This window comes from Phaethon aethereus (assembly GCF_964289735.1).
Source record: "Phaethon aethereus genome assembly, chromosome: 4".
Lineage (NCBI taxonomy): Eukaryota > Metazoa > Chordata > Aves > Phaethontiformes > Phaethontidae > Phaethon > Phaethon aethereus.
The window spans coordinates 45085701-45329713 of NC_138578.1; the positions used below are offsets into that span (position 1 = coordinate 45085701).

Below are 244013 nucleotides of genomic sequence, written 5' to 3' on the forward strand. Positions count from 1 at the left end.
AAACAGCTTTATTTCATTGAATCATAGTGTATTATACGCCACCTGCAAACCTACCGAGCTCTATTTCAAAACACAAACCTGACAGTACCTTGAATCGCAGAATAGTTAATTTTTCTAATATATGAAACTGCATTCCAGAGGTATCAATCCAGACATACCATTGGAATTATTTGGCTAAAAAATGTAGGGGTTGTCAGACTTGGACTGTTTGCTAGCTGATAACGTATTAAGTGGGAGAAGGAAAGTGAATTAAATATCAGTATTTGACCTGTCTGAGATGCTTTAGGGTCTTCTGAATACAACAGCTGTAAACACATCATGCTTATTTTTTTTAACTAGTACTGTCTTGAGGAATTAACTACCAAGAGATGCCACCCGAATTAAGTACTTAGTAGTATTAAAATAAGATGAAGAGAACATGTACAGTTATGTTAATCAAAGTAATAGAAAGAGATATGGTCCTAGGCGACTTTCTATCAGAAGTTGGAAAGAACATTTCAGAAATGGCCATTGCAGGACTTAGTTGCACATCCTAATGAAAAGCTTATCAATTTTAGGAGCAGGTTAACAAACTATAGTGACCATTAATTGGCTCCAGCATGGAAACACCTGTGGTTTTATTTATTGGAACAAACCCACAGACTGAGAATATCTATTATGCTGGAAAAGTAATTTCTTTCATTCTGATATTACTCTGAGAATGATTCTTAATGTTTGCACAAGGGTCAAGAAGAATAATGTTTCATTATTGTGCACATAACACGTGCACAAAAAATCTGCCATTTTAAGGCTGTCTTGGTTTCTCCAGGTTTTCATTATTTATTATCAAGATAAACAAGTGCATAAGTTTCATAGATGGGATGCAACTCCTTTTATACTAACGCCGTTTCTACTGGTCTATATGAAAAAATAAGTACAAACTGATGAAAAGTTATCTGTAAGAAAATACATTACCAAAATAAAATAAATGTACAAATAAGGCAAATATGGGGCACAAGAAGAAAAAACAGATGCATGCTTCCTACTGGCACAAATCAGTCTTAAAATAGTTGAGAACTAAAAAATGCAGGGATTTAATAACAAATAAAGTGGGAATAGGGCAGATGAGGAAACCATAACCTTCTATTTGCCCCAGTCCCTTCCACAAGCTGCTGTTCTGGCTCATGACAGAACAAAGATTTCCCTGGCTGTGCTCGGAATCAGGCTGGGGAACTGATCTAACTTCACATGGAGGAAAGGGTTTGCTTTTCCCTATCCCCTTTTTGGGGGAGTGTGGAGGGAGAGAGATCCAGTGAAAAAGATTTGGTCACTGAAACTCAAGAGAACACATACAAAAGGAGTGGGAATAAGGAACAGATATTGCTTGTTGCCAAGTATCTTTTTATTGTGCAAATATCACGTGAGACACTAACCTATTTAGTAGAGATTCCCAAAAGTCCTTCTGTAAGTTTCATGTTTCTTCAAACAAGGACATCTACCAGCCAGTTTATTTTATAAGGTTTCTCTTGATATCAGAGCACCTTTGCACATGGCAATAAAAACATTCCAAGCAGATATGAATTCTTGTGCCTTGCCCAAACTAAAAATACAGAAATCTGCTCCTGTTAAAAAAAAGCATTTTAGGGTACAGCTATTCTGAGAAAAAGACAGTTCATAATTTCCTTTTTAAAATCTGACTAGATTTATAAAAATCCATTATTCCTTAGTAGTAAAAATGAAACAATCTATCAAAAGAGGATAGAAATATTGCATAGAAAGGTGTTTGAATTTTTCTTGATTCTATGTTTTCAAAGAGAAAGAAAGAAAAAAAAGATAAGATAGTGATGTTTGCCTTTGGAGGAAGTACTCTGTTTTATCCAGATATAGTGCTGGTTGAGACCCTGAGCACTCCAGTTGTCCTTCTTAGATCCATGGCTAAATGTGAAGCTGAATGACCTAGCAGAGGTTATTCCTTCTGAGATTGCAGAAGTCGATAGATGCAGTTGGATAATGCAGTGAACATTCTGGATATTGGTCTTCTGGGTTAAAGGCACAATAATAAACTAAAGGAAAAAAAAGATCAAGAATCAAAGGAAAAAAATGTTTTGATACAGGAGGACAGTGCTGGCCTGTTTTTAAGCATTTTTTGTTGCCATAAGCTCTAAGTAATGTAAGCTTTACTTAAAGAACACCAGGGAATATAAGTTATCTTCTTGTTCATCAATAGAGTGTCTTAATACCAAAGAGTGTAGCAATGGCTCTACCTAAGAAAGCAGCCCTGCTACTTCTCATAGCTAATCTGATTCAGAAAAAAACATAATATATCATGAGTGTGATGAGACTAAAAGCCATTACCTCTTTTAGGACTGTATTTGTGTAATTGTGACTTAGATCAAAGGAGTAATTCTATTTGCTTGGATTTTCATGTGATGTGAAATTAAGCAGCTCACTCATCAGAACTGATGTAGGCAGATGCACTGTGTATTGCATGGATTCTGGGGAAGAAGGTAGAAACATGACTGATACAGTAAAAAGAATAGAGGAAAAAGAAGAGATACCTCTTTTTACAGCTAGGAAGCAGTGACAGAAAAGCATAATCTTGTCTAGATTTCTACTAGGAAATATCAAATTAATCTTACCATTTGACATATCTATAACTTTCTGAGGGGATGCATCAGTCCTGAGCTCTTATAAAACTAATTATACCATATGCTGTTCCAAAACAAATAATGACTTCCACTGCAATTGTGACTAAAGGGGAAAGTGATTTGAAATCTAGGGCCAGGCAAACATACTGCGCGAGTGCATGTACTTCTGTTAGCAAGGAGAAAGAAACATTCAGTAGTACTATAGATTTTCTTCTTTCCACAGAAGCTGACATACCACAGCTTTTTATTAGCCTGTCTATTTTGTTATCTTGTGTCTAGTAGCATCTCACTCTTAGCCCAATATCATGGCTTCAATTCTCCTGTGATATTCTGCACATGCAGAAGTTTTTTGTGATGCAGAATTTTATCATATTACCCATACCACTATCTGCTTTCAGTAAAAAGTCTAAATCCTAAAAGTCTTTACGGTATTTTCTAATCCTTAAAAAAAGTCACAGTATTTCCCTTGAAAATCTCCTGTAGCAACAAACTCCACAGAAACACTATATACCGCATTTAAAAGGCTGTTAATAAATGCGATAGTCCAAACCATTTGTATTCTACAGCAGCAGGAAATCTGATGGCAATAAAATAATGTAACATAATACCTTCTTCTTGTATAAACAAATACACCCAAATGGCATGTTTTCTGCTCTATGTGCATCCCTTTAAAAACTCCAATATTATTTGGATTTTATAAATAATACAACTAACAAACAGTATATTACTACTATTATTTATATCACTTGTTAACAGTAGAAATGTCAGCAGCAGCAGCATACAATATAATAAAACAGAGACACTGAAGCACTGTCATGCCAAAACCAAAATATTCCCACAACATCCAGAACCAATTTACTGTAGCGCAACCTGAAATACTACAATAATCAATTCTTCATATAACTCTTGAAAATCTGGTGCTGTTAAACCATTATAGTGTGAGCATTGTGGTCAAAACTCACATGGGTTATAAATTAGACATATCTTTTTATATTAGAAGAGAAGAGGTTACACAAAAGTTTATTTCACTTCACATCGAAACAGCAAGAAAATAAAATCTTAAGAATCATAGGGAAAGAAACAGAATAGCAAAAAAATAAAACTTGTGCAAAGGTAAATCCATGGTGCAATTGCATGTTGAGTGTGAAGGTTTGGTCCCCTATTACAAGCGATGATGTTACAGGAGTAGAATCATAGAATCATTAAGGTTGGAAAAGACCTTTAACATCACCAAGTCCAACCATTAACATAGCACTGCCAAGTTCACCACTAACCCATGTCCCTAAGTGCCACATCTACATGTCTTTTAAGTTACAGGAATGGTAACTCAACCACTTCCCTGGAAAGCCTGTTCCAGTGCTTGATAAACCTTTTAGTGAAGAATTTTCCTAATATCCAGTATAAATTTCTCTGGTACAACTTGAGGCCATTTCCTCTTGTACTATTTTTTGTTACTTGGGAAGAGACCAACACCCACCTCACTAGAACCTCCTTTCAGGTAGATGTAGAGAGCCATAAGGTCTCCCCTCAGCCTCCTCTTCTCCAGGCTAAACAACCCTAGCTCCCTTAGCTGCTCCTCATAGGACTTGTTCTCTAGACCCTTCATCAGCTTTGTTGCTCTTCTTTGGACACACTCCAGCACCTTGATATCTGTCATCTGGTGAGGGGCCCAAAACTGAACACAGCATTCCAGGTGCAGCCTTACCAGGCCAAGTACAGGGGCACAATCACTTCCCTAGTTCTGCTGGCCACACATTTCAGATACAAGCCAGGATGGTGTTGGCCTTCTTGGCCACCTGGGCACACTGACAGCTCATATTCAGCCAGCTGTCAACCAACACCTGCAGGTCCTTTTCCTCCAGGTAGCTTTCCAGCCACTCTGCCCCAAACCTGTAGTGTTGCATAGGGTTAAAAATAGACAAGAACAATAATAAAAGGTATAAAACAATTTACATACAAACAGCAGGTAAGAAGGTTCATCTTCCAACACATACCAGTTTAAGAAGCCTGTAAGAAAATGACAGGCTGTGTATGTTACATAACAAATTGGAAAGGACAGCTTAACCCTCATGTTAAAACTGGGGGTTACATGTCTCTCACAGCTCTTATCATTCATTCCCGCTTGAAGACTGGAAGGCTCTCCTGGGTACTCAGGTGAAATCCATCCACCAGGAAGATTGCTGTGCTCACCTTATAAAATATGAGCATCTGAGACCCTTCTTCCCTGCACCAATCTCTGAGCTATCTGTTAATCTTCCCTGACTTGCTCTACAATTACCCTATATATCAGACAGCAGAGTATTGTAGAATTTTACAATCCAAGTTAAAATAGTTAAGACTGTGTTGGGGGATCTGAAGCTGTTTTCAATTAGGTGTTGTCAGTTATGAAGTCATTTAACTCAAATAAGCACTGCCAGAAGTAAGTATTTACCACCTGGTTGTAGCTAAATGTAATACCAAATCTGAAGCTTGCAAAGGAAGAAATCTTAGAGAGTATGATACTTAGCCATTCCCACCATTAACTCATCTAGAAGAATTGCTCTCATGCTTATGTTTCTCCAAATTATTGCTATAGTTTTGTATATAAGTTGCTAGAGTTTTAATTACCCTGATTCAGCACACAAAATGCTTTGCGACTAGTACGTGGGTCACATCTGCTTGATTGCTCACCATCTAATTAGTAAACTGTAAGTGAGAGGAAAGTCCCAGAGCGTCTGTCTTTATTTTATCACTAAGAAGTATGCCTGGCAGAGTCCAATGCTTTGCAAGACTGGGCCTGATCCAACAACTAATAGCTTATTAAGTGAAATAAAAAGGGTTTGCCACTGGCAGCTACACCAGTCCGGCTGATTTTCTAGAAAATCACAGTAGTCTAAGCTGCCTTTAATTATGTATTCACACTGCTTACCATTTGTTATATAGGGAAGAACAGTTTCTTGCTGACCACAGCTAAACTGGCCATACATTTTTATTCATGGGTCACAGAATTAAAGAATTTTTATCTGAAATGCTGCACATTAAAAATTCATGATGCAAATATGGGACATTTATGTAGTTAGTTAAGTCCCCGTTCGGAGTCACTCTATTGCATTTTCCAGGGAACAGCTGATTCCGGTTCCCATCATTGCAACTCACTGGCTCAGATGCCAGCAATGAAACAAAACCAGCTTTGTTTAAACAGTATTGGTACCATACTGGAAAATTGACACCTGGCATAGAAGGGTGCTATGCAAAAAGCTGACTATTAATTTCACTGATCAAGTAGGAAATTGACTCAAAATGAAGAAAATTGCTTCTATGATCCTCTCAAGGAAAAAAAAAAACAAACCCAAACCAAAAAACAAACCGAATTAGGATAGACCAGAAGTTGCCTGTCATCCAAAACAATGTTTCATTCCCTTTTTGATTTTTTTAAAATGTCTTTATATTAAATCTAGATTTCTTTCTTCTTTTCAAAAATTCATCATGGAAACTGCTATCTTGTATTTTGTAAATAGAACAATATTTCAATAAAGTTGTTGCCTTAGGGAAGGAAGGGAGAGAAAGCTCACCCAAAAAAGTTCAACAATTTCAACTCAAATTTGCACACACTCCTATTCAACGTGAAAACGCAGGTTTTGGCTAATGTTTTGAACAAAAACATTTCACATGGCATTGAGTATCATCATAATAGCAAATTCTTAGACTATGTCTGTTGATTAGTAACTGATTTATTTTTCTGTATTTGCAGCAAAGATTTGAGCATCATCATTCATAGCTACTCAATTAACTTTAAAATAGCCTGATGTTATTTTCATGAAATAGGAAATAGAGTAATTTCTTAGTAAGTTAGGACTGTTTTCCTTTCTTATTGTTGTAGCACATAGATATGTGAAAATGAGGCTTGGTAAAGCCAGGTGCAACACACATAAACAAGAAGAGTAAATGTAAATAGGAAACACAGAATGGTTAAATAAGGAAAGCCATACAATATCCTCATTTTACAGACAGTAAACTGTGTCCCCATAGGTTGAGAGACTTAAGACTCAGTCTGTGTCTGAGCTGTTAGCTGAATAAAATGAATACAATAAAAGTACAGTCAGGTAAAATATATGATGACATTCTGAAAGCAAGACTAGTGATCTAGAATTACATGCCTGATGTTGTGCTGTTATGCATATTTTATACTTGCAATTTGATTGTTTAAAGCACCATAGTGCACCGTTTTTCAATATCTTTTTGAAGAGCAGCAATCATTAATATTTTTTCAGAATACTATACATCAACAATATTGCTGTCTCTGAAGTCCTGCGCATTGGTTATGCTTGCTAAATGGAATTTTAAACTCAAAGGATTGTGACATGAATGCTGATAGCAGCTCAGCTAATCAGAAGAAAAGAGTTGCTTCCACTCATATAAACTGCTGCAAACCTTTGCTATTTTTGAGTTGAAAAAATATTTGCCACATTTGTGAAGACTTGCCTCCGTAGCCACTTGTATAACTACTGCTGTGAGAACAGCAAACTGACACTATGGTTAGACCCACAGAGGAACTCAAGACCAGGTTTAAACTCTTACATATTTTCAGATTTCTTACTGTGCATTAATTAGCATGTCATAGAAAGGCCACACAAAGCTAGAAAAACCCATGGTAGTTCTAAAACAAGAAACAAGATAAATTGTTATACATGTGAAGTATTACATTAAAACAGCATGAATTTCAAATCACCCACTACAAATTTTGAACTTACCATTTTGAGTGACTTAGGAAGCAGGCAAAACACAATCATTCCAATACACAAATTTCTGCAATATGTTTACTAATAATATATTGTGTTTATATATATAGGAATAGATGCAACCTGAAAGGAGTAAATACTACAAAATGATGAATTAGACATAAAAGTATATAGCATGGAATGTACTTCCCACTGTATCTATTCTTTAGCACTAAAAGATAAAATGACATTAAAATAGATTTCAAAACCAAACAGTCAGAAAAAAGCTCTGGACAAGTATTTATACTGCTGGAAAAGGTGGTAAGCGTTAAAGATGTTTTTCTTCAAATACATTTTATCTTAAAACTTTTCTTTTAAAGGGTTTTATTATCATGTTTTTTATTAATTTTCTTTATAAATTCATAATTCTTTATACGTACATGTGTCCAGTAATATACTAATATTTTAAACTAAGAATATTATAATTTGTTTACATCAGTTACAGCTTATTATCATTGACTGTATAAAGTAATTCAACATTTATAAACAGGCTGCCTTGCAATAAGTCACAGCAATAGTGTTCCCACACATGATATTTGGAACAAAATAATTGCATAACAACAGTCTACACATTTTCTGAGCAAATGTGCAGACCAATACTGCAGACAAATAGGCCTTTAATGTCTTTATATACATTAAAGATGGCTGTTAGACATCCTCTGTCCCAATAATTTATCTTGTTTCTGTACCTCATGACTTTCCAGGATGATAAGTGGATAGTCCCCTCTAAAGAAGCGGAAAAAAGTAAGGGATCTTTCCATGACACTGATTACTGTATATATCCTCAAAATGAATATTTCTTAAAATATCTATCAAAGCTGTTCCTATAGCAACTGTGATTTATAAATGAATGACCTACAGAATAATGGACTAGCAGAGTCGGAAGGACGGTACAGGGTGTGCAGTCCTGGCAGAAGGAAGAAAGAAAGTTCATTGACAGTAAGGTGGCCCAGCCCCCTGTGACAGGAGCGAAATGTGACCATCAACACTGGGGTACGAATGTTATTTACTATGTCATTACTTTTGATCCCTATTTAAAATCTGAGACTGAAACCATAAAAGTTTTGTATTGTGGGACATAATTTTGTCCTTGTGCTTTGTTAGAGGCACACACTTTTAACACCTTATCGAAGAAAGCCTGTTAGAGATATGTTATCATGACAGCGCACAATTTTGACACCTCTATAGTAGCCTGTCTTATAATGAAGCGTATAAAAACAAATGAAAAAGCCCAAGTTGAGGGCAAATATTAATACAGATATCTGGTAAAAATGAGCAACTCTTTAACAGCTACATTTTTTTTTTTAAATCATCCTTATTGCATAGCTTTAATCTTGCGAATAATCCACTGTCCAATATCCCATAAGATGAAGGAAAAAGAAGGAAGATCATAGACTTCAGAGCTAATTATATTATCAGTTAATTTCAGAATTGCTATATACAACATATAATTATGCTTTTTAACTACATAAAACTTTAGAATTAGCGTCATTTTACATTACAAATTTAAATGTGTTCCTTTAGTGTCCATTTGTAGTCTTTCAGAAAGCAAGACTTTAAAGAAAGATGAATCTATCTCATATGTTGAAAATCTTCTCAGTTATATTTTAGTTATATTGCACTGCACTTTATGTTGTTGAAAGTAATCACTTAAGGAAGAGTTAATACTAGGGCATATACATGTGTATATGTATACATGCATATACCTTTGTCATTATTTCACATCTAGTCCATATAAACCACTTTCGAAATCATAATAGTTTTAATGTATGATAATTAAGTGATATAAACTTTGTTATACTATATTATAGTAGTATAATATAAAAATTTACATTAGTATATATGATCAACCATCCAATACTAACTCTAAGCTACTGATGACATTTTCTCATGTCTTCTGCTGAAAATTAATCACTTATTAGACAACCACTTAGCTTTTCATGGGGAACAGTAGTTCATGACATACTTTTAAGAACTGTACACTAAATGTTATTTATGAAAAGCATGCTTAATACATTTCCTTATGCAAGGAGAAAGTATATAAACCCAACACGTTATATAGTACTGTGATTTGGCCTCAGACATACACCTTTTCTTTCATTTTAATTGAATAGAGCAGAACTTCACTTTATAGAATTTTAAGTACCAAATAGGTTACTCAACTATAAAGAAGAATATATATGTCTTCCCAATGCTAGCTGAAATTTTCTTCCTCTGGCTATTTTTTAGTAAATGCAGAAAAAAAACATTTCATTTTAATCCTCTCTTTTCCCATATATACATAGAAGTACTAAATATGATATCTCTATACTGCACATGCATACATGTAAATACTAACTAATTATTTTAGCATTTTCTAAACGATAACTGCAGCCTGAATAGCACATACTGAGGAGCAATGCATTTACCTTGTATTGATAAAAGACAGGTCAAATTGATAACCTGTGTTTTAAAGATATCTTTAAAAGATAACCATTTTTGAAAGTCTTATACAAAGCCCTGAATGGTTCTGGAGCAACCTGGACCACTTCCAGCATATATAGAAGCTGATGCTTGAGTGCTTCATTTCCTCTGTTGAAGCCATATTTCTCCCCAGCATAGAAGTGTAGAGCTGAAGACAAACAATTATAATTTCTAAATCCTACTTTTTCTTTGATCATAATTTTCTGTATTCTAAATACCTTGTGCTACCCACAGATTAGGAAAGTATACTGTATATACTACCTGAAGAAAATTAGTCACAGAATAGTTGTTTTTTTTTAAAATAAAGAGCAAAAGGGTAATTTTCAAATAAAAAAAAAAAAGTTATTTGAACAGCTCTACAATTTGAAGAACTGATTCTGCCTGAAGTTATTACTGAAGACAATAAATAAATGCTGGAACGGTCCTTTAATGTCATTGCCAGAGAATCTTTCTTACAATCAATTACAATAACTCTGTATTTTTCTGTTAACCATATGCAAATTTATGTTTAAAAAAAAACATTTTTTTTTTAATCTTGAGATGAATGGCCATGTTGCATTACAAATACTTTTTTTTCATGATCATTTGGAAAATGGATTCTGATGATTTACTATTATTTTTCTACACTTAAGTAAATGCAGTTAAGGAAGGATGGTGAAGTTGATTTTTGCACAGCTAGTTTTACTAAATTTCGCATAGAAATGATGATCCAGGAAATTCTTCCTTGTAAAGTAAGAAACTTAGCCACTTCCTGTACCCAAGATTCTGCAGTAATGTTTATCATAACCCCACGTATTATATGACTGTAGAGCTGACAAAAGCGGTTGAGGTTGTTTAAGAACTGAACTCCTTCCTAGGCATGTTAGCAAAACCATTACTGTGGGCAGAATAATCTGTATTTTGACAAACTAAGCAATCATCAAATATCTTCAAATCAATTGCAATACAAAGTAAACTCTTTAAAATGTGCAGATGGAGTGTAGAGACTGGCTTACAAAGCAGTTTACTCTTGAACTCTTTGGAGTTCTGTCTCTTCATTCAAATATTGTGAGTCTGACTCTCAGCTCATCCCTAGCAATTTCAGTGGATTTATTTCTGCTGTACATTGATGCAACTGGTAGCAGAATCAGATCATGCAGTGCGGTATACTTACAACAAGAAAAAGAGGACATAAATTATGGCTTTTGAGCATTTAGCAGTTCTGTCTTATCACCCATTTAGCGTAGATCTCTGATGTCATTTCAAGGCACTGCATGCTTGCTTCTTACCACATTAGTTACAGAAGCAGAACAAGTCATAATTTCTAATGTACCTGACATCCAGTTCTGCTAATTCACTCCGAATCAGTCTTTGTGCCGATTCCACACAAGCAGATAGCCTTTCAGCCTTCCAGACCATTCAGTAATTATGCTATTTTCAAGAATCTTTACAGAATGATTGATATTATCGATAGAATTCCCTTCTCTACTGCTATATGACACACATATGCAATGAAGTCACTGAAGAGCCTTCAGCTCTTTGCAGATGAATAAAAGTCTTCACATTAAACTCAACAGACATATTGATTCTTCTTAATTTTACTTTCCTGACACTTTGTTATTTTGCCAAGAATGCATGCCATCCATGCATTCCAGACAAAATTACAAGTGTCAAATGTAATATGCAACAATAGATACACTCAAGCAAAGTCTTCCCTGATTTGAAAGTTAATGAAGAAAAAAAGACAAAGGAAAAAAAATGCACAAAGTAAACGTTCCATGTCCTTTTATTGTTGGTGGGTAGCATACTGAAATTAGCTTTTAGTGGCATATTATGACATCTTGTCATTCGCCTTTTTACTTCAATATAGAAAGAACAAAATGTATTTATCTAGTGAGGTGCAAACTGCTTTTTTTTTAACATGGGAAATGTCATATTTTTAATGCAACATCTTTAGCCAGAAAACAAGTGATAGAATAACTGGAAAATAAGAGAACAAGTAAGCTGCTTTTACTTTTGCTAGGGTTGATACTATCTTGTTTGATAATAAGGTATCTAGGGTTTTTTTTTCTTTTGGGTTCACTTCAGGCGGGTAAATTGTAACCCCCTTCAAAGTTTTCAGTAAATAGCCTATTATCCCCTTGAAAGAAATCATACTCTGTGCATTATTCATTAGTGACAGCAAATCTTTACAGCAGCCACACAGGCTGCAGTATCACAGAACTACTTAAAATTCCATGGCTTCTTTCTCCATTTCTCCTGAATTCAGTTCTGGTCTAATCTCCATGTATAATGTAATATCTCTGGTTAATTCTGATATTGCAATGCCAAAGGAAATATGTATTCTTTACTTTATTAGTGCTGAATAAAATACCCTCACTTTTATTTATCAAATACTTGTAGTTCACTCTGTGTATGATAGTTTCATCTTTTTTTTTTTTTTTAATGGTGTTGGATACACGTATACAACCATATGCAGTGAAAGTCTAAACAGAGTACTTGATTGATGCTCTCCTCTGCTTGCCTCTTAGAGTTCATTTTTTTCCAGGAATCTGCTTTACGTATACCTTAACAGCTTTCTGCACTCATCAAGACCATTACTGTGTGCTTTTCTTACATTTTCCTGCCAGCTGATGTATTATACTTTATAGGGAAAAACAATCAGTCCTTCTTTCATACGTATCAGATGATGCCCACTTGACAAGCTGTATTGAAAATGGTCTAGGTAGTGAACTAATAAAATAATTCAGCTAGTTTCCTTGGGTTTTCTGTTTTTTCTCTCTATCCCCTACATATTTATTCTAAACAATATAACGTAAGACTAGGTAAACTGTGCAGTTCAGTGGAAAAGCCACTGCACAGAGGCACAGACCTTCATCCTGTTCATGACTGGGCCATTGACTTTCCATGAGTCACTTCTATTTTCTGGTTTTCTCCCTCCACCCAGTGCTTTTGCATGTTATTTCTGCTTAGCACATAACTAAGAACACCAGGGTTGCCATTTGCTATGTATGTATTCAAACACTAGTAAAATCCTCATCACACTGGGGAACTCCAGAGTCTATAAAATATTTTTTTTTTAAATCACAAGGGTTTTCTTTAGTTGCTGATTCTCACCGCATGTCAATCACCTCATATCAGCTCTGATATCAGTTACTGATTTTGTTGTTCATGTCTTCTTTCACTTTTCCTGTCACTGTGTATTTTCTGACTATTGTCAGTTCAGCTCTTTTTAAGTGTAGAACTTTAGGAAAGAATTAGGAAGGAACTTATGGTGTCACAGCCCAATATCTGCTGATTTATACCTTTCCCACCTTTCAAATGACTGTATCTTTGCTACGTTAACTGCTGCTGGAGTACTGTGCATTCTTCCTGACACTTTTGAAACAAATATGCTACCATAGATGTCCCAAGTGATGAAGTTCCTCTTTATTCAGGCATAATTTTTGCTTAAGTTATGAGACATAGATTTTCACAATATGCTTTCTTTTAACACTATCCTTTTTATTTTTATCTCTATCTCTATTTGGAGTACTTATTGCTTCTTTTTGATCTCCGAGTGAATAAAAACTTTTAAAATACAGAAGAAAGTTATATCTAAGAGGCCATCTGAACTGTTTAAAGACAAAGTAAGTGATACCCTGCAACCGATATTAAAACAAATTGTAGAGTTCCATAACCATATAAATACAAAGAAAATCAGAAAGAAAAAAAAAGTGCAAAAAGACAGTTATGAAATAAGAACTAGAAGATTATCCCTCCCCTCAAAAGAACAAATAGTGATGGTTGGTTTTTTCCCAATTTTGAACTCAAGACTGGGGTGATGGCAAAATACCTAAAGAAAATAAAACAATTGAGATATGAATCAGTGTATTTATCATGGAAACAAATCTGAAAAAGCAGAGGAGGGACTTGAGATCTAAATTACTTCTATGCATAATTTCTGTATCTAGAGTAAATAAATTCCAAATATTTTAGACCACACAGTAGTTCTGAAGTTATTCAAACCACCTGCCACAAAAATAATTTCATACCTTATTATTTATCTAAGTAGGCCATACCCAAGCTTTTTATAATAATTACATAAAAGCCATCCCATCACTATCACTACATAGCTAAAAAAACCTATTATATCACAAACTTAAATTCGTATTACAAAATTAACAGGTTTAAATTTCACTGAATACTGCCATACTTCTTACATATTACTATCTTTTTGTTTTCTATTTTTATTGACTGATTAATCTGCTAGAACTACGAAGAGGACAACTCTTATTATATGTATTCTATACACTTAATTTAATTTTCTTCAATGTATTAAAATACCAACATTATGTTTTTCATCAACCACATTCATTTTGTTGTAATACTGATCAATGGCATTTCATCATTTGACATGATAAAAAATGTCTTAAATGTATATACAAGTAAGATCGTGTCCGAAATGTTCAAAATGCCAGTACAGTAAACTTTTATTTTTAATTTAAAGAATTCAGATTCTAACTAGCATAAGGATATAAACCCAGTATATAAGACTTTGATTTTACCTATATTTTCTTCAGAGAGATGGAGGATTATCTACAGCTTTGGGTATAGAACTGGAAGGTAAGGCCTTGAACTGAGACAAATGATTAGTATTCCTATTTTGCAGAGGATAAATTTTCACATTAAATGTACAGACACTCATGTATACTGAATGTCACTAGGGATTAGCATAATATTTCTATTAGCAACGCTAGCTTATCTAACTGAGCGACACAGTGTAGTCAAGAGCAGAGCACTGGAATGGTGAAAATGAGTTTAAATGTTTCTAGAATGGGTTAAGGAGGGAGAGTGACTGTTTCCACAGGCAATTATTTAACCTTAACTACTGTATTTCCAACAAAAAGTCTCTGTCCTTCCATAACTGCCTGCCTTCCCTTCCCTCCATATTCCAGCAATTTCTCCCTTTCTCCATCATGCTGCTCACTGCAGACTTTCACCAAATGAAAAATAAGAAACTAAAATTCTACCATGGAATCAAGGAAAACTGAAATTGTTGCCTTGATACTTGATTGTAAAAATAACCCTTGTGTATGGCAGTTATACCTTTTTCGATGCTATGGAAATCCCAAATAATAAATATAATATGTTATGTTATTACTATTACTATTTTCTATTGCTACTCCAACTGATCAATTACAAAAAAATTACTTTCTTAAATGCTACATTATTCATTCCACATCCATCTTTTCCATGGTTGTTAAAAATATGGTGTTTTCAGTGCACATAGAGGGATTTAACACAGGGTACCCCTGCTCTTTACATAAACATGTGAATGTTATATGAACAGTTCACGCAATGGATCACAGGAGGAGATTATCCCTGATGTTCTCTCCAGAAGAGAGTGTTCAGGAATCACTGAATCATAGAATCATAGAATAATTTGGGTTGGAAGGGACATTTAAAGGTCATCTATTCCAACCCCCCTGCAATGAGTAGGGGCATCTTCAACCAGACCAGGTTGCTCAGAGCCCCGTCCAACCTGACTTTGAATATTCCCAGAGATGGACATCTGACTTTGATAGAACAGTGACAAGGTTTCATTTGTAAGCAATGGGGTTTCCTTCAGAAAGATCTTTCCACCAGGAAGACCTGGTATTGATTGCATATTTTTAAATATGCAAGGCTGACAATTTTGGTTTAAGTCAATCATCATTCCTATTACAAAAGTACATTAACCTGAGAAAAGCTGAAACAGTTTAATACAGGAGGGAAACCAAAAGAAACGAAATAAGGCAAGGAGCCAGGAAACAAGTTGATCGATCTTTAAAAAGTGGCTCTGAGGTGAAAAATCCTGTTTGATCTCTGACTCAATTTTTTTGAGTCAAATATTATCTGACTCAATTTTATTTTTTCTAAATTACATAGAGAAAAGCTTAGGGTCTTCACGCTGCTCTGCACCCCTAGCTGAAAACACCTGAAGCAGAATGGAGAACAGTCCCACATACGTTAAAATATTGACAATAATTATTTCACTCTTTGGATATGTGATGCATATGCATATATATATCATTGTAGATATATATTTCAAATAAAGTTATTAGCTCATACTTTGAGGACAGGATGTAAAAAAAGCACTTTCTGCACAAAAGGAAAGAAGAGGAAATTGGGTTGAAATCTGTTTCAGATAAATGTAATACCCATTAACTTAGTTAAATAATAACAGAGAAAACCAAAATGTGATAATTTAGATGTCAGCAGTACCCATGACAAAACATAATGCATTGATTCAACGTATAGGTCCCATCATGCTCCCTACCCTATACATGCTTTTGTGTCAAATCAAATCAGAAAGAGAGTGAACTGAAACAAATTTTAAATCATCCCCTCAAATTCTATGAACAATTCAGGGAGATCAGATTTAAATTGTTTTGCAAGTTCACTGCAGCATAATATATCCAAACTGGTCTTCCTTGCTTGAGCAGCAATTTGTGATAGAGCTGACAGAATATCAGAATTTGCATTCTGCGGGAACTTGATTGGAAGGGGTGGGGGTGAGAAGTGTTCCATTTTGTAGCAGAAAAAAAAGTTGGAAATTTCCTAACAATTAGGAATTTCATCTTATACAACTGAGCTTCATTTGCAAAGTTTTCACATAAAATTGAGCTTGGGTGTACCTGGGCTCCTGGTTACTTACATAATCTTAGCAGACTGATGAGGAGCCAGAATTCTAACAGGCACGTCTCCCAAACCCCCAGCTCTGCAACTGAGAGTGTAAGGAGGATGACTGGTCCAGGCAGCAGATGTAACTGGACACCACGGAAATCCCCACCAAGGAACAGAAAACATCTTATTTCCATCAGGAGGTTAGTAGATACTTTCACTGAATCATTGGTTTATGTATTATCATCAGCTTGGTCATGTGATGTCAGGCTAATGTTTTTCTACCCTCTAGTTTAGTCTTCCCTGTTTTTCTTTATTATTTCATGAAGACCTTGACCAACTAACGTATCTCATGTCTCACCATGATTTAGGCATCTCAGCCAAAAGCTTTCATCTTTTCCACAATGGGAGTAACCTAAAACATGATTTATTCCATGGCCTACCAAATCATACCTTACTCAACATTCAAAAGAATATTCTCATTTTGGGAACAGAAGGTCGCTATCAAACCTCCTCAAGAATTAATATCCCTATCCCTATACAATGGGTGATGAGTCATAATAACTTGACATGTTTTTCCCCCAGAAAATTCTTGTTCTATTTCTTCCAATATTAATCTTCATGTTACCTGATGCACAGATTTTCACTTGGCATCACGTCATCAAACAAACAGATAAAACCCATCTCCATTACTTGCTTTCCTTACTTTACCAGTGGTTCAGGTTCTCAGAAAACCTTTTTCTGGTAATTCTCTTTCCCCATTCTTTCATATGAATTATTACTAAGCAATCACTAGCTTTATACATATCATCTTCACGTTGAAAGATAGTTCAAAGACACTATCTGCTTTTTTCATTCACTGCATGCTTTTCTAGTGGAGAGGATTATGTTGAGACACATAATTATGTCATCACAACAATTCTTGCAACACCACCACTTTAAACATCTCGACTGACATGACATCAGCGGCTGCCACCATCCCATGTCTCATCATCTTAGCAACAAGAGTTCCTAGCGCAACAATAGACCCTTTGAGGCTGTTATTTGAACGTTCCTTCCCCTACAGTTTTCTCAGATATTTTTACTGAATAGTTTTCCATAAATTCACTATTGTCCGATGATGATGTCATTATTCTTCTATCTATTACATTCTGAACCTACATGGGTTTACAAACCCTTATAATCTATCTCAAAACTTAACAAGGATTTGGCTGCAAAGACCCCAACTGTGCTCCCACTGAAGTACAAACTTTCTGTTGATAAATTTAGACATAAGCATAGCAATAAAATGAAAGAATAAAATAACTAAGAATTAATTTGTCCTCTAGACTCCAAAAGACATCTAGGCAAAATTTAATAAAAATATCCAACACCTACTCTCTGTTCCACACATCACCATAAAAAACATATATATATTTTACATTCTAACTGTAAATCTTTATTAAGTGCTCTATAGCTTTGATCCACATTCTTTCTAATTTTTTTTTATTATTGCCAGATTAGTATAAATTAGACAAGAAAAGTGAGATCTGTCATACATGAGAATCATTAGCTGTTGCAAAACATAAAACCACTCCTTATTGTGGAAGCAGAGATATTCCTTATTATAATGTTAAAACCATTTGTCACTCTCTGGATAGCATTTCTATCTTCAGGAAGGAATAACAACAACCGTATCTTAATCCTATCAGTGCCAAGGGAATTGTGTTAGTGCAAGTAAGAAAAAACTTTACTTGCATTTTTCCTTTCACAATATTTCTTTTCCACATAGCCAAGCTAATTCTGTTTGAAGTTCATAAAATGCCTAAGAGGTGTGGAAAAAATGGGTAATTATTTAATCAGAAAAAAAAAAAGGCTTATATTTAACTATATGGGTTGCCTTTGAATTTCTTTAATTATTGTACTGGAAGTCAGATCACAAAATCTGAGGATCATTCAATTACTGCAAATATCTTTAAGATGTAATGGAAGACCAGGTCATTAATTAACATAACATGGGCTAACTTAGGAAAAACACCAAATCCATCCAGGTCATGTACAGTAATGAGATCAGAAATGTGTGTGATACCAGAACAAAAAGACAACCTTACACTGCATTCATGTTGAATAGGAAAGGTTGTATTTTTCTTTTTTAGTAGGAAATTCTGAAATGTCATAATTTTTCATAGAAGCAAAATTCTCAGAAGAGTGATATTGCAATCTCTCTAAAGAATTGTCTGTTCCCCTATGCAGCCCAGTTGTGGATCTTGTGCACAGATCATTATACATCAATGTATTGTCCAGGTTCCTCTTCTAAATAAAAATATTAAAGGTAGACCCTGTCAGATATTTTGGGGGGTTTGTTTGTTTGTTTTTCCTCCAGCATTAATTACATCACATTTCTCAATTGTGAACTTCATTATAATACTTTGAAGCATACTAACTCACACTGATAGTTAACTGTGAGTTTCGGAAGAATGAAGGTACCTTTCTGAATCATGGAATTGGGCACTTCACTCTCTGCAAGGTACAGGATTAAGTCAGACTTTCTTATTGGCATTTTATATGTGTTTCAGTGATTCATCACTTAGTATGAATCCCTGAATCCCTACATACCTCACATTCCCAATCACTGTATGGTGTTCCTGGAAATTTTATAACTGGTGAGACATTTAAATGTCAAATTTAAATATTGTAACACCTAAATTATATTATGACCTATTCAATATCCATCAAAGAGTCTAAGATTTCCTGTAAATCTTTTGGCTCTCAATTAAATTGATCTTGGGAGCTCAACTAAAAGCAATAAGATCTGAAATTTTATCTTATTGTACCAAAAAGTAGTCTCCATTATATTTCTTAATGGTCATATTTTGGGAGAAAATCATACACCAGTCATAAAAATTTATCTTTATTACACCCTTATATTCATGAGGAGTTAATGAGGAATGTAAATCTCTGCTTTCAATAACTGTGTACAATATAAAACATATCTTAGTTTTCTATGTGTGGGAATCCTTCCAGAAGGTATAATTAAAATTCAAGACTGCATGAAAAGCATTTTTTAAAACTCTCAAGCATTCATAGTATTTCTTTGATATTCTTATTCTTTTTTTCAGTGTTTTATTTATTTGTTAGTTTTACCTCATATAAGCATATGTTTCATTTAATCTAAAATAGTTTTTACCCCAGCAGAAAAAAGCTTCCAGAAGGCTGGCAGTGTTGAAGTGCTGATATAAAGAACTTGAATATTTAAATTTTCTGTATCCCAAAGTGACCAGATAAAAACTATGGAAAATGTTCCAAAGTATTTTTTAATATATAATTGAATAGTCCTTTGTATTTTTATTGATGATTAATTTATGAAATAGAAAATTAGCTGTGGTTTTTAATTTATGTTATTTATTTATATTTTTACAACCCTAACACTGGTTATCTTAGTAGGCCCACAATGACATCTTGTGGCTACTCTGAGCTGGTCTTTCAGTGATTAATATGATGAAAATTTGTACTGACTTTCCTAGAAATCTTTCCTGCATAAACAGAAAAGTTAACCTTGGTGAAGAGTCTGTGTAAGGCGGCTGCCTGTGACACTGGTGCCTGGTCTTTCTAACTCATGAGCAACCATTCCAGCTGCTCCGTTTTTCTGTCAGTGGAAGATTAATTAACTTTTCATATAAGCCATCTTCTGTGAAAGTGGCTACACTAAACTAAGTGACAGCTGAAAAACTTCAAGTTTTTAAAAGCTGATAGATGAGTTTAGATCTGCAACATTAGGAAGATGGAAACCAAACCCAAGAGAGCCATTTACAAAGTCAGGTCCAAAATAAATGCTTTGCACAATTTTCCAAAAGTTCTTGTTCTGTTTTGTTCTTTCTGTTGTTTGGGATGGATGGCTGTTATGGTGGCTGGCTAGTTGCACTTTTGTTTTCCATCAGTCCTCAAATGTTTTTATCAGGTATCCATTCTCATTCACCTTCCTTTCTGTAAATATGAATTGCAATAAACTTCTTGGGATATGTACGTATACCTCGATCTATGTAGCAAATGTTAATGTTGCTATGACTGTTAGCTACTGTCTACAAGATTTCTCTGATTTCTTTTACTTGACTCCTCGACTATTTCCTCAGTGGCTTCTTAATTACAGATGGACTCTTTCACTGACAGTTTTGGGTTTTTTTCCTTAGATATTTGCTTTCAATATTTTGGGAAAAGCACAGTGACCATGTGTCCCCCCCCTCTTTTGCTAGTTCAAACTTTCTGAACTGAAAATGCCTAATTAAAGTTGAGGATTCATTGCAAATGTTTATTTTAATATTTCCTCAGATCTTAGATAGATATTTATGCATTTGCAAGACAGTCGTCTGCTTTTGGGTAGAACAACAACTTTCTAATTTCACATTTTGCAGAGTTATATGCCTTCATAAAAATAATAATACTATTTTTTCCATGGTTCACTGAGGAATTGTCAGCAGCATAACTTGGTATATTATTCAATTTCAAAGATTCTCTTTTTTTTTTTTTTTAAGACCATTGAATGACAGTACCATGATACTTTCAAAAAGGTAATTCAGTGCTCAACCCTTTCTCTTTGAGCTAGGTCACAGTGAACTATAAATATAGTCTCATATATATACCCATATAGATATATGTCTCCATATATACATTTGAATTTTGTGTTTGAGGGGGATTTGCAGGGAATATATTGAAGACAAGAGTATTGCCCATCCTTTATTAAATCTAAAATTTGTACAGCCATGCTTGATTTTCCTGAACATTAAGTGTGGTAAATATGATGAAATGCTTATTTATTGTTCTTCACTGAACATGGGTAGAGTTATACTATGTCTTGGCTGAAGTATGAGGTATGTAAAACACAGTATTTTGGCTCGAGGGAATCATCAGTTGGCTGAAGGGTAGGAAATGGCATTATACCCCTCCCAGTACAATGGGAGGTTCAGGGAAGGAGCTGGCAGCATGGATATGAGCTGGTGAGCTCAGGTTTGCCAGTGGCTGAAAACTCTCACTGAAGAAGGAGTCAACATCAGACTGAAGATATCATCGGTTATATCAAGAAACAACAGCAGCATGAGGTGAAGGCTGATGGGGCAAAAGGGTTTTGGCAAAAAGAGATGCTGGAAGGCTGCAGTACAGCAGTGAACAGAAGAAGAATTGAAGGCACGATAAGAACACAATTCCTTCAACAATTGCCCCTGAAGGTGGCCAAATATGCCTGTTACATACAAGTGAGTGGGAATGAGTGGCAAGAATGATGAACTCTCAATAGCTGAGCTTCCCCCCCAAATTATTTTGAGATTCAAGCTCTAGGTCTAACATGGAATTGAACCTCATTCTTGGTAGGAAGTTGCAATTTTTCAACTAGTACTAGCGTGCAGTTCAAGGACTAGAAATTGCCAGTGTTAAGAATAACTTGCTACTGCCAACAGTATTACACTGCCTACTAGTATGCCTTAAACTGTATCGTACAGGCTAGAAAACCTTCGGCAAAAAATAACTGCCCGTATTTGTTTTGTATAATCTCAGTAGCATGAGCAACAATGCTAGCAAATAGCAGCAAATCATAAGAAACAGAACCAAATGTGTTGGAAGGGACCTCTGGAAGTCTTCTAGTCCAAGCTCCTGCTCAAAGAAGGTCAAGTTGAAGCAGGTTGCTCTGGATATCTCCAAGGATGGAGGTTATACAGCCTGTCTGGGCAATCTGTTCCAGTATTTGACAGTGTTTCCTGAGAATAAAAAAATTTCCCTGCCCTTGCAGTTAACTTAATTTTCACCATTTACTCTATTTCTGCTAAAATTTGGCAGCTCAGAAGTTAATAAATGAAAAGTAATATGTGTTTTTCACCAAGATACAACTACAGTATTGTTTATTCATTTACTTAAACCAACATCCAAACCAGAATGAAGATAGAGCAAAATTTGTCTAACTCTACATTTGGAGATGCCTTAGGCGTCTGCTGGCAGTGTTCACTAAGGCATATGCCAGAAGGTGCCACTCTCCTGGCAGAGGTATGAATCCAGTTGCCTCAGGCAGTTTGAAATTCAGGAAATGAACAGTATTGCACCTTGGTTCCCTAAGGACACTGATCCAATGCGCACCGACAGACAAAAAGGAATTAATTTTTAACTGCCTGTTTAGCAGAATAAGGCCACCTTTTGCAGAACAGCCTTATGCAGGGATTTCAAACCACCTACATGCAGCCAGCCTCTTGATACACATGAACAGGCACAAGTACAGCGTGGTCGTGTTTGATAGCAATCGTGCATATGTTGTTTTGGTTTGCTGGACAATAGATTGTCACTGTCAGTTGACTGGCAGCTAACATCAATCAACTCATTAGAAGCTCTTGGCTTTGCCATCCAAGTTACTCACAAGGTGTGGTCAAAGAATGCAGGCAACCATGAGCTTGCATTCCCCCTCAGGATACCAGAACAGGACCAAGGGAATACTGTGTTGGTGAGGTGGTAAAAGTTGGAAGCGAAATTTAGATGAAGGCATGGTTTGGGGTCCCACTGCAGTCATGAACAACAGGAGTGAGGAGACTGGAAAGAGTATGGAACTGGATTGTTGTTATTGTGAAAGAGGGGGTCTAGCAGCATGTACACAAGCCCCACCCCAAGGTAAACTGCATTTGGGTACACCTCATCCAACCTTTTCCTCACTAATGAGTGAGTGAAAGGCTCAAGTTCACTTCCCATGCTTAAAAAGAAAAAGAAAAAAAGAAGAAAAAGGAAGAGGAATAGGGGAAAAAAAGAAAAAAAGGGGGAAAAGGGAAAAAAGGTTAAAGGGAAAAAAGGAAAAAAGGAAGCATGGGATTGTCCTAACCACCAAGTCATTTATATAGCTTTCTACAGTGTAGAAAGTGCTCTGTTGTTGAATCTGTGCTCTCTGTTGAATCCAGTCAAGAGTGTAGCCAGGAATATGAGCATCATAGACCTAAGCATGATGTATAAGATACTAAGCATATAGGTGCTGCTACAGCACGTACCTGAGAAGGTAGAGCCCATTTCTGACATTTGTCTGTTGTGGATGGATTTTTGGTTTTGTATTTTATTTTAGGTAAATAAAAAAAAGCTATAATCTCAAGATTAAAAACAGAGTACCGCTCCAAGACGCCTCAGTTAATTCCCCAACCCTCGAGGAGGTTTCTTACAAAACACACAAATTTCCAAAAGATTTCAAAAATTATTGCACCCTCCACAGGAGTCCTCCCTTTATTCTAGAATTCAAAGCTTCTCTCCAATCTTAAAACTGACAAGTCCTTGGAAAGCACTCCTATATCTATTCACTGTAATGCAGGTCCTAATCAGGTGCCACCGCTTTGTGTTACTCTAACTTTTTACTGAAATCTTATTCAACACACAAAGTTCCGAAAGGACTGTGACAAAACATGGGTGGGTGCAAACCTGATAGGAACAGTGGGATTTCATAGCCTCACCAATTTTTCTTGTGACAAAGGAATCTGTGCCAAGCCTAATGCCAATGCATACAGAGGGAAACGAAGCCTCTGCCCATCTTTGATAAATCCAAAATTTCTTTTTTGGACTCCTCTTCATATAAACCTAAAAACCCAGCAGCAGGATCTCATGCTGTAACAACAGTCAAGTTAAAAATCTAGCTGAGGTTAATCTTGCTGACTCACAATCACATTGAAGAAGAGGTTTCATCTGGGACTCAAAATATTGTCATCACTGAATCACATCGACATGACCCATGGGAATCTTATTTTCTATACCTTCATTTTAATCTCCTGCTTGCAAACTGTAAATGCCATATTAGGACAGAATGCCCCCTCTCTTATCTGCTTCACTCCCCAGATGCTTGAGATCATAATCGAAACTCAACCTTTGAAAGGAAAGAGTGAATAATAGAATTCATTAGACTTTATTGGTACTGTAAATTGTCCTGTGGTGCACAAACTATCCTTTTATTGCTTTCTTGATTACAATAAAATTGCACTTGTCTGTTGTATCAAAGTTAATGACCCAATAGTGTTAATGGAATTGCTAACAACTAATAAAAGTGTTATTAAGTAATGTATGCAATTAAATAACTTCAATTAATGTATTTATGTCTTACTGATAATAACATTATTCTGCCATCTACAATGAACTTCCATCATGAGTAAGAATTGCAGAAATTGTATACTAATGCATCTTTTTAGTAGTAGAACTGTCCAGTATAGTTTATGAGTCACAAAATCAAGAGCAATACTTTTAAAATCAAACATGTAAGATAAAGCGATGATAGACAGGCCTGAAATGTGAATACTAATTACTGGAGCCACATTATGGATTTAATCTTGAACAAGCAGTTTATAAGCAGCTTCAGAATAGACTACTGAAAATGATGTTTATGGACTTAAAAACCAACGAAAAGTATGCAGGGGACACTTGCAGTGTTATAGGGAAAAGAATATAAAAATAAATGTAATATGTAAATTTAATTTAATTTAATTTTAATACATGACCTGAATTAAACATATGGTGCTGCTTATGACTGGAACTTGAATGTGACCCTAGCAACCAGCTAAAAGAATAAAACCAATAGAAATGGCATGATAAAGAAGATAAAGAAGACAAAATACATGCAGGATGAATAGATGAAAAGTCACTGATTTAGGATCCACAGCTCAGATTCAGGTTGCTGTGTGGCTATAACTCGTTATCACTTAATTGGTCACCGGCACACATACCGGTTGCACACCTCCTACCCACTCTGTTATCCTAATGCAAAACAGTGGATGGTAACTGGTGTCAAGTGGAGTTTTGCTGATGAACCAGTCTGATCACATCAAAAGAGGTGTGAATATCTTCCTGAGCTAGCCAGAGCCTCAGGGGCAAATGGAAAGCTCGAGCATGCAGGTGGGTAGAGTTAACACAACCAGAAAGGTTACAACATTAGAATGAAACCAGTCTGGTGGTCAAGAAGATGAACAAGTATTTGTACTTAAGCAGTAATCCATGAAGACTTAGTTGTTCCTCCACTCTTGAAAAATGTGACTGTCATGAGGTCAGCAGAATCCACGGTAACAGGGGTAAAGGTGAAGGTGGCAGGGGGAGATTGCAACCACCGACTCAGCTGAGGGACTATGCAAATTACCCCCCCCCCACTTTCTAGGAACATGTCCACCAATTTTAATATGTGTAACCAATAATAAGCAATGTGGTAATTACCAGCCAATAAATGTAAACTTAGGTGGGTTCCCTATTGTTTTTGCTAATCATGTAACAGGATAAATATGTGGTAATTCCTGTGTGGTGTGCTAGCTTTGTGGAATACCACCTAACACCCATATCTGGGCAAATATGCTATAAATAAAATACCTTTACTCTGTGAGTATATGGGCGTGTTGCACACCGGTTATACGATCCCACTTTTGAGGCAGCAAGGGGTAGAAGCGGATAGTGACTCAGCCCAACATAGAACATAAAATCTGAGCAACCAACAAAATGACCTTAGAATACAGTAGAAGACTTGAGCAAGCATCAACTTCTGTATTCTTCCCAGCAACTGGGGAGGCCCAGTGTTGTGACAGTGAGTATACAGACACTGGTAATGGGAATCACATTTGTATTGTGATCCAACTATATATTGCAATTGCTATATTGTGCTTATGTTGTGATTTGAAAACATTTCTGTATCACACTGCTAAATTAAAATCTTCTGTAGAGTCAACCATCTTCAAATAAGTAAAATGGGTGTTAAAGAATTAAAACCTTCCATGTGGAATATCTAAAAGAATCTGTTTAGAGAGTATTGGATGCTGACATAGCCTGTCACAGTTCTGTAGAATTAATCTAAACTGGAAATTTGTGTGCTCATTTTGCAAACAGGCAAATATATGCAAGTCTCTTCTTGATTTGATAGTGGTACATGCCTCCTCTTCTTGATTTAAGTTGTTATATGCAGTATTTCTTTCATTTCTAGATGGTGTGTAACACAACACACAGTTAAATTAACATGGCTGATCAGTACTCTGGTTCTAATACCACGAGTTTTCTATTTCTTGTAGCTCTTGATCCGGCCAATGCTTAACTTAATAACCAAATATTTTAAAATCTCTTTCAAATAAGCAAGCAGGCGAGCTCTGAAATAATTTGTGCCTCTTCTGAAATAAGAGTACTAGTCAAACTAGGCAAAACATTCTATTTAAAGAACTCATTAATAACATGTTGATGTAAAACTTTTTTTCCTATTATACTTAGTTCATAATTTCCTTAGATCTGATTTATGTGTATTATATTTTTTTGCATTTAATTTTCTCTTATATTATTCTTATTTGGATTCAGCATTACAAGATGAACTTTGACTTTTATAAACCGGCATAGTTTTCCATAATTATAAAAATAGAATATTGAAGTTTAAATCCGGGATAATAAAACATCAGGCAAATGAAGCATGAGATCGATTTTAAATCAAAGAAAGTGAAAAATACTGAACTCTCTCAGGACCAGTGCTTAATAACCCTTAGGATTATACTGTTCAAGTTATTAAAAGAAACCTATATTGTATTGTACATCACTCTGTGAAAAGCTATTGTGTTTTCATGAATATTTTATTTGAATCCCTGACTTGTAAGATTAAATTTCACTTCCATAAACTTTGTAAAGGAATACAAACTATTAACTAAGTCCTGTACAAAGCAAACTTCTTGATATGAAACATCACTTCATCCCCACCTTGTGGAAATTTTCTGCATACACTATTACTTATTTCAAAAATAAATTTGTATTTGGTATGATCTGAACCATTCCAGTAATGAAGCTGTAGTCTGAAATGTATCCATAGAGATCCTCTTAAATTCACCTTGTCATGGAGTTTATAGCCCCAAAATTAGGTTTTCATTTAGATGAGCCTGAGCTGAACTTGTTTATCAGAATCACCAGGAAAGGGGATGAGAGGGGAAGAGAGGAGAGGAGATCACAGTATCAGAGCAGGTAAAAATTCACATTCAGGTTTTATTCCAAGGATTATTGATTCCAAACTTGAATCTGAAACATAGATACTAAAATCTGAACTGAGCTAAACCGATATTGTAGGATATTGTAGGATATTGTAGGATAGTGTTATATTTATAACCATGAATCCTGTCCATGCTCAGAACAATTCACTGAAGCACTGAATAGTTAATTTATACAAAAAGAAACCAGGAACAGGGAGAAATTATTAAAAAAAAAATTTTTACCTTGATCTGGAGGTAAGAGTCCCGCAGTGTAAAATTTGTTTAGCTGACAACTCCCCTGTGAAGGCCTCTTCTCCCAATTCTCTTCTGGCACTGAAAATACATTTTCTTCTGGCACTGAAAATTAATTTTCCTCTGGCATTTAATGGTTTGTAAATGAAGGCAGAAATGCAGACCTTGAATGATCCCTGGGATCATTGCATATTTGCTATTATAAAAAAAAACAAAAACAAAACCATAGAATTATTTCAAAATCACTATTAATTTCTGTTTAAAAAGGTATTATTTTTTTCCTTCTTTTTTCCCATTAGAAAGTTGTTACAGGAAATCTTTATGTTAAAGATTTGGAATATTACTTTTTTTAATTTCCAGCCTAAAACTGCCACAGTTAACTTCTACCTATCTATTCTTTTACCAGGATTAGCTAACAGATTGAATAACTATTTCTCCTTCCCTGGAGTTCATTGTCATAGAAGTCTACTGTTACAGACAAGAACCATATCCCCTCAGCTTTTGCTTTGCTTGGCTGAATATGTTAGTGTCTTCATGCCCTCTTTTCCATTTACCTGGTCATGTTTGAAACATTTCTATGCGTTTTTGCTGGAGTCAACTCCTTTGAACTACATGCAGTGTTTTAGCTAAGACGTTACACCAGGTACTTTTGATATATTAAAGCATTTATTCTCAGTTAGCATGACAACAGTGTCACAGTTCTGCATAAACTCTGTCTACTCTGCTTACATTTCATATATTCAGAAGAGAGAACTTTTTTTCTTGAAGCCTTCATGTGCACTCTTCACTGAGTAAAGAACTGGCTGCATGGCCGAGCCCAGAGAGTTGTGGTGAACAGAAGTAAGTCCAGTTGGTGGTCGGTCACAAGCAGTGTTCCCCAGGGCTCAGTTCTGGGGTCGGTCTTGTTCAATATCTTTATAGATGATCTGGATGAGGGGATCGAGTGCTCCCTCAGTAAGTTGGCAGATGACACCAAGTTGGGTGGGAGTGTTGATCTGCTGGAGGGTGGGAGGGCTCTGCAGAGGGATCTGGACAGGCTGGATTGATGGGCTGAGGTCAATTGTAAGAGGTTTAATAAGGCCAAGTGCCGGATCCTGCACTTGTGTCACAACAACCCCATGCAACGCTACAGGCTTGGGGAGGAGTGGCTGGAGAGCTGCCTGGCAGAAAAGGACCTGGGGGTGCTGGTTGACAGCCGGCTGAACATGAGCTGGCAGTGTGCCCAGGTGGCCAAGAAGGCCAACAGCGTCCTGGCCTGTATCAGAACTAGTGTGGCCAGCAGGAGTAGGGAAGTGATCGTATCCCTGTACTTGGCACTGGTGAGGCCGCAGCTTGAATCCTGTGTTCAGTTTTGGGCCCCTCACTACAAGAAGGACATTGAGGTGCTGGAGCATGTCCCGAGAAGGGCAATGAAGCTGGTGAGGGGTCTGGAGAACAAGTCTTCTGAGGAGCAGCTGAGGGAACTGGGGTTGTTCAGTGTGGAGAAGAGGAGGCTGAGGGGAGACCTTATCGCTCTCTACAACTACCTGAAAGGGGGTTGTGGCGATGAGGGTGTTGGTCTCTTCTCCCAAGTAACTAGTGAGAGGATGAGAGGAAATGGCCTCAAGTTGCTCTAGGGGAGGTTTAGATTGGATATTAGGAAAAATTTCTTCACCGAGAGAGTGGTAGAGCATTGGAACAGGCTGCCCAGGGAGGTGGTGGAGTCACCATCACTGGAAATACTAAGAAAATGTGTGGATGTGGCGCTTCAGGACATGGTTTAGTGAGCATGGTGGTGCTGGATTAATGGTTGGACTTGATGATCTCAAAGGTCCTTTCCAATCTTAATGATTCTGTGATTCTGTGATTCTTCTGGTTTCCCTTACTCTATTGGCAAAACTTATTTTGCGATGTGGGACAGAAGAGAAACAACCAACAGTAGAATGAGAGAAGGGGATTTCACATTAATTTTCAGCTAATAAAATACCATATTTTTAAATGTTTTTTTCTAATCTTTGTTTAACGTGGTTTCAAATTCAATATGTGTAGTAAATATGGTATTGCTTATTTCCAAGTCTTCAAAAAAGGAGAAATTTTGCTAGTCAGGTAAAAATAAAACAACACACTAGACTGAAATATTAATCTTAATATTTTTGCAGCAAATATATTTCTTTCTGCTATTCTTTACACACTATTTTTCATTTCAATTTAGGGACAAATATGAAAAAAAAAAAAGTCTGGCTTTTTCCCTTTTTCCTGACGTTAGTGAGAGACAGTGTTTTACTTCTTGTATAAGGCCTTCCAGAAAATTTTACATCTCCTGCTCCAAGCTATATCTTAATGGAAGAATGTCAAACCTATCAAAAGCACTACTGAGATATTGAGAACACAAATTAGTGACACCACAAATGCTAACAAAAGGAAGATTATGTAAACAAATAAACAAATAGAACAAGGCAAGGGACCATTACTTCAATGTAGTAGTACAGACTGGCCACATCCATACTATATAGCTCTTGACTGTACCTTGCCTTAAAATATATCAGTTGACAAACCAAATTAGCAATTAAGCAAAATGAACAACTAGAAATTCAGTGCTTAAATTCACTTTTCACCTTAATCAGAATGTAATCTTAAGGGCAAAACAGATAAGCTGGCTTCCTGTGGGATATGGTAATTATATTTTTAAGATCTGGAAAGTACGTACTTCACTGATGCACTGCTATGAGCTTGACAAAGAGTCAGTATTGGGTGCAGGGCTGGCAGCAGAGGACATGAGAAGCTTGGGACTTAGGCTTCTAATAACCCTCAGATGCATCAGAATACCAGTGATCTTTCTTTTGGTTTTTGTTTGGTTTTCAATTATGTAACAGTGACCATCTAGTTTTTCCTTTCTCTCTTTGTACACTGAACCTTTAAAAACACATCTTACCTGCCTAAATCTGCAGAAAATCTGAAAGAAGCTCTGAGAGGCCTTTCTCAAACCACATATAATCACCAGGACCAGTGATCTGGAGGGATCCACATTCCAGTCAACAAGTGATTGTTGCTTGGCAGACTGGGAAATGCTGTTGCCACTCTTCTGTGTCTTACAGAGTTGAGTAGAAGCCTCTTGCTTTTATTCCTCAATTCCTAATTTCTCGTTCACCCTGAGAGAGATTTGCAGCCTTCTGAATATCCTGCTAGGGAGACATCCCTGCTTCTATCTCTTCTTGGCTGAGGAAGTATGCCATCTTCAGTCTGGCTAAAGCAGCGTTTTTTTTGAACAGCGCAGCTGCGTGCATGTTTTTATGTGGGTATGTCAGCAAGAGATTTTGGAAGTGGCAGATACGTAATCATATGTAGAGCAGAGACCTAATCAGAACTCCAGCTGATATTCTGGCATAGCATCTAACCCCATAATTTTTTTTCTCATATGAATATCACAGAATCACAGAATCATTAAGGTTGGAAAAGACCTTCAAGATCATCAAGTCCAACCATCAGCCCAACATCATCATGCCCACTAGACCATGTCCTGAAGTGCCATGTCCACACGTTTTTTTAATATTGCCAGTGACAGTGACTCCACCACCTCCCTGGGCAGCCTGTTCCAATGCTCAGCCACTCTCTTGGTAAAGAAATTGTTCCTAATATCTAGTCTAAACCTCCCCTGGCACAACTTGAGGCCATTTCCTCTCATCCGCTCACTAGTTATTTGGGAGAAGAGACCAACACCCACCTCGTCACAACCCCCTTTCAGGTAGTTGTAGAGAGTGATAAGGCCTCCCCTCAGCCTCCTCTTCTCCAGACTAAACAACCCCAGTTCCCTCAGCTGCTCCTCAGAAGACTTGTTCTCCAGACCCCTCACCAGCTTCATTGCCCTTCTCGGGACATGCTCCAGCACCTCAACATCCTTCTTGTAGTGAGGGGCCCAAAACTGAACACAGGATTCGAGGTGCAGCCTCACCAGTGCCGAGTACAGGGGTACAATCGCTTCCCTACTCCTGCTGGCCGCACTAATTCTGATAGAGGCCAGGAGGTTCACATTCAGCCGGCTGTCAACCAGCACCCCCAGGTCCTTTTCTGCTGGGCAGCTCTCCAGCCACTCCTCCCCAAGCCTGTAGCGTTGCATGGGGTTGTTGTGACCCAGGTGCAGGACCCAGCATTTGGCCTTATTAAACCCCATACAGTTGACCTCTGCCCATCAATCCAGCCTGCCCAGATCCCTCTGCAGAGCCCTCCCACCCTCCAGCAGATCAACACTCCCACCCAACTTGGTGTCATCTGCCAACTTACTGAGGGAGCACTCGATCCCCTCATCCAGATCATCTATAAAGATATTAAGCAAGACCAACCCCAGAACCGAGCCCTGGGGAACACCGCTTGTGACCAGCCACCAACTGGATTTACTTCTGTTCACCACAACACTTTGGGCTCAGCCATCCAGCCGGTTCTTTTCCCAGTGAAGAGTACACCTGTCTAAGTCACAAGCTGCCAGTTTCTCCAGTACAATGTTGTGGCAGATGGTGTCAAAGGCTTTACTAAAGTCCAGGTGGACAAATATTTGTATTTGTACAAGTAAAAGGACAATACAATAAGCATATCATTGCTATTTTTATATCACTATTAAATTAGTCAGCAGGTTAGGGTTGGGCATCCTCTTTCAATCTCACAAACAAAATCTCCTGTACTTGCTTAAAAACTGTATCAGATACTAAATACTTTCTTCTTGTTTAAAGACTGTTTAGAAAGTACAATATTACAAAACCAACACAGTCCTGTAACTATTCCAGCTACTCTGTGTGAGGACACCAGGTGGCACCATGAGATCTGGTTTCAGTCTTCAGGAAAAAACAGTAGTTACAAAGCATTAAAACAGTAGGTGACCAGTTATTTTCTACTGGAGTGACTCCTCTCATGAAAATAGTTTCCTCCAATCGAAACTGTTATTTTGGGAAAATGTTCCCCAAAAGTGTTTGGGCGAAACTGAAATTAAATAGTTTTGTTTGGTTTAGTGCTACCTAATCCAAAGCTACCTGACATGTTTCATTTCAATCTGATTTTTAAAATTGTAAGACATTAAACTGCTTCCTTAGGGTAGCACGTTGGGGAAGAGGTAATGTGAACCTTCAAAGCCTCCTCAGTTAAGCTCCCTAATTCTCTGAAAGCTGTGTGAATGTCTGCATCATGGGCCAACCAGCTCTGACGGCCAAGTCTGCACTGCGCCATGTCAGTCCTGCAAGGAGATACTGGTGGCTTGAATTATCATTCATGTGAGGAAAAGCAAAATAATTTCATGACTGAACAAAATTTTTCAATTTCAGAAATTCTGAAATAGAATGTAATAAAAATATCGAAGGATGTGTTCACACAATGCAGAAGCTTATGTACTTTTAGGGTGTTCTCTTTTTTGAAAATTTTTGAAATTTAAACAATCCATTTACAGACACTGAAACAGCAACATTTCTGAATTTCATTAATTTCTGGCTCCCACTTCCCTCTGTCTATTTTAGTACCCTACAGCTAATCTGACCAAACCCTTTCCAGAATAGACCAGAAACACTTGCAAGGCACCAGGCAGTCTTTCATAACTTTCATTTGTTATGTATGTAATATTTGTATCGCATAGCATCCTCAGGCCAGAACATTTTTGGTAGACAAACGTCGGATAAAAAAGGCACTCCTATGAGCTGGAAAACTGTATAGAAAAGAAGATGCAGTGAACAAAAGGAAACTCGGAGAAAACACTAGCCAACATGAAAGGCTGTGTGCACATCATCGTCATCTATCAGGAGCCAGAAAACACCTCACCTTTGAATGAAACATTCCACAGACAAGTACCACAGCTGACAATTCTTATCACCCAAAACAAAAGGACAAAATACAGAGGCTAATAAGGACAACAGGGATGATTACATAACAAAATGATCAGATATTAGAAGAAAAGTATTGATGTTACCTTGGCCTTCACCTCATATCAGAGAGACTCCTAAAATAACTCTAGGAGGCTTCGGCATAAGCATCTGCGTTAGTTCTGGCTGAAAGCTGGAGAAGCTGTGTGCTTCCTGGGAGACCATTAATTTCCTCCTGTCTGGGCAGCAGTGCAGACAAATTCATTTTCCTTAAAGGATATGTTGCACCACAAATATGAAAGTGTAACACCTTCTGAACCTGAAAGCAAATGTTTGCACTATACTTAATTTCCTTGGTTTTGTTAGCTTTATCTTTTTCATTACTATTGCTATTTCCATAATTAAAAAAAAAAAAGAAAAAAAAAGAGACCAGCAAGTGATACCAGCCTAATCACATAGGCTAAAAATCCCTTTGTGGTGTTCAGTGGCACATTAATATGTTTTGGAAATGAGAAGACTCGGTCACAATATAGTAAGACATTTTCCATTTCCAAAGTCATGGAGTAGAAAAGTAAACTACAGAAGACAGGGTAAACAGCAGTATAGAGTACATTTACATTTTTAAGGAAAGAAATCACCTTTGTGAATGCTTGTTTTATTTCCTGTAATTATATGCTGTATAAACTCTTAACACTCTACACAATTTTTCTAGAACACAGAAGAGAAATCCCATCAGATGTTTAAAATCTTTTTGCTGTTTGCTATAATTCTGATGTTACAAATAAATTGAAAAGGAAATACTCTTATTTCATTCTGCTCTCTGTTCTTATGTGATCTTCCTCCTCAGTCTCAGTGAGTGAGTCACTTTGCAGTGACTCAGACTTAGAGAGTCTGAAGATCTTTCATCTTTCTTTTCGCTTTCCATTTCAGCCTTATTACAGGTGTTTCTAGGTGTCTTACTGTCAAAAGGCACTTCATATGAGTGTCTCTTGACGCCTTTTTGTTTTATTATTTCAAGGTCCCACTGAGTTCGTAAATTGTCCACAACTACTTTCTCTCTGGACTCATGTCCAGGACATACAAATACTGCTAAATAATTTTACATATCTCATGTCAACGCCTGTTTGCGCACCTTTTTTCAATTCTTTCCCACTCATTCAAATCTGCCCTCTAGTCTCGCATCAGATTGGTGATTATCTCCCCCCTTCAGCGGGCTTCCCACCCTGTCCCTTGTTCTGGGCATGACCTGTCCCTGCTCTGTTTCCATTCTCAGGGCTCCCTGCTACATTGCATCAAGCTCTGATTCTCTCCCTTCCCTTTAAGGCCCTTAGCTGTTCTTAGCCTGTCAACTCTCATTTTGTCTCGTCTCTTCTTTTTCTTATCACATCCTCTTTACCTTACTGGCAATACCCATTTGCCCATTTTTCCATCAGTTGCTTTGCACGTCCATCCATTTCATTGCCTGCACCAGTTCATCAGAACAGTTTGCTCTCCTCTCTCAACACCAGCTCTGAGGTAGGTGTACACGAATTAGCAAAATGTTTAACAGCGCATGTGTAGCACATACATGGTTACGTGGCCGTTAAGGAGAGACATCATAAGCATAAGTGCTAATACGTGGAAAATGTAGTGCAGGGAAAAAAATTATCAGATAAGTATATTTTAAACCTACGTGCTGACAGTCCCTTTACCTGCGTTTAGTGCCAGAAGTTCCAGGGCTTTCCATACTGCGGAGGCTGCAGAAGTAACGACCAGAGGAGTGCAGGAAGACACTTCACACATTTGGGGGATGGGAAGAGGGAACGACGGTGAAGTTAGGGCTCTGGCAGCTAACATGCTCCTAAACTCTGCAAACGTTTCCACTTGAACTGGAAATTTGACTACAGATGTTTTATCTTTGAATTTGTCTGGTTACCTATTTTGGTGCCTTATTCTGGACTTAGGGCCTGACTCTTTTTGCAGCCAGTTTTGGATTACTTTCAAGAGAAAAGGTTTGTGAAGAAGCCTATGTCTCAGTAACTTCAGAAAGGAAGTCTAGGGTTCAGGAACCCAGTGAGGATCCCTTCTCATCCCAGATTCACTGGTTACCTCTCTCTAGCCATTTTTTCTACTTGAACTGTACAGACCCAAGTCCTATTGCAGTCCTGCTCTGCTTCATATGCTCACATCTCAGCAACCTCTTTCCTCTAATAGAGTACAGAGCTTCAGCTCTTTTGCCTCTCTCTTTTTACTTGTAGACCTTGTTTCTTTGTCATTTACTACTCTTCCCTGTGCTCTGTGCTAGAAAAGCTTATGGTGGCATTTATCTTGAGTTCTGTGTATTTCATAGCATGCCTTTCATTTCATCTCTAGCCTTTAGGCTTCATTTGAAAACCTTAAAAATATAGCCCAGTCATATCTGCTGGATGGATCTCTGCCTGAGTGTGCAGGAAGGCAAAACAGGACTTCTGAGAGGGAAGCAGCTCCAGGCATTTCAGCAAGACGTTACCTCTGGTGTTTAGGATTTGTGTGCAGAAGGAAGCAAACAGCATAGCAGACCCAGTTTTGATATGCAAGCAGATACAGATCAGCCATGGGATAATATCTCGCTGTATATCAAACCCGAACTGCAAGTAGAGAGAAGACCTGTACCCCAAGTCTTCTTGGTTATTAGATTTGTATTCTGATTTAACTATCTTGAGTTCATAAGGTTGTACTTGTTGGTCTAGATTGGGTTTATCACAAAAAAACCCTAAAGTACTTGTAGCACCCATTTATTAGTCGTGGATCTCTGTAAATTTTGATCAAGTACATATTTCTTAAATAACACTCCTACTTCTGGAGATTTCTGAAGTATCAGGATGCTTGAACACCTGAGTTTAGGTGTTTGTAGTAAGCAAAATGTGTAAGATCTCATTATAGCCAGTTTAGATCTTCAGTTCAACTCAGCCACATGAATGAACATGGAGCTTTTTGAGATGACGCCTTAGCATATCTCCGATATATGCATGGAGCTGGCAGTTGTCTCGATGGATCTGGCATAAGAATTACAGGAGACTTACACCTTTCTGTACTGGCAACTGGAGGTCAAGTGGGATATCCTACAATATCCCAGTAAATACCTATGATCAGGCAATTGAATCAAGCAGCATTAATAGTTGATGGAACTTACAGTGATCCACCTGGCAAACTCCTGGGTGTCATCTTTTGCTGGTCTTAATTGCTTTCTAGACTGCAGGTGCTAGAAGAGTAGATCAAACGCACGCCTCACACGTATGGATGCTTCTAGTTCTCTTACAGTGGAGCTGCATCCCCCTCTATTGTCCCACTCAACGGCAACACTCATCTGTGATACCACACAGATCAGAGAAGGATCCTGTATCTTTTTCAGGACACAACAGTCATACATTCAGCCTGATAATATATTAAAAAAGAGAACTGCAACTTGTTTTCAACCATTACTACTGAAAAAACATTTTACTGTCTTTGAGTCTGTGATGGGAACTTTCCAAAACCACTTCTCTGAAGTAAAACTATTCTAAAGGGGTCTAAATGACTAATATTTTAAATAGTAATTTTTTTGTGTTTAAAAAACCTTTAACAAATATGCCTTTATGATTTTTCAGTCATATTTACAATTACTGTTATGTATATGATCCCTAAACAATAATGATCCCCATAATTCCCAAAATAACCATTTTAATGTGAACAGTCTCTAAGGAAGACATCACCTCTTCTTCCTAATAATCTTTAAGAGAATGTTGTCCTTTTTTGATTTTGGCAAGAAATATTTGTTGGCAGGTAAGTAATTAATGCTTCAAATAAAATCAATATTTTATACTCACATTATTTTTACACTAGTATACCAGTTATAATAAGGTTATTCTCTATCATATTGCTGCATTAACCATTTATATTTTCATATGGTACTGGCATTAAATAATTAATCTGTTAGACCTTTACCTTTGATACAGAAAGAGTTCATATTACCATATGAAATCTTACTGGAAAATATAATGTTAAAAGTGATCAAAATGTAAAATTCTGCATTTTCTTTGACGTTAAATAAAAGACAACTTTACAGTAAAGGAAAGTAATTTTCAATACCAGGCAAAGTATCTCTGGCAAGATGTTTTCCTCAGGTACACTAGACTGAACAAAAATTGTGGTAACAGTTACTGACCTTTCTTTCAGGTTGTTGATAAATCATATGCAATACATGTCTTTTTACAAATCTTAAAAACCAAACAAAAAACCAAACAAAATCCTACTAATGTGAAGAATGTTGCTCTTTGAAACAAGTTCCCTGAAAACTCAGAGAGTAGCAAGGGTTTAGCTAAAGAGTTTTACAGAATAATTCATTAAGGACAAAAGTAGTACATGCTAAATTAAAATAAAATTAGTCTGGATATCTGGAAAATCTGATGCAATGGGCTCCAGAAGTGATAAATATATATTTATGATCAACAAGGAAATTCTTTATGCTTGTTATTCTGGGGGAGAAAACAAGTTTTTCTGAAGAATGTCTCCAATTCCTTTTAACGATTGGTTCAATCAAATAAGAAACCAATATGTAATTATGCCAGCTATTGTAATCTAGACAAGATCTGTACACAAGTAAACTTAATTATCTCTTAAAATTAAGCAGTGGCTTTTGCCACAAAAAACAAACACTTACCATACTTAAAAATATCACAATTCGTTTTGACAATTTTATTTAGAACATTATTTTTGTTCTAGCCTGGAAGTTTCTTCCTGGGAAGGGACTATTAATTGTTAAAATGAACTAAGGAAGAACTACGAAAATTACATGTTTGGCAAGGCATTTATCTCAATTTCTTTTTCCCCCTCAAAGGTTTTGCCTCTTGCTAAAATCTTATTTTGATAATGACTTAACTCCTGATGAGGTTACCCTCATTTGAAAAAAACAGAGATGAACTGAATTAATGTATTTTTCCAAATATTTTTCTTAACATTAAATATAATTATTATTTTCCATTTCAGTCACCAAATAAGTCTGATTTATGAAGGCACTGGACAATGAAGGGTTAAGGTTCTCATCTGCCCTAAGGAGTAATCCTTCCTATCATCCTTATTAAATCAGATCCATATTTTAATTATATGTTAAGGGGAAATGCTATATCAAGAGCGGGGCAACATGTGTAGTTTATGTACAAGTTGTTCCTCCAGCTGGGATCCTGTGAGAGCCGGAAGAGCCACAGATGGATTTGCCTGTGTTGTCTTCTTGCCAAGGAGCCCAGACTGGAGGGCTGAGCCAGAAGACAGCAGCAGCAGGGTTGGCTCTACTGGCTTCCCTGTGCTGAGAAGCCCCAGCCAAAACACCGGAGATCAAGAGACGTAAGACTTAGCTATCGAAGTCTAGTAATTTAGTGTCGTTTTGCATGTTTTAGGGCATTAGATACCTTTCACTAACAGATGTGAGACGTGTCATGTCTGACACCCCTTCTGGAGTAGTAGCTAAAGACCAGGAGAGATACTCTAAGGTGTCTAAAATAACCATAACTATCTATTTTGCTTTATGGTTTAGGCTCTAGCTATAACACAACTTGGGTTTGTACAGCTGCTTGGCTAGCTACATATCAAGACATCTTAACGTGCAACTTCCATATCTACAGAGGTAACGCCACTTACCACAATCCTTACCGAGTAGAGTTGTCTCATGGTTGTCTCATGATCCCATGACTTGAACCAAGCACAGCTCTCCTCCAAGTGAATCTAGAACTGTGCTTGTTGCTTTAATGGCAAATCAAGTTTAGATATAGCTGGAAGCTGCTGCTACTACAACTTACTAGTTTAAATTAAATTTATGTTTATTCTAGAAATGTATAAAGTATTTCTATAAGACTAGCAGCCCTGTTTGCCCACCAGCTAAGCTAAGCAAATGTCATAAATAGCATTTTTTAAAATTATACCTGTAATATAAAAAAACCCCCATACTATACAAATAAGTAGGGTTTTTTGAGGGTTTTGATTGAGAATATTATCTTGCAACAATAATTATTTACAAATGTATTTTTGAAGTAGGTGAAAAAAACTTCTAAATACTAAAAAATGCTTTTAGAATAATAAGTAATGCTAAGAAGTCAGATTCACTACTGAATTCCTTTAATTATTCACTTCCTGTAAATTTACCAATTATGACTAAGATTTAAGGGATGAATCTATGTAAATTTTTATATAAAGACAGAGTGTTTGGGTGGTCCTAATCTATATGGCAGAATAATTTCTAAATATACAGAACTATAAAAGAAACAGATTGGAATAATCTGCTAAAGCGATTATTTAAAATCTTACTCTCTCATTAGCCACGTCTTTCTGTTTTAAGTATTTTTACCACCAGATGTCAGAATTCTACAAAGTTCAGTATGAGATTTACCACAGTCTTCCCCTTCAACCATTTTCCTCACCGTCATTAAAAGCTACAAAATAATACTTTACATGGATAGGCTCCTTGTGCTGTGTTTATTTTTTTTCTATGTAAAGATACTTAAATGGAATGAGGAATAGACATGAAGGTCAACATGCTTTCAATTACAGAATCACAGAAATACAGAATCACAGAATCACTAGGTTGGAAAGGACCTTCAAGATCATCAAGTCCAACCATTAACCCAACACCACCATGTCCCCTAAACCATGTCCCCAAGTGCCACATCCACACGTTTTTTGAACACTTCCAGAGATGGCAACTCCACCACCTCCCTGGGCAGCCTGTTCCAATGCCTGACGACCCTCTCAGTGAAGAAATTTTTCCTAATATCCAACCTAAACCTCCCCTGGCACAACTTGAGGCCATTTCCTCTTGTCCTATCACTAGTTACTTGGGAGAAAAGACCAACACCCTCGTCGCCACAACCCCCTTTCAGGTAGTTGTAGAGAGCGATAAGGTCTCCCCCTCAGCCTCCTCTTCTCCAGACTAAATAACCCCAGTTCCCTCAGCTGCTCCTTATAAGACTTGTGCTCCAGCCCCCTCATCAGCTTCGTTGCCCTTCTCTGGACACGCTCCAGCACCTCAGCATCCTTCTTGTAGTGAGGGGCCCAAAACTGAACACAGGATTCAAGCTGCGGCCTCACCAGTGCCGAGTACAGGGGCACGATCACTTCCCTGCTCCTGCTGGCCACACTATTTCTGATACAGGTCAGGATGCTGTTGGCCTTCTTGGCCACCTGGGCACACTGCCGGCTCATGTTCAGCCGGCTGTCAACCAGCACCCCCAGGTCCCTTTCCGCCGGGCTGCTCTCCAGCCACTCCTCCCCAAGCCTGTAGCGTTGCATGGGGTTGTTGTGACCCAAGTACAGGACCTGGCACTTGGCCTTGTTAAACTTCATACAGTTGACCTCTGCCCATCGATCCAGCCTGTCCAGATCCCTCTGCAGAGCCCTCCTACCCTCCAGCAGATCAACACTCCCACTCAACTTGGTGTCATCTGCAAACTTACTGAGGGAGCACTCGATCCCCTCATCCAGATCATCTATAAAGATATTGAACAAGACCGGCCCCAGAACCGAGCCCTGGGGAACACTGCTTGTGACCGGCTGCAAGTTGGATTTAACGCAGTTCACCACAACTCTCTGGGCTCAGCCATCCAGCCAGTTCCTCACCCAGCAAAGAGTAAACCCGTCTAAGCCACAAGCCACCAGTTTCTCCAGGAGAATGCTGTGGGCGACGCTGTCAAAGGCTTTACTGAAGTCCAGGTTGACAACGTCCACAGCCTTTCCCTCATCCACTAGGCAGGTCACCTGGTCATAGAAAGAGATCAGGTTGGTCAAGCAGGACCTGCCTTTCATGAACCTATGCTGGCTGGGCCTGATCCCTTGGTTGTCCTGCAGATGCCCTGTGAGCACTCTCAAGACCAACCGCTCCATAATCTTCCCCGGTACAGAGGTCAGGCTGACAGGCCTGTAGTTCCCAGGATCCTCCTTCCGGCCTTTCTTGTAGACGGGCGTCACATTGGCAAGCCTCCAGTCTTCTGGGATCTCCCCTGTTAACCACGACTGCTGATAAATGATGGAGAGTGGCTTGGAAAGCTCCTCCGCCAACTCTCTCAGTACTCTTGGGTGGATTCCATCAGGCCCCATAGACTTGTGGGTGTCCAGGTGGCTTAGCATGTCCTTGACTGCTTCCTCCTGGATTATGAGGAGTATATTGTGCTCTCCATCCCCGTCTTCCAGCTCAGGGGGCTGAATATCCTGTGGATACCTGGACTGGCTATTAAAGACTGAGGCAAAGGCGGCATTAAGTACCCCAGCATTGTCCTCGTCCTTGGAGACAATCAGGGGATGGAGATTCTCCTTGCCTCTCTTTTTGTTGTTAATATATTTGTAAAAACATTTTTTATTATCCTTTACGACTGTGGCCAGACTGAGCTCTAGCTGGGCTTTTGCCTTTCTAATTTTGTCCCTGCTTGACCTAACGAGATCCTTGTACTCTTCGTGAGTTGCCTGCCCCTTCTTCCAGAGGTGATAAACTCTCCTCTTTTCCCTGAGTCCCAGCAAAATCTCCCTGTTCAGCCAGGCCGGTCGCCTTCCCCGCCAGCTCTTCTTACGGCACATGGGGACCGCCTGCTCCTGCGCCTTTAAGATTTCCTTCTTGAAGACTGTCCAGCCTTCCTGGACCCCTTTGTCCTTCAGGATGGTCTCCCAAGGGACTCTCTCAACCAGTGACCTAACAGGCCAAAGTCTGCCCTCCAGAAGTCCATGGTAGCAGTTTTGCTGACCCCTCTCCTTACTTCGCTCTCAACTGAGAATTCTATCATGTTGTGGTCGCTAAGCCCAAGACGGCCTCTGACCGTCACATCTCCCACCAGTCCTTCTCTGTTTGTAAACAGCAGGTCCAGCAAGGCACCTCCCCTGGTGGGCTCACTCACCAGCTGTGTCAGGAAGTTATCCTCCACACACTCCAGGAACCTCCCAGATTGTTTCCTCTCTGCCGTGTTATACTTCCAGCAGATGTCTGGTAGGTTGAAGTCCCCCACAAGAACAAGGGCCAGTGAATGCAAGACTTCTGCCAGTCGCTTATAGAATGTCTCATCTGTCTCTTCATCCTGGTTGGGTGGTCTGTAACAGACTCCCAGCAGGATATCTGCCTCCTTGGCCTTCCCCCTCCTCCTTACCCACAAGCACTCTACTTGGTCTTCACAATCTTTGATTTCTATGCAATCAAAACACTCTCTAACATACAGAGCCACCCCACCACCTCTCCTTCCCTGCCTATCCCTTCGGAAGAGCTTATAGCCATCCATTGCAGCACTCCAGTCATGAGAAGCATCCCACCATGTTTCTGTGATGGCAACTACATCACAGCTGTCCCACTGCACAATGGCTTCCAGCTCCTCCTGTTTGGTGCCCATGCTGCGTGCATTGGTGTAGATGCACTTGAGCTGGGCTATTGATTTCAACTCTGGCACGTTGAACCTACCCCTAGGTTCAACTCTAGTGAGCCCGGTTTTATCCCCTTCACCCTCCAAATCTAGTTTAAAGCCCTTTCGATGAGGCCTGCCAGCTCATGAGCAAGAATCCTTTTGCCCCTTGGAGTCAGTTGCACTCCATCAGCTGCGAGGAGGCCCGGTGCCGTGTAAACCGCCCCGTGGTCAAAAGACCCCAAATTCTGACGACGGCACCAGCCCCTGAGCCATGTGTTGATCAGGTGTGCTTTCCTGTTCCTTTCAGCGTTCTTCAGTTTACCCACAATAATGTCTTAAAATGCCATCATTAGAAGACTGAGATCTGACTTATAGGATGAAAAAGAAATCTGAATTCCATAGAGTTTCAGTTTTGTTAGGGTTTTCACTTATGTTTATTTAACTTACCTCAAACAGGTCTGATGGGTCTGGTCATCAAGAGAAAAACTGCCTGAATCTCATAGGAAGATTTTTTAAACAGCACATCACTTCACAGTCTATTTGCAGTACATGCTGACATGTAATTAAGGACAGAAAAATACATCTAATATCCAAACTAAGTGTGACCACAGCACCTTTACTTGATTACACCCATTTTTTTGTGAATCAAATCATTTAGGTGGAAGAAAGATTCACTACGAACTTCAGAGACCTTTGGAAAACTATAATGCTTTAAAAAGAAGGGATAAGTACATTTACTTAATTTAGTAAGATTTCTCAGTCTGAACAAATTCCTAGAATGGAATAGAGCTGAGATTATTGCATTTTCAAAAGTTCATGCAGAAAAAATGCATTACAAAAATAATCAAAAAAAGTGTTTTAAATAACTAAAAACTTCAGCATCAAACAAACAGAATGCCATTGACAAAGTCTCTCTACTTACAATGAAGAAGAAACTAAATTTGGTTAGCTGTAAGTATATGAAGTCAGGACTGCAGCTGCCAAAATAAAAATATAGAATAAGCAATGGTAGCTTTCTGCAGGAAAATGAGAATTTTGACACCAGATTTTTAAGGCAATACTGTCTGTTATACTGATTGACCATAATCTATGCTTCATAATGGAGAAGAAAAGACTAAACTCTGTAACATTTATCAAATTGAAGTGTGACACTAAATTATGTATTTGTTGTCCCTGTCTAGCATCGAATCAAAACTCACAAGCAGAAGCCAAGGCAATGTTGGATCAAACACAGATTTGTTTTCACTCAGAGGGCTCTCTCTATTTTTTTTTTTTCAGGTGGTTAAAAGAAAACAAAAAACCAGAATTATTAGAAGGACTATGACCCTAAAGAGAGTCATTGTAAATTATACAGTCTTCTCAGAGAGCCTCCTGGGAAAACCTGTCACAGAGTTTAACTGTAATCTTCTGGAACACAGTCAAATTGTCTGCATGTCTATTCATAAATACCTGTTGCACAGATCTGGCCCCAGGAACCGAGTGGATTTTGTTCTCAATAATTTAATCCAGTTAAAGAGAAGAATGCAGATAACAAACTCTTACTGCTCCCCATGGGACACAGGAAAACCTTTGGTAAGAAGAGGTGACTTTCACAGTTTGATGGCTCCTTCAATGCACGTGGGTCTCTATTATATTCTAATCAAATTAAATACAAATGGATATATGAATCTGTGTATTTATTGTCAAAATGCAAAAATATCACGTAATAAACAAGTTGCCAAGCCATTAAAATGTGTGTCATACCTGAATACTATTAGCTAGTCTTGTATTTTAAATAAGGAGATTTTTAATTCACTTTTTAAAATAAACCTTTTCCCTTAGGAAAAAGAATCAACATCCCCTATGGTTCACTTAAATATATCATATAAATTATGGCATGAATTCACATTATTACTTCCAACATTTTTTCAATAACTTAGTGGATTTGGGTTTTTTTATTATCAGCTATTTTGTCCCAGATGAACATCCCTCACCAGATTTAGGAAAATATTCTTTTGCCTAATATCATTTTTTATGATTTTGTTTGATTTTAAAGAACAACAACAATAAACCTTGAATATTATTTGAAAAGTATAGCATAAAATTGCATAGGATTTCAGGTAACATGATATTGTACATACAAAGATTACTCCCCTTCCTGGTTTTCCCTTATTTTTACACTAAGAATATTGAAGGATGAGAGATTAAGGAGATCAGATTTTTCTCCTTAGGTATCATCTTCTCCATAGTCTTCACCAGGCACCTGCATTATCGTTTTTTCTTCAAATTTGGAGAATCGGGTTGAGAACGTGCCAGGAGAAGCACGATGAATAATTGTGGCAGGGACTTAACTGGTACAGCCTCACGTTTGCTCAGAGTCTGGTCAGATTGATCTCGATGCCATCCTCAGCCGCTTGCTGCTGGAGCAGGCCTGACTTGCAGAGATGAAGGTGGAAGGCGGGCCCAGCAACGGTTTGCCCGGTGTTGGTGAAGAGGACACCAGGAAAAGGGTTAGGGGAAAGCAAGCATGAGGCTGCAGCACCTGAGGTTACGCTCCGGAGACTGTACAGGGAGGGCAAGACCAGTATTTAGCCTGTTAAAGAAAGACGGCAACAAAAATCTGCTCATGCGCATAATTACACACATTAAATTCTGTGAGAAATCCCAAGTATTATGCTTAACTTTTCTGTCAGGTTGTTTGGAAGCTCTGAAGAAGGGGAAAAACATAACACCATGAAGGCCCAGAGGCCTGTCGTTAGCAGAAATCAAACCAAGCTGAATAGGCTCATAAAGAAGAGTCAAAGCTGTTACTGTTTTCATAGATTATCTTATCTTTTGCACAAGTGTCTGATGAATACGGTAGAGTAGAATAAATGCTATTTCTTGTAAGAAAAAAAGTTCACCTAATTGAATTTCCTGTTTTCCTTTAAGGGTGGTATTAATATTAGTGTAGCATGGAGGTTTATTCTCTGACTATACAGCTGTTACAAACTTCTAAGGAGGAGGGGATGTATAGTGGTGTGTTCAGTATAGAGGATGCCAACTAGTTAAAGAGAAGTACTGGGACAGTAGAAGTGGCAGCTCTTCAGCGAGGAAACTGGCTGCTGCTCACCACCTGCGGCAGAAACATATTCCCTTGGGTCAAGAATGACTAAGATAAAGTGAATTCAAACTAGGAACGAGGAAAAGAGACCTGTGTGTCCCAAAAGACAGAAGTCCAAAACAACCACCCTTGTAAAACACAAAAATGACCAGATACTCTGCGTGAGAGAGATGGAGGTGTCTATACAGAATCAGGACCAACCATCCTCAAAGATGATCTGGTCTAGAACCCAGAGTCAAAAAATGACCTTCCTCCAGTGTAAGAACTGTCCTATTTATTATCTGTTAACCAATTATTTACCCATAGGACTTGCCTATGGCTGATTAGCCTTAAAATACTTTGACAAGAAACTATGTCGAAAGCTTTTTGAATGTCTAAATAAACAGACTGCTGATAACCATATGGCTGCTGAAATCCTTAAAAGACTCCAGTAAGTTTGTTGATAGACTTCTATTTATAAAATGGAAGAGACAAAAAAAATTCTCTATTAACTGCAGGAAAGTGATTCACACATAAGTGTCATTTTTTCTGGGCAGTTGAGAAGAGAAAAACATTTGGACAGATAATCTGGAAAACCCATCTCTTATTGCTTTTCTGGCCTTTGCAGCATTTCAGCCTTGAGTAACTCAACAGGCAGAACAAGAGGATATTCATGAAAGCCTCTTGTTATTTTTTTCAAAGCTTTTTCTTTTTTTTGTATGACTGGGATCTAGTGGCAAAATTTCAGCTGTTCCTGTGTTATTGCTGTAGCTGTAGCAGGTGCTCAGAACAGAGCATTCTGTTTGCCATTACCTCACCACTTCTAGAGGAGATATACCTGCCCCCAAACCATCCCTCTCAGCTACGGGAAGTTCAGCAATGCAAAAGAAAAGCAGGCAGATCAGAGCTGCCTACTCAAAGAACAACTAAAATGATCTTCCCCGGGGCTCACATTTGCATGGCCAGACTCCACGTGACGTGGGGAAAGAGTCCACAGCAGTTTGTACAGCGGGGGCAGAACCATTTTCTCAGGACAAAATTGTCCCTGCATAATAGCTGCAAGTCTCCTGGCTGATGGTTAGACTGCTGTAATCCACTTCTCTACGAGTTACCAGCTCTCTCACTGTACCAGCAGAATCACTTACCTGTTGCCACCATTGCTAATAACCGTCAAATAGATGAGCAACCCTTTGAAGTGTTTGGATCCTCTGCAAGTATCTGAAAGAACAAGAAACTATAGTTGAAAATCTCAAAATTCAGAAACTGCTGGAGTTCTTCCCTTGTAAAAAATACAAGTCAGAAGAATTCACATGGGACAGAAAGAGCTGTTAAATATATTAAGTGCTTAGAGCTTGTACTTTTCAATTGATATCTAACCAAAATGGAGGCAGTGCTGTATTGTGGTATCACCTGTAGACATAAATTGTTTTGCTGCCTAACTATATCTGTTTGCAGGGGTTTTGTGCAACCCAATGGAAATAAAATGTTGCTTATATTTAAGAGAGAGCTTGTATAAACACCACCTTTCCCCTCCTGGGATGAAACGCATTATAATCTGCTCTTTCATGGCTTAGCTGAATAGAGCTGTGTTCTTCAGAAAACCAGCTATATTAATACTTGTGGTAACAGACAACTGAATAGTTTGAAAAATGCATTGGATCTTTATGACAGAAAGAACTCTGTAAAATTTTGCCATTGATTATTATAGGAAGTACAGTGCAGAAATCTTCTGACCTTAAATTTACTATATCAACTGAAAGCTAATTGCAACCATGATCACGTTCAAGAAGTATTTATGATCAATACATACATATTACAATTTGAATACTCACCCTACATCAAGATTAATAATTGCATATATTATTAAAACCGATTACTTTATAGATATATTTCCAATTATAGTAGAAATCCTCTTCTTTTATTTTAGCTCCTGTGACAAAAAAACCCCAAAAACTATTTAGATACATGAAATTAGCAAATCATTTCAGTGCCTCCTGCTTTTAACTACACCACCCAAATATATGATACATTGTCCTCAGTAATAAGTCCGGCTTATCCCTTTCTTTCCACCCCTACTGTGGAGGCTCCTACCCCTCCACCCTACTACTCTGTTTTGCAACATGCAGTTAGCACTATTGATGGGGCATAGTAAACTGTGAAGAAAATGCAAAACTGAGGCTCTAAGGCTGGAGTTGGAATTTTCATTGAACTACACCCTTTTATGCAGCAAAAAACTGCAGCAAACAGATTGATCTACAACTGGTTTTCTTGTTCCTGAAAAGCACAATAGTCACATGTTTAGGCTAAGCATGAGAAGAGTCTATAGAAATCAAGATCCATGTAACCTACCTCAGGATAAATCAGCTTAGGCTGTCAACAAACAGAGGAGAGTCTGGGATAAACCAAATATGTGCAGAATTTGAAGTGAATCAGTTATGACTGATGTGCTGTGCTGTGGGAAGCTCCTCTACTCCCTTGGCTTGTGCTGCTGCTGAAAAATCATTTGCCATTATGGCACATGTTCTCATCGAGACCACACAAAGAGCTATATAGCAGCTAGCTAACTGAGAAACAAAACACATCGTGGAACTGTATTTTAATTAATTTTCCTTAGTGTTATCATATTAATTGGCACAGATATGGATTTCTCCTAACCATCTGAATTACTTTACATGCACACAAGTAATGTACTTTTGTTATCAAATTTTTAAAGCATTAGCGCCTGTAACATCCAGGTATCAGTTCCCTCAGCAGCATTCAAACTGATATCAGACCAGCTTCTGTTGAGCTGTTCCAAATACACCACAGTAATATGAATCTGGTCCAGCTGTTCTCTTGACCAATATGTGAAAAAATACAGTAAGTATGGCTCATGCTACCTTGCTTTTCCTAGACTATGAAATTCTGCTCTTAGAAATAATGTTACTCTCTTTTTCTTAGGATATATAATTTCTGACCCTAAATGTTGATTAAGAGATGTATTTGAAGTAATCTGCACATGGGCAATGACGGGGAGTTTTAATTCATTGGAACAAACTACTCAAAACAGAGGCACAATTTCTAACCACGGGATGGCTGCATGCTGTACTTTTACCTATGCGTGATTTGTAAAGGTACAGGCCAGAGGGAATTGTGTCATGAAAGGGATAATAATATCACACTTCAGAGTTTGGAATTTTTTTTTTCGAATTATTCATTGCAATAAAATTTTTTTGTCACAGATTTGACAAAGACATATTCTATAATTAAAGTAATATATCCAAATTATTCTTTTCTAAATTGTACTCTTTGTTCTCATGATTTCTGCTAAAGGAACCATCTCCTTGAACATCTAAAAGTAGGTTGTACAAAAAATGCATAATACTGAGAACAGTCCTCCAATAGCAAGGACTGTGGAATGAACAAGCTTCTTCCATTCTGTTTACAGTGTTTTATCCAGTATGGGCAAAGAAAAAACTACGCAACACAAACAATTAATAAGTACACAAAGTACACAAGTGTGTTTATTACATTTTTGCAAGCACTTTGTTCTACATTTCAAAAACGCCACCATCAAGCTGTTGGCACATTTATGTACAAAACAGATTAATTGTAATGCCTGCTACAAAGCATTCTTTGTGAAAATACAAACTCTAATACCAGAGAAGAGCCAAAAGCATTAACATCATTACATGAGTTTAAAAGACATAGTTTTAAAAATCAGCACAAACGTTTTAAGACACAAAACTGAAACACTACAATATAGAATCCAAAAGAAGTTCCTAATACTTTTTGCAGAACTGTAATATTGGTACTGCACATTATCAGAAAACTGTTGACCCCATAGGACAGTCTAAGTGTCAAAAAAAACCCCAAACCAAAACCCCAAATCAAAAACACAACCAAAAAACCCCCAAAACAAGCAAAAGAAAAGAAAAAGAAAAAAAAATCAATCAACTAATACTACTTAATGCATTATCATGCCACAAGTAACTATAGTATTACCCTCTACTTACTACAAGTGTTGTTAAAAATGATGCATGACTAGTAATAGTACAAAGAAGAGTTTTACTCAAGAAGTTTTATTAGAAATGCACTTACACTGAGAGAGAATTCACAATGGTCCAATAAGTGCACAAAACTACCTAAGATTTTTAACACTGACAAAAATGTCTTGTCAGGCTACATCACTTTAAAAGACACTTTACAGCATTCTTGTAGCATTAGAAATAGGCAAAAAAAAAAAAAAAATCCACCAAATTTGGTCCAATAATACTGACTTTTCTTAAATAGGGGTTTTTGTTTTGTTTTTGATACAGGTAATTCTTTCAAATTAAGATAACCTATCTTTCTGATAATGTTTTCCTTTCAAAATAAAGGTTCAAATATATTACTACAATTTCAAATAATAAGCTCTGTAGTGGTCTTTCACCTTACTTTAACATTATACAGGTAAACCAATATGTGTAGGAAAGCTGGAAGCCAAGCTATAACATTTATGGAAGTCTCCTTTAATATATCTTTTACAGTTCAGACAGGTGCAATCCATTTAAATTTTTAAAGCAGGTAAAAAGACATCTGACTCCTACGGTCACTGTATTTTTGATATATTACTTTCATAAATGTAGCTAAGCAGTAATTTCTTACGTCATCACATGAACAGCTCCAATTTAGCATAACCATCATTGAATTAAAGAGAGATCATTCTGTAAAAAACTATGGATAACTATATCACTTAATTAACAGTTGTCTATATACCATAACTCTTTAACAGGTAGCCGTGGTATTGAATTTCTTCAAAAGGCAAGTGGCCATGCATTGTTAGCACCACGGTCTGCATGCTCACAATACAAACAGGAATTATCACCCATGGAACTTGGAACAAGAGAATATTCTTTAAAAACATCAATAATAATACAATGTTAACAAAGATAAGAAGCACTTTTTTCTTTTTTTTTTCTTTTTTTCTTTTTTCTCTTTTTTTCTTTTTTTTACCCACTATTACAAATTTAGAAATTGCACCTTTGATTGTTTAAAACGTTCTTAGGCCCTTCATTCAAGTTGAATAGGGTCCATCTGGCAAGTTTTCCAAATATAAAGGAAAGTCATCAGAATGTTTTCTTTATATATTGTACATCATGTACAATGGTCCCTTTGAAGTATACCTGTAGTTAAAGTAGTTATTGAACTCAAAACTAAAAAGTATAAAAAGCTACTTTTTTTCCAAAAACATATAAGAAACAATGCAAAAGGTGTTATGCATAACACATACAAAGTGATTAAAAAAATCAAACACATATTTGTATTTGACAATAGTTTAGTATCCTTGATCTAGCAGAACTAATTAGCTTAAAAGGATTCAGGAAAGGCTATTTAGGAGTTTTGTGGTAGAGAATGGTCACACAAAGTAAGAACTAATTAAGAAACCAAGTGCTAGACAACCAGGAATTGTACATGGGTGATATGTAAGTCACCCAAACTATCTTTTGTGAGAAGCACTTTCAATTATTTTTAAAATGGTTGGATGGCCTTTAGTTAAACAACAAAGCATTCACATATTAGAAAGTAAGACAAGGTTTCTTTTATGTGTAAGCATTGAGCCGCTCTTTAGAGCGAGTAGAATGAATATCATGAAGCTCTTGTTCCTCCTTTGATTTAATATCCTCATATTTTTGCATTCTGCAAGCATCTTTCACATAGGCCCAGTTGGCAGACAAGACCATGAGATAGTGGACCTGTAAGAGAGGTAACAGGGAGTTAGGAACCAATAGAGCTAGTCAGAATCGAGCAAGTTCAAACGTGAAAGCTGTAAGACAGGGACTGCGTTTTCATCAGAAGGAACTGAGCATTGTTAAGTCAAGAAGTAGTACGGCAACACGATGTGAAGTTCAACCTTGAGCTTCATTAAGCCTCAGATTACTCAGCTGACAGCTGTTACTGTTACTAGCAATTGGTAGCAAAAATTAAAAGAACTAAAAAATCAACAAAGTATCCCTGCTTTACTTTTTCAGCTAGTCTGGAAAAATGCCTGCTGGTTATTTCTTTCTTGTAGATTATTCTCTAATGAATTTGTTAAAGTAGTTGCTTAAGACAGAAATATGCAGTAGACACATCTGTAGTCTTATGGAGGCATATCTAATACAATTAGAAAAGGATTTGCTTTTTTTTTTCTTGTTAAAGTTAGCATTAGCTTTCCATTTAACCATGATTTATTTCTTTCACCTACAACTCTATCTATTTTGTCAAAATCAGATAATTTGGGAAAAGTTTGTCAAAAATTGAAAAATATAGTTAGCTAGGCAAAATGTGACAAAATATAGTTACAAATGAACCTGAGGTCCTAAAAGGGCACATACCTGTCACCATTTAATTTAGTAATTTTATTTCACTGTTTTATTAGTTATAACAGAGTTTATTTATGTAACTCTTTGAAATGCATGTAAAACAAAAAAAAAGTTATTTACATGATTTTAAGACAACTTCTGTATACATCTTGAATGAAGCAGAAACAATGTTCATGTTCTATGTAAATCTTTGAATATGTAAATATAAATTTATTTAGGTTTTTTAAGAAAACAAAATTGAGAGCTTTCCAAGTGTTCCATCCAAAAACAAAATAAAAATTATCTGAAAAGAAGAGGAAAAAAACCGCACAGCTGTGATTATGATACAACTTATTGGTGAGCATTGCCCCTGACTGACTTGCAGCCAACACAAATCACTGTATGAACTCTGATGATATACTCCCAAAGAGCTTGGTTTATTTATGTCGGCAAACAGGGAGGACAGAATGTCTATGAATACATCTGAGGATTAAGTACCAGTTAAAGGATATTGGCAGTAGTGCCACATGAACAAATGTTTTTCACATGGCTTTGAATAAGTTTAATCTGAAAGTCACTGAAAGGTATCTTACCAGCAGAAAAATTACATTCTGCAAATTTTTTCTATTCTAAATAGAGGACGTAAAACACCCTAATTACCTTTGAGATGGAGTTTAATAGTTTGTAAAGATCCTATGGTATATCTGCCGGTGACTGAGCTTAACAACTGATCCAGTCTTCTGAATAGTGGCAGTGAATAGTCAAACAAGTGATAAATTTTAACATAACACCAACACAAGGAACGAAGCTGAACCCTCCAAACAACTGCTGCCAAAAATATTTTATTCAAAGCTCCTCCTTCATGGGCAGTCACATACTATCTGCCTTTAGATCCTTTTGGAGTTAGTTTGCTTAGTCTTCATGCTTGTGGCCATCTACAACGTAAAGTCTGCTTTGGCGGCTTGTTAGCGAGACAAACTACTCTCCTGTCCACTTCAGCTTCCCAAGTCTGGGCCTTTCAGGACATCTGCAGACTTTGAAAGCTTTCCTTCTGAAGGTGGACCGCAAAAGTCTCACCTTCGTTCTGCTGGATTTCTTTGCAAGGAACTTCTGACCTTCTCAAAACTTGTCTCCCTCTCACTTTAAGATGTGCTCTGTTGGCTCTGTATTCAGCCAGAAAATAAAAATGTTCAGTAACAGTATTCAACTGGTTTATTCTCGGACTCTCTGGACATTTATTCCTCCCCTAGCAGGCTTTCACATACTTTCTGATGAGAGCATCTCTAAATTTATGTTAATCAACTGTCTAAGTGGCACAGATAATTTCTCGAAATCAAAAAGATTCCACCTCTGCCTAAGAAATCAAGAAACTAAACTAGGATTCAATTGGTGGAAAATGGAATAGAGTAATCATAAAACCACCTTGAGATTATGCAAATTCTCCTGTTCATATTGGACTGTTGTAGATAGATGAGTATCTTAGATTCATACTAAATGGACAGAACCAATTTAGTATGTTCATTCTTTTTTGGAAATCCCAGTGTTGCCTTTTTCCACAAATGTTTGGTGGCAACTGTTGCTGATTAGTGCAGGCTAATGTACATTTCTTAATCGGGATAACTAAGATCAAGGAAAGCGTTCTGAAACCCTTCAAAGGACCAAATATTTTTCATGTGTTTTTTGTCCTGGTTGTTTATGGCAAACTTTCACCCAGTTAATCCCTATTTGAGGAATACAGAATTAGTTGAGGAGCCATAAAATAGGAAGAAGTGTTCAGAGAATCTGTCTTCTAGGGAAAAGACTAAAGATAGTAGTATTTCTACATGTCTTTAGGAGTTTCTTAATATCTGTAGTACAACACTAGCAGCACAACCTGTGACGACAGTGCAAGTGCTGGAGATGGCAGCATGTATTGTGTCACTCTAGGACACTTTCTGGATATAATTTAGCACACAGGAAAAAGAAACGCCTTGTGTCTAACTCACCTGTTCCAAAAGCTTTCACCATGAGTACTGTCTGGATCAGGCATTTCTAGATCAAATGAGAGACACTAATGCTGAATCCCCATTTCACCGAATGAAATGCCTTACATTTCCTCCACGGTAAAACTCTTGAGAAAAATCAAAAGAATCAGGCTGCTAATATTAATAATTGTCATCTCATACAATTATCATTTGCATCTAATGAAAACACCAGTGCTGGTCTTTTGAGGGTAAGATTTCAATTGAAAAATACAATTTGAACCTCAAACAGATCGTAGACATGAGAATCCTAGATGTTGGGGGTATCCGAGCAGTGTCACCACACCCTCCTGACCTTTTAAAACACATCCACCAGAAAACCTCGCAACTGAATATGTGATGAACATGGGACCACGTAGGCACATTTCTTATCCTCACAAAATATTGGGTAATGACCCAGCAAGAGACAAATTTGAACCGAATGTCTTGCAGCTTCACTTGGCATTTTTTGTCTACTAAATACATAGACAAGCTATTCTGAAAGCACGTTGGCCACAGCCTGACCTTCATTAACTCCCATTCTTTGCCCATCCCTTCCTTAAAAAGTTACAGAACCAAACTTCTGGAATAACTGCTGAAAACTCCTGGAGTTCACATTCACTATTGGCAGGATGACTTTCCTGGAAACAACTACTTAAGCTTGTGTAATGAACATAATCTCAAATACATATCCATGTTATATAATGACATATACGTCTAACAGTCCCACCACCTTCAGTTTTTTGTTTAACACCATGTTCCTAGATAACATTGTCACACTAAGGAGGTCATCTCTAAGTGGCTGTCTAATTGCATTTCACAATTCCATGACCTGAATAGCCTGAAGCTAGTGAGGCCCTGTCAAGGCTTATTCAAATTGAAGCAGGGCAGCTTCCACAGCCTGCCTCAGGATGTTTCGATTACAGACATATGCAAGACAGTGCAGGGTCTTCCCATACCTATGAAACATTCCTGCTTAGATTTCTTCATAAGGTGAAAGTATGCTTCAACATTCAAAGCAGTAAAATTGCATCTAGGCTAGGAAGGGGTTTTGGTTTTTTTTGTTTTTCCTTTCCTTTTGGAGCATGTCATTATCTCAGCAGTTATCACAAGTCTAAATAATTTTTGCCTCCCCTTACGTGCATCTAATATTTTTCAGAAGAGTACAAAAGTACTGGGGGAGAGGGACTAGACCACTTACACATTTTCCTTGTTCTTGTTTCAGGAGAATTGATTGCATCTCCATCTTACAGGACATAACTTCTGTGGAAGTTGAGGCAGAAGAGTACTGCTCACATGGCAACTTTTGAGAAGGGAAACTGTGTATCTCATAATTCAGTTTTGCTGTAGTGGTTTTGGGAAAACATCACAGGCAGAACGCTTACTAGCTTTACAATCAATCATGTCTTCTGTTTCTATCTGACACAACATGCACGACAGTAAAACTAATACTATTGCTTCAATGATCATTTCCATACCCATTTATTACCCATTCAGACATTAGAGAGAACAGTAATGTTCAGAATCTTACATAGTCCAAATTAAGTATGATTCAAAATCCTGGCTATTTTTTCAGTGCTCAAGATGCTCAAAAAGAATCTACAACATTAATAATTCTACCTTTTTTTTTTTTTTTTTCTTGGTCTGAAGTCTAAGAATGATAAATTTTCAAAACCAACAATTTGACATCTTCCTTCTCTGCAAAAAAAAAAGCTTTCCCTGACACATACTGTAAAAAAACCGAATTTTTCTAAACATCAATCCTAACTCATAGGCCAATTATCTTTTTGAATCCCAAACCAGCATTCTTCTTTGGAAACTAAATAGGCAGCTAGTGAATTATGAAAAAATTCTAACATTCATATGTAGATCTTAGACCAAGAGAGAGATTAAAGCAGTAGATATGGGAAAATTGTGACTTGGGACCAAATGGTTTTGTAAGTATTAACAATTTTTTTTTGTGGGGGTTTTTTTTTGTAATAAATGACTACATTTTAAAAAATATTTATTTTTAAAATACAAATTCATTAAAAGTATCCTGACAGATGGTCTTAATATTTCTGAACATGCTGATTTCTTTGGTGAATTTCATGACAAATATTGACATTAAAAGAGTTAAAGAAATCTGCACATACTAAATAATCTGGCACTTGCAAATGTCCACAAATCCAGAGGTGAGGATACAGTGGAGTTTATCAATAGCATGACTTAAAATGTCATTTAAAAGTGCAAATTTTACCAATTCAGTTATTCAGCAGTCTCACTGATGATGCATTAATATTACTGGCTGGTAATAAATACAAAATACTTACTACTTTAGTCAGATGGACTATTCTAGTTTAAAGTAACTACAAGAAATATTTTTAAAATGCAATATATTCATAAGCTTTCCTTTTTGTTAAGCACCTGTATTTTAATCTCATTTTTTCTGTTAAGAAGTCTTGTTGAATTTTACAAACATGAAGAACTGCTACTGTTGTGGATATATATAAAGACTAACTTCATTAAATCATATTTGTGATTATTCTTGTAACAGCACGTATAGGGAAGGGCACTGGTTCTCCCGTGACTTAAATGGCTTCTGCGCACTTTGCTCCTCACCCTAGCACATTGCTGATACCTTACCACCTTCTCCTAATTTGAGCATAGGGGGAAAAAAAAAAGATGTTTTCTTCTTCCTATATGAGACATTTAGGACCCAAAAATAATTTCCCCTAAATTACTTCTTCCGTGGGAAAACACACTTCCCTTGAAGAAAAGAAACTGTTAATAACTGCATGTCCAACCACAAAATTCTGAACTTTCCCTCATGTCCTGTCCCCCGGTCTTTGAGCTATTGTGTCAATTATGAAGCACACTGCAACACATATATGTGGTCTAGTATGCCAGTTTTAGAAATTACCACCATGAAAGAGTGGAGAGTGCTAGCTTTCACCAGGTACCTAACAGATCACAATGGTAGGTTAAAAACAAACAATTTAATTACAAAATTGAAATATATACAACACAGTTGCAAACATTTCATAAAACATACATTTACCAGCCTTTGGACGCTATCCAATTTACTAGCACTTAGACCCTTACCTTATATTTCTGTTGAAACAGTCATTGTTATTATGCCTGCTCTGTGCAGTCACAGAATCCAATAAAAAGCATACTTGGGTATGCGTAATCCTTCAAAAATATGGGAATAAATGCGAGCCATCAAAGTAAATTCCTAGTGGATTAGTGCTTGGTATAACACATGTATGGCATCTTTGATATGGTATTGTGAGCTTTGAAGGGGTTTTTTTAAACTTCATTGAAAGTATCATGTATTCAAACTACGTGGCTCAATGTTCATGCTTAATTTACTTCCACTGGCGATGGGTTTGTTTTAACTGAAAATCTTTTGTTGGCTATTCTGATTTAAAACTCTCCTTTGAAAACCAGAATTGTTATCTGAAAAAATCAGCATCTGACAATTACTACTGAATATACTTCAAAATAATAATGCACTGGAGAACTAATGGTCTCTTGGATATACTTTCCTAACACTAATATATATATTACAATAATTAGTATTTGTTCACCATTTTTTCAGCTGAAAGCAGAAAAGTCTTATTTTGGAAAATCAATTAAAGTATTAATATAAATTATATTATTCTATTATACTCATTATTTGTGGTCTTGAAACAATAAATATGTTAAAATATATATTTTTCATTTAGTTATCTCTGCTGTGTTGTCAGGGTGTCATATAATACTGAAAAAATGGCAGAGAAGAATACAAAAAAATCACTGAAGCAACAGGAATACTAGCTTCATTGAATACTCTCTGATTGTCCTTTTTATAAATGTAATTCTAAAGAGAACAAAAAATTTACAGCCTTTAGGATTCAATGGAAAATTACTAGTAGTAGTATTAATAGTAATCACCATCATTAACATTTTTCTTATGGAATGTATCAGTACCAAGTAACAGTCATTTTTCATTTCCCATTCAGTGTGTATTATACAAACCTACGCTGCTACAGACTCCCCATTCTAAAAATATCTTTACGTTTAAGCAGACACAGCAGACAAAAGGCAGAAGAGCAGGGCACTAGCTCATACACTTTTTTCTCAGTGGAACATTCCTATTGGCAAAATGTCATCAAATTCAAAGTAATCTTCATTATAAAAAACAAAAAAAAATTAGACATGACAGAAAAATTGACACATACACATATACGCACAGAACAGACAAAAAGAGTCTGCTTCTAAAATAGCAGCCTGGCAAGCCTGTGAATAGCCAGAAAGGCATATATCATAAAAATATATTACTATGGTCATGAGACAGATGTGGGAGTTCAGATACTTCATCAACACGGCAAGAGAATAGTAAAAATTCTTAGCATGTACTTAAAGGTTTTTATTCAAAAAAGTAATCATGATATTCTACTTCAAAGGCAATCCATCAACTTTTTTTTAAAAAAGATAAGAGAGAGTATTGAATTACAGAATTATATTTTAGTAATAGCATTGAGTGATAGTATGGAAATTGAGTAACTGATACTAAGTCACAACAAGAATGTATTAGCAATTCCAATGATGACTGAAGTACAGAGTGTTGGGTAGCTTACCATAGCAATGACTGCCGCTCCAGCTCCGGCAAGTGCCACAATGAACAAGTGGAATGTCATGTTTAACTGCAAAGGGGACAAAGAAAGGGACTTTCATGGTGGTACACTAAACAGAAACTGAACAAAAAGTCAGAATGCGGTAGCAGTAATTACCTTGCTGGTGCCACCCTTCTACAAAAGCAATAATTGTTAATACTTTTCCCAAAAGATTGACAACATGACATGACATTGTGCATGTGATTGTTTTGTTACACTACTCATATCAGGGATAAAGCATAATTCCATTTTAAAATAATGTATTAAAATCACAAAATATTAAGAAAACTAATTATTTAAAAATAAACAGCCTGGCACTTTTCTTTTTTTTTTTTCAGTTACAATACTACCAGATCTACAACTGTTTGTGGTGGTTTCTCTAGTGGCAGAGACAGCCTAAGAAAACCCCATTTCCCTTTGTTATCTGTAGCTTTCCATCCTCATATGTTGATTTACTTCCCTCACAAATTTGCCAATAAAATTTGTTCATAGTGATATAATAAAAAACAGGTTACTTAAATAAAATACAAGTTAGCCACCTTCCTCACCCCATCCCAAACCAAATGATTACACTTGGTTTTAATTTCAATGATCTGGTTTACACAGCAGATGATGGGTGTTGATTGCACAGCAAGGGCTGCATTTTCTTCGATGTTTTTTGTAATAAAGGCAGGTTTTTGAATAAAGCCAGCTTGTGTACCTTCACTCTAAGATTTATTCAAACATAGTAAGACCCAGGGAACCATTTAGCAAAGCACCCTCTGACTTCACAGGGATCAAGATTTAAGCCTCTCTCTTTGTTTTAGATAGATGTACTTCTGTTTGTCTTGCCTTCATCTCTGACCATTTAAAACCAAACCAGAAATCTCAGCTGCACTGAAATAGGTGGCCTTTGGCTAAGGGAATAACTGAAAAGAAAGTTATTATCCTAACATATTTTGGTCAAATCCATTAGAAATCTTTACTCTCCTGTCACAACAGTAATCATAAGATGTTCAAACAGTTATTCATTATAAAGACCTATTCATTGTGCAAGCAGGTGCATTAGCTTTCAAAAACATCTCAGTGAAAATACACATGACAATGGACCTCTTAAAAAAAAATACAAGTGTATTTAGAAAACAAATGGCTGGGGAAATTGCACTGACTAAATTTGGTACATGGTAAAAGACTAGGAAAAGTACTTGCTGACTGTATTTTCCACTGGGATTTTATTTCATCAGCATAGCTAGAATTAGAACATTAAGAGTATGAAGCAAACATACATCAGTTACTTCCTACTATAATATATATTACAGATTTGCCAATGATATTATCACATTTATTCACCTCATTGGAGTCACACATCTTGATGAAACTTTCTGATGTGGTGCAAACCTTCTTTTCCTCTCCAATAGTTACAATACCTGGAGCAGAATAAATATTCACAGTATTTAGTATTCCTAGTACATAGCAGCTTACTTCGTATGAGCCAGAAAAGCTAAGAAATACAAATTCTTGGCTGCTTTGCAGAACTTTTTTTAAAAACAAAATCAGTTTTCTGTTGATGATCGCAGAATGGAGCACCTCCTGTATGAGGACAAGCTGAGAGAGCTGAGGTTGTTTAGCCTATAGAAGAGAAGGCTCCAGCGAGCCCTTATAGCAGCTTTGCATAAAGGGGCCCTACAAGAAAGCTGGAGAGGTGCTCTTTATCAGGGAGTGTAGTGATAGGACGAGGGGCAATGGTTTTAATCTGAAAGAGGGTAGATTTAGATTAGACATAAAGAAGAAATTTTTTACTGTGAGGGTGGTGAGACACTGGAACATGAGAAGTTGTAGATGCCCCATCCCTGGAAGTGTTCAAGGCCAGGCTGGATGAGGCTTTGAGCAACCTGGTCTAGTGGAAGGTGTCCCTGCCCATGGCGGGGAGGGAGTTGGAACTAGATGATCTTTAAGGTCCCTTCCAACTCAAATGATTCTATAATTCTATCATCATTTCAGCCATCACAAAACTAAAACATCATCTATTTAGTAAAAGCCCTAGTAGTAAACATGCAGTTAATAATTTTTCAGCCATTTTTGAAAATATCTTCATTCCCGATTTTGATCAGCACAATAATCAAAACACCAGAAAATTGTTTTCAACCAGTACATACGCTTACCATGTTGTTCACATACATTGTCTATCCTCAGGTGCTGTATATTTTTTTCAGATGTGTGGATCTGGTACAACACTTCATTTACATGTTATAAAAAAGCACCACCCAAACATATACCTTATCGTAATTATAGTTTCTCTAGCAGCAAGAATAACTAGAATCTGCTGTATTGTTTCCCTTAGCTAATGAGCAGCTACTAAATCAAAGACTAGCTTGAAAAAAACCTGCTATAACTCAGTTATCATGAAAAATAGTACTGGGTTTTCCTATTGGCAATCAGCAGTTTTTACACTGAATTTACAGTTCACAGAATACTAGTGTTCTATGCACATTTAAAATAGAATTAATAATAAAAATTATGCATTAATATTAGCAAAATAAAAGGCCATAGAAAGAAGAATGAATACTCTTGATAAGACCTGTACAGATAACTGTTTTTTGAACTCACCTGTCATGTTGGGTGGGGGGGAATTAGTAAATTAGAAAAAGATTTTTTGTTTCCCTTTTGAAAACAATAATGTGAAATATTTTGTTTCAGGTTTAAGTGAAATGCTTAATATTAACCAAGCTGTTTCATTCCCAAGAAATATAGCATTTTTTAATATCTAAAAATAACAGTTAAAAAGATACTGCAATTTATATTAGGCCAAGGCAACAAAAGAAAACTCAAGGAACTGACTGACAAGACTATGATTACCCAAAGTTCTGTGGGCTGAGAAACCATGGAGGCCAGAACATCTAGATTCAAATCAGTCTTGTGGCAGAAGGGAATGGCATTACCAGCACCAACACAAGATTTCTCAGGCTGTTTAAGATTCCAAATGCCCTTTTGTCCAAATTTCCCATTCCCCCCAAAAGACACGTATGTGTATATCCCCACTTTATTCTAACCTCCACAGTTCAGGCTTTAGCCTCTGCTCTCTCCACCAGCCTCTTAGAGTGTTACTATTTGTATTGTTATTCTTCATTAAAATTTTTACAAGCAATGAATCTTGTCCCGTTGCAATTCACCTCTAGGCTCTGCAGAGACAAATGATAACCTAGGATCTCACATCTCCAAATCAGTGTCCTATCACAAGATTAAAGAGTCATTCTCCAGATAAATGACTAATTAAGCATTTTAGAGAAGTTCCAGCAATTCCAAAAGAAGAGACTAAACAGAAGCCCCAGGCCAAATTTTCAGTACTCTGGGAAGATGGACAATGTTGATTCAATTTTGTCAGGCCTGGAAATGCAGTGCACCTCTAATATACCGCTTTGACTAGTGGGTAAAAGGATAGAAAGGGTTGCTTAACAATTGTTTCAGAAATACCGAAACAGTTCATTTCAGATACATGGAAGCAAAGCAATATGACGTGTTCTTTTGTGAAATTTTGCTTTATATTTAGTGCTCTTCATTCACATACCATACTGGCGAAGATCCAAGCAGAGATTAGCTCCATCCACTACAGTGGCGTTTCGGCAAATGGTCCACAGATTGAAGTACATGTAAACAGGCAGAGAAGTGAAAGCTGTAACACCAAGCCAGGCCAACATAAAGATGTATGTCAGCATAATAAACTGCAGTAAAAGAGGGAAAAACAAAACCAGTTGTAAGTCAGAACTTAACTGATACTTCATTGCAAAAAAGGAACCACAGAGAAGTAACAGATGTATTAATGACAGTTTTTGCCTGTTTCTTTCCTTATTTGAATGACAGTTTTGTTCTGAGAGTCAATCTACGATCTGGTCAAAGTGACAGAGCACTAACATGATGTTTCTGAAGAACACGCAGTTATGCTTCCAGAAGTGCAAGCTTACTCCACATTCCTGGCATTCCTGGGCCTGTGATTGATGCGAAGCACCGCATCTGAAGTACAGACAGCTGCATGCTTTGTGAAGCACGTCTCTCCCTCTCTCTCATTACCGCTACTCCACAGTTAAGACAAGAGGCCACATGGTTGTTTTTTCCACTATCAATCATGATGTAAAAAATTAGAATGAAATACTATAGCCTTTATTTGCTTTTGCTTTTCAAATCTGGATATTAATAAAAATGAGTCATTATCCATGGCTGCCTCAGAATCTCACTGGCAAATCCATTTTGCATTGAACCAATGAGACAATATATTTGTCATTTTGTTACTGTATTTAGACATATTTCGGGTCTACCTACAAGGAAATTCGTTATTCAGAACAAACTGAAACAACCTCTGGTAGTAAGAAACCCATTAAATGACATGCTTTGCAACATGTGTTCTCCAAAGGCTACACATTTTCTTTTTTTAGCCATGAGCCTCAGGAGTGTAGCCATCTGCTTGTAGGAGGCATTGAACTCTACTTGCCTTCAGGGCCAGTGGTCATGCTGGCACACCCAGCTTCTGTAAATACCCAACTATGCTACGTTACTACTCTGATGCTAACCTAAGACGACGACATTCATCAATAACAAATTACCTTTTCATTTTATGCTGTGGAAAGGATATGAAGATGCTACATGGTTAAATGTGGAAGATAAGGCAGCCTCTAAATGTTGAATCCAAATAACCCCAAGTTTTGATGGCTTCAGAAATGCTGATGAATCTAAACACATTACTGAAACAAAGAAATTTCAGCACACTAACATTTTTATAGCTGCTTACCACAGAAAAACATTGACTCTGAGAATAAGAAATAAGAGCTATTTTTGAAAGCTGAATAAGCTAGTCCACAAGCTGCTTAAAATTAAACCTTAAAGAGTACATAAGGGGAAAATGGAAGACATTTTCTAGTTCTTTTTTAATGTAAAATCTCTCACATCAGGTAATAAAGGAAAAAGCCTAATATAAATACAGATTTTATTTATGGAAATCAAATAAGGTCAGACTCAAAAGGATTGTAAATGGTAGTAAAAATTGTTACAGGGCTGGCTTCTCCATGTGGACCTGATCGGGAAAAGCAATCCAATAAACCAAAGGGTTTTAATTTTAGGTGAAGTAGTTTTATTACTTTGAAGGTATGGGATGGACATTCTCAAGCAATATTAGAGAGACCCTAATTTGATTTACTCTAACTCACTTCCAAAGAATATTAAATAAAAGCCATTTTAATTCTGAAGAAGTGTATTTACATAGGGATTTAATGCAGTTAATTAATCCAGTTTAAAATTCAATTCAGATTTATTTTCCTGATTGTCCCTAGGTAGATGAGTCTTTCAGCAGTAGTTTGAAAAGCTGGAGAATTTATAGCACTAAAAATAATTACCAGAAGGATGCAGGAAAGTAAAAGATAAAGTGGAGCAAAGATTATAAGTATTCTATTTAATACTTTGAGTATCTGCTTTCTATAATTTTCTTTATTTAGTACTCAACACTTCAGCTTTACTGGCCAGTTCATAAGTTACAAACCATTTTAACTTTTACCTTAACATCAAACTAGTTTGAAAGAGAAACCGACGTGTCTAATTTATGTTTAAAGATTTTTGAAAATGTATTCATGCAGATAATGGCTGTCTTCCTTTCCAACTTTTCCCCAAACCACACTTACTAGAAAATGAACTGATAAAACAAAGAAAGTGATAGCAAAGTCTATAATAAATAAACACCCTTGAATGTTACAGTAGACTTTTCTGTGTGTCAGTTGCTTTATGCAATGGAAATTCTATTCCATCTATTGCGGAGAAAATAGTCAATACAAGCAAATACTGTTCGGTACATACATACACACTTAAAAATAAATATTTTTCATTTTTTCTCCTTTACTGTTTTGGGGTTTTTTTCTCCTCTCCATATTACTGTGTTAAAGATAATGAGACAACATCTGGTTCAACCCCAGGCATTCATTTACAAATAATTACTTGGAAAATTGCTTGGAAATGTAGATTCAATTCAGGGCTATGAATTCCCAACTAAAATGCAATGTCTAATCTTAATTTATTATCAAGCTAAAGGGTTGTACTCAATTTTTCTAAAGCAGGAGCAAGAAATAAGAAAGAAGGGTCTCTGTGTGTGCTCAGAACAGCCTTTAAATTCCCAGTTTACTATATTCTAGAAGTATTTTAAAGGTAAAACCAGCCTGCTAACTTATATTCTATGAGTTGCCAAAACTAGATAAGTTTGAGACCTTGTTTTTGAGCCTTCTTCTAGAATTTCTGAACTAAATACATTTTAATAAATTTAGCACATCTTTCAGTGTAGTATATGCATAATAATTTAATGGAGAACTAAATCTTTCATATTAGTTATATTACTGAACTGTAGTAACAGCTTTTAAGCCCGGGCTCCACAAAGATTCAGGAATCTTCCCATTCTGTGATTACCACCAAACAGAGAAAAAAGATGAGCCTTACTATGAGCATTACAGTTCCTATTTAATATCTTTTTATTTTCTGAGCTGTAATACAGATGAAACCTGCTGTAGCCTTGCTTGCTTAAGAAGCTTGTTTGAAAACCTGTACTGAGATAACACTATGCATTGGTATAGCAAAGAGGGGAAAAAACCAGAACTTATTAACCTCTAAAAAAAAATCTGCCTTGGGCATAGAATAAGAGCAGGAGAAATCTGTCAGATGATGGCTGCTGGGAGTCACAGGAGTTGCCTTAGAGAGAATTGCCTGAGTGTTTATGGGAGGGGTTCTCTTTTAAAAACATGAATCTTCTTGGTTAAGTATCTCAGAAGTGGTGAATCAGATGCTGACTTCATTTTTAAAACATCCTATTTTAGAAAAGGAAGAACTTTATTTTTCCTCTTTCAGTCACTTTCAGCTGAAGAGCCAGTGGCCAATAATATGCCCAAATTCATGTCATAATACCAAGAAGATGGGGGAAAAATAGAGAAATTCCCTTTGTTTCATGTAAGAATAATTAAAATGCAAAACTACATGTTAAATCACTTGGTAGCTATGAGTTATCCCTGGAAGCTGTTATCACTGACATCAGTGAAGCAAATCACAAAGATGTGATCTGGGAAATAATACACTTTCTGCTGTAGGAACAGTAAAAAGCAAAAGGTTAACCTTGCGCAAGTTATTAGTTTTGTAGCAATAGGAGGTGTTAGTTTATAAATTCTTGTTCTAATGGAATGAAATTGTGATTTTTTTTTTAAACTACAAGGGAAGGACTAAAATATTTTTTAAGATAATTTTCTCTGCTATTACAATCTTGCCTCTTAGCTCTAGAGACCTTACAAGAAATGCTTAAGGAGCCTGTTCACTACAAGAATTAAATTCATAACTCAGCCTCCCGAGATTCAAAGGGATCTTTCTCCTTTGAAGTAGCATTCTGCTACATGACAAGACAAAGATTTATAAAATAGCAGTACAGCATTTTAAAGAGGTACCACAGTTTGTTCTTTAGTATGCTATGTATTGTGTAGGTAGTGAAAATTGCTTTCTCTGATCAGTTCAATTTTCACCATTAAGAAACCAAACACATAAACCCAAGACAAGCTGGAAGAGTGAAATTCACCTATCAAATCATGAAGATAGAATTCACTAATAGATAGTCAGTTCACATTGGGAAAGAATAGCTAAATGGGTAATTATTTGAACAAATCGTATCTTTAACCTTTGTAGCAGTTAATTTCTTGTACCAACCCCATGGCTGGTAAAACCCTCTTGCCCTATTTTATAAGCTTTTCATTGCTAGTAATGGCTTTCCTGAATCATAAATTATTAAAGTAAACAAATCATCAACACTTCTGGAAAGATTTTTTTATAAAATCTGTTGCTCAGATGAATGTCAGGAGGCAGAGATTTCAGAGCATGTTCTGAAATGGTATCTATACAGCACAAAAGATTTCATGGTGGTCATAGCTGGTTGAAATCCTGTTTCCACTGAAAACATTACCCAAATCATATCTATTTTAATAAGATCAAGATTTCAATTACTGCTTCCTTTTTAAAATTTATGGGTACTGGTCCCATGAAAAGCACATTCATTAAATTTCAAACACTGTTCTTGCTTTAGTTTTGTTATAAATATTTCAATACCCCTGTAGAAACATTGTATGATTGCTTCAGTGACTGTAGGGACAGACGGTGAAATCATATCTAGAAGGCATTGTTACTACAGAGATAGATTGAAATGCAAACAAAGTAAACTCCAGTCGTTTTATTGTATGAGGACACTGCTGTTTACTACAAAAAAATAATATAGAAACATAGCAACAAATTCAGAAATGCCTGAATAAAATTTAACTCCAGAAACCTCATTTTGCCAGATACTTTTATCTTTGTTCCAAACCTCTCAGTGCTTACATTTACACTTCCTCTCAATTTAGTCATATACTTACTTTATATCAACTCCCTGGCATGAGCTCTCAACCCAGAAAGTCGTAAGAAAACGTACACCTTGCTGTGTTTATATCTCATTTAGATTTATTATCCTATGACACACACACAAAACTTTTTTTTTTTTTTCAGTTTGATGATCTAAGAGGTTCCTTCCAAGTGTCTTCACAGGCTCAGAAATTCTCTTTGACAGTTTTTGTTAGAGATCAAAACTGCATCTACAGAGACCATGTAGCTCCATCCTGCCAAAAGCCTATTATGCTGATTCACTATGAAACCCTGCCAGTGCAGAACATCACCGGAAGGTGAGCCCAGGATTAGCCTGGCTGTCTCTAACTGGAATACTGGGAGGCATCTGACCTCCACAGTCTATTATGTAGTCCTGGTTCTGGGTGCAGTTTCCCAACTACACATCAGAACAAGACCCTGTGTGTCATTTGATGGTAACTCAGAAGCATGAAGAGGAAGATCTTTTCAATTTGTTCCTGAATTGCCCTGTCTCTCTAACGTTCACATTCAGTCGTCTATAGATTTGATTTCAATACTAATAAAAATGTATTTTGCTTTAGCACTTCCCCCAGCTTTAAATTCAGAAATTAAATTCAGAATAACCTTCCTCAGTTTTGTCCATTTTTCCTGGAAGAAATTCCTCTGAGTTAATGCTACTGTGCACATTCTGCATAAACACATTTACATACTCTTTTTAAATGATGCATTGCAGTCATCACGTATTTCCTCAAATGCTGAACTTTGTCGTGATGAAGTTGTACTGTTAGAGTGCATAGTTCTTTCTGCAGTTTAGAAGAAGTCAGAATTAAAATATGTGTTCCTACCTGAGACTTATTGTTTATTTGCATTTAATTTTCTATAATGCAAGGTTCTGCCTACCACCTTGCATCTATAGTCCAGACTAAGTACCCTCTTTTGATCAATGAACTTTTATCATAGATTAGCATAAGTATTAGATATTTTGTTCCTGTTCACAATTTATAATCTTACATTACAGGTGTTCAGTTTTTTTTACTTTCAGGAGGTTCGGAATTCATCCAACAGAATTTTGCAATTTGTGCACTTTTAAAGAAGAGTCTCTACATAAATATTTCAGTCTTTTCCCAGTGTTTTTTTGCAACAGCTTCTTAAATGTGTAGTTCCCCACGTGCAAATACTAGAGAGGAGCAAGTGGAAAACTCGATGAGTTCCTGTGGAAAGGATTTTAACATTGCAGAAGCTAAAACAGCCTTTGCTGTTTCATCAAAAATGTTAGGTTTTTCTAGAACCGGCGATACTATTTTTATTTGTTTAAATCTAAATGAATCATAATGTTTTAAGTGGTCAAATGACAAATTGAAAAAATTATACAGATGTCTTTAAACTCATTGATATGTCACTGCTTAATATGTTACAGATCATCTTTTGCCACCCTAGCTGACCTCTCTTGGTATTCATATGCCGCCTTCTTACACACAGTATGAAATATGAAATACAAAGTCTGCTTGGTCTAAAATATCACTCTCATTGCTAACAATCACTTGTTGGACATTTATTATTGCCTCCACAAAACATGTTCACCCTATCTGTCTCTCTCTGACATATTATATTCCTAGGCACAGTGCCAAGAGTCTTGTTGAAACATGGATACGTTTCATGCTATGCTATTACTGTCATGTGGTTGATCCTTCCTGGCTTGCATTCAAGTCAACTGCTTCAAAAGAAAAAAAAAAAAAAAAAGCCAATATTGGTCCAAATTTCTCTTCATAGTGGGAGAGACATCTCAGGATTACCTAATTGCAATTCATCCATATACTAAATAGTAGCTACTGTGACATTCCTTAGATTGTTAAAATCTATTACCAGAAAATTAAATCCCTGAAATGTTAAAGTTTGAAGCATCCATTCTATGGAACTCTTTTGTTTGAGGTTTTTAAAACATTTTACTTCTACAGATATTTTAGATCTATGAAAAACTGATTTTGACAAAATTAAAGGCAATTCTCACAGTTACTTTCTGCTTTTCATCTGCATATACATTTTTACAAAATTTCCTTCAAGCATGTATTTGTATTTCAAGGTTGAAATATTCTACACATGGTACCTATTGCTTTGTAACTATTTAGATGCCTATAAAAAGCTGGTTTACGTTCTGATTTACTCTGAATTGATTTACTGGTAGCAGTGGGGGAGGAGACTTCCAGAGCTGTATCAGAAATACAAACAGACTATTCTCTAACAAACTGATTCATTTTTTGAAACTCTATTTTATAAACAATTCCACTAACTATCAGAACATACTCAGTTCGAAGAAGATGGCTTTGCATTGATGCAAGGCTAGGCATTCCCTGAAGATTTTATAACTCATCTTTTCAGTACTTCCTTATAAACCAACTATACTATTTTTTAAATTTCTTAATCTTCTTTAGAAATTTGATGCTTTTGCAGCATTGTGCTGCTTAAAGTTGTTAGGATTAGTTATTTTATATGTCCTTCAGATAAGACTATCATTTCTGTAGTCCAACAGCCTTCAGAAGTCTTATAGAGACCATTGAATCTTATCTGTTATTTAATGGCAGCAGAATTTCCTATTTAATTTTACAGTCTTCCAGATAGGAATTACTTTTTCTCAAAATATATATGCTTATATTTTCACATTCTCAAAGTTTTCCTCCTCCTTTTGATATACTTTTTGGTGGTGTTTCTAACACTTAGATCTTCTCTGGGAATGCAGCTAAGCTATCAATTTTGTGTTTAAAGGTGATTACAGGTAAATAATCTGGTTTTTAAACCACCTTTTTAAAAAAATGGAGTATCTTCATTAAATACTGCTGCTTTATGTGTTCTTGAGACTATGTTCATGTAATCTAACTATTCAATTCAAAGACATAAAACATGAAAAACAATCAGTTCTCTCATGACCCACTCTCTGACAATGTTGGCAGGTCCTGGTAGTAAATTTTCCAGGTATTTTGCCTCCAAATTGCTGATAACCTATTTATAAAAAATCTGATCTATACTCTAATGGGTTTCAGTGATGACAAGTTTTCTATACACAGAAAAAGATAATACCCAGCTGGGAATACAGATTGTTTACATTTTTTGCGTTGCCAAGACTGTGATTTTGTTCAGGAAGTTTGCATGGTCTATACTTGGGAGCAAGACAGTGAAGCTTAAACTAGAAAGCAGAAATAATACTCTCATAACTTCTGTAAACAGATGTATCACTCGAAGTGAATGCTTGGCTGTCAAACGTAAAAACTTGTGTTCTTTCCTTGTTTGTTGTTAATGGGGCTTGAAAAGCCCATGAGAGAATCAAGGAGTAGGGACCTTCCTTTCTCGTTTGTTGTCTTGCTAAACAGTGAAATTCAGTAACATGTCTTTTAATCAGCCAGGGGATTCTAAAAATGTGACCTTAAATATTAAAGCTCTTCAGCTGAAAGAAGTATTGATAAATATACTCTGGTTTGCTAAATCTAACCAGCTTAACTTGAATGCTAATCATTATGCACAAGTAAAAGTGTACAAGCAGTGAGGGGATAAATTTACAAGTTTCCCTCCTTCTTCCTGAGCAAGCAATACCAAAATACATTTACAATGGTAACTATGAATTTATAAGGTTGATATGAAGAACAAAAAGCTGTATATGGTTTTGTAGATTTGGGGGATAGTAACTTGAAGCGGGAGAACTGAAAAACAAGCAGGCTAGAAAAGATTGGAAGTAGATAAAGGACACATCTTTGACCATAAAATTGTGAATTTATGATAACGCCACTGACACTGACAGGTTTAAATAACTATAAAAAGAGCAAGATGTCTAGATGCAGTGAAAAAGAATAAGGCAGCCATATGAGAACAAGGTTCAGGAAAAACTGTGATCATCTTATGAAACATTCACGTTAAAACTGAGAAGTATTTTCTGAACTGGGGGGAAATAAAGCTGTCATCTTGAACAATTTATGATGTTTTATACTAGAAAAGTAAAGCCCATGGAGAAAGTGTAACGGCTCCCACAGTCAAGCACACTTTGGAAATATATGACAGCACGTTTTCAGAAAACATTTTCATTAAAAAAAACTACTTATTGACTGACTTTACATGCCAAGCAAAAGTTCTGTCCTCGATGTGAAAGACACACTTACAGCACAATCTGAAGTAAAAACATTTTGTCCAGTTTATCACCAACAATAAAAATTCTGTCCGTAAGCAGCAAGACCAAGAGAAACTGAGAAGCTGCTGGCAAGGCATATTACAATGTCTGGCACACTCCTCTATTAAAGGAAGCAAGGAACACTGCAGTCAACAAAAGAGCTGCGTGTAAAACACATGGGAAGTTGTGTGAGAAGAGGAATGATTAGACAAAATTATGTTTTTATAAGTGTGATATCGCTGAATGAGAAGATCTGGAAGTATAAAAAAAAAGCAAAACAAACCAACCTGGCCAGATTAGAGAAATAAGACAGACCAGAAGTACAGTCAGCATTTAGAAAAATATAATAAAATAATTTCTGAGCTCACTACAAAAGATTTCTAAAACTATTACAAATAGAGAGCAAAAAGTAATAATTTGCATTCTTCTTTCTTTTTAAGAAACCGTATGTATGTTAACAATGTAGTTGGGAAAGTAATGGCATAAAGATGATTCTCTTAACCACTTGGCTGAGTTCTGAAGTATTGCTAGAGCTTGCTCTTCCTATTTCAAGAACAAGCACAGAAGATTACAAGGAACACAGTCCTCTAAGAAAATTCCGACACTGGTCTAGTATCCATAGATAAGATGACTTCCAGAAACCTATAAAATCCTTAATATGTTTTGGTTTATTTTATTTACTAGCTCCAGCTATGTTTAGGTAGCAAATGTTGTTCACCTAAACTCCGATTAAAAGGGCCAAGCAGGATACATCCTACTAGATTTAGATACTTGACTGAAGTGCTTTATATTAAAGACCTAACATAAAAGACTTGAGGGTTATTCTCTCTTTGCCTAAATAGGACAGTCATTTGCAGAAAAATTCAGCTTATCTAAGAAAGTCTCTCTAAATCTTTCTCCCCTTTAACTACTGAAGGAGCACAGGCCCTTCTCTTGGAAACCTTAGTGACATTCCTAGTTAGGTGGGATACATCTGTGTCACAACACATTCCCTCTGAAATTAACTTCTCCATCAGCTTCTGGACATTTGTAGCAATAAATCATGATTATGGTTTTTAACCATGCAGTCTGAAAGGTCAGACCACTGTACGAATCTCACCTTCCCCATTTCCCATGTCAGTGTCTGAAACTACTTACGGCATTCACGACTTCACTTTTATAGGGACAAGAGTTTTTTTAGAAGCTTTCCTTATTTAAGATGGGATGAAGGGATTCTAGACCCATAAGTACATCTGCTGTCTTGGAGAGAAGGTTCTTTACTTTTCATAAATGAAGCAGAAGCGGTATGAAGCATTCTGCATTCCTCAGATACCCAATCAAAAGGAAAGCCTCTCTGTCTGTCAGCTCTGCATTTTGCCACCAGAATACCCAGATATGGTATCTGATTTTCAGAAATGAGAGCTTCATTTCTAGCATTCAGAAATGATGCATCTGTTCTGGGTGGGAAAGCCAGCTGAGCCTGCACTGAACTGTGTTCCTCCTGTTACACGAAGAATCAAATGTCACTATGATGCAGTTTCGCTGCCTCTAGAATAAGTGGTCTGGCAAGGGCAAGCTGAATTGACAACTTCACATCCCTTACAGATGGTTTTTCAAAACATTTGTGAAGCTTCCGTGGTGTTTCTTGCAAAATAAAATCTGGAAATATTTTAGAAAGTTCAAGATTTAGTTTAAGCACTCAAGAAGCATAGGTCAAAGAGCACATAGGTATCCAGGTAACCAAAATAATTTTCAAAGGCAGAAAAATCCCTTTGATACTTTAAAACAAAAGGTTCCTAAATACTAAAGATACAGAAGTTATATTAGTCAGTGCAACTTAGAACATAAAGTATCTTTCTCTAGATCCTTAACATGTTTCTTTTAAAAGGTAAGATACAAAGAAATAGAAATACAACTGCCAGGATGAAATCTTTATCCAATGTTTTCAGATTATATAAAAAGAATTGCTTTCTCATTTCCCGTAAAATTTTCTTAAGAGTAAAAATTTCAAGGAAAAAAACTTCATTTGTGTTTCTTTCTTCATTTTTGTTTATTGACTCCGTAAGCAGACATTCTAAAACAAGGTGTAAATTAGGCTTTCCATGATCAAGCTAGCTGAATATAAATAGGAAGGGTATTAAATTGCAAACATACAAACAGTGTCACAACTGGCTTCAGGCCTGTCCCCTATTCTTCACTAATCATGCTGCAGCACAATTATATATAACTGTTTATTTAATTCTCTAAAAGTATGTTCAGGCATTGAAAAGTGAAGACTAAAACCACAGGCATCCCTCCTCGAATGTGATTGGCATTGTTATATTGCTTATGTTTTACTTTTCACAGTAAATTAATTCTGAAAACGTAGCTAATGAGACTCTTCACTGTCACTTTCACAGGCCCTCTCTCAGATCTGAGAGGGTACACTCCACAGCAGCACCAGCATGACTTGGATGCTAAGACTCTGAATGCTCATATAGGCTGATTAATCGACTATACAATCACTGGAAAGGTTAGGATGAGCTATTTCCTTTTCAATTACCTCAGGGGAAAAAAATTCCTTTTGCCTGTGTAGACCTAGAAAGTGAGCTCGTCACAGTGAAGGAGGGAGGTCAGTAAGGGCACATAAAAAGTTTCTGTAGATGTTGGCTTTCAGTGTTCTTAAAAGCATGCTTTTCAAAGAGTATGTTGATAAGAAATAAATTTTTTAAAAAACTTATTTTTCAGATTTCCAGTGAGAAATATAGCTTGTCCATACAAAGTTAAAATTAACTTCTCCTCCTTGAAATTTTTTGTTCATTTTTTTTTCCCCCTCTATTTTCCTTATAGGTTTAGTCCCAGGCATAATAAATATGGTCATGCAAAATGTTGATGAGAAGTAATTGGTGATAATGGTAAAGTAGAAGGACTTCGTTTTTGGTCTTTAACATGTTAAACTAGTATTTAGAAAGACATCAGCAAATTTGATGTGAAATCATAGTCACAAGTAGGTTTTTACAAAGGTATTTTTGATGTGGAGCCATTTTTGTAATTTTAATTATTCAAAACAACAAATATCCTGTGGGTACATTCTCTTAGTATTAAGGTATTGCTAGAAGAAACCAACTGTTTAGTCTTTGACAGCTTAGATTGTAATATTTACAAACTTACTATCTCAAAATTTTATACAAGGAAGCTTTCTTGTAATATGTAGTATCTGACAATCCTCTTCAATAGCATTATCCCATTTGGCAACTGTACACAACAAAATTTATTACTGTAAATTTGCATAGCAATGGAACAATGTGGGCTTGGCACAGAAGAGTACTGATTAGGTTTGATTTATCTCTGACAGAATCACAGAATCATTAAGGTTGGAAAAGACCTCTAAGATCATCAAGTCCAACTATCAACCCAACACCACCATGCCCACTCAACCATGTCCTGAAGTGCCACGTCCACACATTTTTTTAACACCTCCAGTGATGGTGACTCCACCACCTCCCTGGGCAGCCTGTTCCAATGTTTTAACACTCTCTCAGTAAAGACTTTTTTCCCTCCAGTCATCTTCTTGTTCTTAGAGTTTATTTCTTCATATCATTGCATGATTCAAGGAACTGAATAAATTATAAACATATCACTGCTGGACTGAAATATTTGCTAGTTCCAAGTGTTTATTTTTAAATATGAACTCTTATTTGTCCTTTAAGAATTGTCCCTTTAACACAAACATTACAAATGACTGATGAGGAAAGTAAACTGCTGAAGGAATGGATTTAATGAATCATTAATGACAGTGATATTAACCATAGAAATAGATGCTTAACTGTTCATTTCTTCTAGACATGTACTACAGAACTACGGTTTATACTGCAAGGGCATCAAAGCTGTGAGAGGATGCAACATTGTTCTGCTGCAGTACTGAGGACAGGCATATATGAGAACTGTGAAGAAAAAATAACATTCTGAAAAATTTGCTATTCTACACATAATTTGAACTAGCTTAGTAGATTCTCAGTGAACATGGATTAGAGATTTCTTTCCAGGAGATGAAAGCAGTGTTGGTATAACCAATGATTATTCTTGTTTAAAATGTTCTCAGTCTTTATTTATATATTTATTTAAAGGCTTTAAAACAATTCTTAGCTGAAGTGCCAAAATCATACAATGACATTTGACAGGAACAGAAGAAAAAAAGATTAAAAAGCAATATTACTGTGGAGCATGTTCCATCTATGTAGGGATGGCATACATGACATATTCCCCAAATTCCAATATGCAGATTATCTTTGTTCAGTTTAACCTTAAATGTCCAGATGTCCAAAATACTAGTTTTGATAGTCTTTAGTGTGACTGGAAGATATTCTGTATCACCTACATTTGTTCCTACTCTGTATTCCAGTTTAATAAAGTTGACATTTGTAGGAGGGTACAATGGGAAACCCTCCTCTGGCTATTATTTTATGCATCTGTTATTCTAAGTATGGTATATCATTAAGTCTGCTTTAGCACCCAGATCTACCTGTCTGTATTTAATGATTTATTTTTCATCAGAAAATATGATTTGCTGATACTGATGGTGTTTGTAGAAATGTCCAACTCCAACAGCTACCAAGTATGCAGGCGAGTCAAATACCCCAAAAGTTAGTTACTTACCTGATATTGAACAGAGATCTGAAAATAATCCCAGTTCAAATAGTCAGCAATTTTTAGTATGAGAAACCTCCATTTAAGTCCCGGTACAAATCAGAATTTTTTGGATCTAGGTTTTCAATGGTCATAAGGGAATGGTCTCTCCAACCCAGAGATAACATAGGAGTAAATAATGGGCTGTTTGCCATTTAAAAACAAACCAAAACTTTACAGCAGGTCTCACTTGTCCCAAAGAGGAACAGATAAGATTTCTAAAATAACAATGAAAATATTAGTAAGAAAAACATTTCTTGCCCAGTACAGCTGAAGGCATTACACACGTTTAGTCCTGTCCCAAACAGTTTATGTCGCTGAGAGAATAAGCTTTCCCATTCAACTTGTGGAATTAATTGCTCCTTACTTAGTGATTAACTAATATAGAAAACATTTCTAACACTCTATTCTCCTTTGCTATGTTTTTTAACCACTAAAAGAAAAAAAAAAAAACAAACAAAAACCAAACACACGCCCCCCCCCCCCCAAATAAACATCACTACAAATATACAGGCACTACAAATATACAAAATATGTTAAAATTACCATAAGCACAAAAGCTTTCTTAACCACTTACCCAGGCACTGACACATCTGCCACAAGTGGTGATTTTGAAATCGCCATAGAGATCCTTGATGGCACCAGTTGTAAAGAATCCCTCCACCATCAGCAAAATGCCATAGACAAAGAATGCAGCTGCTACACCATATATCACATACTTGAAGATGTCAATCCTGTATAGGAAAAGCAAAAAATATTTATCTGCATAAATATTTAAAGCTGACTCTGAAATTTCAGGTTGAGATAATCAGACCTATTAAGCCTCAAAGTTTCTATACTGGAGTCAGCTTAAGTGCTGATGTGCTATAATGACAGCTGAATTTGAAGACAGGAGTCAACTTTGGAATAAAATAACATTTATATAAGAAACACTGGGCCATTTAATTTAATAAAATGTAAAAATGGATCTGTAGACAGCATAATTTGTCAGAATAATTTAAAAGTCAGTTAATTTTAATTTTATTTTTCCTCTAAAATGAGTGAAAAAGAAAAAAAAGAAAAAGGAAACAAGAATCTGACACATCTCTTGAGTAACACATTGTATCCAGCACTTAGGTTATAGAAAATATTTTGTCACAATCTTCAATAAATCTTTCTACATGTACAAGTAGTTCTCAAGCTTCAGTACCAGTCTGTGGTATCTTCTCCGCATTATTATTTTTTCACTTATTCTCGAATGGACAAAGTGTCTGACACAATAATAAAGTCATCAAGAGAGACCCCTAACTTCAAACCAGAAATATTTATTATGACAGTAATAAGGTCAGATCATCTGGTGTTCTTCTATAACATGGCTTTAAAAACATCATTTCACAGACCCAAAGCTCAAGAAATGGAAGGATGGATTATAGTGTAACATGCAGAGCCCTAGAAGGCTCAATTTATTACAAAGAAGATTACCTGGGTTGTCATGTGGTTGTTCTGCCCAGCACTCTCTATAAGCTCAACAGTAGTTCAAGGATACTCTGCCTCCTAAATGTTCTCTCATGACAAGGTGTGCTGGTTTTGGCTGGGATAAAGTTAATTTGCTTCACAGTAGCTAGCATGGGGCTATGTTTTGGATTTCTGCTGGAAACAGTGTTGATAATACAGGGATGTTTTCATTTCTCCTGAGCGGTGTTTACGTACAGTCAAGGCCTTTTCTGCTTCTCACCCCACCAGTGAGTAGGCTGGTGGTGCACAAGAAGTTGGGAAGGGACACAGCTGGGACAGCTGACCCCAACTGACCAAAGGGATATTCCATACCATATGATGTCATGCTCAGCATATAAAGCTGGGGGAATAAGAAGGAAGCAGGGGGATGTTCAGAGTTACGGTGTTTTGTCTTCCCAAGTAATCATTGTGCGTGATGAAGCCCTGCTTTCCTGGCGATGGCTGAACACCTGCCTGCCAATGAATTCTTTGTTTTTCTTTGCTTGCGTGAGTGGCTTATTGCTTTACCTCTTAAACTGTCTTTACCTCAACCCACAAGTTTTCTCACTTTTCCACCTCTCTCCCCCATCCCACAAGGGGGGAGTGAGCGAGCAGCTGTGGGGTGCTTAGTTGCCAGCTGGGGTTAAACCACGACACCAGGATTTGTGAAAAGATGTTTGAAAGCACCTCTCCACTCTAAGTCTGAACTTGGATACATTCCTAGTGAACATTGCCTTGGATCAGCAGGTTTCAATGTCTCCTACTTGGACTTCTCTAAAAAACTAACCACAGTAAGCTTCCAGTTTATCAATATGACACTGCAGGAGTTGCACAACTCTCTAGAAAATGGTAATATGCAGGTTTAAGATGTTAGTAAGATCCAGTCATATTGCCCAGGTCAAGATAACAACAGCTCATAACAAAGTAGGACAAAAAATAAGCCAGAGACTCATTAGGTTGTGCACGATGAATATTGACATGTGCCAAACAACTACCCAAACTGGGCATTTCTCAAGACATGAAGATTAATAGTTTTATTGTTATGAAAAGAAATATTTAATGATAACATTTCTTTTGGATCACACTTTTCATCATCACCCAAAAAACAACTCTCAATACAAGTTTTACATGTACAATACAATAACAAAGCTCAAAATCCAATTGAAATATCTGAGTTTGAATGGTTTTCAAGAGATTCAAAGTCAGATTCAAGTTGACAGTTGATATTTCACATGTATGACTCTGTCTACAACCACTGAATGTGTCTTAAGCTTGCATGAGTCTCATAAAAACACAGTTAAACTTATGACCTGATTGGAGGGGAGAAGTATTATATATGAATGCTTTTGGCACCTATTGTAGCAATTTTCAGAAGGCAATAACTAAATTGTTCTGGGAATGAGACAGAATACGGGATTCTGGGATTGAGACAGAATATGGTCTAGCATTTCAATAAAAAACCCTCTCAGCTTTTTTCTACATCGCTTTTTCTTTCATACTCAAGTGAAAACCAGGGTAAGTTGATAATGTATGAAATAGATACATGAAATACTCAAAAGGGTGAAAAAAAATCACAGAATCATTGAAGTTGGAAAAGACCTTTAAGATCATCAAGTCCAACTATCAACCCAACACCGTCATACCCAGTAAACTATGTCCTGAAGTGCCGTGTCCACATGTTTTTTGAATACTTCCAGTGATGGTGACTCCACCACCTCCCTGGGCAGTCTGTTCCAATGTTTGACCACTCTCTGAGCAAATAAATTTTTCCTAATATCCAATCTAAACCTTCCCTGGTGTGACTAGAGGCCATTTCCTCTCGTCCTATCACTAGTTACTTGGGAGAAGAGACCAACACCCACCTCGCCACAACCCCCTTTCAGGCAATTGTAGAGAGTCATGAGGTCTCCCCTCAGCCTCCTCCACACTGAACAACCCCAGTTCTTTCAGCCACTCCTCAGAAGACTTGTGCTCCAGACCCCTCAGCAGCTTCGTTGCTTTTCTCTGGACATACTCCAGAAACTCAATGTCCTTCCTGTAATGAGGGGCCCAAAACTGAACACAGGATTCAAGGTGCGGCCTCACCAGTGCCCACTACAGGGGCACGATCACTTCCCTCCTCCTGCTGGTCACACTAGTTCTGATACAGGCCAGGATGCTGTTGGCCTTCTTGGCCACCTGGGCACACTGTTGGCTCACGTTCAGCCGGCTGTCAGCCAGCACCCCCGGATGCTTTTCCACCAGGCAGCTCTCCAGCCACTCCTCCCCAAGCCTGTAGCATTACATGGGGTTGTTTTGACCCAAATGCAGGACCTGGCACTTGGCCTTATTAAACCTCATATAGTTGACCTCTGCCCATCAATTCAGCCTGTCCAGATCCCTCTGCAGAGCCTTCCTGCCCTCGAGCAGATCAACATTTCCACCCAACTTGGTGTTGTCTGCAAACTTACTGAGGGAGCACTCGATCCCCTCATCCAGATCACCAATAAAGATAGTAAAAAAGACTGGTCCCAAAACTGGTGAAAAAAAAATTAACACTTTAAGACAGCATTAGATGGTGCAAAGATGGAATTTTTTTCAATATAATTGCTGTTTACATTGTGAAAAACTTATTTCCCTAATTTTATAGTAATTCAGTCAGTGTAACACTGTTTTAACAGGAAAATGAAGTTTTGAGCCTATTTTGTCATTATTGATGAAAATAAACTTACAAGAAACAGACAGCAACTTTGTGCCTATTCCATAAGATCTCTTCCAATTCCTGTGTTGTATATCTTATAAAATTGTGACTTCCACCAGTGGCTGACGTGTGGGAGTTCTGCCAGCAGCAGCTCCTCACAGACCTCTGTGCGCTCAGTGCTGTAGAAATTACAAGCTATCATTGCCTAAAGAGATTAAGACTTTTGGGAAGTCCGGAGACTATTTTAGCCCTTGCAGCAGCCCTTTAAACCATCTGTGCTGAGCCTCTCACTGAGCTGCTTGTATCAAAAAGCATACTAAAGGATCTCTGCTTTTTCCTCGGCCTTATGTGTAACTAAAGGAATAACTTTCATGTAAGCCTTCCTTTCACAAAGAGAAAATATATATAGCTATATATCAGACAAATATAGACATCAATTTCTTCCTCATTCACTCTCTACAGAGAGAAGTAGTAAAAATTCTACTCATCAGAATACATGAGATGAAACAGCCAGACTTACAGCAAGGAGAAAGGCTCTTGTATAATGCAAAGAGTAAACATATAAGCAAAAATTGTGAAACAATCATTCAGCTACCTCTTTAAAAGTCAGATAGAACTGTACCGCAACACATTTAGCGTGCGTTGTATTTAAAGAAAATGTATTACAACAGTAGCATTTTATAGATACAGTTTTGAAGATAGTGTTGGTATTAAATTATTCTGCAGCATCTAATAGATTTCACATAAACTTTGATTTTCCAATGGAATTATAATGGATAATAAAATATAGGCCTTGTAAAATGGAGATTGCCTTTCTTCAAAATAAAATTTGATTCTTTGTGGATGAACTCAGGGAGATTAATTGCCATCTGTGTTTCAGCAAAGTCTCAAATGCTCTGCAGACAGAGCATGAGAGCAACTAGGGAGGTAGAGGGGAATGGCAGAAGGGGTGATGAACATGAGCCAGTGGGCGAGATGGGTAAGGACAAAGGAAAAGGATAAGCAGGACTTATACTTGTGTAGGCTGGAATGAAAGCAACGAGGTGGGTAAGGAGCAAAGGAAGAAGACACAAAATTATAAAGATAAATTTCTGTACTCCTCACAGGATTGGAAAGATATACATTAGGTGGAGATTAAATGAGAGAACAAAGAGAGATCTTGAGTATATATTTACTAATTGCAGGAGTCCTGTGAATATTATATAATGGTATAATTAAAGTAATGAAACATTTCTATTAAAAGGCAGTCAATAAGATTGTGAAAATAAACCTAATTTTAACAAATTAACATTGACCATGCAATCTTCACATATTAACCTAGGTTGCTGGGTACAATAAGCTGAATGATTATCTAAACATAAATTAATTGTGAAAAAATCTTGAAATTAGTAAAAGCCTTTTTTTAAAATAGAGTAATCTAAAACACATTTTGCATACTGTCTTAATCTTGTAGACATTCCACAGGTTCCTGATCTGCTTTTCCTCACAACATTATGTTCAGAAATGTTAAAAACACAAACAACACTATTTTCAATTTGTGATTTAAATCATGCTGATCTTTCAATTTTTACTTCTTTTCTGCTGTTGGGTCATTAATTATTCCATATTACAGGGACTCCCTAATTCATTAATCTGAATCTGGATTCTATCCAACAAGACAGATATTAAAATAGCTCTAGAGAAAAATAGAAACTTTCTTCCTTTGACAGAAGTTATTGATGGAAGCCATCAATGCTAACATCTCAACAAACAGGTTGTAGCTGAGTACAAAGTAGACTATCCCAGCAGAGACAAGTCAGAGGTGAGTGAAAACATTCTCCGTGAGTCAGATCAACGTTGCAGATTTCCTACTGTGTATTTTCATGGTGCTTTGGCAAATTCAAGGATTAAAAATTAAAATAAATCAGCAATAAGATTAATTGTTGAATGATCATGTCTATGTGTAGTAGCAGGTTTTTGCAAAAAGTGTGTTATAACAAACCAGGGTTTTTTTGTTTGTTGAGACACTTTCAATCAACTGAGCTCATAATTATTACATTCTGTTTCAAAAGTATTTCAATATTCATAATTAGCTTCTGTTAACTGTGTCTACACGTAATGTTTTGGGCTTGTGGAACAAGTTGTTTCACTGGAGTAAATCAGTACAGCTCCACCATAATAAATGTATTTACTATCATTAGTTAACATATGGTTAATAACTGTTAACATTGACCCTTTATATTTTACTTTTCCTGAAAGTAATTGCAAACTGTAGGAACCCTGAAGCATTTACGTTATTCAGTCTAATCATGGTACATTTTCTATCCTCAGTGTTGAAGGCTGGTACTCAGCTAATGCATACCAATACATATTTTTCTATCAAAATTACTTAATATTGCTTTGGAACAATCTACATACTAGTTAAGGGTATTTTTCTTTAATTCGGTTAATATAGGAATACATTGCAGGCATTTATTTGCAATTAACAGCGATAAACTACATTAGTTTGCCTCGTGACGTGATTCTCATGCTGTAAAACCTTTTTATTCACATAAAGTATGTGTACACTTCAACCTGAAGAAGTGATAAAAGCCTAATATTATAGAGAATTTGGTTGGTCTAACCCACCAGAGTACTAGGTATTACTGTGGAACCAGTTTTCTGGCATTCATAATTCTGCCTCACATTCCTCTTCTTGAATTTATAACATAACTTCTCCAATGTAGATAATGACATTCAAATACTACAGGTGCTGAATAGCACATAGTTGCCAACAAACTGTGCCTATACTCTCTGAATGCAAGTAGATTCAGGCAATTATACCTATGTCCAAGCTAAAAAAAATACAATAAGGAAAATAAAATACCAAAGCTATCAAAGTCCTAAAAATTTAGTTAGATTATCATAGTGCAATTCCTAATTAAAAAGTGCTTTTTTTTTATAGCTGGCATAGACAATTTAGAAAGATGAAAAATGCATGCAATCACTACCATAGGGTAGGTCAGTTTTGCCGGTTTTGGGGGTTTTTTTCTTTTTTTTTTTTTTTAAATCACAAGGAACTTTGAATAGTTGATGTTCACATCTAGAATGCACAATTATCTCTGTTACTCTGTAAAACAGCAACGGTGGCCTTCATGCTGATCCTCTTGCCCCCTGAGGGACTGCTCCTAAGAGGCAGTTAGGAGACTGAGATAACAGCCTGCCCCCTCAAGCTATCTCAAGCTTGTAGAAACAGGTTTGCAAATGTGTTTTTTTAAGAGAGACAAGATATAAGGGAATGTTTGCAAGCAAGAGAGTTTGTTTAGGGTATGCAGATGCCATGGCCCATGGGAGTTTTTTAAAGAGGTGCTCAGGCTCTCCTGCAAACCAGCTGGGAATAATCCCTCAGTATAAATTCATAATATTATTCACTTAAACAGTTTCAGCAAAGATAGTTGGTACCATGAAGGTAGAGGAATTGTTAGCAAAGGGAGACGACAAACAAAGGCAAACTTCAGAAGGAAAACATACAGCCAGCAGGGATAAAGAAAGATTTATTAATAATCATGTACTACCTGCAAAAATAAAAAAATTCCAGGTAACAACATAAATGAGATAAAAGAAAGCGAAATATCATCACTGTGGAGAAGGAAAAAATGAAACTAGTAAGAAAATGTCGGCATAGGTCCATGAGGGATTTTTTCTTAGATTAGGTTAGTACAGGGTCTAAACTTCTAAATTTCAGGTGCAAACAAAATTGGAGTACAGAATGCTCAGTTAAAGTCTGTCAGGAAATGATAAAAGGAGAAAGGATTAACAGTAGACAAAGGATAACAGCAACAAAGACCTAAAAGTATTTTTTATTGAAGTAGAAATAAAACAAAATAAAACCCCAGAAACTTCTGGTTCTGTATTTCTGTAAAAAATTTTGCATGTAATCATACAAATAATTTGCTCAAAACTGAAACCAGTCTGTTAGGATTATATAAAGAAGAGATCATCATACTATAACGCAAGTTATACTCACATTCTGTAAGGGCCAGCACCAGATTTTGTTGTTCTACTCTGAACAGAAGCTGATGTGATATAAGATCCCATTGATTTTAACAGGTTAATTTCTGACATGCAACTCTCTATAGGTATGCAGAATACAGCCCTAAGTCATCATCCTCTAAAAGTTTGATGGTTGCTTCCTTCCTTCCTAAGAATTGAGTAGATGAGATTATTCATGAAGCACCTCTAAAGGCAGTAGAGAATTCACAAGATGATGGAAGAGGAGCAATAGCAGTGCAAACCACATTTCTGCCCTATGAATCTTTTAACTTTCTGGGAACAGGAAAGGATCCAGCATAAGAATTTGAATAATCATGAAATGTTTGAGTCCAAAACACAAAATCCTGACTATGACATATGGATGAGGCTGCTTTTCAAAGTTGTTTCTGATAATCTAGACTTGTTCTGTCTGCTCACCTCTAGCACAACTACTTTGTTAGAAACATTTTTAAAATTACAGAAGAAATACGGAGCCCTCTTTGCCTGAAGAAGACCAAAAGAAGATTGGAATTAGTACACAATAACAGGCAGACTTCTGGCAGAATTATGTGATGGTTTTGTTCACTGCGGACACTGAATTGCCAGGCAACATTCCATAGCAATAAAGTGTAATAGGATGTGGCAAAAGCATATCACAGGATTTGCGAGTATTTCGCTATTACAAATGTAAAATTAGAGTCACACCCCATAAATACTGATAGCGTAAGATTGACAACTTGATAGTAAAATTCCAGATTGGGATGGTAATAGTTAATTTTACTCTTTTCAGATCTCCTGTGGAAAGGCCAGTTATCTTAGTTTTGCATGGCACATGAAGCAAGGTGTGGCAATATGTATATTACATAGGAATATATGCTTTCCATTTTACATGTTTATAAAATAAACTAAGACTAAAAGGAAAAAAAAGTATTTAAAAGAGAAAAAGATATTTTCTATGAAGAAGAACCACCTGCTGAGAATGGTCTATTGCAAATGCTTCAAGTCACAGGCACGCAGTGATTATAGCCAGTCTAAAATTCCAGCCAACCAAGAGATCTGCTTAACACAGTATGGAATAATACAGCTGTCTGCCTAAAAGTAATGGACTGCATATGCACAGATGAAGACTAAAAAATTCTTTATGTAAGATCATTCTGCTGTTATTCATATGTGCTGCTATGAATTTCCTTATTCAATTATTTCATAAAGAGTACTAAATTTTTGCAGTTACTTCCCAAATCCTAAATTTTACTTACATAAATTTTTAATGGTTTTGCTTTTAACAGATACAGAGCACTAGACTGTATAATACAGCTGAATAGGTAGTAAATGTGACTTTTCAGCACTGTATAATCTTGCAAAAGTCATATTCTCAGGTGCTGGCATGTTTTGTTAGATTAGGTGCATCTATCAAGTGATACCAGACCTAAAATATTATGTTTTGCATCTGATCTTTAATACACTATATTTGTCCAGTGTTACTTTTTATGCGTGACTGAACCATTCCAGTGAAATAGAAACTATTATCCCTAAGTAAACTGCAATTTTTTTTTTAATGAAAAAATGGATCCTTTGATGACATTGTGCTCTCTCTGGTGGTTCCTGTAAAATTACGACACATGAACAACACACATAAGCCAAAGTTAGGCCTTCCTTGCAGAGAAAACTTAATTCTTCTACACATTATCAGAATCCAGGTACGAGAATTCAAAGAGTACTATTAGTTGGAACTCTCATTAGCCTAGTTAGAAGTCTTTTTATCACTCAGCTCAGGAAAAAAACCTTTAACTTTACAGCAGTAGGGATTACGGGTACATCCCCATTAGCATTTTGGCTCAGGAATGGCATTTTTTTTTTAAGCAAGTCCTGCAGCTGTCCCTACTTATTGAGATATGGTTTGCATCGTGTTTTTCAGAATGCACCACATGGTTTCCTTTCGAATTAAGCTAAGTAGGAATATGCTCCAGGAGTGCTACTACTGCACTCCAGCAAGTAATGTATGTTCAGTCCATTGCATCAGGCAAGACTGAGTCCAAAATAAGTCCCTGAAATAAATACTGTATGAACAGCAAGGTATTAGCATGAAGTATTTAGGTCTACCTATCGGTTTCTGTTGTGCTAACACTGCTTTCTCATGTATGTGTAGCCATATGAAGACTCCGCTTAACTCTGGACTACATCTTCAGAGCTTACATCTCAAAAATACCAAGAAAGCAGATTCTCTGTAGATTTCAAAAGAAAATAAGGCAGTTCTCAGCCCACTGTTTCCATAGTGCAAGATTATCAGCCTGTGCAGTGCACACAAGAGACACACAGTATTACATATCAAGCTAGGATTTCTACATGTGAAATTTCTTATGCAAACTGTGTACATCTCCCCTTCTTCCCTGTCTCTTCTTCCTGTTCATAGGCTCAGATAGCTGAGTCTGTGCCCAGATGAATCTTCTCCTTACAGAGCCAATGGGTTCATCTGCCAGGGTTCTTCAGGATGGTTGCCATTTCCAGACTTTTTATGACACAGCCCTGCATAAGTTAGCAATCGCTTGTCCTGATACAGAGCCTTACATGTTTCACTTCCCATAATGAAAATAGTGTTTAAAACATAATTTAAGTTCAAATGTAAAGAACGCCAAGCTTTTGTAATAGACCAAACGTATAGGGAAAACCATAGAGAAAACCAGGTTAGTACTAGTGCATATTAAGTAGATGACTAAAACAGAACCATCACATGGTTTAATGCAAATATTTATAAATATCACATTCTATATCTGCTAGCCTTTACTACAGGTCTCATTGTAATACCTTTCATGGTGTTCCATTAATATTAGTGTAATAATATCAATAACAACAATAATATTTTTAGTGGTACCAATATTTAACTTGTGATAGCTGCAAAGCCAATAAAAACAAAGAACAGCATAAGATCAGAGTAACATCCGTTTAGCTACCTCTCAAAACACTGGTTTCAAACACTAAGAGGGGGGATATAAAAGCTTCCACACATGCCCTTTTTTAAATTTTTCTTTTTTCAAAGAAAACAGTTGCACATGCATGTGTAAATTACTAAATAGTATCCTTTCAATAAACAATGACTGTACACAGACTGAAAGGTTATCAGCAAGCATCAAGCTCAGACACAACAGCATCTGAAACACAGGCTTTCACATTTTGAAAGGAAGGAAATTTTTAGCTGTAAGAAGGTGGCTCCAGTAGAGTGTCTGTGGCATTTCCAACACAGAAGGTAGTGACAACAGATTTACAGATTGTAACTTTGTTTAGTTTACTATTTGGTTTCACACCTTTAAATGGAAGTGAATTTACAATGAGTTGAATTAGCTCTGACTGTAGTAGGAAAATGTTAATGTTTCTATCAGGAAGATTTCATTTCCCCCTCTATGAGCGCGATTCCCTTGTTTCATGGCCTATATATCACCAACATGTGACAGATGGCACTGACTGGCCTCGCATACTAAAGCAAAAGAACTGTGAAAAGACGCTGTTGGAAAACACACCAAATGTACCTTGTGCTGCTGATTTCCTAAAAAACATGTTCTGGAATTTGTTCCAAACACCAGAGAAATATAAAAATCCACTCATACAATGCATGTTTGATAATCATGCATCTATTTCTGCTGACTTCAGAATCTTGTCAACATCAGTGATTAAGTACACGAATCTAGTACTTTGCAGATATAGTGTTCACTACAGTTTATTAAGTTAGTAGAAGAGTGACTGAGTACCACATCTGCCTCAAGCAGATTACTCAGTTTCAGTGAAGCCTACAGAGCTGTTAAATTGACAAAGTAGGCAACATGAACCATTTACCTCTTATAGTTAAAATATATTAAATATTAAAATATAAAAAATATTAAAATATTAAAAGGCAGCTTTCAGGAGAATTTATACCACCATATTTATTTTCTTAGGATCTCTTTGAATTACAAGGAACTAAAATAACTAATCTTCATCCACTGAAGGAATCCACATCCCAAACAACAGCTTGTGACTTCTGTACATTAAATCCCCAAGAAGCATTTCTTCACTTGCGGGAGAGGGAAAGCAGTTACCATTAGAGCAGTGATAATGTTGATAGCGAAGAAGTCTGGGACTATGGGGAGTGAAGTTTCACAAAAGTGATTCAGAAAGCGATAAAATTATTGCTTAGTCCCAATGAAAAGGTTACTCATTGATAATTCCAAATGTTTTTTATAACCTCCCAATTTATTAAAGTTTCATGGATTTAGAAATGACTCTGTAAAGAGAGAAGAAGCTACCTCATTCAGTTTTGTGATTTTTGAAGATACGGTCTCTCCATAAGCAATACCTTAAGGAATTTTACCTGTGTCACTCTGAAGAAATTCAAGTCAGGCTGTAACACAGTACTTTGAGGCAAAATGTTTTTTCAAAAAATCACTGCTTCTTTTTAGAAACCATTGTTTTCAACACCCTGTTACAGGCCAAATTTGGTTTTGTCTTTTTCTCCCCTCAAAACAAGGAAGTAAAAGAAGATTCTTTACTGTGAACCTTTCCTATAAAAACACTATCTCTACCCCACTCAGGATCTCTTCATGTTGTCTCCAACACCTCAGAATTATTGACCATGAACATTCCATGTTTTAACTTGGAAAGAAAATCATATATTTGAGAAAATTGACTTAACTGTCTGGCATTTAAGGAATTTTAAAACCAGCTGCAAAACTTGCTCTTCATTTTTAAAATTATGAATATTTACTAGTTATTAGTACTTCTAAAGCAGATATGAACTGTAGCTGGTACATATTATTTAAACTCAGATAAGAGTCCAGGGAGCTGGAATCACGGACCATGTCCACTCTGCAGGGCCAGCACTGCAGGACCACCTCTTCTATTCCATTCTGCTCTTGGCTGAACCCCCAAGGGCAAAGCCCTCCAAGGGGACTTCATGGCCTATTGCAGGTTCTTGATTAATTGGTCTCTCCCCAAGCATCAGGGCACCATGTGGGAAGAGGGCTGCCCATGGGGCAGCCAGGGCCCACCCCTGCAGCCCAGGCAGGGAGCAGGGCAGCCAGGGGGCAGCCCCAGCCCCATGGCCAGGTGAGTCTGTGGTGAGGGACTGAGCCCCAGCCTGGGCTGAAATGGAGTCCTGGACCACTGGCAAGTTGAGGGGAGGCCAGGCAGGGGCAGTCAGGGCTGTTGATGCCCTCAGGGACATTGATATGGACATTTCTGAATGACTTTGTTGGCTTTAGGTACTTTGGCTTTTATTTTAGGCACTTAAAGAGTGTTTCAGATCTTGTTTATGCCCTCGTTATGCCCTACTCTCTCTACAGGGGTCTGCTGATGCTTTTAAATTGCAGTGAGTAGCTGTATTGACAAAGATAAAAGATACAGGGTGGGTTGTGAGTTGTGTTGAGTTCAGAACACACACAGTTGTGAGCACAGTTAAAAACGCCCTTATCTCTTGCCACCCACATAAGTAGCTCTGAGATAGGGATTGATTTTTATTCTGAATGACATTTTAAATCCACTGTGTTAATAAAAATATAGACAGAAACCATAAGCATGATTGAACAGAATCTAACACACTTTACTCCACTGAAGCATCTGCCTAGCACATTTATCACAGGACGGACTCCAGGTCAGCCTGAGACACTTCACAGAACTAAAAGCATTAAGAGCCAAAACGTCTTAACCTTAAAAAAGTGTAATTTCGTAGGGAACACTGCTGGATTTATTTTTTAAAAATTCTTATTATTTCTCATCAGAATAGTAAAGAACTTGGGCTTATTTCCATTTCTTAAATATATATATGTTCAATTTAGGCACTGCACTGTTTGTTTCTACTTACATATTTTTTCTTTCTCCTTTTTGGCCTTTCAAAACAACATAATTACCTTAGGGCTTTTGTACTGCCAATTGTTAATCAATAGTTGTGACAAAATATCAAGCATCTCTACTCCCTACAAAATTATTTTAAAAAGCAGAGTAATATCTACTTAATAGTTACTTAACGTATCAGAGTAATACCTACTTTGATAATATCTACTTAAGCAGGTAGAAAATTAACGTGTGCAAATTTCTTTGAGAATCACACAGTTTATTCAGTTAAAAGTAATGGTTCATCTGCTTTTAGTCAAAATATTTGCTCTTCCTTTAAGACATAACTTTAGAGACATCTTTCACAACTGAATAAACTGAAATTTTGATTCTACTAGGTCTGCCAAGGAAAGAATTAGGTTTAGTATATCTTTAAGTAAGCAAAAAAACAAACAAATCAAAAAGCTACTAGCTAAGCCAAACAACTGAATGCCAAGAAAAAACAAATCACCTTTACAGTTCCTTAATCATTTCCAGTGAATTATATGCGTTTGAACTATGTCTTCTGACTGATATTTTCACTTAAGTATTTGACAGAAGGAAGCTGGAAAACTTGCTATGAAGAGAAAGCATCGATTTGTGGCTCTTCTGCACTAATGGCTTCCTAGGGACTAATAAAATAAGGTAGATCCTAATAAAATGACTGATCTTTCATTCAGGATAACAATGAACCTTAGCCGCCAAGTCAAGTCAGACCCATTATTCTAAATGACAAGCCAAAAAGGCAAAGCAGAAGTCACATACTTCAGATCAACCCAATATAATGTTATACAAGAATATCTAAATTCCTTGGTCTTAAGATGAAATTTGGATATGGCATAGCAGTGTGTCGTGGTTTCAACTGGGGTAGAGTTAATTTTCTTCATAGAACTAGTATGAGGCTATGTTTTGGATTTGGGATGAGAAAATGTTGATAAGGTGCTGATGTTTTGGGTTGTTGCTGAGCAGTCAAGGACAGCCCAGCTTCTCGTGCCGGCCTGCCAGCGAGCAGGCTGGGGGTGCCCGGGGAGCTGGGGGGGACACGGCCGGGACAGCTGACCCAGGCTGGCCAAAGGGATATTCCATACCATACGACGTCATGCTCAGTATTTAAAGCTGGGACAAAGAAGGAAGAAGGGGTGGAGGGACATTTGGAGGTGTGGCATCTGTCTTCCCAAGAAACCATTACGCGTGACGGAGCCCTGCTTCCCTGGAGATGGCTGAACACCTGCCTGCCCATGGGCAGTGGTGAATTAATTCCTTGTTTTGCTTGGCTTGCGTGTGCGGCTTTTGCTTTACTTATTAAACTGTCTTTATCTCAGTCCATGAGTTTTCTCACTTTTACACTTTAATTCTCTCCTCCAGCCCACTGTGGGGAGTGAGTGAGTGGCTGCGTGGGGCTTAGCTGCTGGCTGGGACTAAACCACGACACAGTGACATACTTATTTGGTACATTCTCCCTTCTGGCTACTAATTCCACAAACAGTACAGCTGACATTTACAGAGAAGCTTTGGCAAGGATGTTGATAATATAGCACTACACAAGTCAAGAGATTTAAGATTCTGTTTCTAACTATCATGAAAACAGTGGTACCAAGTCAAATCAAATATTTATCTTGTCCATTTTGCTATCTCAAACAATGAATATAAAAAAGTAAGAGCAGGCAAGTCAACAGGATAATCCTCAACGCTACTCTAGCCTCTGGGACTTCCTGAGCTAGGTAAGTTTGTATGTCATTAGAAACCATGAATGGATTTGTTTTCTAAGATTATCAAGTCTTTCCTTAAACACATGTAAGTTTTGGCAACTAGCTTCACAAATCTGTTATACAACAATTGAAGAACCATCACTTGTTCCTTCTTAACCTGGGGTCTACTAATTTTCTCTAATACCTCAAACTTCTTGTACTAGCAGAGAAAGACAATCTAACCTCATGCATTTTATTCATAACATTGTGAATTTATAGACCTCTAGCCCAACAGCTCTTAATCACCCTCTTTCTAGATTGAAGAGTCCTACTATACTCAATTTTTAACCATATCGCCTCTGTTCTATAATTTTAATCATCCTTTTTTGCTTTGTTTGGGGCACCATTCCTGTACACAGTATTAATGACATGGATGAAAGATGGATTTATACAATGGCATAAGTATGTTCTCTGTTTCTCTATGATTTTCACAGTAGTTACTGGTATTCTTTTTGAATACATTTTGACCACGGATAAGCACTGAACTGTCATTGTCATGGAACTATCCATGCTAAGAAGTCAATGTTTTGACGGATGATCGAATCACTTCTCAGAAAATATTCATAAATGAAAAGGCTTACAAATTTGAGGGTAGGACACTTCAGCTTTAGTTACAACCATTAGCAGCCACATAAGAATTAGGATTTCAAATATCAAAGAAAATCATATGTTAAAGAGACAATTTTATAGAGATTAGAAAGTATGCTATGTAATTTCAGGTTACAGTAAACTACCTTGTTAAATGTAATTAATTTACCAAAAGGAAGGAGATACTCAAAAAACCAAAGACCTTCCAGAAATAGGTTTTCAGGAGTAGCAAAGCATGAAACCTTCAAAATATATGAATTCTAGGAAAACCAAAGGAATAGAGTTTTGACATTTAAAGTCTCAGGGTTCTGCACAACTCTTCATTTACTTTATTGTGCGTATTCCAAGAACTAATCTGTTCCTTGTTATAGACTCCTGCTTTTATTTATAGAGATTTTTTTTTATATACACTTTTCAGTAAAGAAATTATCACAGGATAAAAAGGATAAAAACAAGCATGTATGGAAGAGATGTATTAATACTATATGAAGTACTGTTTAGTAATAAATTAAACTATAACTGTGGGATATTAGATAGTACAAGAAATTGCTTGTAAATAGCAAAAATATCAGCTCTGTCAAAACTTCATCTGCTGAGCTTATCGAAATCATTCTTTCCATGATTTTCATTACAACACATTTTCTTGAGTCAACTTTATATCCTGTGATATTTTTCATCAGTTTTAAAAGGAAATCAAAAGAACGCTAGTAACTTACATGGTAAAGACATCAATAACATCTCCTGCAGTTCTTGTCATCTCAAAGTAGGTTTGCAGAATGTTGACAGTTCCTGAAAGTGCTTCATGTCCACAACCACAGAACAGTGCAACTCCAGCGTACAGCAGGATGGTAGCAATCAAAGATGCGTAGGGAATACCTCCCAGGCATTTGATGCAACACTCAAAGCACCCTACAAGAAAACAAAGCTGTATATTAATATATTGTATCAGGAAAGCAAAAAGAAAACTTTTACTCTTGAGAAACACTTTTCAAAATTGAAGACAGCAGACAAAAGAGAAATTAGGTCAAGTGTAACAACCCATAGTGTCAGAAAATCTGTCAAAAGACATAGGTTAATTCAACTTTTGAGTTTGCTCAGTTGCTCCTTGACCTATTAAAGGTAGACATGCCATCTGATTAACACGAAACATTAAACAGTTAATTCCTCATACAGCTTCATGTTTTTATGTAGAGCAGGTTACAATATCAATCCCAGGTTATACCTATATTCACAATTCCTGTTGCTTACCTATCAGATAACTAAGGTGGATTCTCAGTAACAGGAAAACCACAGAAAGAGGATATCCAGTTCAATTCCTTCCATCACCATAGGTTTATTGCATTTTTTCATCCATACAGTGCTGACAACAGAATTGCTCCAGCCCATAGCACCAATTCTTTGTGCACCAAATACCTCACAAGAATAAATGAAGATATACACTAAAAAGGCACAGAATTAGAAACGATTGTGGAATTTGAATTATTTCTCAATATATTCTACGCTGTGCGATCTTTCTTAATTGAGGGCTGTTGCTCTTGAGTTACACAAGGTCAACCTTTAGGCCAGTTCCACAGTAAACCCTTTCCCCACCAAGAGTGCTCAAGTTTCTGGCACTACCTTGCTTAGTTTGTAAAGTAGTTTAATGAATGCAGCATCTCTGGCTCTCCTAAATCTCACCACTTCCATAAGGACTTTTACACCCTGTAGAGCCCTTCCTATTGCCTTCTGGAAGGACAGAGAAGGCAGGAACCACTGCCCGAGGGAAGGCAAACATGCATTGACTCAGTAGCCAGAAGATTTATTTGCTCCTAAACATTACCAGTTTATGCTAGAAAGGATTTGGATAGAAAACAAAGTGAGGCTTATAAATTTTAAATGCTTATACAGCCAATAGCCAATTCAAAATTATAAGATGCTCAACAGGTGTGAGTCAACATATTTTAACGTGCTCCAAAAGCTTTAGGCTATGTTAAATCATAGGAAAACCAGAGATATATTAAAAGAAAAAAAAAGGCACACAAAAGCCATTCTTTAAAGAAATTATGTCTACTTTTCTCAAAGTACATTCTCTACATGCAATTTTGTATTTTGTCCTTTAAGTTAGTAAGTTCTTATTTTCTTTAACCTGGATAAATGAAGTAGTAATTTCCTCTGTCTGTTCAAACATTCATTTTCTGCTTTTAATGGGCAAATATCAATCTGTCATATATATATATGTTTAGCTGCTATTGATACACAAGATTCTCTGAAGAGAACAGTTTAAGCCATTTTCAAATATACACACATTTTAGTTAAATAGAAACCTCTATGGATATTTTATAAATATAGGTACTACACTGCTGGATAATTCCTGTAAGAAAAGTATAAATTAATATACTGAACATGTACAAGACAGACTTCAAAAATTGGGGTAATTCCCAACTAGGTATGCTAGTTGCATAAAAATAGAGAGAAAGATATAGCTTGAGACTACTTTTGTTTAAGGACAAATTACTATATCGCAGACAACTGTAAAATACCAAATGTAAAATGTACAAATTCATGTATTAAACTGTTGCCAAAGTCTTACTAAGTAACCTGTTGTACAAGACAACCAGCCCAGCAGCCATCGCACACCAGCATGGGTGTAACACCTTCCACCCTTCCACTACTTTGGCAACAGCATTTTTTTTTCCCTCTCTGAGCCCATACAAGGGTTGAAGGACACATCCTTCTTGCAATCCATGACATCCTACTGTACTGACAGCAGGTAGCTTTTCTATTCAGCAGCACATGGCTTTGAAAGTCCAGTGATCATGTTAGTCTTTTCAGTCTCCAGTGATAGACTACAGGAGTTCATACCCAGGAAGTCTGTGGGCTTTCCATCAGTGGGAGGTCTTAGGAACAGACTAGGAAAATACATAAATTCTTTTGGAGTAACTAATTCTGTATGAAGATAAATATAGGAAATCTCTTAAAATTCCTTCAGTCCTGTTTTCTAAGATTACCCTTAACAATAACTGTAGTTAATTCCTCAGTGTTTAAAAGTCTACACAAATACTAGAAAAGGATCCTTCACTGGATAATCTACTCTCCAAAAGGCATAAAAATAAGAAATATGTCTAGAAAATATATACATTGAACAAGGACTGCAGGGAAATACATAGTTGCATGATATCAGAGTTTCTCACAAAATGCCCATTGCCATTTTCAGCACAGAATAACAGCAGAAAAAGCCTCAGGAAACTAGTAACACTGTACACCTGTCAGCATTATGTGAAAAAGTAAAAAGAGAGGGAGAGACAACAGCAGAGTGATAATGGGAGCGATGTATGAGTCAAAATGTAAAGTCAAAGATAAAAAAATAAGGTACACGTAAATATTTACAGGGACACATGGACTGTAGGGAGAGTGTTTCTTAATATTGCAATAGCTTGGGACAGGGAGATGGAAGGGAGATTTTGTAAAGATTTCTTTTTCGCCCTCTGAGACAGGTGAAGTAGAAGAGAGAAAGTTAGAGAAATGACAACGCTGGAACAAAAATAGCTAATACCCTGAACTAGAATAAACTCCATTAAGGTCACACTCACATACAACTACTGTCTTTAATACTGTGAGTACTGTTATCTGGAAACAGCTGGCTGTGCACTACCTTCTAAAGCTGCTGCACCTCACCCACTAGGTCCAGTGAGAGTTGAGCACACAGACATCACATACTATTAGTTTTATTATAGTGAAACAGTGCAATACATGCGTAAAACCAGTATATAATAAGGTACTGCCCAATGAAAAATTTCATCAGAAACAAATCCCTTTTTTTTCCAATTGTTTCAAAATTTAAAAAAAACTGAAGCAGATTTATAATTTGTGAAGAAAAAGTGCTTCTGTTCCCCTTTCACATTAAAACTCTTCGTGCTTCTAAGCCTTTGAGGGAAGATTTTGAGAGTGGTATATTTTGCCAATTCAAGACTTTTTCTCTCATAGAAAATTTATTGGAAAAAAATTCTTCCAACCACATGAAATTTTCAAATTTTCAAATAATCAGGTATTCTCAAGGCCTCATTCATTTATTCAGCTCTTCCATAAGCCTACTACCTTTCTCACTACTGAGAGACGAGTAACTAGAGTTTTCAGTGTTGTCAACTGAAAACAAAAGAAAATCAGTGAATCAGGACTAAGATTTTAAAATGGGTATCACACGTCATTCATACACCACAGAACGTAATGTGCTGCAGGCAACATTTGCTCCTATTCTTTTCTTTCAACTGTTCAGAATGTGAAAATAGCTGTTTAATAACAGTACAACAATAAATCTTATTTTAACTTGCACAATGATATTGAATGACCGGTACAGAATGTGATTCAGCTGTGCAATGTGTATAGATGTCTGTATAAGACAGGCAGTCATTCACAACTCTGAACACCATCTTCACAAGACAGTTAAAACATAGAGCCACAGAAATAATTACTAGGAAGGACAAAAAAGACTGTATGCTCCTTTGATGCTTCTTTTCATCTGAAAATACAGGTTTCAAAACTTTACACAGAGTTCACTCTGCACAATAAGCCTGCACAATAAACTTGTGCAATATAATTCAATATTTACTGTTCTTATTTTGCTTCTGTTTACCAATATTTTCCCTCAGGTAAAAATCTAAATCTGCTGGGACCATGTATTTTTATGTAAACCATAGGAAGTAACCCAAAACACTATTCTTTGTAGCTTTCAACATGAAGAAATATACTGGGGTTTTTTTCATTTTATTATAAATCATTCCACAAAGAAAATGTAATAATGAAATCTGTAGAAGATGACAAGACAAGGAAATTTTTTTTACATAGGTAAAATAAAACTCCAAATACTATCAAAATAATGCACATTAATGTTGCATTACATACATCCACTCTCCAGTCATCAAAGATCTCATAGACAACTACCTCTGCTCCTCTTGGTACAATTAAGAGTACAACTACCCCTGTGGCCAGTAGGAGAAGGGAAGTGATCGTGCCCTTGTACTGGGCTCTGGTGAGGCCACACCTCGAATCCTGTGTTCAGTTTTGGGCCTCTCACTACAAGAAGGACGTTGAGGTGCTTGAGCGTGTCCAGAGAAGGGCAACGAAGGTGGTGAGGGGTCTGGAGCACAAGTCTTATGGGGAGCGGCTGAGACAACCGGGGTTGTCAAGTCTGGAGAAGAGGAGGCTGAGGGGAGGCCTTATCACTCTCTATACCTGAAAGGGGGTTGTGGCGACGAGGGTGTTGGTCTCTTCTCCCAAGTAACTAGTGATAGGACAAGAGGAAATGGCCTCAAGTTGTGCCAGGGGAGGTTTAGACTAGATATTAGGAAAAAATTCTTCACCAAGAGAGTGGTCAGGCATTGGCACAGGCTGCCCAGGGAGGTGGTGGAGTCACTGTCTCTGGAAGTGTTCAAAAAATGTGTGGATGTGGCACTTCAGGACATGGTTTAGGGGGCATGGTGGTGTTGGGTTAATGGTTGGACTTGATGATCTTGAAGGTCCTTTCCAACCTTAGTGATTCTGTGATTATTACTGTCTATATCAGAAAAACTCTTGACATAGGTACATAAACTTCTGCTTTAAAAGGCTTGTAAAATGTTCCTTATACAGGCAACTATTCTAGTTTATCCTGCTTTTTAGGTGCAATTTTTCTAACATATCTCCAAGTGCACCAGCCAAACATAAGTTGACCTTGTCTGTTTATACAATCTCTTCTCTACATTAAGAAGGCAAAAGATTTAGATTTTGAGCAGAAACAGGAATTGTCTTTGTGATTTACATGCTAATTATGCACACAAATTGCACCACCAGAATAATTTCTTTGTGTGTTAGTGACATGTTAACTCTTTCTCCCCAGTGCAGATCAGGATATATAACTGACAAATAAGACACACAATCAATTTCTCGTCAGAGCATTTAAAAAAAAAAAAAAAAAAAGAAGAGGAGATTCAGGACCTACATCTCTTGCCACATAAGTCAGTGAAAGTGAAGTTTAAACCAATAGTATCAGAACCAGTTTCAGAATGCTGTCTTTTACATAAAGTGTTAAAAAACCCCATCCAACCCAGATTTCTATGGAAAAAATAACATGGAGAAAATAAATATTAAAAAAATAGTAAAAATGAATAAACACAGAGAATACAGAAGGATTTTCTGGTTTTGCCTTTTTTCCTCCTTTACAATGCATTTTAAGCAAGAACATCTAGGATGATTAATCACAGATAGCTACATCTCCAATGCATTACTGATTAGTCACAGATAATTACATCTCCAATGGGAAAAAGCACCTCTGAAGTTCATATAACATTTTAATGTCATTTTTTCTAAACTTATTTTTCTTAAATATTTTTCTGTCTATTATTAGGAGACAGGACAGCAGAGTCCAAGTAAAATGCAAGAGAACTACATAAACTTGAAATGGAAAACAAAATAAGAAAATCTTCTGTGCCTTCAATGCATGGATAGGCATGCATTTTTTCATATCTAAATTTGTACCACTTATCACACAGTTTTCATGACCAATCAGCTCAAATAGAGTTTCACAGACCATCATGAAACATGCAGAATTAGTTCTGAATTTTATTAAGCTGACCTTAACAACTTGAATTCAAGGTACTGATAAGTAATATATTAATTGATAAATGCATCCATCAAAACTTATAATTCTGAACAAAAAGCAACATGTTTTACTCTAGATCTAGTACGAAAAAACCCCCAAATTATTCAACATGTGGCATGACTTCTTGATCTGAATTTGTTCTCTGAGATATCACAACAGAACAACAGGCAGAAGCAATCCAGCTCCCTTGATGTTGTCCCAAGTACAGAAGACGGATAAGACACTTGAGATGTAGTTTAACAAAGATGCAAATAAGGGGAAGCAACATTTGGGAATTAATCAGCAAAAGATCATCCTTGTACTGAGATCTGAAAAACTCGTTCAAGAAACGCTGCATACCTGACCCACTTGATTGCTCTCTGTGTCCCAGGGTCATTCCTAGGTTACATCCTCCCTCTGCTCCCTCTCTCTACCATTATACAAGATCTACTGGAAATCAGAAGAAAACTTTTTCATCTTGCTATATCAAAAACTAATAACTAAAGTACCTTTCCTAGTCTTGTTCAGGAGATGACTACTCCTTTAAAATAGCTTTCTGTGAAAATGTTTAGTTACAGAATTACCTATCAAGCAACAAAAATTACTTTTACCACAAAAATAATTCTGAGATCCTGGCTGCTAAAACTACAGTGGAAAAATAAATAACACAGTATTTTGATTAAACTGCTATAAGCAACATGATGTGTAGAAGAGCAAGATTAATGCCCACAGAAAATCTCAAAAGGCTTATCAGGAAAAAGGCCAACTAATTGCAAGAAAATACAAAACAAGGTATCCTCTTACACATTAAATTCCTTATTGTTACTGGATCTACTTTGACTTGTTATCTCCTTAGTGTGACTGCATGTTAGGTAATCAGAAATCAGCTAATATAAAAAAATCAAAATGTTATCATTTAGGCCATTACAGTCATTCTGCAGTTAATAATTGCATCAGTTGCTGCACTCAACATGGGACCAAGGCTAAGAGGAATTGTAAAAAGATATTTGCTTAGTTAGACGCAGAATTTCTCAAACTAAATTGAAATACCTAATATTGGGCATTCTCCCAGTTACTGTAATGCATGTTTGCTAGTAAAAATGCCATTGCCCAAAATGACAACTTTAAGCAGCAGGGATACAGTCTGGGTATGCTGGATCTTGAGGGCAGCTCCCACAAACCCATCTTTTCATCAGAGGGCTGCCTTTATATTATCTTACATTTAACAATTCCAGAAACTACCTTTGTGCACTAGTTAGGATAACTTTGCTACCCAGGGGAATTATATAAAGGATCAACATGTCAGCAACCTGTAACCAGAAGCCAGTTGAAAGGTCTCCAGAATTCTCCCTCTATAGAAATATGACTTCGCACAACTCATACAATAACAAAAAAGGAGCAAAAGATTTGCCTTTGCAACATCCATCCAAACTGGCTGTGCTCTGATTCTCTAATATACAGAAAGCTTTGGTCATCAAAAGAATATGACTTAAGTTCTTTAAATGATACTGGGATTATCTCACCATGGCCATGGAAAGTCCCCACGCAAATAGGCCCCCCACACAGGCCAACCATAATAATGATAATATTGCAGCATAAAAATCCACAATTTTCCATCATATTTACTACTATATTTTGTCTTCAGGTTATACACAGAACTTTCAGCACCACAAAAAAAATTATAAAATCCTTAGAAGAGGTTTCAAAATGAAAATGAAAATAAAAATTACATAAGTATAATAAAGTGGTCTGAAAATGGAACCTGAAGAGACTGCACGAACTGCATGTATACATGAGTAATACTTTAGTAATGATGCACAATTTTATTGCCATCTTTAAGAGATGATGTTTTCTATGCGGCTAAATGCTCAAATCGTTCAAATTGAAGCAGTAAAGGTGAAATACTTGGTCTTTCAGGATAATTTGAGTTCCAGAAAATATTTGAAGACTTGTCTGCAGTCATTAAAACAATAGAGTGGTCGAAAGGTAAGCAACCTAGCTTAGTTCAGATCAGTTCCATCTAGCATTTTTTTCTCAGTGGGTTCACAGAAATAAAATTTAAAAAATCAACTGCTTATTTACTCTACCCTATATCAATATAAGATTGTTCTGAACTTGTATTAGGAAAATACAGACTTACAGATATATTGTTGTAAAAAGCCTGTTTCTAAACTAATTTAAGTCAATTCTTTGAGAAATTTTTGTTAGAAATTTTAGCATTATAAAACCAGCTTAGGTCAGTAGTCCAACATGAATTCAAATGTCTTAGGCAACACAAGTTTTTTTTCTTTTAAATTTGCAAAACCTCCTTGTAGCAGCAAGAATATTTGTTAAAATAGAAAATTGCACAATAAAGCTTCTTTTTTTAAGGGGAAAACTACTATCACCTTCAAAGACCTGCTTTAAAAATTCATTTACAAATTCCTTTTTTATTCTTAGTGCATATGCAAATTGTAAAGTTCTTTTGGTTCATGATTATTTTCATTCAAGTACAGGGATCTGTAGATTACGTGGCATTGTAATAAAAAATAGTAGATTACACAAAATCCCTTGCTCCCTTACTCATAACAATTAAACCTGAACAAGGGCAACAGAATTTGTAATTTTGGTACTCTGCTTAAAATTAGCTATAATTTCATCCAAAACTGTCCCTTGTTTTTATTAAGCACTCAAAACTCCAGTTCAAATTGTAATGTTTAAAAAACTGCATTCCCTAGAGAAAAGACGTATTTCAGCAAGACCATTAACAATCCATCATGGTACCTTCTAGATCAGAAATATAATTTAGCTTTGCATTTACATTATACGCATTAAACACATTTCATCAGTTATATTCAAGGTAATTAAATCTCAGGTGGGTTCCAAATAATTCACAGTTTTAATGCACAGTGGTAGGAATACAAGATATGTTACTTACTCAGAGAGAAGAAATATCATTTCAAGAAGCCTGCAATAGAATAACACTGAGCTGTTCAGACTACTATATTAGCAAATCCACCTGGCAGAGAGATCTAGAATTTCTGTGTTACCATCACCTGGTATAATAAACTTTCAAAGCCAAATTAAAGATATATTTTATATCTGAGCTAAATTATATTAAAAATCAGTTTTCAACTAAGTTTAAAGACACATCTAACGTAAACAAACACGCTTTTAATTAGCATGGCAACTTAAACAGCAAGTGAGTGGAGATCCTCTCTCCTTGATTAGGAGTCACATGTGTGTACTTACTTATCCCACAGATAACAAACACGTTTCTGTTTTGTTCCATGCTTCTTAACTGCACTGAAATCTGGAGAAAAAACTAGAGGGCTACTTACAGCCTCTTTTCCTGGGTAACTGAAACACAATCCATATGGATATGGATATCCATATCCATATTCAGAATATGGATAAATATAAATATACATATAACCATACACACACACTTCTAGTATGAAACAGAATGAAATTAAAAATTTGTCTGTTGAATATATCTAAAAAGGTAAATCTGAATTAACCAGCACATACAATTATTTTATCCCGCCTTTCACCGGTCATACGTCAGCAATACTCAATGGTGGGAGCACAAAAATTCATGTTCTGTCATACTGGACGGTACTCTTTTATTAATGATCAAATAGCTTGTTGACTTCCTCTGTTGCACCAAGGTATTCTGCCAAAGTATTTGTTGTACTTGGAGAACTCTCTAATAAATGATGAGAATTGCTAGATATCACCCATTAACGAAAGAGCACTGTGAAGCAACCCACCTGATTAGTACCTTTCGGCAGAATGCAGATCTGAGCTACTGTGACAGCAGAGAATCAGTGGCTTGGCAGTAAATTCTCATCGTAAGCCATGATCAAAGGTCTAGATTGCACATAGTGAAGATACATTCCAAGCTTTGGCAGAGGCTGCACGACATCCCAAAGAGTACTCTGCATCTCTTTCGACTCCATAACTCTCATTAACACAGGGAAGCTATCTTTGATTGACTGGAACTACTTTTTTAAAGCAAAATGCCTCCTTCTCTTTGCCAATCAGACAGGAAACTAGCCTTTCTTTTCATCACTTTATTTTTTTTTCATCCTCTTTTTCGATGGATAGGTAAATGATCATCCTGCATGCTGTATGTTTCCTTTAAGGTATCAGTGTCACCTTCCCCAGCCCTGTCAATTGTCATTCCTAACAAAGAACTAATTTAAGGAAAAGCTCCTGGCTGCACATCTCTCAGCTTGTCAAAGAAATTGGCTCAGTTACTATTTATTTAGGTACTACACAAGGCTCCATTTGGAAAGGTATTGAGCATGTGCTTGACTGCAAACATGTGGCTTGTCTCATCAACTTAAAATCAAGTCAACACTGTAACTTCAACATAATATACAGAACACGAGGCAGGTAGCCAGAACTAGGTGACATCACACCACAATAATTTCCAAATAGTACAGCCTCACCTTATACCTGAATTCATTTCTTTCTTGGGTAAACATCTATGAAAACTTTTAACTTCCACTAATACAACTGAAAGAAAGCAGTAGTAGTTTAGTGGGACAATGGTGATTATGACAATGTATAGAAAACTGTGATCAGCTGTTACAGGCTCTTCAGTACATTAGGTTTATTGCTGTTTAATGAGACAAATCTTAATCTAGCAGTTAATAAGTATTAAAGTTACTGACACAGAGCAGTCACTGCTTGAAATACAAATCAGTCAGGCATTACAATCTTCGTAATCTTAAAAAAACCTGCTGGCTGATCTAACAGACAACATTTGTCGGCCTCAAAATAGCTCTAAAACTAAAGGGACAGGAATGAAACAAACTAGTTGCACAAACGTGATAAAAATAAAGAAGAATTTAGTCAATTAATTCAAATGGTTTGTCTATTATATGTACTTCATATATAATGTATAGAAGAATTGTACATTAAATAAATTATTCTTATTAAATAGGTTATAAACATACTATATGCATTAATAATGCATAGATGATGATTAAAACTATTATAGATGTTTATAATTATGGTTTCGATCTGCTGGAAACAATAACAGTTTGTAAGAACACTAATTGTATCCAACATTTAGTACTCATTATAAAGCAAATGACAATGCCATGGATCATAGAACGAGAAAGTAAGTTTCACAGAATCTTTAAGGTTGGAAAAGACCTTTAAGATCAAGTCCAACTGTCAACCCAACACCACCATGCCCACTAAAATCTTTTTCATCCCTCTCACCTAGAGTTCATAGAATCAATCCCTCCATCCTTCTCCTCAGCCTTGAACAGAGTTATTTCTCCTAAATGGAAAGCTACTATGAAGCATGTGCTGAAATGTAATTCTGCAGTAATTTTTTCACATTCACAAATAGACTGAGTTACACTGGGCTTTAAGCCACATCTTTTTTCTTTTTTTAGTGCATTATCCAAATCTTGCAAACTCAGAGATAATTCTTCCATGGATTTTCTGTGCACTCATCTGTTTAATTGGAATGTTCTACAAGCCTCTTACATATTTGAAAAGTATTTATGGTTTTAAACATCCTTATTTTAGAGAAGGTGGCATCCTCCTTTTTTCATGTGGTGGAACAGAGGAACAAACAGGTTATTTGCCAAGTGACTTTTCAGTTTGGTACTCAGAATAACATTCATATGATTTCTCAGAATACTTATGTTTATATAGTTCTTTATATAATCAAAACACACTTTACTGTTGTAATTTCCAGTTGTGTGTACTTAACACACATAACAAAAATACAATTAGCGGTAAGTTGCGAATATTTTGATCTTGGCAAATTTTCCAGCAGCTCTGCAGGACATAGTGGCAAGACGTATATGAATAAAATACCAAATATTCAGCTGCCTTAAACAGTCTCTTTTGCCTTACGAATCTTTCCACTGATGAGGTGGATAGGATGTGTAAGTTGTCCAGCTGTTTGCTGATAGCAGTGGAATTCGAGAATTAAAAAATCCTGGGCTCTTGGATACAGTAGCGATTAAAACTTTCTTTTTCTTGGCATTACATAGGCCTTGCTCTTTATTCTACATCATGCCCTCCTGTTTTACATCACTTTTATCCCAAAAGCCTCTCTTTGACTCCATCGGCTCCCTTTACCCTCGGGCTGTCTTCATCCTGGCTACTCTTATTCCCTTGAACACCTATTTGCCTGAGAAACAACCAAAGCAGATAATCCTGCTAGTTCTCTTCAAAGCTGGGAGAGAGCAAGCTCTTCTGCTCTGGGGAATGAGCGGTGGGAACACAGCTTGCCTCCCTTCTCTGCCCATCCTTCTTCTGGCTATCTAATTCCACCAACCCTCTCCAAGGCACTGAGATAGCCCTCAATGAAACAGACAGGCACAGGTTGTTGTAGGTATTTATTGCCCCAAAGGGTAGAATAACTTCAACTAACGTAGCAGAAAAAAGAACTATAGAAAGCTTCAGCTTGAAATTTTGAATATTCTGAATATCTCCATCTGGAAATAAAACCATAATCTTTTAATGGAAGCATTCGATAACTTTATATATGACTGTCACTTTAACACCTCAGAAAAAAAAGATAGATTAAGAAATAGATGATGATGGAGCAGATAGTCGTCGTACTTCAGGATGATCTGAATAAGCTAATGACGACTTGACAACTTATGAGGAAGCCTAATGAATGCATCTTGTATAATTTTCAAAATATATATGTGAATATGTTTAACACTTTAAAATGTACTATTCAGACTTCTCTATGTAGTAATTAACACTTTAATTCCATTTAAAAACACAAACCTATTAATCTATCAGTAAGCAGCTTTGCAGACACAAATAAAATATAAGTGTTTGTTAATGAACTTAGAATAAAAAAATTAACAGTATCATTTACTCAGTCAGTGCAAATTTACAGGTTCACTTTTTTCATTGATAACAACTTTAAAGACACGGGTCATTAACAAAGTCTCTGTGGACCAGTATGTTACATACTTTCGGAAGTCTACAACTAATAATCTTAATGATATCAAACTGAAAAATTTTTACTGGAGTTGAGTTTTTATCTTTCATTCTACCAAGATGTCAAGTTAAGTTATGTATTTCTTTGGAAGAGAAACTTCTGTAGTAGCCAACTTCTATTAGCTTCAAAAAGACCATATATTTAAGATATGATTTTGAGATACAGATGATTTTTTTCATACTCTGAAAAAGTTTGAGCTTAAAAGCTTTCTAGCGTAATGTATTATCTTATCAAATATACTGGTGATTTAAAGCAAGGTCACTACAGAAAGAGAACAACAGCTGCTTTAGGAACACATAGTTATTATTACCATACAAATAACAGATATTTGCCTTTTTTACAGCAGTGATTTTTACTTAACATTGCTGTTATAAGTCCTGTAGTGACTATGGTCAAATACTACTTGGTGAATATTAATTTTTTTTTTCATTTTATTGTCTTCAATTTGTAAGTTTCCTTACTCATTCAGTAAACATGAACCAAATAACATTAACCCTTATTTAATAAAGAAGTTTATGATTATGCCTAACTTTATTTTAAAAAACTTTTTTCTTTTTTCCCCCCCTTTTTTTTTAGAGGAAATTAAAACATATAATTTTTTACATTAAAATTAAAATAAAATTTACTATTTTTTTAAAACTTGAATCCATCAAAATTAATCCATTGCATTCTTTGTGTGCTAATTTAATTAGGTTAACACAGTTATCTCCAGAAGTAAACCTTTTAGTATTTAGAAAAGGTCACAGTCTCAGGAAGTCTTATTGAGCTCCTGTACAATCTCTTCATTGTAATGTTGTGCTAAGAGCAATACATTTTACTCCTGAGAAATAAAAAAAAATAGAAAAAAGAAAAGGTCAACAGGTTTGAGGCAAAAAAAAAAAAATCAAAACAAAGGTAAGCACATTTGAAGAAAAAAAAAATTGTTAACATAAAAGATATGTATCTATAAGTATCCATACCATGCTTGTCCATAAGAATTTATATAACTTAATTTAGGTTAAACTCCATTTTAAAAGCAGCTGGACAATTTGCCTTTTCTACCATATCAGTTTTTGTGTCTATGGCAATTATGTCAAGGTTTGGGAATGCAAAGGCGAGTCCTTTAGTCTGGGATCTCGTGTATGCCTTTGCAACATCATTACTCCAGGCACACACCTTCACCCACATTTACGTGGGAAACTCCTCACTTACAGATGGGAACAAAGCTGTGTTGCACTCAACAGCTGCTGCAGCGTGGTAAGAGGCCACAGTCAGGAATATTACAATTGCAATATAGATAAAATTTTGAAAATGGAAGAATCAGACATTCTTGTGACATAATATCATCAATACAAACTTATTTTGACTGCCACTGGACTTCTTTTTGAAGCAGTGGAGGAGCTGCACAGAACTATAGAGTCTGGCAAGAAGGAATTTTGACTACCTTAAGAGGTATTTTGAGCAATGCTTTCACCCCCCTGCCCCAACCATTCCAGAAAATGTTGTTCATTAAAATCAATCTGAGGGAAATTATGATTTTCACAGATTTTTCAGAGAGTTTTTGTTTTTTAAAATGTTATAGCATTTCCAAATTAATGTCTGAATTTAAGCTATTTTTCTTTTAAAATTATTTTTATATTAAAGGAGATTTAAATAAAGTCAAAATTAAAATAAAATACAGACACAGAATTTTTTTATAAAGACAAGCGATTTCTCTGAATTAACAATTTATAAGAAAGACTGAGATTTCAAAAATTCAGCTGTTTCAGGATAGAAAAGTTTGTATACAGAGTGACCAACTCATGCTCCTCATATTTTAAGACATTGAGAAAACAAGACAGGGACAGACTTCAGTTCATTATGTAATTGTCCATTGCTGGTTTTCTCTGATGACTTCTAAAGAAAGTATCAAGTTTAAGATAACCTTGCTAGGTCAAGGCAAGCCTCTTGCATTACCCGTTCTGCTTGGAGGTACTTGAAGAGTGATGAACTTTGAATTTGGAATTACATATATTAGCTGGATCCCAGATTCACTTGCCAAGTAGGTGGACTATCTCTTCTCTGAATGTGCAACACATTAAAAAAAAAAACAAACCCTGACCCCTAAACATCATATAGGAAGGTACTCAAGGATTTGGAAAAGAGCTATTTTGCAGACCAAATCCTCAATATATGTGAAATTAAATTGACTAAAATATTGAATTTTAAGTGGACTCCAGCTATTCTGATTAGATGTCAACAACACTGAAAGCATACCAACACCCTGAAGATTAACTGATTAACTACGCATAAGAGAAAAAAGCAAGTTAATGACATTCACATTTTGATGACAGTTTGCAAACAGATGTCATAGAAGACAACAGAAACCAGGACACAAGTTTTCCATTTAATTTTTTGAAACAATGCTGATTTGAGAATTTCCATTTTATGAACAGGATATTATCCAACATAGAAAGTTACAAAATTCTCTGTTTACCAAGACATATGAAACATGAGTAAATTGCAAAAAACCTCATGCATAAAATGTTATGATAAAAATATTTGAATTATACATACTTTGTTGATAACATTGTAACACTGTATGTACGGATTTATAATGCTGTTTCCCTAGTTTACTAAAGACAAATCCTTGAGTCTTTTTCCTTACAGACAGCCAAATCTAACAGCGCCTGAGTGCAGAAGAATGCATGAAAGTTCTCTCCAAAGCCAATGATCTCTTCCTGATGTGAAGATTTCACAGCTGTGTGTGCTGCAGGAAAACATCATCAGGGAGCTTTATGAAAAGCACTTTAACTGCTATTGTAACAACTATAATTGACTCTAATTCCACATGCTGCAGATAAATATGATGGGAAATTTCCAAAATTATGCTCAGATCACTGTTAGCCAGTCCACTGCATTCTTGTGAAAAATAGAATCTGATATTCAATTGCATTTTAATTCAGGGAGCATATCAGTACGTTACATGCAATCTCATCAAGGTTTTTGCAAATTTCTTTTAAATCATGGATTAATTGTAACCAGGCTAGATTACAGCCACTAGCACAGGGAACAAGAATCCGTATGCTTCCAGGTATTTCATCTGCTTCCTGGCCTTACAGAATTCATCCAAAGAGATGATGGAAAAGAAATCAATTTGCAGTAAATTATTCCCTCGTGCAGCTCACGAAATTGCTGAACACTGCAAGCAGAGTTGCTTTTTGAATAGCTAGACAATTCCTGGTGGGCAAATCTCAGTATGGCTGCAGGCCTCATGCTCAAGGAGGCAGCTGTCCCCTTACTGAGTGCACAGCTCAGTAAGGGTAAATATTTAGAGTACGAGCAATACTACAAGATTACCTTAAATATAACACCCAAAAGACTCCAAACAAACATTACTGACTAGCTTCCATATTGAGCACACAGACACATATAGAAGCTAGAGGCAATATTTTTCTTTTACAGTTACATAATTTCTCATATGTCTTTGCTTATCCTTATTTCAACATTACACACCAAGAGAAGGTTTACATAGCTGAAGATTTATATTTTTAAAAATAAAATATTATTTTTATTTGCTTTTCTGCAAGGAAAACACTACTAAAATTTATGCATCAGACTTGGAAACCTTAAAATTCAGGCCACTACCAGTGGACTCGGCTTTACAGACTTCTGAAGAGCCTGTGTGAAGTCAAAATCTCACACTACTTACATAGACCTCTGAATAGGATTTCTGTATCCAAAGCAGAAACTGAAGGAGTCCTTAAGTAAACCAAGAAAACAGGTAATACAAGATCCAAGGTAATGCAGATGAAAATGGACACTACTTTTTTCTTCTTTAAGGCATCATCTTCTAGTAATTTGAGAGTACAAATGCTTCTGCAACAGAGTAGACTAACTTTAAAGGCTTTAAACACTTTAAAGGCTGCAATTCAGAATATAAAAAATACATTTGTTGATTAATGTTTGTAAAAAGAGACTCAGAGGAAGGATGATGTGTGCAAAAGGAGAAAGAACACCATTCCTGAAATCAGAGAATTACATTCCTGCAGTTCAATGAGATACTGAAGGAAAGTAGCTCAATGGCCTTCTGAATAAACTAAACATTACCTACAATCACACAAAGTGGCCTCCAGAAAACAGTTATTAGAATCAGTAGATGTACAACTGGATTTTTTTGGAAGACAGCCTGTGTTTTGACTCTGAGCCATGGAAGAATGACTCCTGTATATTAAAAAGTAATTTGCATGGTATAGCTTTATAAGAATGAATTTCCCATTAAAGAGAATTTCTTCTTGGAGAGATAAGCAGAGAAAAAAGGTTTCCGGATTCTATAAGTTGCCAAACATAACATACAGAAACTTGGATTTGTTATCAGTATAGAAGACTTCCACTTTTTTCTAAATATTTAGTAGTAAATTAACGGACAGGTTACTCTACTTATATTCACAAAAAAAATTAAATTTCATATGACTAAAATACTGACAAGACAGGGCCAGCAAAGCAGGGCCAAAACAGCATGATCCTCATCAGACCTTCAAACCAAATAAACTTCTCTGCAGGTTAGGAAAGCACAAAAACATGGAGGTTGGCAATACATTTTGCCAACAAGTTCCAGCAAGCTAGGTTAAAAAAAAATCCTAATGAATCTGCAAGTATACCTCCTCTAATGACAGAAAACTGCTCACTTCCACAAAGCACAAATGGCAATAATGTTTATATGAGCTCATCTGAATGACCTTGAAAGACTTTCTTTGTTTTCTCAAATAGTATCTTCTGAGGAAAATCACTCTAAAAATACATTAAAAGGTCAATATAATACTTTAGATTATGATGATAAGGAACCTAGGAGTCCTTCTAAAACTTAAGCATACCTTCAGACAGTAAGTATACATTTCAAATCCACTTAACTAACATTTAATAAGTTAAAGACTTCTGAAAGTATTTAATGTGGTAGGGCAAGTACAACAAAGAAAAACTGCAAAACATATGGCAGGGTGCATCTTCAGCCAAAAGCACTGCATTCTAGTAAAAATCCATTCTTTTTGAGAGCAGATGGTATTTCAGCATGGACCAGTTTGCAGCTCTGCTGATGGAAAGATTTTTGATGGGTTTTTTGTTGTTTTTTTTTTAATTATCATTTATTTTAAACCTTACTACAACTTCAAAGATTCCTACCAACAGGTTTCTTAAGAACTGTGCTGTCTCAATGGGCTTCAAAATTACACTAAAAAAAGAAGACAGCTCATTTTCTAGATGATGCCCACTCCCACACACCTAAAGTTAGGATAGCTAAGTATCACCAAAACATTTGTTCATGTTCTGCTCCACACACAATTTTTCTCAGAGTAAACAACCAATGCATTGCTTGGGAGTCTAGTACAATATGTTTTTGTGGTACAGTGTTAAGGTATGCTGTCATACATATGGATTCCCAGCCTGAAAGTCTTCTCATGGCCATTACTCTGGTGTCCAGTACCAGATGCACCTCAAAAACCACTGAATATGTTCCAGTTAACTTTCTGAGGCAAAATTTTACTCACATGCATTTTTGTAAAGGAGAAGGATTATAATTCACCATTAGGCATATATACATAAGTTTTATTCTCCTGGTCACACAAAAAAGTCTAACAGATATGATTTGTGGTTTGTGTTCTGGAGACCACTAGGAATGTCTTCTGTGAGGGATAAAGAACATCTTCAGCTCACTGCTATCCACCAGAGACTGGATATTTTAAAGGTCATCAACAATGCATTACAGGTCCTCATGACAGGACTACTATTTTGCTCTCATCAGTGCACTGGTGTTACCAAGACAAGACAAATTTAAATGCAGAAGTTATGAAAAATAAGATCAGCAAAACAACGACACCAATTGGAACAAACACAATGCTAACTTGTCTTAAGTCACAATTTGGAATAGGGCAGTATTGAAATTACAGAATCATTATTATTACTGATATTTAAAATAAAGTTTCAAAATAAATTCTATTTTAAGAGGTTCCAAATATTAAGGAAAACAACTATGAAAGCTAATGTGCTGCGAGCTCTCTTGTAGGAATAAAAAAAAAGGAAGCTTTAAGAATCTTCTAGCAAAAACTATGCAACATCATTGTCTCAGAGAATGAAAAACAAATTTACAGCAATGCTGGTCATAAAATATTAACTTACTGCTTGTCAAAATAAGTTAAAATGTTAGAACCTGTTTCTATTCTGCAGTTTGCATTTCAAAATGTATACTCTTGTCTTTCACTGTGCTGTGTTTTAGCCGTTGGCATTTGTGTGAGAACAGTAGGTGAGAAAGAGATGTACGGTACTGAAAGTCTCTGGGAGCTGCATAATCTAGAAGATTAGTTTTTAAGTCTCCAGTAATACTCAGTTCTATTCTGAAACTCTAGTACTTTATACAACTGTAGGAACTCACTTGCAGGTAAGACTACCTTAAAAAAGATCCTGAAAGAGAAACACAGGCTAGATAGGCCACCATGATTTTCTCTGTTAAAATACAAATACACTCACAGGTCTTCATGATTTATGCTACAAAAAAAAGTTTATCACCAAAAGCAGGATTACTTGTTAATGCTTCTCCTACCTGCAGTAGGATAAAGATAGTATTTACTGCTCTTTGATTGATCCCAGGCAGCTGTCAGAGCACAGGTTCATTAACTCCTCCTAACCCCAGATGTTCTACAGCTAAGATCCCTTCTTTCCTCTATAAAGCCCTCATAACTAGATTTGCAGTGCCCAGCTTCTCCAGTATCCCTGATTATCTTCCCTAGCTACACGTGTATTTTCCATGGATTACATATATCTTGAACCAATGCATTACGGAAAGAAAGTAAAAGGGCTGTGAAGAAAGTAAGAGGCAGGGAAAAACAACTGCATTTACATGAGAGGGATATATAGTGGACAAATCCAAGACAATGTAAGTTAAATTTTATGAAACTCCTTAGGCCACTTTTTTTTTACTTAAACCCTATTCTTAAGACCTTATGAGCTTGTATATCTTGCTTTAGACTCAGGAAGGAAAAAAGTCTTAACAAGAAGACAGAACACAGGAAAAATCATGGAAAGGAAGACTCAGAAAAGATTCCCAATACTAAGGAATGCATAAACTTATATTTCAAATGTAATTCTGTGTTCTTCCCTGAAAATATTTTGTGTCAAGGCCACTAATTAATTCAGTCAGGTTAAAGACCCAATAGAGATCCTTTAGTCCTCTTTTATTTCAAAGTTTTTTTTCAATTAAACATTAACCTACAGCATGCTAAGACAAATTAAGTCAGTCCAAAATATGTAATAACTTAGTAACTTTTTCTACTGCTTTGCAGATCAAGAAAAAAAGATTCCTGAATGTAGGAGAAAAAGTATGTCACTGCGATGTCAGTGTTAGTATGATGCTGATAACTATAACCACACATTTTTGTCCTGAACATTTAAAGAAAAGCTTACAGGCTTGCTGATAAAAAATAACAGATTTTTTTCTTTAATAAGAGTTAGGCTGATCAATATTTCTTTTGCTTTAAAAAATTTATTCCAAAGAGGTTAGTTCAACATGAATAAAATATTTTGCAGGAGCATATCTGTTTTGATTAAATTTTCTTTTAAAAATTTTCTTCTGTCATTTCTAGACTGGAATGTCTGCTCAAAAGTACAGCAGAAATGCAGAGAACTACCTTGTGGTTACATTCAAAGTAGAGATGTGAATGTATTTCAGAAGGTAGATATTTACTTCTCACAACTAATTTTTCAGGTTTTTGTGAACTTGATTTTTACTTCGATAAAAAAATTCCTGGAGCCCCAAATCCTGGAGAGTCGAAAGCCTGTTTCCAGCTCAGATCTTCTAAAAAAGTGACCATTCAACATGTCCCAAATAGTAAGACTAACAAAGCATTTGCAGCTCAAGTTCACAGTTGGAAATTGCTGTATCACACAGTCATTCCTGGAATTCTAAATCATACAGATACATACTGCAGTAAGTTCAAGTATGGTCAGCAAAGCAGTTGTGTCATCACATAGCAACACAATCCATAATCTACCTGAAGATCCCACTTGGTGGTTGACCTACATTATTTCCAGTGTACACTGATGAGTATACCTAAGGATTTTTTTTTATGAAGCAAGATCAGAAATGTCTCCAAAAGCTGCAGTCATATTTTAACTTATTTTTTGTTCCCTTTAGAAGTACCATCAATTTACAATAGGTACTCTAGACACATCTAGCTAGTTCTTGTATCATTGTGACAAGAAGATTCTGAGCCATCACAAAAAGTCTTCAGTCCACAGAGCAGGTGGGTCAGCTAAGGTTCCTCAAACTGAGTTGATTTTATACATGTACATTGTAGCTTTTATAGTAAGGTTATTTTCTCCCTCAGCAGGCTTAAGTTACAATTGTTTATTTTTTCTGATGTAAGCCTGATAAGCAGTTCTTAAACATTTACACTGGCTAAGGGATAAAGGAATGCATAAGACAAAAATGTTTACTGAAGTTAGCTTAATTTGAAATGGCCTATGCAAAGGTGAAGGAATATTTTAAAGATAAAATGCGTCTACTATTTAGTAAGCAAGGGAACAGATATGGTGGCAAAGTAAATGGAAAATAAAGTTTACTACAACATGAAATTCATCAAATATTTACCTCCGTCAAGTGTACAGTATCCACGGAACTGCACAGGCTGAGAATATTTTCCCTCTTGGTATGGGTTTTTTTAGCACATATTCAGTTCTCAAGCACAGTTCTGCTATCAGATCTCATGCATGTAAGTTATGTGTTGCCCTAATGACAAATTTTGATGGTTTATATTATGTGTCATTAAAACAATGTTGATAAAGTCAAGCTATTCAAAGAAAAGAAGAAAGCAAGATTTCTTTTAACAAAGAATAAAACCATTGCAATCAAATGGCAACTATTTACTCAGTGTTGTTATGGATGGAAGAATGGCTGCAAAGTGACTTTTGTTAATACTTTAAGATTCCTGTCCAGACAGACTCATTCAGGACGTAAATTACTTAAAGAACAAATAACTGTGTAAGCAAAATATTATCATATTCCTTTGAAAAGTGCAGGATCCAGGCAAGTTAATGAGGTAGTATATGTTCAGGTATAACTCACCATCCTTCCCTATTCCCACCCAGCTGCATCGCGACTTGACACGCTTCTTCCTCTTTCTGGATTTTCTACTTCAAGCTCCAAGCATTAGGATTTTTTTTTTATGGAGCTGGATCAATGACCTCTTTTTTTCACTAGTTCTGAATTTTATCTCATCTGCCAAGGTTGCAGAATGATGTGGAATAAATGAACACCTGCTCTTGAAAAGGGAAGCTATCTGAAACGCCAGGCTTTGGCAAGATCAGTATAGAATACGCATGTCACCCAGAAAATCTGTTACAATGGCCAGTTGCCAAGTTATTTGTTCCCAGTGAAGCACAGGTTAAAACTGCTGTCAATAATTTGTCTTTAGGCAAAGACTCAAGTAGAACCCAGCCAAAGTGGGGGGAAAAAACCCCCAAACATTCATAAACCATACATTTGAAAAAATTTTGCAAAGAAAAAGATTTGAGGTCCTTCTTTCCCACTACTTCTAAACAGCTAGAAATAGCTCATTTTCATTAATATATTGAGTAATAACTCAGTCGGAACTGAGTCATGAGTTCATTATCCTCCTTGGGGAGGAAAAATTGGTCAACGTACCTTGTAAAAAACCCACTTTGATGGCAAAAATCTGGTACAAAACCTCCCTTAAAAACCTGTATTTTGTAGAGAAGTTAAAAATAGAAAAATATGTATGCAAGGAAGTTTTTGCTATTTAAATTATCAGTTGTATTCTGGTAATAAGAAATACAAGGCTTTCTTGTCTATTCTGATAGATTTACCCCATGTGAGTAGCACATTACTGGAGATTAGTATTAGATAAATTGTAAGGAAACTTTGAAAATCTTAATTCAGAAAAATTCAGTAAATAATCATATATTTTAAGTTGTGAAATTCTCAAAAATTCCAAAATCAATCTTTAGACATGAAAGTATTAGGAGAATCAATAGCAGAAAAGTGATAAAACATGTTTTGATGTGTGTTAATCTTTCAAAAGTTTTAGATGACCCATAAATAACAAATTTTAAAACTGAATAAAAATGTCCAGAGAACGTAGGAGAATTTTCTAGTCACTCACATATCATCTCATTTACTTATGTTCCTACGTAAGTTTGCTGTTCCCTTTTAATAAGGGGTTCATGATCTGACCCAATAGGAAAAAAAGCCTAGAGAAGAAGGAAAAAAAAAAGTGAAATTCAGTATCAGAAAGAAATAGAGATGAAATTCAGAAGCAGTAACCTACAATTATATTTCCATTTTCTAATGTTTAAAAAAAAAAACTTATTTGGGAATAATTTACTTATGACAAAATATAACACACATATAGCCCATCATGTTCATCCTTTTAAGGAGCTGTAAGCTACAATAATATAAGGGTAGTTAAGCTTTTTTGTTTAATCTGAATGTCAACACACAAAGAACTGACTAGTCCTGAATTATCATCTTTAAATAAAGCATTCAGACAAAGTGAGTTCTTATGCAAGGTCATTTCCTGATATAGCACTGATAAACAGCTTCAGCAGTCTTCAGAATTATATGTGGTAAAAGTCAAAAACTATCTCTGCAAAGAAAAATAGTGGCCTCACAACTTTCATGAGAATTATATTTCTAAATTACAGTTTTGGCTGTCAGCAACAACTTAAGGGTTTAATGGAGAAATATATTCTGAGTCAATAAGGTAACTAATTCATAGTTCTATAAAATTATGTTTATGAGCATACACTGACTTCAAAGTCATCTGCAGTGTGTATTTGGAAGTCTTGTTTTTAAAGGCTTGGATACTTCATTCAAGCAGATTCTATTAGGCAAAGAAACTAGAAATTATATGTAAGAACATAATTCCCTTTCTTCAGAAAATAAATGTGTATTTCAGCACAGAACAATAACTAAATAATTTTTCCTTATCTTACAAAAAACCCAAAACAAAACGAACTATACCATACCTAAAGGAAAATCTAAGAATGGCTAAAGTCAAAATAGGTATCTCGAAGGAACAATTTACTGAGGAACTTTTAAGAGTGAAAAGATGAATTCATAAGGAAAATATAACAGAGCTATGTTAACAGGATCCTCTATTTCTGGGAAAATTATGTCCTCATATAATTTATGAAATTTCTTCTGGCCTGGTACTTGTTTAAAGACAGAATCTTCTCTGTCAGCATCTTTCAGAAATGCAGCTGTCTTGGGAGATTGCAAAGAATGTAATCTTCTGGGATCTATTTGGCATCCATAAATGTGATAAGGTCTTTAATTTTGCTTTGAGGACATCAAAAGGATAGGCATTATTCGCTTCTGTTTATAAAGAACAGTATTAAATTAAACAGTATCTTTCTTCTAAAGATAGTAACAATTTTTGCTTTTCCTTAGCATAACATGGAAGACTGTTAAGGGTTGGTTTTTTTCTTGGCAACAGCATTTAACAATTTCAAGACTAAATGATGAGCTTGCTTAGCTGAGCATTATTTTGTCGTCAGCCAATGGTCTGATACTAAAGCTTTAGCAAAATTCCACCAAATTCTTTTTTCTCTTAGGATTATCCCTGTGCATTGGTTTGAGTTTGGGACCACTCCTTATAAGATTTCTACTGATTTCTTCCACAAAATACCTGTGTGCTTGATGACTGCAAAGTCACATCATTGCAGAGTTCAGCTGAGTGTAAGATGCATCATTGGCGTGTAAATCTGGAATAGCTTATACAAAATTTTAAACAGAGCACAAAGTCTTATACAAGTTAGTAAAAAAAGAAAATTGAATGAGAGTTTAGCTTCATAATTTTAGGATTTTTTTTTTCTCCTGCAAATAAAGGGGCTTATTAGAAATGTTATTTTTCACAAGATTCATTTGCCTTATTGATTATTGACATTTTATTTGCCTTATTTATATGTCAAGTGTCAAAGCCCTGAAGTGAAGCTAAAAGTGGGACTGTGTGAGTGACTCCCTAGTCAAGAAGAAAGTTCTTGGAGACTTTATCTGGGATGTTTTACAGAATATCCTGCTCTGACCTCAAAAGGTATGGTGCTGTTAAACAACAGTGTAGGAGTTGAGAGAGATTTAATTATATTCTTGAAAACTTTGGCAAGGAAATGCCAGAGGGTTTATTGATCTTAAGTAAAGGCTTTCCCTAGTCTGGTTAACATACTTTTGGGCAATTAATTACACAGGTCTTCCACTACAGAAGTAGAATACTAAATTTCTCAGTAACAATGAGAGATCAGCAGGGCAGATGTCGATTTTAAAGATAATGGCCTAAAGATATTTCAGAGTTTACAATTGCACAATTAGCTCAGATTTCAACTTGTATGGATTTCTAGTTGCAGCAATCTTGTCCCTGCCTCATAAAGCTGATTTCATTTTAGTCTTTACAGCACCATTTTATCAAACTGTAGATTTGAAGATTTTTTTCTTTAATTTTCTGGTTTTCCAAAGGATTTAACAGCTTACTGCTCAAAAGAGTTCTATTGGTCACAATATTTTTATTTTTTTTCCATTCCCAGCCATAACAGCTTTAGAAGCAAAGACGTTCCTGGCACTTCATAAATTGTAAAGAGCAGATTTAGTGCTAACTTTTTCCTTCTCTTCATACAATTAAAAGAAACATAGTGAGCTACCAAGCTAGCACGATATACGGGTTATTTCCAGTGCTAGTTTACTGAGTTGTAATGTTCTACTAAATGTCATGAGGTAAGCGTAGAAGGAGTAATGTATGATGAATTCCTCCCCCCTCCCCCTTTACTCTTTTGTTTTAACCCAGAACAGAACAGCAGAGTAGTATGCCTATACTGAGCATAGCATATTTGAAATGTGGAGATTTTAATTTCTATCATATGATATAAAATGAGAAAGAAACAGCCTCCAAGAGCCATCTAGGCCGTTTCCTATCATTACAGAGATACCAGTCATACTCAATACACTTATATCACCTTTCTGGTAGGTTGATCATGAAACCCCTTTCCAATGGATATTCCATCGCTCTCCTTTGAAAGGAACTGATTTCTAATAGCTTTTCAGAACATACTCATCTAGCAGCCATCATTCTCATCTACTCATCTAAAAACCAAAGGTATATCCTCTCTTCTTATTTCCAATTCAAGAGGATAAAAGAAAAGACGAAAAGTCTCCAAAGGTGTAGAAGTTTCTAGAAATAAACCAGGAATACTTGTGGAAAACAAATCCTCAAGGAAAAAAAAAAAAGCCAAGAGAAACAAAGACTCAAGAATTACATTTGTCCCCAAGTACAATGAAGTACATACTTGGTTGAGAGTCTGGATCTGGACATAGGTCTGTCACCATACTATAAATAATGTGTTACATTACTTATTATAATTCTTCATTTCTTGTTAAATATGAAAATTACTGGTTATAGTCTCTGTCCTACCTCTTATTGCTGAAAAAATCCTCAGAAGTGATATAATTTAATGAGTTATATGAAATTTAAGATATATCTGAAATACTATGTAGTAATAAACTGAAATATGAAACTCTTTTGTAGCATGAAAAACGTATCATGAAGATCAACACAAAGCTAGGGAGACAACATATAGATTGTTCTCCCCCTTCATACGACATCATCACTAGCCAAATACTAAGAGTAAATGAGTCACTAAAGTTTTCAGATTTAAAATATTTCTGTAAGTGTGCAAATATTTTCAGTTGCCAGCATTTCTACATCCACTAATTGAGGACATTACTGGTGTGAAAAATTGTGTGTCCAAGATCTTACAAATCAACAATAAAACACATATTTGGGGTAACTACTCTAATAAAAAACCAACTCCTTGAAATTTAGGAAAACATTTTCATATTAATGATTTTATATTTTAATGGGTGCTTATAGACACACAACCAGAGCAGTTAAATAACTGATTCTACAGCACAGTTGATCATACCAGCAATACACCTTCTCTGATTTTAAAATACTAAACAATATTCTGTAAGAATATAATTTCTTTGCATTTAAGCAAGAAGTAAGCTAATGCTTGAAAGGTCATTGCTCTTCTGTTATTTTTTACTTGTCAGTCATTGCTACAGTAAAACAAACCAAAAAAAATTATTTCCCTCAAAGTTTTCCCTGCAATTCATGTAGAATGGTATTTGAGGTGCCAAAATGTTCCTCCACATCGTTGGTGCAAAAAATGTTCCTCCACATCGTTGGTACTTTGAAGAGGACCAAAGAGTGGAAATCTCTTGTGTTTTCCATAACTGAAGTGTCATAAATAAAAAGCTTCCTGACACATGATTCTCAATGTGTCAAAGCTCTCTTTCTGCATCAGCTGCCCTATAAGACTAGAGGTATAAACTGAAAGAGTCAAGAAAGCATCCATCTTCACTTCCAAACAGTATGCCACAAATTTCTGTAGTCATTAATATCAGTATTAATTTATTGTATTCAGTGAATTAACACAGATAAAACCAGGTTGTTTTCTGATCTTATTGATAAATTAAATTTATTTTGATCTCCAAATCTTATCAATATGTTGCCTATCAGAACTGAGACAGGTCCTCACAATGGTTTCTAAAAGTGCAGAGCTGGTGTAGTAAATAAAAATATTTTTTTAAAAAGTCATCATTACTTTATTATCCCAAGATAGACATATTCTAATAGAGTATATCAAAGGTGGTATATCCTCTAACGTCTCCTGAAAGACCCAGGATGCAACAACTGAAACTTTAGCAATAGCCATGTTTGCAAAAAATATGCATTAAATGCAAGTTGAGATCTGGAACATACAATCATTTCCAGGGGAGTTTTCAGAAGGTTACAGAGTGCAGAAAATTTTACTTGTGCAGCCCAGGGAAATAGTCCAATGGAAGAGCTGCTTTATTAAGCTCTACAGCTGCAACCTAGAAAAAGGCTTCAAAACAAAGGAGGATACTTTTCCAGCTGTACTCTTATTTTTATCAGGATATCAGCTGGCAGAATAATATAAAAATGTGTTGAAAAACACTGAATGAGGAGAAAACCTATGCATCTATTGTTTTAACAGAAGAGGAACAGAATACATCAGGAGGAAGGAAGAGTGTGGGTTGGGTTTTTGCAAGTTGGTAATGCACACAACTCAGGAATCTGCTGATCTTTCTGGAAGGTTTAGAACTCTCTCAAAATCACAATAGTACTTAAACAGTATGGATTTCTACTGGCTGGTTTGTACTTCAGGGTATTAAAATAATTCTTTAGCAGGAGGAATACATGCTAGAAGAAAGTTATCATATGTACATTTCTTGAGGATGGAGCCTTTAGGCTTCGCTCTGTAAAATGTAATAAACCACAGTACTACCTTCTCTATAGCAAATATGCAGCAGGGCATATTTAAAAAGAGCTCCTCAATAGTCAGAAAAACCTCTGCGTATTTCCTCACCTGTAGGAACACTGCAATATTTTGGACTATTTTAGTCTGAAGATTTTGAAAGCTTTTTGCTCCAAAAACCATCCAGTTAACATGAAACTCCTTCATTTACTGCCCCATTCATTTCTACCTAAACTCACATGATACAGATTGGAATTACAACAGGCAATTTTGCTTGAATCTTGTTATACCCATAGAATGCCTGGTGAATGCTGAAATGCCCCTTCCATCAATTGAAAATCATAGCTGTGGGAAAGAACCCTGTATTGCACACTCATGACCCAAGGCCATTTTCTTCTAGAAATTTTTCAAGATGAAAAGAATCCTCAGGGCAATAATGGGATTAAGCTCTCTCTAAATATTGAGAAGCAGAGAATACAGTCTAGTAAAACCACAATATTTTGCTACCACATACCAGTTGCTTCAGCTTTATTCACAGCATCAACTCTTCATATATTTGGCATCATTATACTTCCAGGACAAGTTTTTTTATTAATAGAAGTAGAGCTTTAACAAAACTTTGGAGAATATCAGGTAATAATCTCAGATGCTGCCAACACTACAATTTCACCGAATATGCTTGTTCCCTGCTTAAGCCTGTCTGCCATGTGGCGTATCATGCAATGAAATCTGTGGGAAAGCAAAACAAAACAAAATTCTTCACATCAAAATAAACCTTCCAAAGACTTCATAAATATTTGTGTTCACTACAGCCACCACAAGTAGTGGCAATAAGGAAGAACAGAACTGTAACCAGCAAACCTGGGGATTATTTTGGGTTTTATTTTGCATTCAGGAGTTTGCCTAGTATTTGCCTGGTATTTATTTTATTGTCACATGTAAACAGATATGAACAGTCATGATGATTATAGAAATTACTCATCATCATATTCATTTAATTTCAACTGCCTTTCAAAATGGCAAGTTCTCTTGACAAATATTCTCTGAAATATAGGCTCTTTTATATCTAGCATTAATGAAGAGAAAGAAACATCAGAAACATATTTCTGTACTATACTGATTTAGTAATTAATTTATGAAATCAAAATTCCATTTTCTTTTACTCATCTCCATAAAGGAAGAAGACAATGCAAGTATCAGTCTTTCAGTCAGTGAACACTAACCTAAGCATAATTTGGACAAAATCTGGACCATTGTTAAAATAAATAAATTTGTATTCATACTTCTTGCTAATGTATTCAAATACATCATCCTCCTCCAAAGCTTGATATGTAAAAATTCAGAAGCAGTAGTTACTACCTTTTATATAAAATTTCTTAATGACTGAATTCATAGACAAGCTGCAGCTAGCACAGCTTTATGCCTGAAATCATTTGACTGGGTTCACTTCAGCTGTCACCAGGGATATGACCAGAATACTAAATTCTCTATAACACAACCTACTTGTACGAGCTCTTCCTGTAAGAGTATCTTTTTTGAAATTTAGAATTCAGGAGTGTGTGATAGTACAGTGTTTAAAAAAAAAAGAAGCAGCTTATGAATAAATAGGAGATTCCCAATGAAGTACTAACTGCCAAAAATACTGGCAAAGGTCTTACACACTCACTTGATGTCCGTGGACTCATCTGTATAATTCTTTGGACATCAGCTATCTTTCTAATGCTCCAAAGCATCTATAAATGCACATTATAAATGCACATTGTTAAACACACAAGCATGTGCAGTTATAAAAGTCACAAGGGATGTCTGTACCATATAAAGACCGTATCTGAGATAAATGAAGGTTTCTAAGTAAATGAAAAACATTAACATACAAGCAGTGTTTTATTAAATATTCATATTTCTCACATAATATGAAAAAAGAAATCCCCAAATTTCACTTACAAGCACATTTTTGTACTTACAAAAAACTAGAGAAAAATGAGGATTTGGTTGTTTTATTCATTCTTACAAAATATGTAAAAGTTTCCTTGCTTCATGAACTGCAGCTTAACATGGTGAAAGAAGAAAAAAAATTTGAAATTATAGTTTGATAATACTATGAACTTAGGTGTACTTTCTAGGCCAGGGGTGTGTGACTGTATTTCTTCACTAAAGTCCTTCGGAGCTTAAAGTTAAAGACAGTTACACAGCATGTTATCAGTGAGATTACTGATGGGAATTAATTTCTGCATAGCGCATTAATGAGGGCAAAAATTTTCTTAATCTTTCATATGCAGTTATTACAAGTCTGATATTATCACCTATATTTAGAACCCCATTACACCTTTAGGCAGAAGCTCAAAGGTACTTTAGGAGGTCTCTTCCCCTCTGTTGACCCCACACACCATCCAGCTATGGGTAAGGGCAGAGATGCAGCAAACTGCATGGGTCAGTTGCAGGAGGTACAACTGCAGATATCTTAGGAGTATCAGCACCTGTCACAGGCAAAAAAAAACCACCTTCCAGCTTAAGTTGAGAACACTTAACAAGTGGCAGATAATTGGGTGTATGTGTGTAGGAGGGTTGAATGTCAGAAATTGAATTTTTGAACTGTCAAGCAGAAGTTTGCTATTTGCCAGCTGCAACAAGTACAGTCTGATTGTAAATTTTTATAACAGCAGGTATAAAAGTGACATTTCCCAAATCATTCAATTTTTAGAGACATCCGACAGTACGACAAATTAGGATGCTGATCACACATTGTGTTTCTACACACTGGCTGCTTATATTGGGAAATCTGGGGCCTTGGGGCTGTGGAAAGAAAAAAAGAAGGGAGCCTGGAGAGAAGGTGGTGAAGATTCTGGCTGAAGGAAAGATCCTGGAGATCAGCCAGAATGTTACGGTCACCCAGGGTCCTTAGCTAACAATGCTCGAGATGGGTAAGTACCAGCAGCACGGGAACCAGTACAACATTCAGTCCAACCATCCTGGGCCAGCATCAATCTCTGTAAGGGAATCTGTGATCTACTGGCTGTTGTGCTGGGGAGACAGAGACAAATGGGACAACGTGAGTGAGAGTCTGAGATAATCAAGTAAGGGAAAAACTCTAGTCTGGTTCTTAAATAAATACTGGTGTACAAATCAACTATGGGTTCTTTAGAGTGTCTTACTTGTGAGAACACCTAAAAACTTAGACTTCATATATATTTTATAATTATGATATCAGTAGTATACCCATATATCACTTTCAAATAAAATGAATGTGTTTTTTTAAAGTGCAAGTAATTTCAACCACAGAAAGCATGTATTCTGATGTGAATTACAAATGGACAGAATCAGATTTTTTAAATGATGGAGAAAAAGCCCTAGAGTTTTTCTGCCTTACATACCACAGAATTCTACTAAAGTAAATACTGAGCTGTATTTTAGTCCCATACTGCAGTAATCATTTTCTCCTTACCAGTTTTCCCTTTGTGTACACATTTCAACATCAAACAAGACAGTAACAACAGAACTTTGGGGAAAAATGCAAATCTGAGTCTTACCAGGATTCTGCTCAAATACGACTGTTGCTCTTCCCTCTTGCTCCTGATTTGCAGATTTTCACAGCTGTGGGAGCTCAGGAGAGCATAGAAATCTGCAATGTACTGCCAGAATACATTGAGAGCCTTCTAGAAAGAACTGGCACAGGCTTCTTGAGATCACAGTTAGGAAAGACGTGTTTATTTCCGGTGATTCTGGCTACTGGAAGGGTAGGACTGGCCATTTTCTGCTATAATCAATAGTCATCACTTCCAAGGCTGTTGATTATGGGCATTCAACAAATCTCTGCCTAAATGAATTATGCATGATTTTCAGACGGTGACATCTACGTCTTAGTTAGATGGACACTTTTGCTTGCTACTGCATCCCTGGAGGCACTCTAAAAACTCTCCAAACAGAAGTAGAAGACAAACTCATATTAATTTATTTCCATTTTGGAATATTTTTACACCATGAGCCTGGTGACAAAATATATATCGGCTAAGAGACCTGGTAGAACCAGTCTGTTCATTTCACCTTTTATTATGCTCAGTCACCAGCCCCTCACTCAGCTCAGACAGCAGCAAATTTAATAGGGACATGTGACCACAGATTACAGGGTCTGACATGAGGGGTTTTGCTCAGACCCATGTGCAAACTACCTGCCCACCTGTAGATGCTTGCATAACTGACCCTCTAAAGTGTTCCTTGGAAAACATAACAAATATCACATCCAAAACCACAAAGAGTGTCAGGTATTGCTCAAATACAGAACTTAAAGAGCAAAGACACAAGATTTAAATAGTTACAAAGTCACATCATGGATAATACTATACAAACTTGAAGTAACAAGAATCTCATTTCAGTACTAAAAAAGAATTTCATTTACAATACATATTGCTATTTGTGAAATCCAGGATATACTGGATTTGTAATACAATTTGAGTGACACTCGCAGTGCAATGAAAATAACTTTCTCATAGCTTTTAGAGATTAGATTAATTATCTTTTAAATTTAGATAGGGCAAAAATCCCATTTAAGATTGTGAAAGATTGTGAACATCATCTAAACGTACAGACAGGGGTTTGGTAAAAATCCAGTTTATAAACTCTGACCTTAAATCCTGGACCAACATTAACTTTGCTTAGGTTTGCCTGCATATACAGAACACAAAGCCTTTGGTAAACTCCTCCATGCTGTGAACCTCTACCAAAATGCACAAACTGGTTCCTTTGCTTATTGGGAATGAATTCACCTCAGAGAATAGAGGGGCAGACTTTCAGAGGCAAAGGTTTCATTTCTGGGACTCACACTGAGGTTCAGTCCAATCAAAATGGAAAATGGGGAATCATATCTGCCAGACCTTTTCAAGAAACCAGTTGTATTTTGTGTGTACCCCTGAGGCTGGCACTTGGTTTCCATCTCATTCTGAGTAAGCTCAGACTGCCTACAAATCTTCTGGTTGATATCCCAAACCTTTTGGGAAGCATCTGGATCATCCCTTTGTCAATGTCAACCCTGCGAGACTGGTGGCATAGATTTCCCTGACATACTCACATGGTAGAAAGTCTACCCCATCCAGTAAAACCAGATCTTTTTAGTGAGAAATTTCAATCGAGTTACCAGAGAGCAAATTCTGCATGTATTTTCAAGGACAGATATTAGAGAAAGCAACTATTTTGTCCTTGAGGCTTGACTGATGGCCTTCCTGCATGAGAGGTGTATGCCAGCTAAGGGAGAGTGTTGATGCATCCAGAAGAAATCACACTGTGCTGCAACTCCATGTTCTTGACAAATGACAGCCATATAATTAAGAGAGCCAATACTGATGCATCATGTGGTTGGAATAAACTGGAAATTCATTCTGCCTTACATAAAGCTTATATAAATGTAAATTACAAGATTTTTTTTTTTCTAGAAGGCCACCTGAAACCATTAGCAATCTGCAGTAACATCTCAGCATTGTGCTGGTTTTGGCTGGGATAGAGTTCATTTTCTTCATAGCAGCTAGTATGGGGCTGTGTTTTGGATTTGTGCTGAAAACAGTGTTGATAATATGGAGACATTTTCGTTATTGCTGAGCAGTGCATACACAGAGTCAAGGCCTTCCTTGCTTCTCATCCCACCCCACCCCACCAGTGAGTAGGCTGGGGGTGCACAAGAAGTTGGGAGGGGACACAGCTGGGACAGCTGACCCCAACTGACCAAAGGGATATTCCGTACCATATGATGTCATGCTCAGCACATAAAGCTAGAGGGAGAAGGAGGAAGGCAGGGGCATTTGGAGTTACGGCATTGAATATGGCATGGCTCTGTGATGGAGCCCTGCTTTCCTGGAGATGGTTGAACACCTGCCCGCCCATGGGTAGCAGTGTATGAATTCCTTGGTTTGCTTTGCTTGCATGCGTGGGTTTTGCTTTACCTATTAAAGTGTCTTTATCTCACCCCATGAGTTTTCTCACTTTTACTTTTCCAACTCTCTCCCTATCCTGCCGTTGAGGGAGTGAGTGAGAAGCTGTGGTGCTTAGTTGCCAGCTGGGGATAAACCACAGGCATATTGGAATTTTAAGCTATTAGGTATACATATGACAAAAATCCACCTAGGGTTTCCTTCATCATCCATATGCAGCCAACTTAAAATTGGGTTTATTCCTATCATGTTACTTCACGACAAGTCATTGGAATCGGATGGAAATTCAACTCATCTTTAAGGCCTCTTTAAGACCTGCAGTATGTAACACGAAAAACATTAGTGGGGTGTCAGGAATATATGGGCATCTTTGACTCCCCCATTCAGTGACTAATCTCTCTCAGATATATTGTTTTCTATAAACTGCCAAGTGAATTTTACAACAGAGGGGAAAAAAAGGACAAATATTCATACAGTATCTCATGATCTTTGTAGAGTTACAAGGCAAGCAAGTAAGGTAAAGACCCATTCTTGAGATGTCTTTTAATACTTCTAAAACAAAAAATAAATCCATTATTGAACATCAATTATAAATATCTTTTTTGGCCAAATTTCTCTGACTACTGAGCAACCCAGAAAGTAACAGCAGGGGTTTGTGACATTTTTATTTCTACTACCTTAAACTCTTCTGATGGCAATTTTAATCAGTACGCTTAGCAATATATCATGCACACAAAGGAATACTTCTGTTACCTATCTGGGGGGCAACAATTAGTCTTGTGTGAACAATGTCATTATTATCATTATTTTTAACTGAGCAGCACTACCTACAGATATGTATGCAAAGACCCATGCCAAAAACACTTCTGGGACCTAAAATACATACTAGAGAAGTAACCAAAACTACAGGTCTATTTTATATTACTAGTCAACCAGGAGGACAAGGTTCTGTGCCACTCGAAAATCTGGTCCATTAAGGGGAAGAAAGAAACAATATATACATGAGGTAGTGGTGTAAAGACTGCCAGCAGCATGTTTTGCTAAGTACTAATGATCTTTCTAAATGAATATTAATATGTTTAACCCACTGCATGTCATCTTGTATTTTATGTCCCACATTTAACAATTATTATTTTATTAATATTGAAATAGAAAATATATGTGTTCATGCTATCCATCTGTGTGTAAAGTCAAGATCCTCCCTACCACATAATGCAATGTACCGCCATATGCCCATGTACTAGGAATTTCTCCTGTTCAGCAAGTCCACAGACCAATGACTTCAGGCACCCAGCCAGCTACATACAGCATTAACACATGACTTGTATGCCCACAGCAATCTAAAGACTGCTGGTGCTTTGTGGGGACATACTGAAACAGGGAGGGTATACAGCACAGAGAAATGAGTATGGGGGACTTTGAAAATTCCCTACTATGACAATGTTATGGGCAGCAAGGTTTTCACTAAAGGTGTGTGGGTTTTTCACCCAAAGGAAGAATTTGGCAAAAGCCATGCAAACTTGCCATGCCTAATGACAACTGTCTCCTACTGAAGAAAACAAATGAAGGAATTTCAGGAAATAAGATTAAATTGGTCAAGATCCCTGAGAAGACTTGAAAGAGGGGAGTGACAATAAAACCTAAACACAAAATAAAAAAGCATGAAGAAATGCTGATATGATTGCTACCGTGTCGTGAAGAAGGAAACAAAGTAAGATGAAGAAAGAAGATGAAAAGCCTTATCATATTATGGCTATATCAAGAGCAATTTTTGTTACAATTCTTTACCTAAACATCTCATAATAATTTGTAATGATACTGCCTGATTTAAGTGGTATAAATAAATGGTTCTACTTGCATTTTTCATTAATTTAGTTCAAGTTAAATACGATTTCAAGGACTAGATAATAGCAAGGCATTCCTCACAAAAGAGCATGAGGAATTTATAATTTAGAAGGTCTTAGGAAACCTTAAAAATATCCCCAGCACATCCTCCACTGTATCAAGCAGGGAGCAAAGCAAGTCATCATTGGAGCTGCACAAGCTAGTTAAAAGCTGATACAGCAGGGGTCGGGAGAATCGAAAGCAACTTGAGTAAGGCTTGAGACACTCTGGCATTCAGTAAAATATTGGGATACCTCCTTTACTGCAAGTGCCATAGGGACAGAATGCGGGTAATGGAACAGTAAGGAGTCCACAAACCACTGCAGTGAGTTGAGCCACACAAAGTGACTACAAGAAGTTCTTCACCAATGAGTAAGAGAGCATATGCTTTGTCTTCTGGAATTCTGCATGCCATATTCAGAATAAGAGAAAACATTATAAATCAATTCTAAAACCAACAACAACATATAGACTAACTTTGCACAAGTGGTTTTTCTGAAAGACCTTCTCCTTTTCTGTTTCTATTGGTTTCCAGTGGTTTGGAAGTGGAAGGTGAATACTAGCATAACAAAGCAGAAATCATGGCAATTTCTCACATTCATCCCTTTAAAAAAGAAATCCACCATATAAAGTTGAGGTAACAAAACTTAAGAAAAGCTGATCCTGAACTCATGCATGACAACAAAATTTTAGAGCCCTTTCCCAAAACAACATCACAGGAAACAAGCTGTGGAAAATGAACCCCATCTCTTCCACAATAAAAGCAAGAAAGCAAATCTTTCCCTCACATATAAAAGCTTTTTTTTTTTCTGCTCTTTCTTTTTTTTAACTTTTATGAGCTATCAGCCCTATGGGAGTTAGTGGAGAAAAGAGAGAAAGGAGAAAATTAAAAATCAAGACTCACTTTTGTTTCAATTTTCAAAAAGAAAAAGACAATTTAAAAAATCAAGTTATTAAAATTTTAGGATTTGGCACTCAGCCTCTTTTCTTAAAAAAAAATTTTAATTTTATCTACCTTTTTTAATATTGGTTCTAATTTCTCTTTATCCCTTCACACTTTTGCAAAAGCTTTATCATATGTCCCCTTACCTTTTTACTAAAATTAATTAATTTTCCTTTTATGCTCTCCTTATTTTTTTCCTTCCCAGCTTAATTAATGTAGACATTATTTTTATTGTTACTCAGTTGCATCCCTTTTCTTTGAGAGCTATTTTTTTCTCAGCCTTACATCTTTAACTGTATCATGAAGGCACTTGGCTTTTTTCCTGTTTCGTTCATTCTGTTCACTTGGAGATGTGACCAGTCATGCCTTAAGCAGTGTGCTTTTTAAGACTGTTCAACTGCATTCCATTCTGGCAGAATTTTCTTTCTCATTTTTCACATTATTAACTAAATTCTCAATGCTTTTCAAATTTGCTTTCCCAGATTCTAAAATTCCTGTGTGGTTATACACTGTTACAGCTATTGCTTCTAGGTTGAATCCAAGAAGGCTGCTAACACAGGTGTTAGACGTCCTTATTTCATAGTTTCAGGCAACTCATAACAGTTTATTTTCTGATAATTTTCAACAACATTCCTGTTATATTTTTTTGTAATCCAGTTTTCCTGTGACATTTAAACCCCTCAAAGTATTGTACCTCAGGAAAAAAATGCTCAGTCATACTACAGATACTCAATTATGCTACATATGTTGAAAACATGATATAAACTAATAATTCAATGCAAATGCATTTTGACAAAAATAACAATTAAGAAAGTATGCAAATAAAGGAAAGCATAGCTTATATATATATATTTTTTGTAAACAAAGAAGGAATTGAATTGCTATTTCATAAACTATTTTTTGCAAAGTTTTTCTGTTATTATTCAGGTAGTACCATTATTATGCTTGGCACTTTACAGATGTCTGAAAAGGAGGTCACTGCCTTGAAGAGCTTATAATTAAAACCCCTGTGAATTATATAGTGAACAAGTGAGGATAGTACATCTAGCTGCCTTTGAGCTATACAGACAACATTATTCATTGTTACATATTACATATTTATATTACTTTGGGTTCCAGTATGTGTGTTACCTGACATGAAAATAAAAACAATTAAATGGTAGAAGATTTAAGAAACAATTCTAGCCGGATTACTGCTTTCTCATTTGTTTTTTCATAGATGTAAGCAAAATGAATGGGTTACCAAGACAACCATTTCATAAAATCAGATTGTCAAAACCTGTTAGGAAACAAGTACTCTATAAAATGAGCCTTTGGCTAAATGAAGTCAGCTGAGATGATGTAACCCTAAAATTACTTCATAATTTCGATTAAAGCAAGTTGCACCCATTTGGTCTGTGAATGTTGACTATTACCACAGACCACAGTTGTCATTCTCCAAATTATTATCACTGCAAATAAATAGTCCAAAGTCTAGGGAACTTATAAGACTATCTAGTTCCACTATCCCTTTCCCCTTCCCCATTCTCCAATACTAATTTTCATTTTGCTGACCACCACAACCGAAAGCATACTTTTGCAGAGCTAGCAGAAAAAAGGTTAAAATTTTCCCAGCCAGAAAGCTGAACTGAAGAGATTGTTTAGTATTCATAATATCACTTCTCCTTCCTTGCCCTGTCTAGGCAACTAGGGAGTTAGATCCTGTGTATATAAACCAAAGAGAATAGTGTGAGAAGAATAAAGGGGTTACAATTTCCATTTATTTTTGTCACTCCATCTTTGCTTCTTTTTTTCAATTTCTCACATCTAAAATCAGCTTAAATTTTCACTTGCCAATACTATGGACTTGCAATCAGTATTTACTATCAAATGAATAATGTTCTGAGAAGATCACAAACAATCTCCCAGGGAGTGTATACCATTGTTGTGACACTAGTCATGTATACTGACCTCTTTGCAGCTGGAAAAAAAAATAGCAAAAAAGGCTACAGTTTATTTCTCTTTATTTGCATGTGTAATATATGCCTTTTACATGCATATAAAAAGCATTTTGTATATTAAAACATAGAAATACACACACAGGTCTTTAAAACTTTGTGCTGCTTATTTCACAATGCTCAAAGGAACTTTTTCTTTAAGAAATGTTTAAGCTTAACTATAGCTTCTGAAACGTTATGAAATTTCTTTTAGTAGAATTTCTGGAATCTCTGGAAAACACTAAGAGCTCCAGATGGAAGAATTTTTTGAAAAGCTTGATTCAAAAGACTTCTGAATTTTGGCAGATAAATGCTGCATATGTTGTGTGGAGGTGATCTCCTGTGGGGGACAGGAAGATGATCTCTTAATGCACATTCACCAACTGTCATAAGGCTAAAAAGAATATGCATGTATTGTACAAAGATACTTATCAAAATTTCAAACCCTTGTTTTTTCAGTGCAAAATCTGTAATGAATCCTAAAAGTGAACTGTCATGTTCTTCAGGGGATGAATTAAACATTTTGTATACACCATTGGGAAAAACGTGGTCCTTTTTAACCCATATTTATATAACTCTCTCCAAAAAAAATACACTTCCAATGGCATGTTTTATTGGGAAAAAAAAACTAATCATGCCAACATCACATCCAACAATCCAGTTGATGTTTTCAGGCTAAGTGAAGGTACAATTCTAAACTAAAATTACCAGACTAAACTAAATAATTAACTAGGACAAAAAGTTAATTCTGTTTAAACAGTGGCAGCACACTAACTTCTCCGCGTAAAAGGTTTACTGATATCTGTAATGCTTTAAAAATATTTACAGATCTGTGGCCTGAATATGTAAAATATTCACAGAAAGAAAATGAATTCATCAGTTCCTGCGGGACTTTTCTACTGCGAAGAAATAAAGCTCCCACTGGGACGAAAACAGGTTTCAAACTCATTCGGTTGTGCCACTTGTTGTTGATGATATATATAAAGTTCCCTCTTTACCTAACAGGTCAAACCTCTATACCAGGATGCAGTAGCATGGCACATAAGACTGTTTTGAAGAATATTAATAAACATGGTTTTCCTTGTAAGCCAATGAATGCTCTTAAAGGATGAGAGAGAAGTAGGATTGCTATAGCAAATAAGGGTCTCCATGCTCACAAGGAGACACTAGTCCCCAGGTGGCCACCTAACTCTCACTACTGTTCTGTAAACCCTTTCAGCACAGTCATCAAGGCCTTCTCGGTCCTGCAGAGCTACACACAAGATTGGCAAATAGCTTTTGAAACACTAAATTCATTAACCTTTAACAAAAACAAGCCCACCATACAAACAGCCTTGAAGAAATGGCTTATATCCCACAGAGAGAGTAAACACTGACACCTTCCTCTGGCCATTAAGTGAAGCTTATACCATACCATTCTTTCTTAGCAAGATGAATTATACTCACAGCACAGAACCAAAACATACAAAAGTTGGAGAGTTCTTATACAGCAACCAAGACTCCATGAACTAATTTCCAGAGAAATACAGAAAGGCAAACAGCCTCAATATCTTCCTTGCGTATCACTATTTTATGCAATGGAAAGCAGGCAGCAAAAACAGCTTTCATCAAATGTTTGTCTAAAAGAATGTATTCAAAACTTCTAGATTAAAATAGTAATGTATATTATTGTTATTGATAAACAGACATGATCTGTGCATATACTGTATCTCCTATGAATGTGAAGAGCACAGAAAATGGAAAAATAGGCACCTATCAGAAAAACTGCTCCTAAGTTTCAGTGAAGTTAATGTAAGGAAAGAAGTCTCATTGGAGGAGGATCCTTACTACACCTATTGAAAAATAATTATTCAAGTTTTGGGTAATGTAATGGATTATTTTTCACAGCTCACAAAGAAAATATTATTGTTGCAATAGTAAATGGAATTACTTAACAAAATATTCCCCAAATTCAGAATAAGCATTTATTCAGAAATGAATTTTATGTTGAAATACAATACATAGCACCTTGATGAAAGTGGGTGAAGTTTAGTAGATTTAGCACCTTTGGTCTGTTATTAAATCTCATGATATAAGCCTGGTCAGCATGTCTCGATGAGGAAACATGAAACACATCAGTTTTTGAAGAGAGAAAGTGCCCATAACTGGCAACGGTACAAGAACAGTGAGGTTATGGGGAAGATCCAACAGAAGATACGAGCCATTTACTCCAGAACAGATCTAAAAGTTACACATTTAAAAACTTCCAGGCAACTTTAAAAATTATGTCATCTAAAACAGGCCCTCCTATTGTCTTGGTTGCCAAGAGGGCCAAGACAGCTCAGGGAGATCCATCATAGACCACAACTTGTGACTGAGGAAAAAAACATTCCCAGAAGACAAAGTTTGGGAAATACTTCCCTAATGGCTACAAGGCAGTATAGAACCATACAATAAGGAGCTGTGCTGCACTGAAGGTTTTTACTACAGATCTCAACATCCTTGTCTCCTGTTGCCCAGTACCTACCATGAAGGACATTGTTAATATAGGAAGGATGAAATAACCCGAAAAACACAGTTCAACAAATTATCTCTTTCCATAACCTCTTTTTAGTATTCCCAAGGAAAAAGAACTATCAGCAATTAAAAAAACACCCCAACATTTACATAAAATCAAGATCATTTGACAACTAAGTATATGACACCTTTAGTAAATATATCAGAATAAGCATTTTTCATTGACTTAATTGTCTCACCTACATGAATACTAAGGCATATCCTACTTAACTACAGCTCAAATGATATTTTCTGAGTGGGAATCATGTACATTTAAAAAGAATCAAAGGAAAAAAACATAATTTCCTTAAATGACAAATGCCAAGATTATTTTTCAAAGGGCAAAGTCTTTTTGGTAAATCATTTAGCAGTAAAGTTTTGTTGCTATGCAATTAATTTTAAAGCATTTTGTGCCTTTTATATATTTTTTCATAAACATGAATTATACCCCAATTACAGATTATTTAAAATTATGAAAAAAGAAACTGGAATAAATCCTGTCACCCAGAAGCCATTTGATTGTGTATAAAAATATGTGGATGTGCCAAAAAATCAAAGCAAGCGAACATTCTGGTTATTCAAGATTATTTTTGTGAATGTCCTTGTTTAATTCAGTCCAGAGTCCCTATGGAACAGGCTATACAACTTACTCTTGTCACCTCAAAATGTACGAACATCTTAGAAACAAGGTGAGGAAACTTTCTGTCACTTTGCATGCTTTATACAAAGCTAGTGAAAAAAAATATCTCTAGAGCCACTATACCGTTTCCTTCCTCTATCCTCTCCTTCGACTCTCCCCAGCCAAAGTGCCTTTGCCAAAGTAGTTCAGAAGAATTTGTCTGTATTGAATTATGAAACATTTGAAGAATGAGTAGAAAATTTATGGCATTCATAAAAAAACATAAAGTGATTTGATAGGGTAATCCTGACTACATAATTTAGATACTGTTAGATCTAGGAGGAAAAGGCAACAGTTACTATAGCAACACAGCTATGGATGGAGTATATCTTGCAAATATCATTGCTCCATTTGCTAACAAAGTGGTGTGTGCTAAAGTGCACAATAAGAGACAGTAACAAAAAGATTTTAAGTTGTATTATTTCTAAACTATTAATATTATAAATAGTGGGGTTGAAGTCTTACCTTTTGAGTTATTGCATATTACAATGAATATTACAATATTACATATTACAATGAATATAGTTTATGCTTATTGCAAATGAAATCAAAGTATTTGAAAACTATTAATCCCTGAGAATTGGCTGTATTTTGGCATTGGCCAAAGTCTCTAACAGCTATTATTCTAAACTCCAAATTATAACCATATTAATGGCCATGGACTTCTAAAAATGCATCTAAGGAACAATACGAATTTTTTTTTTGTACTAAATTTAGCAGCAGTACCATACTATTCATTCTTCAAACAATATCAAAAAGAAAAAAATCACCAACAAAAACCCACAGTTGTCACTGAACTATTTCATTTCAGTATTTGACACTTAATGATCCAATAATACTTTGGTAGACAGCAAACATACTTATCTGACCAACGTTGTCTGAGATCTTTTTAGCAGACTTTTAGCAGTTTTAGTTCCATGGTTTTAGTTTTAGTCCTGAACAGAGACTAGTTAAACAATCAATATCACAAGCACAGAGCTTTAAAAGCTGCAACTAGTGAATACATACCTCCAAGACACTATATTAATATTTATTACTTAAAGGAATAGAATATTCCAACATATACATAGAAACATACAGTTTTTCATTTCTGAAAAGACATTTTTGGAAATTAGATCCTCTTATAGCTTGTGGCTGTAGCCATAGATCACAGAAAGCAGGACTAGATTAGATTTCAGGAGGTCACTTGGACCATCCTTTTGTCTTAAGGCAAGATAAAGTCAGCCTTTACCTCTTAGTAGCAAATAGATTTATCACATTAAAACAATAGTTTTTAAATACATACTGAAATGCTTCTCAAGACTCTGTTAGTGGATTTTTAAAAATAGATATATAAAGTTCTTTTCTTCAAAACCTTTAGACATTTGCTGGACAATTCAGGAAAGTACCTCACTTAGAAAGAGTGAACATTATCCTGGCAACCAAAGATGCAAGCATGGAATGATTTTTTCTAGTTTATTTTTTTTCTCCAGAAACTAACCCGATAGGGTCATACACTATGTTTAGAAGTAGCTAGAGAAAGCTAAGTACAAAGTCAGTCAAACTTTAAGAGCACCTGTGTTAAGATTTCCAATTTATTCTTAAAACAGCTTATTACTTTAAGATAGGGATTGCAGGTTATTGAAATGGATATTTACAGATGTGTTGGTCGTACAGTTCTTTGTCCTTTGCATTATCATCTATTCTTTTTATTTACAAGCCAATGCCCTGTTAAGGCCATTTGTCTCTGGAAGGGCAGACCCTTGACTTCTGCTATAGTAACTGGGGACTAGGAAAGATACAGTTGCAGTTAACATCACTTCCATTAGATATATTCAATAGACACCAAAATAAGCTTGGTAACAGAAAATACATTTAAATAAGTATAGTCTTGTATAGCATTCTTCGAATGAAGAGCAACCATGTTTTCCTTGCTGCAGTCAGTCAGTCAGTATCAACTATATCCTGAGTAAAGGATAATGTAGTGCCTTATTTTACAAGAAATAATAATACCAGTGAAAAAGTAGTAAAAACTATGTGCCGCAGAAGTGTTAGAATTAAAGGTTACTGACTATAGACTTTTTACAATTTAATGCTAAAAAATAAATTTTAGGAACAATAAATACAAATAAAAATACACTTACTAAAATGTTACATTATAGATGCTACTCCTGTACAATTAAATTTTATCACATTGATATCTAATAACATTCATATTTAATTCAATATTTTAGAGACAATTTTCAACAGAGGTTGAGTAAAAAAACCCTTTATACCAAATTTATGACTTTTTTGATGGTTCAAAGTTTTTTGAAACTGCACTTGTGGAAGATGGGACAATAAGACCCACAAACATATGCACTAGTATTTTTATTCCCTATTATACTAGAATTTTATGTTGACATCAGTGTCTTAGAAGATTTCATTTTACTATATAGAATGGTGAACCTGCAGTACAGGGAGTCTTTTTTACTCAGAAGAAAAAAAAAATTAGGCCAAAACCCACCTTCAAAACAAGGTATAAAACTACCACATCTGAGATACTATTCAACTGTTAAGTGTTGGCAAAAGTTCCTTTTTCAATAATGATCACATTTTAGTTCAGTTTAGTTCCACATGAGTTGAAAATGCAACCTTCATTAGACAATTCTCACAGCCTTAGGCTCCTGGCATACTACCTAGCAATGATTTTTTTTAAATTAGAGGATGATAGTTTTCCCGTATAGACATCCATCTAAAATAAGAAACTACAGCAGTAACAAAACTATAAAATAGGCAAGATGAAATTAAATTGTTACCCAAGTCACCAGGAAAGAAAAAAAAAAACGGAGAATTACACATCCTAGACTGAAAAAGTAAGACAGGGAGGGAAGAGCTGGAGATTTCTCTACACTAATATCTTTATCACAGAACATATATATCACGAGGTATCTGTTAACAGCATTGTCAAAACAATTGTTATTACAGGAACGTTGTGCGAAGGAAGTCAGTTTATCAAGAACATTTCCCTGACAGTTTTAAAGGCTTTTTAACTTGATTGTTTTAAAAGTTCAGAAAGCGTTTTAAAAGTTTAGAAAGCTTTTTAAAAGTTATACTCATTGTCCAGTAGTTACTTGTGGGAGGGAGGGAAAACCAAGGAAAATATGCTGTTTAAAATAATCCTCAAACAAATTAAAAAGAAAATTTCAAAGTTAAAAAAATATACTGAGTAACTGGCATTGGCAAATCTGTTAATCATTTTTGCACCATAACCACAGGGTAGAAAAAAGGAAAAAAGTAAGTATGGACAACACCATAATGTTCAAAATTCAAAGACAAATGAGAATGGTCAACTAAAAAAATAACCAAAAGAAACAAACAAAAAAACCCCACACATGAACCATGAATAAGGATGCACTAAAACATGCTAGAATCAGTCCAAAAATAAATCACAAAGTATACAGTATTAACTATCAGATGGTTCTGAAGCATTTTCTGAAGTTGGGTTTATTTGCCAAGGTTGAAATTTTCATCAGAAATTTGCATTTATGGTAATGAACTGGGGCTGCCCACATGAAGTAGTCAGACAAGCACAGAGCATTGTAGCTTTGTACATGAATGCTTAGATACACATAGCTTAGTTTTGTATGTCCAGGCTAGTTAACCAGTCAGAAGTAATTTTATTTCAAATTCAATTAAGCAGAAACACTTACAGAAAATATCATAGTTTTCAGTCAAAACAATTTTTGACTGTTGATATCATGAAGCTGGTTGTCTATGGCCTCTCTAAAGATAGGCAAAATATGAGCAAGTTTTGCTATTTGTATTCCCTAAACAGAATCCAGAGAGAGGTGTTGCCTCCTGATACCCCACTAAGCACTAAAATTCCATATCGCCTACTATCGTGTATTTTGGGAAAAACTTACATTCTTATAAGACATAAAAACAAATAAAGTTTCTCATTCAAAAGGGGATACTTCAGCTTCAATAAAGCACTGAATAGATTTACTTGCAAAATTCAAACTTAAAATTATATAAAGCTAAACTTGAAAGCAACAAGAAGTGTATTTATGTCTTTGTTTTAAAAGACTAAAGATTCAAAACATTTTAAGGTTATATGTCACTGTTGGAACAGAAACCTGTATCTGGATACCCTTGTGTGTACCTTGATAAGTTCATGTTTCTTTATCTAAAGTATGAACATACTTATTATCTAAATGTTTTGGTTTTTTTTTACTTTGTGGCCAAATATTTAGTTGCCTTAAGTAACAAAACACAAGATTTTTTTTTTTTTAATTAGCTACACCATACTCTGCAAGTTAATATGCAAAAGAAGTGAGAAAATCATGTCATGTTTTTTTCATGTAACTCATAAACTAGGTATTTATCATGACGCTTGGCATACAAACAGTGACTCAGCTAGTTAGGAACACAAAGGAGAGGAACCCACATGGAGCTGAAAAAATAGCATGATTTGGACTAATTAGCACAGTTCAGAAAACTAAAATTTGGATTGGTTCAAAAAAAAATCAGATGTGAAAAATATTTCTCTGAGCCCTTATTTTAGTTTGTGCATAACTTATTCAGATACAGATGCTGCAAACATTACAAGGACAGGCTTTAAAAAAACAAAACAAAACAAATAAAAACCCCAAAACAAAACTGTCCTTCAATAAATTATCCACTCTATTATACTACAAACAGACTTTCCTTCAACGGTGAAGTATGAATAAGTTAACTATTCTTCCTACTGCTTTTCACCCTGGAAGACTCTGAAATGGACAGAGTAATACTACTAGAAGAATACTACTACTATTCGATTGCAGTTTGGTGTTTTCACATTTAGATAAGAGCTATATGCACTGTAACATCTAGATTCTACTATGGCATGGAAATCACAGATGAGTTCATTACTGAAATGTACAGCTCATCTGGGAAATTAAATGTAGACTTTTATCCCCCTCACAATATATTTAGAGCCGTTTCTATGTACAGACAATTAATGCCAGGGGTGGGCACTTACGCTTTATTCTGATCATTCAGTTACCATCGCCACACCATCCAATCACGATACAACTATGCTTTGCTAATATAAAATTTATGATTTAATGATTTATAAAATCATAGAATCATATAAAAACTGACTCCAACAAATAACTGCCAGTGAGTACCATATTTCTAAGAAGTAGCTCCCAGCTGACCAAAAACGTCACGTAAAACTTACTTTTTTTATGCGTCTAAAAGAGCCATCCAAGCACACAACAAACTTAAATAACCAAGACTGTAGCTGTTTAGCACCAAATGGTAGTATTCACAGAGACAAGTAATCTTTATGGGTCTCAGAAGTATCACTATAAGGATTATTGACATGAAGAGAACGTGAAGAGGTAGCTCTTAAAGAACAAGCCATAAATGCAAATCGGTTTTGTCTTGAATGAGCTCCTGCCCATACAAAACTGAAATATATGCAAAATAGTAGCTTTACCATATGCTAATGTAGATAGAATACCAGACATGTTAATACAGAAGACCAGACTAGTACTTGACTTTACAATTCAAATTAAATAGACAGGATTTAAATGGATTATATCACAAGCACTTTGTGCATACAGAATACCTTCAAAACCTTCTTCGTGTGAAGCCACTTTCATGTTAAAACTATTCCATTTTACTAATAAGCCCTGAAAACTCAATCCAGATAAATATATTCAATAATTTATTCAATAATTTATCATGCCGGGCATTACAAATATCAGCAAATTTAGCATGCACACACTGAGCAGCTTTGTGTTACTTCTGAAGTTTTTAATAAGGGCAAAGCCACATACCTACAAATTCAATACGAAGCATTTTGAAAGTGATAAGTACATCACTGTCTACTGTAAATAACTGTTGCATATATACTAAACCACAACTCGTGTAATAATAAGATTTGATTATGAGATCAACCAATGTCCACAAAACATCAGTACTTGATCAATAGATTGAATGACTGACTGTCTCCCAATCAGAAGGTGAAATACATATCTAACAATAGTATGCATACATTGAATATCTGTTTAATTGCGATTAAAAGGGTATGCCAATAGGCTCATCACCAAGTGTTTCACAACACTGTGTTACCTAGAAGATTTCTAGGAGGAAGACAGTAGATAAACAGAAGTTAATAGTGAAAGAGAAGTGTTAGGTACCTGTAACATTAATGTTCTCATAAATATTAATTTGCACCTATGAATCTCTTCTGCCTCACATCCAGTATATGTGTATTCTTTGCCTTCGTCATCAAATTATTTCTTCCTACTGGTTTATAGGACAAACATTTATCTTCTTCTGTGATGGTAACGCTTGATACTCCTGCTAAGCAGAGCAGTGCCAGCTGTCTCAGGAAACAGATGACCAGGTACATGCAGCAGAGCATGGTACAGCCAAGGCTACCATGGCCTGACATATGGCTCTGCCTGGTTAGACAGGGTGCTGATACTACAAGGTTCAGAGATCTATATTCTACTTCAGTATATGCAAATTCCTAAACAAAAGTACAGGTGAGAGATTTTTCAAATCTTACTTGCCTAGACTGATTACTTTAGCTTTCACGTTTTAAAAAAAATGGCAGAATGTAACTGTGCAGGTAGGAGGGATGCCTAGAAGGGTGTGCAGGAGTCTCAGATGACTGCACTTACTGCCTGCGTGCACTGCAGGCTTCAGAGGCTCTCCCTAATTGCCATGAGAGAACAGAGAGAGGAGTCACTAACCACCTCATACCATTACAGCAGATATGCACCTCAAGAAATGCTAGACAAACACTTTTACATATCACTGATGCGTTTTAAACTTTTTTTTCCCCCCACAGTTAAAAGGGTCTGTGAATTTATGTTAAATTCAGCAATTGATAACGCTATTGGTCAAAAAGAAAGACAAAATCTACAGCTCAAAAATGAAATGCATTTTCTGGGGTTAAATTCACTTAGAAATTTAAGCATGTCTCATAAGGAATGAATGCCCTAATTGTTAGCCTAATATTTTTTCTCTATTCCTGAAAAAAGCCAAGGCACTTCCTTTTGTTGACCAATTTGATTCAGAAGAACATTGCTACCAAGATAAACAAATGCAACTGTTATATTCATAGAATTAAACACATAAGTGAAACTAGAAATTCTGCAAAAACTGAACTGTGTTGAAATATAATATGTTCCATATTCTATGCCATGATTATTCATACAGTTCCATGATTTTCTTACATTATCAATGTTTTTAAGTGTCCTGAATAAGTTATATATAGTAAATTTCGAGATACTTAAATACAGAGCTCTCAGGTACAAAAATAACATGATGCAAGTGAGACTAAACTCTCTACAAATCTATGTTTACATTACTGAACAAAGGAGTATGCTTACACTAAACATGGCTTAAGAAACTTCAGTAAAATTTGACTAGCCATTTTTTTACTGGAAATGAATTGATGGCCATGATCCCAAAGCTAGAGCAGTTTTGAACCTAGAAGGAATTGCTAACAGTTTAAGTGATTGTACAGGCATGATGCAAAAGTATGTTATAGAATACTCTTAATAAAGAAGATTATATCAACAGAAAAAACAACTTAAAGAACTGTATTTGATTCTTCCTCTGTAAATACAAATCAGCAAGTGTCACCATCACATGCAGCAGTTTTGTACTGGTAAGGATAAGAAAGTTGTCAGTTGTCAAAAAGACAATCCAAACTTAGAAAAAAATTCAAACCTGAAAGTCAGTATGACATCTCTGTATCAATCACCATGCAACCATGTCAATTTACATGTCAATACATCTATCACAGCCCTATACATAAATGCAAGAGCATTTACAGAAAATTAAATTGGATCATATGCAACGATGAGAAGAACCAAATGCCAAATACTAAAAAAATAAAAAATTTAAAAAAAATCAATACAGATATCAAAAGAGAATAAATCAGTCTGAGGAAGAACTCCGGGTCCAGGTTTCAGAGAGATGATGAATTTGAGCTAAAGTTTTTTTGAGTGGAAAAACGGTTTTTGCTATTTCCAACTGTACAGGCCAAATTAAAAGTTAATAGAAGTGGCTTTTTTCCTTGCATAGCTATTGCATAGCCAGAAACAAATGGAAACAAAATGCTCTTTTACCACATTTCTGTTGCACAATTTTGAAAAAATAAAAAACAAAAGTCTTCATTAAGCCACAGATTTTTATCTAAACTCTTCAATAAATCAGCTACCAATATCTCTATTACCCTGCTTCAGAGTTATTTATGTCTACATCCACAGCTTCATAGTGGGGCAAAGATTAAGGTTATTTGCCTGCTGGCTTTTTTAAGTCAATAAAGACAGACAGAAATGAAGGGTCGCTCATGGCATGCTTCTCACCAGACTAATAAAATGGTTTAAGGAAGGGGATTAAGACTTTGATGCTCTGATGCAGCAGAGATTAATTCAATTAAGAGTGCAAGAATGGACTCTACAGGAAGTGAAGGGTAATATGTTTTTCTGCATTAGCTTCTCTTATCAGTCAAGTAAGTTAAGTATCACCAGTAAGTAAGTTCTCTGAACCGACTACCAAAGCAGTGTTATGCTTCAATAATTGAGGGCAAGAAAGTAAAACTGAGAAATTCATATGAACAAAAAAACCCCTAGCCACTGTCATAGGAATTTAATAAGTTCCTGAGAAACTTCCTTGCTATTGCAGTTCTGCCCAGTAAAGAAAATAGGACAGTAAGCAAAACACCACTGAAAGACTACAGCTGCAAGACTAAAGTTGCAATACAAATCCCAGTAAAGGGGTTAAAATTACAAATCGCCTAGCAATTTCTGAAAAGTAGGTAATCAGCAGGTAAATTTTGGTGTAATAAAATATAAATATAATGTATATAATAATATCACTTCAGCCAGTTTTGATGATTGCTAGTGGTTTTTTGTTTGCTTAAAAGGTCAACTTCTATGCAGACTTTATTGATCCCTTCTAATAACAGCATCATACATACAAACAAGAAGCAGAGCAAACTAAGGAGATATATACACATACCTTTGTTTGAAGGGGTAAAAGGCGACTTAGTCTTCTTTTTATTACCACAAAATTTCTATAATGTAATTTTCTATGTTAAAGCTCTACTATAAACACTATAAAGATGATTTAATGATGCAAAACCAAAACAGTTTGAAAATTTGTGAAGATTACAAAGATGCACATAAGAAATAACAGAGGACACTCAGCCTTTATTTCCAACTATCAGACAAAGTCCACTGCAGCCAACTGCTTCTTGTAGCATGTTCACATCAGCAAATTCAGATATTGCTAGAACAAAGAGGGAAGCATAGACCAATGAAGAATTGCATAAAAGAGAAATGAAATTACTGATAACAACAAAAGTTAAATAGCAAATCTGTAAATACAGGTCAGTCACAACTATTGTTAATTATGCAGCTTCATATGAGACACTACTTTTGCAGTTTCTGGCCATACAGCCCAGCAGCCACACAAGGGACACAATCTTATTTGAGTATATACTATATATTTATGATTCATATTAGACGACTAAGTGTTAGGCAGACTGAGAACTGATCACTAATATGATTTAATATTGTTCTTGCTGGGTTAGGCTAAGATATTTGCCTTCAACACATTAAGTAAGTTATTCTACACTTAGAAAAATTTGTTTTGTGCTATCTTAATCACATATTTTTAACTGGCAAACTAAACATTTTCAATTTAATTAAATACTTCTTCATATTTTCTGGACACTGTCAGTAAAGTGAGGGTATATTTTAAAAATATACTGGGTCAAAAAATTATTTGGATCAGTGTAGCTCAAGTAATCCAGTCAGGTAGAAGACAAATTCTGACCACAGAAAAGTCATAAACAGCGGTATGAATGCAGGTGATGAGGACTATGCTAGAATGAAATAGGTAAATATCTATTCCATCATAAAACTAATAAGTGGAGTTGTATTAATATAAACAAGGCATTTAAGATATTTGCCTTCTTCCATGTTGGTTTCCTTCTCTTGTAAGCTCAGTATGAGTTACTATGGGTGTTAACTAAGCCATTTTCTTCTAGTGTCCCCATCTTATTTAATACTAGGCACTGGAAAAGTATCACAAAGTAATTTGGAATGCACTTACATTAAAAACTAGATAGACAATGACAGAACAGACAAGAACAACTTAAACTTTACAGAACTTTGTTACTGTATCACATTTCATGGCATTATTCAAGCTTTTTTATTAATATTCCATTTACTAATGAGATCTACATAAAACAACTTCAAGCATAGAAGACATCAGAACAAAGATTTTCACTGTTCCATTTACTATGTCTCACTCATTATAAGCTTTGTTTTCCCCCCAGCACATTCTTCCTAAAATATCTTCCATTAACTGCTAGGAACTACTACTTTTATTTTTCTTTCAAATATCTCAAAGGAAAAAAAGATATAAAATTTTTGAATGCCTAATGTTTGCATGGGGAGGGTCAGCTACGTACTTCATCTTTCATGTTTCATGTACAACATTTAAGACTTAAGCTGTTCAGACAAAAGGTTCAATTTTTTTTCGTATGTTTGGCTAGAACCTAAAAGACTGTAAGTCCTTTAATCATATATACAAAATGCACCCATTAAGATCAGTGTCCAATATATCCTAATGCCATAGAAAAGACTGAAAACAAGCATGTGCACTACATTGAAACACTCTGAAGATTTTAAATGAACAACATCCACAGAAGCTAGACATCTGAGATTATCAGCTGTATAGGACTTTGTCTTAATTATATTGCATTTTCAAAAAAAAAGAAAACCAAAATACACAATGCACTTATGATACACAGTGGTTACTATTCCTATGTAAAGATTGAAGTCGTTTTTCATTTGGGTAGCTAGACTTTCACACAGTAAGTTACAAGTCCAAAATGACCTTGGTATCATATATCTTTTGCACCTTACAAAATTTCTTTAAGACACACGGTTTCCCTAACCAGGGCTAGACCAAGAATTACGTGTGTCAGAAAGGAAACTGTGATAGCCCAGCACAATAAGCAAACTTTCAAATTCTTATTTCAATAATTTATTTAGTGACAGCTTATTTAAAATATGCATGCAAACAGTAAGCTTCATCATCATGCTCTCTTTACTGTTCCTTTTTTTATTTTTCCTGCCTTTCTCTATTCTACTGAATTTTTAGTAAAATCCAACAGTTTCAGGAGAGATGTAATGGCCCCCATTTCAACTTGACCTAGAGCTTGATTGTTAGGATATTCAGGGACACAGGAAACGTGGGTGAGAAGGGAACAGATCCCAAGCATGGGCTGTAAACCATTAACTTAGCACTCTCCATTTCAGATGCATTTTCAGATTACGCTTCACAAGATGAAACCTGTAAGTGAACACAGATGAAGAAACATAGATGTGCACGTAGATGAACTGCACACAGACGTGAAACCTACTAAGCCAGTTACTGCCGGCTCCACTTCCAGGACATTTCTAAAACAAACAAACAAACAAAAAACACACAAAACCAAACAGCAGGATGAGAAGCTTTTAGATCTTCTTGTTGGCATCACACAGTTTGTAGTCCTACACTTGCTTTTGTGAGCAATAGAGATAGCTTTTATTTTAAAACACAGCTATGCTTTAAAATAAGCCTCTTTTGGAAGTTCATGGTGTAAACACTTCATGCAAACCACTGAGGAGGATTGTTGAAAATATTGTGGCAGAAAATGTCAAAATGTACAAAAATGTACAGCTAACAATCTGTGGCTTAAGGTTGCACACATGTTGAAATAGAATAAATGCATTCACATTTTTTTCTGTATATGAACTCTGACAAAATTATGCTCAGGTCCCAAAATTCTACTGCAGAAACATATCACAGTAAGACCTGCTTTTCCTCCCATTCCCTGCCTTCAGCTTCAGCTTCTATTCTGTCCAGCTACAGAAGATAAATTCAAACAAAAAAAAAAAAAAAAAGATCTTTGAGTTTCCAAAGAAACATTAAAACAAAAGACAACAGCGGGATATGTTACAATAACACTCTGTCTACTATGCAAATCAGAGAGATGCTTTCGTGGCATTCTGTTAACTCTGCAATATCTTAAAACATAGAAAAACATAGTCTCTGTGATGTTTCAAACCATTAGGCTATGCGCTGTTTCCCCAAGAATTCAGCAGAAGTCATATCTGGCACTTTCAAAACCACCAAAAAAATATAATTGGAAAAGGCTCTGTAAGAAGTCCCACCTTGCCAGATCTCAGACAAAAGAAAGATCTTTCCCACATCTTTTTACAGTACTTTAAGTATCTCTGTTCTGACTTTCACTTCTAGTAGGATATTCAAAACACATGGCAGCCAGGACAAGAAAAAGGTGCACATTTCATCTGGAACTTACAGGCAGAATATTCAATCAAAATAATTTCAATATGAAAATGCATTTTTGCTCTTTCTGAAAAACTAACGTCATTTTATTTAATTACACAGTAAATCACTTGTCAAAAATCAACATGGTAGGAAATTTTAGGCTTATTTGGTTTGGGGGACCTGGGCATTTTTGGTGCTGAAGAAAGTTATTTTTCCTTAAGCTCTTAAAGATATCCTTATCCCTGACACACTTTGCTGATTGGGAGTTGGCACCAGCTTCATGTATGCTCGCTGCAGTCCATCTGTCAAAACAGACATCCAGTGAGTATTTAAGATACGTCTTTCTACAGGTAATAGCTATCTCCAGATATGCTGGCTAAAGGAGGAAAGGACATCACTGCAGGTGAACAAAATTGAATTCCCAAGTCTTCTGAGAATCAAAAGTTCAGTTTGGAAAATATGCAAAATATTGAAAATTACAGTGCTAGAAACAGGAAATAAAAGCAAGGGAAACTGTGAGATTTAAGACTGTGCCGTATGTCCCCCATTGTCTTGTGCATCCACTTGAAAATAAAATTCTTAAGTACAGCCTCTAGAAATCAGAGTCCCTCCTGCAAATGACTGGAGTTGTGGTAGATTTTATTTGCTGTCCCTGGCTTTTCTGGAGCTTTGTCCCTCACATTAACATGTTCTAATGAAATATGATGTATGTATTCCTGGACCTGAAGAAATTTAAAGCACTGCAGAGGTAGATAATTTAAGATCTGACTATGCAGCAGTGAAGTCTGTGCAGTTTTATCATTAATTTCCATAAAAGCAGTGCTGAGCCCTTTAGCCACAAGGACAAGAGTTAAAATCATAGGACTACTTGGGTCAAACTGAACAGCAGTATGTCTAGCTATTTTGCTCAGAATAGAAAGAAACTACAAGAAAGTATTAAAGAAAAAAAATAAGAAACTGAAAAAAAAGCTTTCTTATAGAAAGAAAGTGACAATCCTTTTATAAAAATAGTAGTGAAAAGCTGAAAAAGTTTTTGTTTTGTTTTTTTACACAAAATTACTTCCCATTTATTCAAGAAACAACTAATGCTTTCAAAAGCCATGGAGATTCTCCAAACCCAAAATGAATGAAGAAGAAAATTTTCTCTGCTCTTTTGATCAAGAATAACAAATAGACTAGCTAAGTATTATTGTTAATTATTAATCAATAAAGGTGAAATGTAAGAACAGCAAATTTAACTACTTCAGAAACTGTAATGACTTTTTTTTTTAAATCAAAACCTCCTGTCCTTTTCCCCAAGTCTTTTTTATTAGTAGTAGTATAATAATCAACTAATTTTTTAATTCTTCTATTCAAAGGTTGGTTTAGTTAAAACTATGAAAGGCAAGAATCAAGTCAGACAAGGACAGTTTATGAGAAAAAGAGAAAAGAGAAAGATAGCCGACAAAGAATGTTGGGAGGACCAAAACTTGTTAGCTCGACATTTTTTCCCCTTTTATGTAAAATATACACAGAGCATAATGTGGCATTGGACCAGATCATGACTCAGTGTTCGTCTATCCTCAGTTTTAAAATTTAATCATTTTTATAATTAACTTGCCCAACCTTCCATTTTCAGCTATTTTGAGTTGGAGCTTACCTACTTCTTATTTATCCAGTCTGCCACTGTTTGGAAGTGCATATACTTAGGAATATTTTTTAAACCCTTCTGATACCCCCAAATAGTTTGAATTTTTGTTAATATATAACAGGGTTTCCAAACCGCATTTTTTCTGCTACTTCTGCAATATCTGCAGACCCAAAAAATTAAGTGTGAAGTGTTTACCATGCAATGTGAGTTAACTTTTCAGCAGAAGTAATTGCTATTGATCAGCTGATGGGGATGGGGAACATATGAGTTGTGAAGGTGACAAGAGTTATATGCTCTATCAGATCTGGATGTGCAGCATTATGGCATTGGCATTCCTCATTTTTTGGAACAGCTGAGACATATGTGAAAGATATAGGGAAGCCTGGCTCCCTGTGTTAGCATGAATGGCAAAACAGATCTGGCTGCTGCTACTGTAGCCAGCTCTATGGGTGCTGCCATGAGAAAACTAGTTGTGGGAATTCCTACCTGAGTTTATTTCTTTGTAAAAGACTTCATAGCTACAGAACATGATATGCTCCTCAGCTCTGTACAATGCTTTTATTTTACAAAAATAGATGTTTTTACCAATGCCCATCAAGATAACAGTCTCATCATTTTGCTTCCAGTCATCTGCTACTCAAGTGAAGCAAGTGAACACATAGTCCATGGAGCAGTGTCACAAACAAAGCTTAGTTTCCTCCAGATGCAAGACTTTCACTAACGCCTTGACTTGCTTGGGGGAAAGATATTAATCTCTATGCAATTATAAATTTCCTTCCTTTTCCCTTCACAGCCCTTCTCTTGCAAGGTATTTTAACGGTAACATTCAGGCTTCGGTGTCAATTGTAGAAATCAGTTAATTAGATCAACAGTTACTACTATGAACTTGTGGATGTTCAAATTCAAGTTTCTTCTGTGCATGGACTACTTTCCAGAAACCAGTATGAATTTAGTTATCGCTGATGTCTTTTGAATATTGGATGTTTGGTTTAAAGTAACCTGTAGTAAAGATCAAGATAAAATGACAGTTCTTTCTACTCCAGATTTTTCTGTTTAAATCAAAATCTTTAACTTATAGTAACAACATAAATGCCAGTAACTATTGAACTCGAATAAATAGAAAGTGCTAGCAACTTATATTACCTTTGTGGAAGTTTGGAAACTTCTACCCATTTGAGAAAAGCTACTAAAATAGCCATGAACAACTCTGCTAATCCCCATCTTTACTTGTAAATGAAATTTCCCAACTTATGGAGAGATAAGCATCTGCACTATGCAGTATAAAATAATTTCCCTTAAATTTCTACCTCTTCAAATCAGAACAAAATTGGTTCAAGAGATTCTGACAATAATGACAAACCTGTAATTTTAAAGAATGGAAACAAAAGCATTTTATCAACTAGATTTTTGAAGCTTCCAACTAATTTCACATTACTCTCTTTCCCCACACTATTAAGTTGATGGGACACAGCAGAACTCCTTTTCAATAAGACTCAAAGGATTTTTTCTTTCCTTGTTTGAAATTTTTGTGTAAGCACAGACTCCAGGTTTATCTGACTTAGGTAAAAATCATACATAGCTCCACTTACTTTTAAGTTTCATTGTTATTAGTTATGCCGACATATAGAATCCATTTCGTGGGGACTGCAAATAAATCTGGCTTTGCCCAGGTGTTTTTTACCTAACTGGAGTTTCAGCTGCTGACTGTAAAGATAGCAAGAATATACCACTATAAACACTGAAGATGAGCCTTTAATCCCAGCTGCATGATTCACTTCAGTTTTATTTGAAATACCATTCCAACATCTGCATATATTGAAGTAAATTAAAATTTCAAGATATCTACAGAGGATGCATCTACATCATGCCTCCTTGAGAACATACTATAGTATTATTATATCATACTATAATTACTGTTTATTACTATTAGCGATGTTACTATATTATTGTTAACACAAATTTTTATTACTATAGTATGGTAATAGTAAAGTTCTCTTTTTTTTTCCTCATCAGCATTTCATATGTTTCTAGACAAAACTATCTCCAAGCTGCTTGTTTTAAACAACCCAAGGAAACAGAAACATTAAGAATACATGATGGACAATGAAACAGTCTATTTTTAGGGGGATTTTACTCCCCCTTTTTGTGCCTTTAAGCGAGGGCAGTTCTCTCTCCTTCACTAGCAGTAAGCCTCAAAAAAACCCCACCCCAAACAAAAAAAAAAGGTCAATTAAGAATGTCAACTAGTGTCATAAATAAGAATCCCAACACATGTGGAATTCTGTTTATTTGTAGATTCATGGAATACAGCATTTTACCAGTTGCTTCTGTATAGGGATGTGTGGAGGAGGGGGGAAGAGAACACAAAATCAGAGCAAGATCTAAAGCAGTTATGAAATATTTATCTTTCCTCTGTCAAACATTAGAACAACTCAATCCAACTGATGTATAATGTATTCAATCCCCCAAAACTAAGATAGTATCCAAGGATTTAAGACCAAAGCCATAACATACAGTGTCAATTGCTGTGCATTGCTTAATTTCATTTGCGAGTTTGCATTTCTACCCCCACCACTGAAAGAAAATATGCACATTAAAAAAAAAATATAGGGAAGACTCTGCTGTAGATTCATGGAATACAGCATTTTACCAGTTGCTTCTGTATAGGGATGTGTGGAGGAGGGGGGAAGAGAACACAAAATCAGAGCAAGATCTAAAGCAGTTATGAAATATTTATCTTTCCTCTGTCAAACATTAGAACAACTCAATCCAACTGATGTATAATGTATTCAATCCCCCAAAACTAAGATAGTATCCAAGGATTTAAGACCAAAGCCATAACATACAGTGTCAATTGCTGTGCATTGCTTAATTTCATTTGCGAGTTTGCATTTCTACCCCCACCACTGAAAGAAAATATGCACATTAAAAAAAAAATATAGGGAAGACTCTGCTGCCTGTTTCAGCAGCACCCAAGCGATTTTCCCTCCCTGCCATCCAGTGACGCCATTTGAGAGCGGCGGGCCGGGAGCCCGCTCTGCGCATGTTTCCTGGACCACTGTGGTTGCCTTGCCAACGAGCAGGGAGAACTCGGGGCTTACATCGGGCATTTCAATGCAGTGACCCAATTACTGTCTGTCAACAAATTCACTGGGACAATAGCGAGCGTAACACATTACAGAGATTAAATCCCAGAGACTGAACTACAAAGATGTCTGGAACAAAATCTTAGTCAGTTTGAAAGGCCAGAATGCTATAAACAGAGTTAGCTGTAATACCTTTTAATCCTCTAATGTATTTGTTGCTTTAAAGGAGAAATTTCTACCATAATCATCTGCATTTGTTATTTGTGTATTTATTTTTTTAACTACAATCACAAACCTAAGTCAATATTGCTATAATAGTAATGGGAATTAAATATCTCTTGTATATTTGCATTCTTGGCTAGAACTGGGCAGAATTAAAACATAAAAACATTATTCCAAGCTGTAAGAATATAATGGTTAATTTAGAATACGTTTTTACAGATGACCATCGCAGGAGCAAACCATTAGAAAACCAGTGATTTCTGTAGGACAGTTACGTCATGGATTTATCTTTAAAAATTAACGATGTGCAGGTTAGGTACAAGCTTCCCATGCTGTTCTGCCCCATCACAAATATATTATCACAGACATGCTCGAAAAGCTTCCCCCCCCTTCGTTTCCCAGTTTCCTTCTGTTCTTTTCATTGTCTGCAAGAAGATTATTCCAATTTAAATAATTTCCTTGATGAGACTGGCAACTACCAAGAGAACTAAATATACATAATGGCATATTACCAAATTCAAAAATATATATTTCATATATATTTACCTACATTATTTACTTTCTTAGCAATATTACCTTGCCACTTTAAATGAAAGGCATGTGTCACCAGCTACCAAATGGAATTATCTGAGGAACCATGCAGAGAGCAAAAAATAGCTGCAGGCTCCTGCAGTATTTGTAGAACAGGCTATTTTTTAAACCACTAAGAGTTTGTTTATATCTTTACTCCTAACATTTTGTATTTGCATATTAGTTGCCTGGCTATAAGAATCCATACAACAGCAATTCGATATTACCAAAAATCTGGGACTGATTCTCTACTACCATTCCCCAGCAGAAATACCTTTCTGATTAGCACCTAGGAGTGGTTATCGCTTCGCATCTTGAAACTGATGTTTCCTAAACCTGATCTGGCTTGCAGACATCCATAGTGTCCATATAACATACACTTTTTTTTAAACTTATTCTCAGGGGTGGTGATGGGGAATACAGATGTTCCTTATGTTTGCCCGAGATCACTGATACCCACAAACTTAAAGGTGACATCTTCATTCTAGAAAATTTAGCATCAGTATGTGGTAAAAATTGCAATTTTAAATTATACATAATATCCCTGCAGTATTGCCTAATAGTTCAGCTAGCTTATAGAGATGGTGAACCACACACAACACTTTCACTTGCAGCCACCTTTCCCATGCATATTCTTTATATCCCACACTACTGAGCACTCGGTCCTTCCTCCGGGCTCTTCTAGCTTTGTTTTATTTTTTCCCCAATTAAACCCCAAATCTGTCTTCAAAGTTCTCCCTAGGCCCATGCTACTATACCATGCAAAAGTAACATAGAGGTTCTCCTTTCTGTCTCCCAGGAGGATTATCTTTGTTTTATACTCTTGCCTTGTTCCCTACACAACAAATTCACCTCTATATTTGCTGTTCAAAATATGGGAGTATTATAAAGCCACATATATTATTAATACTTCACACAATACATGTTTTATCAAACCCATAATCTCTCATTGTTCATAGATATTCCACATCAGTAAGATACACATCTGTATTGATTTGCTATTTACACTCTTTTCCCCTCTTCCTTATGTTCAACTTCTCTCAGACATAGGCACTTCCATCTTGTGACAGTATTTTCCAATGTAAAACACTGGTTTTATTTACTAATTTTTCAAAATCAATTATTAAAGATGCAATTGGCTATGCTTGGTGTCCCTCTAGGCTGCACTCTTTAAAGTTACAGTGAAAAGACCTCCCAATATTCCAAACAGTGAAGTTAAAGGAAAATACATTCATTTGCCCTCGGAGGTGGGAAACCTAGCAAGCTTTTCTTTGAACAACTTTAAGATCTCTTTTAGGCTTTAAAGGAGGGACTTGAAAATGGCAACGGGACGGGCATAATCTCAGAGATGAACTCTTTGAAGCAATCCTAAAAATACCCTCGGACTTGGTCCATGAAATCTGTGGTAGACACACACACTCAGTGGAGATTTGCTGTGTCTGTGGAACAAACGTTGTCAGGAGTCCAGTCCATATCAGCTGGGGCACAGCACAGCTTCACCTGCATCTCTGTGAAATAGGACATCATAAGAGTTATTCTGAACTGACTGCATCTTGTGCAAAGCCTACAGTGCCCTGGTGAAGAGTGAATATCTGCTGGTTTACAAAAGGCTCACCATGACTTTCAACGCCTGGCAATTCTGTAAGAATTTGCACAGCCCAGTCTGCTGTTCATGATTGCAGCACATATGATCCTTCCAGGTTTCCCCCCCGCCGCCCAGGATCATCTGCTTTGCATCTGCCAGTGCATCTAAAAGGTGCCTAGGTTTCTCAGCATGTCCTTAAAAGAGAATCATTGTGAGAGAATGATTTCAGAATTTTTGCCTCCATGGAAGCAGAGCTTTCTAAATATCACTTGGCATCAATGTACACAGGAGCACTTGAGAAGGGAAGAAAGTACTATTTCAGCTTTCTCTCCACTTCTCAAACCACATCTGGACAGTAAAAAACAGACTCTACTGCCTGCTTTCACTATTAGGTAGCCGTCCCCTACACAAATCTGGCCTCTCTTCCTAGTTAGCAGCTTAGGGAAAACTCCCAACAGATACAGTCTAATGCCTCCTATCTCCATAAGAAACAGTGGCAAAATACTTTCAACAAAGCCAAAGACTGAGGGCAGCAAAAATGAGATAATTCACTCCTTTGTAGTAGAGGAACATTTTATGACCGATTGCACTCGGGTTTTGGCAAGTATCACCAAAGAATGGCTTTAGCACTGGACTATACTTAAGAGTTACTGTTCAAAGCAATGTTTTTATGAAAATTAATGTGCACATCCTATGCAGCACTGCAAGGTAGCTAGTGATACAGGGCTAAGGGTTCATGGGAACTCTTTAGCTAGAAGCAGACATAACATTTTCTGTATCTCTTCTGTTGTTGCCTGGGGGAAATGCTGAAGTCCTCAAGGCTTCCTTGCTGGCTAAACCCTCAGTGCCAATGCCACCCCCAACACAGCTTCGCACAGATCCAACCTAACTGCTACAGAAGTGCCTTCTAGCTGAAAAGAGATTCTGGTTTTCTTCTCTCAGTTTCTTGCTTCAATAGCCAACAGCAGGAGTAAAATATCATGTAGATATCATATCACATCCCCTAAACACAGAATAAAAGATGGAGATCCTCCTGTCCTAGCAACTCCCTCCCTACACTAAACACTTCCAGACCCTCTAGTTATCTCATTTGCCAGCCACCAGTAACTCCAGCAGCTACCCACCCTCCCACTCCATGTAACACCATACAGCCCTGACAGTCTGACCCATCAGACATATTTCACTATTCAGCTGCTGCAAGCACAGGTCTTCATTGAACTGATATAATCACCTAACGTTATACACGCAGTCTCTACCCACCCACTGCATTTTTACAACACCCCTAGACACAGATCCTCTGACTGCATATTCTGAATAGTCCTGTTATTACCTGTTTTAGGAGACAGAAAGTCCATGACAAGTGAAAGGAACAGCTGAAGCACAGCTCTCACCCAACCAGCATCTACAATGGGGTCACAAGCCTTGCTATTGTAAAGTCGTTAACTGTATAAGAGTACATTAATTTCCATAAACTGTAAAGACAGGAAAATCAGGCCCCCATAGGCCACTTAAAATATGTTTGAGTTTTTTGCTTTGTTTTGTTTTTGTTGGTTTGGGGTTTTTAGCTTTTTTTTTTAAAGGTGCTCACATTCTTTCACTCGTTTTCTGGTTCCTGAGCCTTCAGAATGCATCCACTTCACATTTTTAAGATGTTTCATATCTATATGACATTAAAACTAATATTTTGATTTAATCCCTATTACTTAGTCCTTGGAAATTTTGACAACATAAGCAGACCTGCCACAGAACTCCAGTCAGCAGCCACCTAATGTACTGCATAGCTGCTCAGAATTCCCTCATGATGGAGGTCCTCTTCACTCTTCTGTTGTTCTTTTGTTCTCCAGTGGTAATGAATAATGGTAATCATTCATTTCTTCCAGACTAGTTCACCCTCAGATCTAGCTGCCTTTGCTGAACAGTGGAGCATGAGAAAGCTACAATCGCTTTCCATTTTCTTCTCTCCTAATTTCACTTGGCAAGGAATACCAACATACAACTGTGCTCTACCCATGCTGCTAGCACAGGAAGCCTTATTGCTCTGTTTTATATTATGACTCTGAAACACAATGGCCTAATGCTTGCTTCATAACAAAGGCAAATATTCTACAAAATGCATTTTTTCCTCAAAAAATTTTCTTGAAGCTATGTTCATCATCATTTATAGGACTTTGTTTGTTCCACAGCACTGAGAAAACCAAACTGTTCTGCAAAACATTATACACACTGCTTTTCTGGCAACTACAGTATAGTTGTATTCAGAAAGTACAATAGTTATTGCACAGCTAGTACAACCTATCTACTATGTACTATAATCCAAGATTGCAAGCTCACACATTACATCCATCTTCTGAGCACCTTTTACTACTACTTCACCTGTCTCCACTTGGGACTCAGAAAAGCACTTTTCCTGACTAAACCAATCTGCTGTATATTTACTGCTTCTTCCAGCATTATATGTGTCTCCTGGGAACAGCACCATTTACTTATGGACAAATAGTTTTCTATGCATGTCACAATATAAAGCAAGCACTATATTTCTGCATGGGAAAAAATCAAGCAAAAATGAAGAAAACTTTCAGACTTCACAAGAAACTGCCATAAGATTAGATAGAATTTTGAAAAGAATAATATTTTTCCAAAGTTTTTGAATGAATGCAATTTCATAGTTTATATCAAATATGTACAAATTTAATGCAAAGCTTTCCTTCGAATACTAGTCGCTTGAAAAAAAAAAATGGAAATATGCAATTTCCTCTTCTTCCTTTCCCACTCCCTTCACCTCCCCCCATCTCCATTTCTAGCAGAATCAAGCGCTCAGTTGTACAACTTTTCAGGATACTGACGTTTAAAAGCCATTGTAATCTATGGATATAAAAACTCTTTTGGACATTTTAAGGAAATATTTACCTTATTTCTATACTCTAAGATGTTGAATATATAGCCAAAAAATGTACTGTTAAAAAAAAAAAAAGCTGACTTTGTAGAGCTAAGGCTGGTTTTGCAGGAAAACAGTCCCAATAAAGAGAAAAATCCCCCAAAATGTCAGTTAAAGTATTCCTCTTTGTATACTGTATGTGACATGTATTATATAATTGGTTGATTACTGAAAGTCATCTAGTATGAGGTGATAACTTACATGTGGTTCCACTGCCTGTGAGCAATGAAGCACTCCAAGTTCACAGTAATGGAGCATTTTTACTTGCTTTTGGTAATCTACCTTTGAGTCACAGCAACTTCTTAGCACTTTCTGGCCATGTGCAGGATTTAAACAGGCCTGATCCTTCTACATTCACCAAGGTACTAATTCAAAAAGCTCATATGAAAAATAATCATTACAAGCAGTGACAAATGCACTGATTATTATGACTAATCTACATTCATATATTAGATTATAATAGAAACTGAGCCATTCAGGGGGTTTAGGGTGAGGTTTATCTTTTTCTGCCCATCATGCAAGGAAACAAATGCTTATGGTTTAAATAAAAAAATTATTAAACAAAGAAAACTTGCAGTCTTTATAACACAGCAGTAGGAGAGAAGTTCCAATTCCTTTGCTGAAGGTCTGGGGGAGTCACTTCCCATGGACACTCTAAGACAAATTACTTAGTCTCAGCAACAAAGCTATGAAGCTTTCCCCACCCCCCTGAGATGCACCTTAAAAAAGCATTTTTTTGTTCTCCAAAGCATAAGGAAACAAGAGGAGTTGTGACAGGACTCACATATACAATGTGAAAACCACATTTCCTCAGGAATGCAGTACATTGGTTGGTGCTTCAGTGCACTGACTTCTGAGCTTTATCATTAGTCTTCTTTAGTGAGCTTACCCCGCTGTTACAATTCTGACTGGATGTTGAAGATAAAGTTCCATCCACTTTTCCTCAACCCATGTACTAGACAGTCTAACTTCAGAGACCTTTGTGTCTTACATTTCATCTGTTTCATTTGTAACAAATTCTTCCTTCTTATTTTTATACCTAGGGAAGTTTATAATAGTTTGACATTGCATTCAGTCGTTCTAATCTTGACATTTGTTGTCTGCAATCAGACCCCAAGGAGGGCAAAACCAAGGAGGTTCTTCATTGTTATTCATCACATTAGCAGCAAAGGCTAAGTCCATCACGTGCTTTGGCCCTAAAGCTAAAATACCAAAGCCTGAGGACTACTCTTATTTACCACAAAAAAAAGGAAAAAATCCCCAACATTTTGAGTTAGTTGGAAGCACATAAATGAAAATGAGGGTAGGGTATATGCATGCTGAAAGTGTCATCAGCACTATCAGAGCCTCCATATAAACCATATCCTATTGATAGAATACGTTATATATGTAATTTTAAGAATGACTTTTCCTTTGAAGTCATGAAGGCCAGAAATGTGCTTTTATAATGCAGCTGCTGAGATTTTGTTCATATCACATGATTTCAGGAACTGTGATTTAAGAGGACTTCAAACTTGTAACAAAAGCAGGGAGCATGAAGAAGGCTGCCTATTTCAGCAATTAATCTAAGCGTACATCTTGTTAGTAGACAGATCTATAAACAACATTTAAACAAGATAGCATAAGTAGCAAAAATAAATCTTGTTATAACTGTGCAGAGCTCAACACAATGTATTCTTTCCACTAAGATAAATTAGATAGTGGTGGTGCTTATAGTTCTGGGTAGAAACTGGATGCACTCTGACATGATAGGACCACATCCCATGCACCATTGGGGCAGATACTCAAGAGTCTCTCTTTGCTTGGGCAGTACAACAAATGTATTCAAAGAAAACAGATACATTTAAGAAAGTCTTTTGAGTATATTTCTATTAAGAGTTAGATCTGCTAATCTCCTTCCATACTTCACCCTGTAATTTTCTTTGTATTTGGGGTTATATTCCATCATGTGCTGTTGATACAAAGTCCATGTTTTCTGCTGCTGGAGATAGAACAAACCTTTTCATCATTTCACTAGCTGAAAATGTTGCAGTTGCCTTCCTAAAGAAAAATATGCATTTTCTTCAGATGAATGTTTTGGGGTTTTTTTAAAAACAAGCAAGCAGGCAAACAGAGGCCAATTTGTTGGATCACTGTTGGATATCACTTCTGTAAAATGAGTGAAAAGAGACACTGACCCCTAGTAGAACCATATCTGTCCTGAACTTTTCATATCACATGTCTATTATCACTAAGAAATCCAGTTCTTTTGAAAGGGCTAAAGTTAGCAACTTACTCAACTATTCCTTCTTTTGACATACTACACAGACATCCACCATATCTGTATCACAGCATTCTGCCTTAGATTATGTCACTGTTAAAAATCAAAGGTCTGTCACTCTTCATTTTAACAACACATATGCCGTATGCATAATGATTGTAACTCCTTTAGTTTTGCTCATTTAAATAAAATATTTAGTTAGAAACTAAAGTGGGACAGACAAGACACCTCAATTACCCAGTATTCCACCTTTAATAGCAAAGAACATTTAATGGCTGCAATTTTTTTTTTTATTTATTAACAAATCAATGAGTATTCCCTGGCATACTTCATCTTTCTTTAGTATCTAGAGGCCTCAGCTGAGATTTCCTTTGTAGAAATGTAAAGACTAAGGCCTACTAAAGCAATAAGTTATAGAATGGGTGTAAGACATGAAAGCTTATGTATGTCCTATATAACTTTTCACAGGTGGGAAACCAAGACAGTGAGTTACAGTAAGATTTTTTTCAAGGACACAAATAATTTGGTAGTAATTTCTATAGGTCCTATTGAAAAATATACATAATTCAGATAATCAGTTTTAGATCTTTGATATCTCAGTCCAGAATCTTAAATGATACCCTAATAATTTTCACAAAACATTATCTCTAAAATAGTAACTTATAAATTACTCGTTTAAAGAAGAGCTTACTTTTTACTCCAATAATATAACTTTTGATACCTTTGTTATTTCGTAACAACTTCATTCCTCAGAATTAGCAAGCATGATGGAAATCATTGCTGTGACACATTTCCTTTTTTTAACTGTGCACTTTTACCAAGTATTCATACATCAGACAAAGGTCCAACATTTGTACCTATTGAAGCTGCACGTTACTGGGATTACCTTGGGAAGGTCTTTGATGGTTGTTGTTGTTTTTACCCTATTTGTTGAAAGGCAAGTGTTTGTATTTGATAATGTTATTACAATAAAGCAGTTGTTTTTACAACCAGTTTACACAAGTGTTCTGCCTCACAGAACCAGGGGTATGGTGTATGTTCATTAAGAAATTTATTTCATATCCCTTACAGGCATGCTTTCACCGACATTAACGTTTTTATGCTTCTGTTGCATGAGTTTCATAACCCAGTTTCACAAACTGAAAACTATAGTCTCAGTGTTGTTTTCTTTAAGTGGTAAAACAGATTAAGATGAGCTGGGAGAGCTCACTAACATGAATATGTTCTTATGAATTTTGGCTTCATATTCCACATCTCATTTACAAAAGGTGAGAAGATCTCACAAATATATATTGAATACAAATGATCCAATTTCTTACTTTCATTGTACATTATCATTACGGTTGCAAACATTCTGGCTACCTACCCACCTTATTAGCTCATATATAACAAAAAACAGTAAAATCACATTGTTCTGTGAGGAATACAACTGAATTATTTATCTTTTCTTTTTTCTATATTCTTTCAATAAAGTCTTAAAAATACTTACAATTTTGTGATTTTTTAATTTTGTTTTTTCTCAAATCCAATTAGAAACCTCAAAAATAGCACAGCATTGTTGCTTACCTAACACCAACATCAGCCGTAATTAAAGTTGCAAGAGAGCAATTGGAAGGTATTGCTAGAGGCTAATTGTATCAATAGATAAAGCAAAGATTTTACTTAATACAAAATCATTAAAACATATAGCATTCCCAGTCTTCTTTATCTTGATAACATATTATGTCTTTGAACTGGACAAAATTAGACTCATCATTTAGCTTTTTGATGGCAACAAATTTTTCAGATAAGCCAGATCAGCTGTGGTCCTCAGTATACTAACTGTACGAAAAAGGTGGCCACTATCAGAAAAAAGTTTACTATAAACTAGGGAGAAGGAAAATAAAGAGCAATTAAGCATGCAGTATGACGCTCTGGGCTAGAGAAACTGGACTCATAAACCTTGAACCAATGTCAGGAGCTACCCCTTCTAGGGTAGGTCATTGGCATTCTGGCCCACAGGATGCTTTTCTCCTTTGGAGAAGCAGCATGGATTTCATTAATTTCCAAGCTGTGCGCTTCACCAGCATGGAAACACAAGAGTGGATTGGAGATAACAAGCCAAAAGACAGTATTTCACTAGCTGATAGCTCAGAAGAAATGAAAGCATAGCTGATAGAAACAAAATAAACAAGGCCTACAATTCTGCACTACTCTGATACTGAGGAACCTATGAAGTTTCATTTAAAGTTCTTTTTCCTTTATATTTGTTCTTAAATAAAAATAGTATTGAAATAGCAGAAAACAGTATTTTGAAGTTTAAAGAAACTGTCCTGAGGCACTATATTTTTCCAGTATGAAAAATAGTTCCAGAACTGCAGACTGTTAAGAGATATCCTTTAATAATATGGTTATTACTGCTTTGAATATTCATACCTATTTTTGTACTTCCCTGCACTGCTCATAAGCAAAACCTGCTGATTACATCTGCAAGCTGAGTAACTGAGATATGTAGCACTTATTACACCATTGCTATTTAGGATATAAAAAGACTTAACTGATACCAGCTCAAATTACATACTTCATAACCAGCTATATAAACTGCCTTTAAAAATTTCTAAAACGTCAAACATTATAGCAGATATTTATCCTATACATATACATAAAAGCCCAATTCTGTCTCTATTGAATACCTTAGATTTACAATGGCTTTGTTGGAATGTACAATAAATATAGAACAGGATAACAGAAACATGGATATTTTATTAGCTATAGTCATAAAATTGTACACTGACATGAGTATTTGTCAAGCATTATGTCATAGAGAAATCTAGTTTCAGTTTTAAAGCAAACAATTGCATATTCTGAGTGCCCTGAATTAGTCATTTCCATTAAAACTATGAAGCAGAATTGCCTAGCAACCAAGAAAATTAATTCAGAGATTAAAATAAACACTGTGACACTGACAGAGCAACATCTATTCTACCCCAACAACCATAAAGGCACTTAGAAAAGAGGCTAGTGTTTCCGTAATTTTTCTTAACAGAGGAAAAACAAATAATTTCATAACATGAGTCATAATGGACAAAGAATAAAAACAGACAAAGCAGTCACATAAAGCAAATGCAAGTAATTGCCCTCTTTTTACATAACATCATTAAAATGAAAAACATAGAAAGTATTTTCATATTCTGACAATCATGAACAAATTGCTATGGAGGTTTCCAACATGCTTTGCCACTTAAAAAGAGAAAATTTGTTTCATTACATTCATTCCATGCAAGTATTCCATATTTTAGTATTTACTAGCCTAATTTATTACAGAACTTATGACCATGCCTACCTGAAAAAACTCTGCAGCATTAGTACCCAGTACTACCCCTAGTCAAATTATTCCTCATCACATTTCTGTAAGGAAGCTTTTAAATTATACCGTTTATCACACTGAGGTTGTTATGGAAAAAAAGTAACAGATTAAGGAAAGTAGGGATGACTGCAATAATTTAGTTTAATGACTGCTACTCTTATATTGCTTGTTACATTTGGGCCATTGTGTAATTCATTGTCCCTGAAGGACTACTAAAAGCCTAGTAAAATTATCCCTTTAGAAATAAAGCCACCACATTCTGTAGCGACATTGGAGTTTATCGCCTTGTCAGGATATTAGATTAAAGGAATGATTACAGATCAGCAATTCCTGAGTGGCAGCACTTTCAGACCTCTAGCAGTAGACAGTCCATCCTTCCAGCCTGAGGTACAGAATTTGAACACACTCAAAAAAAGTTCAGGAATTATGAACGCCAAAAAAGAGAATGAGAAAAATATGATGCCAGAGGATATCACAAGAGTTAGCAACTGCAGCAGCTACATCAAATCTACTAGAGTCTACATTAAAAGACAGTAATAAAAATAAACAATATGAGAAATAATTCAAGGCAGACAAGTAGGAATAACTGTGTGTTAAAAGGTAACTCCCCAGGTGTGGACATAATGGTACTCTTCTATCAGGAAAGAACAGTATATTTCAGCTCATTGGTTGTGTATAATATCCACAAAACACACCCACAACTAGCTACAGGTACTTCAAAATCTTGAAACCTGCATATTCCAATCACATTCAAGAAAAGCAGATAAGCCTGAACTGCAGTTTAGAAGTTAAGGTTGTCAGTAAATATATAACAACGTACACGTTTTCATCTTCTAGAAAGGGAGAAGACAGGTAATAACAGAAGGATATCTGCTGGAAGCACTGGCAATACAGATGGTATGGGCATGTGTAACAGATCAAAATGAAGAAAATATTAACAGCAAAAACCCCCCATATGCAAAACACATCCATAAAGCTGATAAAAGACCCCAAATGTCCATAACAGGTTGCCCTGTGTCTTAAATATTTGATGACTGTACCAGATGGGGAAGAGGGAGAAAAAGATCTTTTCTGAACCATTAGCATAAACAGAGATGACCTAAAAGACCTACTTATCGCTAGGTTATAATTACTCCAGCGTTTTCACTAGTGAACAATGTTCATAAATCTAGAATAATTTTGAAAGATGACATCTTTGAGAAATGGTAGCCTCCATATGCTGTTGAAAAGCTGAGATAAATTTACTATTTTCTGGCGTTTGTGCCATGTGCAAAGGGTGTGGTTGCAAGACGTGTTTTACTAAACTCTTAGTATAGTCATGATGACAAGCACTTTTTTTTTTTAATTAATTTTATCTGTATGATAGAATGATTATAATGTATGATAGAAGATACTTCTGCAAACTCTACAGAGAGTTGACAATAGTATCTTTTTTCCCCTATAAGATTTTAAAAGCACAGTTTATATGGCAAAAATCTCAAACACCCATTTTCTGTGTTCACACTAGACATTGTTGGAGTCCAGAACCTTGTAATAACAGAAAGCCTTGTAATTGACCCTCAGCTCAGAAAGATTTACCAAATATCTTCTCCACATTATCCCACAAAACACAGGCAACTAACCAACATACTGCTTCAGACCTGCATTAAAAGACCAAAAGTCTCACCTATAGTTTGTTACAAAAGGACAGCAAGAAGGATAACACCAATGTTAGTCCTTGCACTAGCAGCAGGAATTTAATGAAATGAAACTACCAGATAATCTTCGAAAGCAGACTGTGACCATGTTGCAGAGAAAAGGTAAAAAGAAGGTCACTAGTAACCTGCCTTGGGGAAAATTCCATCTGCACAGCAAATCTGATGATCGGTTTGGCTTAAGCATGTGAAAAGACACACTAGCAAAGTATTTCAATACCACTAGAAGGTCCAGTATACCCTGCCCAAGAGTAAACTCAAATTCTAGTAATTCAAAGGAAAAACACAAACAAAATCCCTTAAAAATTAAAACAGCCAAGAAAAGAATAATAATTTCTTGGAACCTGCAGACACCCACAGGAGACCTCAAAGCATATTAATCCACTGTACTATCATGCAAAACAAACAAAAAAAAATCCAGCTGATAAACAAACTGCATTCAACATTCCTTCCAGTCTCCTCTCAAACCCTATTAAATTTCATCACCATATCCTCTCACAGATTTCATGCCAAAAACCTGATGGCTACATGTAAATAACTCCATGGCATTGTTAGGTCTTAATCCTAAAAAGTGTGCATATGCTTCCTTTTTGCTTATGTGAATCAATGGGATTGCTCACAGTGCATGACATCAAATATGTACATATAAGTCTTTGCAGGATTAAATGACCAAGACTTGGTCATTGATTTTCCAGATTTGCAATTACTTATGTTTATAATTATAGAAACATTATATGACCCTAAAAATAAAGAGTAATATATGCATTTACAAGCCAATCCTACTCATTTCTACAATATTGGTGGGTAGTGTTAAAGAAAGTGGTCCTTCATGCTCTACTAGGACAATGAATTTTCCAGCAAAGGGGAAGTATTATGTAGGAAATATAGTCAAGACTAAATAGAAGAAAAGCTTTATGGCTCAGAGGAGTAGATCTCAAGTTACTTATGAACACTTGGAAAACAAGGTACTGTTTCATTTTGATCTAGTTCAGCCATCTAGTTAAGTAACATGGCAAGAAGATGCTTTTGAATAGTGTAAGAACCACAAAGAGAATCTGCAGCTGTTTATAGGGAACAGCAATGTACTACTGTTGGAGTACAGTCTTATAAGGAGCGGCTGAGGGAACTGGGGTTGTTCAGTCTGGAGAAGAGGAGGCTGAGGGGAGACCTCATCGCTCTCTACAACTACCTGAAAGGGGGTTGTGGTGACATGGGTGTTGGTCTCTTCTCCCAAGTAACTAGTGAGAGGATGAGAGGAAATGGCCTGAAGTTGTGCCGGGGGAGGTTTAGATTGGATATTAGGAAAAATTTCTTCACCGAGAGAGTGGTCAAGCATTGGATCAGGCTGCCCAGGGAGGTGGTGGAGTCACCATCTCTGGAAGTGTTCAAAAAACTTGTGGATGTGGCACTTGGGGACATGGTTTAGGGGGCATGGTGGTGTTGGGTTAACTGTTGGACTTGATGATCTTGAAGGTCCTTTCCAACGTTAGTGATTCTGTGGTATTGAGAGGAAAGGTGGGGAGGAAACATGGTTATGCTTATTTATAACATTAAAAGTGTACATTGATCAGAAGTAGCAGTCAACCTCTCAATAAGAAATTAGAAGGCTGAGAAAGTCCCTGGAGACCATTGTGCTGCTATACTGAAGCAGCACAACAAATAGGAACAACATTTTGAATATCTAACATACTCAGACTATTTAACGAGAAACTAAATCACTCAGCTAGAAATGTAAGTTCCTTTTCTATATAGAAGTGGTTTATCAACAAGTCATGAACAAAGGCAAACTGTTAAGTGGGAAGCATTTCACACTAAAGCTACTCAGTTTAAAAATCAATAACGCAACACTCAATAATATAATTGAATACCCTTATGAACACCACAGTGGTCAGTAGTCAATGGTCCCTTTCTCAAGGCAATTTCAGACATTCTCTTTCATCCTTGGTTATGCATATTGAGTTACTATTTACAATTACTTAACAACCTCCTACACCCATAAGTTCAAGTACATGCTTTATGAAAAACACTATCTTTTAAAAGTTTTATAAATTCTTTTGTGCCATATGCAGAATTCAAAGCGGTATTGATTTTACTATTATCATTATCAGTAAAATCTGTTCATGGACATCTGCTCAGATAAGGTTTTTCATAGCGGACTAATCCAACAGCCAGAGAGGCTGAATTTGGGCTCACTGTACCCAGTAGCAGCTACTGTATCCCCTTTCTTCTATTGCAGCTACCTGACCTGTTTAATGTTGTACTCAGGTAGGGCACAGAAACATTCATCTACTCTGAGTGACAGCAGCACTTTCTGCTCAGTTGTTCCCCACCTCCTCCATTGAAAAGGGAGTATATCAAATGTAAGCATCCCAGGGCCCAGATCCAGCCTCCAAGTTGTGCTATGAATATGGTAAATAAATTATGCAGAAAAATGTAGTTGGAAATATAATCTTCACCATAGAGGTCACAGAACAAGCAGGCCAGTAAAGAGCAAGCAGTTGCTGAATATAAATCGCTTTGTACATACGACATGAGGACGCGATATGGTATTTAACTGGTAAAAGGCAAGGATTAATTTACTGGAAATGTTAAGGTAAGTTTAGCTTATCTATTGCCATTCACTAACAGGGAACGCAATCCTCTGTTGAATGACTTCACAGTTAGTTAGGTAACCCATACACACTCCCTCAAGTAAGATCAAGAGTATGCCTCCCTCTGGAACAAATGTTCTTCTACCTCTCTAATAAGTAAATGTTACTTCTCCTTACTTTGTAAGGAAGGCTAGATGCTCTGATTTATATTACTTGAACTGTGTATTTAATTCTCCTTAACCAATAGGAACACCTCAGAATTAGCAGTTCCTGGTAGTATTACCAAAGGCTTATCACAAACCACAACAACATATAAAAATTATTCGAGAGGGCCGTACCAGTAAGCTAGGTACAAATGTCTTTGGTAGCATGCCTAGAATGCCATGAAATTCATGGTGTTCCATAAATTCCTACATCATATTCTCAGGCCATTTGGGCCTTATGAGTCAAAATGTATAACTTGAATTTTCACAAAAGACCAAGGGGATGACCAGGTAAAACCTAAAGTATGGGAGGGTTACTAATCTCTGCAGTGTACTTCCATAAGTTAACAAAGAGACTGTCTGCAAGTTTCTCTGGGGCTTTATATGCCACCATAATAGAAGAAGGGTAAAAGAAATGGAGAGCAATTTGGCAGATGGAAGTAGAACATGACAGGTTGTATGTATTGGTTTTCTTCTGGAGAAGTGAGGATCAAAACTCCATGCCATCCAAGCACAGGGATGAGTACCTGGCTTGGATAGTTTTCCCCATCTACCCCCTGAGATACCAACCAAAACCATGACACCAGAACCTCAGGATCTACTCCTGTGTAAAAATATGCAAGCCTAAGTTCTTAGCTATGGCCAAACATGTCCTCATTTGAGACCTGCAAAGAGACACTCAAGCTCCTCTCATGGCTGTTTTCTAAAGGCTTTTAAATCGATTCAAAATTATGCCAGCTGCTTACTATTGCATATAGCTTAATAGAGTAAGAGAAGATTTGGTAGGAAATCAGGGGGTGGCGTGCTTTGAATTATATAAAGAAAGCTAAGCTGATTCACTAGTAGTAAAGGGTGCCACTACACTGTGGAGCCTCCTACACTGGCTACATCACCTCGCTAGGCAAGGGTACGCAGTACCAGCTTCCTTCACCAGAGAAACTAGGCCAATGGGTCAACTGTTATAACTTCTCCATGAACGTCAACTTTCCTTTTCCAACTAAGAGAATCTTTCCTATCTCTCATCGCTTTAAGATAAAACCAGACTTGCTCTTCCTTTTACTCTCACCTATGCCTAACTTCAAAATCGTTAGAAATTGCCCACAGTTACAATATTACCATAGTAATACTACAATATTATCATAGTAACCATGAACATAGCATGGCTACTCTTTTACCTGGGGGGGAAAAAATGTGTTTAAGTTACATGGTCACTAGTTTAAAAAGATAATCTGACTTTATGCTTCAAATACCTTTTTATGTAAAAGTTCTCAAATGTTTTATTTACCAACATTAAAATGCAAATATCAGTATAGTATTACTCTGTTCAGATTACTTCTGTTTTGGTTGTGGGTTCTTTTAAGTTTAAAATTATTGAATTTTATATCATCTTATCAACACCATAGAGATTTTAATTTTGATGTTGTTGTTGAAAGACTAAAATGTAAAGATTTGGAAAACATTTTAAAACACTCTACCTTAAAACACTTATTTATGAAGAAACTCCTAAAATTTCCATCAAGGCCCTCTATAGGTCTTGTCTTGAAGACCAAATTTTAGTATCTTTCATTCTTTTAACTCTAAATATTATCTTCCTTATTTCCATATCAATTTCAAACTTCCAAAGTCCTCTGACAGTCTTTCAAGTTATACTGCTTATTCCTTTCTTCTTTTCATCATATTGCCTCTCTTCAACCTCTATCAGCACAATCATCTTTACTTTTTTTTCCCCCATTGTGCCCTATTGCAAAGCAATCCGTGCTTAATCTCCTCACTGTGCTACTATACTTTCTTCCTTCAAATTCCTCCTTATTGGCCAATTTTACCTATGTAAAATCATCCAGCTACAGACTGTGAAGTAGAATGTGACAAACTATGACTTAATTAATAAACATGCAGCACTTCACAGAATCATAGAGTCATTAGGGTTGGAAGAGACCTCTAAGATGATCAAGTTCAACCATCAACCCCATACCAACCTTCCCACTAAATCATATCCTGAAGCGCCACGCCTACAGGTTTTTTTGAACACTTCCGGTGATGGTGACTCCACCACCTCCCTGGGCAGCCTGTTCCAATGCTTGACCACTCTCTCAGTAAAGACATTTTTCCTAATATCTAGTCTAACCCTCCCCTGGCGCAACTTGAGGCCATTTCCTCTCATCCTATCAATAGTTACTTGGGAGAAGAGACCAACACCCACCTCACCACAACCCCATTTCAGGTAACTGTAGAGAGCAATAAGGTGTCCCCGAAACCTCTTCTTCTCCAGACTGAACAACCCTAGTTCCCTCAGCCGCTCCTCAGAAGACTTGCTCTCCAGACCCCTCACCAGCTTCGTTGCCCTTCTCTAGGCACGCTCCAGCACCTCAACATCCTTCTTGTAGTGAGGGGCCCAAAACTAAACACAGTATTTGAGGTGTGGCCTCACCAGTGCCCACTACAGGGGCACAATCACTTCTCTGCTCCTGCTGGCCACACTATTTCTGATACAGGCCAGGATGCTGTTGGCCGCCTTGGCCACCTGGGCACACTGCTGGCTTTCATTCAGCTGGCTGTCAACCAGCACCCCCAGGTCCCTTTCCGCCGGGCTGCTCTCCAGCCACTCCTCCCCAAGCCTGTAGCATTGCATGGGGTTGTTGTGACCCAAGTGCAGGACCCTGCACTTGGCCTTATTAAACCTCATACAATCAACCTCAGCCCATCAATCCATCCTGTCCAGATCCCTCTGCAGAGCCTTCCTGCCTTTCAGCAGCTCAACACTGCATCCCAACTTGATGTCATCTGCAAACTTACTGAGGGAGCACTCAATCCCCTCATCCAGATCATCAATAAAGATATTGAACAAGACCAGCCCCAAAACTGAGCAGGGAAACCCTGCTTGTGACCGGCTGCCAGTTGGATTTAAGTCTGTTCACCACAATTTTCTGGGCTCAGCCGTCCAGCCAGTTTTTTTACCCAGTGAAGTATACACCTGTCTAAGCCTGAATATAAATCGCTTTGTACATACGACATGACCCACCAGTTTCTGCAGGAGAATGCTGTGGGAGATGGTGTCAAAAGGCTTTACTAGAGCCCAGGTAGACAACATCCACAGCCTTTCCCTCATCCACTACGCGGGTCACCAGGTCATAGAAGGAGATCAGGTTGGTCAAGCAGAACCTGCCTTTCATGAACCCATGCTGGCTGGGCCTGATCCCTTAGTTGTCCTGCACATGCCCTGTGAGCACCCTCAAGATGACAGAATCACTAAGGTTGGAAAGGACCTTCAAGATCATCAAGTCCAGCCATTAATCCAGTGCCACCGTGCCCCCTAAACCATGTCCTGAAGCACCACATCCACATGTTTTTTGAACACTTCCAGAGATGGCAACTCCACCACGTCCCTGGGCAGCCTGTTCCAATGCTTGACCACTCTCTCAGTAAAGAAATTTTTCCTAATATCCAATCTAAACCTCCCCTGGTGCAACTTGAGGCCATTTTCTCTCGTCCTATCACTAGTTACTTGGGAGAAGAAAGCAACACCCATGTCACTACAACCCCATTTCAGGTAGTTATAGAGAGCAATGAGGTCTCCCCTCAGCCTCCTCTTCTCCAGACTGAACAACCTCAACACTCAGCAACTCCTCTTCACCAGACTGAGCACCTCATCCTCCTTCTTGTAGTGAGGGGCCCAAAACTGAACACAGGATTCAAGGTGCGGCCTCACCAGTGCCCAGTACGGGGGTACACTCACTTCCTTACTCCTGCTGGCCACTTTGTTTCTGATACAGGCCAGGAACATGAATCTCTTCCATAATCTTCTCCATTACCGAGGTCAGGCTGACAGGCCTGTAGTTTCCCAAATCCTCCTTCCGGCCCTTCTTGTAGATGGGTGTCACTCTGCCAAGCCTCCTGCAATCTGGGACCTCCCCTGTTAACCAGCACTGCTGCTAAATGATGGAGAGTGCCTTGGCAAGCTCCTCCACCAGCTCCCTCAGTACTCTTGGGTGGATCCCATCCAGCCCCATAGACTTGTGGGTGTCCAGGTGGCTTAACAGGTCATTAACTGCTTCCTCCTGGATTATGGGGAGTTTATTCTGCTCTCCACCCCTGTCTTCCAGCTCAGGGAGCTGAGGTCTGGCTATTAAAGACTGAGGCAAAGGCGGCATTAAGTACCTCAGCCTTTTCCTCATCCTTGGTGGCAATGTTCCCCCTCACATCCAAAAAGAGATGGAGATTCTCCTTTGCTCTCTGTTGTTAATAGATTTGTAAAAACATTTTTTATTACCCCTTATACCTGTGGCCAGGTTGAGTTCTAGCTGGGACATGAACAACTTGACAACTTACATTACATGTTCCCAGAAGAAATTAAAAAATGTTGTAGAATTTTGTTTCCATGCCTTCCAGATGCTAGAAAGTGTTTCCACAGAAAACTGAAAAGCAGTACAGCAGTCAAAGAGCTCTTTTTTTTTTTTTCCTTTTGTGAAGAAGAATTAAAAAAAGCCCACACTCTTGGGGTACAAGTGGGAAGAAACCGAGAAGTGAGGAATGCTTACTGGAACTGCATGTGCTATATTTCTCCTGAGTTTTATTTACACTCTGGCAGTAGCACCTTCCTGCAAACCCTATATAGCAGAATTGCAAAAAAATGCACCTTTCAAAGTCTAATTTTATACCAGAACTACAGCAACTGCACTTCTTCCCTCACATCACTATAAAAAAAGGCAGATTCTTTTGTTAAAATCGATACTAAATTTATTGTTATATTAATTTGCTGTACAGTTGTATTATTATCACTACTGGGGAAAAAAAAGAAACTTGCACTATGCGAATCAAATAAAAATTCTTCAGAAACTGCCCAAGTGCAAATATCGGGGTATTATAAGTGTAAAGAAAAGAGTAATCCTGGTACTTGTAGCACTTAGTAGTAGTTGGTGATATTTTAGCAACCGTTATTTGGAATAGTGCTGTCCCAGATGGCTGCAGTATAAATTTTGGGAGGACTACTGAAGTCCTACATGATGACTAGTAAGAAGGATAATAAAATATTGGGGGGGAGAAGTTTAGCCTTCTTGAGACTAGTATATTGTAGTACAACAGTTGGCATGGGCAAGCTAACAGAATAGTTAAGCCATTTGTTTCGTCAATGGCCTTCCTTCATAAGGCCCTGGAACGTAAGTGTACAAAAATTCACAGTTGTGATAGTTAATCCCTATTTGGCATTTATCTTTATTTTATTACCCCATAATTATCTTTATCTCATCGTTTTGATGCTCTGAGTTCGTTCTCTCTGCAGCTGAGAAAATTACAAGACTTATTTCTCATTCCTTACATCATGGAATTGAAGTCTCTGTAATTCCCCCAAAGCAAAAAATTTGTGACAACACATCAATGTGGTACTTGCTGGCCTATCTCAGGAATCAGTCACATGGTAAAACATCAGCAGGACTTATGCATTTTAGTTGCATGAATTGGCTGGAATATCTTATGAAATAGAATTGTCAAACAGATTATTTGCTGATCTTATATCAAATATGTTGTCAATTTTCATCTTTGCCTTTTTTATATTCTGATTTTCAGTGGCCATCAGGTGCATATGTGCTTTATGGTTTTTATAAAATCATACAGTGTCTTCAATGTGAACAGAATAGCCCAAAATATGATTTTTTTTTTTTTAATTTTCTACTTAATCCTCCATATAAAATTATTAGGAGAAAAGAGCATATTCTCAACTGTTTATATAGGGACAATTAACAGTTCAAAACAATTGTATCAAGAAAGCAAACATTGTTATGTGAGGCCAGCAGTATTCTACCTATTCTTCCATCTTGAATTTTAGTGCAGTTGCAAGCAATACAAACAGGTTAAAAATCACATTGCCAAAATCCTTGAAGGTACTTACCAGAAATAAACACATAGTCACAATATAAATCTAATATTTGTAGATATTAGATATCAGTCCGTCAATCATTCTCCATAAGGAGGCTAAGCACTAAGCCAAATCAAATTCATTTTTGCTATATCTGCAGTATTGTTTTGTCATTACTAAATGTTTATTTTTTCAGAGTAGTTAGAAACCCAAAATACCCCTTTTCCCCAAAGTAAACTTTTTCTTTCATAAACTGTAGAAAAAGATTTTTATAAATTCATAATGCTGTTTTGATACAGTATTTTTTCAAGAATTTGTATAAATTAATAGTTTTACACATATTCAATGTCTTTTTCTAACCATTTACATCTCTTACTTCTCTTTATTTCTAAAATAGCTTATTTCTGAAATTGACATACAAGTGTCAAAATTACCATGAAGACTTAAATTGTCACACATTGAATTGAGGATTCCACCTGCCTTAGGGCAGTTGGAATACTTTTTTGCCTGTAAGAATATATATAAAAGTATAATTAGGTCCTATTAATGTTGGATTTTCATGCCTATGACTAGTATGATGTTAATCCTGTAAGAAATACAGTTTTCTACTATTAACAGAGACATTTAAATGTTAAAGATTAAATAAACAAGCAAGACAGTTTATTTACATCATTATCTGTGAATAAAAGCCTAATGTATTGAATAATAACATATATTCAAATTACAGCTCTGGAAATCACTGCTCCTAATTTGAGGATATTAAGTAAGGTAGTCTAGTTACTACATAAAGGATAATAACTCTTACAGTATTAGAACTATTAACTTCAAATTCATATTGAACATTATTGCATTTTTCTTTAATAAACCTCATTGATTAACTACTAAGGAGTATTAAGCAGGAAATATAGTGAGATACTTTGCCAGATGCTAAAATTTACTTCCATATTTAATATTAAGAAGGAAAATTATTTACTCTGTTATTGACTTTGTGATTGTCAAGTGAGTGAATATTTTATCTGACACTGCACACACACACTTTCAAGAACAGGCAACAATAAACATGATGAAAGTTAAGACCATTCTACTCTGAAGGATGTAAAAATCCAATCTGAACATAAGCTTGGGAACTAAGAGTAGAATTGAAAACATATTCCCAAAGGGAAAAGAGATTGACCTCTGCCGATCACGTTTTCTTTGGAAATCAAGCATTGCAAATCCAGGTTTTGTATGAAGAAAATCAGCCAGCAAACGTCCTACTTACAAGGCCAAATTTAAAAACTGTTTCCAGATTTTTCACAAAACTGATGGTACTTCAGAGGTCCTACAAGACTAGACAGACTACTAACAACATAAAAAAGATCTAACTGAAAAAACAAGCATGGCTCACACTTACTGTGGCATTTACATTAAAGAACAGAAAACTCCTTGGCTTTATTTACAAGTATAGTCACACAACAAAATCAAAGTGCAAAATATTGAGATTTGCTTATTTTTATTTTAACCAACTTTCTAACAATAAACAAATGAGAAACTGGACAACTGTTCTCTTTTAGAGCTAAACAAAAAGATTTAGAAGACTAATTTGCAAAGGATGCCAGAAATGTTTTGACTATTTGGCTGTTATGTTTTTCATATTAAGAAACAAAACATCACTTTCATCTAGTCTATAGTATCCTACTAACTCAGTCTTCCATTTTCCAAAAAGTACTGAAGAGGAAGCAATTCAGCCTCTCATGGCTGAAGAAGCAGAAGCTGTGTGTACATATTACTGATAACATCCTAGACTCCTTATGACTTTCTTCTAGAACTCTGCTTAAAGCTCTCCCTTACTGACACACTATGGAACGAAAGAAAAAGCTTTGATATAGGCTGCCAATCCACTTAAACCATTAAGGCAGACCAAATACTAACTCTTTATTTTCTAGTACTCAACCATTTCTTGTCACAATAATTATTTTTTTTATACCCTACCAGTAGAACCTTGTCTATGTTTGTTAGGTATATTACAGCCAAGAGAGCTTAAAGTAAATTTAGCTCTTCCTCATGTTTGCTGCTGTACAAACACAGATGCTTCGTCCATTCCCAAGAGGTTTTTTTGTAGAGGAATTTAAACTACAAAATGAAGTTATGGATAAACCATAAAAAAAAGGCATATTTATCTTCAATTTAGTGCAAGTGGTATAAGTACGTCTTGCTGTGCTACAGAAAGTTTCTTTTTTCTGGAGTAGATGTGTGGTGAGTGTAATCATAAACTCCACTGTGCCAGTTCCCACACAAAGCAAAAAATTACAGCGCCTGCCCTCTGAAAAGTTTTCTATTGGGACAAATGACTGGAGTTGGGGACATGGCTGCAGTCTTAGTGCTTCCACAGAAGGAAGACCTGTTCTGCAGGAAATGGACCGGTATCTTTTTCCACATAATAAAGCTTGACATCATTGTCTTTCGAACACTGGTAGTTGAGACCTACCACTGACTCATGCAAATTTATGCATGAGTTCTTCAAAATTAGCATGCATCCCTAAAGACATCAGTGAAACTTCTGTTTCTAAGTGGAGCTGATCATTTTTGAAAAATAAACCAGTCAAATTACAGGCTTTAGTTATCCTGGGTTTTCCAGACAGCAAATTTGCAATCAAAACTCTTAATATGTTACAGTTCTAGGCATGTAACATAATGTCAGTATTATGGAAATTGTGAACAAGTTGATATTTCTGAGATGTTACAACTTCTTACTTTGTTATAATATATTTTAGTGTTCACATGTAGCTTGCATCTCAGCCAGAATTCCTACACACTTCCAGTTCCTGGACAGCTATAGACAGCTGTGGAGCAAATATGTTTGAAATGTCCTCCCCAACCTGTACTGGCTTGCAAGTGAAGGAAATGTGGTATCAAGGGAAAAAGGGGTGGGGGGGATGACAAGTCTTCTAATACTTTAAAACAAAAAATGAAGGAATACAAATTATTTTTGGTTTCAATTTTTACAGCTCTACATATGAAAACTGCTGGACAAGAGCATTATTTCAATTTACTGATGCTAAGAAGAAACAACAGTTTCCAGGGCCAATAGAAAGAAAATATGAAGGGGAGCGGAAGATGTCTATTTTCCAATCATTACTTTGAACTATACAGCTTCTAGTAATTCACTATTTTCAGAAAACAGATGTAATATATTCCCCTGCTGCCAATTTTCCAAGATACAGCCATAAACGAATCCTAAGTGTTAAACACTAGAATGTACACAGATTGTATAAGGTCATTATTTGGAGCCACTATTGCAAGAATCATGTTGCACTTATCAATATCTTACTGCATGAAATTCTGTATAACAACAAGATTTCCAAATTTGCAAGCCTCTTATTAAAGCTGTCTTATCATATTTATAAAATGCATCGATACGAAACTATTCATTTCCATCATGGCTGCTAGCAAGACGTAATGCTGTTCAGTGGGAGGTTCAAAGCCTCTGATGTGAAGAGCACAGGACTTGATAAGCAGTGACACTTTATACTCCCACTGATTTTGTAGAAAGCAAAGGAGAAAGAAAGAAAGAAAGAAACAGTTCCACTCAAGGTGGCAGGAGGAAAAGAAAAAGATTATATGAATTACAATTAAAGTTGCTGGAACACTACAGTTAGAAAAATTAGTCCAGATGACCTAGAACTATACTATGGATATCAATTATACACATAAGAGATCATGTTAAATGAAAGCAAAAAAACACAGGAACTATGAAAGAGAAGTATCAAGTCATACTAATAACAGTTAATATTTTTCAAGTGCAAAGTGCAAACCTTAAAGAGATCCATGATTTCATAATCATCCCTATATTTCCAACAGCTGCACTCAAGCACCCCCAAAACTTAAGAAATGAAAATATTTTTAAATTTTCCTCCTCAATTGTGAATTTTCTTCAAAATCCAAATGCATTTTAAAAGTTGTCATTATCCGAAGTGGGAACACGACAGGTTGACATGACAGGTTTGCAGGTATGGTCACAGCAACCAAGCAGCATCCCCTTCCACACCAATAGGGAAAAATACATATAATTTGTGAGCTCTTAACATTCACCTGTCACTGTTTGTGATGACAGCTGGGTACCATTACCAGGAAAAAAGGCTGAACACATGGCATTGTAAATGGGGCGTGGGGGGTAAGTGGTGTTAGCTGTTGTAATCACACTATTAATCACACTATTTTGTGTGGCTATTGGTCATTCAGCTGCTTATCATATGAACAACAAGGACACAGTTTATCAATAAACACATGTTCTTTTCATATACAAAATTATTTACTTTTTTCTCTGATTTATATTTTCTCTCTAATAAGAATTTAGGGATTTTGAATTTTACACTTTTTTCAGGCAATAGCATTCAGTAACAATGAAGTACTTTGATTCAGTGGTCAAACAGTGAAATTCACTTGTCTTAAGAAGAAAAAAATGCATATCAGACTTCAAAAAAAGCTTATCTTCAATTTCTAAATGTAAAGCACACTAAATAATTTGAACCATACAGTAAAAGTATTGATTTTACCTTAAGGAAAAAAAAAAGAAAAAAAACAAGAACTGAACTGTCTTGCACTTTCCCATTATTTCTGCCATTTTCAAATAATAAAATTAAACTGACGAAACTGCTGGAATCACCAACCAGATACTAATCTATTTATCTATAAACTTAAGTATGTACACACACAGAGGGGGCACATATATCCTCCTTTAGTCTTCTCATGACTGTCTACTGTGCATCTAGATCAAGTTGAGACCATAAACAATTCAAAGCTGCATTCTGTCTAAATGGGTCACTTATAATGAGAAAGCATGACATTTACATGTAGAAAGCAGACTGATAAGGGAGCAGAAAAACAGAATATGGCATCAGTGCAGAAAAAATATGCCTTTAGAGACAGTTTATATTAAACTATCTGGTGAATTCTTAAAATCCTCAAAAATGGAAGTGAATTCAAAATAGATACAAAATGAAAATGATAAATGATTTAACATGGCAAATATTCACTAGGATTACCCTTTGTGCTTGCAGTAAAGTAAAATGAAAAAACCTTGGTTCCTTTCACTACTGTAATGTCACTTGTATAGAAAAACACTTAAGTAAAAAGACTAAAACCACTACATTTCTCAGAGATTCACAAATTAATAAACAGTCTGCAATAATTTTAAATTGGACCTTTAAGTGCTAACATATCCCATCATGTTATTTTCAACTTGACCAGAAACAGTGGAACAGAAATGCTCTGAACATACTGTGTACATCTTGTCGAAGAAATTTCAACTGCAACATGCAAAATTAATTTCAGCAAAAAGCAAATCTGTACAATCTAAATATTAGAAATACAGCAACGCTGCTTCAACACATCGCAAAGCAAAAGTGGAAAAAAAGGCAGAGGGAAATTTCAATACTGCCTAAATATATACGAAATATACCCCCCATGTCTTTGTTCAGTCTGGACTCTTATTCAAGGTGTAAGTGCTGGTTACATTGTTAGATATCCAACTGAAACTGGCTCCAAATATTGTGTGAGTAGCTCTCTCATAGTTCACACTAGACTCCCTTGACCCAGCTAGACAAGCGTGAAAACATGAAATAAATGAAGGTTAACAAAGACTGGTCTGGGAAGCAGGCTGCATTAAATGCTTGCAATATGATTAGTATAGATGTAAAATTTGCTATTTATGTTCTTTTAATACTAGATACCAGACTACAATCACTATATTAATGCCAGGTGCTATTGCAGAGAGACAAATTAAGTAAATGGCATGGAAAAAAAAAAAAACCATCTTTCCCCATCTGCCACATAAGGATATTCACTAACCTTATATCATGCTGCTAAAGCAAATAAGGAACTGCAAAATAATTATCTTCTTGTGAAGAGAAAGCAATTTTATCACAATACCTTTCTGTGTTTGTCCCTCTTCCATATTCTCTTCCATGGCTACCTTTCTTCACTAGAAACAGCTACAGAGAATTAATCAAAAGCTTCAGTCAGATGTAGGAAAAAGTGTGGATTTTTTTTTTCCCTGGGAAGCTCCAACAGCAGAGGCTTAGGCAAGTCCTCAGAGCTTAGCTAAGGCTCCCTCTCTCTCCTTGTTTGCTTGGAGACAGGCTGTCAAGTGTAATTTCATTCAAATTACTCTTCCGTGAAGATTATCAATTTTTCTTCTCAAAGCTGCCCATTGTGTACCACTGTAAGCAGGTATTCAAATGAACAGCCTGTGAATTTTGGGGGGAAATGTGGTCTGAGCCCTTATGGCAATGACACCGATTCATAAGCCTCACTTTGCATATAAAATGGGGGGGGTAGGGGGGGAGAAAGAGGTTTGTATTGAAATCTGTGTTTTAAATGGGAAACAGGCTGTACTGAAAACAGATGGAGGGGTGTCCTCCTAACGGGAAGCAGACCACCAACCCATAATTCCCCCTATTTGCTACTGAAGTGGGAAAGCCCAGATGCCTGTGGGTTCTTTATGCTCTATTACTTGTCTTTCTCTCTCTCTCCCCGCCTCTCTTCCCTTCCTCCTGTATCAGCACATTTAAGAATAATATGACTCTTCATTTCCCTCCTTCTCATATATCTGTATCATCTGGAACTAACAACAAATATACGCTATTGACCTTATAGTATTCTAGAAAACATCTTTATAACAGTACCATTTGGTATGTGACTGTGTTTATACACATATACAAGCACAATTTAATACACGACATTAATTGCTGCAAATTTTATGCACCCTGCACATTATCCATCAGCGTCAAAGTAAACAGGAATTTAGGGGCAGTTCAGATATTTTCTTGCATCAATTCTTTTTTTGATTGCCAATATCCAAAATTAGCTATACACTTCAAATGCCTGTTTAAAAAATGGACCTTTTTAAAATGGTGAAGCACCACACATGGGTATGTATGTGAGCAAACACGTACAAACATGCATACTGTTATGAATTTACTCAGGAAAAGCATAGGTTAAATACACTGTGAGAGCACCCACTCATTTGGGGAGTTCTGCAGTCTGATTTGGAATGCAAATTGGACACTGCAGGCTAGCAATAAATTAGCATTTTTGTACCTTACTCTACAGAGTACTGTAACATCATTTTAGGACTTTCATTATTTCACCAAAAGTGCAATTAGAACACAAGTTCAATTTTTCTTTACAGTTTTCACTTCTTACTCTTCTGAAAAAAAGTGACTAAAACTCACCCAACAATAAAAACTACTATGGCTGAAAATTCATATTTACACATAAATGATAAATCGCATAAAGTAAATGGAGAAGCTAGCTAAATAGATTGACCTAATGCTGCCTTTTTTTTTTAAACACAGTTTGTATATAAATCTGTGCAGATTTATATAATTTTTATACATGAAGTTAAATTTATATGTATAATTAAATGACTGAATGCATATTTATTTAGTTATCAAACATATTTCCTACGCCTTTTTTCCTCTATTTCACCTTTCTAGGGCTGTATTTTCTGGAATAATTGAAGAAAAATCATCAGTTGGTTTAGTTCTCAGATCTAATTGATCATTCCAAAATCACCACATTAAGACTGCCTATACACATGGAAGTGATGCAAAATCATAGCATCTAAGTGCCATCCATCTTTCTAGGAATTATTCCTTCAGTCAGCTTTTTAAAAATAAGGGATATATCCTTTAAAAAATAAGACCTCCTACTTATGTCTCCCCTGCTATACTTTCTTTTCAAAGTATTTTCTTACATAAGCATTAATAAATCTCCATGTTTCAAAAAGTGTCTGGCAAATATTTTACTTAGGGTGGCAATTGCTTCTAAGCTTTGTTTCTTGATAGCACCAATTATTTGAGATAACCAATCTTAACAGTGATGTTTGCAGCAAAGAAATCTATAGGTTGCTTATGAAACCAAATGACCTTTTTCCTTGAAACAACCATATAAATTTTGTTTCAAATATAGAAAGCACCCCCCACTCCCCCCCCCAAAAAGGCTGGAAAAAGATAACGGGGAGAGGATACAATAAAGATTGTACAATCATGTGTGACATAAAAAGGGTGAACAAGAAACAACTTGTTTAATAAAGGGAGAGCACTGCGAAGAAAGTAGGCTCAGAAGAAAACAAAGGCATAGTACACAACATGTAGTTAAGCTATGGAACATGTTGCAGAGGGTCTTTTAGAGGTGAAGAAAAAACAAAAGAGCAAGGAGAATCTGAATCACAAAGGTTCATAGATATGAAGATGCACCTCTGGATCAGGAGATCCCTGAGCTGCAAGTAGAGGAATATTTCAGGGAAACATTTTATCTTTTCCTTTTACTACTTCCAAAACAGTCTGCTTTTGGACACAAAAGTACAAGATGCTGGGCTGAGTGAATCCTTGATCTAGTCCCCACTATGGTCATTTTCACATCAGGTTCACACACGTTAATTTTAATGATAGGCTTTTTAAGTTCCTAAAAAGCCTCCATTCATATGTCAAAGGTTAAGATGAAATCACAGTAACTGGTGAAGAAAAGTATAGCATTGCCAAATAATTGCTTTGAGCTTTCCCCCCACTCCTTGCAATAATCTATTTTTCTGTGTAGATACTATTGGCATAAAGGTATTAACAGCTCCTCCTGTTAAACATCAACTCCTCCAAAATGCACAAGTATCTAAGCTCCTTCTTAAGAGGACACTAATTAGTTTCAGGCTTTTGCGTGAGAGTGTGCGAGAGCATGTGAAAGATTTTACATAGGCTTCCTTCATATTTAGCTGCATTTTATTAACGTGTTGATGTTGAAACAGAAATTGGCGTCCTAAATGTTTCTTTAAAAACTGTTCCAAGGACCTTTCAAGATGAAATTATGAGTAGGTGTTAATCCTAAACATCAAACAGAAAAGCTCTGCAAGTGTTAAGAATAGTAACAAACAAAAACAGATAATGCTGACTTTATGTGATTTTCTAAGCAGCAACCACAGAGGCATTCTTTCTTCAGCATACAGTGAAACATGTCTACCACCAGTATTATACAAGCTACTTTAAAGCCATACCCAGGAACTACCCAAGCTGCTAACCTTCTCTTTCTGGGCATGCTTCTGGCACAGAAGGAAACTATTTTAGTAGGAACTACATACAACTGTCTAAAAATTCCCTCTTAGTGTCAGATGAAATTGTTAGTGCAAGTGATCATTGGACAACCATCCCAATTGTAAAAGGCAAGGCAAGACAGAACATCCAACTGTATAATGAGACAAAATAAACAGTTACTCAAGACAATAATTGGGAGCTGATGACATTAACAGATCCCCTGGTATCCATTAAGATATTATGAAATGTAGCTGAAGACTTACAGCTTTAAACAGCATGACAAGACACCTGACTTTTACTCCCAGTTTTGTATGGCCTTCAAATCGGTTTACCACACCATCCCTCAATCCTATTGATTTTCAACTACATAATAATGATAATGCTGTGGTGCAATGATGTGTTGATCAACACATGAAAACATAACTTAAAAGCACACTGTTATTTATGTTGCTAATACTACTACCTCAATAACTGGCAAGAAAAATCAAAAGCCATTTCAAATTACCTCAGCTATGTTGCAACACTTTACCTACGACTGCATGAACAAGTTGTGGTGGATCTGGGGAATGAGGCAATACCTGTTGTGGTGGACTGACCCTGGCTGGACACCAAGTGCCCACCAACCCTGCTCTATCACTACCCTCCTCAGCTGGACAGGGGAGAGAAAACACAATGAAAGGCTCATGGGTCAAGATAAGGACAAGGAGAGATCACTCACTTGTTACTGTTTTTTTGCCAATCAAAATCAGAGTAGGGTAATCAGAAATAAAAACTAAATCTTAAAACACCTTCCCTCCACCCCTCCCTTCTTCCTGGGCTCAACTTCATTCCCGATTTCCCCTACCTCCTCCCCTCAAGCAGCACGGGGGACAAGGGATGGGGGTTGTGGTCAGTTCATCACACGTTTTCTCTGATGCTCCTTCCTCCTCAGGGGGAGGACTCCTCACACTCTTCCCCTGCTCCAGTGGAGGGTCCCTCCCCACAGGAGAGAGTCCTCCATGAACTTTTCCAACCTGAGTCCTTCCCACGGGCTGCAGTTCTTCATGAACTGCTCCAACAAGGGTCCTTTCCACTGGGTGCAGTCCTCCAGGAACAGACTGCTCCAGCATGGGTCCCCCACGAGGCCACAGGTCCTGCCAGAAAACCTGCTCCAGACTGTGTTCCTCTCTCCACAGAGCCACAGATCCTGCCAGAAGCCTGCTCCAGCTTGTGCTTCCCATGGGTTCACAGCCTCCTTCTGGCATCCCCTGCTCTGGTGTGGGGTACTCCCCAGGCTGCAGGTGGAGATCTGCTCCACTGTTGACTTCTATAGGCTGTGGGAGGTCAGCCTGCCTCACCATGGTCTTCATCACAGACTGCAGGGCAATCTCTGCTCCAGCACCTGGAGCACCTGCTCCCTCTCATTCTCTGGCCTTGGTGTCTGCAGAGCTGTTCCTCTCACATATTTTCACTCCTCTCTCTGCTGCAAATTGCTGCATGCCTTTTTTTCCTCTTCCTAACTATGTTATCCCAGAAGCACTACCACTATCGCTGATGGGCTTGGCCTTGGTGGGTCCCTCTTGGAGCCAGCTGGCATTGGCTCTATCAGACATAGGGGAAGCTTCTAGCAGCTTCTCACAGAAGCCATCCCTGTAGCTTTCTGGCTACCAAAACCCTGCCACACAAACCCAATACACCTGTTCTTTGTGTTTCAGGGGAATTCACTTGGGATTAATGCCAGTTAGGTCCCACAGACTGAATGCCCTTTAAGGGATGGGATGGCATAAGATGCACTCCTGGAGAGCATATTCTGGTTTCATTATATGAAAAACAATTTATGTTCTTGAATATTTTCTGATACAAACCAAAATACAGCATGTGGGGAAAATTGAGACGTTCACTTTAAAAGATCACTCCTGAACGGCAAAACACTACCATAGATACGCATGTAGTAGTTATTTTATGAAAAATTTGGCAACAAACTATGGAAATCTGTTAAAGGTGTACAGAAAAATTAAAATTGGATTATCTAATTTGATATTTAAAGAGCTCAACAATTATTATTTATATTAAAATAGAAATATAGCTGTAAAATGATAGCACAAGGTATTTCATCTTTAGAATATCCCAACAGAGTAAGGTTAGAGGAAGCACTGAGAATATTTAAGAATTCTAGGAGGAAATTTAAGATTTATCTAGGAGAAAGCAGTTAAGGACCTGTTAAGCCACCTGGACACCCACAAGTCTATGAGGCCTGATGGGATCCACCCGAGAGTACTGAGAGAGCTGGTGGAGGATCTTGCCAAGTCACTCTCCATCATTTATCAGCAGTCCTGCTTAACAGGGGAGGTCCCAGAAGACTGGAGGCTTGCCAACGTGACGCCCGTCTACAAGAAAGGCTGGAAAGAGGATCCTGAGAACTACAGGCCTGTCAGCCTGACCTCCGTACCGGGGAAGATCATGGAGCGGTTCGTCTTGAGAGTGCTCACAGGGCATGTGCAGGACAACCAAGGGATCAGGCCCAGCCAGCATGGGTTCATGAAAGGCAAGTCCTGCTTGACCAACCTGATTTCCTTCTATGACCAGGTGACCTGCCTAGTGGATGAGGGAAAGGCTGTGGATGTTGTTTACCTGGACGTTAGTAAAGCCTTTGACAGCATTTGCCACAGCATTCTCCTGCAGAAACTGGCAGCTCGTGGCTTAGACGGGTTTACTCTTCACTGGATAAAGAACTGGCTGGATGGCCGAGCCCAGAAAGTTGTGGTGAATGGAGTTAAATCCAATTGGCGGCCGGTCACAAGCGGTGTTCCCCAGGGCTTTGTTCTGGGGCTGATCTTGTTCAATATCTTTATAGATGATCTGGATGAGGGCATCGAGTGCTCCCTCAGTAAGTCTGCAGATGACACCAAGCTGGGTGGGAGTGTTGATCTGCTGGAGGGTAGGAGGGCTCTGCAGAGGGATCTGGACAGGCTGAACTGATGGGCAGAGGTCAACTGTATGAGGTTTAATAAGGCCAAGTGCCAGGTCCTGCGCTTGGGTCACAACAACCCCATGCAACGCTACAGGCCTGGGGAGGAGTGGCTGGAGAGCTGCCTGGCGGAAAGGGACCTGGGGGTGCTGGTTGACAGCTGGCTGAATATGAGCCAGCAGTGTGCCCAGGTGGCCAAGAAGGCCAACAGCGTCCTGGCCTGTATCAGGAATAGTGTGGCCAGCAGGAGTAGGGAAGTGATCGTGCCCCTGTATTGGGCACTGGTGAGGCCGCACCTTGAATCCTGTGTTCAGTTTTGGGCCCCTCACTACAAGAAGGATGCTGAGGTGCTTCAGCATGTCCAAAAGAAGGGCAACGAAGCTGGTGAGGAGTCTGGAGCAAAAGTCTTATGGGAGCGGCTGAGGCAACTGGGGTTATTTAGTCTGGAGAAAAGGGGAGCCCTTCTCGCTCTCTACAACTACCTGAAAGGGGGTTGTGGCGACAAGGGTGTTGGTCTCTTCTCCCAAGTGACTAGTGATAGGACGAGAGGAAATGGCCTCAAGTTGCACCAGGGGAGGTTTAGATTGGATATTAGGAAAAATTTCTTTACTGAGGGACTGGTCAAACATTGGAACAGGCTGCCAAAGGAGGTGGTGGAGTCACCATCTCTGGAAGTGTTCAAAAAACATGTGGATGTGGCGCTTCAGGACATGGTTTAGGGGACACGGTGGCACCGGATTAATGGTTGGACTTGATGATCTTGAAGGTCCTTTCCAACCTTAGTGATTCTGTGGTTCCAAAATGTGTCTAATTTTTTGTTCTGAGCTGTGTATTTATTTATGGCTTCACAAGATACTTATCAAAATGAACAAATAGCATAGGGTCCACCCAGAGTTTAACTCATGCCAGACATTCACACAAGAAAGGAGAAATGCCTAATGACATGAAAAATTATCCGAATTAGTGGGGAAATGGAATGGTAAGAAAGGAAGGAAGTAGAAGGTAAAACGTAATGCTGGTAGAATATTGTTGCTCCTCCCAATGAAGGGTTTCTCTATATTCCTACTAAGTCCCCAAAATTATTTTCCTGAGGAAATTGCATTCTTCTTGAGGAACAAAGTACCAGTTTAAACCAGGCAGTTGTCAAAGAAATAGCAGGATGGTCATAAAACTTAAAGACATTTCAGAACAGGCCTTCACCTGTGAGTGAGTTTATTAGTACTTCAGGAAATATTTGCATTCTGACTAATATTATCAATCATTTTTTTGCTAAACCAAGAAAAAAGGTTATGTACAAAAACAGAATACTAAAAAAGAGGTTTGAGAGGTTATTACAATCCTATTACAATCACATCTGAATGTTCCATTTGACAAAAGTGTAATAGACACCCCTTCTTTAACAACCTTAATTCATTCTAATTTCTTTCTATATCCTTCTAAAAATCTAACAGTTCTAGCAACTGGGTTTTTATATAGAGGAGAGTGTGAAGGAAAACTCCTTCCATACAGCCTCATTACGTTCTACACTAATAACTACTAACAGCATTATCGTGTTCACAAAATTAACCCCTTTGAGAAATTCTCATCTGGTTAAAAAAATTTCTTCACTGAGAAAATCTTTCACCACTGCATATGTTATCCAGCCTTAAAACACAATAGATAAGAATTTCTTCCTCTCAGTACTCAAAGATATATTTCATATATGCTGTATTAATCAAGAGGAGAAAGTTAATAAAAACCTGATTAATAGGACCACTGATTCAGGATACCAATCTTAATACACTTCCAGACTATTATGTGTAGCTATTGTAAGTATTATCTATAACTTAAAAACTTCAATCTGACTTCATATGTTTCATGATTATTTTCAGTAAAGTTTTACATTTGAAAATAAGTAAAATTTTCCAAATTAAAAATTAACACTGTTAATACTATTCCCCTAAAATTCTAAAGAACCTTAATAATTTTGATAACTAAAAATAAGAAAATTACACCTTTTTTTAATCAGGCCAAGTGTGAATTAATACCTTTGGGAACAAAAGTAGTTGGCCACATTCCCAAAGGATGCTATTACTCATCCAGTAAGCTTTAACTCTGAAAAGGTGCTGATGGTGGAGGGAATAATGAAGGATAGTCAGCTGAACATGAATGCCAGACAATAAAATTCAGGGAGATTTCCAATACCACATTTATACATAAGAGATTCTAAATTGTATGGCTAGGTTCTCCACATGGACACTCTTAAGTCTCACTCTAAGCCTACGAGTACATTTAAAGCCCAATGGCATCTGACTGTTCACATCCCACTTCAAAATTGGAGGCTATGCCATAAGCACAGCATTGTCATTATTCAAGAGAGCTCTTTTCCCCCCAGACAGTATCATGGGTAGTGGATGTACTGATAAATATCCATACTGATGTGTACTGGATGTTGTTAGAACATCCAGTTCTCAGATAAAATAAAATTCTCTCAAAAAAGAACATTTCACAGGATAGCATATACACACACACAGAGTCCTAATTGACCCTGCTTTTCTCAGGGCACTTGGTCTACACTATCTACAGGAGTCTTCTCCAACCCCAACCATCCTGTTATTGTATTTTAAGATTACCTACTGACGTAACTATTATTGAAGTATTCCATATAGTTTTTGGTGCCATCAATGCAAAAATGATGAAAGCTGGTACTTCAAAAAATTGCTGCAGACATAGTTAAGGAAAACATCCTTTCAATTTAAAAACTCAAAGTGATTAGGCTGGTAAGTTTAACAAAAAAGTTAGGGGGCATCCACACTACATTAAAGTACCTACAAGAAAGCATCTAACTGAAAGCTCTTCAAGTCAATACTGCTGGAATTTGAAACTAGACAAATTCAGAACAGAAATTATATTAAACTTTTTCTTCAAAAATGCTAAATAAATTCAGCAAGATTGGATTCTTGAACATAAAAAAAATAAATCAAGATCTAATATTTTCCTAGTTATATTTTAGTTTAATTAGGTCATAGGAATTGTCTCATTAATTTCTGCATTATGCAGGAGTTTGGACTAGATGACCACACAAGTCCCCTCTGTTTTTTTTAATCACTTAAAGTTGTAATTATGTTTGCTGAGAGATTTCATATCTTAATGTGCTCTGAAATTTCCTTGACTCTGTGGTCGTTGTACACCAAAGTGTTCATTCAAATAGCTTCCACATTTAGAGGTCTGATATATGTAAGAATCAGTTACAGCCAACACCTTTGCTTTTTCTTCCCTTCCCAACAGCCTTTTGGAGTAAGTTGATGACACACTGTGATGAAAGACATTATTTGCCCCACATGCAACAACAGTATGTGTATCTCCCTGTGTACCGCTGTGGTACCATCATTAGTAGTATCAGACTATTAAAACACTCAAGTTTCTCTTTCGATCTGTGAAGTCTCCCTCTTGTGTTCCAAGTCTGAGAAACTTCTGAAAGCGCCTTTTGATGCTTTCAAAAGGTTGTACTTGGTCTAACATTTTGTCTTGACAAGGACTACATTTACCTTTAAGTTAGGAGCTGAGAAGGCAGCTGGGCACAGAAGAATATGCAACAAACACACAGCATGCAATTAAAGTAACAAGAACAAGTAAGCATGGATGGGGGAGGGTGAAAGGATAAAAAAATGCATGGACAAAAATGCACCTTTTTTCAAAATAGTCCTCACTATCAGTCAGAGTTGGGGTTGTTCAGCCTGGAGAAGAGAAGACTCTGTGGACACCTTATTGCAGCCTTCCAGTACTTAAAGGAGGCTTATAAGAAAGATGGGGACAGACTTTTTAGCGAGGCCTGTTGCCATAGGAAAAGGAGCAATGGTTTTAAACTAAAAGAGGGTAGATTTAGGTTAGATCTAAGGAAGAAATTCTTCACAATGAGGATTTTGAAATACTAGAACATATTGCCCAGGGAGGTGGTAGATGCCCCATCCCTGGAAACATTCAAGGTCAGGTTGGATGGGGCTCTGAGAAACCTGATCTAGTTGAAGATATCCCTGCTATTGCAGGGGAATTGGACTAGATGACCGTTAAAGGTCCCTTCCAATCCAAACTATTCTATAATTCTATATCCTGCTTCTATTTATCAGAGAGAAAGAGTTTCACCGTTCCCATCGGGAAACAGCAGCTTCCCATAGGAGATGCTGCTTCACAGGGAAAGAAAGCATCATATTTTTACAACTGAACTCATGCTCCCTCACTTCCATAACAGTTCAGTGTGTGCAAAGTGTAAGCGACAAAATTCAAGGCATCATTAAAACACAATTATCCTTTAAAACTTACCTCACAGTTACTATTCGTTAGGCACACCCTGTTTACCAGATTCAGATGGAAGTTGATTTACACTTAGTGATAGGTGGGGCATCAGCTATAAACTCATCTATTTCTTCTGCTTTCCACTTCAGATTCTACAGTTTCTCCACGTGAATCACAACACTGAAGAAATAAACAAGTTACTCCACATGTACAGCACACAAACCACAGAACAGTAAGCTACGTAATAGATCATCTGCAATACCCATGTTGGTTAAAGTTCTGTCTCCATTATTCTACAAGTTGTAGTTTAGACATCATCATTGTTCACACATTATTTGACACAGAAGAGCCTTTGCATTTATCACTTTCAGATATCACAAGATGTAAGAATAATCATCATGAATTACTAATGCTTGGCTTTCCACACTGTGGAGTAAAAAGTCATATTAAATAAAATGGATGCAAAATATAACTCTATGAATGATACATGCCGGATTTTAACACAAAATCCATGGGAAAAATTCTAGAGGTCTTACATAGAGCTGAAGGTGTTATTCACTCTCAATAGACACTCAGAAAACACAGACATGAAAAGCGTTCTTTTTAAACTGTTGCTTTTTAGAAATGTAAAATTAACATATTATTATACACATTTCAGAAGAAAGAATACAGTCAATTTTGGGACTGTCTAATTATAGTAATGATTTGCTCATGAAAAGAGCAGTACATTATGGCTTCTCATTAACTGCATGGAAACATTAATGAAAATTATGCATCCAAGACCATTGACACATCATGAAGTACATGGGTTTGGTTGCTAACAAGTTCAGATGCCCCACTGTGGACTCTTTTCTTCAAGGTCTGGTTAAGGAGCAATTACAGTAGATTCTTTGTGTAGATGCCAGCTACATTTTTACTACCGCTGGCCTTTTATCCAACTACATCCATTTCATACAGGCTCTGAAGGGAATAAAGAAGAAAAAACAAGACAAAAAAGGGAAATCAGCAATAGAACAAAAAAGAAAAATAAACAAAAGGCTGCTGGGTGGGTCATCCCACTGGCACAGAAAGCTCAAGCCTTATGGAGAATTGTGAAGCTGACAAAGTCATAGATATTTCGTATTTATTTTAAGGTTAAGTTTAGTTGCCTGTGTTTATTTGTTAAAACTGGAGTGATCACAAATATTCAATTTGTAAAATAATGAAAGTTAAACTGTGCTTATAACAATTTACCAGCAAGCTTTTTACTCCTTAATATAACCCCTAATGAGCAGTACATCACTGTCTCTGATAGTGTACATGTGACAAAAGTAAGGAATCTAAAAGAGGCATCATTGTCATTCTCTTAGAGTAACTGTCATGACAAAAAAACAAAACCAAGAATTTTTTTGGAAAAAAAAACCAACAACCTGGGAAAAAACTGATTGCATGCTTCTAACTGTTAGGAGTGAAAGACAGAAGTTGCTACAGATGAAGAGCACCTATACATGCATGTGCGCTTCATATAGTTCTATATGTGTGTGTATGTATATACATATGTAGATATATACATATAAAACACACATATATACATTCCCATGCAGTTCTATTTAGGTGCAAAATATTCAACAAATGAGAACTTTCTGCAATATGCATGCCCAGCAACAAAAAGTATGTAAATCATGTCCTAACAGAACATACACAAAGTGCTGCACTGCGTCCCTCAACCCTACCTCCTTATCATTCCTAGAAAATCAGAGAAAAAGATTTAAAAACCATAACTGAAATTGACTGTTCAATTACAGGCTACAAAAAAGCAGTTTATAAATATCTTCCATGAGCACTGGTTTAGTGATGCTTGTTCAGCAAACTCGATAGATCCTGTAATCCCTTTTTTAATCTCTGTTATATACTTAGTGCCTTTGAAAGGATTGAAGTAGCATACAATATCTTTATTACATAGCAACATTATAACAGGACAGGTTGAGGGAAATAAAGATTTTTTTAAAAAAGAAGTTTTGTTGAAGTGGCACAGTTTGGGTGGCGTTCAGGCTAAGATTCCTTTACAAACTCTAATTACAATCTCTTAATACAACATGAGATTAGAGGATCTTCCTAATCTGGAAAACTAAATCACATAAATGGATTGCAGATCAGTTTTCAGATGACCAAAAAAAAGGTTCCCACAAAGATAGTAAAAGCTGTTGAATGAAATACAGCAAACCAAACCACATTTCCTGAATTATCACCTTTACTCTAGCATAGGTTAACTGATTTGTGTTTTAGAAATCAGACATCTTTATGCGGTTGCACTTGTTGCAATCTAGTGTTTATGTTATGCTCATGACACCCTAACAGTACAAAAAAAAGGGATTTTTTTGTTTTTCCATTAAGAATTCAGGTGTGGATCAGTAATTTGAACATTCTTTCCTAAATTATGTAATGCATTATAAACATGAAGACTCTTTATGTCCTCCTGAATCTGTCTGCTAACACTGTAGATGATAAGAATGCATATCTACTTAAAAAACTCCTAGCTATTTCAAAAATGTTTTGTACATTTATCACACAGTACCTAAAAGAAGTAATCTGAAATGTTCAGGTGTGAAATAATCACTTGCACAAATTTTTTTAAAGGACAAGTTTAATAAAATACTAACTTATTAGTGTGCCTTTTATAATTCCCCTGCACTAATAAGATAGTTTATTCTTTTCTTAAACCATTATACATGTAATAATAATAGGCATCAAAATGTCATGCCTTTGAGTCTTTTGTTTATTTTTAAAGAGAAGAGTGATTTACACATATCCAAATGCAAATATAATTTTGCCTTGAATGAAGACATTGATAAACTAAGCACATCAGTATGGAAGGAAAACAATCAGATTAGATTTAAAAATATAAAGCAACACACAGAAAAAGCTATGACAAGACAGAAAAAGAACACAGAATATCAACCATTGCTTTACTAAAGTTCAAATTGGGAACTGTGTAAAAATAAGGACACTTGTCAAAAAGAAATGAACAGGACAGCTAAGAAAATTAAATCCTCACAGCAGGCATAAAGACTCCTGAAATTCCTTATACTGGAAACACAGCATGCACCTAATATAAAGATTTGGGAAAGGGTGGACATTGGCATGGATGAACATGGGATTTGCTATGACTAGCAGATTTCCCCCCATGTTTTTCACCATCTAAACAGGCTGTAGTAACTTATGATTTCAAGTTTGCAAGATCTACCACTTAGAAAGTTGTCATGCACTACATACATATTTCATTATAATATGAACTTAGGTAGGAAGGATGAAATATCATATTGGAGCAAAAACAATGGTAGATGCAATAGGAAAAGTCTCCCATGAAAGAAGAGACATTCTATAGTTTGCTTCTAAAGTATGATCTCTTCTAACCTTTCCCTCCTTTACTCAGAAGCAAGTAACACATACCTTCAGAGCAGAGGCTTAAGTATTGCACAGTCTGAATCATGTTTTCTCTCTCTGAATCAGCACTAAAATGTTTATTTGATTATTTTTGCAAATATCGCATGCTTACAATGCTTCAGCTCATTTTAACATATACTCACAGAAAATCTGTTACAGTGGGAACCATGTCTGAAGACATAACGAGGCATTAGTGATCCTGAGGAGTATGCTGACCCAACTAAGCCTCCCTAGCTAGGACCCATATGTTAGCCTAAGTGGCCACTGAATGACCCCACACTATGTCCTGTCATGGTATCTTGCAGGTGTTACAGGATGTACAGATGTTACAGGAGGATGTACAGATGATCCGGTCTGATGTTCTAATATGTACGACCTGTCTTTCGCAGATATTTCACACACTTCAGATGACAAACTAATGGTTTTATTGTGAGGAAAAAGACCATTTTAACTGATAAATTTAATGGTGAAGAAGCATGGCAGGTGATGAGGTATGTTGAACTTCACCATGGATGGGAATTCTGTGCAGCGTGTCACAGACACCTTGAAGAGGTCTGTCTGATGCTGACACATCTCAGGGGTTCCTGGCGTCAGAAGGGACATAGGATTAAGTCATTACTCTTACTTTCTAAGTATTCAGTAAATAGCATTTAACCACATATATGTTCGAGTCATTTTTCTTACAAAGGTCCAGAAAAAACAAGTATGAAAGGGCTGTAAATGACTTGAAACTGTCTTTAAGCACAAAACCTTTTTAGCAGCAAATCTCCTGTTAGTCAATGACAGAGAAAGGACACAATGAGATTTGGACTGTTTTCATGGCCTTCATTAGTAACTTAACTCTGCAATTTACATGTGTATGAAAAGGGAAGTGCTAACAAGATCTATTATTTGGTCCAATGCAAATTTTTACTTTTTTAAATACATGCTTCATTACAACAATGCCTTCTTCTTCCTGCTAGACTGAGGCTAAATGTTTCTATATGGTGAAGTACATGCCTGGTATCATCATATCTGCCAATATTTGTTTCTTCCTCAGCCTTTTAGCTATCAAATTCTAATGGACATAAGAGAAGGATGGTAAAGGAAGTATGGCTGTTCTTCCATGAAGGACAACACTGCCAGTACAACACTAGATTTAGGAAGAGAGGATTCTAGAAAGCAAAAGTAGAACAAATAAACCTACTTGAAAAACATCGCCATTTCCATGACAACAGAAACACATCATTAAGGGCCAGTACACTTCAGAAGAACTTGTTTTCTCTAACAGACAGTACACTAAGCACATTTTTATTACATTAGTTTTTTAAAGCAGAAAAAGCTCTTCCTCTGCAGTCTTCCCATGAACAAACTGATAAGGGAACACAAGACGAATGGTTTCTTTTGATATGTGAACAAATAAACCTCACTGCACAGTACTTAAAGAAACAGTTATTGTGAGCGATGCTGAACACATTGATCTCTTAGAAGTAAGCCCACGGATTAGTTATAAAACTATAGAAATGCTACAAAATTCTCACATACCCATTCTAGGTGGTTTTATGAAGTTCATTTAAAAAACATGTCCATACAGTTTTGCTATTAATAGACTGTTCTACATTGTTTTTTATAGATATTTAAATTTCCTTCCTCTTTGTTCATTATACATAAGCAGCCACCATCTTTTCACAGCAGCACCAATGTTTTACACGTTTATTTAAATACACATTTAAGCTGTGAAGACAGAGAAACAGAATTGTCTTCCCTAACAAGGTAAGTATAGCAGCCTTCTTATATCATTGTAACTGTATATACCATCCCTTTATGGAGATCCCTGTGTTGAACAAAAATTATCATTTTAGTTTTAGTTATTGAAACACATGCCTTTCTTTACACTGTTTAAAAAAAGAGTCACCTTCTCCGTAATGCTATTTACATCTTCTTATTCTTCCCAGTTTCTTCCAGACTAACAAACCTCCAGAATTTTAGCTAGGTTCATTAGCTGAAACATTATTTACTGGACCCAAGCATTCTGCTATATCTTGCTCGTACCACAATTTCAAGACCCAGTTGAACTTCACCAGTGCCAGTACCTCTTTTCATCTTATCAATGTCATCCCCAAAAAATCTCATCTCATTTCATAGCTTTTTCATTTCTTGCTCTTCCACTTTCTAGCATATCAACTAGTATTTCTGATATTCAGTTCTCTCTCTACTGTGCAAGGTGACCACTTTAAATCTTTTCTGCCTTCTTTGATTTTGTCCTATTTACAAAAATAAAATTTATCACTTCGACTACTCTAAAATACTGATAGATGATCAAAAAATGGAGACATTTCAGAAAAATACTGGGAAAGGGCACTGCTACACTTGAAAAACAATGACCTCTAGGTCAGAGTTGTTATCATGCTGCACTTGAATAGATGATCAACAACTATTCGATACATGACAACTTTCAGAAACAAATAATCTTATTGCTCCATCCTTATAATACATTAAAAATGCTGCATTCTGAGGTATCTGTGACCATCAACAGCTAGATTGCCTAACACTACTGTTTGTCACTACTTACACTACAAGCTTTGTGAAGTAGTAATGGTGCCTGTTACACTCAGTGCAATGGCAAATGTCAAAGATTAAACAAACAAACTGACAAACACACATACACGTAACTTAAAACAAAATTATCCACCGTAAAACAGCAGTTTTTAATCCTTGAACGGTATCCTTATAATATGTGATGGAAATATTTCAATCATATATTCCATCAACATATATATTTCATTGATTGTGTTAACTATAATGATGGAGAACAATTACCAACTACTAAGAAGTCTGTTTAAGCTTTTCCAAGATATGGGAAGGGCATAAAATACATCCCCAGACTACAGAAACTGTTTCAGCAATAAGAAGAAATGCTGAGGTCAGACATAGCTGGAAAAACACCAAGACTGAAGAGTTATTCAAACCTTGTTTAAATGAAATAGAGGTGTGTAACTTTGGATGACTAGCAGTTGGTACATTCTCTCCATACGATGGTAAGATTTTCAACCTTTTGTGGGTGTACACATCCTCTGAGACTGCACAAAGTTGATAAGTAGATTACATAAACTTGCTCTAAAAGTCTGTTAGTTTTAACAATTCCATATAGGAAACTGGTCACTCAAATTTACTTAAGTACTGCCTGATATGGATGGACTTCAAAATTCCTTGCCAGACTGTATAAAACATCACACCCTTGACTGGAATCTGATGAGCTACTTGCTATTAAAGTCAGAGAGATCTTCTGATGTGTTTTGATTATACTTTCCATGGGAATGTTATGAATGTTTAGGATGAGTACATTTAATAAAATAAAGTCAGACTTCATGGAACTAAGCTAGCTACCAACCTATTAGCTTAAATGCTAAAGATGTAATTGAAACTCACTGTACTACCATTCACTTTGCAGTCCTATAGAATAATCTCTACTTGAGAGATGAGGGTGAGAACATATGAGTGAAGCACTCAGCAAATGTAGTCAAAGTCCAAGGTACTCCTTGCAGTCATTTTGTATTATATCATGTGTACTACTAGTACAAAAATACGTAAGTTGCACAGAAAGAATAAGATTTTTCTTCAGATTGGAAAATGAGAATGAACCACTAAACAGGACCAACAATGACAGCGACTTAATATGCAATAGAATAGGATCCAGGCTTGCTTTCTCTACTACAGTTGAGCATAAAAGTAATGTACTTCGTTGTATTAACAAACACTAAAATGCAATGTTCAATGTTTCAACTCTTCATCATCTTCTCTCACTTACAGCTTCACTCTGGAATTTGTACAAGAATAACTTAAAATTATGTGGTTTGTTTGTTTGTTTGTTTTTTAAATGAATGGAGGCCCTTGCATGTAAATTGAGGCACCCTTCCCACAGGACAATAACCTCTGCAAAATACAACCTTAAATATCTCTGTTCTCATGGAGTGCTTGTATGTGTCTTGAATTTTGTCATACATCCTTAGAATGCGTAAAAAACATAGGACAGGCAAGACAGTAAATATAAATCCTACTTCTATTTTTTTCTATTATGTTATTAAGTCTACTCAGTAGCGGAGATGCAGGCCAGTAGCAACAGACACAGAGTTCTGGAGTACAAAATATGTCTTTGAGTGACCTGTTATTCTGATCTCTGCTACTCAACTTCAGAACAATCTTATTTTTGAAAGAGTAAACATATTAAACTTTACCACAAATGTATATGTGAAACCATCTTAGACCCTGAGGTCATAAGAGAACAGCCTTACACAAAGACACCTGAAAGAACTGCACTGATATTTGGGTATAAGTTTATAGAAGAAAGAAATTGTTGGCATACAAATTATTGAGACCCTACCACTGTTTAGTTTCTTCTGTAATAGCCTTGCTTACACATTGCTGAATTTAAATCTTATCTCTGAGCACCGTATAAAACTATTATTCTTACACATAGATAATGAAGAAGCAAAAAAACTATCCAAGATTTAAAAACAAAAGTAACATACTAAGCTACCCACTGTAGAGTGTTAAATTTGCATATTGTGTTATTTATAATTAACAAGTTATACGTCTGCATTAAGAAGGGAATAGATAATGTAGAAAATTATTTCATTCAGAGATTTGAACACTGTGTTGGGGGGAAGATAATTTTTCTCTGAAAAAGGACAAACTCTGCTAAGGTCCTATCAAAGCATCAGAGTAATTAGTTGAATACTTACTAGCCGACTAGTTTTTGCTATCTAATTAGACAGAAGTCATACCTCATCTTTCCAAGTGGACCCTGAGCAGGGAAGAATAAGCAGTGCTACAGTAAAAGAAAGACACAAATAGCTTCCTAACTAAATTATAACTTAAGAACTTCAGACAGAGGAAGTTGAAGAAAAGGGAAGGAAATAGAAAGAAGAGAATGTTTGAAAGTAATTACTAATCTAAAATGGTTTTGGGACATAAGAGGACTACACATTCAAATCCACATGCCATTCCACAAAGACAACCTGAAGATATAGGGTTGCTCAGGAACTGGATCTTCAACCAGAAAAATTAAGCATCTCATAGGATGTCAGCTAGAATTTACTGTATGAAAATTACTTCTGGAGTTAATCAAACATACAGATATACACAAGGCTTTCATAACTGTTTAAATGTTTTGATAAACTTTGCAAAGTTTTATTTAGATTTCCTTTTTAATTAGTTATTTCACTAATTCTACTTTTAAACAAAATAAAAGAATGTGGTAATGTGGTTTATTTTTATGCATACACAGCCAGACTAGTTATAAACCAAGCCTAAAGAAACTACAAACCTTCTTCTTTATTCTCCCTTATTTAAAGTGTTTGTGTGAGTGAGTTATGAGAGTATCTTCAGGGCATTTTTTCTGCTTCACAGTTGTATGGACAGCCCAATACCTGCCTCCCTTTTTTGTTTTGTGGGTTTGTTTGTTTGGTTTTTTTTTTCCAAAATGCAGTCCCAATTTCCTTTACTGACAGTACAGTGCCTGCAGCTATCTTTACTGAATGATTGTCAAAACAAGCTATAATCTGGTGACGCTGAAAAGCCTCTTTCTAAAGCAGTATTTTGTGAAATGTTCATAGCAGTCTAATTTTAGTAGCAAAATTCTTGGCTAGTTGTCCAGCCTGGCTCAGCTCTTGAGCATTGGTATCCAGCAAAGCAGGCCTCTTGCTACATGCTCAACATCCAGAGTTCTGCTGTTTCTAAGCACCTGTTCATAACCAATAACCTTCTATTGGGCCAAGTGACATCCTATTCCTGTGTCCTGTTTAAGACACCATCATGAACTGTGATGAACGACACCTGCTTCATTTATTTGTTCACTACTCACTGTCTGTAAGCTGCACTTTGCTTGTATGACTGAGCTGCAGAGAAAGAACTGTCTATATGCCTTGTGTTTGCTGCTGCTAATGGGGACATATGCAGAATTTTGGAGGGTAAAAAAATTGTTTTGGAGAGCAACTGCACACCTTCATCTGGCAAAAGCTTACACAAGGCAGGCAGGGAACCTGCAGGGGTGTACAATGGGACACCCTGAAAAGGAGAAAGGAGCATACTCCCAGACAGACATTAGCGGTGATTAGGGAGAAAAGAAAAAAAGACCACACCAAAACCACACAAACTTTGTAATTTTACTTACATTGCTTACTGTAACCAAGAATGCCAGTGAAAGATGTTGGACTAGAAAGTGAAGAGGAAGAAAGGATCCATCACTTTAACCTTTAACATGCAAGAGAACTCAATTTCTATTTCAAAAGCAACCATATTTTAGCTTTTTCCCCATTACATTATTTTTTTTTAATTTATAAAACTGTTTGGTGTACCCACTGTAAGGAAGTGATGTTCTGACAGAGTCCTGTCAAACAAAACTGGAGCAAACAATCCAAAGATGTGCCAATGACCCACATCCAAGTAATGCCTGAATTCACACACATGTCCAAAAAAAACCCAAAACACAAAAACACACAAGTGTAGAAGAAATATTTTTCAAGACAAATATTTCTGGGGGTTTTTTTCTAACTAGGTATCAACGAAAAAATATACATTTCTAGTATGTTGTAGGTATGGGGAGCAATTCTAATACTAATAGCTTCATGCTACATGTATTTTTATACATGTTACAGGAAAAAAAAAGCAACAACAAATCCAGCAGTTCTATGAATTGCAACAGGGTCAAAACCAAGAGATTTGGCTAACTAGGAAAGGATGGAAAATCAATGTCCTCCCAGAACTGTTTTTCTTAAAGTTGACATTAAAAGGAATAGCAGATCATACATGAAAACCCACATGCTTAATCTGAGACACAAAAAAAAGCTTACAAATGAAGTTTTGGTTCCATCAATATTTTTCCCCCCTATTTGGTCACCTTCTGAAAGGACTGCTAGGGTGGATGACCATTTCTCACAGTCCTGCCATTGTCCTGCTATTTCCTGTCAGTAATATCTTACAGTATAACAGTCACATTTTCTGTTATACTTCCACCATGATGGGAAAAATGTCACTAAATACAGTGTAACAGCTTGAAAACACACTGAGAGATAACTGCTGAAGCTTTGTCAATTGTTACTTTAAAAAGAAATGTGACCCTGAAGACCTGTGTTTGGGAGCATTGCTTTGAGAAATGAATAAACATCCTTTCACTCCTTCCCACTGACATCAAGCAGAAATGAGAAAGGGAAGTAGACAGAGGTCACACACTAACGTGAAGAGCTCTGTAGAAATGTCTCTGAATTCTAATCCGGACTGACAGCTATCCTATTTTTCACCAGTGTTATGTATAATGGACACATAACTCTTGCTTCAAAGTCAGAATAACCCTCTGTCTAACTCTTTAAAAGACAGTATTACTAGGCCTCATTCCAGCCTCCTCAACCAAACTACACATGAATCAACTATTTACTTGGGCATATAGTAGTCAAAAACAATATGCTAAAAAAAATTATAGCAAAAATGGAAAAATTGTTTTCTACAGATGTTTCACTGGCTTGGATATTTACCTGTAGTCTTTATAATCACCAACTCACTTCCATAGTATCAATTAGATGTGTTTTTATCTGTTCCTAAATCTAACTTTAAATGCCTTTTCAGTTGTAAAATTGTACAGATATTAATTCTATTGTATCTAGACCCTTCCCCAGTTTATCATATATGTAAGATCTCAAGGTTAATTCCTCCAACAGAAATTTACACCTCATTTTTTATCTGGTGTAATTTTTCTGTGTTAGCTCTTGGAGAACACTGCCACCAATCCAGTCAGTAAGAGGTAAGGTTTTTAAAATACCATCTAGGTAACTTACACATTGCTGCAGAGCCCTTATGGTGAATAGAAAAACATTGTGACCTCTTGGGTCTCAGAACAAGATAGGTCTCAAAGCCCTTCCTCACTACAGGTGAGAAAATTGGTGACAAAAATGGTCCTTCTGGAGGAACAAGAGAAGCATCATTACAAAAGCAATATTTCTAGAGACCTCCAAACTTCCTTTTGGTGATATTCTATGGTGGTATAATTCTTATTCAATGAGGAGAGAGATAATGGCAAACAAGGGACAATTCACATTTGAGGAATATCTTTGAAACATTTTGAATTCCCATAGAGTCTCTTTTCAATGGCTACTGAACATCTGCAGAACAATGCATCCAAAGACAGTACTGTTCTTGCTAACACTATGCTGTTATTGCAGACAAGCTATTAAAAGACAAAACACAGATGGCTGGGATTGCCCAGAGAGACAATGGTGCTGCAGAGGGTCTGTGCTGGACAGCTTATGCCTTAAAGCCCCACAAGTTTTACCTCTTGAGTTTTCAGATTTTCAGCCATATATGCAGAGCACTCTCCATCTCATGCAACTTATCTACGTAATTTATAGCTTGCATTCCTAGTTTAGATATCTTCCTAGCCATGGTAACATGCCCAAACGCTCAGAGAAGCACAGATCTCAGATTCAAACTTCTTCCAAATTCTGCTTAATGCCCACCATAGTATATATTCTTTAACAATATCCCACTCATTTTTTGCTTTCCAGGTAACTAATATCAGACAAAATGTGAAGAACAAACAAAACAAAAAAAAAACCCACTACAACAAACAACAACTTTGAATAGTTTGGGCTGAAGACATCGCATTTATTCTCTACAGTTTCTGTGTTATACATTTGTCTCAGCAGCAGGTTTATCTGCCATATACCTTTCCCCTCAATTTTTTTCTTACTAATTCCTAGTGTCTCTAAGTGGAGACTGAAACTGATTTAAAGCAAGTGTAGAGAATAGATTATTCCTATCCAAAAAAATCACTTCCTTGAGTAGCAGAACTCATAATACTCTTGCTATCACTAATTAAATGCTGATAGCTTCTTCTACAGTGATACGATGATAATGATGGAGTAATGACACTGTCTTGCAGGGATTTTGATTTTCCCAAGTCTGAGTGCCAGCCAGCACAGACAATCTCACTAGCTACATGGTATAGCTGTAATCTGTTTAACAGCATTTTACAGAATGAGAATGTAGCTTTTTCATTACGTGGTGCTCAAAAAGACAAAACTATCAAGGTAAGTGCGTTCATGCACCTATTGGAAATGTGGTTAGAGAAGTAGACGACTTAGTCTCTCTCTTCCCCACTTCTATCTATTTATAGATCAGAAGTAACTTAGAGTTTAATGGAGTGAGTTGCTATGAGGAATGTTAGGGGTCCAGACTCAAAAATGCAGCTGCAAATTAGCATTAAGTGAAGACAAGGGGATTGACTAGGAGCAAAATTAGTGTCTTAAATCAGAACCAATGTGAATGCTTATAGAGTCTAAATCACCCTTGTTTACCTCACTCCTATAACCCATCTGTTTATCATAATGATTTATGATAAAAAAAGTCTTGGATTCCTTGCAATGAGGTGTTTGTCACTCATACAACTGAAACCATAAAGCATCTGTGCTATAGAATAACAACGAATTGTGTGTCTTTTCTCTCTTCCCCATAAGCAGTAGAATGCCTTAAGTCAATAATGTCAATTGGGCATTAGACATCTATTAGTTCTGATGTATCAAGATGATATTGCATGGGAAATGAGCAAAGTAAACTGAAAATTTAGTGTTGGAACAACTTCCTAGTTGTTATTTTGCCAGTTCTCTGACCCTGCATTGATGCAACCCGCATGGATGGGTATGCGTAAAAGGGATTACACAACAGGAAAATCTGATGCTTTTCAAATCTTGAAGTTGAGGCTTGTCAACATTTTATTAGCTTGCAGTTCATATATGCTGTAGAACCGATGAGTTGAAAATCTAGTCAACATGACTGGTATGTTGGATTCCTAACTTTCAGGATTTTGTCAAAGTCATGATTTTGCTTTCTGTTACTATGTCTATTCTGTCATACAATACCTGCAAAGAAAAGAACTACTTTTCTTACACTTTATTCCCCCCTCCAAGGCTCTTATTTTCTAAATGTAACACTCTTACATCTATATCCTAAAGCTGAAAACTCTGATGAATGAAAAGAAAAGTTCTAGGAGTCTTTGGCATTTGGAGTATTATTCCCATTTTATCCACTTTTCAAGCTATTCATTGCAGCTAATAACTTTCTAAGACCAAAGAATTAGAGTGACTATGAATGTACATTTTCATGTAACTCCTAGCAGCAGTTACAATGCTTGCTGAATTCTGAATATATCGTGCCCCAATAGTTTAACAACTTTGATAGACCAAGGACAGGATGGTTAATCTAGCCTATTTTATAGGCTATCTAGGTTAAGTTTCTGTTACAATTTCTACTAGATACTTTGATTAGCTCTCTTTTTTTTTTTTTTTTGTTTTGTACTGCATTGAGCAGGAATTCCAGAGTTTATTGTAACTGCTGAGGGGGAAAAAAAATGCATATGTTTTCTGAAGTACTGTTTTGTTTAGGATTTTGGGCTTCTGAAAAGAATTCCTTTCTGAGAAAGAACTGAATATTTATCATAATAAGGATTAACATTTTCAAGACTGTGGAAGAAATTTTCAGACCAATATTTGACTAGGTAGAACTTTAATGGTGCGGATAAGTACTACTCCTGTTTTACGGGGGTTTTTTTAGGAAACCTAACAAAGCTGGTTCTTAAAACTAAAACGCTTTTGAGGGTTGCTCTTTTATCTCCCCAGGATAAGAGAGAAATTATAAAAGGCACGTAAATAGGATGTGTGTTCTGACAGTTAGGAGGGCCTTTAAGCATTGCCTCTTCCAAGCATGGAGAATAAGATTAGAATCATAGGATGAATCCATAAAAACCAAAGTTTATTAATAGGGCTTGAAAAAAGCCCATCTTCTGTGGAGACTACTCAAACATCAACTGAAATATGAAATAGTTTGAAGGCAAAATGTTGGGCTTTCAGAGATATCTGACCACAAAAATATAACATAATCTGTGACACCCTGTTGTCAAGTAAAATTTACAAACTCTTAGGACCTACTCCATCATTCAGAAGTTGCATTCAGAAGTTTCATGACCAGTTCACTCAGTGCAATTACTCAGCTTTCTTGAAACCAATATGTACAAATATGTACAATATGTACAAATTAGTCTTGAAATAACAAGGTATCTAAAGCATATCTGTATGTTCAAGAGTATGGTCAGGCCAATTGTTTTTGATAGAATCATTCAATTCACAGAACCACATTCTCTGAGTTGGAGACACAATGGGGACAAAAACAGACTTTCTGTGACCATTCTACTGAACTAATAATACAATAAATGATGTTCTTGATAATGCTAAAATTTAATTTTTAAATAACATATTTTGAGTATTAGCTGCAATAATTAAACTCTAAACAATATAGACATTAGAAATAAATTTGTTTTATAGATGATTGCTCTTATAAACCTGAGAGCCATTTGGGGCTTGGAATTAAATTTCAGATGCACATATACACCATCTCCTATTTCTGCAAGTAAAATGACGTACTAAACCACAGGGTAACAGAAAGTCCTCTTTCTGAAGGAGGTCTGACTTGATACTATGCAGCTGACACTGCCTCAAAGAAGACAGATTGAAACTAATATTACCATAGAGAAAATTAAATTTCCATCACTGTGCACTGATGCCACATATTTAACTCAGTAAGAATGCTGGGTGATGATATCTGCTGATAGTTCTGGAGATTCAGATATTACGAATAGAAACACTATGGAAGTTCCATTTCTTGAAGTGTTATAGTGTTATTTTATCCTAATAAATTAGCATGTTATTAAAAGAAGCCATGTGATTAATATGCAGTGTTCTAACTGAATTTTTAATTAGGCTAACAATTTAGAAGATACAGGAAATAAAGGAGTTAATTTAGGCAGTTTGTACATGAAAAGAGTTTAAAAAGTTATGCTAATCACACAGCAAATAAAAGTCAAGCCAGATGGCATAACCTGTGAAAAGAGACTCAAAATTTTAATTTTCATGAAACTGTAATGTGAGCAGCATCTTGTCTACTAATTAGCAGAACTTGATGATCCCACTTTCAGTATATGTAACATATGTACTTGAGCATATGCACAACTTTCTATAATAAATATTGATAGAGATACCATACTATTTATTTGATCTTTTTTCTGAAATTCCTTACACAGCATTTGAAGAAGTATACAATATTGTTAAATTCCTGTTCAACCAGGAATGTTAGTTACATGGAAAGTGGAAGTGAACCACAATGTTTTTCTAGTAATACTATGATACTGCCTAGAAATTCAGTGAAGTAACACAGACCTGCAGTGCCATGCACTGTGAAAAGATAAAATCAGAGACATGGGCCATGCCCCAAAGAACTTTTATTTCAACTATTAAACCAAATCCTCTATGGCAAAAAGGAGGAAAACAGCAAGCCATTTATGTATCCCCTGAAATAGTCCTAAAAATAAAAGGCTAAGCAGGAGGCTGGTGGGGCTTCAGTGCAAGATAAGAGTAAGAAGGGCAGAAGGATTAGAAAAATGTCTGAGGATCAGTAGCAGAGGTTTGATATTGATAATTTTAATATGATACTTAGCCACTTGGTGAGCTCTTAGAATTCAGAACATATTGGCACTGTAACACAAAACTCAGTGCAAGACCAAAGCTCAGTCATTTTTGTTACTTTATTTGCATCTCTGTTTTCAAGATAAATTGCATCTAATCCTTTACGAATTACTGCCTGTTCAAATCCTAACTTCTCATCTTCCACACCTCTGTACGCATGAAGTAAATTATCTGGACTTAAACACCTGCTGTGATGTTAATTGGAGTTGTTACACCTCGAGCTACACTCTTTTGTGGCTTGGTAACCAGCTAGGCTACCTAGAGCAAAAATAACACTGAAATTACAGGCTCACAATCTATATCTCCTTATATGCCTATATTAAGCAGAACCATTTGAGGAATTTTTTTCCTCACAAACTATGGCAAGAATACTATGTCACCTGAATAGATATTTGTCACTCTGTTGCATCACATAAGTGATATGCCCATAATACTGAATGGCTACATTGCTGTACAATAATTTGTACTAACAACTTGCAGCCAAAAAATTTCAGTTGGAATCAAAAATTGCACTCCAGTGATGGAGATAGACCGCATCTCCAGTAAGAAGAAATATTAGTTATAAATTTAGTGTTCATGTTGTGACGAACACTAGCCCTTAGTGCTATTACACAAAGTCTACAGAGAGCCAAACATTTGGACATTCCTCTCAACCTTCTACTCCTAAAATTTCTGTAAGCTGTCACATAAGCCAACTTTGAAAAAATATGAAAAAATATCTACAAAATATATATGATTAGGTTTCAACATCACCATTTCTAAAACTCACAACCATTATGCAACATGAATTCTCATGTGTTGAACGCTCTCCTTCAGCAACTGCAAGTTTTGCCATATTTCTCAAACCTGAAAAGACTATCTACTCGACTTATGACATTACAAAATCCAAAGAATCAAACAAATCTAGAGATTTATTTAACAAAGCCAAACTTCAGACTGAAAATAAATCCTCATGTTCAAGGTAGATATCAGTGATGCACAGTGTAGGAGGCAGAATAATCCACATTATCTTTCTAATGAGGATTTCTGACTTATTTTTTCTATAGCCGCCTGCAAACTCCAACCTAAAGAGACTATAAAGCAATGAATCAAGACAAATTACGTTTGCTATGTGAATTGTAGCTTTTTGCAGCTTGCTAATTCTTTTTTCACTTTAAGCCTTTGGTAAGCTTAAGTATAAAAAAAATAACCTTTTGCCAGAGTCGAAAAAAACTGTAATACAAAACCAGATATTGTTATGGATCCAACAACCAATCTGAACCCTAAATAGCCACATCTTTGTTTACTTATTATTGCAGCAATTATCGTTACTAATTCAAGCTTTCTTCTATTGTGTCAGCTCCATCAAAGATGAAGCTATCACTGAATGAGTATATTTTAGTTGGCACAGCAAAAGGTATTATGAACTGTTTTAAACACAACTAATGTTGCAAAACAGATTATGTTAATTTTTTTTTAATTCACCTGTTATTTGGACATTTTATTGGACTATTAGTCTAGTAAAACTTGTTTTGGTGAATACCTGAAAATAGCATTTTACTGTTAATCTCCAGTTTAAGTTAGATGCTTTAACTTAAGTGTCTAGCTACCCATCCATTTCCACTGCTCTTTACTGGTACTGGGAAAAGCAATCAGTTCACATTCCAATCTCAATGATATCCATTATAGCCCCACATTCTGGAAGCCAAAGGCCTTGCCTTTAATGATGTAGTCTTATACAGGAGACTTACTGTGACTGACAACCATTTGTCAATCTAGAAGTTGGAGTGCAACTTTCTGGAAAATTTATGGCAACTTCTGGGATCTTAAGGCATACTCATTTTTGCAATATTCCGTGATACTAACATGTGTAAGATAATTAGTTATATGGGACAGAGTGTTTAAATTATGATGTCACTCTGAACTGCTACCTGGAATTATGACACCATTTATGTATGCATCTTGATGCTTCTTCAAGTCTTCAGTTTCCAAGTGAGTAGTCACTGCAGTTTCTAGATTTCTTCTGAAAGTCATCAGCAGTTCGTAAAACCCCTGATTCACTACTACCAAGATCTTATTTATTAGCTTTGCTAAATACAAAACAAAATCTAACCTAGCCACCTAGCAAGATACTGGATCAAGGATAATAGTGAAAAACTATAATAGCTATGTCTTTATCCACGCTATTAAACTAAGCTTATCAGCAGACATCAGTACATCAAGGACATCAAACTCTAGGGGCCAAAACAATCAATCATGTTACGGTAGTTACCTGGAAACTAAGACACAGTAACTGGGAAAGAAGAGAGGAATAGAGGTAACATTAAAAATGGGAAGCAAAATTGTAAAGATTAGATGTAGCAAGCAAAATAAAATCTTTTAAAATAAAATCTTGAAAAATAGATCATTGTTTTATTCAAATGCATGTAATTGGTTTTATATATCTTTATTACACTCGTACATATATAATTCAGACAGGTGCACACACAGCTAATGTCAGTTCTTTTAATGGAAATATCACTTATAAGTAAGCCCAGTAACATAATAAAGAGCAAACAGTAAAGAAGTTCTTGGAACCCCAAACACAGCTTTCAGAAAGCACTAAAGGAACTGAGTAAGAACAGAAGCATACCCTTTATGATTTTAATTTTCATTAAGACATTCTCTGCCAAATAAAATAGCTGAATGGTTCCAGAAGCCAGAAATATTTTCAAGGTCTATTAATAACTAGATGGATGTTATTCATCTAGCTAATGCTATTCAATTAATCCTCATTTAGTCTGTCATCTAAGTGTAAAAAAAGTATAAGCCAAAACTACATGCAATAATTATTCAAATGCATGAATCTATAGCAAAGTATCCTCTTGCACAATAGGCTGTGCCTTAAATATTGATAATGCAGTTAGTATCTATGCATTTTCTGAGACCAAAATGAATTTAGTGCATTTCAGGATGCTCCGCATAATAATACAAGGGATTATATTTGCATAAGAGATCTGATTTTTTATTTGTATTAGTGTTGAACTAAACCAAAGTAACATAGAACTACCAGGCCACACATCCAGTGACACTTAAGTTTTTAGGTATTGCAGATCTCTTTGGCTAGGGACAGTATTAGAAAAACAGGGGTATTTTATTTCTTCAGATGTACATTTGCTTTTATATCTAGTACATATTGCACAATTGATCTCTTTTGCTCTGGATTCAACTTCTGCAACATTCCCAGAGGCCGTATCTAGGTTTTAGGCCAGAGTGTAGGTACATATTCTTAGCTTGCTAGATTCGAACTTCACAAAAGTGAAGCTATTCTCAGGTCTTTAGAGATCACTTAGTTTCCCCATGTGCAATATGGCTGGGTGAACATACTGAGAATGTTTATCACAGCACCTTATCCCCTCAGGAGCACAGATCTACCAGGCAGCAGCAACTCATGTTTCCTCCAGCTACAGTACTTACCTATGGCAATCCAAACCGGCATTACTCTCCTCCACCACCAGTCTTCTGCCAAAATTGGATAACTAGCAAAAGAAAGCAGCTCTACAAGGGAATTTCACATTTGCAGGAGTTAAATTTAGAAAAGATCCGTAGAAGAGCACCGGAATGCAGAAGAGGACTATTTATTGCCTTCTGTATTACCATGACAAAAATGCCATGAAAAGCACGGTCTTTTGGGGATCATGCCCTATACCTAAGAAAGTTACCACCAACACTTACACTAAGGAAATTTAATGAAGACCATAGAAAAAAAAAAAAAAAAGAAAGCATTAAAATTAACCAGGTCAGTGCAGAGTGCCTTTGAAACTCCTAGTTTAATTTTAAATCTTCAAAATGCAAATCTCAGTCTCTCTCATCAAAAGACTGGACTGACTTTAGCCCTGACTGTCATGCAAGGATTAAGGTCTAATATTTATTTCACAGCTTGGCTAAGTAACAGCTGCTTTAACTGCCTCTTTAGCCAAAGTGAACAGAATCAACTGCAGATTAAGTGGGCAGGTATGTGATGAAAAGCCATCAGGAAAGAAAGAAACAGTGGCTGCACAACCCAGACAAGATGAGAAAGTGAATAAAATGAGAAGTGAGAAACACCACAAGATAAGTAAAACATCCTCCTCTGAAACAGCTTCAGGCAATCTCTTCTGTAATGCCCTCTTCTGTAAAAGAGGAACTCAATGAAAAGAGTGAAAAGAATAATCAATCAGAGAAGCAAATGAGAGGAGAAATAGCAGAACATATTTGAAAGGAACCTTAAGGAAGACAGCTTTTGTAAACAAAAATTCCTCACTCATATTACCCTTTTTATACCGGGGGGAACTATATCTGGTCTGATGTTTTTATTACATAACCAGATGTAGCTAGACTATCCATTCAGATTATTTCTGTTTGAGATCAGCTTACTTCATAAAATTTTAAAGAATTATTTGCGTTTCATTATAGCTAAAAGGGTTTTCATGTCACTTGTTTTATTATGCTACAGTAAAGTCCCCAAGGAACTGAAGGAGAAGGTTGTTACTCTGTTTACTGATACGATTCATATAGTAGTCTCTAAAAAATGCTGAAATTAAAAGAATATGCATATATGTAACAGTGGCTTATTGGTTTGTTCTACATTTATGCTATGTGCCTTGAACAGATTATCTAGCTCAGGCAAGAGTCCTTGGAAAAACAAATAGTATGGCAGGGGAAGACTGCTCTTTCCCCAGAGAGCAGTTGAGCATGGTTATGGTAGAGATACTTTGCAGGGGGTAGCAGGCAAAGGAGGAAGCAAAAGAGTTGCACCAAAGAGCTTCAAGATGCAGTTTAAGCAAAGAGAGTAAGATTACTGCTGAGCAGCATGTGAAGTAGACACCCAAGTCTCAGAAAAAATATCCCACATTACCAGAGAGGAGTCCACAGAATTTCCTGTAGGTCAGAAAGTCACACAAGTAACTTAAGACCCCACATGCCAGAGCACTGTGGGCAGATGTTTACAACCCCTCTTTTTTATTTCTGCTCTCCCTGACATAATCACTTTGAGTTTTCTATATTTAAGAAGGTAATTATTCTAGTTTTATTCTTATTAATCCTGGCTTTTGTAGGTTAGAAAACCACCAAACAAACTTTACTTCTCTGGAGACCCAGACGATAGAAGAATATTTAGACAGATGCACTTGATCATTCTGGAAAACTCAGGTTTCTGTTACAATAGCATAACCAGTATAAGGTATCATGGCACCACATCTACATAGTATTAAAGGTAAGATCTGAAATAAATTCTTAAAAAAGCAACTGATGGTCATTTGAAAACTTATGAGTGCTGAATCAATAGAAGGTATTCAATCATTCCTGAATAGACACTGCCACACAGAAGTAAGTCTGACTGTTAATAACTCATATTGAAAACAAGTCAGGTAATAACATTCTCTTTTTAGTTATTAGAAGCCTTATGTAACGTCATGTCTACTTTCCTGAAAAGAAAACTTCTTCACACTGAAAACATTCTTATATTAACCTGAACTATGCTTTGTACAGAACAGACATCTTCAATTAAAGAAGTGAATGAATATATACATACTTCATAAGATACTTGCCCTACATTCTGAAATCATGCATATTTCCACCTAATTTCATCTAACTTTGCATGGAGCACCCTCGTGCAATATACAAATATAGTTTCAAGTTAAATGCATTTCATAATGAAAATAGTGTTTTAAATAATCACATTAAATGATACATTTTCAGAGGACAAGTGGTTATAGAAATTTGAACAAAAATGCAGCAAGCCTTTCTGATGCAAACTAACAGTACAGTTGAGGTAAAATATGTACAACTTTACTTTGAACAGACTTGACTGTCTAATGTAGATGTTTTCCTAATTCTATAATTCATGAAATTTTCTGCATATTGTTCTTGCCTCCTGGGACTTAATGTCTTATCACATTACAGAGGTGGGAGGGGGAGTGCATTTGGAGAAAATTTTATTAAAATCATTGTTCTAATAAACTATATTTCTCCATTACTCTCCTTTTTCTCCCTTATGAAAGGGCTGAAGGAACAAGGTTTTCAAGTCTTCCTGTCCAAACCTCTTATTGCTTTTCCCTCCCTTTTAAGCCTCAACATTTTGTGTAAATCACTTCATCACAGTAATGGCCAAAACTTGACAGATGCCATCTAACACAATACCTGGAACATTAAAGAGAAATAAACACATTCAGGATCTTCATACAATGCTTTCTTCAGTACCTCCCAGTGCTAAATTTGCCTTTTCTGTGATAGCTCCGTCTATTCTGCTATTCTCATCTGCATTTCATTTCTTTTCTAAGTGCAATACCTCACACATATTGATATTGTATTTCATCTTGTTGATTTCAGATATCTTCAGTTTATCAGATCATTTTGTATATTAATGCTGCCTATTTTGAATAAAACTTTTTAAATATTTGTGCACTGATCTTATGGCTATATGAAACAAATTTTTTTCTCTCGGCTTATATGAGACAGTATCAAAGTGTTAAAGATTTTAGATACACTGCTTCCTCTGTGCACTGGCCAAGTTACCCTGGCTAATAAAATAAAATCTGTTCCACACAGAAAGAATTAGCCTGGCAGACCTGGCATTTCAAAAATGCATACTATGTTTTTCTTCTTACGGGACTTCAACCATCCTTCTCAAACTGTCTATTTCATTGCAGAGTGCATCCATTTGCACAGTAATTATTCTATTGCCCTGCAGACTTGAACGTCTATTGACTTGAATTGAAATCTCTAGCTCCCTTGTATTAGCCTTTTTTGCCAGTTGCTTTTAAAAAATAAGCACCCGAGATATAACCTTCCTTGAGAAGGCTGAAGATTTAAATGCCTTCTCCACATCAGTCAGCTATTTCTCTTTACTGTTATCAGATTTTTTTTGTTTAATAAACCTTTTCTGTTCTTCAGTTGTAATTCATTTGGTACGTTGACCTTTTCAGCCCTATCCTTTTCCTGTTTTTCTTGTAGCTTCATACTCTTTGAATACTCTTTGTCTTTGTTCCACAACATCTTTCAGGGTTTCAGGTGCAGTCTTACTGGCCTATCATTATTTTCCTGTCATTTCTCCACATCAGGATAGTTGCAGTCCACAATCATCCCTGGAAACATTCAAGGTCAGGTTGGATGAGGCTCCAATGTGATCTAATTGAAGATGTCTGTGCTCACTGCAGGGGGATTGGACTAGATAACCTTTAAAGGTCCCTTCCAACCCAAAAATTCTATGATTAGCAGCAAGATCTTCTGTATTATTGTTTTCCTGCAAGTGGCCTTCCCATAAGTTCCTCAAGTTTGCTTAACTCTACTTTTTGACATGCATTCATCCCTTTTTTTAAGAATCATGATTTTGACTTGTGTTTGTTTTAATCTAAATTCTCACTCAGTTTTTCAGTTCAAGAAAGTCCTCTACTTTCTACTGATTAGTAGAAAACTAATCAGAATCAAATCTAAGCTATTCCCATTACTAATTTTTCACTTAGGGACAACAGATTTCCTACAGATATGCTAGGTACAACCCCTGTAAACCTCAATTTTCTGGATCCTCCCATTATTTGAGTAAAATTTGACCAGAAGATATTTATTGTCTCTTACCACTTCCATACCATGAGAATGACTTTGTCATTAGGTCTGAGATTTTGTTTCCAGTCAAGCTGTCCATCTCGCAGGATGGCAAGTCAAAGACTCTTAAAATAATTTTTTTTTACTGGGGGTGAAAGGAGGCGGGTGGAGATGTTTGCCAGTCTTTATTACATATGGCCCTTTCTTCTTCAAACTCCTGTCCTCACAGATTTTTGTAATACGCTGATTGCTCGCCATGCTTGCCAGATATAACATGGCCGGGAGAAGGAGGTAGCATACTCTCCGCTGTGCCAGAAGCCATCCTTCTTGTGAGCCAGTTCTCCTTTCTTCCCTCTCAGCACTAAAGTCTTTCCAGACTATCTAGAAACCTCTCAATGACAACTTTCTTGTGTTTCCTTGACTCTTTATCCAAACCTCCCCTTAATGCAACTGAAGTTTCCACTAGTACATCCTTTTCACACAAGTTGGCACTCTGGAGTGCCTTCAGCGGGGCTATGTGGGTCCCCAGCAAACTCAGCAAATCAAGAACACAATCTATAAGGATCAACACCCTTTTTCAGTGAGAACTTCCATAGATTTATGCAGAAAAAACTTTCCCATTGGTCATGTCTGCAATACATACACCCTTACATACATCAAAAATCCTTGCTCCTGATTAATGACAACTAATTCAGTTTAATTTCTTGGTTCCACTTCATCATGTCATTATTTACAATGAGAAGGGAATCTCATGCTACAAAAGACTTTTTAAAAATCAAAGAAACAAATCTAAAAAGCTAACATAAAACACACCTAATATCATAAAATGAGAAGTTATAGACAGTTTAAATAAACTTCCTTTAACTGAAAAGCCTTATATCTCTATTACATCTCAGAATAATTAAACTCAGGGTGGAAGAAGAGGGAAGATTGAGTCTTTGGAGATTTTATGCAGAATGAATCCACAACACATACACATACTCAAAATCTAAAGGCCTAGATGTCAGTAAAAAGATAAAACACAGTTTACAGTTTGTCTGATATGTAACATTGATTGTCATTCTCATGGATCAAAAAAAAAGGAAAAAAAGGACACTGCAATGAGGCAGTGGGGGTCCACCAGGGAGCACAGAATCTCTCTTAAAGCTACCCAGTTTCAGGTCACAGTTGGACATCAGTAATACTGAGAATTGGGAAAATTATGTTTAGAGGAAACTAATATGAAGTTTTGGTAGCAGTCTGTATCACATAAAGAATGTTTCTTTGTAAAAAAATGAAATATTTTGGTGCATTTCAATTCCAGATTTTCACTGTGTTTTTCTAAAGACTGTTAAATTCTCAGTTCATTAAATCTATCATTACCTTCACATACATCTTTCAGTGATGCAGACTTCTATTTTGTCTATTTTTTCCTCTACTTTAAACATCTAAATATGTCATCCCAAATCATCATCTTGATGACTAACTAGTTCAGCATTTGGCAGTATCAGCCCTTATATTTGAACACCAGGAACACCATGTGAACACTAGGAACTAGAGTTAGTGCTGCCAATTATTTCATAGTCAATATAACCAAAGGAAAGGTTCATTAACTTTGAAAACGTTTTGCGGTCAGGCACCATCTTCCACCAGAAGTCTAAATTAAAAAGACTATTATGCTTAAAATAGAATTTGGCATAGTCATTTCCCAGAATTGTTAGTTGAAGTTTTATGCAAACTGCATGTATGCGTATGGATTTTTACAGGCATATTTTTAACATATGTAAAAGAAAGTTGAGAGATCCATTATTAAGCCTTCTACTTATTATTGTGAATGACCCATCCCCTGCAGAGTACCACTTCACCTTCCTTCAGCACTCAAAGTTTATTGTACTTAGCATTTATTGCTGAAATATAATTAAAAGTTTATTTTAGAAGGAGCCTATATGGCATAGTGTAATAATAATGAACTTTAGTCCAGATGGCATCAACATGTGAGGCATTAAAGGACATCTCATTCATCAGAAAGTACTGTACATTAAGTTCTCAGTTTATTCTCCACTTAACTATCTAAAATCATGTTCCTATAGCAACTCTGTGCATATAAAGATATGCCTGGAAGAGTTATATACCAATAAGGATTCTCGCCCCAATCAGGATTCTTGTCTCCAAAGCATACATTGCAATTTAACACATCTTTGGGCAGGAGCTTCCAGTTAGGGATTGCCAGAAAATCCCCTTGCCCTTTCATTCAGGGGAATTACAGACCCTGTCTTCACTGGACATTCCAGGAGCTTTACTGATATGCACAAGCATCTCTCTCTGCCTCACTGGGGCAACTTCATTATTTAAAACCCAAATCTCATCAATTTCAGTTGGAAACAACAGCAGCTACTTGATTATAATATCAAAAATAAAAGACTGGATTACATTTCCCAAGGTCCTTAGAGACATTTTCTTTTCATGGAACATCTAAAAAGATATGTTCATCATGAAAACATGGTGATGGAAAATGTGGTTTGACAAGTCAGAAATTTAATGTTTTTCTTGTCTTTAAGAATAACCTTCTCAAACTGAAGCAACTAAGTCTCCCTTCATTATACTTCCTCAAAACATTTGGACATTGGTATTAGGAAAGCTTTAGGTATAATAGGTAAAGAAACTAAGGATTTACAAAGTAAAAAGCAATGGCACAAACACCAAGCCTAGAGGTTACAAGAGACTCTGGAGCTATCACATGTTGCTTGAGTTAGTCTTGAGTTCTTTCGGTATAGGTACATATGCTAATGCACCATATCAACTACTATATATAAATTGAGTCAGGATGGGCTGACCTTTTGAGTTTTCTCTAAAGGCCATAAATATCTTGACAGATTCCCATAAATTCAGTCCCAATGAAGAATCAGTTCTTCTAACATCCAAAATCTTCAAAACCACCTTTTTCAGAGCATCTAGCAGATCTTTAAGTGGAATAAATATTTTGCAACCAGGAAACTAGACACAGGCTTGGAGAAAGTGACCTCTTTTCCTCTGCTAAATGGGATAGTTATATCCTAGAGCAGTATTAGATCAATGAATCTATTAGGTCAAACAGCAGTCTCACAAGTTCAAAAGGCATTCTTTGATTCATTCCTTGAGACTCCTTGGAAGGCATTGCCTAGCTTGGCATTTAATCTACCAATCCAGGCCCTCAAAGAGCTCTCTGTAAACTCTGCTTTGTAATTTCTAGGATCACAAGAAAATAAAGTATTAAAACATGATCTTGAACAAGACTCAAGAACATTTTAGTGACTTTTGAAGTGATCTTGCTGGCAACGTAGCTCTTAGATGGCAGTTCTTGTCTTAGAAGTATTTATTTCTAAGCAAAAAAAAAAATTTTGAAGCAGCACCACCACTTATCTGCTGTTTAAGAAAAATTTTTCCATAACGGTTTAAATTTGGTAATCTGAAACAGTTAAAATGTTAACTAACAGAAATTATTTTAAATAAATCTTAATAGCCTTGTCTTCATTACCCACACTACATGCAAGAAATTATGCTAGTTAAGAAAAAGAAAGAGAAAGTCTGCTTCAGCAAACATTCCAGCAGGCAGACAGAGTGGAGGCAGGTTATTTATAGCTTTGGTTATAGCACACTGGGATAGGGGTTATGAACAAGGCCTTCTGTCAACTGCTTCTCAAAAGGTTTTCATTAGTATCTAGCCAGGCATAGAGTTCCTGTGGAGGGCTCTGTGGAGACTGCAGTGATGCTCCAGGTGACAGTAAAAGATACTAGGCTATAGAAATAATACCAATAATGTTCTGTTCTAAATAGTGTTGAACTTTACTCTGACAGACTCAACACTGATTTTATCCTACTCTAGCCTTATTGATTTCAGTAGGGCTAGTCATGGTTAACCTGCAGCAAGTCAGATAAGACCCAAACATTTCATTTTATTCCCTGGATCACAGAGCAAAATATTAATATTCACTATCTTCAATCTCAAATATAGAATTTAAATTTAAGAGCCAGCTGGCCCTCAAAACCAAGTGAAGTCAGCCACAATGAAAGTTCCTCATTTTGCATTTCCCATGGAAGAGTAGAAATCTGTCTAATACAAACTGCTGATGCAAGTACCACAGTCTTCAAAACAAAATACCAATATGGTAGAACACCGCAGACTGCAAAGTATTCTCGGCTGAATATAGCAGGAGGTGTACAGATCTTAGAAGATGAGATGCTAAGCACACTACCTGTTAACCAGGAATAAGTATTACTATGTAGAAAATGTCTTTTACTATATTCAGTGTAGCACTGGGTTCATCAGTCTTCCACTGAGTCACCTTTTGAAGTTATAATTAGCATGCAAATAATCCATCAGACTAATATTTAAAAATAAAAGCAGATCAGAAGGCCCAGGGATAAAACAGGAGATGATAATCAGAGGAAAAGTGAAAAAAAGAAAACACCATGAGACCATAAAGTTCTGCATCCTTCATAGTTTTCCTGGAAAACACCTTGGACCACAGGCAGAAATAACTTTAAGCTAAGCAATTCATGTGCTACTACTTTAAAAAATCTACCTAATCAATTAAGCATAAAGATCTTCAAGCTCATTAAAAGTAAGAACTCTATTCCTTAAGGATCCACAAAGTTGGGTCACCCCAAACTAGCTTCCTGGGATAATAAATCTCTATGCTGAATATCAACTTGCATCAGACACATGCTACTTGAACTGTGCAGCAGAGATTTTATTTGAAATCCACTGATTTGAACTCATCAACTAAGTTAAGACAGAATTAAAATAACATGTCATTTAATCAGAAGTTGTTGATGTTTCTTTTTTAGGCTTCCCTGGTTTCCTTCCGCCTCTGTGGACTTCATGTTAATGTTCTAACTTCCATGAGGATTATTCAGTCTTTCATCAGGCCATTGAGGGTGGGGAATTAAGAGTTTTACAACCCACAGCACATTCTCATCTTCAGCAAAGATTTGGATTAAAAAAAAAAAAAATCACCAGGTGACCTTGTGTTAAACAAGACAAGAAGCAGTAAAGCATTTAGAATATTTCTATTCATTTTTATATTCTCTTTTACAACCAGCCATCTGTTTCACCCTAATCCAGCTACATAAAGCAGGAGGTATAGTCTGAAGACTGTTCCTGGAAAAAATAAGGCCTTCAGGCCAGTGATACAGATGCTGGAACTTTAGTCAAGCAATGAAGACAAAAAGTCTGCCGTACGTTAGAAAGGAGCTTTTCTTAGCAGAAGGGGTTTGGAGATGGTCAGGGTTTTCTTGTGATTTTTAATCCATATTTATATGTAGAAGAGATCTAAAGTAGAATATAATTTTGCGCTCTTGTTCTGGTAGCTATTTGTATCTCAGATTTATGAGAAAGTTAATGAGACTGATATGTAATAGCCTTAGGGATGTTATGATACTATAACATACAGCTAGAAATTAAGAGATTTCATAGAGGAGTGTGAGACCCTGCCTTACGGTGAGGAAAAAAAAAAGCAAACTATTAATGCAAGGGAAAACAAACAAAAAAAGGAATCAGAACAAAGAAACCAAACTCAGTGACATGGCTGCCATCCTTTGCCAAAATCATTATTAGATACCCAGTTTGAAGAAAGGACAGGTTTTGTTTAACACTATTGTCAAAACTCATTAGAAAAACTGTATTGACAAGCCCCAGCAGATTGTGGTGCTTTACCTGCTCACCTTTGTTTATCACTACCACCACTATTGAATGTTGACCATACCACTCTTGCAACAAAGTTTTATATGATTCAATCCATCTAGTGCCTATTTTAAGCTGTCCTCCTGCACAGCAGGTAATGACAGTGAACAGAGCACAGCCTGAAAGTTGCACCTTCTGACAACAGACTCTCAGGCCTGCATATTCCACCAAATTCTGAAATCTGGGCATTTGACACTCAGGACACGTGTTCAGTTGGACTCCTGACAGAGATTTCCAGTTCTCAGACCATTCACATGAAAATTCAAAGCATAGATATAGCATTAAGATTAAACAAATAAGGATTGAATTTATAGTTCTGAATAGGTGCGATACCTGAAAGAGTCTATCTCCATCAAAAACAGTTTACCAGAACACACAAATAACTGAAGCTTAGACTACAGCTTTATAAAGATACAGAACAGACCTTCTTGTGTTATCACTCAATAGGAAGGCCACAGAAAAGTCCAGATGTCCACACGCCTGACAAACTAATTCTGCTTTCATTTATGTATATAAGAAATTACAATTTAAGTGGAAACAGTGTGTCCAGTTTTTAATGTTTAAAGAAAAAAAAACTGGGAGCACCGCAACATGCAATTTAAGATGTTTCTAAGAAAGATATGTGTTATTCAAGGGAGAATGAAGAAACATGCTTTTGTTAAACTTCCAAGTAGTAAAACCTTAAGAGTAATCACTTACATTTTTATGTTAAAGTCACCACATCAGCATCTGTGATATGACTGATGTTGGAATACCTTTTTCTTTCAGCTATCCATTGGAGAATGTACTAAAATATACTGCATTCTGCTGCTAACAGTTCTATAGGCAATGCAGAGATGGAAATAAACAAACAAATTTAACATTTAAACAAAATAGTTTTGCCAGTGTGGATCAGATATAAATACCTAACTTAAAAATCTTGCTATTCACACACACAAAAAAGGAGAAAAAAAAAAATATTTGCTAGTATCCACATCAGCCTACCTGACCTGCTTCCAAAGAATTTGTCCAACTATATTTAAAAAAACAAATCATAACTGTTGCATATTTCCAAATACATCTATTAATCTTCTAATTTAATGCAGATGAAGCTATAACATACATACAGATACCATAGTATGAACCACTGCATGCTAAAACCATTTCATCTTCCTTCCTTAAAATAGCATAAATACATAACAGTGTTTTCAAACAGTGGATGAATTGGTCTTAGACTAAATCTCTTTGTAGATGTTCTTAGGATTCAGAATGCAATGGTTGTGGCAATTCCAAAATAGATGTACTAGGAAGGAACAAAATTATTTTGGTTTGCCTGGAAGGCAGCGGATAGTACATTAATAAACAAAAATTTCTTTTACTTTTGGAATAAACTGTTTTGACTGTGACTAGTTAAAATTAACACACTTATTCTTTTGAGGCAAGTAGTTTCTGAAATAGATTTTCTACTATAAATACAATTCCATTTCAACACTTATTGAATTTCACTAGGAAAAAAATAATCTTTGCACTCTGGGGCATACAAAGTAAATTCTGCAAGTAAACATACTACTTATTTTAAAGTTGTATATTTTGACATAGTCTTATTTCCATTTATATACTGTGGAAAAGTACATAACATTTAAAAACATTTCACAGTATAAACTACACCAAAAGAACTCCATTCAGTTCCAAAAGCAACTCTTGCATTCACTGTTACTTGGCAGTATGACTACTTTCTGTTTACAGTACTGTTCTAGTGACAGGAATATTAATTTTCAAAAACCTCTATTTAAAGAATGAAATACTTAAGATTCGAAAAACTTTGTTAGTCTAAATAAAATACAGAAGCCATCTCTACAATGAAATTTTGTAAGTCACCTGAAAGCTGTTGTTACAGACTTTGTTTTAATTGTTATATATTTATAATAATAGCTACAAACTATTCTTCCCCTTAAAGTACCTAAGCTCCTTTCCTAAGGCATGGCAGAACTAGACACTGTGGACAGTATCCCTGTTAACCCAGGGAACACCCCAGAACTTGCCTACAAAGACAGTGAAGATCAGGATCTACTTTTCCCCAGAGGTTAGGAAAAAAACAACTCTGCCTCTAACTCAAGGCAGGCTTTGTACCTTAAGACTGTATAGATTTTTCTGGCTCAGACTCACAGATCACCTAATACATAAGCAATATCTGGATTATGCAGTCAAAAGCACAGACACATCCCGCAAAGAAAATATGTGTGAAACAAGCAAGGAGGCTAAGTTGTCCCTGCATATAAAGTAAAAACACAGAAAATAGGACTGGGAATACAGTCTAAATCTCCTGGCACAAGCTAGGATAAGCTTTAACTTTTCTACCCTTCTAAAGAGCTTACTGAAATGTCTGTCTCAAAAATATTTAGAAAACCAATGAGGTTTGCTGTGCTCCTAACTGTTGCAAATATATCTTGTTTGTTCCAGAAAAAAAGCAAGGTACGATTCAAGACAAATCATATTTCAGACTTCTTAGTCACACGGCTGGTGTGTTCAGCATGATAGTCTTTGTATGCTCTGTGCAGAAGTGACTCAGAAGCAAGTTCCATGTTTGTCAGCCCAAGCAAGGAACACAACAGCAATTAAAATCTCTAACAATCAGTTGAAGCTCAGATAGATCTCATACATCTAGATTTAATCGATGTAATAGATGAGGATTGATTTTCTAGGACTCATTCAAGATCATATCATATTATCAAAATGTATTTGATGAAAACATAAATGTTAAAAAAAAGGAAAAAATTGGCTTAGTAAGTTAATTCATGGAAGTGCAAGTTCTCATTGGCAGTTACAACCCAAGGATTCTTATTAAATAGTTCTTTCTTTGAGGCTTGAATGGATTCCCAGAGAACAGCACTAGAATAAGAAAAACTGTTTACACAAATAACTCCCACGTCTCCTACTTCTCAATGATTTCAAATCAGTGTGCAGTTAAATTTTCATATATTTTTTTCAGATCTTTTCAATATTTTGATAAGAATTATTTGTAATAAGAGACTTGGGCATCTACAAGTTACTTTACATCGTAGTTTTTAGCTGCTCAGCCCCAAGTCTGAAAGTTAGGATCCTATGACAGGACTCCAGGGACAAAGCTACACTTTTTAAAAGGTATCAAAAATATCTTGCACACCAATCAGGAAGTAGCCCAGGCATAACCACCAGGAAGGCTAAAAAAGCAAAATACATAAAAGTCCACCTCTTTGCTGGCATACCTTCAGTGAAGTAGGTGTCAGAATGAGGGTAAGTGCCAAGTACTTTTCATTCAATAAGTAGGAGATTATGAGTCTATTGTAAAACACAGATGGAGAAAAAAGAAAACATATTTTACACCAAAATACAATTCAAGAACACTCACCTGTGAAATGGAAGATGTAAATTCACTTGCCTTTTCTGCCTGAGGGGATTCAAATACAGCTTCAATGACTCAGCCTCATCATTAAACTGTAGCATTCTCTGGATAGGACATTCCTCCCACCTAATGTTAAGAAAATAACAAAACACCCCACCCACACTCCAAAACCGACAAAATACTCAAAGCTAATTCTGGTCTCTGTCCTCTGACTTTTCCCCAAGCAGATCAATGACTCAATTGCTATGCTTTTGACACCCTGTACTCAATGATTACCTCTTCTGCTCTTCTTGGCCATGTCAATTCAGAGTTATTTTCTGCTCCTTTTCTCTTACATCCATCCAATGGATTGTAAAATTACTGTTTGGAACATCAATCTCTTTTTGCTACTTCAAATAATTAAGGACCAAAACTAGCAATTAGGTTTTTTCCTCAAAAATTTTAATATTCTTTCACAACTGATACTAAGCTCATTATACAGACTGTAAGGAACCTCCAGAAGTACTATCAGGGTACACATACTAGGAACAATGATATAATATGAATTCATTTGCAATTTAGTGGGCACATGTTATGGAAAATTAGACAAATCTCTTGCTAGCCTAACACTTGACAGGCTCTTTCAATCTTTAAAATACCTTTCCACCCACAAACAGAAAAGCTTAGTCAAAATTCCACCAGCATAATAAAACACAAAACCACTTGTAGCCTTAGTGGATCAAACCAAAACTTCTCACTAACCCAACACCAATCTTTCAGAAAAAGGTTCATTAACAGACACTTTTAGAAGTAAAATGAGGAATATAGCTTTCCACAGAATCACAGAATCACTAGGTTGGAAAGGACCTTCAAGATCATCAAGTCCAAGCATTAATCCAGCACCACCATGTCCCCTAAACCATGTCCTGATGCGCCACATCCACACGTTTTTTGAACACTTCCAGAGATGGTGACTCCACCACCTCCCCGGGCAGCCTGTTCCAATGCTTGACCAGTCCCTCAGTAAAGAAATTTTTCCTAATATCCAATCTAAACCTCCCCTGGTGCAACTTGAGGCCATTTCCTCTCGTCCTATCGATAGTTACTTGGGAGAACAGACCAACACCCTCGTCACCACAACCCCCTTTCAGGTAGTTGTAGAGAGCGAGAAGGTCTCCCCTCAGCCTCCTCTTCTCCAGACTGAACAACCCCAGTTCCCTCAGCCGCTCCTCAGAAGACTTGTGCTCCAGACCACTCACCAGCTTCGTTGCCCTTCTCTGGACATGGTCCAGCACTTCAACATCCTTCTTGTAGTGAGGGCCCCAAAATTGAAGACAGGATTCAAGCTGCAGCCTCACCAGTGCCAAGTACAGGGGTACGATCACTTCCCTACTCCTGCTGGCCACACTAGTTCTGATACAGGCCAGGACGCTGTTGGCCTTCTTGGCCACCTGGGCACACTGCCGGCTCATGTTCAGCCGGCTGTCAACCAGCACCCTCAGGTCCCTTTCCACCGGGCTGCTCTCTAGCCACTCCTCCCCAAGCCTGTAGCGTTGCATGGGGTTGTTGTGACCCAAGTGCAGGACCTGGCACTTGGCCTTATTAAACCTCATACAGTTGACCTCTGCCCATTGATCCAGCCTGTTCAGATCCCCCTGCAGAGCCCTCCTACCCTCCAGCAGATCAACACTCCCACCCAGCTTGGTGTCATCTGCAAACTTACTGAGGGAGCACTCAATCCCCTCATCCAGATCATCAATAAAGATATTGAACCAGACTGGCCCCAGAACCGAGCCCTGGGGAACACCGCTTGTGACCGGCCGCCAGCCGGATTTAACGCCATTCACCACAACTCTCTGGGCTTGGCCATCCAGCCAGTTCCTCACCCAGCGAAGAGTAAACCTGTCTAAGCCATGAGCCACCAGTTTCTCCAGGAGAATGCTGTGGGAGACGCTGTCAAAGGCTTTACTAAAGTCCAGGTAGACAACATCCACAGCCTTTCCCTCATCCACTAGGCGGGTCACCTGATCATAGCCTCATTATTCAAACAATTTAGTCTGTAACACCCTAATATATTCCGAGGAGCCCTCTATGTCTCCTTTTAAAGAGGGGAGGTGAGTACCTTTGCCATCTGCCACTTACCTTGCACCAATGCTGGTTTAAACTGTAGATTAAACAACACAGTTACCAATTAAGCAATTTCAGGTTTCTTTCGGTAGTCTCAGATGAGTTCTATTTGCTTCCAGCAGTCAATTACCATCTTCCTGATTAGATACCTTTCCTACTGCACATCATTTGAGGCAATGTTTTAGGTTTGCTCCTCATTAAGAGGAATGTTGCTCTTGTATATTAGATAACAATGCAGTGAGTATCACAATGATTTAGCTTTGTGTATTATGGCTGTATCTTTCTTGAGTTCAAACTTTATACCTCAGTGGTCTATCAGTTCCTCTCTGGTGGCATCTCTATAACTTAAACAAGTTTGTTGGGTTTTTTTTTGGGGGGGGGGTTGTGCCTATAGTAAGTTGCTGCTCAAACCTCTTTTCATTTGATTTAAACACAGTACCACAATACCATGCCTAAGCTTTTGCTCTTTTCTGTGTTCAGATACAATTTTCATTTTCAAAAATACTGTCTTTTTACTTCCATCAGGAATGTGCTTAGGAATGCTGGACTGTTTTTTTCCTCATGCTCTAAAAATTTCCTACTATCTGTGAGCATTTTAACTATTTATTTGACCCTTCTAATTCCCTCTTACAAAATTTAATCTGTACATAGCCACTACTAAACTGAATGGGTGGATTATTGCTACAAAGATTGGGAATTTAACTGTATTACCATATATATAAAACTCCTCATAGAACTACTACTTTCATAACTGCATCTCAAACTAGGTCTTGTGTACTGCTCAAAGTTAAAATCAAGAGATACTGCTATTTTTTCTGTTCTGTTACCAGTGACTCTGAAAAGCAACCATTTATGAAATCTAAATGTCTGCATCATTGCACATCAGAACATTCGTCCAAAGTAAGGACTTCACATAATGCTAAACATCTGCATTTCATGCTTTTTAAGCAGTACAAATTTCTTTGCTTATAATATACACTGTATTTCAAAGCCAACAGATATTACAAAAATCACACTATTATAGTTTACATTGAGAACAAAACCACAAACCCTAAATGAGTCACACAGAATATTTTTAAGCCTTTTAGGATGAAGTAAGGTTTTAACCAATGTTTCACATTAAAGCTCTGATATGACATGAACTAAAATATTATGAACAATCCTGTTGGTATCAAAATCTTTTTCCATTGTTGAGGCAAATGCCTATTTCCTACAACTAGCAATCATAACAACCCCACACACACCATTTTAGACAAAAAAATATGAATCATTGTCTAGGTTGGAAGAATCAAATGGCCTTATATTACCAAAGAGAGAGAGTAAGGTGTTTTATGATATGATATGATATATAATATAATATAATATATGGAAACTATGCTACTTGTACAACAATTTTCAGATAAAGGGTATTTCCAAATCAAATCCATCTTTATATATTTTCAACAGTGACTCTATGCATATAACAGAGTCATGGAATCATTTAGGTTGGAAAAGAACTAGCCTGGCATTTCCTAACACTGAAGTTACCTATACCCTGCAGAAATACAAATTTCCTTATAATGCACTACAAAGTCTCATAAATTTTAAAAATTATGTTTGACTTTACTGAAAGTAAGACAGCAGGTATTCTGTGACAGAAGAATTTACCTTAATTATAATAAACAGTATGTTACCTCTTTTGCAGAAATACAAGCATGTTTACAAGCCTCAAAAATGCCTTCTAGAAAGGTAGTCAGGAAGTCTTCATAAGAAATGTGATGTTTTTATTTACGATTTTTATGCAACTTGAAAGCAGTGTCTCCTAAATTATTCCAGAATTACAGCTCAAAGTTTGCTTTCCATTGCTGCTGTTGATGATAATTATAATCTAAACCACAAGAATTTGAGCATGAGCATTCTACATAATAATTAAAAAAAAAAATCTTTAAAACTCAAAGCATGTAGAGTTTATTTAAGAATCATACCAATCTAGTGGCAGGTCACATACCAAGGAAAGTCTTCAAGATCTTATTTTGCCCCATAGATTCATGTTTTCAGGAACAGAGAGGAGCAAGGCTGTAACATTTTTGTTACTTCAACAGGCCATACTTTTCTTAGTAGTCTTGAACAGCCTGCATAAATGCTAGATAATAACACTTAGCTGCTCAGCACCTACAATTTCCTACAAACACACAGCTACCTAAGTACAGGTTTAGTAAACGGAATCTCCCTTCATGCAGGCACAATTTTCATACACCTGGTCCCTGATACATGCAGGGTTTTTTGTACATACAAAACATCTGAGCAAAGAAATAGCACACGTGAACTTGAAATTATTTTGAAGAATCTGGATTATGTCACATGTGTACAGCAGTGTTGGGAAGTTTAAAAACAAACAAACAAACAAAAAACCCCCAATCCACTGCCTCAGGAGAAAAAAGCCTGGAAGTTGCACTAGCTAAATAAGACATCATATTGAATTGCCTGTGAAAAGTATGTTGCAATATTTCATCAACAGATGATGTTTGTTTGAGTGTTTGAGCGTTTGTTTGATTTGTTAAGGTATGAAGGCAGATGACTAGGCTCTGGCATTGGGTTTAGCTGTCTGAACACAATATAACTAGCTAACATTATATGAGAAATTGCCGGACATATTGAATAACAGAGTCAGAATCTGACAAAAGTTGCAAATCGCACTGAGAGGAATGGCCAGATTTCACAGGTGATTAAGGGACAGTCAGGAAGGAAATAGCCAAACCTCATGGATAATTAAAGGAGGCAATGGAGACCTTTTGGGGAGCAGACTCTTGCAAAGCCAATGGTACCTAGGTACAACTGGCAACCATGGGGTAGAAGCAACTACATGCAAGTTGTTAACTGTGGGAAGACAAGGGTGGAGGTAAGGAAGGATCAAGATGGACCAACAAGAAACAGGACCAGCAAAATGGAGAGGAGTCAGGGAATAAGAGACCTGACACACATAAGGAAGCTACTTGTCAGTATGCTTGTCTGAACTCATGTTGTTCATGTTTATGAGCTCTGTGTATGTTTATGTAGGTGTCCACAAAGGCTGGCTGTGCCAGCACTGTGTGTGTTTGTGTGTGTGTATGCGTATGTGTGTGCTCACTGGGAAGTACCCTGGCTATGGACTGTCTGTAAACAGAGAGAAGCTGCCATCTCGCAACTCGCAAAGGATTCAGCTACCTTTAAAAGAAGTCATGTTATTTTAACTCTGAACTTGATAACGTTAACTTCTTTAAGTTTGTAGGCTCAATTCAAACTTCCTCTACCAATATATATGAGGAAAAATCAAAATACATTCACATATGACACATCAGCTCTTGTGTCTCTTCTATAGTTTTTTTTTTTTTTCTCCTTCCTCAGTTCACCAGAGAAGTAGCTAGCAACTATTTGGTCATTCAAACATACAGGGACAGCTACAAGATCATGTAGAGAGTGAAACAAAAGAGTAAATTGTCAATATATTTAAAACAAATGGATGTAAGCAGTCCTCAATGCTATATCCATTAGACTTGAAAAATCAGGACAGAACAAGATTTCAGTTGACTATAAACCATAACACAGAGATATCACTTCCATCAGCCAATAATAAATCATGACCAACCACTCTGTTCAAATAAGATGGCAATCTACTTGAAAATGTCAATACATTTTGAAGCAAGAATCCAAAAGTCATTTGGAAATTCCACAAGAAATTTCACAGTTAATTCTAATGAGATAAGCAAGTGCTTATGTATTATTAGTACAGCCCCATGGTTTTTGAAACCAATATTTGTCGATTTACTTGAACTTTTAGAACACTGTTCATGCAAATATATGAGAATATCAAGAATTATGGGAATTTTTAGATTGGATTCTGTTTAAGTGTGCTGTGCTATATGCCAACTTCTATTGATTACTCTCTCTAATTTATTACGACAGCACTTTTTGATAGTAACATGATGAAAGTGCCCAACAGCTGAGAGATCATAAAAAGAAACATTTCAAGCATTTTGCATCAAACAGGAAACTTACTTTTTTTGGGTGGGGGTGTGTGTGTGTGTTTGTTTTGGTTTTTTTTCTTTTAACTTTGGTTCTTTTATCACTAGGTCATTTTAGAATAGTAGCTCTACCACTACTGGTGAAACAGAAATTTTTACACAGTGCTCACATAACTATATTTTTAACCACATTAATATTTCACTGTTTTAAAGAGTACTTTATAGATAACAAAGTGAAATATTTTTACATCTTTCAGTGAAAAGCATATTCTAATTTGTTACAATGCAGAATAAATTAATCCTGTGACCAGAAATAAGGTCCCTGAAAAAAGCATGTATTTCAAAATATAAAAAAATACCTTTAAAGTCTAGTCAACCAGTCATCTCATGCAGGTAGAGTTCTACATAAGAAATCTTAGAAAGTTTTGAAATGAAGGCTAAAGATGAAGCAAGATAGATTTAGCATAAAAAAACCCTCATGTAAAATCCCAGTCTGCAAATAATCTTCCAAGTGACAAATGAAAGAATAATGATTATCTTACAATGAGCGTAACATCTTTTGACGCACGTGTGAAAACTAATCCAGATGTGATTAAGTTATAAACTTGTGCTAGTACAGGTTCTAGAGAAATTCAGTAAAGGTTGGCAAAGTTTTTAAGAACTGCGAGCTTATAATGCATACTATATAAAAAGACAAAGTTCACTACACAATATAGCAAGGGTGTTTATGGAAGAACTAAATGGGAGAGACACTGGATCTTCTGTCTGTTCCATGGTCCAAATAGTGTTGAGGGGAAATATGTTTTAAAAGCTACTCAAATTATCATAAGCTTTCCATACTCATCAGACATAGTTAATACCTGTAAATCAAATAAAGCCAGTGTATAATTCTTAAAACTTTAAAATTCTCAATCATATTTACAAACTTATTCAGATCCCAGTTCATATCCTTTGCTCACAGAGAGACTTTTACTGCAGCCAAATGGAATTTTAATATCAAAAGCATTTGTCATGTAGCAGTTCAGGTTTTAAACAAGTTCTACTGATGTATATTTTTCACACAGGAAATAGAAATTCACCCCTAACAGAGATCTATTCTTTTCTGCTATAGTAGAATTTCAGAAGATCTACATTAGTTTCAAGTCAGAAACAAGAGTAAAAAAGTGTGTCAATGAAGCCCATTTAATAAGCCACATTTACACCAGTTTGAATGATAATTATCTCAATAATTTTAGAATTATTTAAATTAGCTCTTTGTATGTACCATATTTCTTAATGCATACTACTTCACTGTTTAGGTGAGTCAGTGAAACAACATAAAAAGTAGTAAACTGCCGGAACAGTCACTACATAGCAAACAAGAAGTCTGTATTTCACACTTGTCGTGGTTTAGCCCCAGCCGGCAACTAAGCACCACGCAGCCGCTCGCTCACTCTCCCTCCCACAGTGGGACGGGGGAGAGAATTAGGAAAAACCTCGTGGGTTGAGATAAACACTGTTTAATAGGACAGAAAGAAAGAAGGGAACAATAATGATAATACCAACAAAGGAATGTACAAGAACAAGTGAGGCCCAATACAGAAATTGCTCACCACCCCGTGATCGACAGCCCGTCCCCGAGCAGCGATTTCCGCCCCCCGGCCAACTCCAGTTTATGTACTGAGCATGACGTCGGATGGTAGGGAATATCCCTTTGGCCAGTCTGGGTCAGCTGTCCCGGCTGTGTCCCCTCCCAGCTCCCCGTGCACCCCCAGCCTGCTTGCTGGCAGGCCAGCACAAGAAGCTGGACTGTCCTTGACGGCTCAGCAACAACCCAAAACATCAGCACATTATCAACAGTTCCTCATCCCAAATCCAAAACACAGTCTCACACTAGCTTCTGTGAGGAAAACCAGCTCTATCCTGGCTGAAACCAGGACAGAAACTCCAGGTTTGATAAATGAATGACCTGTATATCAACAGTCATAAAATAGTTTTGCTTATTTCAAAAATCTGTATTTCAAAAAACCTTAAAATTTAATTCCAATTCAAATCTCTACAAATCTGCAAATCTCTTATCATAAACATCTAAGGAAAGACTATTTTAGATTCCTGAAAACTCAGATTATTAACTGTCAAAAAGATGGAGAAGACATTTTAATTAAGCATGCTATTATTGTCAGACAACAACCACAATGCAAAAAGTTCTGATTCTATTCTTTCTACTTTACATTGAAGGAACATATTTGAGAAGATAATGTGTTAGCAAAGCCAGAGCTTCAGAGGTGGAAGACAGTTGAATAAGGAAATAAAATATAAATACTATTTCACATAAGAGAAGATTGTACACTAATAAAGTAAAATAATAAGACAAATGTCTGTTGCATTTAGAAAACAAATATCAACAAGTCTTGGCATGGTTTTTGATAGCACTGATCATCAGCTGCCACTGACTTCTCTACTGTTAATGTTTAGCACTTCTTGGAAAATCCAGCCTTTTTTCAGTTCTGACGTATCCTGCAATCACTGCACTTGAATAACTTCTCACTGAACTGTATGTCTGCTTCATCTGCACTCAGTTGTAGGACGTGTGTCCTGCATATTGCAAGTTCTTCAGGACAGAAGATATATCCAATTAATTTCCTTTATTTTGTAAAGGAAAATATATATTTGCCTAAGGAGAATTTGAAGACATCACAGAGACTTCACATTGATAAAAACTAGAGAACAAGACTGCATTGTATTGGATGTTCAGTATGACAAGTCTTTAATAGCCACCAATCATCTACAAGTGCTATATAATTTGAAATTAATGCATCAACCTTGGGTACAATACATTCCTTCTTTAATGTGTGTCCCTTGACACAAATTGAAGCAGGTATATATTTAAAGACTTATTTTCTTTTTAATAAAATTTTACAGATAAAATAAGATGTGCTAATGTGCTGCTTCAGGATTTGCAGTAATAAAATGCCAAAGAACAAGCTGCAAGCTGTTTGTTACTTAAGACACTCAAAGAATTAATTTTATGCTGGCATATACTGTAATTAGAAATAGCTCTGTGCATCATGATTAAACTAGTAGTTATGGAAACCAAAGCAGACTAGAATAAGTGTAAAAGGAGAATACTGAATAAACCAATCATAAAACTCCTCTAATCTGTTTATTTTTAATCTTTTTCACAATGCAAATTGAAATACTAAGGGTAGATATTACTTTATTTTTCTTAACCTTTATGTGTTTGGAAAGAACAGTTTTCTTTCCAAATTGCTTCCTAGCAAATGTATCAGATTTTGTTTTCATATCAGAACTTCTCAGCCCACACAATCTTAGGTGTTAAAAGCACACAATTTTAACGATCCATTTCATATTACTTTACAAAATGAGAACTCTGTGGTTTCGAGAGTGTAAAATCTCCGCTGTTCTCCATTCACTTAACCATTCTGATAGCCATCTGCTGAACATATTCCACTGTAGCAATCTCCTATGGAGCGGGGGAAAGGATGGACGCAGTACTCACTTGATGCAATCTCAAGTGCTGAATGAAGGGGAAGAATCACTTCCCTTGCTATGCTGGCTACACCTACTGTGGCCACCAAACATGCAGACAGCTTTCATCACACAGTGTTGACATATTTAAATTCTCATTCACCCCCAGGTCCTTTTCTAAAGAGCTGTTTTGCGTCCAGTCACTCACCAGCTTATGTTGTTGCATGGGGTTATGCCAGCCCAGCTCCAGCACTTCATGTGTGTTCTTATGGAATTTCACCAGGTTCCTTTGGGTCCACTCCTACAGCTAGTTGAGGTCTCTTTGATGCTAGCCCCACATATAGCCCAGTGTATAGACTGCCTCTCTGCACCACCCCCATTTCACTGTCATTCACAAATGTAAGGGCACCTTCCATCCCATCATCCAGGTCAATGATGAAAATGTTAAGCAATATTTGTACCTGTATCAGCCTCCAAAGAGCATCACTGGTAAGCAGACAGTAATTAGGCTTCAAGCTGTTCACCTCTGCTCTTTGAGACATACAGTGCAGTTGCTTTCCCACGCACGTTGTGGTCACCAGTCTGTAGTGCTGTAAGAAACCATGTCAAAATACTTAAGTCAAGGTAAACATTATTGGTTACCTGTTCTCCCCTTGTCTGCAGAGCCAGCTGTCTGGTTGCACAGAATGTAATCAGGTTAGTCAGACATGTTTTGTCCTTGGTAAAGCCACACTGGCTGTTCTCAATCACCATATTTACCTTCCTGCGCCTGGCAATGGCTTCCAGGAAGATTTATTCCATAATCTTCCCAGGAACTGAGAGGAGACTGTCCTGTGTACAGTTGCCTGGATATCCTTCTTTTCCATCTTGAAAGTGGGCATGTTTTTTACCTTCCTCCAGTCACTGGAGACCTCTCATAATCACCACAAGCTTCCAAAAAAGATGGAGAATAGCCCCCTCACAATAACAGCAACATTGGCTGTACACTCATTGGTTTCAGTTTGTTTACATGGACTCTGACTCAATCTTCCTCTAACATAGGTAGCATTTCTCTCCCCCAAACTCTCCCAGTAGGCACAGAGGTCTGGGAGGCTAGTGACCAGAGTCCCAAAGACAGTACTTTTAAGATTTTAAAATCTTAAAATGGAAAAACATTAGGTATATTAGCTATATTACAGATTCACAAACCGCACCTGCCTTCACAAAGGCAAAATTTATGCCACTCTGTGACAACATTTGGTACATTATTGGGCCCTTAATCATAGGATGGTTTGGGTTGGAAGAGACCTTTAAATGTTAATGTAAAAGAATTGTTCAGAAAATACACTTTTCTCAGAAGATGACTGTGGCAGGGGACCTTGTCCAAATATATGCCATTCTGTGGGCTGTGGTACAAGATGAATAAACATTTCAGATATGATTTTTAATATCAGTACCTTCAGACAGACTTAAACAGTTTTCCAATATGAAAGATCTGACATTGACATGGTCAGAAAAGATTTCGTTGTTGATTTGGATCATGTTTTCAAATTAAAAAATTACATAGAACAAACAAAAATCTTTTTTCCTGACTGCCAAAATAATCAATACAAGAGAAAAAAAAATATTACACTTCCAAGTCTCTTTTCAAGAAAGCACTCAGCCCAAAAAGTTCAATTTCATCATTCTCAGTTAAGCCCCTTCCTGGGCTACTCTTTCTGCTGCCTTTCATCACCAGTGCAAATATTGATGAAACCAACTACGCAGAGCAACACTTCGAAGGACACAGACATCAGGGCGGGTTTCTTGCTACTTCTGCCTGTGGTTTTGGCTTCAAAAAGTGTTTCCTACCATTGTATCTCCTCTACTTCATAGGAGCTAACAGCTCTGTATCTCTATGCTAAAGGAAAGAAATGTAGCAGGTCCAGCAATTTTGACAGGACCTCATCAATATTCATCATATCAGCATCACTTGAGTAAGTTAAACTGTCATTATATCCCTCTCTAAAATGCAACATTTTTTCTGCATTTGAAGTCACACTTTCATCAGTAGAAGTAGACAATAATTTCTTCCCAACTTTGGAAAAAAAATGTTACAAATATAAAACTGGGTTTGGGTTTGCAACTGTATTTTTACAGCTGAAAGAGAAGAGAATGTAAAAGTCCATATCTATAAAAACATGCTGATTATCCATGTCCATTTCACACAATCTTTACAACTTTTGCACTGAAAGATGAGAAAAAACTCCAATTAATATCTTTACTATGTTATTGGAATGATTATAGTTTTAGAAGTCAGTTGAAAAATTTTACCTCTCAGAGTGGAGGGATGTTGACAATGAATTTAAGTGGTTTTGGGGAGAAAAGAAAACAAAAGAGCTTCAGTAAAATGAATTAATATCCAGGATAAAGAAATCATGTCTAGCTAGGATACCTGTGAAATTTTACCTGTTCTGTTAATAAAAGTGACAAGTCCTAAACACAAGTCAATAGCAAAATATTCACCATTTTCTCCTACCTCTGTGTCAGTCTCTTCATCAATTTATGCTGTTATCATCCTTTCTTTCCCCATGCTAATAAGTTAAATGATTGCACTAGCTTTCTCATACAGTATTAAAGCATATCTGATAATACTCTGACCTGTTTCTCTATTAGCAACAGGATCCTCACCAAAATTACTCAAGAAGATACCACAAAAAGGGCTTTTTTTGCACACTTGAGGGCACTTTTCAAAGATCACCAGAATGTTGTATATTTCACAAGCAACATTTTGGAACCAGCCTTCTCCAACACACTCCCTCCCACTCACCATTAGCAATATATTTTATTTTCCTTAGCAGAAAATTGATTACTGCAACTTTGTTGAGCCACTGCCTATCCACCTCAACAACAACTGAAGCAACTCCTGGACTGCTTCATATGCTTAGAAAGACAGGAAAAATCACCTACCAGAACTAAATAAATATTTCTCTTGGCAATAATCCAGGTGAGTTGGTCTGATGCCACCGGCACGTACTATTAGTCATTACTATTTACTTGCAGCCAGTCCTGGGCCACAATAGCCAGTATCAACACTAAGATTTGTATCACCTTTACCATGGATCTGCTTTTACTAAGAACAGCTCTATGAGCAAACAAACCACTAAATAAAGGAAAAGTAATACTACATAGATGGCAATTTAAAAACCAGTGCTCCTACACAGGTTTATCATCCTATATGCAGAGCATGATGACTGATAACAAAAACACGCACAAATTTATGGAACTATGTTCAAGTTAAAAGGACTGCACAAATCACTTTTACATTTTTAGATCAGTTTCCATGAAGTAAATACGGAGTACATACTGGCATTTTGCAACTTTCAGTGCATACTGTCTGGCAGTGACACAAACACATCTACATGAAAGAAACCAGTTCATAAGATTTTAGTTTGAGAAGCAGAGAATACAAGGAAATTGCACTTGAAACTAGAAAAAGCCCAGATATGCCATCAGTAACACATTTGCTTTTCCTTCATTACAAGGCAAGGTTTTCAGAACAGGAATAACCATTATACTATGTACTATTATATATTGCTTTATTTAGAAGATGGGAGTTTGAGGGCTCTGACTGACAGGGACAGAAATTGTTCACTGTTTCCTTGTGCAGGTATATGAGCTATTTGTCAATTAGATCCCAGACTACAGTTCACATGCTCCAGCTTAGAACACAGCATTTCCAAAACAAACTGGAATCAGCAATACCTTGATTGGAACATGAGATTGTAACATTATAAGCAATTCTCACTCATTTATAAAAACTTTGTATTTTTGCCCAGGTTAATTACCAGATCACAATCTGCATCACAACCTTATGTTGTACTGCAGTTAAAGTCCCTAGAATAAAAATTCCCTACATTTCCCTCATACATTTCCCTACCTTTTTATGCCAAGCATGATACCGCAAAGGCTTCCTAAGCCTGTATCTGTGTGTAAGTGTGCTGACCTGAAGACCAAGGGCAAAAAGCAGCCCCTCCTTGAGGTTTTCAGAGGGACTGAGACTGAGAATCTGATGTGCTTTGAAAGACTTGCTGGGAAATAAGGGAAGATGAACAGGAGACATAATAAGGACCTTGATAAGGTCTACCAAGAGATAATATCCCATTTCACAATATCTAGAGTATTTGGATAACCAAGCTGTACTGCAGGTTGGCAGACACCTTAGCACAATGCTTCACTTTGCAAACTTGGTAAAACAAGTTCTGGATAAAGACCTGCACAACAGCTATTGAAGAGGGCAGAAAACTATATAGGGAATCTTCCTTCCACAGCACAGATTCTACATCAAACCCTCCAGACCTTTTTTCCCCTCTTGAAATGCAGAAATTAACACAGAACAACTTGTAAAAACAAGCAATGGACAGAACACATCCTTCAGGAACATTCATGAATCCTTTGAAGATTTCTCCTGGAAAAACTGGCTACTCATGTCTTGGATGGGCATACTTATTGCTGAGTAAAAAACTGGCTGGATAGCCAGGCCCGAAGAGTTGTGGTGAATGGAGTCAAATCCAGTTGGCGGCTGGTCACAAGCGATGTTCTCCAGGGCTCAGTACTGGGGCCAGTTCTGTTTAATATCTTTATCAGTGATCTGGATGAGGGGATTGAGTGCTCCCTCAGTAAGTTTGCAGATGACACCAAGCTGGGTGGGAGTGTTGATCTGCTGGAGGGTAGGAGGGCTCTGCAGGGGGATCTGAACAGGCTGGATCAATGGGCAGAGGTCAACTGTATGAGGTTTAATAAGGCCAAGTGCAGGGTCCTGCACTTGGGTCACAACAATCCCATGCAACGCTACAGGCTTGGGGAGGAGTGGCTGGAGAGCTGCCCAGCAGAAAGGGACCTGGGGGTGCTGGTTGACAGCCGGCTGAACGAGAGCCAGCGGTGTGCCCAGGTGGCCAAGAAGGCCAACAGCGTCCTGGCCTGTATCAGAACTAGTGTGGCCAGCAGGAGGAGGGAAGTGATTGTGCCCCTGTAGTGGGCACTGGTGAGGCTGCACCTTGAATACTGTATTCAGCTTTGGGCCCCTCGGTAAATCGAAGACATTGAGGTTCTCGAGCATGTCCAGAGAAGGGCAACGAAGCTGGTGAAGGGTCTAGAGCACAAGTCTTCTGAGGAGTGGCTGAGAGAACTGGGGTTGCTTAGTCTGGAGAAAAGGAGGCTGAGGGGAGACCTTCTCGCTCTCTACAACTACCTGAAAGGAGGTTGTAGCGAGGTGGATGTTGGTCTCTTTTCCCAAGTAACAAGTGATAGGACAAGAGGAAATGGCCTCAAGTTGCACCAGGGGAGGTTTAGATTGGATATTAGGAAAGATTTCTTCACCAAAAAGGTTGTCAAACATTGGAGAAGGCTGCCCAGGGAAGTGGTTGAGTCACCATCCCTGGAAGCATTTAAAAGATGTGTAGATGTGGGTGCTTAGGGACATGGTTTAGTGGTGGACTTGGCAGTGCTAGGTTAACATTTGGACTTGATGATCTTAAAGGTCTTTTCCAATCTAAATGGTTCTATGATTCTATGACTCTATCCCTATCTACAAGTCTGTCCTGGTTTTGGCTGGGATAGAGTTAATTTTCTTCCTAATAGCTGGTACAGTGCTGTGTTTTGGATTTAGTATGAGCATAATGCTGATAACATACTGATGTTTTAGCTGTTGCTAAGTAATGCTTATACTCAGTCAAGGAGTTTTCAGCTTCCCATGCTCTGCCAGCGGGGAGGTGCACAAGAAGCTGGGAGGGGGCACAGCCAGGACAGCTGACCCAGATCGGCCATACCATACAACATCATGCTCAGTATATAAACTGGAGTTGTCTGAGGGGCAGGAATGGCTGCTCAGGGACATGCTATCGATCACCAGGTGGTGAGCAATTGTTGCATTGTTCATCACTTGTTTTTTGTATATTCCTTTATCATTAGTATTATTATTAATATTATTATTATTTCCTCTTTCTTTTCTGTCCTATTAAATTGTTTTTATCTCAACCTGTGAGGGTTTTTTTCTGATTGTCTCCCCCATCCCACCTGGGGAGGGGGGGGCAAGCGAGCAGCTGTGTGGTGCTTAGTTGCCGCTTGGGGGTAAACCATGACAACAGCTAAACTGTATTGAGTGGTAGAGCCTTAGAAACTTGTATTAAAGCCAAACTGGAAGAAGGGTGAAAGTGATAAGCAGTGAAAGTGATGTGATAAGCTCTTTTTGCCCTCCTCTACCCAACTTTCTCCCTTCTCTTCCTTCTCCCTACCCCAGAAAATTATTATTTGCTTCTCTACCTCTAAGCAGAGGTAGATTATGCATATAGTGCCCAGATGATTTCATTTAGTTTCTCTAGTTTTTGAGAAAGGCTGTGAGCCAATTCTGTTAGTGTTTTAATAAAAGCCACTTGAATTTTAACCCAGTCTGTTGCAATTAATTAATGAAGTCCTGTCAGAAAGGCTATTTAGAAAGGCTGGGGAACGATTTCTTTTCTTTTCAGAGGTGCTCAGAGAGAGATTGTTTTTTCCACGGTGCAGTTCCATAAAACAAGGTGAGCGAACACAGTGCTCCTACCCCTTGCATCCCTTCCTGGTCCTTGCTTTACATTGCCCTTACTTACGCAGCACTGGCTTGCTATGCATTGACTTCAATACAAACTGCACTCCTCCATGAATCAAATCAACTATAATAAGCAGAAACAAGTGGATAGTTTTATGACAGGACAGTGACTTGACTCAAGATTGACAATTTTGAGTTCAAGAAATTCCTGTCTAAGATTAGGAACTGTGTTGCCTTCCGTGTCTTCCCCCATGATGTGCTCTCAGACCTTAACTCATCCTCCAGTTCTGCACCTGGGGGCAGGCAGGTGCACCCATACTCAGCACTGTCCTGCTGGGAGAAAAACATGATCAACCTGTATGTACTCTCCTCAAACAAAAGGGATTTCCACTCACTTTAAAAACAGATGATGTAGTCATTCCTTGTTTTTATAGAATAGCGGTAACTACCACAGGCTACTGGAAAGGGGAAAGACAGAGTTAAATATAGTAAAAAGCAGGATGCTGAGAGACAAAATTACTCCAGATCGTGTTCTCACTTTTCTTCTGTTCCACTGTTTTTAAACGCCCTCTAGTTAAAAATTGCGCTCTGCTCTTCATGAATTCTCAGCGAAGGAAAGTTACAACTCAAAGGCGACGAGAAGCCGTTTCTACCAGCGTTGAGGCGGCCCAAGCGAGCGCGGAGGCGCAGCGCCCTCTGCTGGGCCGCGCCCGCCCGGCGAACAGCCGCGCTGGCAGGACGGGGGTCTTCGTTTATGAGCGCTTCAACTATGAAGTTAGCTGTTGCGAAGAAAATAATATCGGGGGGTTGCATTAGTAATGAGTGGCTCCGAAGAGCCACTCGGTTTTGGTCCGCTCTTTCTGTAAACGGAGAGATTGCCACGAGCCTTGGTAGTGGTGTTATCCATGCTTCCTCGGTGCTCTGCAGGACGCCAAAATAAGGGGTGCCTCAGAGGAGAGCTCCCCAGCCAGGGGTACACGGAGGAGTCTCCAAACCGTAGAGGGACAGACAGCAGATCAGAGCATTTGCCACATTCCCGTGTTTGCAGGGATGTCTTTTGACCTCAGCTTTGCACAGCGGTCATGACATAGAAGCAGGTCCTAACTACTAACTTCCATAAAGAGCAAATATTTCATCAGGTTTTCATCCCACTCTTTTTCTGTACAGCTTTGAAATAGCTGCTCTGATAAATGTTATTATTCATTTTTATGCTACAGAACATTAGAAGATTGCAAAGAAAGCCTTAAAGAAACACTCTCCATTGGAAAAACATCAATTAACATTATTCAGCAGTGCCAAATGGGAGATATCACTAGCATACACCACAATCCAAATGTAAATTACCTGTATGTTGTGCAATAAACAAACAAGCCTGAATGAGGTACTGAGTTGATGGTGTAGTCAGCAATATTACCACTCTCCTGTGATTACCAGGCCAAGTACCATTGGTCAGAATACTATCCTGACATGTAGGTAACATGAGCAGCTTATTAAAAAAAAAAAAAAAAAAAGCCAGAAAAAGCCCCAAACAAACAAACAAAAATCCCCAAATCAGCCCACAGCTCTCACTGGTGCACTGATTCCTCTGTGAACACCAAGTCAAAGTCAGACTTTTTTATATTAGTCTTCAAGATTCCCAAGCCAAATACTCCTGAAAAAGCACTCTCAATCCACAAAGCCAACTATTTACTATATTTCTCAGTAGTGCTGAATGAAACCATCAGGCTCAACAGGCAGAGCTTGTCAGGTCAGGAGATGGGGTCTCTCAGTAGCAAGACAAAAGCTTTGAGCTTTTGTTACTGGAGAGGAGTGTTCTGAAAGTTGCCAGGTTTGAGGTCAGAGAGGAAAGCTGACTTGGTTTATCTTTTTCTGGAGCTACAGGTAAAAATAGCACAGAACAAGAAAGGAAAGAAAAAGGGGGGAAAAGGTAAAAAAAAAAAGAGTAAAAGAAAGATATAAAAAATAAAAGAACAAGGTATCAAAAAACATCCTTAAACTACTTCAAGAGAAAGAGGAAAATTAGAATGTTGCCCTAAGTTGCCTTTGAAGCTTCAGTGATGCAGCAAAGGGGACATTAAAATGATCTCACTTTTCAAAGATAATAAATGTGTATTAACACTAAACCTCACTGTTAAGTGACTAAGTGTCACTTAATAATTGCACACATGTTCTGTTTTGCTTCCATTTATTTCTAAAAGGGGTTAGACGAGGATGAATATCCACAGGCCTATAGTTAGGACAAACACATCTGCAGCTTTCCCAGGGCAAAGAGGGACAAAGATTATTTCTCCTTGTTCCAGTCAAGAGGGGAAGTTAATAACAAAGCAGTGCAACTCTTTCCCTTCCACCCCCCATTTATGTTGAAACTAGCTGTATATTTTGAAATATTCATATCCATCTGAGTTTTGGTTTTCCAAGTCATTAAGATAAATTCAGTTTATGTTTTATTTTCTAATTTGATCATTCTTCCTGGCAATGCATTTTACTTGAAGCTATAATTATTAGAAATTATTACTCAAAACTGAAATACATATAGATCCTGAAGTTACAAAGTGCAATAGAAATAATCAGCTCAAAAGGAGTAAAATGAAAACTCATGCTTCATGAATGATCACACGCAGAATGAAAGAAATTCACATTCTTGGCATAATATTAAATCCATGAACTAATCGAGATCTAATGCTAATTATTTTTAATTAGTATCTCAAACAATGTATTTTTAAAACTCAGTTTATCCCCAGTAAGACATGAACTGTCATTTTCACTTGTACCAATGAATAAATAAGACTGAGTTTGTAGATATGATTAGGGAGATACAGGATACTACCATCAATTGATTTTTGTTTCCTCATGTAAATAAAATATTTCAGTTGAAAGCAACATTTCACTGTAAAACTACAGAAGTCTAGAAGCAGACATGTTCTTTCTTCTGTTGCAGAAGTTTTACATAAAAGAAGGAAACTAGGCTTCCTATGCTTTTGAAGGTTTCAGATTTTTTATAAGAGCTAGTGGGAAGTTAAAAGGTGATCTTCAACAGTGATGATTAATCTGTCAGTCTGAACTTTCATCATGTTTTTCTTTCTTGCCTTTTACTTAAGTAATTTAGAATCACATTCTTCAGTAGTGTAGCACTGCGCCTAAGAAGTCCAAGAACTTAGGATGACTATGTAAAGAAAATACAATAAAATAGGTATATAATGCTCAAAAACAACCTATTAGCAATTCCTCTAGGTTTGCCATACACAAACCTAGATATGCTTACCCACAACTGAAACCATTCGAAAGATAAGAAATTAAACACACATATACTGTAACTAACTTGTGTCAAGCAAGTTCCAAACAAGTCTTGCTTTTGCCTTCCTCCACTTTGGTTAAGATACAAAAAATTACATGACAGATCAAAACAGTGATACTGCCAGACATATTTGCCTAGAATATTATAAATTTGAGCCACTGCAGCAGTTGTCAAAAGTAGAGTTCATTAGTTAGAGCTCAAAAATGGACACTTGTTTCCAACATTTTTAAAGTCAAAATGGTACAATGCATTTATCTACCACAGTAGTTCTGCTGTGCTTTCATAACAGTATGTTTGATGTTTCAGTAAATTCTGAAAAGTGATAGCGCCTTCAAAACTGACCATATCTCTCTGTTTCAAGTATGTCCAAGCAAAATCTTGCCTCCACTGAAATCAATGACAAAACTTTTGCTTGATATAATGAAAGGCAGGATTCATTACCCTGGATCTTACTACTCTAAAGTTCTCTAAAAGGCAGGTTTTTAAAATGTTTGCTTCTATAAAAATAGTTACAGTACTCTTTATTTTATGTAGATGCCATAATTTTCCAAATTTGAAAACAAGATACCAGTTCTGGAACTTGGTCCCGTTCCAGTTACATCCACTATGTTGCTTTCCTGAAAACCACTGATTTAGCCTCCAGAGATGAGTAAGCAAGCAGGAAGAAATTATACCTGCATGACAGCACCTGACAAGAAATATGATATCCTATTTTATTCAATGAAAACTGAAGGGTTTGAGTGGCACCGAGGCGGGGGCCGGGGGCAGGGAAGAAGATGGAAAAAAGTGTGGATTAAGTGGAATTGTTCTTTAGTCTTCCATTCTCTGCATATAAAGGATTAATGCTCGTAATGTCTTACTACAGACAAGAAGACTGTGTGAACTCCGACTTTTTTTAATTCTTCAACAGAACTGTCAAAGCCTGACATCATGTTACTAAGTATTGACTAAGTTACCACCCCTTACTTAAAAGCTGTCAGCTTTTAACTTGTAATCAAGATATAATGAGAGAAGAAGGTGAAAGAAAAACAGAGAGAACTTCTGCCAAGAAGAAGCTACAATAAGGTAGAGTTAAACACTGGGAGAAGTACAGTAAAGGAAGAGGGCTAGAAGCAAATAATTAGCTATGCACCTGGTCTCTGAAAGGCTACTCAAGGATAAAAGATGCAGATGAGAAACTGAAAGTAAGAAGCGGGCAAGACAGAAGTTTGTGGAGGATGTGGTAAGAGCAGTAAAGAGATGATTTCACAGGTCCACAACGGAAGAGATCAGACTGTAGCTCTACAATCCAATGTACTGACAGTGAACAGGGCTACCTCAATAATGAAGTTCCAGCATGAATGGAAAACCCTGAGCCCAGGCAAGTCCCAGTCTCTTTCTCCCAAAGTGGCGAGGTCTGCCCCCACACGTACCACGCACTTTGTAGCAGCAGCTTGCAGCACCGTTGCATGGCCCCTGCCCACAGCACACAGACCCACCGCACATCCCCATCCCACTGCATGCCTCAGGGAGTTCCACGGCCCACTCACTCATCGGCACTGAACTCAGCACTGCATTTGAACTCACCCAAACCCACTGCATCTGGACCCAGCCACAGCTGTTTCAGCATGACAGAAAGACTTTCGAAGCCAAAGGGGTGATTTTGGTCTGTCATTTGAAGCTGGCAAACCTGGGCCTTAGCACCGCTGCAATATCTGACCGCTGGTGACAGGAACCGATGGGCATCCTATGCAAGTGTGTTTCTCACTTCTGGATATTAAAACATGTGCAGGTCCAGCCTTTACAAACACACATAAAGAAGTACTTAGCAACTGCCTTGCATAAGCGAGTGCATATTAAAAGTAAAATTTCAAACCCCCAGCTTCATTCCTCTCATACCTTCAACAGATAGGTGCCTCTGCAACATTTTTGGTAATGGCCAGACCTTTTCTCCTGAGCCTGACACTGGCTTGGAGCAAACTCCTATGCCAGCTATGGCCTCACACAGCACCCTGCAAGGAGCCACGGTGACTACCTGTAAGGGCACAGCTGGCCCTGCTCTCACCTCCCACAGAAGAGGCTTTGCCCTTGGAGGCATGCAGAGTTTGTCCCCCAGCTGTTTACCCACCATGATTTCTCTTTCCCCTCCAGGCGTTTACACCACTGCTGGGAATCCCTTCACCTCACTGAGCATCACCACACCTCATCCTAACCTGTGGCATCTCATCTTCTCCCATGGCATCTTGAGACTTGCTTTTTTGCGATCCCAGGTTGAGGTTACCAAAATTCATTGTAAGTGTTAAGAGTTTGCAGCATGAGTAAGGATAAATTTAAACCAACATAAAATAGTTGTAGTAGAGCTGGCAATATAATCTTCCTCTACCAGAAAA

The 244013-nt window shown here is 36.6% G+C and overlaps 1 protein-coding gene across 1 annotated transcript; it reads right to left on the minus strand.

Moving 5' to 3' along the window:
• Window positions 1-51463: 51463 nt before the first annotated feature.
• GPM6A (glycoprotein M6A) lies at window positions 51464-179351 on the minus strand (the record flags this gene model as incomplete). Its single annotated transcript, XM_081999335.1, has 7 exons — window positions 51464-51616; window positions 58809-58874; window positions 60174-60250; window positions 62389-62542; window positions 76589-76745; window positions 93042-93234; window positions 179315-179351. The coding sequence occupies 7 exons, from the start codon at window positions 179349-179351 to the stop codon at window positions 51464-51466; spliced, it is 837 nt and encodes a 278-aa protein (XP_081855461.1).
• Window positions 179352-244013: the final 64662 nt, after the last annotated feature.